The sequence below is a fragment of the Dendropsophus ebraccatus genome, chromosome 1 (genome assembly GCF_027789765.1).
Source record: "Dendropsophus ebraccatus isolate aDenEbr1 chromosome 1, aDenEbr1.pat, whole genome shotgun sequence".
Taxonomy (NCBI): domain Eukaryota; kingdom Metazoa; phylum Chordata; class Amphibia; order Anura; family Hylidae; genus Dendropsophus; species Dendropsophus ebraccatus.
The window spans coordinates 72,071,854-72,327,311 of record NC_091454.1 but is presented as its reverse complement, the minus strand read 5'-3'; the positions used below and the strand labels follow the sequence as shown (position 1 = coordinate 72,327,311).

Here is a 255,458-nt window from a genome sequence, read left to right as displayed (position 1 = left end):
TTTTCCCATGTAGACTATTTCATAAACTTGCCACCCACATAAGCATTGATGTATATGACTATGAGTAAGTACATATGAAAGACTCTTGTTATCATCAAGTCATCTATTATATACCACACACACAGCATGTAGCATATAAAATACATTTACTGTTTCTAGGCGGCTGTATATTTTCCAATATATGTCAAGTAAAAGAAACTGAATATAAGAATGAGTAATTATTGCAAATAAGGCGAGCAACAAGCTAATGGTAGGTAATAGAAAGGCAGGGTTCACACCGCGTTAAGCAGTGTCTGTCAGACATATTAGTTGGTGGGAGTCCCTAACTTATACATTTGACGTATACCTATAACAGATCCCTCTCAGTGGCATCCATCACACATAGAGTTCCAATATATTGTTTTTACAGCTGAATACAATATTGCAGCGGTCCACCTTATTATCTAGCAAACCTTTATGCATATATCCCTAATAGAGGCACACACGTTTTGGCTTCCATAGGCTAAATGGGGCCTATTGATCCATTTTATTCATATGCCTGGACCTATGTTGGCACCTTAAGGGGTATTCCCATCTCAGCTTGATCACAAGGGGCACAATTGATAAATAAGCCTTTATAACTTTTATAATGTTTCACCTATGGGACTGTGTGAGGGTTAATTTTTTGAGATGGGGTCTGTAGTTTTTTTTTAAAGTGCCATTTAGGTGAGGGGTGAGGTGGAGCTTTTTGTTAAGTTTCTATAACATTATTTCTGGGATGTAATGTGACCAAGAATTGGTAATTCTGACACGTTTACACTGTTTAAAATACAGGATCAATAGTAATATATTTTAATAGTTTGTACATTTCCGCATTTTACAGTACCAAACATGTTAATTTTGGTGAGAGTTTTTTTTTTTGGGGGGGGGGGGTTGAATAAAATTTTGAAAACCATTTTTAAAATCCATTTTCCTTTTTTTATTTACACCTTTTTAGGTCCCCTAAAAGTTATAATAATTTGATTGCTGACACAGATCAATGGAATGCTACAGCATTGATCAGTTAAATTGCTGATCTGTTAGCACAGCCTGTATTTGACTATACTAGCAAATCTACCATCAGAGGCAAGTTATGCAGGCTGTAGGTACAGCCATGCAGTATATGAGGAAGAGGGCACACCTCGAACTGCTTAATCCTTGCAATAAAATTATTATTTTTGTCACGGCTGCGGCGGCGTCCCGTGCTCTGGGCCGTCGCCGCAACCTCCCTCTGACCCATGCAGCCGCCGGGGTCCATGTGCAGGCACCCGGCACTGCTTCTAGTTAGGCCCCGGGGGGCGCCTTACCTCGCCCCGCTCCTGTCGGCTGTCTCAGATTTAATTGGAAGTTGCACTAATCACTTCCTATAAATCCCAGCATGCCCTGTCCCTCTTGTTGGAGCCTCTACATGCTTCCCATAGTGTTTGGAGCAGCTCCCTGTTATTCCTGTCCGCTGTCCGTGTTCTTAGTTCCTGTCCGCCGCCTAGTCCATTGTTCCTGTGCTCTGCCTGTCATCCGCGGTGACGCCTATCGACCACTGCCAGCACTATTACCTGCCTACTGCTCCTGCCACACCTCGACCGCCGTCACTAGCAACCAAGCCAGGGGTAGCGACCTGGGGGTCGCCTGCCGCAGCAAGCCCATCCCGCCTTGCGGCGGGCTCTGTTGAAAACCAGTGGCCCCTTAGACTCCGCTCCCTTGTGCGGTTTATGCCATCGCTAGTGACGGTACAGAGGATCCGCTAAACCAGGCGTTACAATTTTCTACCTATTACTACGACTCCCATCAGTTCAGTAGTGATCTACATCTGTTGCCGCCCAGCGCCAGTGAAGTCCCAGACCTTCTGCATTGCTATACATCCAGCCTGCATAACTTGCTTCTGATTTTCTACCAGGATCCCCTGGCCCGCAGACTGGCTGCAAGAGGCTACTTATTTGATCAGGCAATTAGCTGTGTCATGCTCGTAGCACGACCACCCTAAGTGAGCGGCTCTGGAGCCACTATTTTAACCTTATTCCTTGAGTTTGCAGTAATACACTATGTGCACCCCCGGTGTTTTCTAATCTTTCCATTAGCAAATCTACCATAGCAGACACAAAAGTCTATAGAAGGCTTCCAGCAGCCATGGTAAATGATGAGGATTCCACAATTATATTGCAAGGGTGCAGATTGGATGTGTGACATAGGGTCCCTTTACACACACAGATATCTGACAGATTTTTAAAGCCCAAGCCAGGAACAGACTAGAGTCATAAAGGGAAGACTGAGATTTCTTCCTCATTTCATGCCCTGAGTTGGTAAATTATGTTTGTTATTGAGGCTTTGCAATAGCTGAAATAAATAGTATCCATTCATTAAAATGCAAATGATGACTCCAATTATTCATGCTATTGTGTCCTGCCAGGACAGGGGTAAAAAGGAGAAAATAAACATACTTACCTAGCGCCAGTCCCCAGGAGCTCCCGTTCTACTAGTCTACCATGTCCAGTTCCCTGATCCCTTTAATAACACTAAAAACCCACTAGAGGAATACAATTCTACGGTAGAGCGACAAGTTTGCTCCAGTATAGGCTGCAACATGGTCTTGTATTGCACTTTAATCTTTTTTCTTTTTTTTTGTTCAACAGAGGGATGGCTTTTTTGGCAAATTTGTTGGAAATTGGCGTAATTTGTATAACAGCATTTCTTTCTGTGTCTGAATTATTTGCACTGGCACTTTGTTCATAAATACTTGTATATTGGTAATGTACTGTATTGATGAGGAGACTAAGTTCTGTGATCATTGATTATACTAACACTTTATCAATTGGGTATATATCCTTATTTTTGCCTTTCCCTCTGTACCACTATATTTACAATATTTTCGACGGTCTGTATAGTGGAATTATTTTACTCCGTTGTCAGCCCCCTGCTGGTATTTTTTGTCAGATTTACCATAGAATTGTATTCCCCTAGTGGGTTTTTAGTGTTTTTAAATTGATAGTTTCTAGGTTATTATGTATGTAACTGTATGAAATAATATACATGTATTTAATTTTTGTGGGGTGCATTCATTTATATGTGTCTTGCTACTCTTTTTCTTCTTGGTTTGCTTCAGGTGATACAGAATGGCACCCCCTAATCATATTCTTTAGTGATTTGGTTGAGCCCCCTGATGTGTTTTTTCTAAGTTCCTTGATCCCTCTCTTCTTCCTGCTTCTGAGATGAGAACTTAGGAGCAGGTCCTACTATCTAAGCCAATCACTGGCCTAGAAGGGACACATCTGCTTCATGTCAGAAGTAGGAAGAAGACTCCATCCACCTTGCCCAGGCAGCATATTTATATTTAAACAGAGGATGGAATACCCCTTTAAGTTCAGTCTACAGTAGCATTCCTGAGCATAAGCATAATACCAATTGGGCTGTGCAGTGGAAAGGCTAGAGATGTAACAAGTAGAGATGAGCAAATCTTGAGCATCAAAATCAGCAAAGCATCAAAAGAGGCCCTACTTCAGTTCCAGATTTAAGGTAGTTTGGGTCAGTGCTTCTCAAACCGTTGTTGGTGAGGCCCAGCTAGGGAGCTAGTTTTCACAAAAGTAACTATGATCTGCACAGACCTTTGGCTGTTTGCAGAAATCTCAATTTTAGCAACATTATTAATTTATTTTGTACTTGCTTTATTAGTATATAGAGCTTGGGAGATGGGTTAAAGGTAGTCCTAGCATTATTTTCAGCTTTTAAATGGACTTTCACTACATGTAGTAAGGCCCATGCATTCTCTTGGTCAGTCTGGTGAGGCCCAGGCATTGCCAGAGGCTCCAGTAGAAAAAGTTTGAGAATCGCTGGTTTAGGGAGTCTGTCATCTGCAATAACGTTCCAAACTGTTGACACTGTCAGATAGCTGTTAGGGCAATGAGACCCATGGTACCTTGCATATATATCCATCTGTGCCTCCAGAATATAAAAAAAAATGCTTTCCTTCTATAGTACAAAGAGTCAAAGAGGTGTCCTTATCTCCTGAAGGGCAGCAAGCTGTAACATCTCCTTACTCCCCGTCCCATACCTGACTCTGTTTGGGACATAGCTTCCAGATGTCAATCAAGTAGGGGGGCGGGAGAGGAGGCATTACAGCTTACAACAGACCGGGAGCTTGGAAAACCCTTTTTTTAGGAGAAATCAAAAGCATTTTTCTACATTCTGTAAGCATAGCTGGATATATGAAAGGTACTATGGAGGACAGTTATGAAGTCCGGCGTTTTTTTACGCCTGGCTTACAAATGTCCTCGCAGCTCCAGAGCTAAGAGGATTCATGTAGAGGCGCATTGCCTCTACATAAATCCCGAGAGCACGGAGCCCGTCCGTGCCAATAATCTGAAACCTACAGAAGCTCAGAGCTGGCCTAGGTTTCAGTATAATTTTTCCAATGGAAAAATGATAAATGGGGTGCACGCAGAGGCCACGCCCCCCTGTAACGCCCCCTCTTTGCCCCACTGGCGAATCGGCCATATGCCAATAAAAAATATTCGCATAAAGACCTTTTGCGAATATTTTTCCACAAGGCATTTGCGCCTTTTTTTTTATTTAAATGTAATTTTTATTAGAAGTTTTCAGTATAAACATAAGAAAGTACAAAAGAGTTCCAACATAGCAATGTAGCTTAACCCATACAATGAAGATACAGTACCCAAAAGAAGAGCATAAATCACATGCATAAACCAGCGCTTGGGCCATATGTGGTATTGTAGTAGGTATAAGATAGCGCCAAATCAACAAATAGACACCCACGGGCAACCAGACAAAACAGAACATATATCAGGACCGAACAAGGACAGACGAACAAGACAGGAGAGGGGGGAACAAAGGGTAGAACGGGGAGGGAAGCACAATGGGGTGGCAGAGCCCATCAAGTTATAATCGAGTTGGGGGGTAATGTTCATCCCAGGGAGCCCACACCTGGTCAAATGTATCCATTTTATTGTTCAGTGAAGCAGTAAGGCGCTCCAAGGACCTTAGTTCTTTTACTCTGTTAATTAGGCAGGAAAGGGATGGAGAGGAAGTCTGCTTCCAGGACCTAGCAATTAAGGACTTGGCTGCAGTCAGTATCACCAAAAGCAGCTTCGAAGCTTTTTTCCTCAGCTGTTTGGGGGTCAAGTTCAGTAAGCAGAGTACTGGGTCCATACTAATAGAATAATTGATAATCCTACTGGCAAGGTGACAAACCTCTCTCCAAAACCTAGTGATCAGTGGACATTCCCAGAATATATGGAACAAAGTCCCTGCATTACCATGACACTTCCAACACAAGGGCGAGATAGAACTATTTAGCTTGTGGAGGAGCTCAGGGGTGTGGTACCAGTGCATCATGACTTTATAGTGTGTCTCTTTATAAGTAGTGCATATAGAGGAGGTAGCCGCTCTGTCCCAGATAATGCTCCAACACTCAGGAGATATCACTCTACCCAACGCCGCCTCCCATCTGTCCATATACTTATGTCTTACGGGGGTATCTGTGACAGGGGAATTGAGGATGTTATAGATGGCCGAGATTAGACCCGCGGTGGAAGTGCCCATACGTACCAGTTGTTCAAACGCTGTCGGTTTGGTAACCGTAAGCGAGCCCAAGCGTTGGAGCATAAATTGGCGGACATTGGAATAGAAGGGTCTGTCCCCCTCCATAAGCCCCCTCCTGTCCACCAAAGTGTCAAAGGGGAGTAAAACGCGACTCACCGGGTCCACTATATCGGCAAACTGGAATAGTTGCCGCGCTCCCCAAGTCCTCACTAAAGTCGAGTCAATACTTAGGGAAAAATCCGGATAGAGCAAAAAAGAATTAAGGGGGGAAGCCGAGGAAAAGAGGCCAAATTTTCCAGCGCAAGAGGCCCAAACCGAGAGGGTGAAACGCATGGGACCCAGGAGGGATAAGTGGGAGTAGGAAGGAGGAGTAGCGTGCCACAGAAATGAATTGGGATGAAACGGGGCGAACCATATCCTCTCAATATCCACCCACTTTTTGTAGGCATGATATTTCGACCAGGCAGTAAGCTGCCTCAAATGGGTCGCCCAGTAGTAGTGGAGAATGTTCGGTACCGCCAGCCCCCCTTGGGTCTTACTACTAGTCATCACCGTTTTAGGGATGCGATGTCTACCTGAGTGCCAAATAAACTTAAATATGGCACTTTGCATCGCCTTTAACTCATACAGGGGTATCTTAACCGGCAATGTTTCAAAAAAATAGAGAAGTTTAGGCAAGATAGACATTTTGGTCGCCGCAATGCGGCCTAGAAAGGAAATGTAGTGGCCCGACCACTTAGTCAGCAGGGATTTCAACTCACGAAAGAGAGGGGGATAATTTACGCTATACAGGGCAGAATATGTGGGAGTCAGACGTATACATAGGTATTTAATAGAGGAAGAAGACCAGCGAAAATTAAAAGAAGATTTAAGGCGGGCCACCGTATCATCAGGCATATTAAGGGGCATAGCTTCAGACTTAGCCGTGTTGACCCTATAGCCGGAGAGAGTCCCAAAAGCCGTCAGCAAGTCATGTAGAACAGGCAGAGTGGTGAGGGGTTGCGTCAAGGTGAGGAGAATATCATCCGCAAATAACATAAGTTTGTATTCCTTCCCTCTGACCAAAACTCCCTTAATATCAGGGCAATTTCGGATGGCAGCCGCAAGGGGTTCAATGCATAGCACAAATAACAGGGGTGATAGAGGACATCCCTGACGGGTGCCATTCGAGAGGGTAAAGGTTTCAGAGAGCGTATGTGGAAATTTAAGTGCAGCCGTTGGGCATGTATAGAGAGACTGAACTGCAGTAAGAAAGGGACCTGAGAGCCCAAAACAGGCTAAGGTGTTAAACAGGAATGGCCACCCTAGGCGGTCAAACGCCTTTTCGGCATCGAGACTCAGGACCAAGGCCCTATCCGACTGCAGATTCACCGCGTCTATAAGATCAATCGCTCTCCTGGTGTTATCTCCTCCCTGCCTGTTCATAACAAAGCCCACTTGATCCTTGTCTACTAACGATGGGAGCCAATAGCTCAAGCGGTTAGCTAGTATTTTTGTGAAAAGCTTGAGGTCAGAGTTGAGGAGGGCTATAGGCCTGTAATTACCACAGTCCTGGGGATCTCTATCCGGCTTAGGGATCAGGGTGACGTAAGAATGAAGCATGTGAGTAGGAATAGAAGAGCCCTGAAGGAAGGAGTTGAAAAGTGAAAGTAGGCGCAGAGATAGCTCAGAGGAAAAGGTCTTATAGTACAAGTAGGTAAAGCCGTCTGGACCCGGAGAGCGACCAGAGGGCAGATCTTTAAGGACTTCCGCAAGCTCCTCAGCTGTAATGGGAGAATTTAGCTCCTCAACTGCTTGAGGCGGGAGAGAGGGAAGTTGGCAGTCAGCCAAAAAGGCATTGATACGTGCATTCCGTGCCTCCGGGTCTGAGGGCAGGGTGGGAGGGAGGGAGTACAATTTAGAGTAGAACCTATGGAACGCGGAAGCTATATCTTTGGGGTGAAATTTCAAAGCACCCGTGTGGTCGCGCACCACCTGGGGAGACCGGGCAGCTGAACGTTCGGCGAGCATACATGCTAAGAGCGTGTGAGCCTTATTACCCTTTTCATAGAAACGCTGCTTAGAATAAAGAAGCAGGCGCTCCACGTTGTCTAAGGCCATTTCCTTCAAACGTGCCCTAACGGCAATCAGCTTGCCCAGAGTCCTCACGGAGGGGCGCGAGACCAGAGTTTGTTCCAATGTCCTAATAACTCTCTTAGTAGACATCAATTCCTCTTGCCTATCCCTCTTCCGGCGTGAGCTCAAGGCTATGCAATGTCCCCTGACCACAGCCTTATGGGCTTCCCACAGTATCCCGTCAGAGGAAACCGAGCCCGCATTCTCGAGAAAGTAGGTGGAGATACAGGACTGGATAGAGTCTCTTGTAATCTGATTTTTAAGAAGACTATCATTCAGCCGCCAATGACACACTCTAGTCGGGGTGTCCAGATCTGCCAGCTCAATCCGAACCGGACCATGGTCCGACCAGGAAATAGGGTCTATCTGGGCATTCCGAAGCAAGCGGACTGTGGGGATGTTACCAAAAAAATAATCAATACGGGAGTGGGTTCTGTGTGGGTGAGAATAGAAAGTAAAGGTTTTCTCCGTGGGGTGGTCCAGCCTCCAAAGATCATACAGTTTATGAAGACGGATCAATTTACGGAATTCGACCGATAATCTAGCATAAGCGGCAGATAACGGCCTACCTGATAACGACTGCCGGTCATAAATGTCTGAGAAGGGTAAATTAAAGTCCCCACCTAGGACTCTTGCAGCCGGAGGATATTTGGCCAGCCGGGATAACACCCCACGGATAAACGGAATTTGGGTCTTGTTAGGTGCGTATAGGTTACAAAAAACAATGGGTTTCCCCCGCAACATCCCTTCCACTATTACAAACCGTCCCCCTGGATCAATGTAGGAGGAGGTAACCTGGATAGGACAGTGGCAAGAGAACAGGACAGCCACTCCGGCCGTCTTGTTGTTTCTAGTGGCCGAAAAGGTAACCGGGAAAGCATGACGGGCAAAACGGAAAGAAGCAGTGGAATCAAAGTGGGTCTCCTGTAAAAAAACTACATCAGCTTTTAGAGTGCGCATTTCTCTGAGGACAAGGCGGCGTTTAGAATTAGTATTGAGGCCTTTAACATTCAGAGACACACAATTAATCATTGGACCAGATAATGGGAGAGAACACTCTTATGTCATGACTCACCACACCACCAGGAAGGCATCTCCAAGGATGAACAGTCCGTCTCCGGAAAAACAGGATCTGCAGGGAGGACCAGAAGGGAAAGAAAGGAAACGAGGGAACACAAACATTCAACAACAAATAAACCCGACAGAGGGTAGTGGCACAAGACCAAAAACCGAGACTATGCATGTCACGGTGGGGGCAACAAAATTTCTCAGAGTCTAGGCCCATAACCAAAAGGCTGGGCGAAACCTTCGTAGCAAAAGAGAGATAGCCCCAAAGGGGGAGAAGGAAAGACCAATATGGCATCAACACGGTCAAAAACCAAACATGCAGAACACATCCACACAGCTATGTAATAAGCGTGGAAACAAAGAGTAGGCCCAATTCGAACATCAGAGGGTCCCAAAAACAAACTTTCTCACTCAGGTATAAGTATCATTAAAACATAAAACAGGAGAGTTTTTAGGCGGAAACTTCTGCATAGGAAGGCACCCCAGCATCAGGTGGAAGGGTTCCCAGGGGAGCCTGCCATGGGCGAGGCGGGAGCAGGTCGTCTACGCCCACGCTTATGTCGCACCGACTCCCAAACAGGTGGCAACGGAGGCGGAGGGGGGTCCAGGGTCCAGTCCGTGATTGTCGGGACTGGGATATCCAGGGCTTCGCAGAACTTAGGAAGATCATGTATGTTTCTCAGTACAGCAGAGCGTCCATCCTTCCTAGCAGTAAGGGCAAATGGAAAGTTCCACCTGTAAGGGATCTCATAGTCTCGTAAAGCAGCAAGGAGGGGACGCAAGAGGCGCCTCTTCTGTAGTGTAATCCAGGAGAGGTCAGGAAACAGTTGGATAGCCGCTCCATCAAAGTCCAGGTCTTTTAGCGCCCGGGATCTGACCATAATCGCCTCTTTTATGGTGTAGTCCTGAAGGCAGCAAATGACATCTCTTGGGGGGCCAGAAGTAGGGCGGGGTCTAAGGGCTCTGTGGGCCCTGGCAAATTTTATCTTGTGTGAGGAGGGTTCACCCAGGATAGTGTTGAACAAGCCTTCCAGAGTGTCCATTAGGTCCTCGTCCCGAGTTGCCTCCGGGAGGCCCCTGACCCTAATGTTATTGCGTCTTCCCCTGTTGTCAAGATCCTCCAGGTGACGCTGCATACCCTCAAGTGTGACTGATTGAGAGCTGATGGTAGACTGCAAAGCCCCTATGTAGTCCCTCGTATCATCATGTTCGTCCTCTAGGGACTCAACTCTGGAGAAAATATGCTTTATATCTTTTCTAACCGCGGCTATTTCTGTTTTGAACGTTTCTTTGATATCCGTGAGGAGGGAGTGGAATTCATTCTTCGTAGGTAATTGAGAAAGCATGTGATGTATATCATGGGAACTACCCCCAGCACATGAGATGTCCGAATCTGATTCAGTGTGATAAGTCCCACTACGCTCAGATTCCACAGGCTCTCTACCAGAGTGGATTTGGTGCTTGGAGGCAGGGACTCTATTTGTTTCCCTGCGCTTCTTGTCCACCCTTTGCTGTTTCGGCACTGCGGCCATGCTGTGATGGGGAAGCCTGAGGCCCCTGGTATGATAGGTAGGAGCCCCTTCCCCAGCACCTCCCTGTAAGTCCAAGAGGCCCTGTGTAGCAGTGTGTGGGGACAGGGGAGCTGTGCAGGGCGACTCTCCAGCCGCTGGGACAGGAGGGGTTAAAGCACGAGGCTGCAGTCTCCCCTCTCCCTCACCTCCTTCCCAAGATGGCGCCGGCACTTCCGGGTACGGGACCTCCTGCTCCTGCCGGCCGTCTGCGGGGCCAGAAAGGGTGGTCGACTCTGCGGTCGGGGTCCGGGGGCCACAAGGAGGAAGACTGTGAGCCCTTACCGCCGTACGTGTCTTCCGGACGGCCGTATGAGGAGAGGCCGCAGGCGGGAGCCGGCTCGGGGCCCCGTCGTCTCCTTCACGCCGGATCAGGTACCGGTCAAGCGTGTGGGGGCGCTTACGGGGGATGCCAGTCAGTGCGGGGGATCTCGGGGTCCTCCTGGTCGTTTTGCCCATTAGCAGGGCATGCAGAAGCTGGATTGGGCCGCTAATTAAGCTGTGTGGAGCAGGAGCTCTGCAGGCGTGCGACCGCTCACATCGGTGGTTCGCTCCGCCCCCGCATTTGCGCCTTTTAATACATGTCCCTCTATGTGTTTCCTTGCCCTAACAGCTATCTACCAGTGTCAGCATTTTGAAATGTGAATTAGAGCTAACGGAGTGCCTTTAAAAGCTTACTATTTTCTTATTATTGTCTTGGGGTTTTCTTAGAATCTGCATTCAATTTTCCACTGTTACATTTCTTCTCCCTTTATATTATCCTGGGATCAATTTGGCAGATGGGAATCATAGCAGGTACTACACCTGCTTCCCCAGCAGTAACATCCATGGATGACATAATAAATGTTTTTGATTCTCAGAAACACTCCATCACGTAGCAAAATAAATGCCTATCCTTTAGCTTATCCTATATATCAGGGTTAGGGAACATTGGCTCTCCAGCTGGGGCAAAACTACAACTCACATCATGCCCAAACATCAAAAGCAAAAGCTTTGCCTGTCCAGGCATGATGGGAGTTGTAATTTTGCAACAGCTTTAGAGCCAACGTTCCCTACCTCTGCTATATATGAATAGAAAAGTCTGGGTCTGGGTCATAAGGGGTGCAAGCATGGGCCAGTGTCTCACTTGTTGTTGACAGCACTTTTCTAGACATTTGTGCCAATAAATAAACTAACCACTATGTACTTTTACCATGAGGGAGTATACATTACAGACCAAATGAGACCAAACAATGTCTCGCCCATCTAATTTTCATTAAAATATCATTTAAATCCTATTTTTTTTATACTCTCAGGGACGGATTTAATAGGGTGTACGCACATTATTTTCTTAAGGTAAATAATTAAATTTAGAATCTCACAGGCTTTAATAAATATTAATGGCCAAATGTTACTTTACAGGCTCTTTAACTATCGATTTAGAATTCAGTAAAAAGGTTTATCCATATATTTCCCGAAATGAGTGAACCTAGCAAGTGAGCATGAATGTATCTCGTCATGAATGGTTTCTATAGGCGTTATGTATTGGCAAGGATAATTCGGAGGTTTGATTTAATACAATCAGTGCTACAGAATGTTCAAAACATTGTGTGCCACTGTATCCATGGCAACCCTTGTGTTATTAACAGCCTCTTATTGCACAAAGCCATTCAGAGTCAGAAGGAAGGGGTTATTGCAGGTGTTACAAGCTGGCTGCTTAGCTGCACAGAAATGTATAATGTTACAGCTCAACATCCAATTTATTGTCCTTCCATATTGTAAAACATGTACACTTAACCCTTTTGCTGCTAAGGATAATTTTTACAGTTTTCACAAATACAAATAAAACCCAAGTTATAAAATAAAAATCTTATAATATCTATATTACAACAATACACTTATATATTTTCTAAAACCAGACACTGTAACGACTGGAGTCGTGGATCCACTGTACCACCACTAGTGAAGGCGTAAGCCGTACCAGGGAGCAGAGTCTAAGGGGCTGCTGGCCTTCACCAGGACCCACCACAAGACGGGATGGACTTGCTGCGGCAGGCAACCCCCAGGTCCCTTCTCCTGGCTTGGCTTGCTGGTGGTGGCAGGCGAGGTGCAGCTGGAGACAGGTAGGCAGGCAGGCTGGGGCTCAGCAGGATTGTGGTGTCCCACCACAGGTGTTACTAGTTTGAACACCCCTCGCAAAACCCTTGTACTATAAGGAACAATGTGGTAATGAAGGTGTATATTTTAGTTTTACCACAAGAGGTCACTGTCTATATATTTGTAGCTGTTGCACAAATGTGGTGGGCTAAGGGTTATTGTTTTGTTTGTGAGCTGCACACCAATGAGAGCTACTCTTCTCTTTCACCTATTTCTATCCTCCTTTCTTTTTGCACTCGCTTCTCCACCACTCACAGGTGCTGTTACATACACCCTGTAGGAATTTGTAACATAGGAAGAGGAAGTGTAGACCCACACTTAGGGGGACAAGTATTAAAAGGCGAAAATGCCTTTTTTTCGGCACAGATCGGCTTGATTGGTGGAAAAATATTCGCAAAAGGTCTCTTTGTGAATATTTTATTCGCATTGGGCTGATCTGCGCAACCTTCGCTAGTGGGGCGAAGAGGGAGTGTATGGGGGGGGGTGGCAACACACAGGGGGGGAAAATGATACTGAAACCTATGCCAGCTCTGAGCTGGCGTAGGTTTCAGATTATTCGCACGCTCTACATAAATCCTCTGAGCTCCGGAGCTGCAGGGACATTTGTAAGCCCAGCGTAAAAAATGCTGGACTTCATAAATGTCCTCCTTAGTCTCTTTTTCTTTGCTTCTCAGAGGAGCAAGACACACAGATCAGGCATTCCTGCTGAGCTTAGCCAGGGGCAAGTCTTATTCTCAAGTATTATTCTTCTAAAGTTCCAGCAGAGCACAGTACTACATTGGGTTGGGACTCACACGACCTACTCCTCTCCACTACTCTGAACTCTCTCTACTCTTTTCAACATACAACCAAGCCAGCACTTCTATTCTACGTTCTACCTAAACAGTTCTCGGTACAGATCTAGTAAAGTTAAGATTGTATTATACTATTCACTTGTATCATGGAAGATCTACCAGTAAAGAACAAGTTTATTTATTTTACCGGTACTCCTTGGTTATTGCACCAGGACCTACACATAGGCTACACCATCCTTGGGTCATTTCCCCTAACTGTGGGTGATGGTACTGTTCGCAGCTGCAACACCCCACGGCAGCCCACCACAGGGCTCTCGGCTTGAACTGAGAACCATGTACTAACAAACAAGAAAAGGACTGGACACATCATATGAGTGCACTCCACAAAGATAATATATCAATTAACAAAATTTATTGAAAATGACAAAGAAACACCAAAAAACATGATTTAAAGGATTTAAAAGTTCCAATCAGGAAAAGAAATACATGGTTCAAAAATATCACTGGGTGTATAACCTACAGGGGGCAGCATGCAAATAATGTTGCTACCATGACCGACACAGAGCTACAATATAAATAAATTAATACAATATGAAATCAATCATACAGGGCAAAGCAAAAAATAAAAAGCATGATAGAGTAAACCTATGACAAAAATGTGCAAATATGCATAAGGTGCAAAGTAATGGGAAAAAATATATATATGATAAACAATTCCTAACAATCAGTCCTCATTAGTTGTAGCAGTATCATGCAAATGTGCACTGTGTATAACACAAGTGGTCAAAGTGACCTGTGCAAACCACAAAATAATTGACACAAAAGAAGAATCACAAGTGAATAGAACACTAAATGTAACCAGCAATGCCCTGTTATGCTCCAACGGTCATGGTGCAGCCAACACTGATAGATGGAACTAGGAATGTCTGAGACCAATGGGCAGGACGTGCGCGTCCTAGGAGACGGGACAGTGGGGAGCAGGACCAAGGAGCGATCCGAGGACTGAGGCCGAAGCAACAGCAGCACCGGGCCTTTGCACGTGTGCTCTTGCAACTGCAGTAGAGAGCTAGAAGAGAGAGCGGGTGTGGCGGTGGCCCGGAGCATGGGATGTTTTTCTCCCATAGACTTCAATAGAAGTCTTCTGCTCTACTAAAAAACGCCAAAGCCTAAGCATATGGTACTTTTTAGCGGTGCGGTTCGGTGAGAAAAATGCCAGTCTAGTCCCCAGGGGGTTAAATGAACCCCCTATGAGTATGCTCCATTACAGGGGGGAGGGGGTGCGCGGAGGATTAACTTACCCTCCAGTCTTTTTCCCATATTCTTGTAATCGGCGGCTGAGCAGGGACACTGCTGATTCACTGTACTGAGCACCCAGGCCACGGCACTGCTCTTGTGTGGCGTCATGAACAGGATATGTCTGTTTTGCTGCTGCTGCTGCTTCAAAAGTGTATCAGAGACTGTTTCCTGTGATCCCGATGTTTTTACAACTTTTTGTGAAAAGCGTTTTTAGTGCAATACCACTGGGTTGTTGAGGGGACCCTACTCCATACTATTTTTGAGTAAGTGCGAAGAATGGCTGAAAAACTGCAAGTGTGTTGTTTCAACTGTGTAATTCATCCCAGGCGTGGTGCTGCAGAGCTGACCACTTTACAGAGGCCTGGTTAAACTGCAACTACTGCTCGATGCATGATTTTCTTAAAGGTTGGGGCCCCCTATCAGCCAAAATACTTTACCTACAAAGTTTGCCTCACAGAAGATTAATTACAATGTGCCAGTGCAGCCCTGTAAAGTTTGCTGTGGCACAAAGTTTTTGCCACACCACAAAGGGTTAACAAATCGCCTGGGAAGACAAACATGGGAAAAATACAAAGTACCCACCAACAGGACTTAGTTCCTGCCAACTGCAGCTATGTCACCAATGCCGTTCCCTGCCACCAGTTCCTCATGGGAACCTTGAGCAAGCTGCACCACCCTGCTGACATCATCCCTGGTGGTCATCTTGCCAGAGAGAGTGGAACCTAGACCTCTAGGCCTGCCTTTTCCAATGGCTGTTGAGGGGATGGGGCCTAGATGTCAAGTGGGTGGGGCAAAGTGGACATAAAGCTCTGCCCAGGTGGCACAAACTACCAAGGATAAAAAGCATTTTTCACTCGGTCAAGCATCAGAATTTAGGCTTTACAGATGTGTTGAGAAGTCCTCATACAGAAAGGAGGTGACAGTGTCACTTTAAGTGTCCCATGCCCGGCCTAGCCTAAGGTGGCCTAACACCTCACTTTGCACTTGTGAACTGATGCATCATGTACCACCCAGGGTATAAAGGGACTGATGCATCCAGTGTTCCAGTTATCAAGTTTGCACTATGGATGATTTCACCATTGCCTTTGCCCTTTGAAAAGTTATATTATTATTTAATATATGTTGTTATATATATATGTGTGCCTTATTGCTAACCTTTTGCAGTGTCACCTTTCCTCTTTACTACCTTCTGGCGTTACACCGTGGACAGCTTTTTTCAAGTGGGGACTATGTAGTGTCCCAGTACAGGGGTCACTAACTTGTTTACCACCCTGTCAGAAAGTAACTCTGTCAGGTGTCACGTCAAGGGCTGGCAGATGGGAATTTCTGGTCCAGCCACTAGGTGTCTCATTCCCCCCTGTGCATAGCTGTAGTGTCAAGGTTTAGCTTTGTCTGTGTTTAGCCAATCATAGGTGCAAGACACTCCACTCTTTCCATCTATATTCGGTTCTAGTTAGTGGGAGTTGCAGTTAGAGTTCAGCACAGTAGAGTTCAGTGTGTATTGCAGTGTGTGCATACTAGTGTTCAGACCACTAGTAGGCAGTACTAAGCTACAGAAGTGGGGTAACCATGGGTTGGGACACCCTTGTCTACGCTGTGGATCTTCTTAAACATCAGAACAGTCAACCCCTAGAGAGGCAGATGGACTGATCCCCAGTAAGACAAAGCTGCTAAGTGCTGACGTATCTTACTGACAATGCTTGTCCACTTGGATGAATCTTCAGTGGGGGCTTAACTTAGAAACAGAGAGCTAGGACTCGTACTACCTCACATGGTAAACTCCAATGAAGAAAATAATGTCTCCCAGCTCCGTTATTTAGGTATGCATGTTAAAAATAATATACAAACTGATAAAAACATAAGCTCAGACGCGTTGCGAGGTTCACCCTATTAGTCATGGCAGGCAGAAGGTTGCCATATATGCCCAGTTCATATAAATATGTGAGTATGAGAAGTTCTTTCAAGTATCTACACCACAATCCTGGCAGAGTACAGTACTACTTAGAAACTACCCTTGCTTTTATTTTTTTTTTCTATGACAGGCTTAGTAGTGGAAGCTGTCTGATAGAGAGCATCCATTACTAAGTTGGGGCTTAGTGTTAACCAGTATAAGATGGTTAATAATACCCCCCTCCCCCATTATAACCCCAGTATCCTCTGCACCAGGGGTACTGGGAAGTGTCGAGTACCAGTAGTATCAAAATTGGCACTTCTGGACTGGGCGGTAAGCTGGGGAGGGCCAAAAAAGGCACCTTCCCACCCTGGTACTACTAGGCTGCTGCTGTTTGGTTTTAAAACGTGGCCTTGTATGGAAATAAGTTTTCCTAAATTATTTATTTATTTATTAGAAAACCCACATAGGGTTGCAAAGTACATCTGAATTGGAGACAAGGGGTCATGTTACCATGTTTTTCTAATGTGGGATAACTCCTTTAAAGCGATTAAGCAAACTTTTTCTTTTTCAATCTATTTTTATTTCTGATTAGATTCTTTATACAATTTTTATGTTTGTGAGAGCTGACATTTTGAACTGTTGCAATAGTTCCAGGGGTCACAAAACTGTCATTGTCTGGTCTCTGTGATAAGACAATCAAATCAGCACCAATGTTCACCTATAGCATGAACCTTCCTACACCTTCCCCAACAGTTAGGTTAAAGTACATGACTGTAACCTGGACATAGATTGTTTGGTAATTATTTCCCTGGATAATAACAAGCAAGAAAGAAAGGAGACACAAGGGAACAGTTAGAAGTGTGGTTGCTATTGCCAAGGACAATAGGGAGAATTATTAGAAAAATGCCAGAATAGAAAGCAGAGAGGTGTGTTTTAAAGCAGAGCCTAGAAGGGCAGTGGACAGTAAGAGAAATCAGACATGATTATGTGTTTAGTAGTGAGGAGAAAATGTAGTAATGAGAGCCAAGGGTCAGGTCATGGAGATCAAGCAGAATCTGGATAAATTACAGGAGAGAATACAAAAGGTTGATGAGGAATGCCAGGTCACAACAATGAGGTTTAGGTTTGCATCACGTATTTAATAAAACATTGACCCAAAAAAGTAGAATATTAAAGAGGAACTATTAGCAGGTTAGATAAATCTAACCTGCTGATAGCCCCCTATAGCACCAGGGACGCAGAGGAGGAAGGTATTTGTCTTACCTTCCTCCTCTGCACCGATCCAACTCTGTTATTTGGGGTAGACTCCATTATGGAGCACCCTTTAGGAGCAATGCCGCGTCATCCGACCCGCCCACTCCAATGATAGTTATTAAAAGGGAAAGGCCCGGATAACACGGCAGTGCTCCTCAGGAGCGGAGTTTACCCTGACTAACAGCGTGAGACTGGGGCCAAGGAGGAAGGTAAGGACAGATATCTTCCTCCTCATCTTCCCTGGCACTATAGGGGGCTATCAGCAGGTTAGATTCATCTAACCTACTCAGGGCTGTATTAACAGCTGCTGCTGCCCTAGGCACTAAACCTGAAGCGCCCCATCTTCATGCACCTATTGGCGAAACTAGACCTGACCAATACCACCATACCCCCCACCCCCCTGGAAAAGACACCAGATTTACTGGCAAGTCTGAACGGGAGGAGGGAAACTAAAAAAATAAAAACAAGAAAATTAGTTTTTTCTGTCCTCCTGCTCCCTGGTGCTGCCCCCCTGCAAGGTGCTGCCCTAGGCACCGGACCATGGGTGCCTAGTGGTAAATACGGCCCTGAACCTACTGATAGTTCCCCTTTAAAGTAGATCTGTCATCTACAATTCATGTTACAAACTGCTGACACTGTTAGATTGCTGTAAGGTCAAGTAGACACATGGTACCTTTCATATATTTGTCTGTGTGCAGCATCCCAGACCCCATCCTTATTCTGTTGATGTGTACTATTATTTAGGTGTAGTGTCCCAGTGCCTTATTACTCTTGCCTGTGAACATGTTAATGGAAAAAAATCAGATGTGCCACTCTATACATTATCTCAGGGGTTTTCTGGGTATTTTTGTGTATTACACTGCTTCTATTCACTGACTTGTAACATATGCTGAAGCGTTGACTGGGTTTCTGTCTGTAGTCTGCTGTGAAAATCTGCCACCTGCTTGCAGAGAACGTCTATCTAGGACACCACTCCATTCTTAGCCTATCAGGGCCTAACAAGTATCTACTCATTCCTCTAAGACAATAGGTTCTCAAATTACCTTAGACCTCTCTCCACCAAAGAAAGCCCTCTCCCTGTAGCATATAAGGGTGGTTGTAGCAGGCCTAGGCAAGCTCCTCTCTTATGTTTCTGGGGGTTCACAGAGGACGCTGGTCTCAAGATGGCTTAAAAGGAATAAACCAGTGTTATTGTTCATGATATCTGTTCATTATGTGATGACATTGAAAATTAAACCTTCTAATCGGTTTCCATTGATCCCCACAGACATAGCCTAACATCAAGGGAACTGTAAGTGAAAAGCAACCATTTACAACTTACAATTTTAGATTGGCTTTAATTTTTACATTAATGTTCAAAACATGTCATTCTTTTTTTCTTGTTTTCTTCCTTTACTAGGTATATCAACTATTCACACAGAAATGAAAAAGGAGACTGGCTGCATTACACTCATATACTAAGGTAACAGTATGTGCTGCTATTGAAGACATCTGCCTGGTTTGTCTTCTACTGCAAAATAAATTATACTTATTTTATGGCAGAAATGAATGATATTTTCTTTGGGCTGCTAGTGAGCATCCCCCTCCCATCCAATCTTTGACTTTTTGCACATGACTGACTGCTTTATCTGCAAGACTGCCCCATTGACTCATTCATGAAGCCGTGCAGAAAGCCAGCTTAAACAGATGTGAAGCTCGCAGATGGGATGCAGGGGTTGTGTTCAGCAAAAGAAGACTAGCGCGGCTGAGGCTCTATTCTAACCTTGTGGGGGTCACCAAACCAGCTTCAGGCACAACTAGCTGAGAGAGTTAGAAAATGAGCAGATCATGATCTGCTTCTTTATAGACTGTGCACACAATTCATTGAGGAAATTATCATATAGCATTATTGCAAATTACCTGCTTGGAAAACAATGCATACAAGGTACACTTGTCACCTTCGCATACTACAAGTGTCTTCTTATGAGTCTTTGAATTTACCAGGGTACAAAAACCTTCACAATTATGTAACAATTTCTTATTCTTGTTACTTCCTAGTAATTTTAAAGAATTTACTACAATGCAGTCTCATAATCGACTGACCTTTACTAGGTGTACTTGACTGGTACCAGCAATATTATACGGGTGTAAAACTCATTTAGTAAATATTTATCGATATGATAATAATGTGTGTGTGTGTGTGTGTGTGTGTGTGTGTTCGTCCCAGGTGTTCACCTTGAAAGGGAATGTGTCACCTAATTTTTTACTGATTAGAGTCAGATACTTTTTGTACATTGTTATGGGGGCTGCCATCTTGCCCGAGCTGTTTTTAGCATCATTTAGTAACATGCTTTACAGCAAGACTCAGGAACATAATGTTTTTCTTTGTATAGCGCCAACTAATTCTGCAGCACTTTACATTGTTTTCCAATTTTCGTCATAGATATTATAGACAGTCTCTCTCCCCTTGAGATGAGCTGCTGTTGTCTCCTATATCTACTGGTGTCACATGTTGCTGTAATACTGTACAGATCACTTTACAGCAACTTATTCTTCTCATTACAGACAGAACAGGAAGTCTCAGCTACGTTTTAGCCCCAGTGTTAAGAATAACTGAAAGATCTCAGGGTTATTTTATAATGTAGATAGAAATTCCCTTCCACTCCTTTACCCATTTTAATGTTGAACTTTTTAAAATTTTAAAAACATTTATTTTTTTTCCCAAACCGTACAAATAATTTTTTCCCAGTTTCACAGCATATTTTATAGACAAACTGAGTCTGTCTGGAAAAGTACAATTGGTGTCGTGAAAAATAAGGGCTCATGTGGGTCTGTAGGTGAAAAAAGTGCTATGGCCTTTTAAACACTAGGACAAACCGAAAGTGCAAAAATGAAAAGTGGCTGAGGAGGGAAGGGGTTAAGAGGTTGTCTGACCTTACCTTATTTCTGATATAATGCTTATGGGGGTGTAAAGTAACCCCCCCCCCCCCCCCCCCCCCGCTGTCCGCAGTAATCTTAGAGCTCCGGTTTTCACAGTGTGGTGCTTCTAAGATTGCAGGCAATGCGGGACTTCAATAAGAACAGAAAAAATACACATTACATCATTTCCACAGGAAGTCAAAAATGCAAAGACCCTGTATGACAGTGGCCTTTACAGTTCTGCTTCTCACCACCAGAGGGCAGCAAATACAGATTTAATTTAATTTGTGTTTATTTATAAAGTTGAAAAACAAACCACAATCTAACAACATGCACCAAACAACTTACACTGAAAAACTTGCGAATGATTAACAATGATTGCGAATGATTAACAATGATTTTCAGGTCAGCTCAAAAGATGCAATCAAGGACATAGCGACAAAATTTCTGTCATCGTTTGATCGCTGCAGCATTTACATCAGAACATTATCACTTAATTTAGAACGATTTCACAATTTAGTTGGCCCCTTTAAAAGGCCTTTTATACATCTCAGCGTTATGGACATTAGTTCTTACACTGTTGTGTATACTGTAATTGCAGCATATGTTTTATACTAGAGATCAGTCATCTCCTGCTTCATGATCTCTTCAGCATTGAGAATATATTAACACCACATTATGCTCACATCTATGCTAAATGTATAGGCAGTCATATAAATTCTAATTTTAGAGTAACTGAGAGTTTTAAGGAGAAGAAATCAAATTTCAGTTCATCATGTGCATCTTATGAGTCACATAGAACAGGAAGCATCAAGAACAGCATTAACATTATTGGAGCTGTGTGTCATGCCTGATTAGTTTTAGCCGCATGCAAACTTTTTATTTGCACGCATGCAACTTTAGCTTATATTGACATTTTGATGCAAATTTGTGTGAAGGTGGTTATGCATATTAATTGATTTCTTTTTATACACATTGGGGGAGATAGCAACCAATAAGTTTCCTGCTTTCAATCTTCAAAGGCTTGCATCTTTGGAAGAATCAAACTGACTGCGTACTATGGGCAATTGCTCCTCTCACCCAACATGGATGAAGGTCATATATTACCCCTGTTTCAGATATTTGCGAGCACAAGCTCTTGTTAATACAGACATTTGTGCACTTGAATTTTTAATTTTCCCATTGTTTTGTGTTTTCTGATTTTATACATTTCTGGTGCAAATATGACACTAAATGCATTTTTTTTTCCACAAAATTATCTGAATTTAAAGGACAACTCCGGCGTCAGCAAAAAACATCCCAAAACACTAACAGACACAGATTCCATACTCACTATACCTCCTAAGTTGATCACCATTCAAAAATCCCGCCGGCCGCGATCCCCGTCAACTTGTCCGCGTCCTTATCTTCTTCCTCACTTCCGGGGTCCTGCGGCATTAATAAGACTGAAAAGACTGCCTGTGCACCGGCAGCCTTTTCATTGGCTGGATCGTGTCACATGGCTTCCAGCTTGCTCAGCCAATCAGAGCTGAGCAAGCTGGAAGCCATGTGATGTATTCCAGCCAATGAAAAGGCTGCTGGTGCGCACGCACACCGGCAGTCTTTTTGCTCCCATTCATTCTAATGGAAGACGGGGATGACCAGGCCCGCCCCCCACTTGTGACGACATCGTCACAAAATGGCGGCGGGAGAAGAGGACGGGGGTCGACAGTAAATTCATAAGTATGGTTTTTTTTTTAAGATCCGGAACTGCTCCAAGCAGGTGACTAACATGCATTACAAAGTTATATAACTTTGTAATGTGTGTTAGTTAAGGGGGAAAAAAAAAACGCCAGAGTTGCTCTTTAAATATGCCAATAATCAGAGGGTAAGGGGGTCTTGCACAAGGTTTATTTTTATACTTGTACTTCAAGGCCATGTTCACATGGCTTAAGAGACTGTCCGTTCCGTGACCTGACCGGGTCACGGAGCGGACGGTCGCTGAAAAGATCATCCCTGTAGATCAGTGCTTCTCAAACTTTTTCTACTGAAGGCTCACCCAACAGACCAAGGCAATGCCCGGGTCTCACCAGACTGACCAAGAGGGCACCTGGGCCTCACTATCTGCGGTGGAAGTCCATTTAAAAACTGAGATAATGCTAGGGCTAGCTTTCACCTGTCTCCGAAGCTCTATATACTAATAAATTAAGTACAAAATAAATTCATAATGTTGTTAAAATGGAGATTTCAGCAAACAGCAAAAGGACTGTACAGATCACAGTTACTTTGTGAAAACTGGCTCCCCAGCTGGGCCTCACCAACAACTAGGGGGCACCTCACTGGTGAGGCCCGCCTCACAGTTTGAGAAGCACTGCTGTAGATCATACTGCTGTACCGGCCGGATGATCTTTCGGGCCACAGAGCTCTGAGACGGGCGCATCAGCGTGCACCCGCATCAGAACTCATCACAGCACACTATTAAGCAAGCGGCCGGAGCCGCTCGCTTCATAGAGTGAACTGACTGAGCTTTCTGCAGCCGCTTTTTAATGAATAGTGGCTGCAAAAAACAGACATGTCAGTTGTTTGCGGCACTGCTGGGGGTCCTGGCCGGAGCGTATACTATGGGGGACATTTATCAATGTCAAAATGTGTATTTTTCGGCGAAAAGGGGCCAGATGCGAATAAATTTATTCGCAAATGGCCGCTTTGCGAATAGAATGTTTGCATCGGGACCCTTTCCGCCCGGTACGCAGGGGTGTGGGGAGGGGGTGTGAAGGGGGCGGAACGGGGGGGGGTTGCGGACTCAGAGTCTGCGCTATTCATCATTATCTTTGCCAAGAAATAGTCAGGAAACCTACTCCAGCTCTGATATGGCGTAGGTTTCATGCACACAGGATTTATGTAGAGGCAGTCCGCCGGATCTGCAGGGACATTTTTAAGTCCGGCACAGAAAACGCCGGACTTAATAAATGTCCCCCAAAATGTATACGCTCCGGCCAGGACCCCATAGACAGCAAGCCAACTTATTTTTTCGTATTAACTACAGCTGTTGTTGCAATCGGCAACAACGGCCGTAGAAATACAAAAAAAACATGTTTTGTGAACATAGCCTGAACAAAGGTGTAATAGTTGTCCCACCTACCATAGGTGCGGTATTGCCAGACACCCCTGACAGTAAAGGGTTAACATTTTGGCGGTGGAAATTTGTATTTTATGAACAATTTTTGCTCAGTGAGCAGAAGGTGAACAAGACAGAGGCAATTATACCATCAACTGTGAGGAAAGATTTATTTTCCTTTCAGCTCCCACTCAAAAACAGTGTAAGTCTACATTATTATCTTTCTCCAACCTCCTCTGCCCCCTCTCTCAGTATGTTCTCCCTATTTTTTCCACCCTCTGCAACAGACTTCTACATAAACATTTCATCTTATAAAAAAATTCTTCATAATAAGGCTATGTTCCCACTACAGGTACGTGTTGTCATTTATTGGCAATAGGCAACCATCTATTGATAAAGACGGCCGCAAATAATTATCACAATCTTTATTTGCAGACATCATTCATTATCAATAGACGACCACCTTTTCTACTCTTGAATAAAATCTGCAGATGCATTTTACATGGAAGCTTTTTTATATCACTATGATGGGAGGCATTATCCTCTTTATCAGCACAGTCTCCTGGAAGAGCTGCATGGCTATTGTCATACCCTATAGGCAGGGAAGGTTACACATGTATTGTGTGATTAAAGCCGCATAGAATTCGCAATTCCATTGGCATGCAGGTGACTAGACAATTTTATGCAGCATCCACATGCTCCAGAACTAAATTGGTGCATGATTGAAGGGGTTGTAGGATATTGCCCTCTAGTTAAAACAGTAAAGCATTATATATTATTGTACATTTTTTTGATGGTACAGTTTTATAATATTTCCTATGTTTATGCATTTTGTTGTATTATGCTACCACCCACTGGTGCTACATTGTATAATCTGTGAGCATAGGGGTCCATTTACCTACCTTTCCATACACTTATATGGGGAATGTTCTGCATGGTGGGAGGAGCCTCTCTGGCTCAGCCTCACATCCACTAAAGCAGTCATGTCAAACTGTGGCCCGTAGGCCAAATCTGCCAGGCAAATTAGAGTTTTGATTACATCTGGCCCGCTATAGCTACTATATAAGAGACTATGGGGGAGGGCTGGCTACTATGTGGGGCAATTTTGGGGGAATTGGCTATTATATGGGTTGGGGTTTAATCATGTCAGCAATTTATCATGTCATGTCATTTATCATAGTGCATGGGGCTGGGAGACGCACACCACTGACAGTGCCAGGAACAACGCACGCAGCTCTGACAGTGCCAGCACCGACTTTGTCCAATTTTTTAATTTTGACCCGCTGTGTATTTGAGTTTGACACCCCTGCCCTAGAGAGACAGGAAGTTCAGACAAGAGTAGCCTAGTGTGAGGAGGAGGATTGCATGTCCAGTCTCCTCTCTATCCAGAGAGTTAGTTTATTTTGGCTGTGAGGGGACCAAAGTCATTGTGGCCTCTACATCAAGATTACCAGAATCAGTGTCATATATTATCCTGCAGAATGCCTTTGGCCATTCTAACTGTTAATGGTGACTGCCTGTGTCTCCACAAGGCCCAGTTAGCTCTTTGCACTACACTGCATCCCCATACAGATTTTTTAAATTCATGGTGTGTTTATTATTTTTATGAGAAAAATCCATTTTATTGTGTAGTTCCTCAGTCCAGGGGTTACTAACTTGTTTATCGCCCATCCATGGCCGGCGTTAGGGGGGGGCAAGCAGGGCAAATGCCCAGGGCCCCCATCCCCCAGGGGCCCCCTCCCGCAGTTCCAGTAGGAGAGGAGAGCACAGACAGCGTCCTGCAGCGTCTGGCAGTGATCCCCGGCTGCTGCCATCAGGGGTCACGCAGAGGCTGCAGGACGCTGGGCTGGTGTCTGCTCCGTGTGTGTAGCTCCCCCTCCCCCTCCCCCTCCCTCCAGCTCCTCTCTGCACGTGACTTCCTGCTCTGGTGTGGAGCTGTCGGGACGATGGAGGAGAGGGCTGCCGGGTGAGGATGACAGCCTGCTGCAAGGAACATGAGGGGGATGCACCACTACACCCAGCATGCTAGAGGGGGTAAGTATACTGTACATGTAGTGTGTAATGTGTATGAATGTAAGTGTATAATGCATGAATGTAGTGTGTGTTACATGTCCTGTGTATAGTGTGTGGACTGGATGGTTTGTATCTGTATAATGTGTTTTCATGGATGTGTGTGTGTGTGTGTGTGTGTATATATATATATATATATATATATATAGCTGTTTGTGATTGGGTGAATAAATCCTCACTATACACTACTGGAGTGCCGTCCTCGTGTTCAATTTTTATATATATATATATATATATATATATAATGGTGTGTGTGTATATATATATATATATATATATATATATATATATATATATATAATGGTGTGTGTGTATTAGCACTGCTGACTCCAAGTGTTGAGGTGAATAGACTGTATATAGGAGCTGCAGCCATTCTCTGGCCTCATCAGTCCTATGTAATTGCTGCAGGTGACCACTGAGGCCGCTGATTGGCTGCAGCTCCTATGTATATAAGGCAATACGGTGAGAAAAAAAAATAAGGTGGTATTCAGTCCTTAGGTGGTGGTCACTGTATGGCGGTAATATTGGTCTGTATATAGAGTCATTATGTGGCGGTCACTCTTTGGCATTAATATTGCTCTGTATATAGTGTATATATAGTCATTACTGCCATAGATTGACTACCACATAATGACACTATATACAGACCAATATTACCGCCATACAGTGACCACCACATAATGACTATATACACTATATACAGACCAATAGTACAGCCATAGAGTGATCGCCACATAATATTGGTCTGGATACAGAGCCATTATGCAGTGGTCAATCTATGGCGGTAATATTGGTCTGTATATAGTGTGTATATAGAGTTATGTGGCGGTCACTCTATGGCGGTAATATTGGTCTGTATATAGTGTGTATATAGAGTTATGTGGCGGTCACTCTATGGCGGTAATATTGGTCTGTATATAGTGTGTATATAGAGTTATGTGGCGGTCACTCTATGGCGGTAATATTGGTCTGTATATAGTGTGTATATAGAGTTATGTGGTGGTCACTGTATGGCAGTAATATTGGTCTGTATATAGAGCCATTATGCGGTGGTCACTCTTTGGCAATAATATTGGTCTGTATAAAGTGTCATTATGCGGTGGTCACTCTTTGGCATTAATATTGGTCGGTATATAGTGTATATATAGTCATTACTGCCATAGATTGACCACCACATAATGATATTGCCAAATTGCCGCCATACAGTGACCACCACATAATGACTCTATATATAAACTATATACAGACCAAAAGTACAGCCATAGAGTTACAGACACATAATATTGGTCTGTATACAGTGTATATAGAGTCATTCATTATACAGTGGTCAGTCTATAGCGGTAATATTGGTCTGTATATAGTGTATATAAAGAGTCATGCGGTGGTCACTCTATGGCGGTAATATTGGTCTGTATATAGTGTATATAGAGTCATTATGGGGCGGTCACTTTTATGGTGGTAATATTGGCCTATATATAGTGTGTTTTCTTCAATAACGGTATGGAGGTAATATTTGGTCCTGATTATAGTGATTTTTTTATTTTATTTTTTTAATGCAATTCATATAAATAGTTCTTGTGTTTACACCACTAGCGGCAGTCCTGGCATGTAGTGGCAGTCCCATAATGTAGTGGCAGTCCCATAATGTAGCGGCAGTCCCATAATGTAGCGGCAGTCCCAGAATGTAGCGGCAGTCCTGCCATGTAGGGGCAGTCCCATAATGTAGGGGCAGTCCCATAATGTAGCGGCAGTCCCGGCATGTAGGGGCAGTCCCGGCATGTAGCGGCAGTCCCGACATGTAGCGGCAGTCCTGACATGTAGCGGCAGTCCTGACATGTAGCGGCAGTCCCGACATGTAGCGGCAGTCCCGACATGTAGCGGCAGACCCATAATGTAGCTGCAGTCCTGACATGTAGCGGCAGTTCTGGCATATAGCGGCAGTCCCGGCATGTAACCTTCTGAACTGAGTAAAGGCCCTAATACATGGAGCGAAAATTGTCCGAATCAGGACGCTATCGCTCTGAGAGGACACTGGGGAACATGATCAGGTAGTATATATCACAGACAAGGCCTGAGGACACCGGGGGACCTTAATCAGGTAGTATATATCTTTATTGTTTACTATATACAGCAAGGATTGCACACACATCACTAATGATATACTGTATATATACACATAGGGGGGGAAATTTATCAAACATGGTGTAAAATGAAACTTGCTCAGTTGCCCCTAGCAACCAATCAGATTCCACCTTTCATTACTCACATTCTAAGTAGGTGGAATCTGATTGGTTGCTAGGGGCAACTGAGCCAATTCTTCTTTACACCAGTTTGATAAATCTCCTCCATAGCTTTTGCTGCATCATAAAAGAGCCATGTAGTAGGCTCTCTAAGCGAGCTCCATTCTACCAGATTGGCGCTCGCTTCTGCGGAATATCAGGCCGTGTAATACGGCCTTAAAAGTGGCCGTACACTTCCAATAACTGCTGGCTGAACAATCCTTCAGCTGACAATTATCTGTCCCATCCGGTCCCGTCCTCCCCATACACAGAAATTTGGCACATCTGAGTGTTCCTGTGTTCTCTATGAGAGGGGAAAGCCATAGCCATACAGATCTGATGCCGGCTTATCTCTCTGAGAACAAAGAGGTTGGGCGTTGATTTTCCATCAAGCTCGACCCCCTATGTCCACTGATATCATCTGTCAGAGGACTGTCCAGAGAGCCCCATACACCTTACGCTGATGGCCGAACCCACCAGGAGCAACAGGTACCACCAACAAAAGAGTAACATGTATGGGGACCTTAAATTGTTGCTAAAATATTTCAGCATTTGGGGCCCCACCTTTAACTTCGCCCAGGGCCACATCTAGTCTAAAACCGGCCCTGCGCCCATCAGAAAGTAACTAGGTTGGGTGTCACACCAAGAGCTGAGAGCTGTGATTTTCCACCCCAGCCACTAGGTGTCTCACTCTCCCCCGTGCACAGTCGCAGTGTAAAGGTTTAGCTCTGTCTGTCTTTAGCGAATTAAAGACAGACCTAGGACTCGAACTACCCTTCCTGGCAGTCTCCAAGCTAGTGGGGTAGAAGGTGGCCATTTATGCAAAGCCCATGTATATGCACAAGACGAAGAAATTGCAGCCCATCCATTCCTCCTATGTTACAGCCCTGTACTGTTACAGAGGGAACTACAGGTCCCAGCATGCAACTCCCTGTATAGTAATACACCCCTGCCCGCCCCCCTATATAGCAATACACCCCTGTCCGCCCCCCCCCGTAGTCATACACCCCTGCCCGCCCCCCGTAGCCATACACCCCTGTCCGCCTCCCAGTATACTCATACACCCCTGTCCGCCCCCCCTGTATACAAATACCCCCCGTCCGCCCCCCTGTAGTCATACACCCCTGTCCGCCCCCCCATATACTCATACACCCCTGTCCGCCCCCCCTGTATACAAATACCCCCCGTCGGCCCCTCCTGTGGTCATACACCCCTGTCCGCCACCCGTATAGTCATACACCCCTGTCTGCCCCCCCTGCAGTCATACACCCCTGTCCGCCCCCCCCCCCGTAGTCATACACCCCTGTCCGCTCCCCCCCTGTATACTAATACACCCCTGTCCACCCCCCCGTAGTCATACACCCCTGTCCGCCCCCCCGTAGTCATACACCCCTGTCTGCCCCCCGTATACTCATACACCCCTGTCCGCCCCCCATATACTAATACACCTCTGTCCGCCCCCCGTATAGTCATACACCCCTGTCCCCCCTGTATAGTCATACACCCCTATCCGCCCCCCTGTATAGTCATACAGCCCTGTCCCCCCTGTACAGTCATACACCCCTATCCCCCCCTATATAGTCATACACCCCTATCCTCCCCCCTGTATAGTCATACACCCCTGTCCGCTCCCCCCCTGTATACTAATACACCCCTGTCTGCCCCCCCGTAGTCATATACCCCTGTCCGCCCCCCAGTAGTCATACACCCCTGTCTGCCCCCCGTATACTCATACAACCCTGTTCGCCCCCCATATACTAATACACCTCTGTCCGCCCCCCGTATAGTCATACACCCCTGTCCTCCCCCCCGTATAGTCATACACCCCTGTCCCCCCCCTGTATAGTCATACACCCCTATCCGCCCCCCTGTATAGTCATACAGCCCTGTACCCCCAGTATAGTCATACACCCCTATCCCCCCCTGTATAGTCATACACCCCTATCTACCCCCCTGTATAGTCATACACCCCTGTCCGCCGCCCTGTATACTAATACACCCCTGTCCGCCCCCGTACAGTCATACACCCCTGTCTGCCCCCCTGTATAGTCATACACCCCTGTCCGCCCCCCTGTATAGTCATACACCCCTGTCCGCCCCCCTGTATAGTCATACACCCCTGTCTGCCCCCCGTATAGTCATACACCCCTATCCGCGCCCCCCCGTATAGTCATACACCTCTATCCACCCTCCCTGTATAGTCATACACCCCTAACCGCCCCCCTGTATAGTCATACAGCCCTGTCCCCCCCCTGTATAGTCATACACCCCTATCTGCCCCCCTGTATAGTCATACACCCTTGTCCGCCCTCCCTGTATAGTCATACACCCCTATCTGCCCTCCCTGTATAGTCATACACCCCTATCCACCCCCCGTATAGTCATACACCTCTATCTCTATGTACCTCCTGTATAGTAATATACCCCAATCCACCCCCCCCCATATAGTCATACACACCTCATATGACCCCTGTGTGTGCACATGTCCAGGTCTCTGCTTAGACCCCCTAATAATGACGAATAATAATGATTATAAGCTAACCACGAGTTGCTGCTCAGTTAGTTCTTTTACTTTTTTGAATCAAAATATCATCAGTTTTGCATGGTAAGTGGGTGTGGTTTGCAAAAAGGGGTGATAATTATTGTTCAATTATTGTTACTGCGGCTACATGTGAAAAACCGATGATAAACCGCGATATTGACTTAGGCCATTATAGCCCAACCTTAATCTGAACAATAATCGTCCCGTGTAATAGGGCCCTAACTAACTGGGTAGGATTACCTACACAGAAGATGTCTAACATGGTGGATACTGCTTACTGATGGTGGTGGTGGTGGGGGGAATGGGGAGTTAACTGACAGAGGGATTACCTGCCTACATGGGGGCTATTACAAACTGGGGGGCTTTCTACTAGGGAGAGGGGTGAATATCCTACATAGGGATACTACCTACTGGGGTAGAATCACCTAGAATGGGTTGTCTATGGGGGATAGCTACATGGGGGATTCTACCTACCTAGGGGTCTACCTGCTGAGAGAGGCCTAAGTACTATATGGATGCACAGAGGGGGCCTAACTACTGTATGGGGACTCACTGCTATATGGAAGTATATGGGGACCTTACTAGTATATAGGGGCACACAGGGTGCCTATACAATATAGTGGCACAGTGAGGCAAAACTACTATATGGGGGTACAATGAGGTCTAACTACTATATAGGGTACAGAGGGGACCTAACTAATATATAGATGCAAATACAGGATCTAGCTTCTATATTTATGCACAGAGGGGGCTTATTTACTATATGTGGGCACAGATGAAAGCCTTTCTACCTAGCTTAAAATGTTTGGCAGATTGTGCAGAGATAAATTGGGGCCAGGAGAAGTTTTAATGATGTCCAGGTCAGACAAAGAAGAAAAGTGAGTGACAGAGAAGATGGCTCCTGTGAGTCACTGGATTTACTTGCGCTGTAATCCATTATATTATGTGAAGAGTCTGTGTACCATTGGTATATACGTCTGTATGGGTCAGCATATGGGGGAAATACCGATGTTTGCATAGCGAATTTTATTTAGTAACGGTAATCGTATTGTGATATTAGTAACTATGTGTTGGTAATGGTAGTGATGAAGTGGTGATATTTATTTCTTATAAATTGGTAATATTGGATTTGGTCAGTTAGAGTATGATGATATGTATATTGATAATACAGAATGTTAACATTTCATTGATAGACCTTCAGGTCTGATGGTTGTACAGTACTTTTCTTAAAAGCTTGTGTACAATAAATTTTAACCACTAGGAGCCTCTATGCAACAATTAGTTTACCTTTTTGTGTTATTGACATTTATTAAAGTATTATCCTCTCAGAAGCTGCAACTCCCAGCATACCCTGAGAGCTTATGTTTAGGGCCTTCTGTATTGACTAAAAGCATGTTACTCTTGTAGATCATGGGCACAGTCCTGTATCCCTATGTATCAGACTGCCATTTACTTTATTCGTGTAAATTGTTTCTTAAATAATTATACTCACAAGTGAATTGTAGACACAGATACAGATGATTCCATGATTGAAATAGGTCAGCATGCCATTTTTCACTGGCTTCATTGGCAGGCCCCCAGGATCAGTTCCACAGGTGGGCTCTAGGTACCCCAGTCCAACATTGGTCTTAGCCCATACAATATGTCTTAGTGCAGTTCCCTTATATGTGCTCATGAATCAAATCACAAAGAGTAGCAATAACAGTTTGGTTAATTCTTTTTTTTATTCCTTTTGCAAAATTATTTGGAACACGAGGACATTGAAAAGATTCTGCATGGATTCTTACAGATTTTTATCTGCTTTACAGAACAGTCACAAATAAGTTAACCCATTTATATGTTTGTAGATATGTGTATATATGTATAAAAAACAACAGCAAAATAAATATCACATAAGAACACAATAAACTATGTCAAAGGTCAGTCATTCACGACTACAATTTTTTTTGTGTGTTTTTTCCCTCAACTTGATGACCACCAAAGTGCAGGTGCACAAATTAACGGCAGACACTTTGTTACAAAGGAAAGAACATTTTTAGGTGTTTTTCACCATCTCTTTATAAAAAGTTAGAACATGCTTCATTTATGTAGGTAGACACAAAAAATATCAGCTAGTTCAGTTGCAAGAGGTTGCAGGCCCCCCTGTTACTGAAGAGGACACACCAGAACAAAAAAATTATGATAGACAAAATTCACTAAAACCCCCCCGGCAATTATTCTCTGGGAGGGAAACAGAAATAATTCCCCGGGGGTATTATAACTCCAAAGACAAGTACAATGCATTCATGGGGTCATACGTTACAAAGGGCATTTTGTTATTTTAAACACCAGTTTTGTTTGGACTATGACTCAACGCTAAGGATTACCATACATAAAACCATTTCACATGAGGCTCTCTGAAGGTGGAGTAGAGGAAGAGCTCGCTTTTTGAGGAAAGAGAATCGGTAGATCTCACGCCTCTTGGGGTTGGACAGGGTTATTAGGGAATTGGGAATTTTTTTTTTATTAGTATCTTCATTATAGCTATCTTTGTGCTGATGCTGCTGGTGGCTGGGTCCAGGGTGAAGGGATGTTATGCTTCTGGTTCATATTCCTGGTAATCATCCTAAAAAACAAGAGAGAAAAGTTTTAGCATATATTTGTACCAGATATTTTGGCTACCAAATTTTATTATCTCAGAAAATTAGAATATTATATAAGACCAACTGTTAAAAAAAATAATAATAATATCAGAAATGTTGGCCAAATGAAAAGTATGGACACTAAATGTACTCAATACTTGGTTGGGGCACCTTGCGGAATGGCATGGAGACAATCAGCCTGTGGCACTGCAGAGATGTTATGGAAGCCCAGGTTGCTTTGATAGCAGCCTTTATCCCTCTGCACTGTTGAGTGTGGTGTCTCATCTTGCTCTTGACAGTACCTCATAGATTCTCTATGTGGTTAACGTCAGGCGAGTTTGCTGGCTTATCAAGCACAGTGGCTATTTACCCTTTCTGGACCGGGCTAATTTTCGTTTTTGCGTTTTCGTTTTTTCCTCCTTGTGCTAAAAAGGCCATAGCAGTTGCATTTTTACACCTACAGACCCACATGAGCCCTTATTTTTTGTGTCACTAATTGTACTTTGCAATGACATGCTGAATATTTGCATAAAATATGCTGCGAAACCCGAAAAAAATTATATGTGCGGTGAAATTGAAAAAAAAAACCTCAATACTTTTTCTTTGGGGGGGATTCGTTTTTACGCCGTGTGTCCTATGGAAAAACTGACATGTTATATATGTTCCTCAAGTCTGTACGATGTAATATGTATAACTTTAATTTAATGGCTTGAAAAAAATTCAAACCATTGTTAACAAATATATGTTTCTTAAGATCGCTCTATTTCCATGCTTATAGCGCTTTTATCCTTTGGTCTATGGGGCTGTTTGAGGTGTCATTGTTTGTGCCATGATGTGTTCTTTCGATCGATACCTTTATTGCGCATATGTGACTTTTTATCGCTTTTTATTACAATTTTTCAGGATTTGATGCGACCAAAAATGTGCAATGTGCAATGTGCACCATTTACCGTGTGAGATCAGGAATGTGATAAATTAATAGTTCGGGCGATTACGCACGCGGCGATAACAAACATGTTTATTTCTTTATTTTTATTTATAACATGGGAAAAGGAGGGTGATTCAAACTTTTATTAGGGGAGGGGGCTTTTTATTAATAACAACGCTTTTTTTTTTTTACCCATATACTAGAAGCCCCCCTGGGGGACTTCTAGTATATGCACACTGATCTCTCATAGAGATCTATGCTGTATAGTTATACTGCATAGATCGATGAGATCAGTGTTCTATTGCTTTTGGCTGCTTCACTCTTCCTCCAGACCCTGGGACCTTGATTTCCAAATAAAATGCAAGATTGCCTTTCATTGGAAAACAACACCTGTGACCACTGAGAAACAGTCCAGTTCTTTTTCTCCTTGGTCCAGGTAAGACACTTCTAGCATTGTCTATTGGTGGCTTGACACATGGAATGCAACATTTGTTGCCCATGTCCTGGAATACGTCTGTGTGTGGTGGCTCTTGAAGCACTGACTCCGGCAGCAGTTCACTACTTGTGAATTCCTGCCAAATTTTTGAATGGCCTTTTCTTAACAATTCTATGAAGACTGCGGTTATCCCAGTTGCTTGTGCACCTTTTAGTACCACACTTTTTTTTCTTGCACTCAACTTTTCATTAATGTGCTTTGATACAGCACTCTGAGAACAGCCAGCTTCTATAGCAATGACCTTTTGGGTATTGCCTTCCTTGTGGAATGTGTCAGTGACTGCCTTCTGGACATCTGTCCGCAGTCTTCCCCATTAATGTGTTGCCTACTGAACCAGACTAGGGGACTTTTTTTTAAACACTTCAGAAGCCTTTGCAGGTGTTTTGAATTAATTATTCTAATTTTCTGAGATAATTATTTTTTTGTTTTTCTTGTCTGTAAGCCATAATTAGCAACATTAACCCTCTCCCGCCACTGCACAGTAAATTAAAGTCGCTATCAGCTATGCCTGTGTCATCCGCGGCGGGTCCCGGCTATCAGTGATAGCCAAGGACCTGCCGGAACTCTCAGCACCGGAGCCGTGCTCCGGTGCTCAGAGTTAACCCCATAAATACTGCGGTCAGAAAGACCGCAGTATCTATAGAGCTCCAGAGAGACAATTCTCCCTCTACAGAGAGAGAATGGTCTCTCCGGTGTCCCTCTCCGGTGCAAACTGATAGCGGAGCCCCGATGGTAGCCATAGTGGGTTTCTAGCTATGGAGGCTGGTGAGGGACAGGAGGGAAGGCAGGATGCGCGCTGGGCGTGCGGCCGTGCCCTCTGCCGCGCACTCTGCCCCTTCCCCTCTCTCCCCTGCCGCTCTCAAAAGATTACGACAGCGACAGGGGTCAGTGGAGAGGGGGCAGACATATCATTATCATTATAATCCCATAAACTGATGTCAAATCACGACCTGAGCATTGAGGCATAAATGATCCCAGGTTGTGAAAGGGTTAACAGAAATAAACACTAGAAAAAATTCACTTTGTTTGTAATGACTCTATATAATGAAAGTGTTTCCCTTTTTAAATTGAAAAAAAAAAAAAAAAAAAGACACCGGGCGCCTTCTGGTGTAGTATTATAAGAATGGCACGGGGACACAGCGTGGGTAACACTCACTTGAGATGGTTGTGCTAGACAATAGGCACAACACTATAATGCGCCTTGTGGTGCATGCAAATAAAAAGAACAATCTTAAGCTAAGATCAACGGAACAAACCCCTCTCAAGGATCAGCGCAGTTGACAAGTAAATATCCAGATAAAAACTTATGCTTATGCTTGGGAAAGGCCCCCATCATAATGTAAGGGCCGAAACGTGTTGCTTTTAATAAACACTTGTTGATACATTACTTCGGCAAGGCTTGATACCTGCTACAGTGAGAACAAGCTCTCCGTTATCTGGATATTTACCTGTCACCTGTGCTGATCCTTGAGAGGGGTTTGGTCCGTTGATCTCGGCTTGCGATTGTTCTTTCACTTTTTAAATTGAATTACTGGAAAAAAACTTTTTGATGATGTTCTAATTAATTGAGATGCACTTGAAGGCTCTGTTGACACTACGTAAAAGTATGTTGCAATCGGCAAAAACGGCCCTACTTTGTACGCCTATTAATACTGCCTGTTTTTCTATGGGATCCCAGAGTGTATGAACATCGGCTCCAGAACACTGCGGCCGGAAAGATCATCTGGCTGGTACTGCAGTACCGGCCGGGATGATCTGTGCAGAGACAGGCCAATACATAGTGTGAACATAGCGTAATGTGGAAAATGTAATTAATAGCAAAATAAAATTATATTTAAAATTTTATTTAAAATCACAATAAACTGTACAAGCTCCTTCAGCTTTAAAACAATAACCGGAGAAGGATCAGAGTGGCACTCCGTGCAAGCTGGTGGTGCACGCGGAAAGGAGCGTAGTCCCAAAATAGTATATCAAATGGAAATCCCGGCACTCACCATATTCATCTCATAATTTTATTTGGTTCAAAACCGTAACAGTGTGAAACAGCAGAACGCGTTTCGGCTATTATGCCTTTGTCAACTGCCTAATACAGAGTGAGACTAACAGGTTTAAACCTGTTAGTCTCACTCTGTATTAGGCAGTTGACAAAGATATAATAGCCGAAACGCGTTCTGCTGTTTCACACTGTTACGGTTTTGAACCAAATAAAATTATGAGATGAATATGGTGAGTGCCGGGATTTCCATTTAAAACAATAACCAAGATATCTATTCTTTAATACACTAGTCAACAGTCCCCAATTAGATTCCTCTCTGCCTGTTCTCTCTTTCAATTAGTACGTCATGAACATTCACAGAAAAGCAGGGAAATAGCTGCAGTAGCAACCCCCTCCTTCCCCATCTACTTACTGTATAATGCTAGCTGTTTTTTTCAGTGCCTTTTTATTTATGTTGACCTAGGACCTACAGTTAGGAAAAGTTGAACCACAAGCTGCTGGAATGTTAGGAATATAACACTTTTCCTTAAAGGGGTTATTAGGAGAGGAGAAAAGGTCCTATATCATCTGCTCTCTGGCGTTCCACTTCCTTCTTCTGCCCATCTCTTCTGATAACTTCTGCAGATGAAAGGAGGTGGGTGCATGCTGCTCGCAATGATCAATAGCTGCACAATCTTACTGATGTTGCAGCGACATGTTTGACATAGCATGCGGCCATGGATTCGCCCATTCGCAATGCCCCTAATGCCCACAGCATGTTCCCGCTTCCCTTGTCTTGTCTGTGGAAGTTAGCAGCAGATACGGTGAGAGGGAGATAGTGCAGTGCTCTTTGGATAACCCCTTTAATAGAATAAATTATAAAGAACATGCTAATATTCACATAAACCACTGATGAAAAAAAAAACACAAACCCATATCCCACATGGGTTCTACCTTGCTCATATTTTTTATACCTAGTTGCAGCACCTTTAGCAATAATAATAAAAACCCAATTTTTTTTATGCCAGTCTTTCAAATATGACTCAAGGGGGTTTGCCCATGAACAACATTTATCACCTCTTTACAGGATCAATAATAGATGTATGATCACTAGGGGTGTAATGATTGCTGAGATCCCATCGATCACCAGAATGTGGGTTCATAAGTCCACTATGTGAATGGAGTGGTAAAGTGCATGCCTGACAAGCACTTCATTTACTATGAGACTGACAGAACAAAGCACTCTACAATGGTCAGACCCCCTCTGATACATTTATACATTGCTAGTGGATAAAAGCGATAAATGCTGTTAATGGACAAACCCCTCAGAATATTAAGCAATCCTTTTTTGCAGAACACTAATAAATCAGATATTGCTGGTTGTAAGACTTTTCACATTTAGGTTCATAACATCTTATCCCTAGTGATGAATCTGATGCAACAAACCAGTCTCCCTTCTAGTGCGCCAATCTGCCAGTACAATAGATCTGAAGTAATCAGGGATTTGCTAGAGGCCGCTAGAGGGCTCATAATGATAAAAAGCAGTGGTTGCAAATGACTTTTGCAGCATGTGAGTTTTCTTCAGTATCCACCAGAGGGAGAGATGGGTAATGAAATAACCCAGCGTGTCCTCCCTATTTATAGCTGAGCTTTGGCTGAACACGTCTTCTCTGAGACCTGTTTGTTTTCACAGATTGCAGCGCCCAGGTCCCTTGTTGCATGCTTGGATATTGGATAGGAATTTCAATGATCACTGATAAATGTACACTAGTAACAATGTATTTAGGACTGGCAAATACTTACATATCATCTACAGATATATTAGGATGTATCATGCTGCTTTATAGCCATGTCTGGAGCAATTTATTTGAAGCTAAACCAGGGTAAGCGATTTTGTAAACCCTGAATATTGATGGGCTGTGAATAACCACCGATGTTGGACTGGTTTCAAATATACTACAGCCGTATGTTTGTGTCTGTATAATGGCTGCAAGTCCCCTACTGTCTGCAGACCTGAACTGATTGCTTCATAGGGATCTGTCATAGGGATCTATGATGTATTCAGTTTAGGTCACTAGACCTGTGGTCAGCCTGAGACTTGCATCTATAATAAAGATGTATTACGCTCATCCGAAACCAGTCTAAAACCCTTTAATACAGGCTGAGTGCTCATTTAACTTGCCTTTATATGGCTAAATTAATTGCAGTTCGGGCAGCATAAACAATCACTGGATTGGCCCTTTAATCATTGTTTGCCACTAGAGATGAGCGAACCTGGAGCATGCTCGAGTCCATCCGAACCCGAACTTTCAGCATTTGATTAGCGGTGGCTGCTGAAGTTGGATAAAGCCCTAAGGCTATGTGGAAATCATGGATATAGTCATTGGCTGTATCCATGTTTTCCAGACAACCTTAGAGCTTTATGCAAGTTCAGCAGCCCCAGCTAATCAAATGCAAATTGTTCGGGTTCGGATGGACTCGAACCCGAACCCGGTTCACTCATCTCTATTTGCCACATATCTCCTGTTTACAAAGGGCTATGTGCAATAAAAATGGTTAAAGTGGCTACACAAATAATTTCATCAGCCAACAAATGAGAATGTTCTTGTTGGTCAGCTGATCACTGACCCTTTTAGGTTCGCTGTAGCTCAGCTCCCATTCAAGTGAATAGGTTCATTGAACTACTATAGTGCACAAATTTGTATTTTGTAATAAAACTATGCATAGGGGATAACTGTTGTAGCACTAGGTAATTCAATATGTCCCATATTTTATAATAGATAAAACCATAAAATAACCTATCTACAGCGATTAACAATACACCTATTGAAATCTACAGAAGCCATTTTGCTCAATTCTAAACGTCTTTTGTTGACCCTATAATGACAATTACGGATTTGGCTGTATTTTTGGCTAAACACTGAGAAAACGAAATATGCCACCAATGGTACATTGATCTATCTACAGTAAAGCCCGATTCAAACATACATAGAGCTGTCAGCAGCAGACCTGCAGCTACAGGCAGCATTATGGAGGTGCATCCATAGCTGTCCACATTAGCACAGATTTATTCATTGAGAATTGGTGATCCGTGCCACAACTTTGGGTTGCACAATTGTGTGCCCGTTTTTCTTTTTTTGTAGCATGAATCCCAGCCTCAACACGGATCTGTACCACCTACAGGGGTCCTTATTCTGTTTGCATTTCTGGGTCCGCAAATGTAGATAGAATAAACGGAAATGTGAAAGAGGCCTAAGTGAGGGTATATGCACATAGAGTAATTGGCGCAGAAAACTCCATGCGGAATCCTCTGCTTGTCACTGCTCCCCTCTCCACCGTCTCCATAGACTCCATTCTATGGTCGGCCGGATTCCGCTGTACGCCCAAAGCATATAATGGAGCATATATGACATGCGGAACTTCAAGTGGGAACCTGCGCAGGGGGCGGGGTGGTGGGGGTTAGGGTTGTGGATGTTGGGTGCAGGCATTGAGCGGCGGATTCCACACTGAGTTTTCCACAAGAATTACTCTGTGTGCATATACCCTACTTTTTCTGAATTTACTGGTAATTCCTTAATAAGAAGCCCTATATTCTTCCTGTAACTTTAATGAAACAAAGCATAGATTCATTTGCAATAAAAGGGTTAATTTTTAGGAGCAAGGCCATTAAAGTGCATTATAATTTGCAGCTAGTGGTGAAGCTGTATTATTAATTTTGCCTTTTCTGTTGGGTTTATTGGCAGACATAAGTTTCTGCACCTGGATGTAATTAATTATTAAACTCATTTAATCATACTTAAACAATTGCCGCAGCTCGGGTGAAATGTTCCGCTTATGATTAAATTACTGTAGCCTTCTTAATGCTACATAAACCAATTCTGTCTTAAGAACAGTATCCCAAAATTTCCTTTTTGATCTACGAATAATTAATGACATGCTTGTAAGTTGCCACAATGTGTCCAATGAATCAATTAATACATTAAAGGGGTTGTCTGAAATAATTTTACCCCCTGCTTGTGTTATAAAATAATAAAATACACTATACTCATCTGCTTTCTAGAGATGAGCGAACCTCAAGCATGCTCGAGTCGATTCGAACCCAAACTTTTGGCATTTGATTAGCGGTGGCTACTGAAGTTGGATAAAGCCCTAAGGGCCCTATTCCACCGGACGATTATTGTTCAGATTATCTTTAAATCGTTCGAATCTAAACGATAATCGTTTGGTTGAAATGCAGTTAACGATTAACGACCGAACGAGAAATCGTTGATCGCTTTATAAGACCTGGACCTATTTTTATCGTTGCTCGTTCGCAAAACGTTCGCAAATCTTTCGCATTGAATAAGACATCGTTCGGTCGTTCACAATAGATATGAACGCAATAGCGACTAAATAGCGAAGAAAAAACGATCGCAATTACGATCATAAGTAATGATTATCGTTCCATGGAAATGAGTGAATGTTTTCAGGTCTTTCGCAATAGCGGTCGTTTGAGATCGTTAATGATTATGCAAATGATAATCGTCGGGTGGAATACGGCCCTAAGGCTATGTGGAAAACATAGATATAGTCATTGGCTGTATCCATGTTTTCCAGACAACCTTAGAGCTTTATCCAAGTTCAGCAGCCCCCGCTAATCAAATGCTGAAAGTTCGGGTCCGGATGGACTCGAACCCGAACCCGGTTCGCTCATCTCTACTGCTTTTGCATTATGAGTCCTACAACGATGCTTTGATCTAGGACAGGTAAGGGGAACCTTCGGCCCTCCAGCAGTTGCAAAACTACAATTCCCATCATGCCTAGACAGCCAAAGGCTGGTTCCCCATACTTTATCTAGAGCAGTCATGGCTAACCTTGACACTCCAGCTGTTGCAAAAGTACAATTTCCATCATACCTGAACAACCAAAGATATGGCTTTGGCTGCCCAGGCATGATGGGAGTTGTAGTTTTGCAACAGCTGGAGTGTCAAGGTTAGCCATAACTGATCTAAGGCCTACCCTTGGTTTTCCAACCCAGATGGCACAGAGATGGATTAGCTCTATTCAGTAGGACTATTGTACATTTGAGAGAAGTGATCTAGCCGAAAGAACCCAAATGATCTGCATTTGAATCCTGTGAACCCAAACTTTCGGCAATTTTACTCATCTCTATTCTACATCTAAACTACCCGATACAATTTCTACTCAGATTCTACACCAGAAAGTAACATGTCCGTGACCAAAAATAATGGACACATCAGCAGTACCTGAAGTCTTTGTTGTAAGACTGATCCAGCTAGCAGATGTGAACAGAGCATAAGACAACCATTGCTTGTATCCAGAGTGACAGCAGTACTCCATGCACACAAGACCTGTAGTCGTGTAGTTGGTGATGTAGGGCAAAGCTATTTTTGAAGTTTTACATAATTAGTGTATTACAACCTCTTCAATTTAAGAATGACGATAACATTCCCACCAGCAATTCTTCCAGCAGAGATAATTGTACCTTGTAATTGTGTCGGCTTTTTTAAAGCTTACTATACAAGTGACTTTGTAACCTGGCTACGCTGCTCTAGATTTGGATCACTACTGATTTGAGTCTGAGGTAATGTGCCTTGGAGAGACTGCCAAGCTGGCATAGGGAGTCTTATAGATTATACCTCCAATAGGTAGCACTAGAGAGCAAGCTCTTTTCCTACTACTTAGTTCAAGTGACCCACTTTACCTTTCAGTTCTAACAGAAAGAAAATCACATGATATTGCTAAGAAGTACCCTCAGCACCTGTAAAAGTTTACCTTAGGGATCTCACTACTGAGAGGGATCTTGGCATGTGCCCAACTCTCTCCATGCACTTTTATGAAAGTTATAGAAACAGCTAGTGTGAGAGAGCCACAGACATGCACAGCTTCCTCTACTCATTTATCCATGACCTAGATGCTGCACCTTGTGGGTTTAGGGGGGCACCATTCTAGAGATAGGTGCAGGTTTCAAAAGCCACATTAATGTCTACAGTGGGAAATATACATTAATGTGACTGAACTGCAATACCAGATATACCCTGTGAACAAGAGTGGCGCTGTTTCTGGAAAAATAATTGTATACTTATTGAGCACTTTTTTGCCTATGATCTTGATATGAAACCCATGGTTTTAACTGAAAGGGGTACTCCAGCGCCGAAGTACCCCTTTAAATATCCTATAACATATGATTTCCTACCTGGGGGGCTTCCTCATAGCTCTCCCCTTCTGGCTCCAGCAGTGGTTCAGCAGCAGGTTCTTCCAAAGCTTCCTGAGCTTCCTCTTCAGGCTAAAAATACAGAGGATAATGACAATGATGAATAACATTTTTCTAGAAATTTTGATTATGGACAAAGCAATTGCAATTATCTTAATAATTGCAATTATTATTATATTGGGAGAAGTCTCTAAAGTTCAAAGTATACGAGTATAGGGCAGCTTTTTTTATTAGCTGCTCAGGCACTTGCATTAGAGAAATGCATTTGCTGGATCTACTGTTATCCAGCAGAGGGAGTATTACTTAGGTACATTGTTTGCTGTGCAGCCTTTGCCCATGCTATTCTGTTATCCTCAGGGATCACAAGACTATGGGCGTGTGCACACAGGCAAAAACCTTGCATGTGTGCAGCACTGTGGCATAGATTTCTCTGAGCTGCAGTCAGGGTGGCCGGGACCTATCCTAAAGCTCCCACTAATTTCAATAGGAGCTTTAAAGCTGAAACGAATGAGAAAAAAAGACTGTAACCTGTACAGTTTCTGCATTGAAGGTGTAAAGCAGATTTCCCCAAAACAACTTACGTTAGTACTAAAGAAGAAACCTCAAGCAAGCCCTAGAGAGTCCTTGAAAAAATGGATACAGCCTATGACATCCAACTTCTTTTGCCACTGGTAATCAAATGCCACATGCTTCAGTTTGGCCCGACTGTACCCATGCTTTCCTGTTAGTCCTAGGGCTGCATCCAACTTGTCCAGATGCCAAGAGAAAAACTCTATTTGGATGTATATTGCTGAACCTGAACTTTCTGCTTTGCTCAAAACTAATTGTGGCCTAAAAAATAACCCCCCACACAACTCCATAGGTGGGAAAAAAAACAAGGCCCTTGTAAGGTTTTTTTTTTTATATATAATAAATTAAGCTACCCACGTTTGGTACTGTTTAGAGATGAGCGAACCTCGAGCATGCTTGAGTCCATCCGAACCCGATCGTTCGGCATTTGATTAGCGGTGGCTGCTGAAGTTGGATAAAGCTCTAAGGCTATGTGGTAAACATGGATATAGTCATTGGCTGTATCCATGTTTTCCAGACAACCTTAGAGCTTTATCCAAGTTCAGCAGCCCCCGCTAATCAAATACCGAACGTTCGGGTTCGGATAGACTCGAGCACGCTCGAGGTATAAAATAAAAAGAGTACAATTTGTCCTACAAAAAAATAAACCCTCATACAACAATAATAATTACGTTATGGCTCAGGAAAGGGTTACTAGTTCTATATGTTATGCTAAAGGTCATTGCTTCTCATTTCTATGCATACTGAAGATGCAATAAACAATATCACCATTCGGTGGATAGACAGTGGTGGATGCATTTATGGATCTATTGTGCAGGTGGACACTGTACTTGTGTAATAGGAACTTAAGTGATAGATTCTCAGATTTTTAGATTAGGGATGACCTCTTTACAGTGAAAGCTGAGAAGTGTACCTGTATCTCTCACTGGGACACAAGTTAGAGGGCAGTACACGGGAATAGATGAAAGCATTGGTCAAGAACATTTACTGCCAAGTAACCACAATGTGATCTAAGATCCTGCCCCTGTTGCCATTGCATCGAACCAGCTCCATTTATATCTCACTTGTCACTGCACTGCAGTCCTTGCTCCTTGGTGCTTAAAGTGTGAATGCATTAATCTTGTTTGATAAATCTGCAAATGCTGGAAGCAAGACACAAGCATTTCAATTAAGAATCATGTTATTATGTGCTACAAATCAATTATCAGCTCTTCTCCCGTCTTTGTGCCTTCATAGACAACACATACAGCTACTATGCTTAGATCAAATGTGTCAGGTTGCATTATAGCTAGTCAATAATTTACATGTAGCACTTTTATTTGCTAACAATTGAAAGTTGCTCCAGCATGATTTACAATACAGGTGGGGAGCCCAAACTAGCAGCAGGATTTACCAACAATGTAATGGGACTATTCCTGTTGTCATAATAAATATAGCAAAGGGTGGGAAAAACCTTTTCTTTAAAATCAACTAGTTTCAAAGAGTTATATAGATTTGTAATTTACTTCTATTTGAAAATCTCAAGTCTTCCCATACTTTTCAGCTGCCTACAGGAAATGTTGTTTTCTTTTCAGTCTGACACAGTGCTCTTGTGGTGTCCCATTATTAAGTGCCTTATGCACCTGTTGCAAAGTTCTCAATCCAGGTTAAGTGGTGATGAAGTAGTCTGCAGTTTCGCCACTAGGGGTAGGTGTTAATTGTGAGTCTGGTTGTTCTATGCACAGCTGAAGTTAGTAATGGGTTAATGTTACTGTTGTACCATGTGTTTTGTGCCAACCTATAGGAGGTGCTCTTTGTCTCATCCTATCCCTGCTCTCCACACACACTCACCCCCTGTAAGAGGAGTTAGTTAGCTCCGCGTGGGGGGACAGGAGTACAGGAGTCTAGTCTAGACACGAGTGTGTGCAGCTAGAGACAACCAGCTCTTTAACCACTACTGCTACGTTCAGTATGCAGTGCTTAGCATTTTAAAGGGAGAAGAGTCCAGGTACCCATGGTGAGAACAGGTCTAAAAAGCGCAGAGCAGTATCCTGAACACAAGAGTAACAAGCCTAGATAGGACAAAACTACCATAAAGAAGGTCTACATATCCATTCTCGCAGTTCAGGTAACTGGGACACCCCTGGACACTTACTGTAGCTAAGCCCAGATAACCATGGCTGGGGCTTGTAATACCCTGACCGGAAGGGTCACTCGACACTGTTGGTCACAAGGTGGTCAGAAACAGTCTAAACACAACTACAAGTTTAACTACATTGATCTCTCATTGAGATCTATGCAGTACATATATACTGCATAGATCAGTGAGATCAGCAATCTATTGCTCTGGCCTGCTGCAGCCAGGAATAAAAGATTGCCGCAGACCCCCACTCCAGACCAGATGGAGAGACTGCTTCTCCGCGATCACACTAGACCACCAGGTACAGGGAAAGAAGCCATTTAAATGCAGCTGTCAGCTTTGACAGCTGCATTTAAGTGGCTAATTAGCAGGCGTGGCGATAGGTCTGTGCCCGCCCGCTAATTAGTGGGGTCCACATGTAGGCCCCCTCTGAACTCCCCTTGCGATGCCAGGGCATACATGTACTCCCTGTGTCATTAAGGGGTTAATGTCTGTTCTCAAATATCAAGTATTGGACATATGCACAATTCTTATGACTCTTATTGCTAACTAGAGATTACATTCTTGTAAATGATACATAAGTGGGTTTTTGCCTTGTTAAATTGATTCAGGGCCTGCAATGATCTTCACTTTTTACTTTTACCACTTTTGTATATATGTGACTTCTTGATCAATTTTTATTTCATTTTTTTTCTAGGACGTAATGTAACCAGAAGTAAGCAATGTTAGGCAATGTTCACACAACGTATGTTTTCGTAAAAGTACGGCTGTTACAAAAACAGCCATACTTTGTACGAAAACGTTGCCTTGCCTTCTATGGGACCCCGGCCAGAGCGTATACACATCGTATACGCTCTGGCCAGGATCCCTTGCGCCGCAAAGAACTGACACGTCAGAAAACAATGTCAGTGCACAGTCAGAACCGAAAAGATCATCCAGCCGGTACCGCAGTACCGTCCGGGATGATCTTTTCAGAGACCAGCCGCTTTGTGACCCGGCTGGGTCACAGAATGGCCAGGCTCTTACGCCATGGGAACATGGCCTTAGACTGTAGCACTGTTTTGCTCTTACACCTGGATTGATGTGGAATCAGGAATGTAATCATTTAAATTGACCCGTCAGGTCAGCGCTTGTTTCCTCCTCGTTCCCTGCACACTGCCTGTGCTATTGCCTGTGGCCCATTGAAGAGAGCAGTGGTCTGATGCCACCTCTCCTATTACACAGAATGTCACTATTGTTATCGATTTAATTTAAGATGTTGAAGAACAATGATCAGCTGACTTTGCGCATAAAATGACCAATTAAACCAAACGGTTATCGACCGGAATGGCCAGTAATTGGCCAAGTACAGCCAATAATTGTTTGTGTAATAGGGCCCTTAGAGTGTTGTCGGTGGTTAGAGAGCTGCCAGTGATTTCAGTAGTGGTAGCCAATATGATAGATATCAAAGAAAGTAAGATGAGGTCACTCAGTGTCTTTTAGTATATAAAGATTCCTTTGATATGGAGGTTTTAAAGACATTGGGTTCAAGCAATATAGGTTTAGTCCAGAGCCATGTGTTGGTAGATTCAGAAGCCAGTTTGCGAAATTCCGGATGTATTTTATAGAAATAGTAAGGTGAGGAGGAGGGGGTGGGGTTGGATAGAGGAAGCAGATCATCTCTAGTAAATATCATATCTATTGTAAGGTCTGTGGTCGCAATTCCTGTAGTATCATAATGAAGTTTAGTGCAGGGGAACTAGTAATGTGGGTACATGGATCTACAGGTATCTGTGGCCATGGTCATTTAGATAAAGAAGGTCTTCCCCATCACTTTCAGTGAGATTATGGATGGCTATTTGAGCATAGCTTTGTAGTTGTAAAAAGTGAAAGAGATGAGGGTAAATAAAGTTGTATATTAGACAGGCCTCAGTAAAGGAGCTGAGTTAAGAGGGTGTAAGCGGTACTTTGTTGGAAGGAAAGATTATAAAGAAATGGAAGGCAGAGAGACGTATAAGGAAAAAGACGTAAGCGATTGTGGATTTAATGGTGGTGGGACAACCCCTTTAATATTGCCGTATAGATCTGGCAACCGAGCAATAAATGTAATCAAATATTTTGACATTTAAAATGTGTTTCAAATAATAATGTGATGTTAGCATTTAAGATATTCTCACATATGCCAAATACTGCATTTTGATGAAGTCAAGAAAAGAAATGCAATTGCATTTGCATAGACCACTCTGGTTAGCAGAATCTGTTTGCACCTTTATAAGGCTGGGTTCACACTACGTGTATTTCAGGCAGTATTTGGTCCTCATGTCAGGTCCTCATAGCAACCAAAACCAGGAGTGGATTGAAAACACAGAAAGGATCTGTTGACACAATGTTGAAACTGAGTGGATGGCCGCCATATAACGGTAAATAACGGCCATTATTTTAATATAACAGCCGTTGTTTTAAAATAACAGCAAATATTTGCCATTAAATGGCGGCCATGCACTCAATTACAACATTGTGTGAACAGATCCTTTCTGTGTTTTCAATCCACTCCTGGTTTTGGTTGCTATACAGCCTCAAATATACAGCCTCAAATATACGTAGTGTGAACCCAGTTAACCCCTATGCAGGGATCTGTATGTCAAAAATAAATTTAATACACAAAACAGAGCATGAGGGGTCAACCCATGAACAGACAATACAGGGTTAACAGTCCAAGGCCAATACCATTAAGACAAGTGAGGGTTAATCCAGGAGAACAGGTCAGACAGTAGCTGGTACAAACACTGACACAGTAATCCACAAACACACCAGGTAGTATACAAGATACAATATTTTACAAAGAGGTAAAGGCAGAGCAGAAACAAATGGAGAGCCACTGATCGGATACATCATCCCAGTCCATGATTACTTATCTGACTGAACGGCCTAATTGGCCGGTGAGTCAATTGTTTTTTTGTTGAAGTATGGTGATTGGACACACTGTAGATGTACTACCAAACCCCTCTACTGGCACCAGCGATGGGACTAGCACATTGGCAACTGGAGGTGGCTACAGGAACATGAATACATCAGTAAAAGTGAGTATGGTACACCATTGTGCACTAACATAAGTAAAACCTGCATACTACTTTTTTTCTTACACTGTATATTAGTTAAGAGAACTGCAATGTGTTGACTTTCTATAAAGAGACAAAAAACATTGCTATTTGTATTAAAAAAATACAACTGTCGCTACCTTCCAGCTATGTCCTCTGTTAGATGACTGTCAATCTGCTTCGTAAGTTTGAACAAATCCTTGAATTTTGTGCTGATGACAACAAATTGTTTTCAGCATGAATCTTTGTCTGACCTACTTTTTATTTCTGATGCTGGTTACTGTTCTGATGGTGTTACACTCCATGGCTCTTCTTGGTCTCTTGGGTCTCTGACTCCTGGCATGTTCTCTTTCTGTAGAATCCCTTTTCTCAAGTTCACTTCTTAAACTGTGTAGAAAAGCTGTTTACATGCCTTGCTCACCTCCTTCCTTTGTGGTATATGTCCTCTCCTGGGTCGCTTATGCTGTCTATAAATGTCTGTACACGTGTACAGTACCACCAAAAGCCAGCACCATCCTCCAATCTCTTGCTGCCTTTGGTTTTCAAAGCGACCCACCCCTATTGCCCTATTGGTTTCTGTAATGTGCAAAAGTGTTTGTCTCATTTGTATCTCTTGGCATCGACCTGGTTTGTTTTGTGACCCTGTCTATACTTCTGCTGTCTGCCCAGACCTTTTTCTTGTTTACTATTATATAAAAAAAAAATCTGTCTAGACCTTTGTATAGCCATCATTGCTTTGTACAGTTTTTTTTGTTGTCACCTGTCCATCTCTGTGTCAGCTTTCATTGAAGTTTGTACATCTTGGCCGGGGTTAAGTATGGAGAATACACAATCCCTTAGCCTCCTCTCTCTGGTTTGGCCCTATGTCAACTCTGTTAATAATTCAGGGGCTACATACTGTCCCTTTTGACAACCATCATGTACTTTGAGTATACTACTGTCCTTTGTATCTACCTAGTAGCTACTACTTAGTAGGGCAATGAAGCTATTATCACTTTTGGGGTACAGTGAGCAATAAATGGAACCCGGCCCACTGTCCCTGCCTATTTATACGATCTGTCCTAGGCGGCAGTACCCAACTGGGTGGAGGTCCTAAGGTAAATAAGTGCAGGGCCCGTCAGGGTTAGAATAGTAAGAAGTCAAGGTCAAAAGCTCAATAAGCCAATATGCAATTTAACAAACAAGTCATGGGTCAAACCAGAGAGTAATGTTAGCAGCCAAATCAAGGTCAAAGACAAAAACCTATAAATGAGCATACAGAGTAGTGGTACAAAATCAGGATCTGGAGGTGTAGTCAGAAGAGCAGGCAAAATAGGGAAGAAACTCATGATAAAAAGTAGGGAAATGCTGGTGATGCAGGTAATACCAAACAATCACAGGAAGCTAAGAGCTATTAGCTGCCCCATTAAATCGTCTGCCAGATGTCTATCCGAAACAGCAGGCTGTCTGTGATTGGCCCAACGCTCCAGAGTTTCTGATAGGCTGCTGTGTGGGAGGCAAAGCAGACAAAGCGGGAACATAGGCAGGTAATTCCCTGACAGAAGCCATTTTAATTAGCAAACCCACAGGTTTATAGCTGGCCATAAACATAGACAATTCACATAGATAAATGCCATTGACATAGATGAATGTCAATGAGACTGCCTGACAATATAATGGCCCAACTCACAGATCATTCTGAGAGATGAAAGCTGAGCTGTGATAGGCGGCCACCAAAACATATGCCTGATTTTTGTCTCAGATAGATTAATAAATCTGGGCCTAGTGTTTGGTGGAAATAACAATTGTCAGAGGTGTACAAAAGCAAATCATTTGTGTTACTTTTTTTTTTTTTTTTTACTGATTAGAGTAAGATGCCAAAACATTACATTTTTAAAATTCTAATCTGTTTATATTTTCTGACTGTAATTCTTCACTTTTTGTACATAAGGGCCAGGCCCGCTTCTGCCATGAGGCGGAATGAGTATTCCGCCTCAGGCGGCAGATTCTGCGCTCCTGCAGGGGGCGGCAGACAGCAGCCCTGCAGCCGCTTGCCTGTCCTGTCATCAGCGCTCACCACTGTACCCCGCCGGGCTCCCGCGCTGTCAGCCAGCATCTCCCTTTGCCCTTCAGCCTGTGGTGAGTGTCGGCGAGGGCTGCAGTCGGATCGGAGCGCGCGGGGGGGGTATTCCTATAAGGGCTGCATTCCCATGTCAAGGAATGCCTGTAACCGGAGTCTCCCCCGCCCGGACAGCATCTGATAAGATGCTGAGAGCGGGGGAGAACTGTACTGATACGTGCGATGCTGTAATGAATCAGCCGCGCGTGGTGCTGTCATTACAGCGCGGCACATATCAATAGAGTTCTCCCCCGCTCTCAGCATCTTATCAGATGCTGTCCGGGCGGGGGAGACTTCGGTTACAGACATTCCTCGACATGGGAATGCAGCCCTTATAGGAATACCCCCCCCCCCCGACTGCAGCCCTCGCCGACACTCACCACAGGCTGAAGGGCAAAGGGAGATGCTGGCTGACGGGAGCCCGGCGGGGTACAGTGGTGAATGAGTGGTGGTGGTGGTGGTGGGGGGGAAGCAGGGGGGGTCGCTAGTGTGGGGCGGCCGCCTGAGGTTTGCCTCAGGCAGCAGAGACCACAGAAACGGCCCTGATAAGAGCTGCCATCTTGCCTGGGCTGTTGTTAACAGCATTAAGTGACTTGCTTTACAGCAAGCCTCATGGACATAGATGACAATAGACACACTCTGTCCCCTTGAGATGAATGTGAAAAATTTCTGAGCATACTCTGCGACCTTTAAAGAGGTCATTCCACAGGTAGCTGCTATTTAGGGATGGTACGAACCGAGTTCGGTTAGATTTCCACTGTCTGCCCGCTCCGTGCAGCGGGCGGATCCAGCGGGAGGACTGCCTGGAAAACTGGGATACAGCCATAGCCATAGGCTGTATCCCAGTTTTCCAGGCGGTCCTCCTGCTGTATCCGCCCGCTGCACAGAGCGGGCAGACTGCGGGAATCCGATGCTGAGCGTTCGGGTTCATCCGAACCTGAACCTCGGCGGGTTCGGACCATCCCTACTGCTATTGCCTCCTCTATCTACAAGTCTCAACTTAGTTTTAGCCCCAGTGGTAAAAATGAAAACTAAAAGCTCGCAGGATTATTTTAGATAAAAAATTTAAAATGAAAAAAGATGTCACCAAAAATTCTTTAAAAATATGTTTAACATAAAAACATTATTTAAGTCATTTTCTGATGACACATTCAATTTAAAGAAGAACTCTGGTCAGAACACTTTTTCAATATGCCTAAGGAGTGGGTTGGTGAAAAAAAAACATCCACTTTTCCCACCTCTGCCACATTTTTCACCCTTTCACCACCAGGAAGCAACCAGGCATCCTAGGGGTGGACTGTGGGTGTCAGCACTGGAGCTGGGGAGGTAAGTAGATGTTTTTGTGTTTACCCACCCCCTCCCTTGACATATTAAAAAAGTTTTTCGTTAAATAAACATATACGCTCAGCTAAATTTCCGTAGACTTTGAAATAACATTTGCCACAAACAATACTATGTGTAAATCCAACCTATGTCTGCTGCTATTCGTCTGGGTAATAACTGTCAACAGGGAGGAGATGGAAAGGCCTCAACAGGGTTGCTAATAGTGTTGATATGGGAGTGTGCCAGTCAAAAGGCTGTGAGCTATTGTCTGCCAATGGAGTTGTTTGTACTATATTCTATCTACTAATGGTTTATTCTCTACAGCTTGGACACCATCCAATTATCTATATAGTGTAGCTGCCAAAAGGGATCCCATTGTGCCTGCAAATGGAAGGTTCATTCCCTGTGTAATGTAGAAGTCATGGCATGTGGAGTCTACAACATAACAGTGCAGCACTAGATGGTATAGCAAGAAAAAAAAGTGTGTGGAGAAATATCTCAGTGTTTCAATGATTTAGGCAATGGGATATGCTAATTATGACTATCAATCAAAGCCCAAAGATTAATTTTACTGGCAGATTTTAAGAAGAAATCTTTATTCTGTGATGACTTCATACTGCTGTGTGACACCAATAATATACTGAAATACTGTTGGGCACGAGAACAGCTATATCCTATATTTTGGATTGCATTTCAATCATCGTTCCTATGTAATAAAAGGCCTTTTGTCTTATTGGGAGTGATATGTTTCCAGCTGATTTCACGTCTAGCTGTGATCTTTTTATCTTCATTTGTCCCACTGATGGATTAAGGTTATGTTATTAACTAAATAAAAGCCGCTTGGTGTATCTGTGATATGCATATTAAATAATATAACCATTAGTTTAATGTTATGTGGGTAGCACCATTGCTGAGCTTAGTTTATAAAGAAAATAATCTTTCAATAAAGCCAGGCTGCTGTGAGACCCAGCACCATGCTATGCCTGTGCAGACAGGGAAAAAAATAATAATACATCAGGTAAAACAAATCATTGGATTTTAAGCAGTGTAAAACTGGGGAATGAGCCTGTATTCCCTATGTAATCTGTATGAGCAGAGGAGAGGGCCACTCATATCTGTCTATGGGTCATATGAACAGAGGGATTTATAGGATCAAAAGGAGACCTTGGGTGAGGGGGGCAAGCTTACTCCCTCCAATCATTCCCCAGCTCGGCATGCTGCCTTCCGCCAGTGCTTGTTCTCATCCTGGCAGTATAAGCTGTGGCCTCATTTTCTCAGCTGTTGCTATTTATAAGCTAAGCTGGAAGCAGTCCCTTCATTGTCTGAGGAGTGTGCTTATTCCAAGATTTCCTTTCTTACTGCTCGCTGCAGCAAGTACATAGAATGATTGTATATCCTGTAGATTTCCCTCCTGTTATCTTTTGCTTGTCTGCCCTTATTAATATCCATTACCTCTGCTGCTACTACAAACAACACCTGAGATAATGCACAATGATGTATAAAAAAAAGTGATATTCACAAAAAAAAAAAGATGCAAAACCCTTTGATGCTTTTCCACTCAGCATCTCATGGCTCATAAATGTGAAATGGAATCCGGCACTTCCAGATAATGACACATTTCAGATGAGACCATCTGATGTTCACAGCATATGCTATGAGCAAGGTGGTTTCTTCCAAAATTTGTTAGTGTTTTTTTTTTTTACTTTATGTACCTGTCTGCACCTGTTCTGACAGATCCTAAAAAAAACCCTGAAGAATTTATTATCTGGAAGTACTGAATCCATTTCATGTTTCAGAGTTTATGCCTACCGCCAGCCCAGTGGTCTGTCCGTGCACCCAGAATATACAGTGGGCAGGTGAGCAACAACATTACTGCCATAGCCAGCGTTATCTCTGTATGTCATGGCTCATGACTAGAGATGAGCGAACCTTGAGCATGCTCGAGTCGATCCGAACCCGAACTTTCGGCATTTGATTAGCGGTGGCTGCTGAACTTGGATAAAGCCCTAAGGCTATGTGGAAAAAATGGATATAGTCATTGGCTGTATCCATGTTTTCCAGACAACCTTAGAGCTTTATCCAAGTTCAGCAGCCCCCGCTAATCAAATACCAAACGTTTGGGTTCGGATCGACTCGAACCCGGTTCGCTCATCTCTACTCATGACCAAAAATGAAAATACTTTAACTGAGCATGTGGTGTCCCACTACAGGTTTTTTTTCTCTCTCCTGTGCACCTGTCAAAAAGCCTTTTCCTTCAGGTTAAAAGTGGTGATAAAGTATTCAGAGATTTCGCCACTAGGTGTCAATATTTTATATGTCTATGTATTGCATAACTGAAGTCAGTAATGGGTTAAGATTTATGTATACCAGGTGTTTATTATTAACCAGTAGAAGGTGCTTTCTACTTCTAGCCTATCTCTTTTCTCCTTTCTTCTGCACACACTCAATTCCACCACTCACAGGTAGGCATACCAGAGGCCCCTGTAGGAGGAGTTATATGGTGAAGGAAGTGCACAGTTGGTTCTTACCCTATTCTCAGAAATAGTTAAGCCAGAGCCTGGCTGACACCATGCTAATGCTAAGCACTTTAAAGGGAGAGGAATCAAGGAATACCCTAACCCATGCCGAAAACACATCTACAAAGAGCAGGGCAGTATCCTGAGCATTAGAGGAACTAGCCTGGATAGGACAAAGTTACAGTAAAGAAGGTCTATGTGTCCTCTCTCGCAGTGCAGGTAACTAGGACACCCCGGACACTTAGCTATGCCCAGATAACCATAGCTGGGGCTTGTAGTACCCTGACAGGTCGGGTAGCTTGACACTGTAGGGCAAAAGGTGGTCAGACAAAAGTCTTAAAACAACTACAAGTAAACTATTCACTGCAAAGTATATCTTCAGATTACAGTAGAGTAAACAGCTACATTGGGTTGGGGTCTTCTGACAAACTCTTCTCCTCTCCTTTACTCTTCAAGCACCGCTACAACTACCTCTCTCCTCTCTTCTACTCTACTCTCAAGCACCTCCCTAAGCACAATAAGTTTAAGCACTAAAGTCTGTGTCAAAGATCTATCTATTCTGCAAAAGTGTGTTGTATTACTGAAGAACTTGACAGTAAAGCTGTTCTATTGTTACATCACTGGGACACTGCCATTTACTGTATGAAGCAGCACCCATACACACAATCCACACACCTTGGGTTACTTTTTCCCTTTCTGTGGGTGGCGATACCGATAGTCTGGGTGGGTAAGTTGCCACTCAGGACTACCGTGACAAGAGCCCAAGGGACCCACTACAACTCGACAGGTTACCAACCATCTTGGGGACACAAACCGGCCATCTAGAAAACAGGTACCTCCAGTACATTAAACCTGTGTGCTAGACTAGCACTGGCATCATGACAACTAACATCCCTAGCCGTACACCACAGCATTGGCGTCACGGTTAGCTCAACTACTGGCCAAGTACCACAAACATGTGCAAGATGTGAAAAGGTCTGCTCTCATTAATCTACTCTGAACAATAGCATTTGTTGCAGCACTTACAGCTAAAATCAGGATAAATAGGCAACAGACAAGCAATCAATAAAACAGAGTTAAAGGCTTGTTCACATCACATTTCTGCTTTCTATGGCACTTATACATCAGAAAAATGTCAATCCAACTTAAACATGCACAGACAGGCTCCACCAACTTGAAATGATTAAACACTTGAATCATTTTCCGAACATGTGTTTGGATCCAAGTCCATGCACATATACATACAAATGATTTTTATTTAAATCTATGCTTCATGGGGCATGCTATGACCAAAAAAAGATCAGATATAGGCTATGTTCACACAATGACAAAAATAGAGAGAAGGCAGACAATTTTGCTGTTTAAAAAGACGTCAATTTTTGCCGTGATTTAATTGACGTCAAAGCAATGCACTAAATTCAACAGGACGACGGACGTCCAATGCACACAGTGAATGGAATAACGGACATTATCACAATTATTTTCGGACATCTTTTCCAAACAGCGGTTGTCTTTTAATAGTTGTTCACACACAGTTTTTTCTTTTTTTGCCTTTTCTCCGTTTGTACTTTGGTCTTTTCAAATAAGCGACACACAAAGGACAATTAGTAACCCCAAACTAGAATAATGTACCAACACCAGTCAAGGGAAGCCAGACAGCTAAATGACGTCCGTTATTTTAGACTTAAAATGATGCACGTCATTTTAAACTGAGCTGAAAAAAATAATTTTTAGAAGGAGATTGTCAGGAACCGGACAGCAGGACAATACAAGACAGTGAGCCCTAAGCTTAGCCCCGCCCACTGTCCTCTACCTATTTGCCACAATCCGCCCTAAGATGGCGGCGAGCAACTGGGCGGCAGTCCCTGCACTGGCTAGGTGGGACACAAAGACAAGACAGACAGACAAAACACAATAAAGAATAGTCCACAATCCGGGTCACAACAATCGGGCAACACGGTACAGAATCACAATCCAAAAGCAAGGTCAATAAACAGGCAATATGGTCAGGGGCAGGCAGCTAGCAGGAAAGGTCAAAAACACAGGCAAAGGGGTCAGAATAAACAGAGCAAGAGAAACAGAACCAGGCAGAGACAAGCTCAATATCCGGCAGTGAGAGGCAGGCTGGCAGACACTATATAGGAGACCAGAGGTCCAGTGCAGGAGCTGATTGGACCAGAGCCCTAATCTCCTCAGAACACCTGGGGCAAGAGCAACCTGACTGGCAGAGAGAACAGTCTATCAGACTAGCTAACCAGCATCAGAGTTAACTCCGGAGTGGCCAGGAGTATCTCAGGCAAAGCGGGTGTGGCTGAACAAACACAAAAGGAAATAGAGCAGTGTTCAGACAAGGTTCAGGACACTGCACAAACATACAAAAACACTGAATATCAGCGCCATCTCAGGCGCGCAGCACGAGCCAAGGGGCGCACGGAGTTCGGCACAGGCACATTCATGACAGAGATATATATAAATACACATACACACACACACACACACACACACATATATCCCCTTATAAAAACTATATTCTGATCTCTTTTTGGTCATATATATATATATATATATATATATATATACACAATTAAATTATTGTTTAACTATTATTATTTTTTTACATACTTTTTATTGCTTTAACATCGAGTATTCAAAGAAGATTAAAGTGACCACTACAGCCATATCTGATGGCCGTGATATAAAGATAGTGAAAAGATGGTGTGGATAATCCTCGGCAGCATTACAGTGGTACAGCATGGAATCATGATCCTCCCTGTCATTTGTATTCATTCCGTCTGCTTTATTACGTAATGTCACGCTAATGGAATATATATGTGTATGAATAATGGGGAAGAACAATAACTCCTACTATGTAGATTCACGTTTTATGCTCCAGAGGATATATCAATCTGGAATGAATGTAATTATTCATTTAACACCTGTGAATTGAAACAGCTATGGTAAATCATAAGAATATACTGAAATGTGTGTATATAAACTTTACTAGAACCCACACCTAAGAAAGTCGATGAAAATTCTCATCAAAACAAGTTTTCAATGCGTGAAATTAAATGAGGAATTATCATTTTAACTGACAGATGACACACTGACATAATCAGGGAAGAAGTTGATCTTTTGAGGGGTACTATGGTCAGTTAATTCTTTTTTTATGTTGTTGCCCTTGGATAGAACATAATAAAGTTCCTATTTTTACCTAACCACATTCTCCTGTGGTGTCTTAGGGTTCCCTGCTGAATGTTCCAGCCAACACAGTGACAGGCTGCTAAGGCAAGAAATGGCTGTGACGCTGTCTCACTTCAGTCAGTGACTGGGCTGTCACCGCCGAGATGAGTCTATCTTAGAAGTGGCGGTGGGCATGTTCAGCAGGGGACCTATAGAAGCCACAGGAGTACCCCAGGGGAGCATAGTAAGATAAGAAAAGGATTTTTTTTATGTTATATGCATTGGCAGCAAAATATAAAAAAATTTAAAGGCTGGAGTACTCCTGTAATGATTGGAAAGTAATGTTCTCAGAACCTCCCAAGAAAGATTGCTTGTCCTTTGCCCAGTGACAGTGATCATGTATAGTCAATCTGAACAGCTGTAATGGACAATATAGACTAAAATGTGTACAGCTGCATCTGTGAACTGATGATCTGTGAAATGGTTGTGCTTCTTTTTAATGTGTATGGCCTTTATCTGCTTTTGTAATGCATAAGAATAAGACTTCATGGTGACTTTGGTCGCATGTCTTCACAATGTTGAAACAACATCACATCTAATGATTGTCAAAGTGGTAACTTTGTGACTTGTGATACAATTCAACTAGGGCAAAACCAGGGCTTGCATGCAATGTCCATGATAACATTGGGTCGCTATAGGTCATTTCCTGCAACATAATCCTACCCCCTCTCATCTGTGGAAGTATCAGCACAGATGGATGTAGAAAGAGAGGAAGTGGAGTGCCGGACAGCAGAAAAGGTAGGACCCATCCTGCTCTCCGGATATCCCCTTTAATCAAGACTGGGTTCAACGGTGAACCATCCCCTGTCTCTTTGATTCCTTTCACAACAGCAAGTCCAGAAGCACCTGTCTCATATCAAGTTTTTTATGGTGGAACTGAACTACAGGACGAATACTACAACTGTTCCAGAGAGCTGTGGGTTTCCTCTTTTTTTTTTTTGTATGCAACTGTGACTTGCTTGTTATTTCTCTGTATTTTGGCTATTTTTACAGCAATACACAACTGTAATAAAGGGGCGCAACAGTAAGTTACAGACAGGCTGGATATAAGTCATACATAAATTTGGTGGTGCTGCTAATTCACAGTTTGAGGCTACGTAAGAGACCAGCCGTTCCGTGACCCGGCCGGGTCACGGAACGGCCAGTCTCAGAAAAGATCATTCCGGACGGAAAGCAGTACCGGCCACATGATCTTTAGCGCCGAGTTCTGATTAGGGTGCATCCGTGCACGCCCACATCAAAACTCCCCACAGCACACTATGGATTGTGTGGCCGGAGCCGCTTGCTCCATAGTGTGCACTGACTGGGTTGTCTGCGGCCGCTATTCAATGAATAGTGGCGGCAGAAAACTGACACGTCAGTTTTCTACGGCACCCCCAGAGATTCCGGCCAGAGTGTATACTATGGGGGGGATTTATGAAGAACGGCAGACAAGTACGCCAGTCTTAAATTAAGGCCCGCCCAATGAGGCACGAGAGGAGGCCACGTCTCCTCCCCTCCTCGTCACGCCCTCGCAAGCTCCGCCAGCTTGCCCATTGGGTGAGCGGGGCGCACGGGAGGCGTACGCCAGGAAGAAGAGGTGAATCTGCACCTTCTCCCTGGCGTACCCTTTGTAATTCCCGCCCTATGTGTATACACTCCGGCCGGGATTCCCTCAGAAGGCAGCACTACATAAGTTCTGTGGGAACTTATGTTGTGTGAACATAGCCTGATGTTGCACAACACATATAGCTGTATAGCCCTTGTCTAATATTCTGCAATTGCTCATTTAGTGCAATTATGTGCTGCTGGTCTTGACAAAATCAAGTGCCATATGCTTACATGGAGAAAAACCTTTTTCATGTTCAGAGTGTGGGAAAGGTTTTACAGAGAAATCAAGGCTGGTTGCACATGAGAGATACATGTGGCAATTTTATGTATTATTAAATCATGCAAACTTTATACCAACTTGAATGACAAGAGGTGATAAAAGAGTCCCACAAAAGTCATATAGTTTTAAATTGGTTCTTAATAAAGTTGGTAAAATTTCACCTTTATGTCTGGAAATTCATCCTTCTTCACTAGGCCAGTGGCTGCAGCAATATTCCCAGCTCCAGAAATGACGGCCCCACCCAGCTGAGACGCCTGCTCTTTGGTCTTCTCAGCCACTGTTGGGAATAAGAAAAATAAATAAACACAAGCTTGAGGTGCCAAAAAAATGGGCTAAAAGAGAAAAACAATGAATGCTGAATTGTGTTCAAGTTGTGCAATTCTTAAAACAGTGTGGGAGATAAACAAAAGTGGGCCATGTAGAAGGAGGCATGGATTACATGTGCCACTTTTGGTGCAGTTTTTTGGCTTAAAGTGTCACTGTAGTTTTTTGGTTTTTTTTTTGCAGAAATCAATAGTATCAAATCAATAGTACAGGTGAATTTAAGAAACTTTGTAATTGGGTTTATTAGGCAAATATGACATTATCTGCATTCAAAAAGACTTTCTCCCTCCCCTCCTCTCTCTCGTTCACTGCTCATTATCAGGAAATCTCAACTCTTTTACATCAGTCGGGCCCTGTCTATTCTATGAAGAGGGCAGGGGGGAGGGGGGAGATTAGTCACCAGCAGAAAGCAGAGAACAAAGGATTAAACAGTGGGACCTGTGTGAAAGCTGGTATTCAGAGGTCAGAGAGGTCAGTGCTGACTGTCAGAGGAGATAGCCTGGTGATGTAGCTGTAAATTAACTCTTTGTTGTCCTGTTTTGGTGCTTCATCTCCATAAACCCCTCCCCTCTCCATAGATAACCATGGGGAGAGCTTCAAACTGCTTTTTTATGATAAAAATGCATTTTCCGGCTAATAAACCCAATTACAAAGTTTTTTTGCCTGTACTATTGATTTCTGCAAAAAAATTTAAATGACAGTGACACTTAAAAGATGAACTACTTTAAAAGTGATGCGCCAGATTTTAAAATAGCCTTAGCCACTGAAAAAAAAAAAAAAAAAAAAAAAGGTGCACTACTGGCTAGTTTTAGCTTTGAGCAGACTATCTAAGAACTAAATAGTTTCTGCTTATCTCCCCTAGTCTTAGATTTCCTATGACTGTGGCTGTGTCTAGAGTTGTCTAAAGACCAAGGCTAGGGTTACGTTACAAAGTTGTCCTAAGAAAAAGCAGTCAGCACTGCTAAGTTACACTGTCCACTCACTTCAGGTGTCTATCTTGTCAGACCAGGGCTAATGGGCTTGGACATAGGGTGGGTTCACACTACAGAACCCGAGCAGAGAATTTCCGATGGATTCCGTAGCTCGTACCCGTTCACGGCCGCACACCTCTCCACACGTGCCATACACACCATTCTATGCACGGGCAGATTCCACATTCCAACGAAAGAATTGACATTTGAATTCTTTCGGCGGATAGCGGAATCGGGCCATCCATAGAATGGTGTGTATAGAGCCAGTGGAAAGGCGCACGGTCGTGAACAGGTACGAGCTACGGAATCCATCGGAAATTCTCTGCTCGGGTTCCATAGTGTGAACCCACCCTAATAGTGTGTTTACACATACAGATTTATCTCACAGGTTTTTAAAGCCAAAGCCAGGGATGTATTTGTAAAGAGGAGAAATCTCGGTCTTTCCTTTATGACCTGATCTCTGTTTATAGTCTGTTCCTGGCTTTGGCTTCAAAAGTTTGAGTATACAGCAGTCTACAATAGTGTCAACCAAAAATGATCACCAACATATCTTTAATGAATCTTCTTTATTAAGCAGTGTTCACAGTGCAGAGTCTCTGCACTGTGCACACTGCTTAATAAAGAAAATTAACAAATTTGCATGTGACACACATGGCAGAGCTGGAGATTGCAGTCTTCTGGGACTGCATCACTGCAAATGAAAGTAAACGTAGATATATTGCATCATGCATGTTGCTCTGACCACTACTTCCAGTACTTCTCAGCTGCTGTATGTCCTGCAGGAAGTGGCGTATTCTTTCCATTCTGGCACAGTGGTCTCTGCTGCCACCTCTGACCATGTCAGGAACTGTCCAGAGCAGGAGAAGTTTTCTATGGAGAATTGTTACTGTTCTAAACATTTTCTGACATGGAAAGAGGTGGCAGCAGGGAGCACTGTGTCAGACTGGAGAGAATACACCACTTCCTACAGGATATACAGCAGCTGATAAGTACTGGAGGACTGGAGATTTTTTTATAGAAGTAATTTACAAATCTCTGGCACTTTCTGACACCAGTTGTTGTGAAAGAAAACAGCTAGTATTGCACAAACCTCAGATTAATGTATGGCTTTGGTCATGTGGCCAGACTGTAATGTTTGAACATAGCCAATACATATTTTATTTTATGTAACCTGGTCAAAGACTGACGGCGAAGATTGAAAACTAGTTATTTTAGTGACATTAGTATGATATAATCTGATCAGATGTCTGAAATAAAGCCTGTACAAAAACCATATAGAACTGAATTCTTGTTTTTGAAGTGAATCTGTAGAAGCCTTGTCTGGAGTTTGAGGTGAGAAGATACAAAAGAAACATTGGGCTTGAAATAAGTTAGAGAACGAAATAATGTAACAAAGCCTGCATGTTAACCTAATATGTAACGGGGTGACAAAACCCTGCTCTACTTTCACCTTGTAGTTTAGAGTCGACTGCTTTACTAAATAGTTGTTTAATAGTAGGAAATGGAAGTAGTTTCACTTCCCCAGCTCTACTGATGAGTGTAGTGAGTAGCTCCCACCCATAATAATATAATTGCATAATTATAGTCTGTAGGTCAGCATGCAAGATAAGTATTACCCTGTTCCCCTGAAAATAAAACGCCCTCCTAAAAGACACCCCAGCTACTCTACCCTCTTGTCTAAAGTAAGGCAACCCCCCCCCAGAAGTAATGCCACTCCCCAGCACCCCCTAGACTCAAATAATCTGGCACCGCAGACAGCCTGGTCCATGGCCCCCACATCCTCTGCGTGTCCAAACACACGCTGCTGCCACACGTCGTCACGTCGCACATAACGCCACTAGTCTGCCGCTGACCCTCCTAAGACATCCCCCGAAAATAAGAGAGAAGGCCGTTATTGATGGACAAATTGAGCCATGACTCTCTGTACTGGCCGGAGTTCCTGTGTTTAGTTTTTTTCAACCAGCACAAGACCTGGATTTCTGGTAAGTTCAGCTTTGTTTTACAGTATGATAACAACAATAAAAATTATTAATGCATATTGCAAACTTGCTTTAAATCACATCTACTGTTTAGATTTTGAAAGTTATAACGACAGAGACTCCTGTACATAAATAAACACTAGAAAAAGTTCTCTCTGTTTGTAATGACTCTATATAATGTAAGTGTTTCACTTTGTGAATTAAATTTTAAATTACTGAAAAACTAAACTTTTAGATGATATTCTAATTTATTGAGATGCGATATGACAATCACTGTTTAGGCTGTGTTCACACATGGTGCTTATTTTGCCCCAATGTCGCATTTTTTGCAGTGGTTTTTTTTTTGCCCTATTTTGCAATAACTTGTGCAACCTTTGATGGAATTGCGCTAAAAAATTTTTTATCAGGATTGCGCTGAGACTACAGACCTCCGTATGTTCAAGTCCACACGTGACTATAAAAGCTGTCTGTCATATCATCTCATGAATTTATTCTCATCCCATGTTTTTACTTTGAATTGTAGATGGAAGCATGCAGAAGATGAGCAGTAGCTACTTGCATTAATTGCATTATCTCAGCCTGGGTGATCTCAGTCACCCGTTAGCTTTTGATCCTATTATGACCAGAGCTGGCTCTGGCTGCCGGACCGCCTGAGGTGCTGTGTCATATAGATTAGCAGTCTTTGTAGAAATACTAAGAACAGAGCTTGCAAACCATAGTGAGACTGACCTGAAGCCACTCCTTGTACTACTCCATCTCTGGTTTTGCTTCCTAAAAGACAAGGAAAAAAAAATGTAGATGTTAAAAAATGTTCATTATATAGAAATGTAATCATATAGACTCACAAATAAAATACAAAGTACAAGGCAAATATCATAAGTCATTAGTTTGTTTCAGCATAAACTACATACTTCACCTAGTTCATTACTTCTGCTAATTTTTCTCATTTTTGGAGAGGACCTGTCATAGCTCCTAACAAATCTGTTCTATTAAATACTTGTATTTCCTATAAAAGAAAACATGTGTGGAAAATCACTTCTTGTAACTCCATGTTGTGATGTTCCCCCGTAATTTTTCCTGGAACCCTTTTTTTTTTATATAAAGAAGAATTTTTATTTTATTGTTTTCTTTTCCCTTCCCCATGTCACATATTATCAAAGTTTAACAAATTATCAACTTATTTCTTTAGCATTTCCATAACAAAACTACAACCCCTTTTTTCCCAAGATATCACTATTTTCCTGTTTGATTAGACCTGCAGGGCGCCTCTCTTTTTATTTACCTCCTTCCTCTTTCCTCTATATCTTACCCTCCACCCTCTATATTCTGCTCTAATACTTATAGTTCATTCCTACCTCCAGGTAGTCGAGCAACTGCACCCCCCCAGCGCCGAGCGGCGAGGAACTGGGACAGGCAGGATCAGTACCCATCCCCACCCCATACAACAGTTTTTCTGTAAAAAAATAATCTCTGTACAGTTACGATTTAATCATATTACGGCAAGTTGACCTCATCTTCTAGCTCTTTCCCCCACCAGTTATACCCCTATCAAGGGCCTCACTGGGAAAGTCAAGCCATATTTCAGTCATCCCAGCCGCCCACGGACCCGGTCCCCCAGGTCCCATGAGCAACTGGCCCCACCATTCCAAAAGCCCCCATCGCCCATATATAATGGACAACAGCCACTTCCAGACGGTCGGGCTCATCCCACTTCAAACATCCCATTCGTACACTAAGTTCTTTTTTTAATTACCGATCGAATGCCTTGATATGTGGCCCTCTCACTGCCGCCCTCCTGGCACTTCAATTCTCTTACTGTCATATTTAGCCGTTTTGGCCCCTCCCCCAGTCCCCTGCCCCCCAGCACAGCAGGGCGCGGCCATCCCACCACCCCACTAATCCTCCCATACATCCAATACACTTAAATTCTTCGAGGCGCCCCAAAAGTACCCCGGAGGTTACATTTTCTTTTTTTTATATTATTTATTACTTTATTTTAAGGTCTTGTTTTATCAGGAATTTGCAACATTCTCCCCCCTCCTCCTCTCCCTACCCCCCCCCCTCCATCCCCGTCCCCAGTGAGTTATTTAAAGGGGTTGGCCACTTTATAGTAAAATAGGTCAGTACAAAGTATTAGTAAGTGTACTCACTGTATATACTGACAGCAGCTCCCTGTGTACCTCATAGAGCCAAAATCAGACTCCCCTCCCCCAGGCTGGGCTGCCCTGCTCTGGTTTGTTTCTGTCCATAAGATGGCCGACATGGAGGAGCAGGTAACCATGCCCCACCTTATGCCGGATCCCAGAGCAGAGCAAAAAGTACGTATGAACTACTTGTGTGATTAGCAGTGGGAAACTAGCAGCATGAATATATGCATATATGTGCTGTCAGTTTCTATTTAATATGTGAATAAGGCTCAAGTTCCCTAGCAGAGCTAAAGCCCAGGTAATCCGGCCCATGTCCTCTTTATTGAGTGTCTGTCAGTTAAACAGGGTAAATAGGTGTATGTGGGTCATAGGGTAGTGATAAAGAGGACATGGGCTAGAATTACCTGGGCTTTTGCCATGCTGGGGATCATCCCCTAGGCATTCAAGCCTAATTTGCATATCTGATGGTATCTCTGTGATGATGAGGACTATTGAAACGAAAAGGGTATAATTATTATTTATGATAATGGGCCCTGTCAAGGCATGGACTTATTTACCCTCTGTTCTCCTGCTGACAGGTCTGCTTTAAATTATACCAATAAAAAATATAACTTATCTTACAAAAATCTCACAGGTTGAGAAAGCACCGAGAATGAGGTGGGGTCAAAAAAGGTTGGTTTTTCAGGGGTTAAACATAAGCATATAGCATATATAACACTAGCATATAAATATTAAGTGTTTGTACATTTACACTTATAGGCTATGTCCACACAACGTTTTTTCAGGTCCTTTTAAAATGACAAGTCTAAATGACGAGTCTAAAATAACAGACGTCATTTATCTCTCTAGCCTTCCCTTAGTGCACTGAGGGCTGTTGTTACATTATTCTAGTTTGGGTTACTAATTGGCCTTTGGGTGTGTCTTAATTGAAAAGTCCATTGAATTTAATAGTAAAAGGGAGAAAGAACGGTGAAAAAAGAAAAACTGTGTGTGAACAACAACAAAAAAGCATCCGCAGTTTGCAAAAGACGGCTGAAAATAATGATCATTCGCAGTAAAAAAGTCAGTTATTCAATACATTGTGTGCATTGGACGTCCATCTTTCCATTGACTTCAATGCATTGCCATTGCAGTCAGTTAAATCGCGGCAAAAACTGACGTTTAAAATATCAAAATCGGCCACCTTTTCTCTATTTTTGACGTTGTGTGAACATAGCCATATCCTCCATTGTAGCACATGATACACGGAATGTCTTCAGCTACTAATACATAAAGCTGTGTAAAGTGTTAAGGGTGCGCTCACACGTACAGGATCTGCAGCAGATCTGCAGCAGATTTGATGGCACAGATTTGAATCTGCAGCAGATCCGCAGCAGATTTGATGGCCCAGAATTGATTTGCTTTGAATCTGCAGCTTCAAATCTGCGCCATCAAATCTATTGCAGATCCTGTACGTGTGAACGCACCCTTAATATAGTTTCTTCTAGCACAAAACCACATAGGATCTGAGCATCTTTTAACCTGGGTTATGATCTTGTTTAGGTTGCAGCTTTTTCCTAGTAAAACCCATTAGGGTAATTCTGCAAGACAACAATATGATAAGTTGATGTCATTTAGATCTATGAGAGTGCAATAAATTCTTAATGTCTGCAAGCCACAGCATTAACAGTTTATAATGAAACAGTGTTAAAATAAAGTGACCCTTGGGTTCATGTGCAGCCAAGCTGACCAAACTGTCTACAGATGGTGAAATGTCTGCACTTTGTTATACCCCATACATAGGGCTCTACATTTAACACTTTTCAAAAACACCTACAGGCTATGTTCACACAGTGTCTTTTTATGCAAAATATCGTTGTTTTTAAAATAACTATTATTATTTTACAATGATGGTCGTCAGTAATGTTTATGATCATTATTTATGACTGTCATTATCAAACACTGACAATTATTTTGCCTAAGAAAGACCTCATGTGAACATAGCCACAAAGGGTGAATTTACATGTGACAGAATTATTACAGAAATTTTTTTGACTGAAAATGTGTTTTAGGCTATGTTCACACACAGGTCAGTATTTTCACCCAAAACCAGGAGTAGAACTTAAAAAAATATAATAGTAGATTTGCACTTTTTGGCTATGTTGCCTCAAGGGGAAAATGACGGCTGTCTTTCTGGACAGCCATTATTTTAGCTTTAACAGACGTGGTTTTTTTAAAGCCAGGTTCACACGGTGTATGACATCGGCCATGTCACAAAACCTGTGACTGCAGTACTGCATTACCATCTGGGTGAACTTAATTTCTGTTGAATTGGGATGCGGCCGCATTTGGGTGTGTGCGCATCCCAATTTACCATAGCACACAATGGAAAGTGCACTTTCCATTGTGTAACCTGTCAGTTCTGTGTACAAAAAACTGACTGTCAGTTTTTCCCGCGGCCGCTTGAAATCCCAGCCGAAGTGTATACTATGTGTATACACTCCGGCCGTGATTCCATTGACTTTTAATGCAATGTATATTTTGAATTAATCACAGCTAGTGTTGCAATTTGCAACAATGGCTGTGATTAATTCGAAATGTACGTTGTGTGAACATAGCCTAAAGGAGAAGTGCAGGGAAGTGTAGGAGCCCATGCAGCACTGCCTTAACGACCTCAGACAGCTGCCGGCTTCCTGCAATTTCTGCTGCTGCTGCAATGTCATGTACCCTGCTGATGGACTGCCTGCTCAGCCAATCGGTGACTGGGGTGGGACACAACTGCAGTTACTGACTGGCTGAGTGGGAAATCCATCAGTGGGTCCGTGACGTTGCAGGAGCTGGGGTCTGTGAGGTACCAGGAAGCCATAAGAATATTACATTGGTTGGCTGTCAGACAGCAGTGAGAGCAGTACAACAGGGGCATGGGGACTGGTAAGTATACATTCTTTACTATGTCCCGCTTCTCCCCCTGCCTGCAGGTGACTTTTTATTTTGTGGGACTTCTCCTTCAATTTTTATGTTCGCAGAGATTTCGTTTTTTGTGTGTGTGTAAGTGTGTGTGTGTGAACATAGACAAAGGTTTGGTTCACATGTAGTATTTTGATCAGTATTTTCGCCAACGCCAGGAGTGGGTCCAAAACACAGAAAGAGATGAACAGCTGTTCATTATAGTTTTTCGGTGTCATTTCCAACCTTTCATTATAGCTAGAAACAATGACCAAAATCAGGACCAAATACTGATCAAAACACTAATATAATAAGGTATTTATTTATATAGCGTTAACTTATTTAACAGCACTTCAGTGCTGTCATCACTTAAATTGGTCCCTATCCCCATTGGGGTTCACAATTTAAATGCACCTATCTGTATATATTTGGTGTACTATGTGTGAATATTATGTGTGAACCCAGCTTAATTGGCACCGTCATTAAAAATAACTTTTGAGATGTCACAGGGACCTGTAAAAAGCTTTGATTGGTCGGGTCTCACTGCTAAGACCCCCACTGATTAGGAAAACAACACGGGAGAAGCATGCAGTTAACGCATTTCACTCCCCAACTCGCAGTGACCTCCATCCAGGCAACTCCATTATTAGTTTATGGGGCTGCAAGACAGAGATTAGTAAAAGCAGGCAGTAGGGGCTTAGTTATTGGAAAAAAAAATGATACTACATGTGAACTGGCATTTTTTCCATTAAATTTGATCCAATTCAATGGGAGAAAAGGCTGTTTTTGGGCGTTTTTTGGGTGAATGTTTTACACAAGGGAAGTCCAACATACTGAGGTTGAACATAGCTAAGGCATTTGCTTTGGTCTGGTTTTTTTTTAGGTAGTTTATACAGTGGTTTACCAAAATAGTGTCAGGGACAACTTACAAAATAAAGAAGAAGATAAAAGTGCTGTGCTCCTTGTATAATATAAATAGTTGTTGATACATACATTGGTGATGCAGTTACTTCTGGTGAAATTAATGAAAAAAACTGCCAAAATGTTACAGGTACATTCTCCTCGGGTGCCTGTTCTGTATTTGCTTCTGAAGATCCACAAGGACTGCAACAACCAGTGTCTATGGGTTAATCGGTAGGCCCCAGTTTGGCTACTATTTTTATGCATTCTTTTGAAGAACTATTTGTGGTTGTTGGCGTGTAGTTATTATGGATTGGTAGCGAGGAGGCTGTGTTAAGCTTCATAGCTCAGCCCAATTTACGTCACCCATCCGTTAGATTCATCTTGGAATATGATCATGAGCATGATTCATTTTTTTTTATGTAGCAGTGAAAAAAGAGAAGGTGGCTTTGATACCACATTATGTTCTAAGTCCACTGATAGAAATAATATATTACATTGGAATAGCCGGCATGCATTTAGGAGTTTTCCGAAATCCGAGTACATCAGAACTAAAAGGGATTTCTAGTATGAGAAAAATGCTACAAAGATTACACAAAACATTTGTACATAGAGGTTATAGGAAACGAGAAATGAAGAGATGAAGGAACGAGGTGAATTTACTGGACAGGACAGAAATGAGAAAACTGAAAAAAAAAAGGAAGAAACCCGAGAGTAGATTTATATACAGTATGACCTATGACTCACATTCTAGGTTAATTAGACAATCTGTGTTGAAACATTGGAAGTTGCTTTAAAGCGATCCCAAATATGGAACCCTATTCAGAGAAAAAAACTTTCTTTGGATACAGGAAGAATAAGTCATTGGCTAATAAACTTATTAGTAGTGACATTAGAAAAAAAAAATAGTAGACAAACTTTCATGGCAGCAACATGAAAAGCAATGTTTACATGTATGAAATGCCAACGTAATAGCATAATCAAAGGTGGGGTGATATGTCACCCTACCAAAGTGGTTAAATACTTGGTACAGGGATTTCATGCATGCAACGATGCCAATTTGCTATACTTACTGTAAGTGCCCATGCAGTATTGGCTATGCTGGACAAACCAGTAGGCAAATTAAAGTTCGTCTGAACGAGCTATTAGTCTGCTAAACGAGTGGAAGTCTGCTATTAGGAAATACAGTGACACCAAAGACAGACAGGAACGTAATGACTTTGGGGAGACAGTTGTGTGACACTTCTATGAATGTCACCACAATGTCTGTGACTTCAGGTGGCAGGTAATAAAACAACTTGACATATTTAGTGATGGTGAGGAGAGCCGCAAATGGGTTTTCCATTGCGAGACATAGGCTTGAGACATTGAGCCCAAAAGGACTCAACAAAGTATGGAGCTTTAAGGCATTTTTGTAAATTTCTAATTGGGATTATGATGGTTCTCTTTCCATTTATGATCATGCGTACAATATATGCAAAGAAGTTGTATTTAAAATAATCAGATGTATTATACATATATTTAAAATAAGTGATTGTATTATCTAGGTTTGGAAAACTGTTGTACTAAGGGTTAATCTTTGACTCACATCACTGGACTCCAATGCTCTATGTCTTTGCGCATGAGCAAGGAGGAGTGTATCCTCCGAAACGTCTGCAGGACTAGAGCAAGTTGGACATTTGGGAAAATATCACAGCCTGTGAGTAAACTTTGTACCATGTTCAACCATCTCCTTGCGTTGATGAAACTGTGAGTATGTGTGGTCTCTTCAACTAGGAGACACACATTTGCAGAAAGCTGCAAGGTTAAGGTACAAAGTTACTGGGTGGTCACCATTCTTTATTACTTCTTTATAGACTGATGTTGATTTAAATGGATCTGGTGGAAATTCATAAGTTAAAGGATTCGCTCATTCAGATAAAGTGCAGTATCGCTGTGTGGTATATACAAGTCTAGCGCTCCTTGTAGCCTTTCTCCATAGGTGTCCTCTTCTCATTCCCACAGCAATGTGAATGCCTAGTTAACATATTCATCATGATAATATACTTATGACTGCACATTGCTCTGTGTATTCATATGTAAATATTGCATTCAGCAGATGCCTTTCCCTCAGGGCCACTGGTGGTTGTCATTTATTTAAAGCTGTAGTTCTAGGAAATGCTTCTAGAACCATACCACTTACATAGAAAATTACTATTGAAATTCCACATGAAGTCATTTTCAGATGCAGATTTCAATAATAAATGGGGTAAGTATATATATGGTAAAACACATAAACACAGGGTGAGAAATGGAGTTTTGCAACTACCATTGACAGAAATGTAACATTTGCCACTGCATGTAATTTACAGCATCAGTAAAAACACACTAAAACAGGTGCATTTAAAAGGGTAGTGCGGCGCTAAGAAATTATTCACAGAATAACACACATTACAAAGTTATACAACTTTGTAATGTATGTTATGTCTGTGAATCGCCCCCTTCCCGTGTCCCACCCCCCCCCGCCCGTGTACCCGGAAGTGTTGGTGTGTAACGCCTGGAGTAGTGGATCCACTGGACCGTCACCAGCGATGGCACTAACCTCACCAGGGAGCGGAGTCTAAGGGGCCGCTGGTTTTCACCAGAGCCCGCCGCAAGGCGGGATGGACTTGCTGCGGCAGGCGACCCCCAGGTCGCTACCCCTGGCTTGGTTGCTAGTGACGGCAGGCGAGGCGTGGCAGGAGCAGTAGGCAGGAAATAGTGCCGGCAGAGGTCTGTAGACGTAACCGCAGGTGACAGGATGAACACAGGAGCAATGGAGTGACAGGGGAGCAGGAACCAGGAACAAGGACTAGGGACCAGGTAGCGGATAGGTATCAGGAACAAGGACTTGGGACCAGGTAGCGGATAGGAATCAGGAACAACAGGGGGCTGGGCCAAACGCTATGGGAAGCATGTAGAGGCTCCAACACAAGGGACAGGGCATGCTGGGATTTATAGGGAGTGATAGGTGCAATTAACCAATTAAGGGCGGACTGGCCCTTTAAACCTGAGGCAGCTGGCGCGCGCGCGCCCTAGGAGGCGGGAACGCGTGCGCCGGCCGGCACAGACGGAGACAGGAGCGGAGGAGAGGTGAGGCGCCCCCAGGGGCCGAACTAGCAGCAGCGCCGGGTCCCTGCACAAGGACCCCGGCGGCTGCATGGGGCAGGAGGAGGTCGTGGCGGTGGCCCGGAGCACGGGACGCCGCCGCGGCCGTGACATGGTGCATTATACTTGATCCGTGTCGCGCATGTCCTCCATCTTGTGCCAAACGTCATCTTCGGACGGCCGGCCGAGTCGCTGCCGCCACCCCCCTCTGCCGCATCATAACTGTGCTCAGCCGCGATTAGCTGAGCACGGTTATGCTCAGCCAATCGGGGCTGAGCAGCTGATGACGCGGCAGAGGGGGGCCGCGTCATCAGCCGCTCAGCCGCGATTGGCTGAGCATAACTGTATTCAGCCAATCGCGGCTGAGCACAGTTATGATGTGGCAGAGGGGGGCCGCGTCATCAGCTACTCAGCTGCGATTGGCTAAGCATAACTGTGCTCAGCCAATCGAGGCTGAGCACAGTTATGACGTGGTAGAGGGGGGGCGGCGGCAGCGATTCGGCCGTCCGTCCGAAGATGACGTTTGGCACAAGATGGAGGACATGCGCGACACGGATCAGGTAATGTATAATGCACCAACACTTCCGGGTATACGGGCGGGGGTGGTGGGACACGGGAAGGGGGCAATTCACAGACATAACATACATTACAAAGTTGTATAACTTTGTAATGTGTGTTATACTGTGAATAATTTTTTTGCGCCGCACTACCCCTTTAACACTAAAACATAAAAGACTGATAGCAGAAAAGGACTATGCATGGGTCAGGTAGTCTACTCATATTATTTCCTTTTTATTTTAGAGAAGATACATGTGCAGCCCAGGAATTTCTAAATTGATTTAGGAAACGTTCACATAAGGCACTTTTTGGCTCCATTATTACCCCATTTAAAAGACACAGTGATCGGCCAATAAACAAGCAAACGCCCATTAAGCATCCTATCACTGGTATCATGTGGCCCTAAGCATTATTGTTATTGTGTAAATGAAGGATACGCTGATGATAATGATATAAGTACAGATACAGCGATCGTTGTGCGACTCACAAAAATGGGCCCATAATATCCAAGCATAATACTACATGTACAGCTTGCCTTCTATATTACTTCTATATGATATTCAGCATTCACTCTACATTACTCCTGAGGAAGCCATGTCCCAGTGGTAGAACACATGGGGAACAGCAGTCTTGGCATGAGGGGAGTTTAATCACCACATGATTTGGGTGTTTTTTTCTATATTATTTTTATGTTCTTGTGTTTACATTCAAGTTTTTGATGGTATGATGTTGCTTTTTGGACTCACTGAGGCATATAGTGCTTATTCATATATCTGCTTCCCATATATCACAGCCAGGGATATTTAACCAGGCACGTATTATGTATTGTAGTTGGCAACCTGGTACAATTACATATTTGGGCAACAGTATGTTCACAAAACAATTTTCAAAGGCCGTTTCAAAACGGTACATTATTTAAGTTTAGGTTTTATTGATGGCCACGTTCAACACTCTTTTAGGTGTGGCTATTGAAGGTCTAATGAACTTTGTTGAAAAGACGGTGCAAGAAAATCTGTGTATGAACAATTTAGCCCCTTCATGACTGAGGTTATTGATGCACAGAAGTCCGGGTCAAATTAATGCAATGTTCCTCCCCGCCTTCTAAGAGCCATAGCGCTTTTGTTTTTCCACCTACACCGCTGGTTGGGGTGTCATTTCTTTGTGCCATGATCTCTAGTTTTTTTAATATCATATTGATGTAAAAGAAATTTTTTGATCGCTTTTTATTAATTTTTTCATAATATATAATTTTAAAAAATCAGTAATCCTGGTGTTTTTTTATTTTATCGTTCACTGTACAGGAACAAAAATGTAATATTTTAATAGATCAGACAATTGCGCACGCTACAATATGTTTGTTTATTTTACTTTTTACATATTTTTATTTTTATAATGGACAAGGAGGTACATATTTAACTTTCATAGGGGGTTATAAGGTTTTTTTAATACTTTTAAAAACTTTTTTTTAATTACACTTTTTTTAACACTTTTCTTTCACTGTTAAACATGCAATCATTAGATTGCATGTACTGATCTATACCATAGCATAGCATAGATCAGTGTTATCGGCAATCTGTGCATAGAGCCTGCCTGAGAGCACACTCTATTCATAGATTGCCAATCTAACAGGACAGAGGTAAGAGGCTTACCGCTGCCTGTAGGTATAATCGGGACAGTTAGTGACACGTGCTTAACCTTAAGGGGTTAATGACAGGCAGCTATGGGATTGCAGCTGCCTGTCATTATCTCCGGCCCCAAACACACTTAAGTGTGTGGGACTGTTGCGCACATCTAAAGCCCCTGAAGTCAGGAATGTTTATATACGCTCCTGCTGCATGGGGCATCGGCAGCAGGAACGTATATAAACGTATTGTGGACGCGAATGGGTTGAAATAAAGGCTGTTGTTCACTAAATTACAGCCATCAATAAATGTCCTAAGTATTGACGGCTGCTGCGAACAACAGTCGTTATTCTATGCATTGTGTGAACTAATGGCCGTTTTTTCTATAGCCTTCAATGGAAGTGAAAAAAAAGCGGCTGTTATTTTCAGTATCAAATAACGGGCATTATCTTACTAAAAAGACAGTTTGTGAACATGACCATAGGCTGTATACTGTACATGCTGTCAGTTTGCATTTAATTGACCCCTGGCCCCTCTTCCCACAGTTCTCTAGTGTTTAAGTTTATAATATGTAGTCTACATTGCTTTCCATTGTCATCCCTTCCAGTTCACAGCCAGCTGGCTACCTTCCTATCACATATCTTTAAAATCAGCTAATTTTTTTATTAAAGCTAAGTTTTTTTCGTTCAAGTAAAACATAACAGATACAGTACAAAAAAGGAAGCATGTTTTTAGTTAGATGGTAATAACAGATCATTAGCAACATCATGCCATGGGCTAGAGGTACAGAGGTGTTTACAGCAGTTTAAAAAAAACTAAACAGATGAAGCTGATCCACAGGGTTATAAGTGCTAAGGGCAGACAGTACTAAACATAGATATTTTAAACTTTAGTGTAATGTGTTTGTATTCACATATCCGTTGGGTCTAGAAGGTTAATTTCTTTCCACATTTATTAGTCAGCACATTAAGAAGAATTTATATTGGTTCCTACACATTTCCCACAAGGTCCTAGTAGGGGGGCCTGGAGTATCTATCCATTATCCCCATATGTGCTCAAATCTTTTTTGACCCTTTCCTTTTAAATATACACCTCTCTGTAACCATATAATGTTATTAATTTTAGACTAGTATCCTGTTGAGGGCGGGTTAGGTTGAATTCAAAGAGCTGCAATAGGGCTTCTCTGAACGGCTAGTTCCTTACACTCTTCTCTGTTAGGGGTATTAAAATGCTTAGTAGAGAGGGCTTCCTACTATGTTTATGGAGTAGAGTCCATTGAGTCCTCTAATTCCATTTCTGGTTCCATACTTCTCCTATATTTAGGTGTTGTTTTTTAAGTCTATAACTTGTGCTTTACCTTTAAGGCCTCTAGACAGCTTCTTACTCCCAATAATTATTTTACAGAAAGGGTTTTATGTACAAAATCAATCTCAATTATAGTTAAACCATTAAATGACTTTACTTAATCACAGCTCAATAGTAAAATGTTGTTTTTCCTAAAGTTTTAGTTTCAAATTGGTCTAGTTAATCAAAATGTTTGGTCTTAAAATGCTATTTCTATGTTAAGCCATGTTCCCACTGGGTAAAAATAAGGGCAAATAACGCCGTTATTGCATAAACACTAATAAAGGCTGTGTGTGAATATAGCCTTATAAGGTGATAGCATATAGTTAACTTTCTAAAGCCCATTAGATCCTAAGAAAAGTGTTTTTCTAAAACATGGCCAACGATAATTTCCAACCACTTACAAAAGTAAATAAGGGGTATGTGTGTTTTAGGTTATGACCACACAACATCCTTTTTTGGTCATCTGACAGACTTTTTTATAGCCGTCATTTCGCTCCCAAATAAAACTTGTTGTTTTGAAATAAGTGCTGTTATTTTGGCGCAAAATGTCGGCTGTCCCAAAAAAAACAGCCACTAAACCAATAAAAGTACTTGGGGAACATTTACTAAAAGACAAAAATGCCTTTTTTAGGCGCAGATGGTCCCAATCAGCGTAAAAATATTTTGTGCGCATCAGGCCCATCTGCACCTCTTGCGCTGGAGGGGGCACGGCCTCTGTTACAGGGGTGCGGCAGCACGCAGAGGGGGCACGGCCTCTGTGTGCACCACATTTATCATTTTTCTAGAGGAAAAATGACAGTGAAACCTGCACCAGCTACGCCAGGTTTCAAATTGGCAACGAGGGGCTGCGTGCGCACCGGATTTATGTAGAGGCAGTGCGCCTCTACATGAATCCTTACAGCTCCGGCGCTGCAGGGACACTTGTAAATGCCCCCCATTGTGTGATCCTGGCCTTACACAACAAACTGAGAGCATTGCCCATTTACAGCACAAAAACTTGTGATTTTGTTAGGCTACATTCACACGTTCAGTAGTTTTTCAGGACTGTATATAATCTCTGCAATCATCCTCAATCCACAAAAAATTTAATTCAGAAGGCATCTGTAATTCTTATTTTACCCAATTACCTTTCACTGCTATTACAGCTGCAAGTCTTTTGGGGTATGTCTCTACCAGTTTATCAGCATAGCCTAAAGCTCAGTCAGATTGGATGGAGAGCATCTGTGAATAGCAATTTTCAAGTCTTGCCACAGATTCTCAATGTGATTTATGTCTGGATGGACTGGGCCATTCTAAGGGTGCGTTAACACAGAGAGTTTCGTTTGACAGATCTTTGAAGCCAAAGCCAGGAACAGACTATAAACAAAGAACATGTCTTAAATGAAAGACTGGGATCTATCCTCTTTTCAAATCCATTCCTGGCTTTGGCTTCAAAAACCTGACAGATAAATCTCTGTGTAAACGCACCATAACACATGAGTATGCTTTGATGTAAACCATGCCATGGAATCTCTGGCTGTATGTTTAGGGTCATCGTCCTGCTGGAAGATGAACCTCTGCTCTAGTCTCAAGTCTTGTGTAGCCTCTACCAGGTTTTCCTCCAGGACTGCCCAGTATGTAGCTGTAGCTCCATCCGTTTTCCCATTAACTCCCTGCTGAAGAAAAGCATCCCACAGAATAAAACCGCTACCACCATTCCACAGTTTCACAGTTTCACAGAGATGTTTTAGAAAAACACTTTTCTTAGGATCTGAAGGGCTTTAGAAAGTGTATTCAGATTGATGTGCAGTGTTAGTTTTCTCCCACACATAGGGGGACATTTACTAAGGAGTCTAATATTTGTGACTATTCTAATGGGGATTGGTGTATATTTTCGTCCAATATCTTGTGACTGATTTATTAAAATATAGCAGTACCATAGTGAATGTATCTAAGAAAAAAGTTGCACAAAAAGTCACATAAATGCAAAAGTTGTGCAAGCATATTCACCTGGTACTGACTAGATGTAGGCCTGAACCTGTTTGTGCAACTTTTTAAAAAGTTACAGATTGGTCGCTAATCCCGGATTATGGGAACTTTTGGGTGAATATTCGAAACAGGAAGATTTAAAAAAAAAGTACCACCTAAAAAATATTCACCTGTCGAATACTGCTTCATAAATACAACTTAGACAAAAAATGGGAGAAAAATCCTATTATTCACCTAAAAATAGGTGCAAAGCCCTTGATACATTTTCCCCAAAGTTCCTATTTGGTCTCATCTGACCAGAGTACTTTCTCTCATACAAAGCTGTGTACCCTACATGGCTTGTGGAAAACTGCAAACAGGACTTCTTCTGGCTTGCTTTTAAAAATAACCTTATTCTTGCCCCTTTGACTTATTCTTGCCACTTTCATAAAGACCAGATATAAGGGTATATAACCAATAGTTGTCCTGTGGACTGATTCTCCAATCTGAGCTGTAGATCTCTGCGGCTAATCCAGAGTGACCATGGGCCTCTTGGCATCTCTAGTTAGTGCTCTCTTTGCCTGGGCTGGCAGTTTAGGTGGACAGCCATTTTTTGTTTGGTCATCAGTTGGGCCATACTCCCTCCATTGTCCGATAATGAATTGAACAGTACTCTGTGGGAAGTTCAGAATTTAGGATATTTCTAACCTAATCCAGCCTTGGGCTATGTACACACATAGCATTTCATTAGCGCTAATCAGTGCTATTTTGCCATAAATTTTGCACAATTCACAGTAAAAGAGCACTATTTTTGCACCAATTTCATCATATTTTGCCATAAATTGTGGCAAAATATCACTAAGTAACGCTAATTAAATGCTATGGGGGGATTTAGCAACTGAAAAAATTGTGTTTTTGGTGTAAAATGGCCAGATACAAAAAATTGGGTTCGCTGAATTTATAATTTTTTTTCACTGAAAAATTATAAAAAAACCTACGCCAGCGCCTCTACATAAATTAGCGAAGCAGCGGCAAAGCGGGAACATCTGTAAGCCTGGCACAAAAAACGCTGGACTTAATAAATGTCCCCCTATGTATTAACATAGCCTCTTACTTCTCCATAACTTTATCCGTGACCTGTCTGGTGTGTTGCTTTGTTTTAATGATGCTGTTTGATCACTGTTCTCTAACAAGCCTCTGAGGCCTCACAGAACAACTGTAGTTATACTGAGAAGACATGACACACAGGTGACTATTTACTAATTTAATTACTTCTGAGGGTGATTGGTCACACTCGATTTTATTTGGGGGATGAATACAGATGCATGCCATCAGATTTCCCCCCCCCCCCCAATTTTGACGACCATTTCGTGTTGGTCTATCACATAAAATCCAAATAAAATACATTCATGTGAGTGTAATGTGAAAATGTGTGTAAAAATTCAAGTTTCAAGTATATTTTTCAAGAAAACTTTTTCAAGGCATTGTAGGTAATCTATATTACAAAAGGAATAGGAATACTCTCAGCATTGTAGCAATTGTCCATGATCATTGTACATGATTTGATCATGTAATGCTGTGTTTACACGAAACGATTATCGTGCGAATTCGCACGATAACGATCGAATTTGAACGATAATCGTACGTGTAAATGCTGCGAACGATCAAACGACGAACGAGAAATCGTTTATTTTGATCTTACAACATGTTCCAAAATCGTTGTTCGTCGTTCGCAAAAAATTCACAGATCGTTCCGTGTAAACATTCGTTCGCCGATTTAACCAATGTGTGAGATAGGCTTAAGCAAGGCAGCAGAGAGAATGTTGTCAGACTGGAAAGAATGCACCACTTCCTGCAGGACACACGGCAGCTGATAAGTATGGGAAGACATGAGGTTTTAAAATAGAAGTAAATTACAAATTTATACAACTTTTTGAAACCAGTTGATTTGAAAGAAAAAGATTTTCGCCCTTTAAGGTACTTAATTTTTTTTTCCATTAATCTATGTGTTTTCTTCAAATTACCCCACTATCTTCCTATTATTAAACATTACATTTACATTACTTAGCTAAAACATGGACAGAGGGTTCCAACATTGTTGTGGCCAAGCACAAGCAGTTATTTATAAAGATTTCTTTTATTGATCTAATTTGCATGAGCTGATATGTCCTCCTCAGGGAGCAAAGCACTTCCATAGATCCAGATTTACATAGCAGCCTGCTAAATCAAGAGGAGATAATGATGTTATTGATATTGCTACAACCTTACAACCTTGTTACTGCAGGGCAATGTGCAGCCTTTCAAGAGATTGCTCACTTTTCTGGGCGTAAATAGTGTATGGAGGACAGTATGGATCTGTGGGCTGCAAAATTCTGTAGAAGAGGGATATAGTATATTTATGTATACATTACATATTGTTTGAGGCCCTATTACACAGGCTGATATTGCCTCATATAATATGGCTAATGATCGGCACACAAAGAAGCAAATACTCTTTCATCAGCTGATCACTCAATTCTGACATGATCGCCCACCAGCTACACATCTCCCTGAGTAAAAGGGGATGGGTGGCCGATGACTGTATAAAGAAAAGCAGCCCTGGCTGCCGAGATTACTAAGTAGTAAATGAGATCAACGCTCATTTACTAAGTGGCTCAGGCCGTGAAATACAGCCCTTAGGCTCTGTTAATATCCTTATGCTTTCTTCCATTCCAGAAAAGAATAATGGGCAGAATTTATGCATTTTTCTCTTAGACTGATAAATCTAGCCCAATATAGCTGACCAACACTATTATACTTAGGAGAAAATGTGCACTTTTTGAGATGTGGACAAAAAATATGTATCAGTCAGAAACTGTATGATAATATAAGGATAATAAAAAAAATCATGTGTAGTGACCACCAAATATTTCTCCAGCGACCAATGCTAAATTCCCCTAATGTTTCCATTAGTAACCCCATTTAGTTATAGAATGTTTAGTCTATAGAATGTTTGCTTCTGTTCTTACCCTTTCTATCAGATTTCTGCTGGTTGTAGAGGATAGAATAGCATATTCTGTGGTGTGAATCTACCCTGCAAAAATATGGAAGCCTCATAGATCCCAGTATAGTTATAGGGATTGGTAGTGGGCCCATAATGCTTCTGTTTTCTACAGTTTAAGGACAGATCAAATTTGTATCTGTCCATTGTTGGACTGAGATGCTATGGTTATTATAAGGTCAACCAGTAAGTCACCCGTCAATCAATGACTTAACTATAGGGGGTAGATAGGCTGAGGTTGCACCCATGCCTAGAAGCCTGAGAAGTCCAAATGCCTAGCTGCACTGTATGAGGAGACCAGTACTATAAATGACATGTGATAGGGCCCTATTACACTGGGCAATTACTGGATAGGCAGATATAACCCTGTTTAGCAAACACATATGCCACATGCAATCATAGTCATGTAGGAATTCAGCCTAAGGGCCCTACTACACCAACAGATTATTATTATTTTTTTTAAGCCAAAGCCAGGAATAGATTTGAAAAGAGTCTCTCAGTATTTCCTTGATTACCTGTTCTCTATTTATAGTCTGCTCCTGGCTTTGGCTCAAAAAAATCTGTCAGATAATCTGTTGGTGTAGTAGGGCCCTAATAGCCTCAGCAATCAGCAATAATCTAGTAAACGCATTTGTCACCTGATCACATTATTTTAGTATGTTAAAAACAATCCTCGTGCATTTGCTGCACATCTTCCCATGTAACAGGGAATGTGCAGCCAATGATTGACAGAAGTAACGGGCAATAAAACAATACAGCACACTGTCCACACGATTTTCAAACCATGTAATAGGGTGCTACAACCGGCGCTACAACCGATCACCACTTGTTTAGAGCTCAAAACACTAAAGAACCTATTACACCAAACGATTATCGGCTGTATTTATTGTCCCATCCGGCCAATAATCGCTTGGTGTAATAGCTCATGTAATACGGCCTTTAGACTCATTCCCAACACCCACAGTTTAAAGACTGGCCTAAAGACTCATCTCTTCAGGCAGGCTTATAACTGCACTCTTACATTTCACACACAGATTGGCCAGTGACTGGCTCATCCACCTTTATATGCACGACCCTATTTGTATATGATAGCGGACCATTAAATAAAAAACTCCCTTCCTGACTTTTGTCTCAACCTCATTGTCAGCTTCTGCTAGCAGGGCCCTCATTCCTCTTGTTTATGTAATTATTGTGTAATTCTGCAATGGCTGATTGTCTATATATGTGCTGTGGAATTTGTTGGAATTATATAACTAAACATTAATAATAATAATATTATGTTGTGTTGGTCCATTGTGTTGACCCCTTGTTGAATACACCAGTAAAGATTTTGCATTAGTTATTGTGCCTTCAACTGTAATGTTGACATTTGGAAACACACTTGAAAGTCATCTTTATAAAGGAAACATGTAGGGGGCGCATTTAATAAATGAATAATTGAGAATTTGTATTATGTTATATTTGTGTTTTCACTTGACCTTAAAAAAATACAAATATATGTAAAAAATTTACAATTTAATATTGACTAAAGTATCAAGACACAACCACACATACAATCATAGAATACAAAGCAATGTACTAACTCATCATGTCAACCACACCACTCATAAGAGAAAACTTTGCCTGTCTGCATAATGAATGACTCATGAAACAGACCTTGATAGCGGCCATTTAATTTGGTTCAGCATTTTATCCTAGAGGCCCAGAGGGACACAGAGTCAGCTATATACAAAGAGACTTGAAAATTAACTATAATTAACCCCTGTTCACCCAGAAAGAACAGCTGGGGACCTTACAAAATCATTACATATGTACACAGAAGTGTAACTGAGGGCCATGCATGGTTGGAGCTTATTAAGGTAATAAAGACCATCTTGCCAATAGCCTGATCAATCCTTATTGGATCCTTTGTCCTTTTCCTATGGAAAGATATGTAGATAATTTATATGCTATCCTTGCAGTGGTTAATTACTGAGATACACTGCTCTCTCAAGCAGAGCTTGCACCTCTCTTGTCATGTAGGTGTGAATGTATACTGTGAAAAATCGCTGGCTTGTTTGCATAACCTTATAATATATGCTGAGGAGTTGTTCAGTAAAGGATGTACAATAAAATAACTAGATACAATAATCCACTTATTGACAGTACAACATTTAACATGAATTTGTTTTTACAGAGTTACAGCAAAGCTACATACAGAGTATACTACTAAATATGTATATGCAAGTAAAGATGAATAGATCAATTTTGTATTGGTTTTGTTCTAATACATGGAAAAGTGCAGGTATGAGCACATATATTGTGTGCACATCCCCTGTGGTGCTAGTATAAGTACGTACATAGTATGTATACCTCCTGAGGTGAAGATGGTGCATGTATGAGCACATTTATTGTGTGCACATCTCTTCAGGTGAAAATGGTGCTAGTATAAGTACATACATTGTATGTACACCTCCTGAGGTGAAGATGTACAGCTTTTCAGGTGATGATGGTGAATGTACGAGTGCATACATTCTGTGTACAGCTCTGGAGATGATGATAGTGTATGTATGAGCACTTAAAGGGGAACTATCTGCAGGTCAGACGAATCTTAACTGCTGATATGTCCCTACTGCACAGGAGACACCCAGTTGGAAGGTATGTGTCTTACCGTGCTCCTCAGAGCTGTTCTGGTGCATTAAGTCTATTGCTCCATAGTTCGATGAGACAGTTAGGAACACTGGGGCAGCTGCTAGGAGCACTTTCTGCCCCCATGGTGCCGCCAGTCCCCAGTTGGCCTGCCCCTTTCTAATGATAATGAATGGAGCAGGCCGGCCAGGGGTGCGTCAGTTCGGTGCTATAGGGGCGGGCAGTGCTCCTAACAGGTGCCCGAGTGCTCCTAATGCTCTCACCAGACCATGAAGCAAAATACTAACTGCAATGAGAAGGAAGGTAAGACACATATGTGCAGTAGGCACATAGCAGCAGTTTAGATTCGTCTGACCTGCTGATAGTTCCCCTATAAATTTTGTCTACAATTCTGCATGCAATGATGGTGCGTGTATAAGTACATGCATTCTGTGTATGGCTCTTCAGGTGATGACGGTGTGTGTATGAGCATATACATTCTACGTTCAGCTCTGCAGAGGATGATGGTGCATGTATGGGCATCAGTGCATACATTATGGGGGGTGGGATTTATCAAGATTGCGGCCAGCGTATGCCTGCTAAAAAGGCACAAACTTTTGCGCAAACCATGTGTGCCTTTTTGTGGGCATATGGCCTGCTCACCTGTTGGGGCGAGCAGTGGGGGTTCCAGCAGGCGTAAATCATGGCTGATGTAGATTCATGAGACTGATGTGCGATAGCCTCAGATTCACCAGATTCTCAGATCTCGGTAAATCCAATGTGGGGCATGGGGGATTTAACTAAGACTGGTGTACTTGATAAATTTCCCCCACTTGTAAAGCTCTGTAGGTGATGATGCTTGTATAAATGCATACATTCTGTGTACAGTTCTGCAGGTAATGATGGTACTTGTATGGGTACATACATTCTGTATATAGCTCTGCAGGTGAGGAAAGTGCCTGTATGATCAACTACACTTTGGGTCACATTGATGAAGCATTCGGCAGGGGCGTGCCCCAGGGAAAAGGCGCAGATTCACTCCTTCTTCCTGGCAGACGCCTGCCATGTCCCCCGCTTGCCCAATGGATGGGCGGGGGGGGGGGGGGGGGAGGGTGCGGCAAGGCGGCATGGCCTCCTTCTGCGCCTCCTTTATCATGATTTACGCCTGCTTGCATATGTAAATCATGATCTAAATCTACACCTGCTTCCGGATTTGGTACCCTCGCTGGCGAGATTTAGTAAGAGGCATGAGCCTCTTAGTGAATTTGGCCGGGGAGAACGGGACGGGGCCTAATTTAAGACAGGCGTACAAGTACGCTGGTCTCAATGAATCCCCCCCTTTTGTGCAAAGCTCTGCATATGATGATGGTGCTTGTACCAACATGTGTTATGTGTACAGTTTTTCATGTAATTATTGTTCTTGTGTGGGTACATATATTCTCTGTACAGCTCTGCAGATGGTGATTGTGCTTGTTTAAGTACATGCATTCTGTGTACAGCTCTGCAGGCGCTTATGTTGTCTGTATGTTTACATATATTCTGTGTACAGCTCTACAGATAATTATGGTGCCTGTATATACACATACGTTATGTGTACACCTCTGCAGGTGATTATGGAGTTTGTATGAACTCTTTTTCTATGTGCACAGCTCTGCAGGTGCTTATGTTGTCTGTATGTTTACATATATTCTGTGTACAGCTCTGCAGATAATTATGGTGCCTGTATATACACATACGTTATGTGTACATCTCTGCAGGTGATTATGAAGTTTGTATGAACTCTTTTTCTATGTGTACAGCTCTGCAGGTGATTATGGTGTTAGTATTTGTACATACATTCTGTGTACAGCTCTGCAGGTGCTTATGTTGTCTGTATGTTTACATATATTCTGTGTACACCTTTGCAGGTGGTTATGGTGTTTGTATGAACTCTTTTTCTATGTGTACAGCTCTTCATGTGATTATGGTGTTAGTATTTGTACATACATTCTGTGTATAGCTCTGCGGATGATGATGCTGGTGCCTATGTGAGTACATATATTCTGTGTACAGCTCTGCATGTGATTATAGTGCTGCATGAACACATATGTTACGTGCACAGCTCTGCAGGTAATTATGGTGCCTGTATGAGCACATACATTATATGTACAGCTCTGCAGGTGATTATAGTGCTTGTATGGGTACATATGTTATATTTACAGCTTTGCAGGTAATGATAGAGCCTTGGCAGCGATGATTGATATAAACATGGAAACATGAAAGGTAGTCAGCAAAAAAAGACAATGTGGTCCATCTTGTCTGCCCTTATGTTATTTCCTTTATAGTTATCTTAAAGGTAGATATATGTTTATCCCAGACATGTATAAAGAAAGCTTTTTCATACATTCTTTTCCCCAGGAATTCAAATTCATTATAATTTGTAGCAAAAAATCACATTCCAAACTTCTGCAAGCTGGTGCAAAAGACAACTCAAGCCTTGGAGATCTTAGTTACTAGACTGCCATGAGGATAAAAAAAATAATGCTTTAAATTAAGTAACTACTTAAACTAATTATTTAACTTTATATGCTGGGCCAAAACTCCACAAAGAAAAGAATACATTCTGATTAAGGAGGTGTTTCATTTTAAACCAGCTTCTGCTTGGTATGACTAGAAAAAAAAATTATTCCACTGTACCTACCAGCCTGGCCTGACCTCCTATTGATTGCTTATCCTTATGATGCTCTGTATCTATACACACTGCAACCTCAGTGGTTGGCTGCCGTTTTTGGAGCATTATCAGGGGTGGTGGTAGAGCACATCATAAAGGTAAGGGGTGAATCAGAACATCTTTGCTGAAAAAGGCGAGGTGAGTACAGTGTTTTTCTAGTCATAACAGGTAACTGTTGTTAATTTAATTGGAGAATCCCTTTAATCGCAACAATCGCAATTCAAGAATTAAGTCACCAGCACCCATCATTTCTATTCTGAACTATGCCTAGAAAAATGGGTGTAACTAAAAGACCCTAAAGTGGTATATTACATTATTATATAACTGTAAAGAGAAATAGAATAAATAAATAGAAAAAACATACTTACCTTCCTTGCTTCCCCGCCATGGTCACAAAGCCCCTTTCCTCTGTGACAACAATGGCAGATGGAGGAGCAAGAAGGATAAGCACTGGCTTTTTCCATTTAACACAGGCCTAACACAATTATTAAAATAAATGTGCACCTTGGAAAACCCCTTTCAATGCATCAAATGTGAATACCAGCCATGACATGGTATGCGTAATTGAAATACATGTATCTAATGATTTGTATGAACGCTAATATATGATGTCCACCATTTTGAATATTTTATAAAATATGTACCATTTTTACATCCTTCAACCAAAAAACAAACTCAAAGTATACATTTATGTATATAATTAAATATTATGGATTATGGAACACAGAAACTAGTTAAGAAATCACTTATTTTCTGCATTAAACTAGATTACCCAGTCATTCCTGTCATCCTGGCAGTAGACAAAACTCTTATACAACAGGTCTGTGCCTACTCATTCATGAACAATATACAGTTTTCCGATTACAGATCTGAGTTATAGTTCCTGGTGCTCCATTTTTATACAGAGCTTTATATCCTATGTCCTTTGTGGGTGAGCTGCAATACCAGGCACAACCCATAAACAAGAGTGATGGTGTTTGGAGCAGACCATTTTTTTTTTCTAATTCAAGACAACTCTAGACAGTGAAGCTTTCAGCACTGGACAGCTCCTTGATACTCTATAACATTAGACATCCTATAACACAGAACATAATTGTGGCCACCTAATCTTGGATAATGGTTTCTGCTTGTATATTTTTCATGGAAAGCCAGCTGCCATTCACTTACACCTAAGGTCAGAATTTGGTTCAAATATTAATTCTCAAGTCACCTAAGGATACTGTGCATTCAAGGATTAAGCAAATAAGCAAGGCCTCTAGGCTAATGATTATAGACAGCAGTTAATTGTAGAGAATCAGTCATTGACAGACTTGAGATACTTACCCACATATAGAACACCTTCCTTGGTTTTCTCAGCAGCTTCTGCTACCCCTTGCTTGGTTTTCTCAGCAGCAGCCACCACCCCTTCTTTTGCTTTGGACAAGCCTTTCATAAACACATCCATTCTGATCTGTTGCAGGCTGTGGAGAGGAGGGAGAGGAGGCAGCAGCTTAGTAGTGTAAGTACAGGAAGCAGAGTGATAGCAGAAGCCCCTGCAGCTCACTCTGACCTGCTTTCCAAATAGGAAGCTACCCCTACTCACATCGGATTAGTACATTCCTCGCTCTGATAGAACAGGGAGGAACAATGAGTCAGGAAAATGTATGTTACACATCTGAGTCTAGATATGTGCATGCACATGTAAGATATATATATATATATATATATATATATATATATATATATATATATATATATCTATATATCCTCAATCATATGTGTTCAGATGCAACACAAAGAAATATATAATGTGATATAGTAGACATTTTAAAAATCATATGCCACAAATAGCCAGGGTGTATTGATCTTTGTCAAGTCATAGTCAATGCAATTTGACTATGTATACCTCTATTACACACTGATGCATGAGAATACACAATGAGGCAAATACATATATATGTATAAGGTGTGTGTACATGACATATTTAAGTAATGCCTTGAACAGGTGTATTCCTATGTAATTATTCATGCAACATAATTCTGGGAGATTGGCCTCATGTCCTTGAAACCTGGGATTTTTTTCCACTGCAAAATAAAGGAGGAAGGGTACAAAGGGGAGGTGCAGCAATCCCAGCATTACCCTGTACACAAGCATTGCAGTTTTCATGAGCAGAAGATGGAGATGTGATATAAGAGAACACTGAAAATACTCTGATGAAAAAGGTGTAAAGAGCAATGTTTTGCCATCTTGTGATTATACAGCAGATGATGACAGCTTAGAAATTGCCCTGAGGACACCTTAGTTCCACCATTGCTAAGCATCAGTAAATTTCATCTGTTACCCAGACTTACACATAATGAGAGATTGGGCTATATTATGTAATGTTTCTCCGTATATCATCAAACATAAACAGAGACATTAGTAGTAGGTCCTGGAATCGTCTCCCCAAGCATGATGCAGATTAGAACAGCCAATGCTTTTTCTCCTATGACAGATGCAACTACCCCCACTCTCTCCCTCTCTCCCCCTCTCTCCCTCTCTCTCTCTCTCTCTCTCTCTCTCTCTCTCTCTCTCATGTCCTAGGGGCCCTGCAAACAGGTTAGGTTGGACAACAATGCAATCAACCATAAGAAAGAAATAATATATACAAACACTGACCTTCTCAGACCCAATCTTATTGCAGGTGCTGTCGCTTTTCTGGAACAGACTGTCTGTAAGTGTGAAAAAAAGGCAGAGGAAAATGTCAGACAGATGGAGCAGCTGGGATGAAGCTCCTTATAAATGCAGCTCTGCCAGCCCCTCACCCTCCCTTACCTGGGGTTCAGAGGTGAATTGGTCTCAGTTCTTTGTGGAAATGAGGAGCAGAGGAGGGATTAGATGTAGATATCTCAGGGGGTCCCTCAGCAGGCAGTGTCAGTGTTATAGAGCCATGGGATGCTACTCTATCAGCTCTACACCCGCCTCTGTCTCCTGGATGAAGCTACGCTTGAAAGTGCTTAATGCTTGTGTGAGTGCTGTCTACCCCCTTGTGGCAGGAAATCCTATAACCAACCAAGAACAGATAGCAGAACTAGGAGCCCACAGTCAATAACGCCCCCCTCTGTGCTGCTAAAAGACAGGAGAACCTAGCCTTTTATCACCAGCCCCCAACATACCCATAAAATTACATATGTAAAATGCAAACCCCTCCCTCAGCTCTTATCTCTGACCTTTTCTCCTTCATGCAAGGATGCTCTATAACTTCCCTCTTCCCATCAGATATGATGAGGTCAGATACACGTCAGCCACTACCATGAACCCACAGCTAGGTCACTGCAGAGCCATTTTTCAATTCTTTCATTTCATGAACCAATAGCTTCCTGCAATCCGTATAATGATGTATCTTTTTATGAAAGATCACTCCTGGCAATAATTGCCTACCTCACCTTAGTAAACAATCATGAAGAAATGTACACACACACACACACATATATATATATATATATTTATAAGGCATGGGATGATGGAGTATTCAGCTTGCTAGGCTCTCCCTCTCATTGCATCACATCTACTAAATATGCAATTATGCAATTGTTCCAAAATCAGATTACACTGCCTGTAAATGTTTCTGCTTCCCTGTACAGTGCTGCCAGACGCTATAATCTATAATAATGTCATCACCACCATCATCATCATCATCAACATCATCATCATCATTATTAATACTGTTAATAACAGAATTAATAAATGTACACAAATATTATATTGCACATATAATAACAGTAATATAATAATAATAATAATAATAATAATAATAATAATAATAAAGGTTTAGGTCCAAAAGGTTGAATACAGTTCATTACAACACAGTATTTTGATTTTATGATTTATATTGTTAAAAAGAACAAGAAACAATACAAAAAGGAACAGTGAGAAAAGGTTATTCTGCTCATAAAAGGGATGATGCCAGTGTTAAGCACACAGTAGAGGCATAAAACATACAACGTGCAACCCCCTGTGTACACTTAATTTTCATACTAGATTTATACTGTACAGTTTCCAGTTTCCAGATTAAAGATCCTTAAAGGGGTATACCCATCTGGGACACTTATGGAATATCTGCACACAGGCCACAGTGAGCCAGGGAGCCTTTGATTTGAAGATATGTGTGGGTCCCAGAGGTGGGACCTGAGTCTATGGAATACTTAATACTACATAATGACACTTAAAGGGGTACTCCAAAGAAAAAAAATATTTTTTAATACATTGCTTTAATAAAGTTATATTACTCATAAAGTTATATTTCTATTTTTTTTTATTTATAAACATACTTTCAATGCTTTGCAGCAGAAAGGGGTGACACAGCCCCTCTGCTGCCACCACCTTTTGTGTTGTGAACTGGAAGACTATAATCCCAGCAGTTTCCGATCACCTACTCTGATCTAGTGGAAGAGCACTTTCCATTCAAGTTCCGATTTTTTTGGATGGACAAAAAAATGGAACACAGACAGAATTGAGGAAAACTAATAAGACAAAGGGAGAACAGTAAAAACCCACTGAAATTAATAGGGATTATGACAGATCCACTAGGTTCCTTTTCACTGTGATAAAACAGAAATGGAAGTGTGTCAGGCAGTCATAATCTGATATACCCATAATGGAACTAAACATATCCATAATGTAACTCCATAATGTGTTATCAGAAAATCCATAGGTCACAAAGCATACCTGATAAACTCCTACATAGAATACACAAAGTCTAGTAGTGATGTGCCTAATCATACTGTGGGAAATTCGTCCTGAACCAAGCCGCTTCACTTGGATATTATAGCATATATAAAAAGAGCAGGGCACCAAACCATTCTTAATGTAACTTGTTTCTTTATTATTTTTTCATGCAATTACAAAACTGTATAAATGCAAAATAGATAAAAACATTATATCACCACAGTGCCCGGGAAAAATGAGGATCTGATGTTCAAAGAAACAAGTTACATAAAGAACGGTTTGGTGTCCTGCTCTTTTTGTATAAACTCCTACATAGACTTAGCTCCAGATTATAGGTTCCTATGGTCCATGTGGCTGCACCCAAACCTGTACCCAGCTAATGATCTTAAGGTGTTATTCCACCCAAGGTGTTCAAGTAATATGCTCTGTTACAGTGTATGACCTTGTACAGTTTTGCCTTGTACTATAGGATTCTTCTGTGTTTTACTTCAGCCTGTGTGGGACTACGAACCTGTGCTGCCCACCCTGAGCTGATTGCCAGTCTGTGATCATGAAAGAACCCACACATTGGCTTGTACCCAAACTATTGCCCTGCATGACCCCTCTGTGCCTTGCACTGCACCTTGTTTGACCTGTGGCCAGGTGCCACTAATACTGCTATCATTCCTACAGGTAGTGAACTGGTGGTCCTATGCAATGAAGTCCAGATCCTATTTCTAGAAAGGGTGAAAACCAACTTCTTAGACAGTTCCCTCAGAAGTGGCCCAAAACCAAACTGGTTAAGTGGTACAGTGGATCTAGAGCTGCTAGGTGTTAGCAATATGTATACTTGGCCACTGACCCACACAACTCCTTCCCACAGTCCTGTGGATAGGTGATCAATGTTAAAAGCTGGAACCTTTATAATATATATTTGACATACATTATATTTGTTTATTTGCAAAAACATTTTGCTATGCATGCAACCTATGAGCAAATTCATATTAATATTACCCGTTTTCTTATGATCCACCTACTAAAAAATTCCTTATTGTTGGCAGTGCCTGCTCTTGTCAGTGTTTAATGTAAAAAGCTATGTCTACTAGTGAAAATGGATGCTTTCACTGGAGCCAATAAAATCCTCTGATGTCTGTTATGGTCCAGGGGTTTTTCCTTTAGCCCCTTAAAGTAGAGCTTTATGAACATGTGCAGATGGTTAGCCATGATTATTTTCTCCCTATCCAGCATGGGCAGGCACTCATCCCAGGCCATTTCAGAGATTAGAAAAAGGGAGGTAAACAAAGCCTTAGAACTGTTGTAGAATGGTATGAATATAAAGCTATATGATGTTTTTGTTCTATATGTGCACCAACAACATTCTAAACACAGAGCACAAAATCACCAACAATATACAAAGCCATCTGTCTATGGAACTAAAATAGCTCTCAGGAGATTTCAAGCCTCATCTGTTCTGCCCAAGAATACCCTAAAAATACTCAGAATACCCTGTTTTTCTACAAAGTAGCATAAAACTGCTCTTTTGAGGTCTAGTTTGTTAGACTGTTCTGCAAAAAAGGACAAAAAATAATAGAAATAATAGGAAGTATCCAATATATATTTCATATTTGCTGTTTGTGGTCAGAAGTCTCAAGGCTGTGGTGTAAGGCGCATCGTGTTTGTGCGTCGTTGATTGCATTTTTTGTGCTGACCGTAAAATCATTGTTAATTGTTCACAAATCTTGTATGTACACATTGCTTGGTCTTTATTATGATTGTTTGTATATTACAGTATATGAACGATTGTCATTGCGATTGTAACTAATGACTGTGTAATATGATGAATGATTTTAGGTTGTTTGCAAAAGCGCTCATTTGCAATTGTTTATCGTTAATCAGAGAAAATGGGAAAAAAATTAGTCAATACTATAGGTACAGGCCTGCTGTCTGCAACCTCTTAGGAGTACTGCCTGTAGACACAGGTACGTCATACACAAAGTATATGATTTGCTTGAAGGGCTGATTCTTATTGTTAAAGGGAAACAATCACCTAGAAAACACATAGTAAGCTGTAGATATGGTTACCTTGCACTTGGCTCACAGACAGCAACAGTATCTTTTATTATGTCTATCTGTTACTTTAGGCACTGGAAAAGTGCATTTATCTGCCATTGTGAAGTGCCCCAGGCTTCAATGGCTCTCCCTGCTTGCCTATACTGTTTCCCCCCCACCCTATGTGATTGACAAGCAGTGCTCTCTGATTCCAGCTGAAATCCAGTGCATGCATTGTGGAGTCCTTAAGTGGTGTAGATGACAGAGGGACAGGACAGACAAGGCAGTGTGGGCAAGCAGGGATCAGCCATGTAGCCACTGAACTGTGCTATGTAGGCACTGAAGTGAGGCCATGCCTCTTTAATACCTCATAATGGATGACAAGTCTATGGTCCAGGGGTAATGTCAGCAGTCTACTGTGCATTTTCTAGGTGACAGCTTCCTTTTGACATTCCTGATTCTTGTTTCCTGAAGCACAAGCAGCATGAAATCTACATATACTTCCCAATTACAAACACCTATGTTTCAGACAAAACATTGTCCAGTCTTTTTTAACTTTGTAGAACTGAAACTGGTGTAAACTATCCACAGCAATCAATTACAGCTCTGGTTTCAGTTCTGGTAAAATGAAAGCAGAGCTGTGATTGGTTACTGTGGATTGTTTACACCAGTTTTAGTTTTAGGCTAGGTTCACACTATGTAAAAATGATGGCAGTCTTTCTTAACATTGGGCGACATTGCGCAAATAACATCCATTATTTTTTAAATAACTTACGTTATTTATACAATAACGGCCGATGTTATAAAAGAGCTGTAATTTTTACATAGTGTGAACCTAGCCTTAAGGCCCTAGTACACAAAGCGATTATTGGGCGCACTTGGCCGATTACCAACCATTCTGTAACATAATTGCTTGGTGTAATAAGGCTTTTTAAAAGTTACGATCAGCCAACATGCATGATGTCGGCTGATTGTGGTCTTTCAACATGCTGAAAGAAAAAAATCAGAACAGTGACAGTTTTCTGCATGCTGCTCCAGGATTTAGGTGTGTCGGCAGCAGACCACTGCTCTCTCTTATAGGCCACCTGGGCGATCTAAAGATTGCCTGGGCAGCCCTGCAGCTGTGCCCCCCCCCCCCTCCCACTTGATGTCTGGGCATGTAATAGCACAGACAGTGAGCGGAAAACGATAAGGAAGCAAACACAGACCTGGCAATCCGGCACTGGCTTTATTCTCAACATTGGCCCGTGTAATAGAGCCTCAACATCGGCCTGTGTAATAGAGCTGGGAGATCCCATCTGACTGGTGTGTGAAATAATGGCAGTATAAAACTTTTGGAAAATGTCAGCTCACCCTTTCTGCCTTGTAACAGTCCACATTAGGGTCTGGACCTCCTACGTCTTGAAGCTCGTAGGAAAATACTATGGGCCACTACCCAGATAATCCATGAAAACGAATATTCTTCCACAGCTTCTTTAAGAATATTCTAAGGTTTATTATGACATCACAAAAACACAAAACAAAAAATAGCTAAAAACACACGCCGACGCGTTGCAGTGTGTCAACCCCTAATCAAGATTATTTATTTCGTTTTTTGCAAAATAATGGCAGACCTGCCATGTGTGAATGTATCCTTTAAGTGATTTTGAGTATTGTATTTTTATCTCTGCTACACATATCCGCAAGTATTCATAGATCTGCTAAACACATAGACATCCTTAACTCTACTATGCCAACAAACACACATTGACATGCATTTCTAATACAAGAGAAGTATCTGCCACTGGTACCTACTAGTTGGGAGTATGTGATTCCTCCTCACACATATGAGGGATCATATGCTAGTGATTTCATGAAAGCAGGACCTGAGTCTTCTGACTTGGTATGGGAATGTATTGGATCTTCCAAGGATATATCTGCAGTCCATACATTCCAGCCTTTTGAGTAGTGAATTGCCTGGAATATACAGTATGGGCATGTTAAGGTTCCCTCTGCAGTCCATACATTTTAGCCTGTTCCTTGAATGTTTAGGCTCCTATGAGTCTTTTCACACAGAGGCCCAGATTTATAAATGTGTCACAGAATTTTGGAGGAAAATGTGGCACATGGGACTTTTCTTCACATTTAAGACACTTTTTTGCCACTTTTACATACTTTTCTGTCTGGTAGAAAAAAGGGGCCTGGTAAGGGCGTGTGAGCTCTCGGGAAATTCCACCAACAGCCCATACATTGTATATAATTAAATTAAAATGTTCTATAATACAATATACCTGCTTCTAGGAGGCTGTCCCAGCAGCCCGTGCTTTGCAGCCAGTTCAGTACTGCAATGCCTAAAATGTATGGGTTTCTTTGAGGTTCTCCAACAATCCAACAATAGTGAACTTCTAATAACTTAAGCAGTTAACCCTTAGTCAGAAAACCCTTTAAAACCTTAAAGCAATGTATTGTTATATACCATGGGATCAAGCAAAGAATAAAAGTAGTAAGATTGAAAAGAGGAGACGCTGTCTTGAACTTTGGAAGCACCCAGCACCACTACCTGGAAAGTCAAGAACCCTGCCCAGAATTTACTAATCAATGACTAAGGTTTTAATACTTAAAGGGGTTATCCAGCGCTACAAAAACATGGCCACTTTTTTCCCTCTCGTCTCCAGATTGGGTGGGGTTTTAAAACTCAGTTCCATTGAAGTAAATGGAGCTTAACTGCAAACCACACCTGAACTGGAGACAAGAGAGAGGGGAAAAGTGGCCATGTTTTTGTAGCGCTGGATAACCCCTTTAAAGGGGTTATCCAGCGCTACAAAAACATGGCCACTTTTCCCCCTACTGTTGTCTCCAGTTCAGGTGCAGTTTGAAATTAAGCTCCATTTACTTCAATGGAACTGCATTTCAAAACCCCACCCAAACTGGAGACAACAGTAGGGGGAAAGTGGCCATGTTTTTGTAGCGCTGAATAACCCCTTTAAAGCGACTCTGTACCCATAATCTGACCCCCCCAAACCACTAGTACCTTCGGATAGCTGCTTTTAATCCAAGATGTGTTCTGAGGTCCGTTTGGCAGGTGATGCAGTTATTGTCCTAAAAAACAACTTTTAAACTTGCAGCCCGTGCCAAACGGTAGTATCTGTGCCCTAACTTTGCACCACCCTTCCGTCCCTCCTCTCCACCCTCTTCATCATTAGCCACAAGAACATTTTCTCCATGCTGAACACTGCACAGGTGCTTAACGACCAAGCCCATGTTAAGAATTCACACAGCTGACCAATAGGAGACAATCTGCCTGGAGCATTCCTAATGATGAGGAGGGTGGGGAGGAGGGACACAGGTGGTGCCAGCCTAATGCAAACGAAATCTAAGCCCCGACCGTTGGGCACGGGGCTGCCAGTTTAAAAGTTGTTTTTTAGGACAATAACTGCATCACTTGCAGAGCGTACCCTAGGACAGCAGCTATGCGAAGGTACAAGCGGTTTGGGGGAGGGTCAAATTGTGGGTACAGAGTCGCTTTAACACACATTCTCTTTCTCATAACTTTGTTACTTATAATATCGAGTTGGGGTCCTATTAGACAAAGCGATTTTTCTTTTTAGCTGATTAACAACTAACAATTGCAGGCAAGCGTTTATGGGAACAACCTGTAATCATTCACCATAACATAGAGAATAATAGTCCTTAGTTATGATCATTACTACAATCGATACTATGATCGTTTACTCTATGTGATCTCAGAAAAAGAAGGAACAATGTTTTAATGCGGTAAAATTTGTTCTTTTCATAGTTTTAAAACAAATAAAAAGAAATTTGATTTAAAAAAAGAATGAACAATGTGTACATACACAGAAGATTAGCAAATATTTAGCGAACATTCAGTAAATAATTAACAATGATTTTAGGGTCAGCTTAAAAGATGTGATTAACAACACACAAACAATTTTTCGATCGTGTGCTGCATACACACGGAACGATTATCGATGAACTTCGAATGATATAAAAAAATTTTGCACAATAATCGCCTTCTGTAATAGGGCCCTAAGTCATCATGCACTCACAAGTTCGTGTGACTTTTACACGTTCTTGGTATAATTAAATGTAGAAAATAATTCATTTAAGAGAGACAGAGAAGTAGGCTCCTGATAAGGGTCAGGCATGTAGCCAAAGTAGATTCCATTAATGATAAACTCTAATTTACTTTGTCTCTTCAGATGATTGCTTTCCTTACAAAAAATGAAGATCAGTTTATTGCAACTGGTGAGGAGCAAAGTTAATTGTAAATGGACTAACAGATATTTGATTCATCATTTTGGAAGAAATTCAATAACAGGTTTTAGGTCAAATTTACACTAGTTCTTTTGTACCATTTTTTATTTTTTAGGCTCCTGTACTACTTCACTTCCATCAGTCGGTGGTCACTGGGGACCTTCTCTGAGGATAGCGACCTGAGGATTTGCCACAACGAAACCCATCTCTCCTTGCTGCGGGCTCTGGTGAAAACTGGGGGGTCCTTACACTCTGCTCCTTGGAGAAGGTACGTCTGCACTCCTCGGTGATCCAGTGGATCCACCTCCTCATGTCTGGTTCATCCATTAAAGTACAACTAAGCCATGGATCCCGCTGACACTCCTCTTTCTTACTCACCGGACCTAGTAGCCGAATGTGCTCATCAAGGTGCTCATCGGGAACAATAGTTGCAGATGCTCCAAAACATTGCGGCATGCCTTCCACCGTCCCTGCATCTGCCTCCCGCTTTAATGTAGACACCAAGTGCTGCCAGGGGTTTTTGAATCAGTGTACAATTCACTTTAATCTCTTTGCTCATCATTTTGCCTCTGATCGGAGAGGCCTTAGCCTAGGTGAGGAGATCCTCTAACAACGAGCCTACCAGACTTTTTGGCTGCATTCCATAAGGTCTTTGAGGAACCTGGACTCACATTCTTTGCTTCTCTTCTTCTCTGTCAGGGTGATCTCACTGTAGGCCAGTATGAAGTGCAGTTCCGGACCCTGGCCTCTGAGTTAGCCCAGAATAAAGAAGCGTTAGTGGCCGCATTCTGGGAGGGGATAGTCGGTCACATTAAAGATTAACTTGCCGGTCGTGATTTGCCCAGCAGCTTGGCTGGCCACTTGTATTGACATCCGCTTCGCAGAACGGCAGCAGGAGTTACATCAGTAGTAAGAACCTTTCCACATCCACCGACTTCTTTGGTTGGCTCCAGGCTTCCAACACCCACACCAGCCTGCATCCATGAGACCATGGGAAGAGCCTAGGCAGGTAGAAATATCTCAATTATCTGAAGAGGAAAAGACTCATTGGCAGAACCTGGGAACTGCGGGGCCAAAGTGCATCAGTTAAAGGCCTAGTCTATGGCAACTTTATCCATCCTTCTCTAGGTAACCAATACAATCTGCCTGGGCGAGTTCTCTCCTGTGTCATCGGGTACAGCACACAGCCTCTTGGCATGCAGGTGGGGGTCTTGCATTAAGAGAATATTTATTTCCTTGTCTCCATTAACTTCATACTCCTTGGTCTGCCTAGGTTGCAGATACATGGTCCTACTATCAAATGGAAGACCAGAGAGGTGACATGCTGGGGACAACAATGCCATGGTTGTTGTCTTCTGAAAACATCTTAAATAAATGGATTTTCCACTCTCCAGCCAACTGGTCCTATACCTCCAGCTCTGCCTGCCCCCTATTGTGACTTTGCTGATGTCTTCTGCAAGAATCAGCCAGAGACTCTTCCACTGCACTGGCCATATGACTCCTCCTTCAAGGTAATGCCCAGAACTACCTCTCCCTGTGGCAGGGTCTACCCACTGTCATGGCCCAAGATGGAGGCAATGTCAGACATTTTCAAGAAAAAACTTGAGAGGGGTTTCATCCACAAGTCCCACTCATTTCAGAGCTCTTTGATTAGATCCGTGGTGCCAAAATATTCTCTAAACTGAAGGGCGATGAATGGAAAACCACTTTTAACACCTGGGATGGAGACTTTGTATATCTGGTGATGCCATTCTGGCTTTGCAATGCCCCAACTGTCTTTCAGAGAATCGTAAATGATATATTTTGGATCATGTTATACAAGTGTGTGCTAGTTTAACTAGACAACATCTAGATTTACTCCTCTGATCTCAATTCTCATCATAACCACGTCCATCAGGTAATGGCTGGCTTGCACGAGAACTGCCTTAATGCCAAGTTGGAGAAATGCCTCTTTGAGCGCTCTAGCCTGCCATTCATGTGTTACCTGATCTCAGCCCAGGGTCTCCAGATTGACCCAGACAAGCAGTCTGTAGTTTGTCTCTGAGCAATCAAGCGTTTCATCGGTTTTGCTAATTATTACCGCCAATTTATTCCACAATTCTCTATGCTAGTGGCTCCTATTGTTGCCCTCAACAAAAAGAGCAGCAACATGCTGTACGGGTACGTCCTGGCCGCCTGTCACCAGATGACCCTGGAAGTACCCGTATGTCCTGAGTTGCTGATGTTCTATAAAGCACGCTCCATAGAAATCAGCAGCTAGGCCCTCACTGTTAATGACAGGCTGCACCGATCGCACTGCATCCTGTCATTAACCGCTTAAACGTCGCAAACGCATCATTTAAGTGTAAGTGACAGAAGCAGCTCCTGTCACGTACCTATCAGGACTCTCGCAGTGTGACTGCGGGGGTTCCGACCGCTGTGCTGGACTGCCGGAGGTCTCTTACCTTCCTCTGTGCGGTCCGATCATCGCTCTGTTTATTGAGTCTGCCACAGGCAGGCTCAAAGTGCAGAGCGCCGATAACAGTGATTTATGCTATGCCAGTGAATGCAATCAAAAGACTTAAAAGACATAAAAGGTGTAAGAAAAAAAGTTAAAAAGTTTTAAAAAATACCCCAAAGCCCCTCCCCTAATAAAGAATAAAATCACCCCCTATGCCATTATATAAATACAACATAAAAAATAAATAAAAAAATAAACATATTATATACCGTGGCGTGTGTAATTGTTCGATCTATCAAAATATAACAATCGACATCCCGTACGGCAAACGGCGTAAATGAAAAGAAGGAATAAAGTGCCAGAATTGCTGATTTTTTTGTTACATTATATATTAAAAAAATAATAAAAAGTGATCAAAATGTCCGATGTACACAAATAAGGTATTAATAAAAAGTAGAGATCAGGGTACAGCCCTGTAGGTGAAAAACTAAAACCGTTATAAGCGTCACAATAGGGCCATTTTAATAATAATTAATTGCAAAAATAAAGGATTTTATTAAAAAATTATAAAACATTGGAAAATCTGTATAAACCTGCATATAGTTGTGTTCAGACTAATCCATAGAATAATGGTATCATCTCGCTTTTACCATATAGTGCTTTACACAGACACAGGAACCCTCCAAAAGTTACAATATTGCATTCTTTTTTCCAATTTTACCAATTTATATCTTCATAAATAATATTTTTGGGGTTCCATCATACATGTTATGGTAGAATGAAAGACACCTGTTCCTGAACAAAAAAACAAGCCCTTACATGGTCCTGTGGATAGAAAAATTAAAGAGCTAGAGCTCTTAGAAGAGGAAAAGGAAAAAACAAAGCAGGTATGAACTCTTGGGATAGGGTAAAAGTATTTTTATTTTATCATGCTGCAGATTTTTAGTCTTGTGCTGGTTGGAAAAAAAAAGACTAAACACATGATGTCCCAGCAAGTTCAGAGAGTCACAGTTTAATGTATCCATCAATCACATGACTGCCTTCTCTGTGGAAATATGTAGAAGACGGCACTTCCGTGGCGGTGGTGCTCGAGGTGAGAAAAATGTTCAGATATTAGGAAGAGCCCGGCACTCACCAAGTAGATTATGCTTCTTTATTGTAGTGTAGCAAACATATGGTACAAGGACGCGTTTCGGCCAAGCATGGCCTTCATCAGCTTAGGGGTGTATACCCCTAAGCTGATGAAGGCCATGCTTGGCCGAAACGCGTTCTTGTACCATATGTTTGCTACACTACAATAAAGAAGCATAATCTACTTGGTGAGTGCCTTCTCTGTGAGCGCTCAGATGATCTGGGAAACATGAGACTTCCTGTGTTTAGACTCTTTGACAATAAAGAGCCTAAACACAGGAAGTGCTGTTTTTCATGATAAACAAAAAGAAGTAAATAAAAATGAATGTATGAATGTACATTGCAAACTTGCTTTATTTGACATCTACTGTTGATTGAGATTTGGCCCCAAAATGTTCAGATGTTCTAGGTAAAACCCCCTCAAAAGACAAGGGGACATTCCCTCCCCTGGAAAAAAAAAAGTCTTTAGAAAAGTGAGTGCGTGGAACAGTCTACCCCAGGACCTGGTCAGAGCAAACAGTGGTGGCCCTTAAAGGGGTATTCCCCCCAAAATTATTTTTGCATTAATGCGTTGCCCACCCGTAGCTTTCCATCTTTCCAATATAAAGTTATAATGGATTCTACACAGTTTTGCTGTTATCTAGGCGCACTCACCCCCACCGAATGCATAGAATCATCAAACCTCAGTCCAACCCGACACGCTCCCTGCTCCTGGCCCCCATCCTCTGAGAGGGCATCATGTGTCCTCCTTCTCTTCAATGGGCTAGGTTAGTGCTTCTAACCCAGTCCATTGAAGTAGGGGAGGACAGTGAGGCGCTGACAGCTGCAGCTGATCTCTGTCTGCCCCTCTGACAGCAGCCCCCCCCACTGTGTAACCCCATTCACCCAATCTCCCTGATCTCACCCCACTGTGTGCCCCCCTCACCAGCACTATGTATCCCCCCTGCCCGGAGTGTACCCACAGTCTGTGCCCCCCCAGCTTACCCACGGGCCCGCGGCGCCCCTTACAGTGCAGCCTCCCCCAAACCCCCCCGGTGGCCGCCCGCAGTGCTCCAGGCGGCATACCTACAGCCATTGCCATCTCAGCTCTGCTACATCACCATCACCACTCTGCTACATCGCCATCTCCACCCTGCTACATCGCCATCGCCATCTCAGCTCTGCTACATCGCCATCGCCATCTCAGCTCTGCTACATCATCATCATCAGGCATAAGCATTTCATGATGGGAAATGTAGTTTCCTATCTTGGATATAGACCATCTTTTAGAAAAACATGTAACTTGGGAACGGCAGCAGCTAGAAAGATGGGAGATGGCTCAAAATACTCATGGGGACTTGGTGAGTAAGACCAGCTAGGTTTGGGGGCATTTAATTTTTTTTTAGCTCTTGGGAGGAATACCCCTTTAAAGTAGGCTTGGACAAGTTCTTAACCATAATAACATTAATATATATATAAATATATTTGTAAAAAATATAGAATTTATCCATCCATCCATCCATCCATCCCTTCCCTTGGTTGAATTTGCTGGACGTGTCTTTTTTCAACATTAATAACTTTGAAACTAGGTTGTAGCAGGGGTAGTAGTAGCAATGGTGGTGGCACTAGTATCTGGCACTGACACTGGGAGCTGTGGTGCAGGTAGTAGTGGCACTGATAGCACTGGTAATGGGGGTAATGATAGCAGGTAAACTGATAGCTGTGGTGCTGACAGTGATTTGCCTGTGGTGGTAGTAGAAGCACTGTTAGTGGTGTTGCTGCCACTAATACTAACCCTATACAGCTGTATATCTCCTGCATTGTCCATCATTCTCTGCACTTCTGCTGTTGCTGCACTGCAGCTACTACTACTCACGCTGATGCTACTACTAGTCCAACACGGTCAAGCATCTATTATACTCATGCAGTTCCCATAATTACCCCTGCTGTCTCTAATACTAGTTCTATACAGCTGCTCATCAATTGTATTGTCCTTATCTTCCGTACTGCTGGCGCCATTGCTGCAGGTACTAATAACCCTGCTCCCACTACTACTAACCGTACTAAGCTGAACTTCTGCGTTGTCCACTATTTCCCATACTGCTGCTGCTACTAACCTGCTGTCATTACTACTAGCCCTACATAACTGTAGATCTCCTGCACTGTCTACCATCTTCCATACTGATGCCATTACAGCATTTACTATAACCCCGGATGTACTGCCACTAGCCTCACACAGCTGCGTATCTGCTGCACTGTCCATTATATTCCATACCATACTCATTGATTGATCAGCATCTTCGTCCCCATGGTTCGAGGCATTCAAAAGGACACCAGTTCAAACATTGACACATTAACCTTCTAGAACCAGAATCCTGCAGCGATAAGTTATTGGTGATTTCAAAAGAACAAATCCTTCTCCTAAAAGCAATAATATATCCTCCCAGACCAATAACCTGACGGTTACAAATAGCCAAGCCTGGATGCTTGCTTGTTACCAAATACAGCAACCTTTTGTGTTCACAGTAACAAGAAAACTAACTTGAAGAAGCATAAATCAAGGTAGTTTTACGGAATTCCTGGTGCCACTGAAATTAAAGGGCGCTGCATGCTTCATCATGTTTCTATGCAACAACTCTGTAACAGTCATTTCTATTGAAGAAGCACGTTGTAAAGTATAAATGGAAACTACATAAAAATAAAGAAAACAACTGCAAATATCCTATTGAGCCTAATAAGTTACATTATATTGAAGCCTGAGCAAATGTTTACACTATGAAGTTTGAGGGGAGTCAGGAAAGAAGCAGTGGTACATAGAATATTCAGGAACTAAATGGCAAGTCTATAATACTACCTCCAATGTAATAAGATCTGTCTACACAGTGCTTTGGTGTTTGTCCTTTTAGTGGCATTTTTGGAACCAGTGTTTTTGTTTTTTTTATGAAAACATTGTATACTGAAACTGTTATATTTTTGCTGGGTTTTTCTTTATAGATATCTTGAGATATGGAAATGAGTAGAAATGCTTAGCTTAGTCTTTTCCCGGCATGTTCTCATGATCAGTATAGGTCTAAACACTCAAACCTGGACCGATCAAAACTTTTGACATGTCTCTATGACATAAACAGGAAAGTGCAACAGCAACCTGCAAGTTCCAGGATTTACCATACACCCTACTCCCTCCTGCATATACACGATAAAGATTTTAAAAAATTAGGCTCTTAGCAAACTAATTGATCACACAGAATGTCAGAGATGTCAAAATGGATGGAGACAGTGAAACTTTAAGGTGTATGGGGTTTTCCTGACTGACCACAGACAAATGATGTTGGTGGAGCTACGCGTGATGGAAAATCAGTGCCCAACCCCTTTGTTCTGAGAAAGATAAGCCACAACCAGAGCAGAACATTCCTATTAATGGGGAACATGGGGGTCGGGCAGGAGAGATAACTGATGGCCTAATGATTGTTCTGCCATCAGTTATTAAAGTTGTATGGCCATCTTCAGACAGCTCAAAGTCAGATGGGCCAACTTTACATGTGCCAAATTTATCACAGTGTATCAAGCTGACTGGTACATCTGGGGTATCTGAAAATTGTCTATAACTTTACACCAGCTATTAGTTGGCTTTTTTTGAGCCACAATCATGCACCAAAGTATTGGCCCATTTAGGTAGTGCCCCTTTTGTTAGGCCTGCCAAAAACATCTACAAATTGTCCAAAACCCATAATAAATGGAGTGCAAATAACTGTCATTTAAAACAACTTTGCAGAAATTAATAGCACAGGCGTTTTTAGGAAACTCTGTAATAGGTTTTTATTAGGCAACAGTGTTTCTTTCTTTACTCAAAAAGCTGTTTTCCCATCTCCTCCTCACTTTTTATCTGTTCATTATTAGAGATGAGCGAACCGGGTTCGGGTTCGAGTCCATCCGAACCCGAACGTTCTGCATTTGATTAGCGGGGGCTGCTGAACTTGGATAAAGCTCTAAGGTTGTCTGGAAAACATGGATACAGCTAATGACTATATCCATGTTTTCCACATAGCCTTAGGGCTTTATCCAAGTTCAGCAGCCACCGCTAATCAAATGCCGAAAGTTCGGGTTCGGATGGACTTGAGCATGCTCGAGGTTCACTCATCTCTATTCATTATCTAGGCAAAATCATCTACATTACAGAGGAGCAAAGTGAAGACCAGTTTGCTCTGTCCATTAAAACCTATAGAGGGGGGAGGGGCTGAGGGAGCAGAAAGAGGTGAGAACCAACTAGTGCAGTGTCTCAGTGCTGGTCTGGGAACCTGGTGAGGTAAGATTGGAGGATGTTGTGCTGTGCTGACTGTTTCACTCCTCTCCCTGTTCGCTCACCCCTTGACCTCCATAGACCATAATGGGCTCAGCAAACCTGCTTCTTCTGAAGTGAGGGGGAAGGGGGTGCTGGGAAACATTTTTTTTTGAGTACAGAAGGAAACTTTTTTGCTAATAAAACTATTACAGAGTTTCTTAAAATCACTTGTACTATTGATTTTTTGCAAAGTTGTTTCTAATTGACAGCTGCACTTTAAGGTGCCTTAACGGTAAGCAAATCTGTTTTGATTTTCGACAACTCCCTACTTATCAGAAGGGTCATTTGACATTAGGCTGATCATAAAATGTCTCTCTGCTGGAACCTTTGGAAATTAGCCAAGAACTATGGGGAAACCAGGAGTCTGGTTACCCTCTAGGTTGTTCCCCTTTATCACTTCTAGGGGCACAGACACAATTATTATTTAGTGAACATTAGTGACAGCTATTATTACCCACTAGTAACATAGTGGCAGCTATAATCGCCAGCTGGGGGCATAATGGGAATTATTATTAATTTGGGGCAGGGGGCAGTTATTATAAATTTCAGTTGCCCAGTGTGTAGAGCTGTTGTATTCAGGGGGCAGATTTGTTTTGCTTCGTATGAAGAAAAACTTATCTGCGTTCATCTCCCTCAGACTGCTGGCTCTGTGCGGAGGGAGGATACTGCTAGGGGACCACCAGGAAAACAGGGATACAGCCATAGCTTTCTACATGTTTTCCAGGCATTTTCCAGGCAGTATCCCCCTTATCTCTAGTCACAGTATTATTTTTAGAGGCGCAGTATATAGCAGTATTCAGGGTAAGGACCCTATTCCTCCAGATGATTATCGTTCAGATTATCGTTAAATTGTTCAAATCTAAATGATAATCGTTCGGTTGAAATGCAGTTAACGATTAACGACCGAACGAGAAATCGTTGATCGCTTTATAAGACCTGGACCTATTTTTATCGTTGCTCGTTCGCAAAACGTTTGCATTGAATAAGACATTGTTCGGTCGTTCGCAGTAGAAAGGAACGCAATAGCGAATAAATAGCGAAGAAAAAACTATCACAATTACGATCATAAGTAACGATTATCGTTCCATGGAAATGACTGAACGTTTTCAGGTCTTTCGCAATAGCGGTCGTTTGAGATCGTTAATCGTTAACGATAATGCAAACGATAATCGTCCGGTGGAATAGGGCCCTAAGGGTCTAAAGACCTTTGGACAAAAAACTTAGAGTTAAGATGTAGAGAAGCTGAAGAAGTAATTATGGTAGTCAGCCTACCTCGAATCAGGGATATTATTACTGTATGGTCTACAGCAAGCTGATGTCTGGAACCTGGTTGGCCGCTCATAAAACTGCAACTCCAGGGATATCCTTACCCCTTACTGGGATATCCTTACTCCTTACTAAGAGCTGTATTTTCACATACTACAAACCTCTATAGCACTCTTCAAACATTTACTATCCGTATTGTATTTATGTTTAATGGCTATTAATAATAATAATAATAATAATAATAATGTGATGATGATAATAATAATTTTTATTTATATAGCGCTAACAGATTCCGCAGCACTTTACAATTCTGGGGGTACATGCATAGACATAAATCAGACATTACAGAGATATACATACAATTATTCATACATGAGGTGTGAGGTCCCTGCTCGCATGCATGAGCTTACAGTCTATTAGGAGGTCTGGCCATCTTTATAAATAAGTCAGTGCAGGTAAAGGTGGCTAAACCAGTCAGCAACCAATGCCTGCATGCTACAGGCCTAAGTGCTTAAATGACTGGCCTATGTATTGGGGGGGGAGGATCAATTTAGGCAACCTGGTAAGCCTGCTTGAATAGGTATGTGTTGAAAGCACGTTTGAAGTTTTGGGTATTGGAGGTGAGTCTGACAGTCTTTAGACATAGAATTGGTGCAGCTCGGATGAAGTCCTGGAGATGGGAGTGAGAGGTGCGGATTAAGGTGGTTGTTAGTCTTTTTTTTTATATAAATGTCGTTTTTATTAAATTTTTTCAAATAACATTCAAACAGAGCAGTGACAAAACATATAGGTTCACCGCTTATCTCATAAAGGAGTAAGAAACAGTCGTATGGTAAGACACTGACATATAAGCAAACAATTATAAGTGCAGGAAAAATACCGCGCTCCGCAATGGAGCAGCAGGCAGAAGGGAGGCTATGGCAGTAAAGGCAGTGTCACCTGTAAAAAAAAAAAGTAAAACAGAAGTCCCAAACGGGGATTATATCAGGTGCAAGAAGTCCTGCAGCGAACCAAACTACACCACAGAAAGTGAGACGTACATTTAACAAGACAATAGAAGGAAACAGAAGGGAAGGGGGGGGGGGGGGGGTAGGACTCAGGCCTCCAAACTGTAGTACTTTAGGAAGAAGAGTAGGTATCCCAGGGTTCCCAAATCTTTTCAAAACCTTCTATTTTATTGTTAATTGAAGCAGTGAGATATTCTAGCGATCTCAATTCTTTGATCCGCGCTACAAGATCTAGGCGGGAGGGAGGGGTCGTTTGTCTCCAGTGCCGAGCTATAAGGGTCTTAGCTGCCATCAAGATTTGCATCAACAGGCGGGTGGAGTTTTTGCCCAGTGTCTTCGGGGCGAGGTTTAGCAGGCAGATCTTGGGGTCCCCGGGGATTGGTTTTTGCAGAACCGCAGACGCCAGATTACAGACTGCCTGCCAGTAGGGTTGGATAGAAGGGCAGAGCCAGAAAATGTGGTATAGGGAGCCCGTCGCTCCATTGCACCTCCAGCATAGCGGAGAGACAGTAGCGTTTAATCTGTGAAGCAACTCAGGAGTGTGGTACCACATCATTAGAATTTTATACTGAGTTTCTTTATAGGTCGTGCAGATGGAGGACTTGGCCGCCCTACTCCAGATAATCTGCCAGGTTTCTGGGGAGATAGATGTCGAGAGGATGTTCTCCCATTTGTCCATATATTTGTGGCGGGGGAAGGAGTCGTCAACAGGGGAATTTAGAATTCTATATATGTCAGATATTAAACCCTTAGTGGAGTGCCCTCTACGGATCAATTGTTCATATGCTGTGGGTTTCGAGACCGTAAGGGTCCCCAATGTGGAGTCCATATAGTGGTGTAGTTGCAGATAGGTGTACCGCTCCGTGGGAGGTAGATTGTGTTTATGAGCCAAGTCCTCGAACGTCAGCAACGTTCGAGTGATGGGGTTCACCACATCTGCAAACTGGAATAATTTCCTTCCACCCCACAGCTGGACTATCCCTGACTCCAGTCCCGGGGGAAACTGAGGGTGTAGCAAGAACGATATCATAGGAGAGGCTGGGGAAGTAAGATGGAACTTAGCCACACAGGTGGACCAGATATATCGGGTAAAGAGGATGGGTCCCAGCAAGGGTCCAGTTACGGGTGGGGGTGGGGATCGGTGCCATAGCAAGGAATTAGGGTGCGTTGGAGCTAGCCATCGCTTTTCTATCTCCGTCCACTTATTGTAGGCATGATATTGGGACCAAGAAGCTACATGTCTCAGGTGGGTGGCCCAGTAGTAGTGTAGAATGTTTGGGGCAGCCAGTCCGCCCTGAGTTTTGCCAGACATCATAACCGTTCTAGGAATTCTATGCCTCTTCCCATTCCAAATGAACCGGAACAAGGCCGTTTGGAGTGATTTAAGTGCCGCTCTAGGAACGTTCACTGGGAGGGTTTCGAAATGATACAGTAGCTTCGGCAGAATGGACATTTTTACAGCAGCCACTCGACCCAGAAGGGAAATATAGTGATCTTTCCATTTCTCTAGTAGGGCTCTAATGTCTCTGAATAAGGGGATATAGTTAGTAGAATATAAAGAATGGTAAGTAGGGGTTAGGCGAATGCCTAGGTAGCGTATGGAGGTGGAAGACCACTTATATTTAAAGTTAGCAGTGAGTTGTTGGAGAGTGGAGCTCGGGAGGTTAAGGGGGAGCGCTTCGGTCTTAGATGTGTTTATTTTGTATCCGGAGAGGGTCCCAAAGGAGTTCAAAAGAGCATGCAGAATTGGGAGAGTGGTGGGTAAGTTCGTCAAAGTCAGTAATACATCGTCAGCAAACAGCATGATTTTGAACTCCTTCCCTCTAACAGACACACCCCGAATGTCCGGGTTAATTCTAATGGCCGCAGCCAGGGGTTCAATGCAAAGAACAAATAGTAGTGGGGACAGGGGGCACCCCTGACGCGTGCCATTAGAAAGAGCAAAGGTATCAGACTGGTTATGAGTGGTCTTGACAGAGGCGGTCAGCCTGGAGTACAACCCACGGATGGCTGTTAAAAAGGAGCCCTGAAATCCGAAGTGTTTCAGTGTCTCAAATAAAAAAGGCCAGCCAAGGCGATCAAACGCCTTTTCAGCATCCAGACTTAGCACCATAGCCTGCTCTCCTTGTAGGTTAACCGCATCTATCAGGTCCACTACCCTCCGTGTGTTATCCGCGCCTTGTCTATTATACACAAAGCCCACCTGGTCAGCATTCACTAGGGACGGTAGCCAACAGCCCAGGCGGTTGGCCAATATTTTAGTGAACAGTTTTAAGTCTGAGTTCAGGAGGGCTATCGGCCTATAGCTGGCACAGTCCAGAGGATCTTTGCCAGGTTTGGGGATTAATGTAAGAAGAGAGTGGAGCATAGTGGAGGGTACGGCAGTTCCGTCCAGGAACGCATTAAAGAGTGGGACTAAGCGTGGGACAAGTTCGGCAGAGAAGGTTTTAAAGTATAGGTAGGTGAAGCCATCTGGCCCAGGTGATTTGCCAGAGGGGAGATTTTTGAGGACCTCCTCCAGCTCTTCAGCAGTGATGGGGGCGTTCAGGTCAGCCAATGCATCCGGGGGCAGTGTGGGCAGTTCACAGGAGGAGAGGAATTCGCCTATTTTGCGTGAGCGGGCCTCCGGGTCTAATGGAAGGGTTGAGGGGAGAGAGTAGAGGGCGGAGAAGTACTTAGTTAAAAGGGAGGAGATTTTTGAAGGATGGTAGTGAATGGAGCCCTGTTCGTCTCTTAGGGCCCGCGGAGATTGGGCAGCCGACCTCTCTGAAAGCATACGGGCCAACAAAGTGTGTGCCTTATTGCCTTTTTCATAGAAACGTTGCCGTGAGTATAGGAGCAGACGTTCCACTTTATACATCAACAAATCTTTGAGCTGGGCACGAGCTGCAACCAATCGACGCAGGGTAGAGATCAAAGGTCGAGCCAACAAGGTTTTTTCCAACTCCCCAATTTTTCCCCGGGTTTCCAAGAGACGAGTTTGGCGGTCTTTTTCCAGGCGAGTCCCCAAGGCTATACAGTGGCCTCGGATGACTGCCTTATGGGCCTCCCAGAGGATAGTCTGAGATGTGACAGAGCCTTCATTTTCCCGATAGTAATTGGTGAGGGCAGTTTTGATGGAGTCTCTGGATATTTGATGTTTTAGAAGAGAGTCATTAAGTCTCCAATGACAGGTACGGGTAGGGGCAGTGGGACATTGTAGGGTCAGCGACAGAGGACCGTGGTCAGACCACGAGATAGGCCCAATGTCTGCATCCCGGAGTAGCCGCACTGTGGGGATATTTCCAAAGAAATAGTCTATTCTGGTGTGGGTGGCATGAGGGTGAGAGAAGAAAGAGAAAGAGGCCTCAGTAGGATGGCCTATGCGCCATAAGTCATATAAATTATGCAAACGGATTAGTTTGCGAAACTCTCGCGAAAGCCTCGACAATTCTGGTGAGGGGGGATGTCCCCTTACCGAATGTCTATCCGCTTTTTCCGAAAAGGGGAGATTAAAATCACCGCCCACAATCAGGGGGGCAGGGGGATATTTGGCCAGGCGAGCAAGTACCCCACGGAGGAAGGGAATCTGGCGTTTATTGGGTGCATATAGATTGCATAGCATAACCGTCTTACCCTGCAAGGAGCCCACTACAATCACAAATCTCCCCCCCGGGTCTGAGTAGTGCGTCGTGACTTGCAGGGGGCAGTGGCGAGAGATCAAGATCGCCACTCCAGCTTTTTTACATCCAGAAGAGGCTGAGTAAACTGTCGGGTACGAGTGTCTGGCAAAGCTAAAGCAAGTTGTGGAATCAAAATGGGTCTCTTGTACAAATGCTATGTCTGCATGTGAGGTTCGCAGCTCCTGCAATAGTAGGCGCCTTTTTGTGTTAGAGTTAAGGCCCTTGACATTTAAGGAAAATAGACTAGTCATGGGGAGTTAGAATCATGGTCATCTGCGTAGGAGGTAACTCACCGGGTCCTGAAGAAAGAAGAGGAGCCGGGGTCCCAGGTAACTGTGTAGTATCTTTCAGCACTGGAGACAAAGGCGCCAGGAGCAGAGGAAGGAGAACCTGAGTAGGGAAAGGGAAGGAAACAAGGTAGACAAGAGGACATGGACAAGACAAACACACGAACATGGAACAAATTAGGAAAACATTCAAAACCCAATAGAACATGGCACTGGGCCAGAATCCCGTGGTCCAAGTGCACGGGCGAGGGCAGCACTCCAAAGTGGGGTACAATATAAAACACTTAAGTTGAAGTGCCAAGCGGGAAGAGCCCCAGAGGAAGAGGAGGAGACAGACAGTAGAGAAGGTCTTACAGTAAACCAGAACTACGGAACAAGTCCACACAGCAAAAAATGCAAAACAATATAACGTATGAGTAAAGGCCAGCAGGTGTTGCAATAGTTTTCAATGAAGAAGGAGGGAGAGAAGATCAGAGGGCCCAAGTCTTCTAAGTAATTCAGAAGTCACGACTCGGGGAGCTCCGAGATGGGGGTGAGGTGGTATGAGACCTCGGACGTTGCCGCTTCTGAGAGACCGTGGTCCAGACCGCCGGGGGTGGAGGGGGCGGGGGGGCGACAGTCCAGTCCGATAGTCTCGGGGTAGGGACCCCAAGGGTGTCGCAAAATGCAGCTAGGTCGTCCGGATCCCTAAAGGTGGCAGTCCGGCCGTCCCGGCGGGCCGTTAGGGCGAATGGAAAGTTCCAGCGATAAGTAGCCTGATGGTCCCGGAGAACAGCAAGCAAGGGGCGCAGGGATCGCCGCTTTTGTAAGGTGATCCAGGACAGGTCGGAGAATAACTGTAGAGGGGCCCCATCAAATTCAAAGTCTTTGAGGACACGGGCTCTGGCCATAATGCGTTCTTTCAGGGCAAAGTCATGAACACAGCAAATCACATCCCGAGGGGATCCCGTTGTGGTTTTGGGCTTCAAGGCCCGATGGGCCCTGTCCAGTTTGATTTTGTGAGTCGCAGGCTCGTCCAGGATAGAGTTGAAGATAGCCTCCAGGGTAGCCATTAGATCCTCCTCCTGCGTAGCCTCAGGGAGCCCTCTAAGCCGTATGTTGTTGCGTCTCCCCCGGTTGTCTAGGTCCTCTAAGTGCCGTTGCATATCATTCATAGCAGAAGATTGCGAAACTGAAGTAGCATGTAGCTCGGAAATGTAGGAGCGGGTGTGATCATGGTGCTCCTCTAGCTCGTCCACCCTAGTTGCCATGTGTTGTAAGTCTTTGCGTACAGCCGCAATCTCCTCCCTACAAGCATTTTGCACTTTAGCGACAAGGGAGTTGAAGTCGTTTTTAGTGGGGAGTTGAGAAAGCAGCTTTTGGAGACCACTTTTAGTTTGAACATCTGGGAGAGAAGCATCAGAGTCAGATTCCCCATTTTGCACCCACAAATCAAGCTGAGTAGCTGAGGCAGTTTCAGGGCCCTTTTTGTTTTTATGCTTGTGGGGGGTATCTGACCCTTTAGAGGATTTAACTTTGTCCCCTCTGGGGGGTTTAGGGGCTGTTGACATTCCCAGGGCCAATACAGCAGACACTAAGGGCAGGGAGTCCTGTGAGTCAGGGAAGTCCTGGCTGGAAGCTGAGCACAGCACAGAGGTGTCCAGCTGCTCGGTGCCCAAGCTTAGGGGGAGCGCTGAGGGGTTTGCCAGGCAGCAGTGAGGGAGAGACAGTACCTCAGGTGGCGTTGGGGCCTCTCCCAGCAGTGACGGAGGCTTTCCACAGGCGGGCCGGGATGGCGGTGTGCAGAGGCAAGATGGCGCCCGCGATCCCTCACATGCGGCCGGACCGGAAGTTGGAGCTCCGCCGCCGGCAGCCAGCGGGGAACGGACCGGGAGGCCAGGTAACGTGGGCGCCGACCAGAGGCTCAGGACCGGCGGGAGGCTGGAGGGCCGAGAGGGATCTGCGGCGCAGCGGAGCAGGGACCTCCGGATGGGACGTGCCGCGTGGCGGGGCTCACCAGGTATCGGCTGGAAATAGCGGTCCAGAGTGCGGGTGGCGGTCCCGGAGCAGGTGAGCGGTGCGGGTAGGTGGGGGCCACTTCTAGACCTCTTCCCCATGCAGGTGTCGGGCGATAAATGCGCTTTTTCTGGCCTTTTTAGCTGCTGTGTGGACGGAGCTCCCGGCCTGCACGTCTTCTCACATTGCCTGCTCGCTCCGCCCCCCAAGGTGGTTGTTAGTCTTAAGTTGTTAGAGGAGCGTAAGGCACGGGTAGGGCAGTAGACAGAGATGAGGGAGGAGATATAGGGAGGTGCAGCACTGTGAAGAGCTTTATGGGTGAACAGGAGGAGTTTGTATTATATCCGGTGTTTAGTTGGGAGCCAATGTAGTGACTGGCACAGTGGGGAGGTATCTGTATAGCGGCTGGACAGAGAGATGAGCCTGGCCACTGCATTTAGAGTGGACTGGAGAAGGGAGAGTTTAGAGGACGGAAATGAATCAGATCGACAATGAGAGTTTTAGCAGATTCGACAGTAAGGAAGGGATGGATTTTACAGATGTTTTTAAGATGCAGGTGACAGGATTGTGAAAGGGATTGAGTATGGGGAATAAAGGACAGATCAGAGTCAAACATAACCCCAAGGCAGTGGGCTTGTTGTCTAGGGGTTATGGTTGTGTGGTGTCCCAGGTGTTGCTATTGGTTACACCCTTCATAAAAGCCTGTACTTATTGTACTTAAGTGGTGATGATTAGTAATAAAGTTTCGCCACTAGATGTCACTATTATAGATGTATGTACACAGATGCTACACGGCTACACGGGTACACGGCTAAAAGTATGTAAAGGGTTATTGTTAGAGATGAGCGAACTGGGTTCGGGTTTGAGTCGATCCGAACCCGAACGTTCAGTATTTGATTAGCTGGGGCTGCTGAAGTTAGATAAAGCTCTAAGGTTGTCTAAAAACATGGATACAGCCAATGACTATATCCATGATTTCCACATAGCCTTAGGGCTTTATGCAACTTCAGCAGCCACCGCTAAGCATGCTCGAGGTTCACTCATCTCTAGTTATTGTTTGTTTGTGTGTCACATGGATCTGTGAACCTATGGGAATATTTTCTTCTTCTATCCTATCATCTTTCTCTTTACTTCTTCTACTGCACTCTTCACCCACTCATAGCGCACCTTAGATACACTGAGGAAGTCACATGGGTAGAGGAAGTGGATAGGTCTAGAAAGCTCTCTACAGAGGTCCTCTTGGACCCTGGCCCTCTATCAGATCCCCCTACCTTAAAAGAGTTCAGTCTTCCCATATGGGTAGGAAGCAAGACAAAACACAGCTAACAGTTTCTCCTCAGTTTACTCTACACAACACTATGCAGTGTTAAAGCTGTTACAGGAGAGGACAAGTCAGAGATCATCTCAACCCACGCGTGGACTAGGAGAGTCACAGTGCAGGACAGTATCCACAGACAGCAATAAGCTAGGAACTGATTCGGATAGAGCAAAGTTGCTAAGAGCCTTGGAACTATTGGAACCCCAGGAAATCCTCAGCATTCCGCTCATCCCAGGTAACAAGGTCTGGGATCTTGTGTCACCCTCATAAGACGGGTCACCCGACACTGGTGGGCATTAGGTGGTGTGAAGACCCAAAGGTCAATACACGGGCACAAGTATTCTCTTCTTCTTCTAAGTATTCTTCTACCTCATCCTCAAACATCCCGGCAGAGCACAGTACTACTTGGGTTGGGACTCTCACGACATCCTCCTCTCTGCTACTCTCATTCTTCGTATCTCTTAACACGCTACTCAGTGAGCACGACTGTACGCTTCACTGTATCCCTATAACAGATCTGGTTGCTGCATTATGAAGTGTACAACCAAGTGTATTATCAAGTGTTTTATAAAGTGCTCTCTCAAGAGAAACACAACCTGTCATTACAAAGCTGTATAACTTCCAAGTAAAAACGAGACTATTTATGATAAAGAGACTGTGATTCTTCACCTCACAACGGCACAGTGTATACCACATCCTTGAGACATTTCCCCTTTCTGTGGGTGGCAGTTCCGATAGTCCGGGAGGATCACTACACCACTCCGGCTCACCGTGATATTATCCCAAGGGACCCTGTAGCAGCCCAGCAGGAAACTGTCCACAGAAAACAAGGTACAGTACAACCGGCCCTCAAAACTAAAAGCAGGTGTGCCACCATACCTGTGTGCCCAACTAGCACTGGTGTCACTACATAACATCACTGGGCCCGGCTGAATCTCGGCCAACTACCATAGATCTGGCGTCACACCTCAACATCTAGCAAGTGACTGGCCGCTCCTCCGACATAACACCTTAAGGGGTGACCACAGTTGCACCACAGACAGATATGGAGATGTCAGGTGGGGGGTGGTTAGCAGAGGGAGGGAATACAAGCAGCTCAGTTTTAGCAAGATTGAGTGTTAGGAATAGAGAGGACATAAGGTTATTCACACAGCAGTAGGCATGGGCAATTAATTGTGAAAAATCTGAAACTGAATATGGACTTGGTTAACCGACCTGATCTACTGCGGGTTGCTTTTCTTTCCAATTTTTTCCAATGACGCCCACCCTGCTTATCCGACACCTTCAGACGCCAACTTCAAACAGCCACCACAGCTGCCACCACTGCCAGCATGCCAGGACTCGGGGGAAAACTCTCCAGGCCTGCCCGAGCTCATGGAGGAGAGGGGACCCTGGAGCTTGGGCAGGCTGGCAGTGGTGAGCCCCCATCCAGGGAGAGGCAGGAGTGAATGCTTTTTTAATTTGGCGCTGGATCAGCAGAGCGTCCAAGGCCAAAATCAAAAAGCAACCACTCCTGGAGATGCTGCAGTCTGACTCATAACAGTGGCGGTTTCTTGATCCTATGTGATTTGTATGTCACTCATTCAGACATGTGGCCAACCACCTGCCCAGTGTTCTGGAGGAGCCAGAAGTCTCAAAGATTTAGAAAAAGTGCCTCCTACCCTTCCCTGGTGTGGGCATCATACACATGGAGCAGATATGAATGGTGCTGGACCAGAAACATGCATCATTGTTATAGGCAAAGAGGGGATTTAAGGGACAGAAGATCTAAAGATGGTTCTGATAGCAACCACTTCCACACCAGTCTGGAGCTGTTTGCAACAACACCCTGCAAAACACTCTGGGGAAGAGGGGGATAAGAGGGGATCGCTCAATCACTATGGGGGGGAGAAGGACTTGCTCCACCAGTCCAACTCTGTTATGGGGTTGTGGATGTGGCTATGTCTGGCACAGGTTGCCACCAAATAGGCAGCAGACATTGACATCAGGGAGGTCAGGCAGTAAAAGAAAGATTCTGCAATTGGTCATGTGGCTTGCAAAAGGGGTGTTGCTTTATAAACAGGTGTGGTATAACAATTGTATAATAGTCATATTCCAGGTTGTAGGTTCAATTAATTGTGATGTTAATCTAGACTAGGGATGGTCCGAACCGAGTTCGTATGGAGTTCGTACGAACCTGAACCATCCGCAATGATTACCGCTCTGTGCAGCGGGTGGATCCAGCAGGATGAACGCCTGGAAAACTGGGATACAGCCATAGCCATAGGCTGTATCCCAGTTTTCCAGGCGGCCCTCCCGCTGTATCCGCCCGCTGCACTGAGCGGGCAGACAGCGGTAATCCGATGCCGAGCGTTCGGGTTCAGCCGAACCCGAATCTCGGCGGGTTCGGACCATCCCTAATCTAGACCATTATCATACAGCCTACATGGTGGTGTAAAATACATGCTTATTTTTAAAATGCCGCATGTGCTATTTTTATCCTTTTTGTGCATGAAATATGGTCATATGTAGTATGTAACGCCTGGAGTAGTGGATCCACTGGACCGTCACTAGCGATGGCACTAACCTCACCAGGGAGCGGAGTCTAAGGGGCCGCTGGTTTTCACCAGAGCCCGCCGCAAGGCGGGATGGACTTGCTGCGGCAGGCGACCCCCAGGTCGCTACCCCTGGCTTGGTTGCTAGTGACGGCAGGCGAGGCGTGGCAGGAGCAGTAGGCAGGAGATGGTGCTGGCAGAGGTCTGTAGGCGTAACCGCAGGTGACAGGCTGAACACAGGAGCAATAGTGTAACAGAGGACCAGGAACCAGGAACGAGGACTAGGGACCAGGTAGCGGACAGGAATCAGGAACAAGGACTAGGGGCCAGGTAGCGGACAGGAATCAGGAACAACAGGGAGCTGGGCCAAACGCTATGGGAAGCAAGTAGAGGCTCCAACACCTGGAAGGGGGCAGGGCTGGAACTTATAGGGGAGTGATTAACATTCAGCCAATTAGGAGCGCACTGCCCCTTCAAATCTGAGACAGCCGGCACGCGCGCGCCCTAGGAGGCAGGGACGCGCGCGCCGGCCGGCACAGCGACGGGCAGGAGCACGGTGAGGTGAGGCGCCCCCCGGGGCCGAAGCAACAGCAGCGTCGGGTCCCTGCATATGGACATCGGCTGCTGCAGAAGTGGGAGAGAGGGTGCGGCGGCGGTCCGGAGCATGGGACACCGCCGTGGCCCTAACATAGTATCCCACTATTGGTGGTTCTTCTGTCTTTACTCACCCAGGTAAAACTAGTTCACTCAGGTGCTACAGCTAGTGCAGTTAGTTGTTGTGTTCTATGCCAGACAATAGGTGTCTCACTCCCCCTGTGCATAGCTGCATTTCATGTACGAAGGTTTAGCCTGTTTTACACTTTCTTTTGCACACACAATTTCTGTCTGAGGAGTTAGTTGTAGTATGGCTCTAGACCAGTGAGGAGTCAGAGCAGTCTTGTTCCAGTGAGAGCAACTACAACAGTAATACATTGCTGAACTTTAACCTGGACTAACCGGAAAAATAGGAAACACCGTAGCCTATGCCAAGGATCTTCACTTCAGGACAGTCACCCTCTAACAAAGAGAGAAAGAGGGGCTGATCCACAGTAGAGCACAGATGCAAGTTAGCCGCTCTCTACTAACAACGCTCGACTATGTGAGAAAGCGTTCACTAAATAGCATTACCCAAAGAAAGAGATCTGGCACTCGTACTACAGGGTGGTCTTCAAGACTGTATAGGCAGAAGGCAATCAGATAACATGGATTTATCTAAACATGGGTACGAGGTTTTCTTGCAGTTATACTTCACAGACACATTCCGGCAGAGTACAGGAATTAGGCAAGGGCTCCTATCTGGCCCCTACACTACTCTGAAAAACAGCTCTCTTTTTCTTCTACCTCCTGCTACCAGAGGAGTATTGCCGTATCTATTTTTTGCATTAGCACTTGTGAGCAGTATTGTCCCTATATTTTTCTGTATTTTGACTCAAGTAAAGTTAACATCTGGTTAAGTCATCTCTTCCGCCGCATCTGCACCTCCCATTAGTCCTACCTAAGATCCGGAGCCTGTGTGTCAGGGGGTGGGTATTACCACTCCTAGCCACCAGGACAAGTTGCCCCAAAACATCACAGCCCACCGGCTGGTACAACACCAGTATCCAGCGCCCTGGGCCACGGCACATGTATATGGAGTGGGATTAAAATATGGGATTAGACTATGTTCCCACACACTGTACTTTTGCTCAGTATTTTGCAACCAAAACCAGGAGTGGATTGAAAACATAAAAATGCTATGTTCACACACTGTTGAAATTGAGTAGATGGCCGCCATTTAACAGCAAATAGGGGCCATCATATCGAAACAACGGTCGTTGTTTTAAAATAACAAATATTTCCATTATATGGCGGCCATCCACTCAATTTCAACAGTGTGTGAACATAGCTTTTCTGTGTTTTCAATCCACTCGTGACCAAAATACTGAACAAAAATACTGCGTGTGAACATAGCCACAAAGTGTGATTCAATTTTCTATCTATAAAGACACCCATCAGTATTTACTGTACAGAATATAGTATTGTATATTAAATACGCTTGTATGACAGATTTGTATCCCAGATGTACTTACATACACTCGCATGAAGCCAGCCTTAGGCTATGTTCACACAATGTTTTTAGGAAAAATGTTATTTGAAAAATTGAGTCTTACCCTTGACTGCACCTAGTTTAAAGTTATTTTCCCACAGCATCCTTTTTTGGCTGTTTGGGCCCAAACAATGGCCGTTATTTCATAATAACGGCAATTATTGTACAAATGACGGCTGTCATTTGTATAAAATGATGGACGTCATTTGGACTCAAACGGCCGTAGCCTTTGGCTGCCATCACACACAGGGTTTTTTCTTAATACTGCCAGTATTCAATACTGCAGTTTTTGAGCCAAAACTAAGAGTAGATTCACATGGAATGAGAACTATAAAGAATGGACTTATACTAAAAAACTGCAGTGGAAGTTAAAAAAAAAAAAAAGAATTCGCAGCGAAATCCACTTTGGATACTTGCCCATTCACTTCAATGGGATGACATACTCGAAATGTGGGATTGTCATCCTGCTGCAAGTATGTCAAAGTCAGCTTAACCCCTGCGGCGCTGGTACATACTACACTGGGTCCCTGCTCTGGTTTGCTTTGGGGGCTCCCGGTGCTCAGCCAATCAGTGCACTGCCTTGCTGCGAATTTACAGCGAGAAATCCGCTGTGGATACTGTACACGTGTTTGGACCCTTAGAATATGTTCCCAAACAGTATTTTTGTTCAGTATTTTGCAACCTAAACCAGGAGTGGATTGTTCACACACTGTTGAAATTGAGTGGATGGGAGCCATTTAATAGCAAATAATTGATGTTATTTTCAAACAATCAATATTGTTTTAAAATAAGGGCCAGTTCACACAAAAAATTGGCGGAATTCTGTAGCGGAGCATAAAAAAGATGTTGTGATAACTTAGCCTACAGCTGATGTCATACATTGACATGTCAATTCTTTGAGCGGAGAGCGACAGAAGCGGAGGTGCGCGAGCCGTCCCATTGAAAAAGAGCTCCACTGTGGAATTTCACCAATTTTACTGGCCCATTTTACTGTGTGAACTGGCCCTAACGGTCGTTATTTGCCATATGTGTGAACATAGCCTTTCTCTATTTTCAATCCACTCCTGCTTTTGATAGCAAAATACTGAACAAAAATACTGTGTGGGAACATTGCCATAGGGTGTGTTTTTAACTTCTCATGATCAGGTTTTAAGCTATGTTGACAGAGTATTTTTATGACAAGAACGGCCATTGTTGTAGATTAAAACAACGACCGTTCTTGTCAAAATCTGCAGTGGCTGCATTCCAAAAGACTTTAGTGTGTGACATCAGCTGTAGGCTAGGTAACGTCTTTTTTATGCAAAATAACAACCGTTATTTTAGATAACGGACGTCAATAGTGATCATTATTTTACCTAAAATAGACATCGTGAGAACATAGGCTCATGATGCGGTTTGTAAAGCCCAAGCCATTAACAGAACTTTAAAGGCAGACATTTATACTAGAAAACCTGAGACTCTAGCTCTTAAAATCCATTCCTGCTTAGGCTAGGTTCACACTGCGTTTTCAGCATCCGTTTAACGCATCCGTTTTTTGCAAAAAACGCATGAAAAACGGATTGCAAAAAACAGATTCATTTGTGTGCATCCGTTTTTCCATTGACTTCCATTATTAAAAAAAACGGATCCGTTTTTTTTGGCGGACCAAAACACGTTGCTGACCCTATTTTTCTGGACGTTAAAAAAAACGGATCCGTTAAACGGATGCTGAAAACGCAGTGTGAACCTAGCCTTAGGCCTTAAAAACAGCATCTAAAACCTAAATGTGGGAATATATCATGATAGAAGATAGTGTCCTGCAACTTTAAGAGGTTCCGCCCCATATAAATAGTGGGATGGTAAGTCATTTAGGATATCCTCTGCTACCTAACATGGCTACAGCTGAAGGAGTAAGTAGCAATGGTGTTGAACAGCTATGCACCTTGACATACATGTTTAGAGATAATGGCAGATTTTGTTTTCATTTTTTGTGGTTTCTTAATATTCCTGCCTGCAGTTTGAGGTATTTTTAGTGTTATGGTTTTAAGTACTATCTTTTTGTGTCTTTCCAGGTGTTTTTGACATTATAGTGAAAAGCCTTTGATATTATTTAGCATGCTGTATTTGATTAAAAAAAATTCAACCATAACTCCACAGAATGACCTGCTGAGAATTTATTTACTTGTTACAAACATCTAATCACAGTGTTTTAACCTGCAAAAACTGATGTAATACTTGCTGATAACTGGTGTGTCTAGCTTGCCTTTTACCTGAATTTATATTTAGTACTGGCTGACTGGTTCTTCACAAGTATATTTATTATGTGAAGTACCATGTTGTCCTTTATCTCTAGTGTAGGACTATTTTTCATATCTAATATTCTGTTTTACTTTCACTTTAAAAAGGTTTTAGTACTGTTGTATTTCTACAAAGAAAACTGCTTTGTAGCCTACTATTAAATCCAAAGTTTAACCATTTACTGACTGAGCTGGCATAGGCTAGTAGTGTATAACCACACACACACCTGTGACCTTTTTATTTCTACACAAAGTGGGCAACTTATTTATTTTTTCCATTTAAAAAGTACCTTTTTTTTTTTTTTTTTGTGGGGGGGTGGGTGAAATTCCTTCAATCCTGAGTTTGAAGTGGAAGCACTAGTGATTTAGCACAACAGCCCTTTCTATGTTTTCTTGCACAGAGGTGCTCTTGGTCACCCAGCTGTACAAGGAACTGTAGCTGATCCCTGGCCCTTATAGGAAAACAATCACTAAAAAAATGCCTATAATACTTAGGCCTAATTCATACATATAAAAGTGTCCACATTTGCAGCAAAGATAGATCAAACTGCTTTCAACTGGGCTATTCACACGTCTGCATTTTCGTTGCCCCCCCTCCCCCAATCAGCCACAAACAGTCTACAAAAAAATGCTGAGTATCAGCAAAAAAAAAAAAAAAAAAAAAAAAAAGTGCGCATTCACGGGTGGTTTTTAGCAAATTGCAGATGCCAAAATGCAGACACAAATTTCAGTCAGCAAAAATATACTGATGTGTGAATGAGGCCTTAGGTTGTGTTTACACAGGCATATTTATCTGACAGATCATTGAAGCCAAAGCCAGGAACAGACTATAAACAGGGAACAGGTCATAAAGGTGTAAAGTAGAATTGTTTTAGTTGCCCCCTAGCAATCGGATTCCACCTTTCTTTTGTCAAAGAATCTGTGAGGAATGAAAATTGTAATCTAATTGGTTGCTAGGAGCAACTAAGGGTCCATTTACACAGAAAGATTATCTGCCAAAGATTTGAAGCCAGAAACGGACTCTAAACAGAGATCAGGTCATAAAGGAAACACTGAGATTTCTCTTTTGAAATCAATTTCTGGCTTTGGCTTCAAATCTTTGGCAGATAATCTGTCAGATAATCTCTCTGTGTTAACGCACCATAAGACAATTCTACTTTACACCAGTTTGATAAATCTCCCCCCGAGACTCCTCTTAAATTCATTCCTGGCTGTGACTTAAAAAAAACTTTCAGATGTGTCAGTGTAAACCCACCATTAGGAAATGTGCTGCTGCAAACTTACATTTAGGGTATATTCACACGAACGGGCTCGGTCCTGGCAGTTCCCACACACTACATACTTGCTGCGGTCTAAACGACCGCAGCGAGTATGTAATTCTGCCGCCCTTAACCCCTTCTGCTCCCGCCCGGCTCCCCCGCTGTAAGCATACATTACCTGTCCTTGCTGCACGGGGTCTCGGCGTCCTGCTCTCCCGTCCGGCCAATTAGTGTGTTGCCCAGCCGCAGCCACTGATTGGCCGGATGGGAGAGCAGGACGCCGGACCCGTGCAGCAAGGAGAGGTAATGTATGCTTACAGCGGGGGAGCCGGGCGGGAGCAGAAGGGGTTAAGGGCGGCAGAATTACATACTCGCTGCGGTCGTTTAGACCGCAGCGAGTATATAGTGTGTGGGAACTGTCAGGACCTGCCGGGCTCGCAGCGAGATTCTCGTGTGCATATACCCTTATAAAGTCCAACTAGCCACCTGGGCATTTTCCTTTCGGCAAGTATTTACCGGACATGCCGGCCCTGTAATCTCCATGAAGTCACTGAGAGGCAAGGGGTGCTTTGATGCCTTCCTAAGGGTGCATGCACACTACGGAATGGCGGTTGGAAAACCTGTCGCACATTCTGCAGCTTGCACCTGCCGGCGGACTGATGTGGGTGCTTCTAAGCCAGGGTCATACCGACTCCATTCTATGCAGAAGGTGTTCAATCTTTGGATGGACGATTTAATCCGTCTTGTGCATAGAATAGTCTGACACGGGCTGAGATGTGTGCGCCCACATAAGTCCGCTGGCGGGTGCGAGCTGCGGAATGCGCAACAGGCATTACGTAGTGTGCACACACCCTTACAAGATATAGTTTTGGTATGAGGAAGTAGTTCCACGTGGACCCTCGATCGCCAGGTGCCCCAACACACGCTTTAACATTTGCCTTTGTCAAGGGGTGGTATTTTGTATTGTACATTGTCCATGGAGGAGATTCAGCAGAATCTTTATCTTATAGTAAAGAGGATTCATGGGTCTGCCTTTGTGCCATGTTCTGGCATGCCTCACCACTCCCTCCTCCCTCTTCTCTATGAATAAACATTCAATCTCTGCCTTGAGCGCCATTGATATCAAGGACTGTGCGTCATGTGTCTTTAACCTGCGCAGGCGCTGTAGCCGGGAATAGTTGTGCGCTTCAGCTGCTCCGACACATGTTAAGGATGCAGAAAGTGCACAGCCCTAGATCTCAGCAGTGCGTGCTGGGGGCCGAGCTGGCATGCATAAGGGTACAAACACACACACTGTATATGCAGCAGATTTGATGGTGAAGATTTGATGCTGTGTTCAGTTATTTAGATCTAATCTGCTGCGTATCGCAGCAGTTAATACGGTGTGTGTTTGTACCCTAGAGGGGTTATCCAGTGCCACAAAAATATGGCCCCTTTTCCCCCTACTGTTGTCTCCAGTTCAGGTACGGTTTGCAATTAAGCTCCATTTACTTCAATGGAACTGCGTTTTAAAACCCCACCCAAACTGGAGACAACAGTAGGGGGAAAGTGGCCATGTTTTTGTAGCGCTGGATAACCCCTTTAATCATAAAAGGGAGGAGGAGTGGAGCATGGAACAAACACTGAGCCACAGCTCCTCTTTGACTCTTCTTTAATATAAGAAAATAAACATTGTGCTGATTCTGCTCCACGGACTGATATACAAAAGGTACTATGTCTTCTAGGGCACTTTCATCTGTATCAATCTGTCAGCACCTTGGGTTTGGTTCGAGTGCTGACAGATTCCCTTTTACTTTTCAATGGGGCTCCTGGATTTTGAACTATACAAGGCTGCTATGGTGTGCTTTTTATAAAAGCATCTCTGACAATATTGTCAGGTGTGGGTAATCACTATAGTTTTTTTATGTGGATATTCCCTGAAACACTACTAAACAAAATTCAGATAAGGAGGAAAACTCCAAAAAACTGAAAACTCAGTTTTGTTAATGTCACACAGCTCTAAGTTGTAGTTATATTGCAACTAAATACTCCCTTTATGTTCCTTAAGTTTATGCTTACCACCACTTCTGCCAATTTACTGTTTTATATATGAAATATTTTTCTTCTAGTTAACCTTTAAAGGTATTCCCCGAAGAGATGAGAGGAAGAAAAAGAAAAGAGTGGTTGCTCTCGAACATGTGGAAATGCATCTCTTACAGAGCAGGTAAACGATGACACTAGTGTTTAGTCAACCCTTTGTACCAGCTGATGTTTCACCACAAGGTGGCGCTCAGTATTGCATGTATACCAACTAAAGCCTAGCAAAATGATGTGGAAAGAAAATAGTTGTGGAGCTCGGGAGGGTAGGTGTGGGGGAGGGGGGGGGAAGACTCTTGTCAACTCTCTATCGTATCTGTATATAAATTTGATGGCATCTTATTACAACATTATCATAGTAGACAACCCTCCTTTTTACAGTTACACATAGATAAATTCCATAAGGTGAGGATTTCTCTTGTAACATTTTAATTTTCTCCCTGTTACAATATAACTAGTATACACTTTTTTTTGTAACTTACGCCTTTCGTTACAAATGTCGAATTGTAATGAACATTAACATAAAAGTGCTATGTAAATAATTAAAACTATAAATGTTCCAGAGAAACGCAATGTGAACCAGGCTTATATTGCTGTAAAAGTAGTAATCAAGGGTCCCAGATGCAACCCACTGTAGAGCATTAAACATAAGCATACTTTAGCAGTATTACTAAGTTTTATGTATTCTGTAACAGATGGTGCTTAACTAGTAATGTTGTGTGTTTATCCTGGATGGGGAAGATTCCCTTTATGCGACTTAGAGCCTTGGATACAAAGCAACTACTTTACTGTGTGTGTGTGTGTGTCCCACCCACAGGACACAGTCCTGTAGAGTCTTGTGAATCCAGGAATCTTTTTCTTGATTTCTTCCCCCCTAGATAGCAGAACTCCATAAAATAAACCTGGCTCCTACTTGCGTCAACAGCCATTTATAGGTCATTAGAGAACTAAGGAGTTCCACATATGCTTACAGTCAGCTGGAAGCTTACAATGGGGTGCTCCTCAAGAACTAATCTATTTATTCCACATCCAAATATGGTGCCTCTTAATTTAAATTAAGCAAGAAAACATGGCTCTGAATTCAGGATTTGGGTGGAAAATATTTGACCTGAAACAGAAAGTGTAAATAAATTTCATTCATGTGTGGTGTTTTTTTTTTTTTTTGCAAAAAATGCCAGCGGTTAGATGTTAGCTTGAAGTCAATGGAAGTTTATGATCTACCTAACACACATGGGGGGGCGGATATTTATCAAACTGGTGTAAAGTAGAATTGTCTCAGTTGCCCCTAGCAACCAATCACATTCCACTTTCATTCCTCAGATTCTTTGAAAAATGAAAGGTAGAATCTGGTCGCTAGGGGTGGCTAAGACAATTCTACTTTACCCAATTTGATATATATTGCCCATGGTGTTTTTTTTTTTTTTTTTGGGGGGGGGGGGAGGTGTTTTTCTCCTCTCTGGCATATTTGAGGATCTGTGGCTCTTTTTATAGCACAGTTTGGTGTTTTTCCACCACAGGCTTTTAGGAAAAGTTCTCTGCTCCAGTAAAAAAAAAAAAAAAAAAAAAAAAAAAAAAAAGGCTTTTAGTAGCTTTTTTATGGGCAGAAAAAAGCCACACTCTGGTACCCAGGTGGTTAACTTAACCCCCTGTGGGTTAGACTGTGGTTCATGGGGGTAGGAGGGTGTCTGGGGCTAAAAGTCTGGAGGCTAGAGTTAACCTACCCTCCAATCGTCTACTAATCTTTTATGCTTCAGCGGCTGAGGCGAGATCCTGCTGCAGACGCTGATTGGCTGAAGGTCGGGAGAGGACCAGAGGGTAAGTTAACCCTACCCCGTAATGGAGTACAGTCTGGCCCAAAGGGGGTTAATTTAACCCCCTGGGGACCAGACTGTCAGTTATAACCCCCGCCTCCCCTTTTCCAGCGATGCGGCACACAGAAAACTGTGCTGGGTCAGATGCCTGCTCTGGCAAGGATGTGGTCAACGATGAAGTCCATGTTTAGGTCAAAAAAACACAGCACATAATTCACACAAGGTCAAAAATACCAATAATATATGGAAAAAAACATTATGCATCACATTGGCACCTTTTTTCTGACATATTTTTTGGTGGTCAGCAAAAAACGTGTGAAGGCCCCCTAAAAGGTCATAATTGTTGAGGTCCTGGCCATTTGCTCAAGGAACAGAGGCACTCGGCTGAGTGCTTTGTCCCACCCTACGGAGTAGGGTTCAAATCTGAAGTGGAATCCGTTCTGCAGATTCCACTTGAAATTCTCCCTGTCCCATTGATTTAATGGGATTTCTCAAGCTAAATCTGCTCAAAGAATTGACAAGTCAACTCTTTGGGCGGATTGCGTTTGAAAAATCCCATTGATTTAATGGGACAGGCAAAATTTTAAGCAGATTCCGCTTGAAATTCCTTGCCTATTTTGTAGTGTGAACAATTACTGTGCTGGCCTTTTTTGGAAAAAAGCCAAGCAGAAACTACATTCTGACACCATGGCCCAGACTTATCAAAAGGTGTGTAAAATATTCACTGGTGTAAACTGCCCACAGGAACCAATCACAGCTCCTCTATCATTTTACCAAAGCTGAGCTGTGATTGGTTGCTGTGGGCAGTTTACACCAGTGGATATTTTACATCCTTTGATAAATTCCCCCCCCCCCCTTTCTGAGACTGTCATGGTGTCCGTTTCTGCACTTTGATTTAATGTCTTAGGAAATAGAGTATGAAGGGACAAAACTCTCAGATGAGCACTTCTGCCCATTCATTCTAGCGAATAAAACCATTTTGCTACATTATGGAAGCACAGACAGGTCAAGGGGGCACTTTATGCCTTTTCACATACAGCAGTTTGGAACATCATTTGCAGCTGCCACTCATTTTAAGGGTTCGTGCTACACGTGTTATTATGGATCTGTGTTTTTGTATTACTGCACCCATAGAAATCTGTTAAATAATAAAAAAAAATCTTCAGTATAACAATGTGGATGTTATAAAAGTGATTCTATGTCTGTATGTTTACTGATGGTGGATTTCGCTGCAGCAGTTCCTGTCCCTCACCTCGTCCTCCCAGCTGTGGAATTCATTCTTTTAATGGGTGGGAGCTTCATAAGTAGAACACACTGAGAGAAAAGCTGCTTTAGAATACGTAGATGGTGAAATATACGGTCTGTCTCAGAACTTTACATGACGTTCTATCTGCTAAGGGATTTTGTTTTTTTTTTTCTTGTAATGTCAATCCCCACTTTATAAGTCCTTTGTATTTCACTGATAATGTTATCCCTTCTCTAGGTGGGCTCTCTGGTTCTTCAAAAATGTGAAAAGCCAACCATGGCAGTGTAACCTGCGCCTGGTTACAACATTTAACACAGTGGAAGACTTTTGGGCGTAAGTACAGTCCATATGCTAGCTAAAGATAAACTTGATTCAGGGTCTCCGCCCCACCTGTACTAATAGGGGAAAGTAATCATGGCATTATATATGTCTTAGCAGTGAACACATTCAGATTTATATAACCAGTGTAAAATATTTGGGGAAATAACAGTGCCCACCATAAATGTATATATTAATGAATACAGCAAACAATGGCTATCTGAAATCGTTCACCTTATTGCACAGAATGATATTCATTAAGGCTCTATTACACAAAGAGGTCATCGGCGGATAATAATTTATAATGGCTCATGCTGAAAGACAATGATTAGCTGACATTCCAGTGGGAAAATGAGGTGGTGGGAAGCTACAAGGACATTTCTAGCAAGTTTCTGTAGATTTGACCTTTACCTGTTTTTACACTAGTATCTGTGGCTCTGTATTTTAATAGGGGGGGGGGGGGGTTGTATAATAAAGATGCATAAAGGGGTTTCCCTGTCTGGGCATTTAACTCTATTTTCTATGAATATCATTTAGAAGGACTAATGCTTTTGACTGTAGGTAATATTGCATTGGGGCATGTTGAGGAATAGACACCTATGTCTAGAACTATGGAAATATGTTATTTAGGAAGCTTATGTACTTTAAAAAAACAACTACTTATTTGTGTGCACACATCACTTAATAATCACATCACATGTACCTCTGTGCTGATTGGCGATATTAGACATTTCTGTCTGCCAACTATATTTATCTGAAGAAAAATACATATAAATGCTTTAAACAGGACTGAAAAAAATGACTGCACATCATTGATCAAAGTACGGTATGTTAATGCAATTTTAATCCCCAATGTGGTTCCTATCTCTTAGACTGTATACACATATCCAGCTTGCAAGCAAACTGTCATCTGGCTGTGACTACTCCATCTTTAAGGTGAGACCACTCTTATTAACTGTAGCCTACCCCAATGTACACATAAATATCCCTAAAGAATGAATAAAAACAACTTTCAATAAGTTTTTGTTTCAGTAGCTTACTGTAAAACAATAATTGCCATAAGGGCATATGCACTGCTTTTGCCTTCTTAGATCCCACTGAAGTTGTATTTCCATACATGGCCTACTATGTTTTATACATGGCAGATTGTTCCTCGACTGAAAATCCGTTCCATACATTTATATGGATCCAAATTTCCCAGTAGGTGTGTGTGTGGGGGGGGGTCTTGTTAAGGAAGCCACCAAACTGGCATAAGGCAATAATCGATAGGGGTAGTGTACAAAAGTAGCTCCACACTACACCAAAAGGAAAAGTGTATAACTATTGTATCAGCAGAAGTCTTAATATTGTTCAGCATAATTAACACTTGGCAGTTAAACTTATTTTCTTTCCTCTTTATGGATTCCTATAGATGGGTGAAAAAAAGCATTAAAAGGGAACTATCAGCAGTTTAGATCGATCAAACATGTTCATAGTTCCCCTTTACTGTTTGCATTTGTTTGGGCCACAATAACACTTTTTTTTTTTTTTTTTGTGCTAAAACCAGAAGTGGATCCAACTTCAAATAGAAGTACCAGTCCTGCCTTATTTTCTTTCCCATTTAAATCCACTTCAAGATTTTGCACAAAAACTGCAGTGGCAGTTTCCCATAAAAACCTGCCATGTGTGATTCCAGCAAGAAGGAAGCTTTCAAGTGAACAGAACAGTGCTGCGGTACCTTAGGGCTAATTCTCACTTTCCATGAAACACGGACCGGGAAGCCCTGTAGTGGAGTTTTTCCCGGCACGGAATAACTTCAATATCACGCCGGGAGCTGGGAAAGTGTTTGATACTCCGCAGCACTGTAATGACTAGAGATGAGCGAACTGGTATGGGATCCGGTTCGGATTTTTCCAAAAATCCAAGTCCGATCGGATTCGGATTTTTGGAAATCCGCTCCGAGAAAATATATATTATATATATATTTTTTTCTTGCTTTCTAAAATGGCATTCTAGAAAGCAGGAAGTATTTCCCATGATGCCCGGAACACATCCAATCAGCAGGGATCTTGCACTAGCCCACCCCCTGTGTGATGTTGGTATTGCTTTAAGAGGAGCGGTCAAATGACCGCACCACGCAGTCTGCACAGAGAGAGGAAGGAGGTTGTTACTGGCTGCAGTGCACACAGCTTGTGATTATCAAAACGCTGCTGCTGTTGTGTACTACAGACTACTGAGAAGATATTGTAGGAAAGGAAAGATTAGGAAAACGGAGAGGAGAAACATCTAGTGATTGAGAGAGAAATATAGAGAGGGCGAAAGATAGATTAGGCATAGGACAGCAAAGGGTGCACGGAACAAAAACTTGCTCTACAGATATACAAGTCATATACTTCTGATAGTGTGTGTGTGTGTATATCACATCCATCTTATTCTGAGAGACAATAATACCTGGTGCAGGTGTAAAGCATAAAAGTCTAACTGGCATCCAGGTTGACTACTGGTGTGGCTGCCCTTGCCTCCATGTTGACTACTGTTGCTCCTGTATTGGCCTCTGTGTTGGCTACTGCTGCTTCTGCCTGGCCTACATGTTGACTACTGTTACTGATGTCTGTCCTCCATGTTGGCGACTGCTGCTCCTGTACTGGCCTCAAATGACTATTGCTGGACCTCCACTGGCCTCCAATGACTTAATAATATAATAATATTATTATTATTATTCATTATCATTATTATTATTTATTATTATTATTTATTATTATTATTCCGCAGCACTTATTTAAATACATTACAGGTTATATATTAAATTATACAATGAATAAATTACAACAACAAATTAGAGACCTGCTCTCAAGAGCTTACAGGCTACACTACACTTGTGACCTGTTTCCTGCATAGACCCTGTAATGGTGAATATTGAAGTCTAAAAAAAAAAATTGACTTATCGAAAAGATAATGATGTTACTGACATGTAGAGCCCTAAATTCTACGAAATACACTACGCCCGTATCCTATAGATGCTTTAAGCTACGAAATCCGAAATTCGGTCGAACCGAACTTTCCGAAAAAATCCGGAAGTCTGGTCGGAACAAACTTTTGAAAAGTTCGCTCATCTCTAGTAATGACAAAGTTGCGAAGATTCAAACACTTTCCCTGCTCCCAGCATGATAATGATACATCGTAAGGCTCGGGGGGAAAACTTCCTTCACTACAGGACTTGCCTGTCTGTGTTTCATGGAATGTGGGAATAAGCCCTTACACTGCTGCTAATTGTAGGCAACAGAAAAGGTAAACACTAGAGATGAGAAAACCTCCTGCACGCTCGGGTCTGTCCGAACCCGGCCATGCAGCGTTTGATTACTGGTAGCTGAAGTCAGATGCAGCCCCTAAGGTTGCCCGGAAAACATGGATACAGCCATTGGACACGTACATTAAGCTGTATTGTTAGCCCCTTCCAACCAAACCCGTTGCTGCTGGTCTAATACGTTACCTAGCCACGATCCTGCTTGCTTTTTAAGCTCCATGGTGCCCTGCTCAGCCAATCAGCGGCTGCGGTGGGACAGTGCACTGACTGGCTGAGAGGGACGTCAGGGAGCCAGGAGCCTCAGAAGCAAGCAGGAGCGTGGCCAGGTAATGTATTAGCCCAGGAGCTGCTGGATTAAGTGGGAAGGGGCTACGTTCTTGCAGCAGAATGAAAAATCTACTGTGGGAATGTAAAGCCAAAGAAAATGACAGTATCTAGTATTGCTGCAGAACTTGCAACATGACATCTGCTGTTATACAGTACATGTGAAACTGGACATACTGTAGATTGTATCCATGTTTCCCAGGACTCCCTAGGGCTGTATCCAACTTCAGCCACCGATAATCGAATGCTGCATGGTTCAAACAAACGTGAGTGTGCTGGAGGTTCTCATCTCTAGTAAACTATAAAGAAGCACCCCTGCCAACTTAATATTTATGGCCTATCCTGAGGATAAGCAATCAATTTTATTCTGCTGGATAACCCCTTTACAAAAATAATGATCACATACATAAATGATGTATGCGAATTCAGCCATAATCTAATAAATTGGTTTGAAAATTACTGGAGTGCTGTGAACTTTTTCTTATAGGATGGGATTGAGCCCATGTGGGAAGATAGTCGGAATAAGAGGGGTGGAAGGTGGCTTATCACACTTTCCAAGCAGCAACGACACAGTGACCTGGACTCCCTTTGGCTTGAGACCGTAAGTAACAGCTGCTAGAAAGCTGAAAACAATAAGATCTCTAGTGTTCTACACCCTAATTGTCTGAAGGCCAATCTCCCATGACCTGGGTGGGAGGATCTGAAAAGCTGCTTTATCCATGAACACCAGAAAATATAAAAGTGCAAGTAGTCCAGCAGTTCTGAAAACATGAATGTGGAAAATTATCTTTGGCTTGACGGAAAGTGGATAATATTTTGCATGTTTGAACAGTTCCATCAGCTTTACAAAGCTAATGCATCAAAATAACAATACTTTGCAGACAGTCTGTTTGGTGTATACAATTCCTGTGCAGTCACTGGCGTTCATATGCCCCCTCCTTCTTGATTCACATATGCCTCTATTTTGTTCATACCTTAGTTTTTCAAGTTCAAAATGATCATATAAGGAGGATTTCCACACATAAGCTTCTAGTAGTTGGCTTGTTTTTGTGTGTGTATAGGTGCTAGTATTTTGTAAGTTACTGTGAATGACACTTATTTGCTTTACCTGCCTGAAGTCATCCAAAAAAAAACTACCTAGGTTATTTTGGAGAAACCCAATGCAGATGTATTTACCAGATTGCTTCGAAGGGCCTGTTTATCCTCTGCAAATAACAATGTATTAGTGGCCCTAGAGGGAAGAGTTTTACTAATGCATAGTTATGTGCAATTGGGATAAGGGGCGCTTAAAAAATTACTGGTACACTTTAACCCTATCCTCCATGTCTTCTGTCTTCCAGTTACTATGTCTAATTGGAGAAGCCTTTGATGAATACAGTGAAGAAGTCTGTGGTGCAGTCATCAACATTCGGGCAAAAGGAGATAAGATTGCAATCTGGACCAGAGAGGCTGAAAACAGAGAGGCTGTTACTCATATTGGGTAAGATGATGCAACAGCTGCATTTACTGCCTTTGCAGCATTTATTATAGGGGAAAATGCTTGGGGCAAGAGTGATATACATATATAATCCCTGCTTTCTTACTCCCCCAAACATTGACATGTCACATTTGGATTGATTGAGGTCTAAGTGCTAGACTAAGTGAAAAGAAGTGCTTCTCTAGTATTGCTGCATAATATAGCATCCATATTCTTTCTATAGAATCTATCTACTTGGCTCAGTGCTTCTCTCTGCCTGTTTTAGCTGTTGGTGGGTCTTGGCACCCAGACTGTGTGGTATTTATTTATTTTTGGTCAATATTGGTCCGATGTAATAGGGCTCTTTTAAAGGTCTATGTAGTTCCCAAAGAGAAACTATACCACCCCAGACTTTCCTAATGCAGAGTCCCTGTATTAAATGTACTGCAGGACTAGAGGAAGTGGTGCATAACTTGGGGTACACTCATACATGTAAACCTGCTGAAGGTTTTAAATGCATTAAAGAGAAACGATCGGCAAATTAGACAAATCTAACCTGCTGACATGTCCCTATTGTGTACATGGTGCTGAGGATGAAGGCATGTCTCTTACCTTCATGCTCAGTGCTGTTCCCGTGCAACTTGTAGTGTAATCCTGTGGTAACTGGTACAGCCGGTTGGAGCACTGGGGCATGCAGCTACTGCCCCCATAGCACCCATCTGCCCCACCCCTTCTAATGATTGAGTGGAGTGGGTGGGCTGGATCTGTGATCTGGGGGTGGTATTCCTGCCTTCAATAATACAAACAGCCTTACCAGACACAGGTTTAAATTACAAACTTCACAGAAATGGTGCAGAGGATAAAGGTAAGAGTCTTGTCTTCATCCTTAGTGCCTTGTGCACAATAGGGACAAATCGGCAGTGTTTGATTTGTATAACCTCCTGATATTTTTCCTTTTTAGGTTCTGTACAGACTCGCTGCGTAAAACATGCAGAGAACTCGCATGAAAGTAGCTGCGTTTTTGTGGTGTTGAACTTGCCTGTGAAAATAAACTCTCATGTAAAAATAGCACTAAAAACGCTGCGAGAATACACATACGTTGACTTGATAGCAATCAGTATCGCTGTGGATTTATGTGCAAGAAATTCACAGCGATAAAAACGCAGCGAGTCTGTATGTGGGAACAGACCCTTAAGTAGAGATGAGCGTATTATTCCTATCTGTATTCTACTCATCAGTCTGCGGGGCTTTGACGTTTACTCCACTCTGTGCCGGTCCTCCCCAGGTGCTGGGAGAAGATAGCTCTCGTCCTAGGAAACTTCTCCCAGTTTCCCAGGACTGGATACATCTTTTCCAGCACCTGGGGAGGAGTGGCGCACACTTCAAAGCCCTGCAGCCCGATGAGCGGAATACAGATAGGAACGGATTGCTTTGTTCCTACTGTATATGAGCTCATTCATACTTTTAAGTGTTTGTGCAGTGCTTATAGCAGAGGCAGTACATGTGTTAACCCTAAAGTAATATTTACTATCTCTTGATATAACACAAACCGCCTACCCTCACTAAAAGGTAACCTCTTTGAAATGCAATATTATGGTTGTCTTAAGCGTTTTCTCACTTTATTGAACATATTACTTTAATGCCAAGGAAAACCTTAACTGCTTTTCACCTGTTCTCTTAACAGTAGAGTGTATAAGGAGAGACTGGGCCTGTCTTCCAAAGTGGTCATTGGCTATCAAGCACATGCAGACACTGCAACCAAGAGCAGCTCCCTTACCAAGAATAAGTTTGTGGTATGAAGACGCTACAGGCAATGGTTATCTATTTGCACTTTCTTTTGTGGTGGATACATCGAGGGCATTAAGAATATAATTTAAATGCAAGTAAATAAAATAGAATAACATGCAGTACTTCTGTGTTTCTCAATATATAGACTGTCTCATAGTCTGATAAATCTGGGCCATAGAGTATGAAATTTTTCAGACACTTGGACGTTATCATTTTATTTTTAACAAACAAACGATTACTTACTTCTATGCTGGCCTCTATTATACTTGTACAGTCCTGCTCTCAGTGAACTCTATGGCAGAATAAGCAAGAATTGACAACTTCCGATACAGCTATAACCTGTGTAATAGCTTCACATTATTGTGGTGCATATAGAAATAAACTACAGTACAGTGTAGTATTAGGTGACCACAGGGTATTGGCTGAGCTCTGTGACAGAGGGAAAAGCTGTTGATAACACTGTAGGAAAAAGCTCTTATTCTTATCTTCACATATGGTTCCAAACCCCACCCAGCATCAGTGAACTATCTTTCTGTACAGCTTGTTCTCATAAAATATCCCACATGGTGAACCTCTTCTAGTTGCAGCCAATTCTGCTTGTAATAGGCGTTTCCCATCCAGACAGCTGTGAGGGCATATGGATATCAGAGATTTCTAGCATCCAGACTGGGGAGCCACTGTAAAACTTGCTCTGCTCTGGTGGATCGGACAGGTCTTTGTTAGAGATAAGCGCGACTCTAGCATTTGAATATTGGTGGCAGATGATGCATCCATATGCTGGGTTTACACGGAGCGAATCGCTCCATCGTACGATTAACTATTTCTAAGTAACGATTTTTATTTTATAACGATCAGCATTTAGTTGGAAAATTCGTTTTCCGATCGCTTTGCAAATCTCGCACATAGGAAAAATCAGTGAAAGACTGTTTACACGGAACAATCGGCAAATTCTTTGCGAACGATGATTTAAGAACCTGTTAAAAGATCAAAACGAACGATTTCTCGCTCGTCGTTCGATCATTTGCTGCGTTTACACATATGATTATCGTTCGAATTCGATCGCTATCGTGCAAATTCGCCAATAATCGTTTCGTGTAAACCCAGCAATAGGGAGTCCTATAAAAGATGGATACAGCCTAGCATGCTCCAGTTGTGCTCATCTGTAGTCTTTTGTAATTTGACTTGAGTGCCATGTTCTACTACACTTAAGCCCCTATTACATGGGGCAATGCAGGGGTGCAAACAAGCACTGTCAGTGCTCGTTTGCTCCTGATTCCCCGCTCGCTGCCAGCACTGTTACCCCTTGCTGCCGACGCATGTAAGTGCAGCGACTGCAGCAGATCATTGCTATCTCAGCCATTTTTCTTTCAACATGTTGAAAGAAAACTATCACAAATCAGCCGACGACATTGATGTTGATGTCTGCTTATCGTTGTCTTCTATTTCACAAGGCCATTATCGGCCGATAATCGTTTTGTGTAATAGGGCACAGATATAGATGGCAACTTTAATTTATACCAATATTTCCTATACACAATGTAAGTCTACAGCTTGTTGGGGCTACAAAGTCTGAGTTATAAAAGTGATTACTACTTATGTAACAGCAGGGAGTCTGCTACATCTGCACCTCCTTCGCCGGGACCTATGCTATTCATATCTTGCAACAGATGGTAAATTGTCACATTTCCTTTTGAACAAGTACAAGCAATTTTAAGAAACTGTGTAATAGGTTTTATTAAGCAAAAGAGTTTATTCTGTTCTCAAGAAGCCTTTTTCCTACCCCCCTCACTTCAGAAGAAAGAGGATTTCTTTGTCCATTATGCTCTATGGAGAGGGAGATTGGTGAGCACAGAGGAGAAAAGGCAGCCCGCAAAACACTACATCCTGCAATCTTCTCTCACCAACTTCCTAGATAAGCACTGATCTTTATGACCTCTGAATCCAGCATTTTATGTGCCCAGTCTGCAAACTGTACAGCTACTTGTCTTCTCTTCCTGCTCAATTATCCCACTCTCCATAAGTTATAATGGGACTCGGCAAACCTGACTTCACTTTGCTCCTCTGTCATGAAGAAGGCTTTGCCTGATAATGCACAAATAACAGTGGGGGGGGGGGGGGGGGGGGGGAGGGGGAGGCTGGAAGATTGTTTTGAGTACAGAAAGAGGCTTTTTTGCCTAATAAAACCTATGACACTCTCGCTTATACTATTGGTTTCTGCAAAAAAATATAATTAACAGTTACACTTTAAATATTTTTGGAAATAATATTATTTTAGCAAACCTGCCTACTACTTCTGATATGTCCGCTTTCCCTCTCTAGGTTACTGACCACCACTCTGCCATGAAAGGTGCTTGGCCGGTGTGTGCGTGCATGTATATATAGCTATAGTTTGTGTGTATGTATGGAGAATATATAATATATATTAATGTGTGTGTGTGTATATAATGTGTCTGTACATCTACATTATATCCATTATTTACACCAGCCAGACCACTGCTTTCAGGTCAACTCTTTGGGCAGACGGCAGAATATGCCTAAACATAGAATGGAGTTTATGGCATAGGTGGGGATGTGAGTGGGGGTGACTGGTGGGCAAATGTTATCCACCCGGATTCTGTAGCGTGCATGCTCCCTTTTAATGGTGCTTTTACACAGAGATTTATCTGACAGATTTTTGAAGCCAAAGCCAGGAATGGATTTGAAAAGAGGAGAAATCTGTCTTTTCTTTGACATGTTCCCTATTTATAGTCCATTCCTGGCTTTGGCTCCAAAGATCTGTCAGATCTCTGTGTAAACTCAACATTAGACAGATGCCATATTGAGATTATTGAATAAAGATGAAACCATGTTTACAAGTGTTGGCTAAGGGTGTGTTTACACAGACCGATTTATCTGACAGATTATTGAAGCTAAAGCCCCTTTTTTTTGTTTTTCTTTTTAAATCTATTCTATGCTTTGGCTTTAAAAATCTCCATAAGAGCCACAAAATGATGAAATATCATGAAACTATTGGACATTGCACGTAGGTGTAGTTTTGGCTGTACTATGTGGCATCTGTCTCAAGTTATACTTCCCAGACGAGTGAGGTGTAAGAAAAGGTGTTGTGTCACTCCTCCGATTTATTGAAAAGAAACGTATTTAAAGTGGCTGGCTACCTTCAATTCTCTTTTTCAAAGCAGTGTATTAGATCACTTATTAATAAAGGGAATGTTCTCGGCAGCCTCGGTCACTCTGAAGATGCAGCTTGAGGCCTGTTCCTGGCTCATGTGGCCATACATGGCTGCCAGTGGAGTCCCAATACACAGCACTGTGCTTCCTCCATAGCAGTACACTCTGGAGAAGATGGTGTATGGTCAGCTTCTCACTTATGAAGGTGCCTGTGATGTGATCAGATTACATGGAAGGATGGCTGATTGGGGGAACTTCACAAATATATGTAGCTTTGCATTATATATATATATATATATATATATATGTAGCTTGCACATTACTATGTATTTCATTAGTAATGAATAGAACCAATCCCCTTTAATCCACCCCAGCTCCCTTTATCAATGCTGTATAGAAATAAAGGGATGATTATATGCAGCTGAATGGTGTCTATAGAGAAAAAAAATAATCTACACATATACTGCAGAAACAACCCCAACAATGGGATGGATTTAGCTGCAAACCTTTCTGGTGATGTACCTAAGAGCTAATCTAAAAGGATACCAAGAACATGGCCTAGCAGGATCCTGATAGAATTCATCTATTCTCCCTAGAAGTCTATCAGAATCTGCAGATTTTCAGCAACTGATTTTATTAATATGCATTGTTTTGTCTTGCCACAGAATCACTGGACATTGTCTGCAGTGTGAGACTGTACCCTTAGGGTGCCTTCACACATAGTGACTCGCAGCGGAAATCTCGCTGCTAGTTATGCAGCGAGATCCGCTACGAGCTAAGGTCTAGGCAGGCCCTTGTGACTACATACTCGCAGTAATTCCGCCACCCCCTTAACCCCTTCATTTTTTTGCTGTGAGTCGGTATGTGTGAATTCACCCATAAAGGAGAAGTCCAGTGGAAATTTTTATTAAAGTATTGTATTACCCCCCAAAAGTTATGCAAATTACCAATACATACTTAGGCTATGTTCACACTACGTTGCCATTGGCAATGATGGCCGTACTTTGCGGTGTGGAACACTGCCTTATCTGTTACTGGATCCCTGCCAGAGCGTATACACATAGTATACGCTCTGGCCGGGATTCCATGCAGCGCCGCAAACAACTGACATGTTAAGTTTTCTGCGGCCGCGATTTAATGAATTGTGGCCGCAGAAAGACCTGTCATTTCACACAATGAAGCGAGCGGCTCCGGCCGCTTGCTTTATTGTGTGAAGTTTTGATGCGGGCACGCGTTGATGCGCCCGCATCAGAACACTGCGGCTGGAAAGATCATGGATGATCTTTGCAGAGACTGGCTGGTCCAATACGTAGTGTGAACATAGCCTTATTACGTTAAATGCTTATAAAGTGCTTTTTTCCCTGCACTTACTACTGCATCAAGGCTTCAATTCCTGGATAACGTGATGTCACGACCCGACTCCCAGAGCTGTGCGGCTGTGGCTGCTGGAGAGGATGATGGCAGGGGGACACTGAGGGACACAGGGCACTGGAGGGATACTGAGAATTCCTCTGCCATCATCCTCTCCAGCAGCCACAGCCTGCACAGCTCTGGGAGTCGGGTTGTGACATCACGTTATCTAGGAAGTGAAGCCTTGATGCAGTAGTAAGTGCAGGGAAAAAAAAGCACTTTATAAGCATTTTTCGTAATTAGTGTATAGTGGGGATTTTACAGCTTTTGTGGGGCAATACAATACTTTAATAAAAACTTTCACAGGACTTCTCCTTTAAGAAAAGCTAAGAGGTAGTGTTGGAGCTGATGTGTGGGAGATGAAAGGTGAATTTCTTGACATACAGTAGAGCCAGGTTCACATGGTAGACTTTTGAGTACATTTTTTTTTCCAAATCTGCATGTCATATATTCTATGTAGGAATTCAGGACATAGATGAGACTAATCCATATCCAGAACAACATGGGCCTTCTCTATCAATTACCACCCTATTTTACACAGTGACATAACATTATCAATCGGACTGGCATATCCTTTCTCCTTGATTATAAAATAGAGGTGTTGTGCTCTCCTAACAAAATAGGCTTCCATGTCACAGCTCTGCCAGCAGCTCATTCGGAATACGTTCTCTTTGGCAGCGGTTCTGCTGAGTGTGAACAGCGCCCGGGCAGCTGCCTGTAGTAATCTGGGTGGTGTCTCTGCTGCGCGCACCTACCTGTCCTCTATATACACCCTCAGGTGTGAGGTGCGTACTACAGCGCTGTAATAGCACAGTTGTGGCACGCGGTGGCGCTGGTTAGCACAACGACAGCTCCGCCCAGGTGTGGGAGGAGCCCCGGGAGCGCCGCATCCAGCAGGACGAGCAGTATAAGCAGACATGGCCAGCCCGTGCCCGGGACTCCAGGAAGCGCTCTAACAATAGCCTGGTGGCCCGAGCTCCGTGCGCTCCGTGCAGCCTCCCAATGCCAGCGCTCAGCCCCCGGCCGCCATTCTTCCTTCCCCGCCTCGAGCATCCCCTGCATTTGTGACTAGCGCTCCCCGTGTGTGATCCCGGTCGGTGCCATGTCTGGCAAACACCAGCATTTCAAGGGACCCGAAGTCAGCTGCTGCGTCAAGTATTTCTTGTTCGGCTTCAACATCGTGTTCTGGGTGAGTGACCCGGGGGCCGGCGGGGTCCGGTGCTGTGGGGGGAGCACTGGCCTGGCTGCGGCTGCTGCACTTTCTATTGTTTGTCAATGGTGTGAGGAGCATTCTGCTGCCTGGGGAGAAAGGGGTTAACCGTGGCAGGCTGTGTGGGTGGCAGTGTTTTCCCTCCCCAGCCGTAAATCGATGCTGAGGGCAGCACAGAGGGGCAGTGTGTCCCTGGTGCCAGGCAATGACAGGGCAGTGTGCGCCCTGGGGTCCTGGGGGTGGGGGCATTGTCTGCACACTGTGTATTGTGTATTGTCCTGCTGCTTCCCTGGCTATGGTGGGTGTCCTCCATAGAGGGAAGCCCCCCGCAGTCATCCCCACACTCCATAGGTTCCTATATGCTCTCTATCGCAGTGCCTATGTGCCCACCTGTGTATTGATCCATACCAGTTAGCTTTACTGGCATAGACTGGTCGTGTGTGTATGGCCGGATCTGCACGTGCTGAGCAGTGTACAGGGAAGTATACCGTCACATTTCCTGGGGGCCCACCGGTGCTTCCTGGGGGCCCCTCGCACTGTGACCGCTTGGGGGCCATTTGGAGGGTGTTGATCATAGTAACCTGTTGTGTCCCATTGGGAAAATGGTTTACATGTAACACCTTATCTATTAGAAGAATAAAACTATACCCCCTTGGATAGATACCCCAAGTGTGAACGGTGCCTTAAAGGGCTTGTCCTATCAGAAAAATCTGCAGAGTGCTTGGAACCATAGTAAAACAACACCCACACGTTGCCCGTTGGCCTCACAGTTGTGTATAGCCGTGAGGCCAGTGACTGGATGCTGGGCCGATGAGGGCTGGTGGCATTGCTGCAGCCATGTAAACAAACTCAGCATGGAGTCGAGGGCTTGGTATCCGTCAGCACAGGCACTGCCGGATCAGCAGCAATTTCCTCTCTCCATCCTGATGAGACTCCAATGCGCGATCCCCATTGGATAAGATCGTGGGTAATGTGTGTTATGGTCTCGTTGCATGTTTGGGGAGACGTGCGACCGGTGAACAATTTTTAAATTTACTTATTTGTAACTTTTTTTTTTTTTTTAAGCAATCAAAATGATCGCTGGCCCTATCACATAGAGGGCCATAGGCAGACGACCCCCTTTAAGGGTAAGATCTCACAGAATGGATTGGCTGCTAACATTTTCTGCAACACATCTGCAGGATATGTGTACATCAGATCATACGGGTCTGACTGTATCTTCCTGTGGATTATGGAAAAAATGGTTTAGAAAATCCATTGTCCGCACGATTACATTGTTAGTGGAGTTTATGGCAGATTGTTAGTTCTTTGAACTAGAGAGGGAAAAATCTCTGAACATAACACAACTTTTCAGGTCGGTTTTGTCTTCTTACAATTTCCACAGTGTGTGAATAAAATTTGTAAAAATCTACTTCTCTGCTAGGGTATACTGTAATCCTTTTGCAGTGGGAAACATACTACAAAAATCTGCTGTATTTCCATCCCACCTTCAGGGTAGCTTCACACGCACTAAATTGCAGCTGATTTTCTGCTGTGGATCTGCAGCAGATTTGATGCTGTGTTCATTCATTTATCCACTGCGATACGGTACATGTGAAGCTACCCTGAAGAAGGTTTTCCTTCTTTCCCCTAATACCCTAATGGAGGAAGAGTGAAAACCTCCTTCAAGGTGGGATGGAAATACAGCAGATTTTTATAGTATGTTTCCCACCGCAAAAATCTATAGAGGATTACAGTATACCCTAGCAGGGATGTTATTTTTACAAATTTTCTCCACACTGTTGAAATTTTAATAACACAAAACAGACCTGAAAAGTTGTGAGAAAAGGAGAAGTCCGGCAGAATATAAAAGCTGGCAGCAGACGGGGGAAATTGATTACAAAGTACTAACTTGCCTCTCCCCGTGCCCACCTGCTAGAGGATTGGTGGAGTTGGTGGAAGTCTGTCCCGGCTGATGGACTGGCTGCTCAGTTATGCTGCGTTTACACGAAGCGATAATTCGCCCAATCGATTGTTTAACGATTTGAAGCAACGTTTTTGTTTTTATAACGATCAGCGTTTAGACGAATAAATCGTTCAAAAAATCCTAAGAAAATTTGTTAATGCGATCGTTTTTAAGATCGCTTAAGCCCATCTTTCACATTGGGTAAATATTTGAAAGACTGTTTACACGAAACGATCTGTGAATTTTTAGCGAACGATGAATGACGATTTGAAAACATGTTGAAAGATCAAAATAAACGATTTTTCGCACATCGCTTGATCGTTTGCTGTGTTTACACGGAACGATTATCGCTCAAATGCGTTCGTTATTGCGAAAATTCTAATTATCATTCCATGTAAACGCAGCATTAGTCAGTGACTGGCCCGGTATCCCAGGCTCGGTCTTGCCGCTCACTGCGGGCACGTGGAGAGAGAACTTGTTATCAGTTTCCCCCCTGCCCTTGGCGGCTTTAATGACCCGCTGGAGATATCCCCAACCAATAAGTCTTAACCCCTTATCTCATTGATCTATGCAGTATATCTAGTTGTAGTACTAGAAGTTTTTATTAATAAAAAATACCCTCCCCAAATAAAAGTATGAATCACCCTCCTTTCCTCATTTTATAAATAAAAATAAATAGAAATATTTGGTTTTGCCGCGTGTGAAATTGCCCGGATTATTAAATTATTACATTCCTGATTTTACACTGTAAATGGCGTAAGCGCAAAAACCCGCCAAAGTGCAAAATTACGCATTTTATTTTACATCGAATCCAGAAAAATTGTAATAAAGTGATCAAAAAGTCGCTTATTCACAAACAAGGTACCTGTAGAAAGTACAGATCATGGCGCAAAATATGACTCCTCACACAGCTCCATACACCAGAGGATAAAAGCGCTATAAGCCTGGGAGTAGAGCAATTTTGAGGAACATTTATTTTTTTAAAAAAGATTTTAATTTTTGAAAAGCCATCAAATAAAATAAAAGTAACACAAGCTACATATCCTTGTTATGGTTATTGGCTTTGTAGTGTGTTTTATGCAAAAAATAAGCCTGCCATTGCAAAGTATAGTTAGTGGCGCAAAAAAAAAGGGTCATATGGGTTTCCAGGTGGAAAAAATGCAAGTGCTATGGCCTTTTATACACAAGGAAGGAAAAAACGAAAGCACAAAAATTGAAATTGGCTTTCTCCTTAAGGGGTTAAAGGAGAAGTCTGTGATCATGTAGGGGTGGGGCTCTGATTGCTTAGACCCCTTTGATTTCGCACTTACACACTGCTGCTCTATTCATTGTCTTTAGGAGCCCTTGGTTATTTCCGGCGGCTCTTGTAGACAGTGATAGGCAGTGCCTGTACATGATTGCCGCTCTGTTCCAATGGGAAATTTGGGACCCTGTTCTCAAGATCACAAGGGTTCCCAGCAGTAAAACCCCCTTTCTGAAATCGTACAATAAAATAAATAAATCAGTGTGTTTAGCAGCAGTTGGCTACAGTTTTTCAGTAATGATATTGGCCAATTCCTATTAGCAGGTGTTTTAATATATAGACCAAATTTTAAATGCCACCTAGCCAAAAATGACAGTGCAGAACTGTGGCCATTTGAGAGAAAACTTGTACCGTTATTAGCTGTGCAACAATCTATCTGTGTGAGAGCAGTGCCCCTTTTAGACAGGCTGATCTATACCTGATACCAGCGCCCACGTAGCAGATTTAGTGTCATGATGCCATGCCGCGCCGCATGCTCTCCACAATTCAGTATGGTGAATTTCGGCACACATTTAGAGTTCAGGATGCTGAGACAACTTTTTTTTTTTTTTTCACGGGGTAATAATTGGCCTGTTTGGCTGCTGAAGGCCTGGGATTGTAAGAAACGCCCCACACCTATTGGAGAACGTAAGGTGCATGCTTTGGCGTATGTGGCCTTACAGGGACGGAAACTTTGATAAATGTATACCCTGCTTCATATCATCTAAGGGGTTCACACTCTGACTTTGAAAAAAGGCCGGGGGGAGGCTACGTTAACGTATGCTGAGAACGTATGCCGCTGTATGCCATACAGCTGAATCCATTTCCAATTGACTTACATTATTAAAAAAAAGTGTGTGTGTATATATATATATATATATATATATATATATATATATATATATATATATATATATATATATATATATAAAAATTTTTTTTAATAGAATAGCATTACTGACTTAATAAATACAGTGTGACCCTAGGCTAGCTATATCAATTCCTTACACATCTGTTGATGTGTTTTTGAGCTGATGTCACATGAGTGGGCCACCGAATTACTGTCAAGCTCTAGTGATTTCACTGCCCACCTTGCTGTCACTATTACACCTACAGTACATGTAAACAGAACAGAAACTGGCCAAAGACTGATCATGTGTGTATGGCCGGATCTGCACATGCTGATCAGTGTACAGTAAAGTATACTGTCATGTTTCCTGGGGGCCCCTCGTACTGTGACAGTTCTGGGGCCATTTGGTTGGTATTGATTATAGTAACCTGTTGTCACACTGCGAAAATGGCTTACACACAATACCTTCTCTATTGGAAGAGTAAAACTATACCCCCTTGGATAGATACCCCAAGTGTGAACAGTGCCTTAAAGGTTTAAAGATAAAGATTTATCTGGCAAATGTTAAAAGCCAAAGTCAGGAGCAGACCATAAACAGAGAACAGGTTATAAAGGAAAGACTGAGATTTCTCCCCTTAAAATCCATTCCTGGCTTCAAAAATCTGCCAGATACATCTGTCTGTGTAAACGCACCATAAGTCTCCATCAGTTTAACTAGTTAAAGAGGACCTGTCACCCCCCTGTGCCTGGGTGACAGGCTCCCGACCCCTGTTAGAGCCCCCTATACTCGCGTGATCCCGCCGGGTCCCGCTTCCTGAGCCGGTCGGGTCACTGATATATCAGCGCCCGAAGCACGGTGCGCGCTCACAGGAGAGTCCGATGCCCATAGAAAATGACGGCGCATCGAACTCCCCATTCATTCTCTGAGCGTCGGGCTCTCCTGTCAGCGCGCGCCGTGCTTCGGGCGCTGATATCTCTGTGACCCGACCGGCTCAGGAAGCGGGACCCGGCGGGATCACGTGAGTATAGGGGGCTCTAGCGGGGGGTCGGGAGCCTGTCACCAGCGGCACTGGGGGTGACAGGTCTCCTTTAATGATAGACATTTATTGAAAGCACAGAAACAATGATAACAAATTTACAGATTAGTTCTCTGTCTGCTGGTTGTTCTGCCTTCTGCCTGTTCTGAATTTCACAATATATAAACTGTTTTCCATTAAGCCTGGATGATATTTAACCACTGACTCGTGGCATTATGGTAAATGTATGTGAGATGTAATATTGGCTCTGCAGGGTTGTTGAGGGTACAAGGTCCCCTGGCTGGATGTGTAAACTGGGTTGCAGGTGTTACTGGGTGCTGGATGTGGTTTTTGGTTTCAGTATGCTAAACTTTAAATTATCTATCAATCATATTGATGACTGAACACATGTCATTGTTCAGTGTGGATGATTAGATGGCTTCTGTTCCAGCTAATGTAATTCAGCTCCATCGATCGGGACACATATGATTATTTTATTGTACTGGGAGACATAATTTATTTCTTTTTAACATAATCATTAAAGGAACACTAAACCCGCAGCATTCAATGAAAGAAAAAAAAAATCATAGTAGTTCCTCCTGCCATTTTTGGTTTAAGAGCTCACAGTTTTTCAAAATGGGGACTTGCTTTAAGAGCATTGTTTTGGTTTAGGAGCTCCCTGTACTGGGTGGGAGGGCGAGTTGGGGAGGGGCATGGCCTGCATAGGGTGGTCGACAGCACTGTACTCTGACCCAGAAAGCCTCCATCAGCTTCCAAATCATAGCAGATCCACTTCAGGCTGGGGCTTACATCAGGGGACAGGACTGTGGAGGTAATCTCTCCATATCTGTAACCCCTCTCTCCCTGAAAAGAGAGTGCTTGCATGTATGTGCCCACATATGTCCTGCTCATTCCTTCATGCTCCTTGCAGTCTGTCAGTCTTGATTGGTCCATGCTGAACACCCCCCCCCCCTTCCCCATTGCTGTCATGTGACCACACACACCTCTGACAGCAGCCCTGCTTCTCTATTCTAGCCTGTTGTACTAAGCTACTGCATTATGGGGATCTGCAGCTCCATCCTGTATCTACAAACTTCTGCTGTGTTATCAGGGTTTTGCACTTACTATACATTATACTCCACATGCTGATTGCTATACTCTACAGTAACTTATTATTAGCATTATTTTTGGGGTGTGGAACCAATTGTCTGCATTTCAGTAACTTCTTATGGGAAAATTTGCTTTGGTATAAAAGTGGATTTGGATTACAAGCACTGTCCGTGACCGAATTATGCTCGTAATCCAAGGCACCACTGTATAAAAAAAATCTTGTGTCCCAGAAGATTAACCATATCTTCCGTACTGTCCTGTCTATGGCTCTAATGGTGTCTATACACATCAGTTTAAAGGCTATAAGTAAATGATATCAACTAAACTAACACGGCTGTGATTTTTTTCTTTTTTTCCTGTCTATGGGAGCCACTTAAGGGCTTACCAGGTCTCTGTGATAACCCTTGCTCTTGGTGATGTCGCTGCCCCCTGCTGACATGGTCACTTGTTATTGTTACAGCAGAACACTGGGTAACTGATGTGAGTGAAGAAGTTAAGCTCTGTGAAGAATGAGGCTTTAATTGTAATTCTCCATCCCCCTCCCCTGGTCACCTGTTTCCTTGGTAATGTCACCCCTGTTACAGCTAAGAATGCCAGGCTGAGACTTTGCTTTCTTTGTGTTCAGAAAGCAGTTTTACTACCTGACTGGCTGAGTAATATTGTTCTCAAATGTGATCTGTCATTTTAGTGCTGTCATGGAGCGCATTGACGCTATTCAGCTGCACTTACTTACTATTGCCAACCCTTACTTGTGCTGAAATTTTGGCACCAGAATGCACCTAAATTGTCAAGAGAAACCCACTAGATTGCATGGTAAACCCCAAAAGGGAAGGGTCTGTTGATCAAGATGCAAAAAGAAAGCGGCACCCACCGTATGGTTCCATGCAAGGTCTTTATTTTTCTGATGCAATTATAGTTTCATAGCAGAGGGAGAGAGTGCTGCGAGTGCAGATCAGCTATGGGCCGTTTTCTGCCTGACTGGCTCTTTCTCCAGACATAGTCCAATAACTTGCACAAACTGGTTCAGATGGACACCGCATTGACATCATTTGGGGTTTCTGACTAGTGTCTATTTTGTAGGATTTGAGCAGATAAAAAAATTACTGCATGCTGGAGCCCAGATATGTGAACCTAGCCTTAGAATGACAAGTACATAAACTTCAAAACAAAAAACTTCTCAGCTCCCCTTCAGTCTAGTTTAGTCTTTGCACCAAGTGGATACAAGACCTACCACCCCAACACTACTAAAAAATTCTAGTTGCCCTCTTTTGCTGAGGTAGGGGGCAGCTTCCAAATGCACAAAACCTGTGTCCACCATTTGGGATGTTCCTGCTTTTTCCATTTTAGTGTTTTGGTAAAGGACTGTTTTTAGTAAAATCACAGTGTTGAACCAGAACATTTTTTTTTTCTCTAAAGGAGTACAGAAGTGTTTTCTTCTTTTTCTTTTATTTATAACTTGTAGTGTGCAATAGGAGGAAATGAAAATGTGTCTGTCTTCTACATCCATATGTTCAACTGTGTGCTGTCTTTATTTATTTTGACCTCTCCTACCGCCTACTCTTTCAGATTTTCTGGGACACACATTGGCTTCAATAGCAGCCCAAAATAACTGGATAAAATACAAAATATAATCTAGTCTTTCCTTGCCACCTGTCCTCCCTGCAATGTTTTCGGGTCCAATACCGTTTGAGATGGACTTGCCTTGGCAGTGGCAGCCGCGTCAGCCAATCACTGACTAAAGCCGGACCGTGCCATGGCCGGTAATTGGCTGAGCTGGCTGTCTCTATCAAGATGAAAGTAGTGGTCAGAGCGTTCAACAGGGACCTCAGAGGAGTATGGTTAGGTAAGAATAAGATGTTTGTTATATTCTGTGCAGTCCTAACACTATATCAAAAAAATATAATTGGCCAGGAGTACCCTTTTATAAATAGTTTAGGGTCCCTATTTTGTACACTTCTTTGATATACACCCTTTTGTTCTCTGGATATGTGAGTGTGTACTTTCCCTGACAATTCAGTTAGTAGTCAGATGGGCGTGAATATGAGGTGAATAAACTCAGTGTAAAACATACACACCTGCAGACTGTATAATCACACCCATCACCTGATATTCACTTGCTTTATAAAAATTAAGCTCTCACCCATCTGACTGGTCAACTAAACTCTCATATCTCAAACAATCGGGGCGTATCAAGAAACTGTGAAAAGGTGTGAAAGCGGAGCAACCTAAGGGCCCTATTACATCAACAGATGTCTGACAGATTTTTTCAGCCAAAGCCAGGATTGGATTTGTAAGAGGAGAAATCTCAGTCTTTCCTTTATGGTCTGTTCCTGGCTTTGGCTAAAAAAAATTGGTCAGATAATCTGTCAGACATCTGTTGGTGTAATAGGGCCCTAAGCTATTTTATGATAGTAATATATTTTTTTGAGGGGTTGGCTACATGTCCTCTTTAATAGACCCCACGGGTGTCTGCCCAGCCAAACCATTGATAAAACCTTGTCTAAGCTCTGCAAAGAAGTGCTAATTATTGCTTGTGCCGTTACAATGGGCCGTCTAAAAGTGGCAAGTGTGCAAGAGGCATTTTTCCAAGATGCAGAATGTGTAGATGCTTGGCCTGTTTCATACCTATGGATGTTTACATGGTTTCATGCTGTTGGACCACCTTTTCGGCAACAACTGCCTTTGGCAAAGCTTAGAATGTCTCTTGCAATTTGTCCATTCAACCAGAAGAGCATTTGTGAGGTCAAGTACTGATGCTGGATGAGTTGGTCTGACTCGCAATCTAAGTTCCATTTCATCTTAAAAGGTTTTGATTGGGGTTATGGCCAGGGCTACCCATTCAAGCCTCTCCATGCCTTTGTAGACTTGGCTTTGTACACTGGACCACAGATGTGCTGGAACAGAAAAGGGCTAAACCCAAACTTATTCCACTAAACTGGAAGCATACAGTAACCCTAACATGTCATTGCATTTTCAGCTGTTAACACTGGAAATAAGAAAATAAGCCCATGGTATTACCTTGACCATCTTTTACATCTTTTTTTATTTATAAATTTTGTACATACACCATCATGATTTGCACTTCTTGACTGTGCTCTAGGTACTACCTCTTAATGATTTTAAAGGGCAGATCTAGGCCTTGTTCACCCATCCATAATTGCCAACCATACTACAAGTATGTATCAGTAGTGCTCTGCAATTCACCGACCGCTACATAGAAAATGGCGATCCATGCTGTAAATGCGGGTCTGAACTAGGACCTGTGCATTTTTTTAAAATTTATATTTTACAGCACTGAATATATAATACACATACACACACACACTGTATATATATGTGTGTGTGTATATATATATATATATATATATATATATATATATATATATATATATATACACACACACACGCGTGAATAGGGCCTATGTTTAGCAGACTGACACGTGACTAAGGACAAAGATGGCATCTTAAGACAGTGCCACTTTTAAAATCACTAAGCTTTTCTGTACAAACCATACTGCTAGCATTGTTTCTGTATGGGTGGTCATGTGACATGGCAATGGTTGGTTGTCACAGTCACAAGAAGTTTTATGAAATCACTGCTTGCTCTGTCAGAGGCCATGTGATTGTCACTTAAGATCTTGTAACAGATTATATTACTTGGCAAGTGGAGGGGATTCTACAAATCATATATATATATATATATATATATATATATATATATATATATATATATAATATAAATTTCTTTTTTTAGATAATGTATAAAGCAAAGAAGCGGACTCACTCACCACCTATCGATATAAAGAGGAACCGGGGCAGCATCTGTTTCATCTTAAGGGTACAAACCCACTTGACGTATTTGCTGCGTGAATCAGTCTTAAAAATAAGCAGGCAAAACGCAGGTTGGCTTTATACAATTGTTCTGCGTTAAAATACGCAGTTGCGTATTTTTGAAGCTAGGACCTGTGCATACAGTTCCTGCAGATGGACGTGCCGGTACGTCCACGGGATGACAGGGGCGCAGGAGCTGCACTCCTGTCATCCTCGGCGGGGCTCGGCTGTCAGTGATAGCCGGGCACCCGCCGCAACTGCCGAGATCCGTGGCGTGCCCGGATCCCGGCAGTTAACCCCTTAGTGGCCGCCGATATGGCGGTCACTAACGGGCCGGCGCTGTACTGCATTTCATCTCCCCCCACCGTGAATCCACGGCGGGGGGAGATGAAATAAGTCAATCAGACCCCAGATCAGCCCCCCTAGTGGGCTGGTCACTAACCCTCTCCCTCCCCGCGGCGGCCATCAGATCCAAGATGGCCGCCGCAATCACTGTGAACAGACTAATGTCTGTTCACAGTGATCAGAAAATAAAAATGAATGAAAGCCCCATGCTCTCCGCCACCGGAGTTAGCGGAGAGCATGGGGCAGTCATCGGGACCCCCCCTGTGGGGTCCCGGTACAATCGATCAGCGGTATATACTATATACCGCTGATCGCTTGTGCCATGTGGAACCCGGCACTTTTTATCCCCTGTCACCATCAATGATTGGTGACAGGGGATAAAAAGTGTCACCGTGCCCCCCCCCCCAAGTCGCCCACCACCCCCCCTGTCACCCTCGTCCCCCAGTCACCCCCCCTTCCCCATATACTCACCTGCTCCTGGAGCTCCTTCCTCCTCGACGTCCAGGCTGGTTATGAAGTGCGCATGCGCTCCATAACCAGCCAACTCTGAAAATTTAAAGTGACAGAGACCAATTTGGTCTCTGTCACTGAACTATGATTACTGTGATAGAAAATATCACAGTAATCATAGTAGTACAGTGAAAATGAATGTATAAAATACAAAAAGTGACAAACATACAAAAAAATAAAACACACACTTTTTATTATAGTAATAATTGCAGTTTACTCCCAAATTACCCTTAACCCCCCCAGATTACCCGTAACCGCCCCAGGTTGTCCGTAATCACGCCAGATTGCACGTAACCCCCCCAGATTACACGTAACCACCGCATGTTGCCCGTAACCACCGCATGTTGCCCGTAACCACCGCATGTTGCCCGTAACCACCGCATGTTGCCCGTAACCACCGCATGTTGCCCGTAACCACCGCATGTTGCCCGTAACCACCGCATGTTGCCCGTAACCACCGCATGTTGCCCGTAACCACCGCATGTTGCCCGTAACCACAGCATGTTGCCCGTAACCACAGCATGTTGCCCGTAACCACAGCATGTTGCCCGTAACCACCGCATGTTGCCCGTAACCACCGCATGTTGCCAGTGACCCCCTCCAGATTGTCCATAATCACCCCAAATTACATGTACCCACCCCAGATTACCTATAAACACTTCAGTTTATCCATAACAATGCCAGATTGTCTGTAACCCCCCCCAAGGTTTCCCGTGACCACCCCAGGTTGCCGTAATCATGCCAGATAACATGTAACCCCCCCCCAGATTGCACGCAACCACCGCACGTTGCCTCTGACCACCGCACGTTGCCTCTGACCACCGCACGTTGCCTCTGACCACCGCACGTTGCCAATGACCGCCTCCAGATTACAGGTACCCACCTCAGATTACCTATGAGCACTTCAGTTTATCCGTAACCACCCCAGATTGCCCGTGACCACCCCAGACTACCAGTAACCACCCCAGGTTGTCCGTATCCACCCCAGATTACCCATAAGCACCCCAGGTTGCCCGTAACCACCCCCAGATTACCTGGAACCACCCCAGACTGTCCGTAACCACCCCACATTACCTGTAATCTCATTTTTTTTATTGTATTTTAGTAACTGCGCTATTCTAATAACCGATACTAGCTGCGGTTTTGCTCCAGCAAATTGGCGCTCCTTCCCTTCTGAGCCCTGCTGTGTGCCCATACAGTGGTTTATGCCCACATATGGGGTACCGTTGTACTCAGGAGAACCTGCTTTACAGATTTTGTGTTACGTTTTTTCTCCTGTTCCTTGTGAAATTTAGAAATTTTAAACTAAATGAACATATTATTGGAAAAATTCGAGTTTTTCATTTTTACTAGCCAATTTTGAATACTTTTCTCCAATACCTGTTGAGTCAAAATGCTCACCACACACCAAGATGAATTCTTTAAGGGGTGCACTTTCCAAAATGGGGTGACTTATGGGGTGGGTTCACTCCACTGGCACTACAGGGGCTCTGCAAACGCACCTGGTGCTCAGAAACTTCTTCAGAAAAATCTGCACTAAAAATGCTAATTGGCGCTCCTTTCCTTCTGAGCCCTGCTGTGTGCCCATACAGTGGTTTATGCCCACATATGGGGTACCGTTCTACTCAGGAGAACCTGCGTTACAGATTTTGCGGTGAACTTTCTCTCCTGTTCCTCAAGAAATTTAGAGATTTCAAACTAAAGGAACACATTCTTGGAAAAATTCGCGTTTTTCATTTTTACTGTCTACTTTTGAATACTTTCCTCTAATACCTGTGGGGTCAAAATGGTCACCACACCCCAAGATGAATTCTCTAAGGGGTGCACTTTCTAAAATGGGGTGACTTATGGGGAGATTTTACTTCGCTGGCACTACAGGGCAACTGCAAATGCACCTGGCGCTCAGAAACTACTTCAGCAAAATCTGCATTGAAAATGCTAATTGGCGCTCCCTTTCTTCTGAGCCCCGCTGTGTGCCCATCTAGTGGTTTACGCCCACATATGGGGTACCGTTGTACTCAAGAGAATCTGCTTTATAAATTTTGTGGTAATTTTTTTCTCTTGTTCCTCGTGAAATTGAGAAATTTCAAACTAAACGAACATATTATTGGAAAAATTTGAGTTTTTCATTTTTACGGTCTAATTTTGAATACTTTCCTCTAATACCTGTGGGGTCAAAATGCTCATCTTACCCCAAGATGAATTCTCTGAGGGGTGCACTTTCCAAAATGGGGTGACTTATGGCGGGATTTTACTCCGCTGGCACTACAGGGGCACTGCAAACGCACCTGGCGCTCAGAAACTTCTACAGCAAAATCTGCATTGAAAAAGCTAATTGGCGCTCCTTTCCTTCTGATCCTCGCTGTGTGCCCATACAGTGGTTTACGCCCACATATGGGGTACCGTTGTACTCATGAGAACCTGTTACAAATTTTGGGGTGCTTTTTCTCTCATGTTCCTTTTGAAAATTAGAAACTTTATTCTAAACGTATATATTGGAAAATTTTAATTTTCAATTTTTTTACGGCCTAATAGTGAATACTTTGCTCCAGCCCCTGTAGGGTTAAAATGCTCATTATACCCCTAGATTAATTCTTTAAGGTGTGTAGTTTCCAAAATGGGGTCACTTATTGGGGTTTCCAGTATACAAGCCTCCTAAATCAACTTAAGAAAAGAACTGGTCCCTAAAAAAATCAGTTTTGGAAACTTTCATGAAAATGTGGTAATTTGCTGATAAATTTCTAAGCCCCGTAACACCCTAAAAAATTAAAATATGTTTATGAAATGAAGCCAGAATAAAGAGGACATATCGGTAATGGGACTTGGTAACTAATTTATGTGCTACGACTTTCTTTTTTTAGAAGCAGAGAATTTCAAAGTTCATAAAATGCAAATGTTTTTAATTTTTCATGATATTTTGATGTTTTTCACAAAAAACACACAAAGTAGTGACCAAATTTTGCCACTAATATAAAGTGCCGTGCATATGTGACAAAAAAATAATCTCAGAATCGCTAGCATATGTTAAAGCATCACTGAGCTATGAGCGCATAAAGTGAGACAGGTCAGATTTTGAAAAATGAGCCTGGTCATTAAGGCCCAAATAGGCTTAGTCTTGAAGGGGTTAACGCCGCAAATACGTCAAGTGGGTTTGTACCCTAAAGAGAAATCATTATCATCCAAATTCGAACAATAAATAAAATTTTTTGCATGAAAATCGTCCCGTGTAATCAGGCCCTAAGGCTAATGTCATTTATAAAAGTGCCCGCCCACCTACTTGGAGTGAAATGCAGAAGCATGAGCAGCACAATGGGGACTAAATAGACTGCTGGCGATGCAAACTTTAAGGGTTTGGGCCCTATTCCACCAGACGATTATCGTTCAGATTATTGTTAAATCGTTCGAATCTAAACGATAATCCTTCGGCTGAAATGCAGTTAATGATTAACGACCGAACGAGAAATCGTTGATCGCTTTATAAGACCTGGACCTATTTTTATCGTTGCTCGTTTGCAAATCGTTCACATTGAATAAGACATTGTTCTGTCGTTTGCAGTAGATACGAACGCAATAGCGAAGAAAAACGATTGCAATTACGATCATAAGTAACTATTATCGTTCCATGGAAATGAGTGAACGTTTTCAGGTCTTTCACAATAGCGGTAGTTTGAGATCGTTAATGATTATGCAAATGATAATCGTCCGGTGGAATAGGGCCCTTTGTCCAGTGAAAATCTTTCTTTCAAATCGACTGGTGTTAGAAAGTTATATAGATTTGTAATTTACTTCTATTAAAAAATCTCACGTTTTACCATACTTATCAGCTGCTGTATGTCATGCAGGAAATGTTTTATTGTCAGTCTGACACAGTGCTCTCTGCTGACATCTTTGACCGAGACAGGAACTGTCCAGAGCAGGAGAGGTTTTCTATGGGGATTCATAGAAAACCAAGAGTTCCTGTCTCTGCCAGAGATGTCAGCAGAGAGCACTGTGTCAGACTGAAAATAAAAGATTTCCTGCATGACATACAGCAGCTAATATGTACGGGAAGACTTCAGATTGTACAAATCTATTTAACTTTCTGATATCAGTTAATTTAAAAGAAAAAGATTTTCGCTGGACAACCCCTTTAAAATGAATGTACTATCAGGTGCATCTCCATTGATTCTATTAGGATCAATGGAGCCGCATCACAGAGCAAAGGGGTGAAATATGGTCACAGTGCATAGAGCCGGACCGGTGTACGGCAAAAGGAGCGCTGAAAGCGTAATTCGGGTGACGCTTCAAAAAAGGACCCAGATCATTGTGTTGGTACCTGATGGTACATTCGCTTTAGAAAAAACTGTCAGCATACATAAGGAATGCACATACATGAAATGCACATCAGTTTATATCTGTAATATGAAAGAAAATACTGATGCAAAAAATTCATATCACCACACAAATAAACAAAATGGACACAATAGTAGTATAAATGCAAGGCTTTTTACTGCAGACAAAACAATCTGTATTCAGATATAATCGCACACTACAATACTCCTAACTAGTGCCATAGAAGATGAACGTCATTGATGCATATACAGATCATAAAGTCGCTTTTTTCCATTGCTTTGCACCTTTTGGTTTCCTTTCCTGGTTTTCCTGCTTTTGTTCGGTAGAACTGTTTGATTTAGAGAGTTCATCCTGACTGGTGTACACAGGATGCCTCCACCACAGAAAACACATTTTGTAGAAAATCGCACACGGTAGATTTTTGTTCTTTTACTTTTAGTTTTGGCGGACAGCTTCTTGTGTGTACTAAGAGATACATTCAGTAAGAGTCTTTCTAAAAACTGTTTCTAGTCTGACATGGTGCTCTTTTCTGCCACATTTGTTGTGACCGAAACAGCAGCAGCAAATTCCCATAAAATAGCTTTTCTGCTTTGGACAGTTCCTGTCATGGACAGAGGTGGCAGCAGAGAGCACTGTGTCAGACTGGAAAGAATAGACCACTTCCTATATGGCAAGTAATTTACAAATCTGTTTTGAAATTTTCCCGATAGAGTACCCCTTTTAATTAAAACACATGTTCTTTTGTTTTGTGTCTGCAGATCCTGTGATGAGCTATGTGTATGCTTGTTTACATACTAGATTATACCCTATGGGGGGGATTTATCAAACATGGTATAAAGTGAAACTGTCTCAGTTGCCCCTAGCAACCAATCAGATTCCAACTTTCATTCGTCACTGACTCTTTGGAAAATGAAATGTAGAATCTGATTGGTTGCTAGGGGCAACTGAGCCGGTTTCACTTTACACCATGTTTGATAAATCTCCCACAATGTGTATAGTCTTATTCTGCAGACCTGTAATGCACTTCGTTGTGTCCTACTGCTGTGGAGTTTTCATTAGGAGCCTCAGTTTCTGGTTCTGATTAAAAGGTACTAGAACATAAGGACTCTAAACAATGGAGCCGCGTCAGTGGGGTCAGTCTAGTGCCGTTGAAGGCCAGAGTGCAATGGATCTGGCTTTGGTTTGTGTGCATCCACACATCAGTGGGCTGTGGCTTGGTCAGGCTGTTTTCGTCAGGAATAGGTTCTAGCTAGAGATGAGCGAACCGGGTTCGAGTCGATCCGAACCTGAACTTTTGGCATTTGATTAGCGGTGGCTGCTGAACTTGTATAAAGCTCTAAGGTTGTCTGGAAAACATGGATACAGCCAATGATTATATCCATGTTATCCACATAGCCTTAGGGCTTTATCCAAGTTCAGCAGCCACCGCTAATAAAATGCCAAAAGTTAGGGTTCGGATGGCCTCGAGCATGCTCCAGGTTCGCTCATGTCTACTTCTAGCCTATCATTGATATCTGGGACAAACAGGTGGAAAGCGGAGTTGATCTGTTCTCAGTTGACCCCTATTGATTCTTCTGTATGCTGCTCACTAAAACTCTATATGCTGTCCTTGTTAAAAGACAGCTCTTGGTGGTGATCCTAAACCCACACGTCATGTGTTTGATGTAGATGCAATGTCCTTGTTTAATCAAGCGTCGGAGGGCTAAGGTTTACTTTCTGTGATTCATTTACTGTGTTTTTCATTCAACTGTAAAATCTGTGAACCATGGGGGCAGAGCCATGGTACTGCATTGTCTGGACCTGTCTATAACCAAGAAGAGTCCTTCTCAGGTGTAGTTTAAGTCCAGTTACAACCAGTTTAACACATGAAGGGTACAAACACACACGGCATATACGCTGCGTATTTACTGCTGCGATACGCAGCAAATACGCAGCAGATTAGATCTAAAATAACTGAACACAGCATCAAATCTGCTGCGTATAAGCCGTGTGTGTTTGTACCCGAAGGGTATCAGTTGAAATTTTGATTTTTTGATTTGGTAAATGTTGGAGGAATACTGTAATATCTTTAGTAAGCAGTTTTTAGGTTCCTTGGGAATGGGCACATCATAAGACATGCTAGAAGATAAATATTTGGCGCACATTTAATAACTTTTGAGACTAACATCCGTCTGTGGTGCTTTACATGGTAAGTATTTAGTGAGAATAGAAAGCCTTCTCAAGACTAAAAACATTAGGGGACAATCCTGTAGTCTGGAAGTGAAAGGGCAATATAATAGTTTAAGCAATACTGTACCCAGTAACCCACCCCCCAAACTGCTTGTGCCCTGTGTTTGATGAGAGTAAGCCTGACCACGTCTTTTAAAATGTGCCTAGTGCCTCGGTTATGGTACTTGTACCGTATCCGCAATGGATTTTACAATGCGAGTTTGCAGCGAAATCCACTGCGGATACCTGCCCATGCACTTTAATGGGAAGATAAAGTCAGCGCATTTGACCCCCGCAGCCTGGGTACATAGTTTTACCAGGTCCCTGCTCCGGCTTGCTTTTGGGACTCCCAGTGTCTCTTGACGCTCAGCAAATCATTTCACTGCAGCGGGGGAGAGCAAAATCTGCTACGGATACAGTACGTGTGAATGTACCCTAAGGGTACAAACACACAGCAGATATGCAGCAGATTTGATACTGTGTTCAGTTCTCTAGATCTAATCTGCTGCGTATTGCAGCAGTAAATACGCAGCGTATATGCCGTGTGTTAGGGCTGGGCGATAATGGCCTAAATCAATATCGCGGTTTATCGTACATGTAGCCGCGGTAACGATAAATTGAACGATAATTATGACACGCTCCTTTTAAAAGCCACACCCGTTTTGAAAACCCCATTTTCCGATGGTAATACAAACGTGAATTTATTCCATATAACAATGTGCAGCAAACTTCACAAGTAATATACGTTTTGGCATCTCCTACACCATTTTCAAATGCCACTTGAAAATGGTGTAGGAGACGACGAAACATTGTATATTACTTGTGAAGTTTGCTGCATGTTGTTATATGGAATAAATTCACGTTTGTATTACCATCAAGTGCTGCAGAGTATTTTTTACTAGCTGACTTGGTATTTGACTGCTGGCCTCCACAGTTTGTTTAGTGTGCTGCCTATATTGTTTGCTTTATCTATCTATGTATCTATCTATATATACAGTGTATATGTATATATGTATATATATATATATATATATATAATATATATATATATGTGTGTGTGTGTATAGACAGATAGGAGACAGATAGATAGTATAGGAAAATCCACAGCACTCCTAATGCAATTCAAGGTGCGATTTATTAAAAAAGCAAGTGCAGCATACAGACGCAACGTTTAAGCAGCTATTCGCCACCATTTTCAAGCTTGAAAATGGCGGCAAATAGCTGCTGAAACGTTGCGTCTGTATGCTGCACTTGCTTTTTCAATAAATCGCACCTTGAATTGCATTAGGAGTGCTGTGGATTTTCCTATACTATTTAAATACGGTCCCAGGTCTTGACTTCTACCTCTCTTGAAGTGCTGCTACTATTTTCCCGTGATTTAGATAGATAGATAGACAGATAGATAGATAGATAGATAGATAGATAGAAAGAGATATAGATAGATAGGAGATCTTCTATCTCTCTCTCTCTATCTCTCTCTATCTATCTCCTATCTACCCCGTCACTCAGTGGCTGCAGGGGTCAGGTATGGGGTGGACACCTCCTTCCTCCCCCAGGCACGGCTCTCTCTCCCGCACAGGAATCCTCGGATTCTGTCACTCGGTGCTGTAGCACATATATCTGTGTCCCGGACTGAACGTCGCACACGGCCGCTTCCAGCACTGACAAAACATAACGGGGCTCCGAGGATTCCAGTGCGGGGACAGAGTGCGGTGGCCAGTGAAGCATGGAGGTGCCGACCCATACCTGACCCCAACTATATATGCGGGAGAGGGGGGCAGGGCTCACCGTGCAGCTTCCAGAGAAGCTAGGAGAAGTGAGCCGCCCGGCAGCAGCAGCACTGAGCTCACACTGGAGGGGGACGCTACCGCCTGTGCGCAGCCTGTCACATCTCCAGACTTCCCCTCCAGCCCACACAGCAGGATCTTCCATCCCCTGCCCTGCAGCAGTGTATGTGGGTCCTGGCTCGGAAGGTAAACCGGAGCATCAGCTGTCTCGCCTCCACCTCTCCACCCGGGACCCCTCTCTCTCTGCACCAGAGCATGCGGCCGCCGGGTGGGCGGGGGAATACAGCAGATACCGTCCTGGCAGAGTTGAGGTCGGTTAACCGACGCCAGTGACGGTATCGGTATTTTTGCGGTATACCGCCCAGCCCTACCGTGTGTGTTTGTACCCTAAGGCCTCATTCCAACATTCCACTTTCACTCTCAAGGCCACGCCACATTGACTCGGCTGCTGCAGATGAAAATCTTTTTTTTTTTTTTTTTTTTTTATACCCTAACCAAGGTATCAGGCATATTTTAAAAGACATGGCGGGAAGATTATTAGACCAAAATAACATAAATGCATATGTATAGAATCTACCCATCACCCTCCCCTTTCCGCATCCCCTCCTTGGATAAACTTCATGGACTTGTGTTTTTTTCAACCATATTGACTATGACACACACACACACACACACTTACTATGCAGATCATAAAGGGCTGAGGTTGTTCTTACTTTAGACTGGGTCTAATCAGACATATCTCACGTATTAAGAATAATAAACTTTACTTAGCCTGGATAGATAGATAGATTTTAGGTTGTCGTGTTTTTTTTTTTTTTTTACCCAGGAAAATTCTGTGCAGTGCTACGTTAGAAAGTAATGTATATAATGTATTATACCGGAAGTATTTAGGTACTACTCCAATAAAAACAGCAACTGTATTAAAACAGTGTGTAGCCTTCAGCAAGATTTCCTTTAAACTTTCCTTAAAGAGTCACTGTACGTATTTTTTATTTTTTTTTGCAGAAATCAATAGTCCAGGTGATTTTAAGAAACTTTGTAATTGGGTTTATTAGCCAAATCTGCCATTATCTGCATGTAAAAAGCCTTTTCCCAGGTCCCCCCCTCCTTCCTCTTTTTCATCCACTCTGAAAAATCTGAAAATTGTGACTTGTTGCAGGAGTCGTACCCTGTCTGTTCTAGGGAGAGGGGAGGGGGGAGGAGGAAGGAGGGAGTTAGCCGGCAGCAGAAAGCAGATAACAGAGGATTACAGGCACGGAGCTGGGTGACAGCTGTAATCAGAGCTCAGACAGGTCACTGGTGATGGTCAGAAGAGATAACGGTGAGGGATTTGTAGATAACTCTTTGTTGTCCTGTTTTGGTCTTTTCTTTAGCTCTCTCCATAGGAGAACAATGAAGACAGGGGTGAGAGCTTCAAACTGCTTTTTCATGATAAAAATGCTTTTTTCAGATAATAAACCCAATTACAAAGTTTCTTAAAATCGCCTGGACTATTGATTTCTGCAAAAAAAAAAATTTCACGACAGTGACACTTTAAGATGCAGCCTTTGATATGGACGTGGTTTCTATAGTTACTCCGTCGTTCTACAACTCTGCTGTAGATTATTTGCACTTCGCTAGAGAAGTGTTGAATTTATTTTGTATACTTGTGACATGGATGACACTTATATTGTGAAAATGGAGGTATGTGTGTATCTTGAGGGATTGATTGGTGGTTATCTGTCATCTTCGTTGTTCTGTGTGCTATAGGAACATAACAGCAAGTTAAAGGTGTATTACACAGCACAATATAAAGGGGAAGCGAGCACCGACTTGTCAGATCAGCGTTCGCTTTCTGAGCTATTACACACAATGAAAGTGAGCAGCGCGAGGGGCTGCCTGAAAGATCCTTAAAGGAGAAGTCAGGCGATAAATGTTTTAAAAATTTATAAAAAAAGTATTCTTTTGCCCCCCAAAAGTTATACAAATCCCCAATATACACTAATACGGGAAATGCTTATAAAGTGCTTTTTTCCCTGCACTTACTACTGCATCAAGGCTTCACTTCCTGGATAACATGGTGATGTCATAACCCGATTCCAAGAGCTGTGCGGGCTGTGGCTGCTGGAGAGGATGATGGTAGAGGGATGCCTAGTGCCCCTCCAGTGCCCTGTGTCCCTAAGTGTCCCTCTGCCATCATCCTCTCCAGCAGCCACAGCCCGCACAGCTCTGGGAGTCGGGTCGTGACATCACCATTTTATCCAGAAAATGAAGCCTTGATGCAGTAGTAAGTGCAGGGAAAAAAGCACTTTATAAGCATTTCCCGTAATAGTGTATATTGGTGATTTATATAACTTTAGGGGGGCTATACAATACTTTAATAAAAACTTTTGCTGGACTTCTCCTTTAAGGCCCTATTACACGGAACAATTATCGGCCGTATTTGGCTGTTACTACCCCCAATAATCGTCCTGTGTAATAGCAAAAAAACAACGATCAGCTGACATGAACGATGTTGGCTGATCGTTGTAGTAGTTTCTTTCAACATGTTTAAAGACAAACGACGTGGAATAGGAGCGGCGGCAGCAGACTGCTGCTATCCTCTATGGGGCGCCCGGACGACTTAGTGATCACCCGGGCAACCTTCCATTGCCCCCCCCAGCTCTCACCCGCTTGCTGCCGCTGTGTGTAATAGCGGCGACAGCAAGCTGGGAACGAGAAGCAAAGGAGTGCTGACAGCGCTTGTTTGCTCCTCTTCATCACCCAGTGTAAGGATCCATTTACACAGAAAGATTATCTGACAAATTATCTGCCAAAGATTTGAAGCCAAAGCCAGAAACAGACTATAAACAGAGATCAGGTCATAAAGGAAAGCCTAAGATTTCTCTATTCAAATCCATTCCTGGCTTCGGCTTCAAATCTTTGGCACATAATCTTTCTGTGTAAATGGACATTTTATAGGGGCTTTAGATCGCCTAGACGGCCCCTTAAAGTCAGCTGTGGTCTGCTGCCGCTGCTCCTATTACACGGAGCAATGAGCATTAGTCTGTCGCTGCACTGATCATTGCTTTTCAGTATGTTGAAAGACCACGATCGGTTACATACTAAGTACGGCCAATAATAGTTTGGTGTAATAGGGCCTTTAGAGACTTCTAACCTGCTGTTCGTTTCACTTTATAGTGTCCCTGTCATTTGAAAAAACTTGTGACATGTATAAAGCTTGGATCAGTTGCAGTCTGGGTGTTCAGACTAGGCGATTATGGCCTAAATCAACATCACGATTAATTCAACATGTAACCTTGATTACATATATTGAATGATCACCACCAGATATTTGTTGCAGTTATTTTTCTTGGTTAATTGCAATGAGGGTTCACACGTACAGGATCGGCAGCAGATTTGATGCTGTGCTCATTTAGTTAATTTATATTTTTAGCATCAAATCTGCTGCGGATCCTGTACATGTGAATGCCCCATAAAGCTGGAACGCTTCTTCTAATAATAGGCTGCATATATCTCTCTTTATGGTAGTGCTGGGTAATATGGCCCAAAAATAAAATCTCAACATGTAGTGTCTGTATATAATGTACACTTGTAATGGTGCATGCTGGGAAAAATAACCTGCTTTGGCAGAAGGAAAGAGTGAAAAAATTCTGTGTAAGGGTACAAACACGCAACATTAACCCCCGCGGCCTGGGAAGATACTGTACCGGGTCCCCGCTCCAGCTTGCTTCAGGGTTTCCCGGCGGTCAGCCAATCAGTGTGCTCCCCCCACCACAGCACACTGATTGGCTGACCGCCGGGAAACCCTGAATCAGTGTGCTCCCCCCACCACAGCGCACTGATTGGCTGACGCGAGGAGGCCCCGGAGCACGCAGAAGCGGGACCCGGTACAGTATCTTACTTAGCGGGGGTTAATGGCGCTGAGTTTGACATGCTTGCAGTGGAATGACAATCCCACTGCGAGTATGTCAGCCCATTGAAGTTAACGGGATTTGTTGTGTGTGTTTGTGCGCTAAAACAGTAATTTTGATGCTATAAGGTTTAATTTAGAAAAAGACTCTTAGGGTATGTTCATACACACTGCCTTATTCTCTAGTTCTATAGATTAGATACAGGACATCCCTGCAACAGTGTGTTTTGAGTTATTGTTGCTCCACTGGTGCCATTATAGCCGAGAAAGAATGTATGCTGGGGCTACAGATATTCCACTTACACTTCTTTTTTTTCTTTCCCTCCATGAGAAACCCCTGTATTAGCACACATTTTAGTCTGTAAACTACAGTTGCAAAACTACTTGAAAATGAGTTTTGTCTGTTTTCATATTATACTGTACTAACCCCGTACAGAGACATATGGGGAAAATTATATTGTAATGCACAGAACTTTCGGTGGTGCAGTGTACACATCTGCTCAAAATGCTCATACAAAGCCATGTGTGCATGAGGCCTACAAGTCATTAACAAGATGAAAGAGCATTTCATAAATGGTTATAATTGTCTATTCTGGACCAGCATTGCATGCTTTAGGGTAAGTGCAGTCTTTTTCATTTCATTTTTTTTTTTCCCATCATGCAGCCTGGGCATACTTATTAACCCCCCAAAAATATGTATAGAGAATGATGAAAGAGATAGTGGTGTGTTTTTTGTTTTTTTTAATTGTATCAAACTAAGGATATCTCTGTATTCCTAGAAATGTATACAGAGATTGAAAAAAAAAAAAAAGATACTGTAGATATTTAATTTGTGTTCCACTGCCAAAAATAAGTTTTCCCTAGGCCAACATTAGCTATGACCTTATGAGGATAAAATGTAGCCACAGAGTGATATTGAATCTGAATGTACGTGCCATTGTTGATCGCATAAAAGGAAAGAAAAACTTGATAGGACAACTGTCTTTCTACAAACGCTTGTGTTACATGTGTATAGTGAAATCAGTGCTGCAGGCCATTGGATCCATTTCATGCTAATCATCGCTCTGGAGAGCAGTGTCTTCCACCCCCCTCTTGAAACACCTGTACTATCTGTGGGAGTGAGAGATTCAATGGAATTTGTTTCCTGAGGCCTCCTTGTCTGTGACAGGCGCTGGATAAGGCCTTGTGCACCCCCCCTTTCTGTTCCCTGACCTGAGATAGAGCAAGTTCACAGATGAGATCTGTAAGCTGTATTGGCTGATCTAGAAAGTGGTTTCTCCTAGTTATCCAAAATGCTTGACAGACCTAATAGCATTCTGTTTTTTTATGTTTTTTTTTATCAGTGTTGTGTGTGTGTTGTTTTTTTTTTTTTTTTTTTTTTTTATAATTCCTGTATATATTTTAAGGCAGTTCAAAGTTTATATCCGGAAAAGGTGTGAAATGTAGGGTGTTCTCTTAAGCTCTAACACCATGTTGTGTTTTTTTTTTTTTAACTTAAAACATGCAAGCATATTGGTCTGTTTACACGAAGCGATAATTTGCCCAGTCGAACTTAGTAATGTGTGTTATTTAAGTGAATGGTCCCCTTCCCCGTTTTCCCCCCACCTCGGAAGTGTGGTGCATTATACCTACTCCATTGCTGTCGACCCTGGCCGCCATCTTGGGTCGACGACGTCCTCTTCGGGAGACCAGCCGAACCGCTTCAGCCGTCCCTCATGCTGGCCCCACTCTGCCGCATCGTCAGCTGCGATTGGCTGAGCACAGTTATGCTCAGCCAGTGACGCGGCAGAGGGGGGGTGTTTGGAGCGGTCCGGACGGCCTCTGAAGAGGATCTTGAGGATCTTGTGGGGGGAACACTGGGAAGGGGGCCATTCACTTAAATAACACACATTACGAATAAATCTTAAACACCGCACTACCCCTTTTAAGCCCATCTCACGCAAAGGGGGAATCTTTGAAAGACTGTTTACATGAAGCGATCTGCGAATTTTTAGTAACGACAATTTTAGAACATGTGGAAAGATCACAATGAACGATTTTTCGCTAGTCCCTTGATCGTTTGCTGTGTTTACACGAGCCGATTATTGCTCAAATATGATCCCTAGTGCGAAAATTGGAATGATCGTTCCGTGAAAACGCACCATAAGGTAGACAAATTCTACTGTATGCCTCTAGTTGTGTATGTCAGACGTATACTTGTGGGAAATTCATACAACATATACTACCCAAGGATGACTCATATGCACACAGCCTAATGCTACGTTTACACGGAACGATTATCGGGCGTATTTTTGCGATAACGATCGAATTCGAACGATAATCGTACGTGTAAACGCGGCGAACGATCGATAAATCGTTCATTTTGATCTTTTAACATGTTCTTAAATTGTCGTTCGTCATTCGCATAAAATTCGCCGATCGTTCCATGGAAACAGTCGTTCACTGATTTTCACCTATGTGTGAGATAGGCTTAAGCGATCGCAAAACGAATTTTATGTACAATATATCGTTCCATCTAAACGCTGATCGTTATAAAAAAATCGTTACTTCGAAATCGTTAATCGTACGATCGGGCTAATAATCGCCTCGTGTAAACTTAGCATTATAGTGCGTTTACACACAAAGATTATCTGACAGATTATCTGCCAAAGATTTGAAGCCAAAGCCAGGAGTGGATTTGAAAAGAGGAGAAATCTTTCCTTTATGACCTGTTCTCTGCTTATAGTCTGTTCCTGGTGTTGGCTTCAAATCTTTGGCATATAATCTGTCAGATAATCTTTCTGTGTAAACGCACCATTATGCTAAGTTTACACGAGGCGATTATTGGCACGATTAATGATTTTGAAGTAACTATTTTTTATTTTTTTTATAACGATCAGCGTCTAGATGGAACGATATATCGTACAGAAAATTTGTTTTGCGATCGGTTAAGCCTATCTCACACATAGGTAAAATCAGTGAACGACTGTTTACACGGAACGATCAGCGAATTTTTTGCAAACTACGATTTATGAACTTGTTAAAAGATCAAAATGAACGATTTTTTGATCGTTCGCCGCGTTTACACGTATGATTATCGTTTGAATTCGATCGTTATCGCGAAAATGTGGTTTAATGTACTTTAGGGCCTGTGTCTACACACACGTATTTAGAGTGACCAACAGCTGACTACAATTTTGCTATTAAAGTCTGTGGGCCTGTGCTTTGCTGATATACCTGTGCGTTGTAAGGGTAGCTCCACATGTACCGGATCTGCAGCGGATTTCACGCTGCGAGTATTCAGCAAAATGCAGAATTTTCCACTGCGGATATGTAACCCGGCCCCTTTATAATGGAAGTCGATGGAAAAACAGGTCCAAGTGAATGACACACAATTGCATCGGTTTTTTCCATTCATGCTAAACGGATTGCAAAAACGCAGTGTGAACTCAGCCTTAAAGTGTTTTTCTATTTGTTTTTTTTTTTTTTTTTGCAATACTAATGCCATTACTGAATTGACCTTGCTGCTGGGGCCCTTCCTCTCTCAGTGCACGTCTGAGGTTGAGCATTTAGGAAATGGGAAAGCGTTCAGGTGTTTGGCAGAGGTTAGTATGTACACAGCAATGTGATGTTCTGTGTCTAAACAAACTCCATTTCCTGTGTCCTTTAGAAATGTACCAGACTGTGCTTGTACATTACACAGCGTGTGGCCAGTACGCTTATGGCCCTATTCCACGGAACGATTATCGTTCATTTTCGGACGATATAGACCGCTACGGACGATAATCGTTCCGTGGAATAGAGTGCAACGATCAGCCGACATCGTTCATGTCGGCTGATCGTTGCAGTCGCTTGTTTTTCAACATGTTGAAAAACAAGCGACTGATACAGCAACGATCTGCTGCCGTCGCTCCGCTGAATAGGAGCATCGGCAGCAGACGCTGCTATATCCTATGGGCTGCCCGGACGATCAGCGATCCTCCGAGCAGCCCCCCCGCAGCTCCCCGCCGCCCCTCCCGCACTCACCCGCTCGCTGCAGCCGCGTTGAATAGCGGCGGCAGCGAGCGGCGAACGAGGAGCAAACGAGCGCTAATAGCGCTCGTTTGCTCCTCTAAAACGGCCCGTGGAATAGGGCCATTAGTACTACCTCACTGACACGTTTATTCATCTTAGGTATGGTATATTAATGGGACATTTAAAGCTCGATGTCAGCTCATTATATTGCTAGATGAATGTGTGTAGTTTATGGCTTCCCAAACCCTCCTGTGTTGTGTGTTCTAGTCTATCATTTACCGAAGACACCCAGCCTGTGTCCTTGGCTCACCTATGAGCTCTCCATGGATGTATAGCCTGAGACTACACCAGCTTGTTGTGTGTGTCCGTATACCAGCATTACATAGTGTGTAACATACAGTATGGCGGTGTTACTAGTTGTGCTGTAAAAACCATGGCCTTTTCTGGGATTGGTCAAAAGTCTGATCAATACTGAGTGAGTGATCTCAGAGACATCATGCCTGCAGTTAGCTGGACTATGAGCTGTGTATGACCTAGAGGTGAACTATCCAGCGTCTGCCCAGTTTAACCCCTTGGTGACTACTGTAAATGTGGAGCAGATGTGAGCTCTGAGACTATGGAGCAGAAGCCGCTGCCGCTCGCCATCAGTGACACCATTGGAGTTGCCTTGGATGCTGGTCACTTGGTATATAACCGGATAACATAGGCAGGGAGGGGGGTTTATGTCATAACCTTCAATAGGAAGTATATGTTGGAAAATCTTTCCTTTGTATCACTCCAACAAAAGGCTCAAAAGTAACGTGAGTGGAACTCCTCCTAACAAGCACTCTGTATGTAATCCAGGAAAACTCCTTCCATAACCAGCTGGATCCCCGGAGGGGACAGGAGTACGATTTGTGATAGGAAGACCTGTGTAGACGATTCCTGGCCAGGATTTAGTAGTACTCTGATCTCACCCCATCCCCCTTGTGCAGTTCACCTGAGAAGTATACTGATGGTTTCCTATTCTTCTGACCCATCACGTGTTATATGCGGCTGTACGTGGAGCCCCTTGTGTTCTGGCGCTGTTCTGTGTTCCTCCAGGTGTAGCACACAAGCCTTAGGCTACAACCCACTTTTTTGCAGGAGATATAAGGGGTCTCCGTGGTTACTGCATGGGAGGACATTTGTTTCTATGGTAACCAACTCAGTCGCCGTGGGAAATCTCCCACTATCCACAGCTCTGACTTTCCCTTGTGTGAAACAGGCTTTATAGCTTGTGTGCTCTCCCCTCCTCCATCTCCTGTAACACTACCATGTCCAGGACAATGTCATACATGGATTGTTCCTCCCCTCCTCCCCCTCCTACAAGCAGCTCTATGGCTGCAATCCCCCTCTTGTCAGGTTTTCTTCTTCTCTATATTGTCTGTGTGTCATAGAGAAATGCTCCACAAGAGCCTGAGGAGTGCTCTGGAGGGGATCATGGACACAGAGTAATATTGTGGATGTTCACGTGTGAGACACTGGAGCGTCAGTGACTTCAGAGATAGTAAATCACAGCTGGAAAAACAAACTCCCCGATAGATACTAGGAAATGGGATGTTGATGTAAGGCTGAGAATATAGCAAGTGGCTGTCAGTGAGATGGGCCCTGCAGGGACTGCCCGGGAGATTAGATTGTGAGCTGTGCTGGGACTGATGCCTATTCTGTATGTGTAATCCTTAGTGGTGTGTGCTCTAAAAGACACGGTTTTCCTGTCTACAGAACTATAGACTAGCTGCTTATATAGGTGGATGCAGTTCCTTGACTGGCCTGTGGGAGGTCATGTTTGTCCAGTGTCGGACTGGCTACTTGGGGCCCACCAGGGAAAATGATCCTGGGGGCCCACCAATGAAGAACCATTGGTGCTGACCCAATTCTATGCTGATTGATCCGTGTCCACAACTAGTCAAACTACAACTCTCAGAATGCCCTACACTTATGAAGCTCTCAGGGTATACTGGAAGTTGTAGTTCCAGAGAGGAGAATCCTTTAACAACCGAAGATCCATCAATAAATCTACAGCACCAGATATTAGGGGATTTTCTATTCAGATATACTACAACTCCCACCATATCCTGAGGACTGTGTGCTGTCAGTAAATGCTGGGAGTTGTAGTGTTTGCAGCTGTTGTAGTAGGAGGATCCTGGGTGCATTGTACACTGGATGCTGAGTGGGAGACCAGAATACACAGAATAGTTCTGTGGTGGCTGAGTGTATGGAAGTGACCCCAGCACTAATAGCACTAATAGGGGATAGAACAAAAAAAAAATTACACACACACACATATTTTACATATATATAATCTTGTTGCTATATTATGACCATACAGTCACACTGTTACTGACCAAATAAAAAAAAAAAAAGACCAATGTTATTACCAATGTACTACTCCAATACAGCAATGTAGTGCTGGCCTATACAAGCATATATGTATCCTGTTTGTAGGCTGCATGGTACATATATGCTTGTATAGGCCAGCACTACATTGCTGTATGTACACACACACACACATATATATATATATATATATATATATATATATATATATATATATATATATATATATATATATATATATATCTATATCGGCCAGCACTACATTGCTGTATGTACCTGTATATACACACCCTGCAGAGTCAGTCACACATACACATACATACCCTCTGCACCCCACACACATTATGCCTGTATACACACCCTGCAGGGTCAGTCACACATACACATACATACCCTCTGCACCCCACACACATTATGCCTGTATACACACCCTGCAGGGTCAGTCACACATACACATATATACACTGCATCCCCACACCCTATACCTATATACACACCCTGCAGGGTCAGTCACATGCACACATATATACCCTCTGCACCCACACACATTATACCTATATACACACCCTACAGAGTCAGTCACACATATACACACTGCACCCCCACACACTATTATATTTATATACAAACACTGCACCCCACACACTATTATATACATATACACACACTGCACCCCACACATTATTATATACATATACACACACTGCACCCCACACACTATTATATACATATACACACACTGCACCCCACACATTATTATATACATATACACACACTGCACCCCACACACTATTATATACATATACACACACTGCACCCCACACACTATTATATCCATATACACACACTGCACCCCACACACTATTATATCTATATACACACACTGCACCCCACACACTATTATATACATATACACACACTGCACCCCACACACTATTATATACATATACACACACTGCACCCCACACACTATTATATACATATACACACACTGCACCCCACACACTATTATATCCATATACACACACTGCACCCCACACACTATTATATCCATATATACACACTGCACCCCCACACACTATTATATTTATATACAAACACTGCACCCCACACACTATTATATACATATACACACACTGCACCCCACACATTATTATATACATATACACACACTGCACCCCACACACTATTATATACATATACACACACTGCACCCCACACATTATTATATACATATACACACACTGCACCCCACACACTATTATATACATATACACACACTGCACCCCACACACTATTATATACATATACACACACTGCACCCCACACACTATTATATCTATATACACACACTGCACCCCACACACTATTATATACATATACACACACTGCACCCCACACACTATTATATCCATATACACACACTGCACCCCACACACTATTATATCCATATACACACACTGCACCCCACACACTATTATATCCATATACACACACTGCACACCACACACTATTATATCCATATACACACTGCACACCACACACTATTATATCCATATATACACACTGCACCCCACACACTATTATATCTATATACACACACTGCACCCACATACTATTATATCTATATACACACTGCACCCCACACACTATTATATCTATATACACACACTGCACCCCACACACTATTATATCCATATACACACACTGCACCCCACACACTATTATATCCATATACACACACTGCACCCCACACACTATTATATCCATATACACACACTGCACCCCACACACTATATCTATATACACACACTGCACCCCACACACTATATCTATATACACACTGCACCCCACACACTATTATATCTATATACACACACTGCACCCCACACACTATTATATACATATACACACACTGCACCCCACACACTATTATATACATATACACACACTGCACCCCACACACTATTATATACATATACACACACTGCACCCACATACTATTATATACATATATACACACTGCACACCACACACTATTATATACATATACACACACTGCACCCCACACACTATTATATCCATATACACACACTGCACCCCACACACTATTATATCCATATACACACACTGCACCCCACACACTATTATATCCATATACACACACTGCACCCCACACACTATTATATCCATATACACACACTGCACACCACACACTATTATATCCATATACACACTGCACACCACACACTATTATATCCATATATACACACTGCACCCCACACACTATTATATCTATATACACACACTGCACCCACATACTATTATATCTATATACACACACTGCACCCCACACACTATTATATACATATACACACACTGTACCCCACACACTATATCTATATACACACACTGCACCCCACACACTATATCTATATACACACACTGCACCCCACACACTATTATATCCATATACACACACTGCGGAGTCAGTCACACATCACACATACAGTATAGTCACCCTGCACCTCCCATTACCACTATACCTGTGGAGCTTTTTCTCTTCAGGCCCCAGGACAGCAGAGGAGGGAGGGGGAGCTGACTGACCTCTGCCTGACTGTTCAGCAGCCACATCTGACCCCCTGGACGCTGCTGATAAGATCTTCTTTCCCTTCTGTCCCAGCAGGAGGCTGGTGAGGAGAAGAGCAGCCAGGGCTCCTGTCACAGCTGCAGCCTCCTGCTCCTGCACATCCCGACAACAGCATCTATGGCAGGGTGAGGAGGACCAGCGTGCAGGGGCCCACTGAGGGCCCTAGGAGAGCTGCCCACGGATCTGCCTGTATCAGGGGGCCCTGGAACGTGCTGTCATCTGGCTGGAAAACATCAGCCAGGGCCCAGTCAGATGACAGCAGCACACACCTAAGGCTGCTCTACCTAACGCTGCTCTGCAGGGGCCCACCAACAAGCAGGGAGGGGGAGGGGCCCACCGGGGAAACCCCCGGCTCCCCGGTGGCCCAGTCCGAGCCTGTGTTTGTCTGATGTCTCGGTGATGTGGTGGAACAGGAGGAGCAGTGCCAGGGCCCTTCAAAATGACGACGACTTGTCAGAAACAGACTCCATGAGGGTGGTATAAAGGGACCGACATCCACAAGTTGGTGGTGTTCTTACAGCCCAACACCGTGCAGGGCCACCATGTTTGGCAGATTCAACAATTGTGTTCTGTGCCCTTCACGGATGAAAGCAGGTTCACATTGAGCACATGTGACGGACGTGACGAGTCTGTCATACCGTGGATAACGTTCTGCTGCCTGCAACATCCTCCATCATGACCGGTTACGCAGTGGGTCAGTAATGGTGTGGGGTGGCATTTCTTTTGAGGTCTGCACAGCCCTCCATGTGCCCGCTAGAGGTAGCTTGACTGCCATTAGGTACCGAGGTGAGATCCTCAGACCCCTTGTGAGACCATATACTGGTGCGGTTGGGCCCTGGGTTTTGTTCTCATGCAGTTCATTACTAGGCCTCGTGTGGCTGGAGTGTGTCAGCAGTTCCTGCATGATGAAGGCATTGAAGCTATGGACTGGCCCGCCCATTCTCACTGAGCACATCTGGAACATCCTGTCTGGCTCTATCCACCAACGTCACCTTGTTCCACAGATGACAGAACATCCTCCACCTCATCCAGAGCATGCCCAGGCATTGTAGGGAGGTCATACAGGCGGACGCCTCACATACTACTCCTGTAATTTGACTTTCCACTTTGATTTTGAGTATCATTCAAAATCCAGACACCTATGGGATATTAGTTTTAAAGCTCTCAGCACATTTCACTATGTAGTCAATAAAGACTGGTAGCTGGAATGTTTCATTTATGGAGATCGAGGATGTGGTGTTTTAGTTTCCCCTTTATGTTTTTGAGCTATGGGCCTTATTACACTGCCCAACCTGTCAGATCAGTGCTTGCTTCCTCCTTGTTCCCTGCTCGCTGTCTGTGCTATTACACATACAGACGACACGGGGGCGGCGGGGGTGGGGTGGTACGGTTTGTCGCAGGGATCTGCAGGTGGGCCATAGAAATGATTACATGGAGCATCTCAGCTGATGGTTGCCTTTGAACGTGAGCTATTACACATAGCGATGAATCTTTCTATTGACTTCCATTTTATTCTTATTTTTATTTTTTTTTAAAAAGCAGATCAAAGCTTTATATCTCTTTTACATGTACGTATTAAAACAGATGCCCACAAATACATCATTTTTTTGCAGTAGGGGGAAAAGTGGCCATGTTTTTGTAACTCTGGATAACCCCTTTAATGAGAGGTGCCTGATCAGGTTATTATTGTGATCTATGCAGTTTTTGCAACTCCAAAGTTAGATCAGAGCTGGTTTGTTCTAGAGAATGGTGTAGGTCCCAGAGGTGTAATCCACCATCCTTTTGGATGTACCATCAATGTTTAAAGAGGTATTGCCATCTCAGAGGCTTGGTGTGCTCTCTTTAATTATTGGTGTGCTCTCTTTAATTATTGATTTAAAAATCGCCCCCCCCTTTCTCCTCAAAAACAAAAGAAAGCTTATATTGCCCATACTATTTTCTCAACTGTTTATATATTTTAGTATATAGCATAGTATGTTGTTGGGGCAGTATAAGGTTCTCTGTCTTTCCCGGACATATTTTTTGAGTGGTTTGCTCTAGTGCTCTCCTTTCCATATCTAACTTTTTCACCGGACCATGGTTTTACTTTCCCCTTTCACAGTAATCATTGGCTTTTTTTCCCCCCCACATGAACCTGGTCCGATGGGGACTGATGCAGGGGACTTAGAATCTACATCATAGCGAACCTTAATAAAATATCAACTAGAAAAACCTTTTCAGTATGTGTAATAAAGCCATTATTAACCATTCCTGTGCTGCACTGATAAGAAGCAAACAATGTTTTCAGTGCTAGCTCTGATTTCCTTGGACAACTGTGTATTTAAAAAAAGCTAAAATCCTGAGAATGTGATAGTGTTGTGGGAGTAAATTCTTTGTGCGTTGCTGAATAATGTTCTGTGTGAAAACTATAGCCTTTTGTTCCCTAAAGGTTGGGTCTTACCATGCTATTCTTTACTCTAAGTAAACCGGCACTAACCTTTTTTAAAGTTCTTTTTAGAACCTGTGCTTTTGTGAGTTGGTAACATTGTATCTGTTAGAAATATAAATGAAATGAATATGGAGAAAAAAATTAAATTATATAATTTGTCTGCAACTTGTCCATTTATACCTTGTGACTAATGTTCTCTATCTCTCTTATTTCATTGCAGTTGTTGGGGGCCGCTTTCCTGGCTATTGGCTTATGGGCATGGGCAGAAAAGGTAAACCTTTTTACGCTTTCAACAAGAAATCGCCTCGGCACTACTTGCACTGAGCTAAGGGGTAGTGTGAACTGCCGCTAGTACACCTGCATTCTGGTGGTGCTCAATTATCCAGTACAGTCTATGCATAAGATAATGGCTTCCAACAAGTGGTTAAAGATGAGGTGCCCACCAATCCGTGGATAATAAGCAGTAGGTTTCAGTACATAGCAGGTAACAAGAACGCAGATGAGTGAACTGGCGACAGCCTGTTTTGCACGCTGGTGTGGGTGCTTCCTCTAGACCTCATCTTTAACCACTTGTTAGAAGCTAGTATATAGTATATTGGTGTTTTTTTTTCTAACGTGTTTCCTGACAACTTTTTTCACGTTATGGGGGCTGCAGTCTTGCCTGAGCTATGTTAAAGAGGGTTTCTGGTTAAAATAGACTGCATAGAGATTCTCCGGACAGGTCATCTGTCACTGATGAGCGAAGTGCAGGCAATGGTACCAGTCAGCTGTTCGGCGCCTACGCTACACTGAGAACATGTGGAAAGCAGTTGGCCTGTTCACTGTGCAGTGGCCAAGCTTGGTTACTACAGCTCAGCAGCTGTTCACTGGATTGGGAGCTGAGCTGCAGTTACAGGTCGCCACAGCTACACAGCAGAGCCAACTGCTTCAGGCCCCATTCACTGCTGATTAACAGGGCACTGGGTGTTGGCACCTTGCAGATAAGTAAATGATGACCTATCCTGAGGATAGCGCATCAGTCTGTTTTACCCCCAGAAATGCCCTTTAATAGAATTTATGGAGAAGCTATACACCAAGCCCTATAGACCATAGGACACAATAGTCAGGATCTGTCCCATTTGGATGAATAAGAAAGGGGGAAGATGAGTTGTGAGCTACAGCGTTTTTGTACCTCCCAATATAAATACACTGGTGTTATATTGCTGGGAAATGATCTGTACGGAATAAGAAGTAAAGTGATCAGAATTGAAACTGCAGTTAATAAGGGGGTTATTGACTGAAACACCTTACATATTACAGAGTAGGAACACACCTTGTGTTTTACTAAGTAGCAGAGAAGCTATTCTTAACTGTTTATGGTAGGTAGTTCTCATACAACACAGAGGGCATAAAATGGCATCTGGTTTTATTATGTGAAAATACAAACCTGTGGCTTTTTCTATTGAGAAGGTCCATACAGACCATTGTTATTGGCAGCCTGAGCACATTCATATCTGAAAATAAACAAATATTCTATCCCATACTAAACATAAAATACCAGGGGTCTTCCTTAGGGTATGTTCACTCTGAATCCCGCCTGCCACAGTGTCCCACAGTATTTCTATGGGAGGGCTTGCGCACCTTCGCTCCTGCCGCAGTCCACGGAAAGAATTGACATGAGCTCTCCACCACGAGATTCCGCCGATTTTACTCAGTGTGAACATACAGAGTGTGTGTTTTTTTTTTTTTTTTTGTCTGTACCAAGATTTGTTGCTCAGTTAGGTACAACTTCATATCTCATCTTTGGGCAATGTCAATAGTATGCTTCAGGATACCAGAAAATAGTTTTCCGACATATACTGCAGTATGTCCTTAACTTTAATGGACTGGATGTAGCCTAGCCTGCTAGTCACTACATTCAGTCTGCTTCCTGAATGTGTACAACCTGAAAGCACAGTTGACTGTTCTTTTGAACCCCCCTTAAAAAAATAAATAAAAAATAAAATAAACGTGTTTGGGGAAAACAGTTGCTGGTAGGCTTAAGGCCCTATTCCACGGAACAATTATCGTCCGTATTCGGCCGATATCGGCCGCTACGGACGATAATCGTCCCGTGGAATAGAGTGCAACGATCAACCGACATCGTTCATATAGGAGCGTCGGCAGCAGACGCTGCTATATCCTATGGGCTGCCCGGACGATCAACGATCACCCGGGCAGCCCCCCGCAGCTCCCCACCGCCCCTCCCGCACTCACCCGCTCGCTGCAGCCGCGTTGAATAGCGGCGGCAGCGAGCGGGGAACGAGGAGCAAACGAGCACTGAGAGCGCTCGTTTGCTCCTCTAAACGACCCGTGTAATAGGCCCTTTAATGTGCTCTTTGTCATTAGGGCTACCGTGGTTTGCAGTAGCTTTTGGACAGAATTCCAGTTTATACTGGAGTACTGTACTATATCTAGTAGCTACTGTAGATGTGAGTGGGCCTTACGATAGTTATTTTAATGTGGCAGAATTCTTCTATTTTTATATTTCTTCCTCCGCTTAACCAGCATCTTTTAATAACCTCCTCTGTGTGTTTGTGGATCCTCTGATTAGAAATGGGTTTCATTAGCTACAATTAACCTCATCCTCGTATTGTTTTATAGATGTAGGCTGCCAGTGGTAGAACTGTTAAGTGATCCTCCATCCAGCTCATCACATTAGCCGCATGCTGTGGACCTGGTGTTCTGTGCGATTTATTGCTGCAGTTTCTGACAGTACATGTCTTAAACTGTGCAAGATGCATTAAAGATGTGAGACCAGGCTGAAGAACTTAATGTTATTACAGATTCATTATGTGCTGCTTATGGGGATTGAGGTTATAAAAACATTGTTCTGTGATACAATTAAGCTGGATTACAATTCCAGGATATTGTCAGATGAAAAAACATGCACAGTGTTCCCTGTGAATGTAGAGTAATTCTAGCAAAATAAGTACATTGGTTTCTCTAGAGGACTTGATGCCTTTTAGTTCCATTCTTTCATTGGAATTTAAATTAAGGAATGGAAAAAATAAAAATGTGAGGATGGCTGACAAATAATCCTTGTAAATCTATGTATTGTGATAGCTAAATGTGAAGTGTCTGTCTAGCGTTGAATAGTACTGTGGATGTTTTAGCCATTATGAGGACTACCCCACATTAATTACCTGGTTCTTGTGCCTGCAGCCCTTTAATGTCGTTAGATTTGACAGCTCTCCAGGTGCTTGCACTCTGAGTTGTCGCAGGATCGGACTGTTATACCAACAGCCCAACCCTGTTCTGTGACGGGACTGAAATAATCAGTTTCTCTGTCACTGAGAGCCCTGGACACAGTGCTTATATCTAGTGCTGTGCTCCTGAATGGAGAAGCCAAAGGTTCAGCATTTGGGCAGCTGCTGGGGAAGAGAAAACCAGATCCTGTGTCTAAGGGCCCTTTTACACAGAAAGATTATCTGACAGATTATCTGCCAAAGATTTGAAGCCAAAACCAGGAACAGACTATAAACAGATCAGGTCATAAAGGAAAGCCTGAGATTTCTCCTTTTTTTTTTTCAAATCCAGTCCTGGCTTTGGCTTCAAATCTTTGGCAGATAATCTGTCAGATAATCTTTCTGTGTAAAAAAGCCCTTACCATTAGATCATGGTCATCAGTGATCTGTATAGAGCTGTAACAGCTGGGAACACACAGACAAAAAGGTAAGAAATATAATTCAATCCCACATGTTTTGCAGAACACAGAACTGTTTTGCGATGCCATTAACACGTTACATACATTCTGCTTTGTTACAAAAATGGCCCCATCCCCATTTTTGCTAAACTTTTACACTGCCTGGCTGTTATAACTCCTTTGCACAGGCTGCATATAAAGTCAAGGCAGAGTAATACCATTAAAGTGAAAATAGGGCCCTTGTTGGTGCTATAGTGACATCATACATTATACAGTGTACACATTTGGCTATTACTATGTATGGGAGAGCTAGAGGATTAGTTGTGGGGTAAGTATTAATGAACAGAATTTCATCATTATGTGGGAAAAAAATCTGGAAATTTTTTTATTCCTTTTTTTTTTTTTTTTTTTTACTGCCCTCAATAAAAAAAGAAAGAAATTAAAAATAAACTACAAAAGACATTAATACCTGCCTCATACACCTTCAATAACTATCATCCAGTCTTCAGTTATGTTTCCCATCCTTCCTTTCCTCTCTCTGTATAAAGGGGTCGGCTGTGATTTTCCTTCACATACACCTTAGATTGACTGTTGTCTAAGGTGTTTGGGGACCAGTAGACTGTCTAGTCAAAGTTTACATTTGACAGATGATTAGATTTTTGGCTCTTCCTTAAATGTTAGGCTAGGTTCAAACCTGCATTTGGCCTTAAGCCTCCATTTCATGTCTCAATTTTGGCCTGCCAAAAAAAAAAAAAAAATGGCTGACTGGCAAATGGACGTTGATTTCAGTGAGGGAAGGTGGTTCATTCGAAGGGACTTGATGGAAACCGAGCATGACTGATGCAAAGTGATCTAAGTAAAAAACAAAGACTTAAAGTGATCAGTTTTTATTTTCTCTTCTCCGTTTCCGAAGCTGGAAAGCAAAACAGAATTGAGTCAAACACAGATTTTTTTTTATTTAAAATTTCCCTTGGGGGCGCACACTACTTCCTGTAGTGTCTGTATAAGCAGTACAGCACAGGGTGTGTGCCTCATTGCAGCTGCAAATATTGGAAGTCAGATGTTAAAACTATTAACCATCAATTGATCTGCCTTTCTTTGTACCCTTGTCTAGGTTTTCTTTTGGTGAAAGCATATTTTTCATTTTGAAAGAACCACCTTTAAAAAAATGTGCAGATCAGCTTTTTGATAAACGTCTTTTTGGTTGGCATTTCTTATTTTTTCATAGAAAAAAAAACTGGGACTGTCAGTCTGCTGTTTCTCGAGTGGCTAGTGTGAAAAACACATTCTCCCCCCCCCCCCCCCCAATTCCCCGTTTGTGGCTAGACACACACTCACTCACTCACTCTCACACTCAACAAACCACGAGCGGGGCATACGGCAGGCGTACGCCAGGGTGAAGGGGGGAATCGTCACCTTCTCCCTGGCATACGCTGCGGGCAGACATTTCATAAATGTCCCCCAAAAAGAAGAGATGCAAGCCTCATCAGTCAGTGTACCTTCCCCAATTGGTAGTAGTAGCCACAGAAACTCCCCACATTAGTGGTTACAGAATATTCTTGTAAACTTAACAACTCCTCTTAAAGTAATTCTCACCTTGTCAACACCATTTTGGAGGTCATATATACCTTTTTTAAAGTGAATCTGAAACACATGGTACCGTTCCTAATACCTGTGCTTCCAGAACATAGAAATGCTTTTATTCCCTAGGGCAAATCTGAAAGATACTATGTGTCTCCTTTCCCTAAAAGCAATGTCAGCAGTGTGGAACATCAGTTGCAGCTGACATACTCTCTCTAAAGGGGTTGTGCAGGCAAAAAAAAAAAAAACAGGACAGCAGGTGGTGGTGTAAACTTAAAAAAACAAATCATACTTTCCCATCCCGGTCCTCCGTTGGTGGTGTCTGTCTCAAAGTCCCTGTAATGTCACTTTACCATAAGAACTTGTGTGCTTAGCTAGTAATTGGCTTCAGTTCTTACTCCTCACTGAGTGGACAGGTTCCTGTTCCCGTTATGTCCTCACAGGAACTGGTGATAGAGAAGACCAAAGGAGAACCAGAAGTAACAGCTGTGGGGCTTGGGATCAGTGAATATAACTGTTTACATCATCCCCTGCTGTCTTTGTCTTACTTTCTCTGGGCCACCCCTTTAAGAAGGAGCTTTATCCAGTTGTCTTGCGGTGATTGTCTCTGTTGGCCATAGCAACCACTCTGAGCCATATGAGAAATGAAAGCAGAGCTCTTGTTACCATGGGTAACAAGTAATTTTACGGTAAGATAGATTAACAAATCCCTTTTGATTTTAGATATATACACTACCGTTCAAAAGTTTGGGGTCACCTTGTAATGTCCTTATTTTTTAAGGAAAAGCACTGTACTTTTCAATTTAAGATAACTTTAAACTAGTCCTAACGTTAAACAAATACACTCTATACATTGCTAATGTGGTAAATGACTATTCTAGCTGCAAATGTCTGGTTTTTGGTGCAATATCTACATAGGTGTATAGAGGCCCATTTCCAGCAACTATTACTCCAGTGTTCTAATGGTACAATGTGTTTGCTGATTGGCTCAGAAGGCTAATTGATGATCAGAAAACCCTTGTGCAATCATGTTCACACATCTGAAAAGAGTCTAGCTTGTTACAGAAGCTACAAAACTGACCTTACTTTGAGCAGATTGTGTTTCTGGAGCATCACATTTGTGGGGTCAATTAAACGCTCAAAATGGCCAGAAAAAGAGAATGTTCATCTTAAACTCGGCAGTCTATTCTTCTGAGAAATGAAGGCTATTCCATGTGAGAAATTGCTAAGAAATTGATGATTTCCTACAACTGTGTGTACTACTCCCTTCAGAGGACAGCACATTAGAGTCTCTAGTTTGAGAAACAGACGCCTCACAGGTCCCCAACTGGCATCTTCATTAAATAGTACCCGCAAAACACCAGTGTCAACATCTACAGTGAAGAGGCGGCTGCGGGATTTTGGGCTTCAGGGCAGAGTGGCAAAGAAAAAGCCATATCTGAGACTGGCCAATAAAAGAAAGATTATGATGGGCAAAAGAACACCGACATTGGACAGAGGAAGACTGGAAAAAAGTGTTGTGGACGGATGAATCCAAGTTTGAGGTGTTTGGATCACAAAGAAGAACGTTTGTGAGACGCAGAACAAATGAAAAGATCCTGGAAGAATGCCTGACGCCATCTGATAAGCATGGTGGAGGTAATGTGTTGCTTTGGTGCTGGTAAGGTGGGAGATTTGTACAGGGTAAAAGGGATTCTGAATAAGGAAGGCTATCACTCAATTTTGCAACGCCATGCCATACCCAGTGGACAGCGCTTGATTGGAGCCAATTTCATCCTACAACAGGACAATGACCCTAAACACACCTCCAAATTGTGCAAGAACTATTTACAGCAGAAGCAGGCAGCTGGTATTCTATCATAGGTAATGGAGTGGCCAGCGCAGTCACCAGATCTGAACCCCATTGAGCTGTTGTGGGAGCAGCTTGACCGTATGGTACGCCAGAAGTGCCCATCCAACCAATCCAACTTGTGGGAGCTGCTTCTAGGAGTGTGGGGTGCAATTTCTCCAGCTTACCTCAACAGATTAACAGCTAGAATGCCAAAGGTGTGCAATGCTGTAATTGCTGCAAAAGGTGGATTCTTGGACGAAAGCAAAGTTTGATGTAAAAACAATGTTATTTCAAATACAAATCATTATTTCTAACCTTGTCAATGTCTTGACTCTATTTTCTATTAATTTCACAACGTATAGTGGTGAAGTGTGACTTTTCATGGAAAACACAAAATTGTTTGGGTGACCCCAAACTTTTGAACGGTAGTGTATATTTTTTTTAACATGCTCTCACCCATATGTAAAGTCACTCTTCTACCCTGATCACCCACAGCTGCCCTTGCAAAGCTTTCCTGTCCCCACTGGCCATTGCCACTTCCTGGTTCCTGTCATGAGTCCTCCTGGCATGAATTGCCGCCTCAGTCAAACGCTGGCCACTGCAGTGTCCTGCCTCTTGGGAAGTAATGGGTTTGTCCAGGCTTGAAAAAGTACGCCACTTTCTTCTAGAAATGGCACCATTCTTGTCTTCAGTTTTTGCGTGGTTTTGCAGCTCAATTCCATTAAAGTGAGCGGAGCTGATTTGTAATACCACACACAACCTGAGGACATGGGTGGTGGTGTAGCTTTGCGTTTTCTAATCCTGGATAAATCTTTTAAGTGGTGGGACATAGGGACTGGTGAGTGAGGTTTTTTTTTTTTTTTGTTTTTTAACATGCCCTCAGCCATATGTAAAAATTTATATCTGGGCAACCCTTTAAGAGCAATTAAGTTTAGCTGTTTAGATTTTAGATCTTTATCATTGACTGGTATCCCTTTGTGTGCTCATCCAACTGTATACTGAATGTAATATAACTATCATGTTTGGTGACATTCTTTATAATCACCTTCACAGGGTGTTCTTTCCAACATCTCCTCCATCACAGACCTGGGTGGCTTTGACCCTGTTTGGCTCTTCATGGTGACCGGGGCTGTTATGTTTGTGCTGGGATTCGCTGGCTGCATTGGAGCACTACGGGAGAATACATCTCTGCTAAAATTTGTAAGTTATTCAGTGAGAACTGTGGCTTCATTTAAATTTATCTTTTGGGGTAGTTTTTTTGTCCCTTTATACAAATGGCAAACTTTGTTCATGCAGAGCAATGAATGGAGTTTGAAATGTTTGCTCAAACACGTTTTACATAACATGCTTGTGCGTGTGTGTATATGTATGCATTATATTCACTACATTTTAATTTTAAAGTTTAACCAAATAGGACTAAAATGGTGACATTTTGAAAAGTGTAGGAATAGGTGATGACATTGTCATCAATGTAAACCATTTCTGCACCATACTTTTTTTTTTTTTTTTTTTCTCCCAGTGAAGCATATGGTCAATCAATGTCAGGAAGCCTTGCCTGTTGGTGATGGTAGTGTGCAATTCAGTGGAAGCAAACCGCTGGGAGACTCCAAACAACATGAATGGGGACACAATAATTGAGGGAATCGGAGCTTGCACCAGTTTTAATTAGCCTTTTTGGCATAGGGAGGGGTTTTGATTCTCCCTTACATTATTGCATTTAGTCCCTTACAATCCCCCTCAGTTGCAGTGCCAAAAAAAATTTAATTTTGCATTGTTGAAGGGAAAGACATTTCCTCTGAAGGGTGCGTGGGTAGAGTTGTGGAGTAGATTGGATGGTTCCAAAATAGAATATTAAAGTATATATAGACTCATTATGTGGATCCCTACCTGTCTTCTCTTGTATGTGATATTATGTTGTCCATACTGACTTCATCTCAGCATAGATTGGCTGCCACTATTCAGCTTAGGCTATTCAGCTTAGGCAACAAGTAATTGTTTGCAGGAGGAGATGCTTGAAAGGCAACAGCCATATGTTATTAAAATTTTTCCTTTTTTGAGCTGGATACCAATATATATGTGATTTGAAATTCCATTTTAAAGTGTACCTGTCACAATTTTTTTTTTTTTAGCTGTGATCGCAAGCAGTTTTGCAATACACTACACTCTAGTACGTATAAATTTATTTTATGTTTTTAGTTTTCTATGTTTAAACCAGTGGGTCCGGCGGCACTATGAAGTGAGCTCAGGAGCTGAGCTCACTTCATAACAAATGGGGACTGGCTGCTATAATGATGGGCTGCCATTAAGGGGGTTATCCAGCGCTACAAAAACATGGGCACTTTCTTCCAGAGACAGCCCCACTCTTGTCTCCAGCTTGGGCAGGGTTTTGCCGCTCTGTTCCATTGAAGTGAATAGAGTTTAATTGCAAACCACACCTGAACTGGAAACAGTTGTGTTGTCTCCTAAAGAAAGTGGCCATGTTTTTATAGCACTGGATATCCCCTTTAACCCCTGCAGTGCTGCGATTGCTGCATTTAAAAGACAGGGACAGGAGCTTTACTCATGTCACTGTCTGATTGGGACACCCACAGTGACCTAAAAATTGTAAAACAAACCATTTAAAAAAAAAGTGCTAACAAACATAGCCACTCCCCCAATAAAAGTTTAAATCGCTCCCCCTTCCCATTTTATAAATAAAACATATAAAAATAAACTAATTTTAAGCCGTAGCATGCATAATTGTCCAATCTAATAAAATCAATAATATTCCTGCACGGTGAGCGGTGTAAACAAAAAGCCCCCAAAAACTCCAGGATTGCTGGTTTATTACATTTTACATAAAAAAAAAAAAAGTGATCAATACATCTGTCTACACAAATATGGTACCAATAAAAACTAGAGATCATGGTGCAAAAAAAAACAAACAGTAAAACATTACAAAAGCTACATAAACATGCGTATTGCTGTATTCAAACTGACCTATAGAATAAAGATATCATGTTGGTTTTACCGTAAAGTGCATTATGTAAACACGGAAGCCCCCCAATATTTGCAGAATTGTAATTTATTTCACCGCATAAATTATATTTTGGGTGTTTCAGAATTAATTTAATGGTAGATTTTGGGCCATTACAAAGTACAGAGGTTTTGGTGCTGTGACAGGACAGCTGAACATACACACAGTGAAGGGAGACATCTAGGGGCCAAATGTATAATATATTGAAAATTTGTTGCAAATCTTCTTGTGAGCACAACCTCTGACATAAAAAAAAAAATCATACACAATGCAACTTCTACTTCTAAGAATAGGAAACATGTGAACAAAGCCTTGAGCAGAGATCAACAGAAAACAGAAATTGAGCTGGATTTCTTGGTGTATAGGAATGAGCCCTTAGAGAGATCTCCTATGTGATGAGCCAAGTTAGATATTTTTGTAAACTTTTGGCACATATTACATTAGGACTATAATCACTTTTTAGGCACGGTTTCTTTTCTTAAAAAAAAGTGCTTCAAAAGTGATTATAGTCCTAATGTAATGTATGCCAAAAGTTTACAAAAATATCTAATTAAAAACTTGGCTCATCAAATAGGAGGCCTCTCTAAAAGCTCATTCCTATACGCCAAGTAATCCAGCTCAATTTCTGCCAAGGCTCTGTTCACATGTTTCCTATTCTTAGAAGTAGAAATCGCATTGTGTAAGATTATTTTTCTTTTTCTTCTTTTTCTTTTCACCCTGACCAACGCCACCTGTGCTCACAGAACCCCATAGCTAACAATGAAGCTTGTTTGTTTCTGCCTTTTCCTTTTTATTTTATTTTTTTCCCCCCTAAATGTTTCAATTTGTGTCAGGGCCTCTGACGTAGATGTAAACACAGCCAAGTTAGTGGTAGATGACTATGTATAATTGAAGCATTAAATAGTTCTGGGGTGTCCCATGTTAACTTTTTTTTCTGGTAAACTTAGTTATATAAGAAGGCCCACAGTTTTCATTGTCAAAAGTTTTCATGGAAAAAGTTGCCCCACCTAGCGCTTTCTCACTGTCATCTTTTTAGCGACCACGGGAGAATTTTAGCCATATTAAATACACATTTAACACATAACATTGCTTGTCATACCAAAGGTCTGAAATGAGTGTTTACTAGGATAACGTTGTTATGGTTCTGTTATATCCACCACACCTAGTGCTCATTCTTTCCTCCCTGCCTAGTAATTTGATGCTATAGCTGGCTTGATTACTATTGTAGCTGCGGCCAGCCCCTCCTTATTCCCTGATCTTACGGAAGATATTTAGGGTCTTCATTTATAGTTTAAATTTTCTGGGGCTGATAAAGATCATCCTGGATATCTTGAGAAATGTAAAAATAACTACATCACTATGAGGTTCACTTGTTGCACTTGATTGAAATCAGACCTTCCCTTCATTTCACATGGGAAGCCTTGGCGACCCATGTATCTTTAAGCGCAAAACTGCAGCCTGCTCCCCAGGTCTTCAGAGTGTGCTGTGATTTATGCTTTTGTTTTTCTTTCTTGCAGTTCTCAGTCTTCCTTGGGCTGATCTTTTTCCTTGAGCTGACAGCAGGGATTTTGGCCTTCGTATTTAAAGACTGGATAAAAGATCAGCTTAACTTCTTCATTAATAACAATGTTAAGGCATATCGTGACGATATAGACCTGCAGAACCTCATTGATTTTGCTCAGGAATATGTAAGTCGTGTTGGAATGTATTACTTTTATTATACCCAACCTGCACCTGACAGACTAATATTCCATAAAATGACCTTTTAGACTGCTTTGGTCATTGTGCTGACTAGCTTTAAACCTATTCTGTTCAGGCCACTTTCACGCATATTTTTATTCAGTGCGGACCCAATGATTTCTTGGGCTCCGAGTAAACGTCAAATGTGTTACTGATCCGTGTTGGGGCCGTGATCTGCGCAGCAAAAAGATAAAAAAGCAAACAATTGTGTTAGAGGTCCTAAATACGGATAGCTATGGATGCCCATCTGTAGTCCTATTCGTAGCTGCGAACCTGCTATGCATGTGTGAATTTGGCCCTAGTCTTGATCACACTTGGCTTGTTTGTTGCAAGGCATGCACCCAATTTCTGCAATTGAAAAATTTAAATAAAAATTTTAAAAAAATATATATAGAATATATAGAGCAGATTCCAGGCTTCTCTGTTTTACATCAATAACTTCCATTGTCTTTTGCAACCAAATTTCTTTTTGTAACTTGTACAGTGGTAAACATTTGAAGATCGCTGGCCCAGTCTTTTCTGCTCCTAGTTTTTTTTATGCACAATACTTTGGCAGCAAAGTCTGAACCTTTATCTAAAATTCTGTAGATGATTTTTACCTGAGCCTTTTGTTATCTGACAGCTACTACATGATTTGTTCTTTTAATTGAATAGTGGTCCTGCTGTGGTGCTCATGGACCCAATGACTGGAACCTCAACATTTACTTCAATTGCACAGATTCTAATCCGAGCCGAGAACGCTGTGGGGTGCCGTTCTCTTGTTGTGTGAAGGACCCTGCGGTAAATTTCTTGACTTTTTCTGTTATGCATGTTTCCTTTTTGTAATCAGATGAGATTTCATCCTTCTGTAGAGCTCTGTTACTGACCCTTCCCTATCATATTTTCCTGAGTGTCCAAGAGGGCAATACCTACAATCTCCATGTCAATCACCCTCAGGCATGTAGACTTTCCCATCCACCCACCTTTGGTTTCCCTTATAGTAAAAAGTTACAGGGAAAGGGCGATAAACTGCATGCGTGCTTTTACTTTTTAAATGTTGAGTCTCATTATGCTGTATTACATGGCATGATATAAACGAGCAAGTGAATGCCGATCTGTCAAATCTGCACTTGCTTCCTCTTAGTCCCTTTTACACACACACACACACACACACACACACACACACACACACACACACACACACACACACACACACACACACACACACAGGCAGCGAGCAGGAGGGGAATGGGGGAGGTAGCTGCGGGATAGGCTTCCCAGACCATCTTTAGATTGTCTTGGTGGCCCATTGAAGTGAGCGGCGACGCACAGCAGACCATCGCTGATTGTGGTCTTTTTAACATGACCTATTACACCAAATGATTCAGACGGAATGCCTGGTAATTGTCTGATGTAATAGGGCCCTTAAGTTCTCCTCTAATACGTGTTATGCTCCATAAGAGCACATTCACATCACACTAATTGTTTTGGTTTGACACGTGAAGTAAACCCTTCTGATATGTACCTGTACTTTATCCAAGAGAAGAAAAAAAGAAAGTGGCAGCACCCCAATGCCCCTGTTCACACTGTAGGTTGCACGCTGCATGTGGCTAAAGTACAGACAAAAAACAAAGTGCAACGGCAACCTGCAAAGACTTACCCCGTTAATACTCGAACCTCCCTCCCCCTGGCGTACATACGATAAAAATCTGCTCTATAGATATTAAAAGAGGACCTTTGCAAACTGCCGGGGTGAAGCCCGCCCAACCCCCTGGTGGAGCCCCTTATACTTAACCCTTCCTCGAAGTCCAGACCCAGGAAATCCCGGTCAGAAACCACGTGCACGCTCACCAGGGATGAATCCGACGCCCATAGAGAATGACTGGAGCAGTCATCCTCTATGGGTGTCGCATTCCTCTCTGGTTAGCGTGTGCACCGCTTCCAATGGGGATTTTTCGTTGGTGGGACAGGGTCTGGGACCTGGACTTCGAGGAAGGGGTAAGTATAAGGGGCTCCACCGGGGGGTCTAGCGGGCTTCACCCCGGGAGCCGGGGTGACAGGCTCCCTTTTAACCCCTTAAGGTTAGGGCCAATTTTTGTTTTTGCACTTTTACTTTTTCCTTTTTATGTTTAAAAGGCCACAGTGCTTGCATTTGTTCACCTAGAGACCCACATGAGCCCTTTTTTTTTTTTTTTTTTTTTTTTTTTTGCGAAACCAATTGTATTTTGCTATGACAGGCATTATTTTTCCATAAATATGCTGCGAAACTGGAAAAAAAATCATTTGCGCTGTCAAATTGAAAAAAAAAAGGAATTTGTTTTGATTTCGGGGAGTTTTGCATTTACGCCGTTCGCCCTATGGTAAAACTGACTTGTTATGCATGTTCCTCAAGTTGTTACGATTACAACGATATGTAACATGTATAACTTTTATATTATCTGATGGCTTGTAAAAAATTCAAACCATTGTTAACAAATATATGTTCCTTAAAATCGCTCTATTCCCAGGCTTATAGCGCTTTTATCCTTTTGGTCTATGGGGCTGTGTGAGGTGTCATTTTTTTTTTTTGCGCCATGACATGTACTTTCTATCGGTACCTTGCATATGCGACTTTTTGTTCACTTTTTATTACATTTTTCTGGATTTGATGCGACCAAAAATGCACAATTTTGCACTTTAGAATTTTTTGGCGCTTACACCGTTTACCGTGCGAGATCAGTAGTGTAATAGTTCGGGCGATTACGCACGCGGCGATACTAAATGTTTATTTGTTTATCTCTGCAGGGGGGGGGTGGGGTAGAGATCCGTCCCACTAGACACCAGGGACATGTGGATCAAAGCCTCTAAGTGCAGCTGTCAGGTTTGACAGCTGCACTTAGAGGCTTAAAGCGTAACTGTCATGTTTTTTTTTTATTGCTCTAATCAGTAGTATAAGCGATTTTAAGAAACTCTGTAATAGGTTTCATCAGCCATCAGTCGGGATCAGCCCCGCTCTGAACACCCCCCGCGGCACCATGACGTATCAGATATGTCATGGGTCGCTAAGGGGTTAATGTTAGCCCAGGAGAGGCCAATGCTAAAGTAAGGACCATGGGGGAGATTTATCAAACATGGTGTAAAGTGAAACTGGCTCAGTTGCCCCTAGCAACCAATCAGATTCCACCTTTCATTTTCCAAGAGTCTGAGGAATGAAAAGTGGAAACTGATCGGTTGCTAGGGGCAACTGAGCCAGTTTCACTTTACACCATGTTTGATAAATCTCCCCCCATGTCTCTGAGGACACCTTAACGTGGTGACATGGTACACTCCGGCCAAATGGTTTGCTAAGATCCTCATTTTTTAATATCTATAGAGCAGGTTTTTATCGTATGTATGCTGGTGGAAATATGTTCGGTAGGCACCGGCAGTTTGCTGTTGCAATTTTAGTTTTTTTGTCTGTGCTGTATCCAACAGTATACCTTTCTATGGAATAGTATTACCTGCTGTGTCTATTCTAGACCTTTTATTTGTGTGGTATACTGGCCTGACTGAGGCCAAAAGAATATTCTTCTGGCCTTTCATGGTTGTGTGATACCCTTTAGCTACTTAGTGTCTACAAGAACTTAGCAAGTTGTGTTTACTTCCTACAGGAGGATGTCCCCAATACGCAGTGTGGATATGACGTGAGACTAAAGCTGGTAAGGCTTGTGTGTTCTTAGTTGCTATTCACACCACAGTTAGGTGTTCATTTGTTGTATATGCTGAGAAATCGACAGGTTTATAAGGTAAATGGCAGTTCTGTTACCTTTTGACTAACTTTGGCCTCCCTTCAGGTGGTTTACAGTGTACATAATGTTTATTTGATGTATGGAATAGTTAGGGAGTGCTGTATGGAAATGGTAATCTGTTACCTCAACATAAATCTCTGCGTGGCACTGTACAACGCAGTGTGAAAGGAGCCTTGCGTTACCATGATATAGGTAGGAAGGCACTATAGAACAATTATATGCATACACTATTTTTCTTACCTTCTGATAAATAACAGAAAATGATCTTGGCACCATAGTACTTGAAAAACACATTTGTTTGGTTTTGTTAAACCTTTGACTAAGGTGCTGCTGCTGCTCAATAATAATAAATTCCAGAACTGAATAAATGGACACACATTCCCCTATGCAGATCCGTGCAGGTGGTTCTCTATATTGCCTATAGCGTGTAAGGCTGATAGGCACTAATAAATGGTGCAGACCACTTGCCAAATTTAAATTCAAAGTGTCCTTTATTGCAATGTATCTTTGCCCTTATAGTAAAAAAAAAATATGGGCCTATCTGTTACTATAAAGATGATCACTTTCTATGTATTGGATTTTGTAAGTGGTCTGACAAAATTCTTTTCTTCAAAACAGGAGCTGGAGCAACAGAGTTATATATATACTAAAGGATGCGTAGGTCAATTTGAGAAATGGCTGCAAGACAACTTAATAGTAGTTGCCGGAGTATTCGTTGCAGTTGCTTTATTGCAGGTATGTATGCTCATGGGATCTACCACCCCTGACCAAAAATATGGTCACTTAGAGGATATTAACCTAAATGTTTTACATCATAGCAACTACACAAAACACCTATATGACAATATATTGTGGTTTTTAAATGATCTTGTCACTCAGTGGGCAGTGTCTTCCTAGGTGGGCCCTATCTCCCTGATGGGGACAAGGCCATCTGCTGTGAAGCCTCGCCTAGGTGACACTGTCCACCAATGGAATTTAGCTATTTTAGAGCAGAAAGACCACAAAGACAAATTTTGTACAGGAGTATATCAAATGTGCAGCATCTAAGCTTGTGGATGGTACCAAGAACTGCACATAGAGTAAGGTGGTGGCAATATCACTTTAGCATTCAGGCGTCATAATGCATATCCCAAAGAAAAGTAAATGATGTTAGTAAATCTGTCATCTGTAATTATCCGTCCAGACTGCTGACACTGTTAGATAGCTTTTAGATCAGGGAGACACATTGTACCTTTCATGTATCAGTCTGTACTTCCAGAACATAGAAAAATGCTTTTATTCTTTGGTTGAAAGACTTTTCCAAGCTCCTAAAAAACTGGAATGTCTCCTCTCTCTTCCCCCTCCCTGCATGACACCTGGAAGCTGAGTACCAAGCATTGTCTAGTATAGAGGGGAGAGTAAGGAGCCGTTACAGCTTGCCGCCCTTCAGGAGCTCAGGGAAGCCTTTTTGACAATACGCTATAGAATAAAAGCCTTTTTCTATATTTTTGAAGCACAGCTGGATATAAGAAAGGTGCATTGTCACCTTGTCCTAACAGTATCAGCAGTTAGGAACCTGAATTACAGCTGACAGATTCCATTTAATAAACCTCTTAGCTCCCCATGTATATCATGGCAGCTTTTAAGGGAAACAATCATGAGGATTTAGGGTCCCAAGCTACAAAAATGGCATTCTGAAGCATGCTGCAGTATTTCCTACTATATAAAGTGTGTGTTTGCTTTTGTCTCCCTGAAAATGTAGTTTTCTTCCTCCCCACACTGAATGCAAATCGGCACTAACTAGTTATGTGGGCTGCATCTCTCCCTCAACTAGTCGTGCTTCCCGGACTGTAATCACTCCCCTCCTTTGTAACCCCACCTCTGAATGATATAGCAGGCTCCTGGCCTGGGAATCACACCCAAATTAAAAACACCCCCTTTTCCTATATTTAGAACTTTCCGTACACAGTGATACAAATGTTAAAGTACTAATATATACCATTATTTATCCCGCACAGTGGACACCATAAACACCTTGCTTTGGATAAAACATTCATTAAAAAAAAAAAAAAAAAAAAAAAAAAGTCTTATCTACTCCAAAATGGTACAGCTTAACTTGCAAAGAAAACTTGCCCCCTTTGGTATTGCTGTAATAATAGTAACAGAATAAAGTGCACCTAGAATGCCATTAAAATTTGTACCCTTATTTTCCAGCATATAAGACGACTGGGTATAAAAGAGGACTCCCAACTTTTCTAGTTAAAATATAGAGTTTGGGATATACTCTGTTTAATACTACACCTCTTCCAACACACACCAAAAACTAGTAGAAAAAAAATTAGACAGCAGCGAGATCTGAGAGACAGAGAAGGAGGTATAGTAATACCGGTAGGACACAAGGGAAGGCCAGACGGGTGAAAGAGGTGTTTTTTTCCTGGCACAGCCCCACTCTGCTGTATCTTTTACATACCCTGGGCGCCTGCTGCTTGCTCTGCCTTTTATATGGTCACCCCATACAGTGGAGATGCAGCCGTATTTGAGCGTCCAGCCCCCCCGCCCCCACTGTACGCAACTGCAAATTCTCCAGTCCAGCTCTGAAGTTTTTCAGCACCCGCCCTATAATAAAACACTTGGCGTATAAGACAACCCCTGACTTTTATACGCAGGAAAATATTGTAGTTTTTTTTTTTTTTTTTGACAACTCCTAGCACAAACCTATTTATATTTAATCTTGCCTAAAATTACGATTAAAATTATGATAAAAGGTGGCAATAACCTCTTGACTGAGACGCGGCTGGCGGCAGATTCAAGCAACGATTTGTCACCGGAGTACTCCTTTTAATGTTGTGTTTACACAGATTTATCTGACAGATTTTTGAAGCCAATGCCAGGCATGGGAGAGGAGAAATCTCAGTCTTTCCTTCATGACTTGTTCCCTGTTTATAGTCTGCTCCTGCCTTTTGCCTTTCAGAATTCTGTAAAATCTGTGTCTAAACACGCCATAAGTCACTGGTGCTCTCTTGTGGCAATACATGGCACATCAGGCCTTGTAAAAGGACCCTTACTTTAAAATGAGGTGAAGGAGCCATGTACAACATGACTGGAGACATCTGGAGTAAGTGTTTCCACCTGTAACACATGCAGCCACTGTACAAAACACATAATGGGACAGTATAGGCAAAAGCACATGAGTAAACTTTGATAGAAGTTGCATAGATATGCCATAATCCTTCTGGGAAAACCGACAAAATAAACAGGACTAGCACTTTCTGGCAATGCTACCAGTGTTATGAAGATAAAGCTTATAGAGAAAACTGCACCCTACCTGCAGTGAAACATGATAGGGAATAATGTTGTGGGACTGCTTTGCTGCCTCTTAAGGCTTGTGGCCCTTTTACAGGAACAGTGAAACTTGAGATTTGGAAGCACTTTTTTTATTGTCCTGACAAATAGAGTTTAACAAAATTGGCACTACAGCAGGATAAAGATCCAAAGCACATCTAAAAGTAAATAATACTGTACTCAGTAACTCAGCAGCACTTTACATTTCTGGGGTACATAGACAGAATAACACACGAAAAGAATGAAGGTCCTGCTAGCCAAAGCTTACCATCTATATGGAGTTGAGGGGTTGGGACAAAAGGCAGAAGGTGCTTTATTTGTATAATAGTCCATTAGTGGAATGACTGAGAAGGAAGATGAGCTGCTGCATTTAGGATGAACTGGAAAGGAGAAAGCTTAGAGTAGGGAACGTTCGGCATTTGATTAGCGGTGGCTGCTAATTTTTGATAAAGCCCTAAGGCTATGTGGAAATCATGGATATAGTCATTGGCTGTATCCATGTTTTCCAGACAACCTTAGGGCTTTATCCATATTCAGCAGCCCCAGCTAATCAAATGCCGAACGTTTGGTTTCAGATGGACTCAAACCTGGTTCGCTCATCTCTACTCATTAGTAAAAAGGTAGTCCTGATCTCAATGCAGTTGAAAATCTTAGGAGAGAGAAAATCGTGTAAACAGTCAACAACACAAGAGAATTGCTGTTGAAAACTACCAGGAGACAGGTGCAAGAAACGAGCAGATGGCTACAAAAACTATTGGGGGGCTGTCTTTGTATTACTGTAGGAAGAGTGTTGCTGCCCTCTGCTGGACTAAAAGGATTAGGTTGGTTTTAGCTGAATTAAAATACTTAAGTTTTTGAGCTATAGGTTGCATCCCTGGTTTAGACAACTGAACCTTTTTTTTAAATTATTTTAAAAACCTCCCTAGAGGTCTAAGGCAGTGGATGGGGTCAATGCTTCAAGCTTTGGTTTAGGGTTATGAGGTTAAAGGGGTTGTCACAAAACTGATGCATTATGTCAAATAAAACATATTTGCAATGTACAAGAATTTCTTAAAATGTGTAATTTGAGTGAGACTTTGTATTCCCCCCCCCCATGTGCCTGCTTTGTTTTGCATATATACAGCACTAGCTTTAATAGCAGATTTCTCTGCACAGTTTTTGATCAAGGTCATCACTGTTATATTCCAGAGGAGCAGTGACCTGGAGAAGAGGGGCAGGAGGGAGGACATGACCTGTGTCCCTAGTAAACTTCTATATAACAGCAATATAAGTCAATGGAAAACCTATCCTATGTCCTGGTTCAGAAATGTTCATACAGCCAGTCAGTGACTGGGGCAGGACACCACTGCAGTCACTGAATGGCTAAGCAAGTATTTCCCGCTAGAACGTGACTATGCAAGAAGCCGGAAGAAACTAAAGACCAGGGGTTGGTGACACTGACGCATAGCTTCTTATGTCCCCATCCCCTGCTCACCTGGGATTTTTAGATTTGTCTTTAAGAATTTTAAAATTGGTGTAGGGCCCTGTCAAAAGAATCTATGCTGTTGTAGCAACCTCCAGATACATGATACGAGGCAGTATAGGAACTTGTAAGTGTGTGAAGAGGTGGGGGGGGGCTTACATTCTGCCTTTATGGGGCCCCTAAATTCCATATTGTGGACCTGAGGTTGTGTCACTCATGCTCAGTTCAAGTGCAGTCACACGGTCTGTCTCATTAGTACTGGCAGTTGGTTTTTCACTTCACATGCAAGCAAGGGGGATTGTGGGAAAGTGTCTGCATGGTTGTGTGACAAAAGCAGGGTCACAGTTCAGAGAGGAAATCATATATGCATACAAAAGAAAAATTGTACAGTGATATAAGCAACTTTACTAAAAACAGAACATTTCTACTCCTATACATATTATGTAGTGTATTTCCTTCTTTGCTTCATGACACAATACCTTTTAAGTGAGATCTTGTTAACTTTGTGTCATCTGTTTACATTTAGGGAAGCTAAAGAGGTTGTCCTGGAAAAATTCATACTTTGCAATACTTCCTGGGACATGTCTGTAATCTATACTTGTCCCTGGGCCGCCTGCTTTGCGCCACTGTAACTATTTTGAAAACATCCAGTGACATGCTACTCCCAGTGGGAATGGCTGCTCATCATCAAGTCTATGCTGACTTGACATTGTTTGGGAATAGGACATCATTGGATGTTATGTAAACACTGACTGCAGCACAGAGCAAGCGTCCCGGGAACCCTCAGTGGCAGGACAATGGGATATGTAAGTATTCATTACTGACATAGCCATGCTATGAAGTATGAATTTTTCCCAGACAAAAAAAAAAGCTTAAAAGGAATCTGTCAGCACCTTTTCGGCTTCTGAGGTGCTGACATTGTGAGGAAGGTGTGTGTGTGTGTGTGTGTGTGTGTGTGTGTGTGTTAGTGTGTGTATTACCTTTCTTTTTCTGGTAGCTGCTGTACTTTTTCCATAATCTGTTCTGTAACTTGCGGCACAAGTGCCAAAGAGGAGTCTTGGTGCTGCACTTTGTCCCGCCTCCATCTACCTCCTCCTCCCAGCTTCACCTGAATATTCATTGGGGGCTGGCTGCGTCATCTGATGGCAAAGGCCCCGCGCACACTTGTCAGTTCGCGCATGCGCCCTGGCTCTGTGCGGCACGCGCTCCTGACGAACAATTTGCGCTTGCGCCGTAGAGGCGCAGTCGTGCTGAGGGCCGGAGCCTATGCCCTCAGTTGATGTGCACAGTGCACCTGCGCCGCTCTGACGCTCTATACGCGGGGCCTTTGCCGTCAGATGATGTTGCCAGGAAGGCGGCAGCCAGCCCCCAATGAATATTCAGGTGAAGCTGGGAGGAGGAGGTAGTTGGAGGCGGGACGAAGTGTGGCACGATTGGGCACCAAGACTCTTCTTTGGCACTTGTGCCGCAAGTTACAGAGCAGATTATGGAAAAAAACACAGTAGCTACCAGAAAAAGAAAGGTAATACACACACGAACACACACACACACACCTTCCACACAATGTCAGCACCTCAGAAGCCGAAAAGGTGCTGACAGATTCCCTTTAAGCTGGTTTTACAGAAGATAAAAGATACTGGATGAAATGACTTTTATTTATTTTTTTTTCAGATTTTTGGAATCTGCTTGGCTCAGAATCTGGTTAGTGATATTAAAGCTGTGAAGGCAAACTGGTGACATACTGCCCTGTGTGCTCCTCAGCCCAGCCATGATGGACACTGGAGCCTGCCTTATGGGACTGCACTGTAACACCCCAGAGACTCTGCACTGGACTTACAAAAATGCCCCCTTTTCTCAATAGTATTTTGTGGCAAGTTGGTGGGATGAAGGTGGTCAAACCCCCTTTTATTTTCCCTTCTGCTGTGTTATGGTTGCAGGGGCGATGCCATATTCTGTAACATAAATTCCCACCTCCTGCCTGGGCTTCCTTCCCTCCCTGGGCATGGAGGGGCTGGCATTGGAAGCCATGGTGTAAATACGTGCATGTACGATGATAAAAAGGGCAGCGTGACAGTGATTTATATTTATAAATATAGTATATATATCTATATAACAAAATGACTTGACACACCCTTTCAACCAACTTCTGATGAAGCCTCAACATGGTAAAAGTAAAGGGGCCTTTTCTGGCACCTGATTACTTGATGGTGTGTGGCGCCAGCAACCCTTTCCCTGTATTGTCAGACACTGGAGCCGTTGCAGCTTAATGGTTTGCGTTAATGAATCATTCAGTGCCCAGGGCTGCCCATGCAAATTTTACTGTATGGTATGCTTTCTTTTTTTTTTTGTTAAAGATGGGGTATTTTCTATGTTAAATATTGGAGGATTGGATATGCCAACTGTGGCAGAAGCACATCAAAAATGACCGTGGAATAGGTCTCCAACATATGGGTCAGCTTACTAGCCAGGTGTGGTCAGCGTGGCAGAACTGCCGAACAGCTATCACTGCAAACTGAGAGAATTTGTTGCCACATTTGTTAGAACACAAGACGACCCTTTTTAAAGCCACAGCCTCAATACCTGAGAAAAAACAGAGAAAAACCCTATCTGTGTAGTACATGACATGTGAATGTGCATTTTCATTGATCAATACACCCACATGACAGCTATGAACACTTAGATATCCTGTCTAGTTTGTATGCCATGGTATATGCCAATGTATGGATTGTTTACTGAAGTCTTAAAGGGATCATTGTTTTTATGAAATGCCCACAGCCTGCTGCATTCTCACCAGAGTGTCAGACCAAGATGACTGCACATTGTGGTCGGCACCCTATGTTGGTGGCTTTCAGCGTTTTATACCCAGGGGTGTTTGCAATGACCATGTCTGGTCCATGACATTATTAATTGTTCATGTTTTATTTTATGTCTATGTATTTTGTGGCAAGGTCTTTTCTTTTATAGTTCTGTCTGGGCATAAAGCACATACGTCCATTTAAGTCCTTGCAGCCCACATGTGCTTATGATGAATATTATGTGTATTGCACACTTTTGCCTTTGATAAATGTACTGCACAGCTATGTGATTCCTTCTTTTAAGGCTACATGCAGAAAGTCATTCCAGATAGTAATCCTTTTGATGCTAGTGTTCACTTGAACAGGATGGTAAGATGGAGATTGGAGACCAGACTGCTCCCCCCCGGTTTATGTTTATTCAGGGTCAGAAAGTTTTAGAGTTGATTTAGGTTCCTTGAATGTGCTAAAGTGCAGATTGATGTGGAGGAGGCAGAACAATCCTTAGATCATACGTGTATGATCTGAAAAAACCATACGCTGGCTTTGGGGATAACTATTGAACTCCTATAAAGCTATCAGATTCCTTGAATATTCTACATTCCTAACATGGTTTTCCTGATATCTATGCACTGCAGCTTCAATACTGCATAGCTTGTAACTGAGCAGATGGAAAGTTCCATGTCACCTACCTCTACTATACACATTTTGTCTACTGATGAATATGGACACTGATGAGTCAATAGTGTCATATGGATTGGATACACTCATTGTGCCCCTATTTAACGGAAATTACTTCTACCAGCAATGACTCACTTTCTGATATTCTACACTAGCATTTTGACTTGCGTGAATAGTGAAAGTCCCCCCCCCCCCAACAGTCACTACTTCATTTCACTTTGCTGCCCCAGAATGAGTGTACTTAGCTTGCCAGTGTTAGGCCAGTGAAGCATTTTACATCTCTAAAGGCAGATATCTGGTGAAGTGCTGCTTTTTTTTTTTTTTAACTTGTCCCTTTAAAACTGTGAATGTTTTCAGAATGTGTGTTCCAAGAGTTGCAATTCTGAAATAACCAGAAGTCTCCTCTCCTCCCGTTCACTGCTGCAGTGAAATTCAGCGGATAATCAGGAATTCGCGGTGCAATGTTACTGTACAAATTGTTTATGAAAAATAAAGTTCACAAAACTTGTCCTGATTTGTTTGCTCATTTTGATAATATGGCATGCTGCTGCCACTAGAGGGTGCTAGCTGCTTGCATTAAAATACATACCAAACCTGTGTGACTGGCAGGCAGGCAAAAAGTTCTTGGTATTTGCCTCAACCTTCTAATTTTAAAGGAATTCTAAACACCGTTTTCATTCCTCAAAATGTCTTCATAAAGTTGGTAGGCTGTTATTAGAAGATATTGACAAGCTAAGGTTCTCTAGTTGATAGCTGCCTGTAAATAATTCCCAGCTTTCACTGCAATTTCTCATCTTGTCACTACATGCACCCGGTTTAAGGTGTTGGTGTATTAAGTCCTAAATAGATGGATAAGAAAAAAATTGACACTTATCTTCTCAGTGTTTACCCTCTAAGGTAAGAGGCTCTTCAGTAGACTAGAAGAAACAGAAGCATTTTCTATCCACTTTATCCTCTAGTCATTTTAAGAGCCTCCTGCCTTTGAGGGGAAATGCATTAGATGAGTAGTGGCAATTTTTTTTCCATCTTTGGTATATAAGTGATATAAGGTTAGGGTGAGAAAAGCACTTGTATGGAGGATAGATGATTGAGGTGGGGGTGCCATTTTTAGGGTAGGTCCACCACTGTTTGCTAGGGCTTAGTTTGAGGCCCAGAGGATCAGCACCACTAATCCTTATGGTTTGGTTCATAAAAAACCTCCATTGTCTCTTTTACTTAGATTTGTTCCCTTTTTCTTTAGACGCACTTATGATCATTTCCTATTACCTACTTATTGTATGATACTGTGACTATACATACGTTTTTTACAGCAAGGGTTGTTGTGGGAAAGGATCTACTGTTAAAATATGCAAAAAAAGCAATACTATTGGATGTTTTTTTCCCCTTATGTCATAAACTTGTTTGATCACCAAATTGAGGGTAACACAAGTGTAATACAGTGAATTCTTTTTACTTTGGAGCAAACACAGAAATTCCAGATATTACACAAAAAGTATAAAAAGTTCAACATCCTGACTTCATTAAACATCCCTCAAACAACTGATGATGGGGTATTTCCGACTGAACATTGCATACTCTAAAAGACTAATTTAAGTGTCTCACCTCTGAGCTATGCACCTAGCATGTAGAAGAACGCAATCTAGATAGATCACTGGACTAAGGAATCCCCACATAAAGGGATCAGCAGAGGAGTACTAACTGTTCAGCATGCATATGCTATCAAGGATCATCAGATCACTGTCCTGGCGTGGTGTGGTAAGAACATTTTCTAAATCTGGGATAATAGTACATATGTTTACATCTCAATGGACTAGAGCTATTTATCTGGATGTTACTGTTCAATGATCTTTATGAACTTTCTCGTTATGACTGATTTGGTGCAATTTCATGTATATTTATGTATTTAACCTGTATGTGGTCTTTTCACGTATTTACATGTGATTTTTACATTTCTCTGTTTGATATATATGTGTCTCATTGTTTACATTTTGACTGTGTCATTAGTGAATCCTTATACGTGTGTGCACATCGTTCATTTTTTTTTTTTATGCTTGAAAAAGGCCTGGATTGGATATACTGGGCCGAAATGCGTTGTAATGAAAATTACCTTTATACTATACTTTCCTGATCTGATGATCCTTAACAGTAAGTACTCCTGCGCTGATCCTTTTTGGGGGGATTCCTTGGTCCAGTGATCTATCTAGATTGCGTTTTTCTACATTCTCCTCTGACCCTTGGTGGCATTCTCCCATGGAATAGCTGGAAAGTACCTCTTTTGCCTTTATTAGAGTTGTGCCTATACATTGCACAACTCTCCCAGGTGAGTGTATCCCTGCAGCACCTTGCTATTACACTCCCTGCTCCTTCATACTACACAAGGAAGTGCCCCTCCCCTCCCTCCTTTTTCATGCACCTAGCATAAGATTGGGTGCCCCCAGCACCATCCAATTTGGTTGTGGTCATAGAGGCAGACTGGAAACTGAAAACAACCAAACGGCTGTTACTACAGTTTGCATAATTTCTATAGAAGATCATTGTAGCTGTGTAAACCACATATCACAGCAAGTGGTGCTGCCCTCATAACACGTATGGGAAGTAAACTAGTTTGTGGTGCTACAATGTTTATGTAACTCCCATGAACTTCAAAACTGTGTAAAACAGCAGGTTTGGCTGTTTTCAGGTTCCAGAGATGTCGCTCTCATCTATCAGACATTTAGAATATGCTATAAATGTTGATGGGAATACTAAAGCAGACCTGTCATTAGATTTTAGATGATTTAAACTAAATGCATGGTTGTGTAGGGCTTCCCATTCTGCTTTTATGCATACCTTGCATTTACAAATTAAGCCCTCCAGCACTGAGATTGCTGCCTTTTTATTAACATAGAAATGAGCTCCAAAAGCTGCGCTAAGTACATTGCACTGCTTACCAGCAATGCCCATATCCACGTCTGTCTGCCTCCAGCTAGTTAGTATCCACTAAATTTTACCTTTAGGGTACATTTACACATACAGGATCTGCAGTAGATTTGATGTCATAGATTTGATTTGCTTTAAATCTGCAGCAGATCCTGTATGTGTGAATGCACCCTTAGGGCCCTATTCCACAGTAAAGATGATCGGCCCCATTTGGCCTGATTCGGCCGATTATCGTTTGGTGAAATAGAGAGAACGATCAGCAGATAGATGATCGTGTCATCGGCTGATCGTTCATTTAGGGCCAGACCTAAAATATCATCGTTCCCCCACCGCGCATCGCTACGGTTGAATAGCGGTGCGCGGCGGGCAACCAACTATTTGACAGGCTGCAGCATCATACATTACCTGTCAGGTCTTCTCCGCGCTGTCTTCATCACCGGGTCCCGTGCGCTCTATCTTCAGAATGGCCGGTCAGCTGACGGAGCGCTCAGCCCGGGACTGCCACGGCCTGTGATTGGCTGAGTTTGGCCGGTCAGCTGACCGACCATTCTGAAAATAGAGCGCGCAGGACCCGGGGATGAAGACAGCGCAAAGAAGACCTGACCGGTAATGTGTGCTGCTGCAAGGACATCGGTAACGTGCACTGTGTTGCATTTGAAACTCCCTTCCTCCCATTATTTTAAGCCCTTCCTGTCAAATTAATCATAAAAATGATTTTAGATGAAAGTACATCCCATTTTATTGCAATTTACACCAAAGTCAACCAAAATGCACCTGAATAAATCTGCCCCACAATTCTCACTGTTCTCAGGGTGCCTGGGATTTTGGATAGGAGTGTTTTATATCAGTTATTTCATATACCTGTGAGTAGTAAATTATTGTATAGACTTTGGGGGGGGGGGGGGTGATTATTCTGAGAATTCTGGTCTCTTGTTTACCGATTTAAATGAAGTAACTGTCAGGATTGTGCACTGCCACTTTATTCATTCTGAGAGACTGATGGTGATACAGTAGAGGTTAGACTTGGCTATCTCAGCCTGTTCCATAGAGATTGAAAGGAGAAGCTGCTTGCATTCTCATCATTCAGATGGATGATGCAAAGCTGCCATTCTTGTGATCAGATAGGTGATTAAGCATCTATCTTGGGACAACTCCTCTAACACATCATACAACAAGGAGTGGATCTTTGAGCAGCTCCACCAGAAAGGAATCTCTTAACAACTAAGATTGGGAAAAAAAATGTAAGCAGTCTAAACCAAGAAGCAAAAAGCTTTACATTCTTCCTCTGGAGATTCTTAGAGAATGAGTTCAAATGTGAAAAATACAATTTAATTTTAGTGTATTGATTCTTAGTTAAAACATATTTTATAGCCCAGAGCTGCATTCACAGTGCTGCAGAATAAATTGTCCCAGTATTCCCTGCTGATGCAATAGCTGTACAATTACACCTCTAATGTATTCCAGAATATATACACCAAGCACAATACAAATGTGTGATAATCTGCATACTTGCCGACAATCAAAATTTTGATGGGAAAAATCTACCAATTCGGCCTGCAAAAAAGTAGGGTTTAAAGGGTTTTTTTTTTTCTCTAATGCATTGCTTTAATAATGTTAACGTTAAATATAACTTCATTAAAAGTATTAAATGTATAGTTTTTTTTCTTTTGCCACCATCTGTGTCAGTAAGGGGTCCTTGATCAGAGAAAGGGTGCAGAAACTGCAGGGCTTAGACAGCCCTGCCGTTCTCAGACCTCTGATCTAATCACAGTGCTATCTATTTCACTAAATTTCCACAAACCTGGCTCAAAACGTCATTTTCTGAACACTTTAGCCTTTCCAGTAGTTATTATAAAAAAATGCTCCTCAGGGTTTTCTGGACAGTAATGTGTTGTAGTTCACATGTACTTACTCCAAGATAAATGCCAACCAAGCAGCATGTGTCTGAAATATGCATTTGTAGCTCAAGCCAGTCACAGCCATGACAGCATGGAATCTAATTCACATAGTAGTAGGTTATAGCATTAAAGATGAATTAAGATTTAGACACAATGGGGGACATTTATGAAGTCCAGCGGTTTTTACGCCGGGCTTACAAATGTCCCCACAGCTCCAGAGCTCAGGAGATTTATGTAGAGGCGCAGTGCCTCTACATAAATTCAGATCGCACAGAGTCTCTTCGTGCGAAAATTTTAAAGCCTACTCCAGCATCATTTTTCCACGGCCTAAAGTGTGTCAGTAAAAAAAGACGTTGTGGGAACAATGCCTAAAACCCCCAATATAAAAGGGGGAACTTAAAAACATTTCCATAGGGTGATAACGTAAAAGACAATACATGCAGAAGTGGCAGATTGTGTGCTCACCTTTTGCATGTTGTACTGAGAGTGCAACACCTGGAGGCGCTATCAGTGAACATAGATGATGCCTGCAGCAGGCGATCCAGGTGATCGATAAAAGATATAAAGCCACGGGACTAAGGACGTGCAGATATAGGAACGTGTCAAATCCTTGGAGCTTACCGAGGACGGCTTTATAAGACGAATAAACTTCTGCCATTACCACTGCCTCTTACTCACGCTGTTCAGCACTGATATTGGTCCTCTTACACCATCCTTGTTATTTTCCGAAGGATTTGACACATTCCTATACATTTGTTGAATAAGTAATCCAATACATAGGTTGCGCTCCAGTGCAAGGAGAACACCTTCTGAGCAGCATCAGCATTGCCACACTGGCCTAGAGCGCTTCATGGTGCTCTGGGCATTCTCACGGATTTACAGAAGTTGATTTCGGCTGCAGTCACACAGAGCAGTCTTTTTGGGAAGCAGCCACTGCAGTTTTTTCAACCAAAAATAAGAGTGGATTCAAAAGAAATGGTGAATATACAGGAAGGACATTAACTTCTGCTTTCTGCTAGATCTACTTCTGGCTCTGGCTCAAAAACTGAAGTAGCAGCCCTCCCCCCCCCCCCCCCCGCAAAATAAGTATGTGTATGTATGTGTGTGTGTGTTGACAGCTGCCTAATTGCCACGGCATAACCGAGAAACCAGCAATCTTAGCAGGTCCATGGAAGGGATTGGTTTGTGCTCATAGCTTCGTGGCAGACATGGAATCCCTTTTTGGATGAATCAGGCACCTAAAAAGGAGGTGTCATGCTGGTTTTACATTATTATTTTATACATTGACATTATTACTCCTAGGCTAATCAATAATGCCTGCAAAAGACCTGCAGTGAAGGGTAGGACATACTCAGAAACTTACATACTCCAATCTGAATGTGTGATTTTTATTTTTTATTTTTTTTTGGAGAGTAACATGAAGAGTCAGAGAGAGAGAGACAGAAACTTCCAAAACAGGATAAGACACCGGCCACGGTTCAGAATTGTACCAAAAGCCTAACAGATAAGAAAAATTTGAAATTACTACTGTGGTAGACTCAGAGGATGGTGCAAATTATGTTTATTAAGTTCACAAAGAGTATATACAAGTATTACAAATCTGTACAGTAGAGGGTATTGGTAAGAAAGTAGGCTAAGGTTCTGTTGGGAAGGTAGCTCTGTTAGGCCCTGCTGAGTGTAGATGAGAACCGCTGGGTCAGGCGTCCCTTAGCCAGACAGAGGATGCCCCTACACTAGAGAACCGTCATCAGGGTGTTAGGGGAATGCAGTATTGCCGTCTGGTGAGGTAGAACGAATCAGAACGTGCATAGAGATTAGGACATATAGTCTAAACAAATTATTTTGTAGAGACAGTTAATTTCCCATGTGAGTATGCAAATATACCATATGAATTAGCCACCGATCTATTTTCTATACTGCCACAATCTTAACTCACTATCATGTGAATATGCAAGTATATTTTATGCATTGGTCTATATATCATATTGCCACAATTTTACTCACTACCATGTGAATATGCAATTGCAGCATGTTTATCTTTTATACTGCCACATGTGTTTAAGGGGTCCAAACACTTTGGGGCTGTACCATTGTATGCTCCCCTCTACCAATATTCTGTCTTCCTCTATTTACTCACAGCAGTCATCACTATGTACCTACAGTGCTGACCATAAGGTTTAACTTCATTTTCCAATAAGAGCGATGCTACTTACCGTACTGGTGCTTCTACAAGATCTTTAATTATATTATCTAGAAGTAAGTAGCTTCCTTATATGATTTTTAACCTTAGGGTATACCTGGCTTACCTTACCACATGCACTTGACTCCCCAGGTGTGTGACACAGCCCGCCATCTTTGTTCTCAGCATCCATACAGCGTCTCATTAGAGGTATTTCCGGCATCATTCACACACAAACTTAGGGATTTAGATACCATATACTAATCCCCCCGCCTTCATTGTTTTTTTTTTTTATTTATCCAGATACTAGAGACCTTCATTTGAGGACAACATACATACTATCTCCACAATATTCCCTGATGAACCTATGCACAGCACATAGGGGGAACACGTTAGAAGTGGAACAACCCTGATTAACTGTCTCTCCAAAATAATTTGTTTAGACTATATGTCCTCCTCTATGCACGTTCTGATTTGTTCTACCTCACCAGACGGCAATACTGCATTCCCCTAACACAATACCTTAACTTACTTGACAGCCTGATGACTGTTCTCTAGTGTAGGGGCATCCTTCGTATGGCTAAGGGACGCCTGACCCAGCGGTTCTCATCTACGTTAGGCAGGGTCTTACAGGGCTACCTTCCCGACAGAACCTTAGCCTACTTTCTTACCTATACCCTTTACTATACTGATTTGTATCTACTTTTTGTGCACTTAATAAACATAATTTTGCATCATCTTCTGAGTCTACCACTGTAGTAACTTCTAATTTTTCTTGTTTGTTCCAATTTTCTATCAATTATTCAGGTACTCTCACTCTGTATATACAAAAGCCTAACAGAGCTTAATAGAGATGAGCAAACCGGGTTCGGGTTCGAGTCGATCCGAACCCGATCGTTCGGCATTTGATTAGCTGGGGCTGCTGAACTTGGATAAAGCTCTAAGGTTGTCTGGAAAACATGGATACAGCCAATGACTATATCCATGATTTCCACATAGCCTTAGGGCTTTATCCAAGTTCAGCAGCCACCGCTAATCAAATGCCGAAAGTTCGGGTTCGGATCGACTCGAGCATGCTCGAGGTTCGCTCATCTCTAGAGCGTAACGTTCTAGTAAGAAGCCTAACTTTAGACTATCTCTAATAGACACAGATTTAATTTGGACTGTACATACCTCTAAATAAAAAATGGAGTCTAAAGACTAGTAAGTTTTTATCAGGGTATCAGGGTAGTTTTTATCACCCCCGTGAAACAAAATTGTGTAGATATAAAAACTTTAAGGGTACAAACCCACTTGCCGGATCTGCAGCGAGTCTCCTTGCTGCGTTTTTGCAGCGAGACTCGCTGCAGATCCCAGCCCTATACTTTCATTAGCAGAGAAACTCGCAGCAGGGATGTATATCCCTGCTGCGATTTTGTCTGCAGCCCTCCCCATTAACCCTCTAGCCGCCGGACATTATACGTCCCCGTTCCTGCTTGCTTCGGGGCTCCCGGTGTCTTCACGGCCCGGCCGGCCAATCAGTGCGCTGCGGCAGGGCAGCGCACTGATTGGCCGGGCAGAACGTGTCGGGAGCTGCCGAAGCAAGCAGGAGTGGGGACCTGGTAATGTATATCCTGCCCGCCCCCCCTGCAGCCCCGACCTCCCCCGGCCACATGATCGCCCCCGCACCCGCCGGCCGCATGATCGCCCCCCGCACCCCCCGGCCGTACGATCGCCCTCCGCAGCCCCGATTGTGGGGGGCGATTGTGTGGCCGGGGGCTGGGGGTCATTGGGGCTGCGGGGGGCTATCGTACGGCCGGGGGCTGCGGGGGGCGATCATGCGGCCGGGGGTGATCGGGGCTGCAGGGGGGGGCGGGCAGGATATACATTAGGCTAGGTTCACACTGCGTTTTCAGCATCCGTTTAACGCATCCGTTTTTTGCAAAAAACGCATGAAAAACGGATTGCAAAAAACGGATTCATTTGTTTGCATCCGTTTTTCCATTGACTTCCATTATAAAAAAAAACGGATCCGTTTTTTTGGGCGGACCAAAACACGTTGCTGACCCTATTTTTCTGGACGTTAAAAAAAACGGATCCGTTAAACGGATGCTAAAAACGCAGTGTGAACCTAGCCTTACCAGGTCCCCGCTCCTGCTTGCTTCGGCGGCTCCCGACACGTTCCGCCCGGCCAATCAGTGCGCTGCCCCACCGCAGCGCACTGATTGGCCGGCCGGGCCGTGAAGACACCGGGAGCCCTGAAGCAAGCAGGAACGGGGACCCGGTAATGTATAATGTCCGGCGGCTAGGGGGTTAATGGGGAGGGCTGCAGACAAAATCGCAGCAGGGATGTACATCCCTGCTGCGAGTTTCTCTGCTAATGAAAGTATAGGGCTGGGATCTGCAGCGAGTCTCGCTGCAAAAACGCAGCAAGGAGACTCGCTGCAGATCCGGCAAGTGGGTTTGTACCCTAAAAGGCACCGCAAGCGGGGAAAAAAAAAATCTTTTGAAACATCTGATGTCAGAAAGTGCCAGAGATTTGTAATTTACTTCTATTAAAGAAAATCTCAATGTGTAGCACATACAGCCGCTGATAAGTACTGAAAGACTTGAGAATTTTTAATAGAAGTAAATTACAAATCTCTGGCACTTTCTGACACCAGTTGATTTGAAAAAAAAAAAAAAAAACACTGGAGTTTCTCTTTAAGTAGGAAAACAGTGAAACGGAGTAATGTATAGAGACCTTGTTTTTGATAGGATGTGAAAGTTCAATAGCCATCAGCTACACTGTGAAATGCCCATTTCACACTCCTGTGGAGGCAGTTGTATAATTGGATAGACTGCAGTGACAACTATCTCATATCAAGCTGTGTCGGATACTACACTGCAGCGTTATTTCTATTCATTGATCTTCATTTCTAAGTTTTCTAATGAAGGTTAAAACGTTTTGGATTACATTCATTACTCATTGTCAGTGCCCTAGGTTTGGTACAAATGCCATGTGCTCCTGAATTTGCTCAGGAGCACATCCAATCTTTTATGTCTTTCCTCAGCAGTGCAAAAGGTTCTTGCAGTGTTCACACAAGTATATTTCCACTTTAACAGATCCGATGCCACTAAAAAAATTCTCCGGAACCTGAAACTGTAGAAGAGCTTACCGATTCATTGTGTTTCAGGGTAAGTATATATCATAACAATTATAAGTGTAGGTCCAAAATGTCCTGCTAATACAGATGAGGGTGCAAAAGTACTTTCAGCAAGTCCCCTATACATTGTCACCCCAACCACACTGCAGGCAACATCAAAGCAACTCTTTTTAAAGGGGTTTACCAGGACCTTTACAATAATAGCCTATACTCTGGATAGATTCAACAATGCCTGCTTAGCAGGGGCTTGACTACCAGCACCCCTATTGATGAGCTGCATATACGGAGTGAACAAGGCTGAAAGCAGATGGTTCCGTTTGTTGTCTAGTAGCAGGACCGGCTAACTGCAGCTTAGCTCCCGTTGAAGTAAATGCCACAACCGCTACACAATAACAGAGCTATCTGCTTCCAACCCCATCATACAGGCACAGTGGTGGACATTGGGTGCGGGGTATGGTCACGTGCTCCTCCATCTTATGGGCAGAATCACCACAGAGCAGGGCAGCACAGCCTGGAGGAGGGGAGTCTGATTTTAGCTCTATGAGGTACACAGGGAGCTGCAATCAGTAAGTTCTGTGGGTATACTCACTCATACTGTACACTGAACAATTTTACCATAAAGTTGCCAACCCCTTTAAGCTGTACACATAACTTGCAATAACTTGATAGCAAGAAAATACATTGCCTATGTGCCCAGGCCCGCTTCTGCCATGAGGCAGGCTGAGGCTTCCGCCTCAGGCGGCAGCTCTTGGGGTCCTGCAGGGGGCGGCAGAACCTTCCCTGACACCAGTGGCGTCTGCGTCTGGCATTTGCACTCCGGGGCTGGGTCCAGCTCCCCCCAGCTCAGCCCCTTTACAATCACATCCATTTAGCAGACGTGCCATGCGCAGGCACGTCTGTTACAGCACACTTCTGATGGCTGACGTCACTTTTCCGACGCACCTCAGAGGAGCCGGAAGGGGAAGGAGAAGGAGATGAGGGAAGCCAGGCCCCAGAAGAAGGAAGACACAGCTGAGGAGAAGAGTAAGTGTTCTTTAATTCATTATTGTGTCCACTTGGAGGCTGCACAGTGAGCGGGTGGGCAGGGGGGATGCTGCAGAGTGAGTGGCAATGGCGCCCCCCCCCCCCCCCCACCCAAGCACAGCATTGCCTAGCTCCGCTCACCCCTCCTGCCCCACAGAGACAGTGTCTCACTGTGGCACGATCCGTACCCCTCCTTCACCCCCTGCCTCTCTGCCTTACCTCACAGACAGGGTCTCAGTACGGCTGCAGCGTTTCCTGCACCCTGTGCTGGAGCGACCATGCCAGAGCCTGTCAGAGTACTTAACCCCTTCATGTACTGCAGTGTGTAAGTCACACAGACTTCACTTACAGGCTGCAGCACAAAGGGTTAAAGAGCTTCAGAGAATTAGAGGTCTGCTTCTTCACTTCTTGTACAGTGATAACCCCTGACCTCCGATCTCCATCTGCCAGTAGGTAGAAAAATGTGCGGGCTCCGTGCAGAGGTCAGGGGTCACCAGTGCAGCGCAGTGAAGAAGACCTCTCCTTCTCTTATTCCCTTTAATTATATTTGTGCTGCAGCCTGTAAGTGAAGTTTTTGTCACTTACACCCTGCAGTACATAAGAGGTTCATACACTGGTTCTTTATAAAGTAGGAGGCTTATGTGGTTCTGCAGCAGCTGAGGTGTATGATGAGGTTCTGCAGCAGCTGAGGTGTATGATGAGGTTCTGCAGCAGCTGAGGTGTATTATGAGGTTCTGCAGCAGCTGAGGTGTATTATGAGGTTCTGCAGCAGCTGAGGTGTATTATGAGGTTCTGCAGAACATCATAATACACAATGAGAAAATAAGTTTTCTTATAGCTGAGGTATCGACGTGTGAATAGTTGCTACACAATTGATTCTAGCATGGGGGGGGGGGTGCCATTTTAATTTTCGCCTCAGGCAGCAGAAAAGCTAGAATCGGCCCTGTATGTGCCTATAGTCTGGTGGATGGACTGATACTGTGTGGGTCCGTATCACGTACATTCTGCTGTTGACCACTGGAGGCAGTGATGTATCACTGCAGAAGACTAGGTAGAGAAGCAGTGGTGACGGAAGGCTCAAGCTGCCCATGAGAACGTGACTGAAGATAGCTTGGAAGACGGATCGCATCACATATCTCTGACCTTCCACACTCAGACTTTCATTTTCCATTTTATTCTCATTTTGCAATTAACAAATGTGGAGAAATGTAGCACTTTGCATCTGTTCCCTTCACCGCTCCTGACACCGCAGCACCCAGCTGACTCAGGCTCACATATATTAGCGCTGCTAATAATTACAGCTGCTTAATATTCACAGGCCAAGCTTCCTAACTCCAGAGCAGTGCACAAAAGCTCGAGACAAATATTCTCTCATGAATATACATGCACTCATTAATGCGGCTGGTAATGTAGATTGTAAGCTCTAACGGGCAGGGTCCTCCCGCCTTTTGTCTTATTGTTAATAGGTGGTTAATTGTTACGCACTGCTGCTATTCTATACCTGTTTGTAAAGTGCTGCGGAATATGTTGTTATCATATCTATGCAGGTTATTATTACTATTCGGACCACATGTAAGCAGCATGGCTCTCTATGTAGGGATGAGGACAAGCAGCGATGCCACCGTCACCGTGAGAACAGCTCCGGCAATGGATTTATTACCGTTGTAACACTGCCATGTACAGGAGGAATGTTATACGGACTATTTGCATATAACCTCCTTCCCCTTTACACGAGAACATTTTCTATACGAGCTGCTTGTTTTCCTCACAAGCAATGTAGCTGGAGCGCTACTCTGATTTATATCTCTGCAGCAAGGAAAGCCAGACAAAAACATTCATCTCTGCGCAACGTGGAGATGAGGTTCCGCTGAGCTGCTTCTCTATCTATCCCTGACTGTCTGTGTGTACAGAAGACTATGATGCTGTCCTCTGACATGAGACAAGTCAAGGTTCCAGATCTCTGTCTTCATACACCCAATTTATTTTCTACCTACAATGGCTTATTCTCCTATCAGGGTAGGATAAAAAAATAAAGAAACAGCCATCAGTTTTGGCTACAGTCCAGAAAGGAAGGCTAGGCACACGTCACATTTGGCTGTTCTTTATCAATGTCTGATTCTGTTTTCTTTTTTTGTTGTTGAGGGGGTAGTGGAAGGGGGATTCAATGGGGTTTCTGTCATGTTTAACCATGTTTGTTTTGTCTGTCCTTATTAATAGGACAGAGGGAGAGTTTATTCTTTTTCTGTTCTTATTGGATCCTGACAATGCAAGTAAGTCTATGGCGATATACTTCTACAGGATAGCCATCTTATTGCACCATCCTGTTTCATGTCCATTTGTTTGTATGATTTAAGAAGAAAACATTTCAACTGGATGCAAACATGCAGTGTGAACCTAGCCTAGGCTTCACAGTGCTGTCCTCTGACCAGTTTGCTTTTGGAGCTTTCCTATTGCATACATCAAACTAACCTCACAGGATGTAGAGCAGAAGTGTGTCCTTAAAGGGGTACTCCGGGCAAAATGTATTTTTAATATGTTATTACAAACGGAAAGTTATACAAACACATATGGTGCTATTTCCCTCAATTTAGTAGATCAGGCAGGCTCACTTCCTCTAAAACAACATGTCATGTCAAGTGTATGTTCCGGCAGGATCCAGCAGGGGGCGCATGTAAGCATCTATGTAGATGAATCAGTGACTTCTCCCTCCCTGTGCTGCCCAGTGCTCTATTGTACCCTCTCCCTTTGTCCCATCCTGCTGCCTGTCTCCCACCCTGCCTGCCCGGTCCTTTTACACCTGTTGCCCGTGTCCAGGCAGTGGGGTGAGCACTCCTTATCTGACGCTCACCCCGCTGCGGAGGCCCCTCCTCCCAACTAGCTCACTCCCAGCGGGGTTAGTGCTCCCCCAACTAGCACTGAGCTCATCCAGCCGCCCCGTCCTGTTCAGGAGCGCTCACCCGTCGCTCCCCATCTAGCCGCCTGTCCTCTGAGCCACCTGGTCCCTTGCACGAGCGCTCACCCGCCGCCCGGTTGTGGTGCGGTGAGCGTTCCTCCACCTTCTCCTTATGCATCAACTCGTCCTCCCGCAGATACCCTGCGGCTGATACACAGCGCAGGAGCAGGACCGGGCAGCGGGGTGATCGTTGAGGCACAGTGGGGCTTGGATGCCCGGTCCTGTTCCTGTGCTGTGTATCAGCCTCAGGGTATCTGAGGGAGGACGGGTTGATGCATAGGGAGAAGGTGCAGGAACGCTCACTGCACCACGACTGGGTGGCGAATGAGCGCTCCTGCGGGCGGCTGGGCGGCTAGTTGTGGAAGTGCAGGAGTGCTCACCCCGCCGTGAGCGAGTGGAGGGTAAGCCCAGGGACTGGGCAGCTCAGAGGACAGGTGGCAAGATAGGGAGGTGCAGGAGCGCTCACCCCGCCAGGAGCGAGCGGTGGGTGAGCACTCCTGAACAGGACGGGGAGGCTGGATGTGCTCAGTGCTAGTTGGGGGAGCAATGACCCCGCTAGGACCGGGCGGCGGGTTGAGCTAGTTGGGGGGAGGGGCCTCCACAGCGGGATGAGCGTGAGTTAAGGAGCGCTCACCCAGTTGCCTGTGTGGTGAGCCCCTGGATGATGTTGTAGCGGTGGGACGGACGGTCGCTTGCTAGATGGAAGTCTGAAGCCACTACTGTGCCTGTGTGGTCACGTGTCGCCAGTGCCTGGTGGGCACACAGGTGTTAAGGTGTAAGGCTGGTTGTACCCTTCCCCCTGTGGTCGATGTCCTGTCGGGTTGCTGCCGGGTCCCTTGGGATAGTGTAGTCACAGGTGGCCAGAGCTGTGTAATAGCCCTCCCAAATAGTAGTAGGACCCGCCACCCACAGAAAGGGGAGATTTCCCAAGGTTGCGGTATAAGTGCTGTGCAGGTGGAGGTGAATAATCACAGACTCAGTTGATAACGTTGACTTGGTTTACTACTTGCAAATGTGCAACAGGGAATACAACAGATCTTGACATACACTTGATACAGTTCCAATAAATACTAAAACATAGAACCAGATCTGTATGATAAGTGTGGAGTAGGATGAAGTACAGTTGTACTGAGGTAGCGTAGTAGAGAGGAGGGTGCTGTAAGAGTCTTAACCCAAGTAGTAATGTGCTCTGCCGGGATGTTGGAGTGTATAGAAGAATACTTGTAGAAGAAGAAGAAGACAACCTGTGCCTGTGTATTGACCTTTTCCTATAGTCTTCACACCACCTTATGCCCACTAGCTTTGGCTGAATCATACTAATGGGTGACACAGGCCCCAGACCTAGTTACCTGGGATGAGCAGAGTGCTGAGGGTTTCCTGCTGACACTTGCACTGCGAGATGGAGTTCATAGACTTTCCAGTAACTTTGCACCACCTGGATCAGTTCTTAGCTCTTTGGCTCTTTAGTGGATACTGTCCTGCACTGTTGTAACTCCTGGTCCTTAGCATGGGTTGAGGTGATCTGTTGGCTAGTCCTCTCCTGAAGGGTTTAGCACTGCATCACACAGTGTGTGGGTGCTTCAAAAAAGAGGTTTGTAAGAGGGCACCGTCCTGCGTCCTACCCATGCGGGGTACTGACTAAGACTACGACTTGTTAGGGGGGACCTGGCAGAGGGCCAGGGTCCAGGTAGAACTACTGTGGAGAGATATCTGAGCTGCTTCCTTTTTCCACAGAATCTCAACTAAGACTCCTCCTTCACCCAAGGGACTAACTTCCTAACCAGTGTGTAAGGTGCGCTATGGTTGGGTGGAAAGAGCGTAACAGAAGAGTGGATAGAGAAGAGGTGATAGGACAGAAGAAAGGAAAGATCCTACTGGTTCACAGAATCTGGTGCACACAAATACAATAACCCTTTAAAACACTTTAACGGGGGTACATTAAAGCACTGGGCAGCACAGGGAGGGAGAAGGCACTAATTCATCTACATAGATGCATACATGCGCCCCCTGCTGGACCCTGACGGAACATACACTTGAGACGTGCCATCACGTTTTTTTAGAGGAAGTGAGCCTGTCTATTCTACTAAAGTGAGGCAAATAGCACCATATGTGCATTTCCCCTAATTAGTGTATATTAGGGATTTGTATAACTTTCCTTATGTAATAACATATTAAAAATACATTTTGCCTGGAGTACCCCTTTAAAGGGGTATTTCCATCTCAACTAATATTTTAATATAGTCTTGTGGGGCTTGTCAAGTTAAATAATTTTGCAAATACCTTTATTTAGCAAACTTGCCTCCTTCTCCTGATATGCCACACTTTCCCTTCCATTGTTAACAGCTTATTGTCTAGGCTATTGACCACCACTCTGCTCTAAAAGTACTGTAGTGGTATGACTGGTGCATAGTTCGTGTTGACTTGATCACAATGACACATATAAATGTTCTAATTGACTTAGCTCCCTGACACAATTGTTTTGTCAGGGATCATGTTTACAAGGGCTACATCTGTATAGCTATAATATACGTATGTGTATATAAGAGTTAGTATTTTTTCAAAATGTGGGATATTTATCAAAGGGTGTAAAATATACACTGGTGTGGACTACCCACAGCAGCCAATCACAGCTCAGCTTTTAGATCTGGTAAAATGAAAACTGAGATGTCATTGGTTGCTGTGGGCAGTTTTCACTAGTGGATATTTTACACCCTTTGATAAATCTGGGCCTATATCTCTATACATCTACATTATAGCTATATATAACAGCCAGACCGCTGCTTTTAGAACAAAGTGGTGGTCAATAACCGAGACAAGCTGTCAACAATAGGAGGAAAAGAGCAGAATATCATGAAAAGGTGCCTAGTTTGCTAAATGATTGTATTTGCAAAAAAAATTTACTTGATGAGTTTTACAACTTTAGCCATGCATGTTAGTTGAGATTGAAACACCCCTTTAAGGCCTCTGCTGTGTTAATATTCATCAAGTTTTTTTTCCTGTAATCTATAGCATCGCAGACTGTGTGAAATATACACAGCTGATGTATGCACACTGTAGAATGCAGTATGTATGGCGGCTATATCTATTTTTCAAGCTGGGCCGAAATATTGTAGATATTTCATTACAATCTTATGAGCTAGTCAAAAACCACAGCATACATAGGCATCTGTGATACCCTTCTTTGTATCATATAATTCAATTGAAAACATTTGCATTGTCTCATAAAAGGTGGAAAGGTTAAATCACTCCAATACTGGGGTCATGTTAAGATGCAGGAGATGTCTCATCTGCTGAAGGTTTTGCCATGGTTCTGGTGAATTTTGATTAAGTAACATTATTAAAGATATACAGCTTACTCCAATAAAGTATTTATCTCGTAGTGCACAGCCTTACAGATGTATGCAAATATAGTTAGCTAAAAGTGTAATGTTTTCTAATATGTGTCATTATTCTAATATATTATTTCCATCTGCATTGCCTAAAATGGTAACAATTTTGAAGAGATTCCAAATTTATTCATAAGCACACTGGTTATCTGTTTGCTACCTACATTTTTAGGCTATGTGTACACTATGTAAAAGACCGACTGTTCCATGACCCGGGCAGTACTGCAGTACCGGCCGGAGGATCTTTTCGGAAGCAGTGTTCTGATACGGGCTACATCCGTGCGCGCCCACATCAGAACTCCCCAGCGCACACCATTGCGCAAGCGGCGGCAGCCGCTCGCTCCACACTGTGCACTGACATGGTTTTCTACAGCTGCTATTCAATGAATAGCGGCCGCAGAAAACATGTCAGTTGTTTGCAGCGCGGCTAGGGATCCCGGCCAGAGCGCATAACATGTGTATATGCTCCAGATGGGATCCCATAGACGGAGAGGCAACGTATATCTTCGTAATAATCACGGCCTTTCTACAACGGCCGTGATTTTCCGAAAATATACGTTGTGTGAATATAGCCTTATACAGATTAGAACCAGATACTGAAACATATTATTTTTTATTTTATTTTCTAAACAGTTTCTAGTTTCTAAATATAATTTTTCACTACATTATCATACGGGGAAGACATATTGCCTGTGTTTTCTACACAACATTCGGGATCTCCTTTTCAGCAACCTCATGGACATAGGGAACAACAGACTGGAGGGAACCAATTGACCTATATGGAGAGTTTTTATGTGCTTTGTGATTTGTGCAGGGAGGGGGAGGAGGTGAACCCTAAACATCACATATTGTGAGTGGCCTAATCCAATATTCTCTATATAGCAAAAAAGCTTCTTTTTTTTGGCGAGGGGGATGCAAAAACTCCTATGTAAAAACCAAACAAACCCATAAACATAAAAACTTATGCTATATCTACTATGCAGTGCTAAATACTACCAAGGGAGAAGAGTCTGGGAACATCCTAGCCCGTTGTGAACCAGTCTAAAAAGTGCAGGGCAGTATCCTGAGACACAAGAGGAACTAGCCTGGATAGTACAAAGCTACCAGACGGTCTATGTATCCTATCTCGCAGTGCAGGTAACTGGGACGCCCCGGGAACTTGGCTTCACCCAGGTAACCAAGGCTGGAGCTTGTATCACCCTAGGAAGATTAGTCACTTGACACTGTAGGGCAGAAAGTGGTCAGACTAAAGTTTATACGCAGATACAAGTAAACTTCTCACTCTAAAGTTTTCTCTCAAGTTCCAACAAAATACATTACTACATTGGGTTGGGACTCCCTTGACAAACCCCTCTCCTCTACGCTACTCTATTCCACTTTCAACTCTTCAAGCACTGCTACAACTACCTCTACTCTTCTTCAAGCATCTCCTCAGCACAAGTTCAAGTACTAAAACCTGTGTAAAGATTTTTCTCTTTGCTGCAAAAGTGTTTTGTACTACTAAGAGACTGTACAGTAAAGCTGTTATATTTTTATATTACCGGGACTCAGTCATCTCTACCTCCACACCAGCACCTAATCACACTAGTCGCACACCTTGGGTTATTTTTCCTTGTGGTGGCAGTACCGATAGTCAGGTTGGGTCAATTGCCACTCAGGACTACCGTGACAAGAGCCCAAGGGTCCCATCACAACTCGGCAGGTCACCGACTATTTCTAGGGAGTACAGCAAGCCACAACATAAAGCAGGTACCAACATCACACCTGTGTGCTGGACTAGCACTGGCGTCACAACTATACCATCTCTGGCTGAGCTGTACAACAAAACCGACCAACCGACACAGAAGTGCATCACCAGTAACATCATCGCACATTACCGGTCGAGTACCACAAAGTGACAGCACACTCCACTCATCTCCACACTCACTGCTGTGCTCTTCACTTGGCTATAACTCACGATTGAAGCAGGTTTCAGGACTGAGATTTCATGCAATATAAATGCCTAGACAACATGTCAAAGGTTTACAAAAATGACAAGAAACACAAATGACAATTGGGGACTTTTATTTAGTCTGGCATTTTTTACTCATTTTATAAATGTCCTGGCGGTACACATGGTGAAAGAATTTATGTAAAGGCAAAATGCCTCTAGGTAAATCCTGTGCGCACCAGAACCCCTCCATGCACACACAGTGAAATCTACGCCAGCTCAGAGCTACAGTAGATTTCACTGCTATTTTTCTGGGAATTTTAATGTTAAATGCACAGAGGTGACGCCCCCTTCTGTGTGCGGCTGCGCCCATTATTCCGCCCTCTCCCCGCCTCTCTCGTATCAGTGAGATGCAAAGAAATTATTCGCAAAACAAGTGTTTGCAAGTGGATTAATTTGCTAATGATAAATGTCCCCCTGATATTTTTATTATAATGTATATCAGCCTTTCAAAAAAGGTTAGCTTCTAAAATAAAATTGATATCATTAAGCAACCATAACTCCTTCATCAAGGCTTGACAAAGAATACAATAGCTGAATATTCTCAGTGAGTTCCGAGCAGGAAGAAGTTGCCACTCTCAGTATAGTACATGCATCTACATTTCTATACAGAAGTAAATACCTTTTATGTTAAAGAGAATAAATAACCATGAATTCACTATCATTAATTGCACAACAGTCACATATGCCCATAATGCACTTCTCCTCATCCTTCTCTCTTTTGTCCTTCCATTAATACACCATTTATAACATTATTGATCTCACGGAGAGCGCATTACTTCACTGTGTTTTGTGGACATGCAGTGGAATAACACATCCATCTCCCAAGGTTTTCTGGTACATGACTATTCAGGACTGCAGAGGTCTCTACAACCTTTCTTACTGTTCTTTGTTCACTCTCCGCTTATAAGCAGTCAGATAGACGCTTCTTTATTCTGTCCTGTGACCCAGCAGGAATTATGGGGCTGTAACCCTTTTACTTTAGTTTTCCCTTCTACAATAAAATGGACTCTTTTCTGTCTCTCGGTGGGTGTTTCTCCACTCTAATAGTACTTCACAGAAAGCTGTAATGTAGAACTGCAAAGAAGCTTTTACAGGCCAGGTAATGCTGGCCGAGTCCCCGCTGTGATACAGGAGGCCATGCAAAGCATTCGGACTGCAGCCCAGAATCCTTTCCATAGAATTACAGCTGATAAAAGAGGCAAAGGGAGGGGTGGCAATATGTGCAGGCATGTGGGTGGTTTTCTATTCATAAACAATTGTTCTAATCATTTCCTCTATGAGGAAGGTCATTGTTAGATTAACCCATTGGCTGACACTATGGCCTATTGCTAGCACATTTGTATGATATTATAACATTAATGACCAGCATTCCCAGACATATCTTTTAGGAACAGAAAATCTTATCATCATCATCATCATCATCATCATCACCACACTATGTACTTATACATAATTAGTAAGTTTTGGTTTACTAAATGATACAAATATATGTGAAGTTAGGATAATGATACTTCCATCCGGAGTCTTGCCAACGCACCTGCCACTATCACTTTATGTAATGATTATCCGTGTTAAACAGTAGACTCCAGAATGCATTAAGTTTTCGTATCCCTGGTACACTAAAGTACACTGCGCACCATCATGAACACTGCTAACACACCCGACAAGTTCACAGTCAGCTCAGAGCTTTTACTGGTACATGTATTAAACAGTTTTGTGCTGTTTTGTAGGTTCAATAAATAATTGATGTTTATTAGCCGATACACATGAAAGGTTGATATGTCGCTTGCTATGTCATTTGTACAGGAAACCTATCAGGTATTGATGTCATGTTCTGAAGTGGAAGCTATGTTACAGAAACCTGATCCCTGCTACATTTCAGCTATACAATATAATAATAATGTACTCTATTGAAGTTTATGGAAAAGTGTCACACATTGTATTGAGAAACGGCTGTAACTGCAATGTTTAAAGGGGTTGGCCACTTTATAGTAAAATTTTTTGTGTGTAGTTAAAGTATATTCACATTACTTATTGTCAGCAGCTCCCTGTGTACCTCATAGAGTTAAAATCAGACTCCCCTCCTCCAGTCTGGACTGTCCTGCTCTGTGGTGAGTCTGTCCATAAGATGGCCGAAATGGAGGAGCATGTGACCATGCCCCGCCCCCAGTATCCTCCATAGGCATATACAGACTCAGTGGTGGACACTGGGGGTGGGGCATGGTCACATGCTCCTCCATGTTGGCCATCTATGGACAGATTCGCCACAGAGCAGGGCAGCACAGCACAGCCTGGAGGAGGGGAATCTGAATCGGGGAATTGGCTATCAGTAAGTAATGTGAATACACATACTTATACTACACACAAAATAATTTACTGTAAAGTGGCCAACCCCTTTAAATTACAGCTGTTTGACTTTTTATACAATGTGTGCCATGACAGACACTTTTCCATAGACTTTGGTAAAAAACTACATCAGATTATTTAGGATTAGAAAAAGATTGCTGCTTTTTTCAAAAACAGCGCCTGTACTCAGGTTCTGTATGGTATTATAACTCAGCTCCATTCACTTCAGTGGCATTGAGTTGCAATTCCCCATATAAACTAAGGACAAGAGTAGAGCTGTTTTTGAAAGAAAACTGCTAATTCTAGAGAACTCATTACCAATACTTTGCTCAATACCAAATTTGCAGCTGTTTTTTATTTTTTATTTTACAGTATGTGAACTTAAAGGGGTGAAATCCACAGTGAAACTCCACAACACATCCACAACATAATTTACATCAATGCATGCTTGCTCAAATTTCCATGTGAAAAAATGTCTACAATATGTAGATTTGTAAAATTTAATCCACATGGTTGCTACTGTAATTTACCTACCACTCTGATATATTACATTCACATGCGTAAGATTTTTGGCCTACGTTTCTGCAATTGGACCATTTCACCAAAACAACCCAATTCAGAGGAATGTAACTGAGTTTCAGTCACAGAAGTTTCTAGAACAAATTCTAGAAACCAGCAATGCACACTTCATTTTTGTTTCACCTGCTGTAACGATGTGGCGTTTTTGAATAAAAGAACATGGACTTTTGCTACTAAGTGCTGCTGATTCTTTTTTTTCCTTGCTGGAATAAGGACTATACTTGTTAAGTTAAGCACACCACGTGAAGCTATAACATTGTTTCATTCATTGTTTCATTCAATTGCATACGAAACCCCCTCCCCTCTGTGACACAACTCCACTGAGGCATTGTTAGATTGTCACACTGGAGGGGGACCGGGGTGGCGGCGGGCCTGTCCCCAGTGCTCCAGGAGGGTGCTCCCGAAAAGAACGCCACATTCGCGGGAACCTGGCAGGGGTTAAAAAAAAGGACCGCTCCACCGGCATCCTCTAGCTGGCGCCGATGCATTGAGGTATGAAACCCTAAGCGATTGGTACATTAGCTTTAAAAGATGATTCTGGTTGAGATTCGAATTTAACATTGATTCCCCAATCTTGTTTTAAGGCTCTTTAAGCCTCAGGCATTGACTTGAAGGGAGACATTTTATGCCCTCAGTCCTTTGCTTAGTTCTAAAAAAATTTAAATTTGGAAGCACCTTTTGGGTGTGTTTATGTGCCATATACCTTTATGCCATGGATCAGGGGAGCAAAATTGACCACCATGCTGTCACTGAACAAAATCTTATATACTGCAATAGTGCAATAATCATAGCCATTAGCAATACATAGTGAATGAGTCACCATACAGTTTCTAAATAAAACAATATACAAATACCCATAATAAAACAATACAGTGATAATGGTCAATAGTGGTAGATATCAGTTTTGCACAGGTGCCCTGCAGATACTGTAAGTAGGGATGGTCCAAACCGAGTTCGGTTCGGTCCGTATGAACCCGAACCCTCGGTAATGATTCCCACTGTCTGCCCGCTCAGTGCAGCGGGCGGATCCAGCGGGAGGACCGCCTGGAAAACTGGGATACAGCCATAGCCATAGGCTGTATCCCAGTTTTCCAGGTGGTACTCCTGCTGTATCCGCCCGCTTCAAGGAGCGGGCAGACAGCGGGAATCTGATGCAGAGCGTTCGGGTTCATACGAACCCAAACCTCGGAGGGTTCGGACCACCCCTAACTGTAAGTGATTACAGTACAATTACATCTAAAGAGTAGTTAGGCCTCTATTTGAGCCCTAACACAGCAGTTAAAGCGTAACTGTCATTTCAGGGTCATTTTTCTGAAAACATTAAATATCAACAGTACAAGCGATTTTAACCCCTTAATGACATCGGGCGTAAATTTACGCCCCACGCCCTGGTACTTAGCGCAAATGGGTGTAAATTTACGCCTGATGTTTCCCCGATCGCTGTGTTCACACACAGCGGTCGGGGAAGATGGCCTGCTATAATGTATAGCAGGCCATCTCTGCTCGTCGGCACGGGGGGTGCCGACGATCGCTGCTATAGGCTGATCAATACAGATCAGCATATAGCAGCTAAATTCAGCTTTCCGGGTCATCGGTGACCTATTGACCCAGAAAGCACTGGCGATTGGTGCTGTCCGAGACAGCACCAATCACCATTAGTGTCCGGGGAAAAGATGGCGCCGATGCCACCCCCACGATCGTCGTGATAGGCCGGCCAGTACCGGCCGGCCCATCACGGCGATCGAACCGTTAAAAAACAGTGTCCCCGGATTCTGCACCCCTCAGCTAGGTAGCTGAGGGGTGCAGAACAGTTGTGTATAGTATAGGTGCAGCGTCCGGAGCAGCGATCGGGTCGCGCGCGTCCTCACGTCTTCAATTCCGGGTTCGATCTGGTCCCGTCGGCAATTTCCGGCTCTTCGGGCTTTTCCGTGGCCCCTATCTTCGGCAGTCTTCGTCAGCTTCTCTGTACTGCCCCCTAGCGGCTGATCAGTGAATATCATTCACTGATCAGTTGCTTTAGGTTAAAAAAAAAGTTTTTTGTTTTTTTTTCCAAATTTTTTTTTTTTACTTTTTATTCGCCCTAACGCTGCTGAGTGCTGATCAGCATCGCACGTAAGTGCGCCGCTGATCAGCAACTCCTCCTTTTTGGCGTAGGGGCATTTTTCCCTTCTATATCCTACCGCCACTGTCTGCTTATAAGTACCGCACACAAGTGCGGCATTTAACAGCAGCTTCTTTTTTGGCGTAGAGATATTTTTTTCTTACTGTCAAAAAAACGTAAAAAAAACACTACACTATACCACACTACATGAAATAAAGTTTTACACTACACCAGTACACATTTACATACCCCATATACTAGTCCCGGTATAAAGATGGCCCCCAGGGTGTTTTCGGCATCAGAGGCATACGTTATTATAGCCTCCGACACCGAAACAGCCAGTGAGGATGAATGGGGGGGATCCTTCTTTCCTCCATTCATCCTCATCATCCAGTGACGTGTCTGGGGGTAGCGTAGCGTACGCTGCCCCCCAGACACGTCTTTTCCGCCAGTACCGTCCCAATAAGAGATCACGGTATGGTGTGAAATTCTCCAAACTATGTGAGCGTACCTCAGGGTACACTTACAGATTTAGGGTACGTGCACACTGCGGAATGGCGAAGGATAACCCTTTGTGCATTCCGCAGCTGGCATCCGCCGGCGGACTGATGGAGGCGCGCGTCTCCGCTCATGTCATAGACTCCATTCTATGCACGGGTGGATTTCGTTGTCTGTCCAAAGAATGAACACATGGACAGAGGGCGGAATCTGCCCGTGCATAGAATGGAGTGTGACATGAGCGGAGACGCGCGCCTCCATCAGTCCGCCGGCGGGTGCCAGCTGCGGAATGCACAAAGGGTTATCCTTCTCCATTCCGCAGTGTGCACGTACCCTTAGAGTCAGGGGCGTAACTAGAAATGGCTGGGCCCCATAGCAAACTTTTGATTGGGGCCCCCCCCCCCCACCCCCTCTTGATCGACCACTATGCCATCAACACACTCAGCTCTACACAGGTTCTGTACACCATATAAATTACAGTACAGTTACATCAGGTGACTTACAGGAGACGTCTTCTCTGATCGGAGTTCTTCCCTTTTCATTTTCTTTTCCATCTGCCCTGGGCCGTTATGAGAACTTCTCTGGGCCACGAATCCACAGAATCTGCCAGACAGACATATTAGGCTCCACACTCTGTCACCATCCTCATCTCTACCAACTGCACATCTGTATTGGCCCCTTTACACCCACATTTAGCGGGTAGGCTGACTCTATGTGATCCCATTTTAGTATATGGCCCTCCTCTCTGTCACCCCTCCTTATAGATAGCTTCCTTATGTTGCCCCCCCCCCGCTGTCCCCCTTATAGATGCCCCCCCATGTTGTCCCCTTATAGATGGTCCCCTATGTTGCCCCCCCCTATAGATGGCCCCCTCTTCCCTTATATTGTCCCCTTATAGATGGCCCCCTTTCCCCCAATGTTGTACGTTTATATCCCCCTCTCCCCCTATGTTCTCCCCTTATAGATGGCCTGCTCTCCCCCTATGGTGTCCCCCCTTATAGATGGCCCTCTCCCCCCCCCCTTATAGATGCCCCCCCTTCCTTATAGATGGTCCCTCTCTCCCCCCTCCCTTATAGATGCCCCCTCTCCCCCCCTTCCTTATAGATGTCCCCCTCCCCCCCTTCCTTATAGATGCCCCCTACTCTTCTCCCCCCATTCCTTATAGATGTCCCCCTCCCCCCCTTCCTTATAGATGCCCCCTTCTTCCCCCCCTTCCTTATAGATGCCCCCTTCTCTTCCCCCCCTTCCTTATAGATGCCCCCTTCTCTCCCCCCCCTTCCTTATAGATGCCCCCCTTTCTTCCCCCCCCCCTTCCTTATAGATGCCCCCTTCTCTTCTCCCCCCCTTCCTTATAGATGCCCCCTTCTCTTCCCCCCTTCCTTATAGATGCCCCTTCTCTTCCCCCCCTTCCTTATAGATGCCCCCTTCTCTTCCCCCCCTTCCTTATAGATGCCCCATTCTCTTCCCCCCCTTCCTTATAGATGCCCCCTTCTCTTCTCCCCCCCTTCCTTATAGATGCCCCCTTCTCCCCCCTTCTTTATAGATGCCCGCTTCCCCCCCCCTTCCTTATAGATGCCCCCTTCTCCCCCCCCTTCCTTATAGATGCCCCCTTCTCCCCCCCCTTCCTTATAGATGCCCTCTTCTCTTCCCCCCCTTCCTTATAGATGCCCCATTCTCCCCCCTTCCTTATAGATGCCCGCTTCCCCCCCTTCCTTATAGATGCCCCTTCTCCCCCCCCTTCCTTATAGATGCCCCCTTCTCCCCCCTTCCTTATAGATGCCCCCTTCTCTTCCCCCCCTTCCTTATAGATGCCCCCTTCTCTTCCCCCCTTCCTTATAGATGCCCCCTTCTCTTCCCCCCCCTTCCTTATAGATGCCCCCTTCTCTTCCCCCCCTTCCTTATAGATGCCCCCTTCTCTTCTCCCCCCCTTCCTTATAGATGCCCCCTTCTCTTCTCCCCCCTTCCTTATAGATGCCCCCTTCCCCCCCCTTCCTTATAGATGCCCCCTTCTCTTCTCCCCCCCTTCCTTATAGATGCCCCCTTCTCCCCCCCCTTCCTTATAGATGCCCCTTCTCCCCCCTTCCTTATAGATGCCCCCTTCTCCCCCCCTTCCTTATAGATGCCCCCTTCTCCCCCCCCCCCTTCCTTATAGATGCCCCCTTCTCCCCCCCCTTCCTTATAGATGCCCCCTTCTCCCCCCCCCTTCCTTATAGATGCCCCCTTCTCCCCCCCCTTCCTTATAGATGCCCCCCTATAGATGCCCCCTTCTCCCCCCTATAGATGCCCCCTTCTCCCCCCTATAGATGCCCCCTTCTCCCCCCCCTTCCTTATAGATGCCCCCCTATAGATGCCCCCTTCTCCCCCCCCTTCCTTATAGATGCCCCCTTCTCCCCACCCCACCCCACCCCCCCACCGAGGAAAGCAAGTTTAAAAAAAAGAAAGAAAACTCACCTAACAACACGCTCCCCCGTCGAGCCTTTTTCCTGTCACCCCGTCTGATGCGCGGCTGCCGTCTGATGCCGCGTCCTAGCCCCGGCAGCGCGCGTATCATAGAGTTCTGTGTGGGCCTGTGGCCGCGACTTCCGGCACACGTCTCTGTGCCGGAAGTCGCGGCCGCAGCACAAGCCCACACAGAACTCTATGATACGCGCGCTGCCGGGGCTAGGACGCAGCATCAGACGGCAGCCGCGCATCAGACGGTGGGTGACAGGAGCGCTGTGGACCGGTCCCGTGCTCCTCCTGGCCCAGTGACTCCTTTTCCCTATGGTTGGGGAAAGGAGTCTCCGGGTCGGGAGGAGCACGAGACCGGCCCCCGGCTACAGCACCCGGGAGGCATGCTCAGCCGCCGGGTGCTGCAGGATATGTCAGCTCCAGGGGCCCGCGTCACGGGCCCCCTGATGCGGCGGGGCCCCGTAGCAGCCGCTACGGCTGCTACGGCGGTAGTTCTGCCAGTGCTTAGAGTGTATGATGGAAGGGACACCCGAATCCAGCCCCCAGATGACCCCCCCCCCCCCCATCCTCGGAGTTAGTGGAAAGATCGTTCGGGAATTGATCTTCCCACTGCTGGATAAAGGTTACCACCTGTACGGGGATAACTTTTATACCAGCACCCCCTCTTCCGGTCCCTGGCTTCCCGAGCTACTGTAGCTTACGGCATGATCCGAAAATATCAGAAGTAGTAATAGAGCCCTAATATTTAGCAGCCATGGAGCGGACCCAGCGCTTCTGGATATGAAGGACCCCTTATCGCACCAGGACAACATTTTCCAGGTGACGTCCCCTACACTGGAAAACAGGAGACCCCAGAAGAAGTGCAGATCGTGGCGTAACAGGGGGATCAGGAAGGACGCCATTTTCCAGTGTGACACCTGTCCTGATCACCCCGTCCTCTGCATACTGGATCGCTTCAAGGCATACTACATTTCATCGGTGTTCCACATTATCTAAATTCTGTCCCTTATTCCTATTTCAGGGGTCACAATGATCCAGGGATTATTCTGATTGCCATTATGTAGTCGGGAAGGAATTTTTCCCCTGTGATGAGGCAATTGTTGTCTGCCTCACAAGGGTTTTTTGCCTTTCTCTGGATCAACACAGGTTGAATTTGATGGACACCTGTCATTTTCAACCTTATAAACTAATAATTGGCCTAATACCCCCAAATAAATTAGAATTGTCCCTTTTCCCCAGCTAAATAGGTATGGCCGCCATTCCAATTAGAGGATGCCATGATGCAATTACAAACCCTCTGTGCGTCCAGGACAGTAGAAACCCCCCACAAGTGACCCCATTCTGCAAACTACACCCCATAAGGAATCTAACGAGGGGGGCAGCGGGTATATGGCCCCCTGGTGACTGCCACATTTGGGCCGTGAAATTGAAAAAAAATGTATTTTCTATTTTTACGACACATGTTCTACACATGTGCCCATCACCAATGGGGACCATATGCTCACTGCACTCCTCGTTAGATTCCTTATGGGGTGTAGTTTCTAGAATGGGGTCACTTGTGGGGGGTTTCTACTGTCCTGGCAGCACAGGAGCTTTGTAATTACGACATGGCCTCCATCCTCCATTCCAGACTCTAAATGGCGCTCTGTCTCTTTGGTCGCTTGCCCTGTGCCCATATGGCACATTATGCCCACATGTGGGGTGTTTTCGTACCCGGGGGAAATTAACCTACACGTTTTGCATTCATTTTCTTTTTTAACCCCTTGTGGAAATGGAAAAAATCAAGGCTAGACCCACATTTAGTGTAAAAAATGTTTAATTTTTACACTAAATCATTGATCTTGTCTTGATTTTTTCCATTTCCACAAGGGGTTAAAAAAGAAAATGAATGCAAAACGAGTAGGTTAAAAGATAAAAAAAACACAAAATGTGTAGAGCGATTTCCCCTGAGTACGGAAATACCCCACATGTGGACATAAAGCGCCATGTGGGTGCAGGGTAAGCCTCCAAAGGGAAGGAGTGCCATTTGGCTTTTGGAGGCTGGATTTGGCTGGAATGGATTTCGAGGGGCCATGTTGCATTTAAAAGGCCCCTGTGTTGCCAAGACAGTTGAAACCCCCCACAAGTGACCCCATTATGGAAACTACACCCCTCAGGGAATGTAACAAGGGATGTAGTGAGCATATGGACCCCACTGGTGACGGGTACAAATGTGGAACAATGTGGCGTGAAAATGAAATATTACATTTTTTACACTATAATGTTGGTCTAGCCTTGAATTTCTCATTTTCACAAGGGGTTAAAAGAGAAAAAAAGCCACAAAATGTGTAGAGCAATTTCCCCCGAGTCCGTAAATACCCCACAGGGGGACATAAACCGCAATGTGGGTGCAGGGCAAGCCTCCAAATGGAAGGAGCGCCATTTGGATTTTGGAGGTTGGATTTGGCCAGAATGGATGATGAACGCCATGTTGCATTTACAGAGCCCTTGTGCTGCCAAAACACTGGAAACCCCCCACAAGTGACCCCATTCTGGAAACTACACCCCTCAAAGAATCTAACAAGGGGTGCAGTGAGGATATGTACCCCTGGATGACGGGCACATATGTGCCATGAAAGTGAAAAAATGAAAATTTTCACTTTCACGTCACATTTTTGTACATTTGTGCCCATCACCAGTGGGGTCCATATGCTCACTGCACCCCTTATTGAATTCCTTAAGGGGTTTAGTTTCCAGAATGGGGTCACTTGTGGGGGGTTTCCATTGTTTTGGCAGCACAATCGCTTTGTAAATGTGACATGGCCCTTGAAATTCATTCCAGTGAAATCCAGCTTCCTAAAGCCAACTGGCGCTCCTTCCCTTTGGAGGCTCGCCCTGCACCCAAATTGCGCTTTATGTCCACATGTTGGGTATTTCCGTACTCGGGAGAAACTGCGATACACATTTTGTGTTTTTTTTTCCTTTCATCCCTTTGTTAAAATGAAAAATTGAAGGCTAGAACAACGTTTTAGTATAAAAAATAAATTTTTCTTTTTTCACGCCATATTGTTAGGAAAATCTGTGAAGCACCTGTGGGGTCCAGATGCTCACCGCACCCCTTGTTACATTCCTTGAGGGGTCTAGTTTTCAAAATGGTGTCCCTTTAGGGGTGTTTTTTTTAGGTTTTGGCACCCCAGAGCCTCTGCCAACCTGAAGTGGTACAGTCAGAAATGACTAAATATAACGGAGCCATTGAAATTCACTAGGCGCTCCTTTATATCTGAGGCTTGTGGTTGCGTCAAATAGCGCAATAGGGCCACATATGGGGTATTTCTATAAACTGCTGAAACGGGGCAATCAATATTGGGGTGCATTTCTCTGGTAATAAGTTTATAAATATAATATTGGATTATATAATATAAAAAATATTGGATTAAAATAAAATCCCTGCACAGAAAATTAAATTTTTCTAATTTCTTACGCACTTAGCTTTTATTTCTGTAACTCTCCTAAAGGGTTAAAAAACTTTCTGGATGTGCTTTTGCAGAGTTTGGGGGGTGCAGTTTCTGAAATGGGGTGCTTTGTGGGGCTTTCTATCATACAGGCCCCTCAAATACATTTCAAACCTGAACAGGTCCCTAAAAATTTGCTGCTTATGTTTTACGCTTTCTATTGCCTAAAAAAAATGAAATATAGTTTAATAAATGTCGCCAACATAAAGTAGACATGTTGCTAATGCTATTTAATATATAATTTATGTGGTATAACCACTTTCTGTGTAAGCAAAAAAGTTTCAAAGTTGGAAAAATGCACAATTTTTCACGTTATTTGGTTTTTTTTCATAAAGATTTGTTATAAGTATCGACTCCAATTTACCAGAAATGTAAAGTACAATATGTCACGAGAAAACAATCTCAGAATCAGCCGGATAGGTAAAAGCATCCCGGAGTTATTAATGAATAAAGTGACACTGGTCATATTCATAAAATTTGTCTCTGTCATTAAGGCCATTTCAGGCTCTGTCTTTAAGGGGTTAAGAAACTCCGTAATAGGTTTTATGTACTAAAAGAGTTTCCTTCTGTACTGAAAAAGCAATCTCCCCCCTCACATCAAATGAAGCAGGATTTCTGTGTCCATTATGTGGCTATGGAGAGGGGAGGGGCTGTTAGAAGTGACTGAGCACGGAGGATTTCTGCACAGCACAACACCCTGCAATCTTCTCTCAGTAAGTTCATAGATAAGCACTGACCTTTCTGACCCCAGAATCCTGCGTTTTAGGTGCCCAGACAGTCTACAAACAGCTGACCTTCATGTCACCTCTTCCTGCTCCCTCATCTCCCTCAGCCCTTCCCCCCTTCATAGGCTTACAATGGAGAGAGCAGAGCCCGTCTTCACTGGCTTCTCTGTAATGAAGACGTGTTTGCCTTATAATGCACAGATAAGAAGTCAGGGGGGGGAGGCTGGGAGATTGCTTCTTGAGTACAGAAGGAGGCTTTTTTGGCTGATGAAACCTATTACAGAGTTTCTTAAAATCGCTTATACTACTGATTTCTGCAATAAAAAAAAAACATGACAGTTACGCTTTAAGCCTTGCTTTGTGCCCTCTCACAGTAGTTAAGCCTCCCTTTGTACCCCCACAAAGTAGTTAGGCTTTCCTTTGTACCCCTCCCACACAGTAGTTAGGCTTCCCTTTGTACTTCTCCCACAGAGTAGTTAGGCCTCGATTTGTACCCTCACACAGTCGAAGAGGGTTTCCAAGAAAAAATAAATTAGGATAAGTTATCAATAATTAATCAGTGGGATGCCAACATATGGCACACTCGTTGACCAGTTGTTCAGCACCCACACTACACCGAGAATGGCCCTGGAAGCTGTTACCTTGTACTAAGTGTTAGTGGCAGTGGTGCTGAGCCACCACTACACTAAGTATGAAGCTGATAAGCAGGGATGCTGAGTGTCATCACCCTGCCAAACAACTGTTCCAGTGTAATAAGGTGGATAAGGTTTTCAATGTTTTTTTCCATGAAAAGCCCCAGTAAAATATAGTCCTCTTAGTATAAATTATATAAATTACAGTACTATATTACTTGTTGACATGTCATAATATAGTTTACCACTATGTAGGCATCTAGCAGGTTAGCATCTGACAACCGCTTCTATTTATTATTACTAAGTTTTACGATGCTTTTATCCTCACAATTGCATCCATACCTAATGGACTGTGGATACTAGCATGAGATGTTTATTCTATATTGCAATGACAAGTTTTAATGAATGTCATTAGTGGCATATATGGACCTGTGGGTTCTGTTTTGTAGGGTTTGATGCAGCACTTGCTAAAGCTATAATGAGCTACGAAGCGCTGGTCCACCTCTGCACATAAGACACTGATTTACTCACATGTGTGATATATTTATGATGTTGGCAGATCACATGCATAAATCAGAAGCACAGGATAGAGTGTTCTGACTGAAATCTTCAGTACTTTGGATGATTTGCTGGGAAAAGTAATTCACAAGTTTCAACCGTAGAAAATAAACATAGCAGAGGAGTTCTTTACAAGAAACAAATTCTCAGTAGAAGTTTGTGTCAACCGTGAGTTTTTTAATTGTAAAAAATTCTGATATAGATGTCTTGTGCTCATGAAGCCATTGTTTTTACTCTTATTGGCCATTTATATTATTACCATCTGAAATAGTCAGAGCGATCCATAATTCATAGAAATCTCTGCAATTTTTTCCAATTGACATAGTCATCCATGGACTAAATTCTCTGTACATCTTGAACATAGACCTTTCTCCAACACTATTGGTCTCTATTTCTGGAAATATAAATAGATATTATTGCAAAATAAATTCAGACTCATAAAATCACAGCACCATGAATAGACAACACAGACCAACTAACAAGGTGGACGAGGAAATCAAATTATCTAAGCACATGATAGATACAACCTTGAACGTTTGAGACACAAAATGGTTTGTAATTGGAAAAAAGACGAATATTCCACCAGAGTCAAATGTTAAAAGCTGGAAAAACAGCTGAATGAAAGCGAACACCAAGGCTTCCGGTCTACTTACTGCGAGCAATGTAGAGATGACATGCACTATGACCACCTAGGGATAGCCTGAACTGTCCCCTATGTATTTCATTCAGAAAAAATCAATTCTGTTGTTCCTTTAAAGGTAGACTGACACAGGCAAATTGGACTCTGTAATGATCCATTGATGTGCAGATATCTTCAAAACCTGGCCTTCTTTAGTTCCTGGAGGACCGCAGCTGGAAACAATAACATAAGCCTAGGCATGACATTGGGGACAAGCAAAGCTCGACAAAACAATGTTTAATTGGCCTCTTTTGAAAACAAGGGATTATATTAAATAGTCCTGTCTCTCCTATAAACCTCGCTCTGTCACAGACCTGTTCATTAATGCACTTGTAATGCCGTTTGTGCAATAGGAACACAAGCTATGTGTGGTTTAACCCTGTCATCGAACAATAGATTTTGCATGTGACGAGCACCCTGATAGCATATTGAAAAAAAATGTGTTTTAAACCACCTTCTTTTAGCAAGTTTAGTGCCAGGGACTCTGTATTCACACATGCAGATTAAATTAGAGCATTTATATCTTTTAATTTTCACATGTTGTAAGTTTTGACCTACCTAGTTTGTGTACTTTATATTACAAGTTATGCTGCCTAGAATCATTTCTATACATGTGTAAATAAAGTAAAATGGTAAATAAAGCTACTGTGGTCATGTAACTAAGATCATTGAGGGGGGGCTGTCCAGCCTTTTAAAAATCTATTGGATAAGCTATCAATATTGGGCTGGCATATTTCATCTTTTATTTTCACAGAATTGCGCCAAAAATAGTGCTATTTTAGCAGAATCGCACAATTTAAGCTAATTCACACTATTTAAATGCTATGTGTGAACATAGCCTTATATAAACGTATTTGATATCAATAAAGATTTTGTTTTATCACCTAATTTTTGATATGCCATGCTTTGATATCATGCCAGGCTGTCTTTTTGGGTTGTATACTCAGTACCATTACATAAATGAGAAAACAATGCTGTACTTTGTACTGTCACTACGGACAGAATAGTGTTTTTAAATATAAACCATCAGCTAATCATTAAAGTGTCACTGTCATTTTTTTTCCCCAAGAAATCAATAGTTCAGGAGATTTTAAGAAACTTTGTAATTGGGTTTATTAGGCAAATATGCCATTATCTGCATTCAAAAAGACTTTCCCCAGGTCCCCCCCTCCCCTCCTTTCTGTCATCCACTGCTCAGAATCAGAAAATCTCGACTCTTTTACATCAGTCAAGACCTGTGTAACCTGTGAAGTGGGGGGGATAAGGGAGGAGGGAGATTTGTCGCCAGCAGAGAGCAGAGAACAAAGGATTACACGGAGGTCAGAGAAGTCAGTGCTGACTTCAGAGGAGATAGCACGGTGATGTAGCTGTAAATTAACTCTTTGTTGTCCTGTTTTGGTGCCTCATCTCCCTCAATCTCCAATGGCTTCTTCAATCAGCTGACCATCTACAGTGCCTGGAGTTGTACTAGTACCATTTTAATATTATGACCAAGCAAATTCTTGATCTGCAGCTCATTACACATTTTAAGCAGGTTTAAAAATCATTCATTGGTGGCACATCTCACTGTATAATGGGGCATAATGGCTGATAATGAGTAGCAAGTGATTGGTTGTGCTGCCTGGCCTGCATGATATTTGAGCCATATAATAGGTTCCTTAAAAGGGTTATCCAGCACTACAAAAACATGGCCACTTTCCCCCTCTCTTGTCTCCAGTTCAGGTGCGGTTTGCAGTTAAGCTCCATGTACTTCAATGGAACTGAATTTGAAACCCCACCCAATCTGGAGACAAGAGAGGGGGGAAGTGGCCATGTTTTTGTAGCACTGGATAACCATTTTAAACAAGAGCAGCTTTACTGATCTACTGAGCAGCTCTACTAATTATTAAAAAGTAGGGAACTGCATCTGAACTAAGCATGTGACACCGCCTTAGTGGACAACTGGAAAAAAAAAAAATCAGGCTCGTGGGGGATTAGTGCACATATCTCTCAAATAGTACAGACTTGCTTGTACAATTGAAATATATTTCTTTTAACATAACCCATTTGTTTAGCCTTTTTTTTTAATCTTAAAAACATATTCCGGGGGTTGGCTTTTTTTTTTCATGTGTGGACTTGGATTGCTTTAAACAAAAAAAGCAAGCTTACTCACCTGTCCTGATTCCCGACATCTGTTATTCTGATGGATGCCATTCCTAACTGCTCTTTATTGCTTCTGTCGTCCCCACAGGAAGTGCTTGCTCAGCCAGTAACTCAGTTGGAACCAGGTGGCTTTTTTGTCACTACCAAAAATAGTTCGGCAGGTTAAGGAGTCCAAAATGTATTTAATTTATTTTACCTTAGGTTATTCTCTCTTCTTTAGCTCTGTAGACAGAGCTAAAGCTATATCCAGTCTAAAGAGCTTGTCAAAGAACATTTATAGAGCTAAGATTCTATGACTCTGGGGAGCAACTTTGCCTAAAATGGATCCACATTGTACTGTATTTGGCATTTCAGGAGAAGGAGGCAAGTTTGCCTAATGTATTTTCAAAAGATTTTAATTTGGTCCTACAGGTTCAACTATTAGTTGAGATTGGAATACCCCTTTAAGGCCATGTGCCACATCTGTAGCAAAGTCTTTCTATGCAAACAATTCTTTCAATGAAATCTGGAAGAGCGCTTTTTAAAACCTTAAAAAGAAGTAGTATGACTTTAAATTCATTGAATATTGTTATACAGCAAAAGTCCTTTTAACTTCTGTCGTACCTTATGTGCCACATCTAATCATATCCTTACTGTGTTTATACATCTTTTGTATTTATTAGTAACCAGAAAGCCTCCCATAGGCTGGGTTCACACTACGTTTTTTTCCCCATCCATTTAACATATATGTTTTATGTAAAAAACTGATGTAAAAATGGATGCAATTGTGTGCCACCTGTTCGGATCCGTTCTTCCATTGACATCCATTATATATATAGGGGGAAAAAAAAACATCGAAACAGATGTTTTTTTTTTAACATGCTCAAAATTAGGGTTGACTACGTTTTTCTTTCCGTTAAAAGTAATCAATTAAAAACGGATACGTTGAACGGATAGGAAAAACATAGTGTGAACACAGCCTTACTTGTTTTCTACCAGGATTTGTATTTTATACACTAAATATAATCAATGAATATAGGATCGAAACTATAAATGCTTTTGCTGTATAAATCTCATAGTTTTAACGGAAATGGCTCAACATTTCTCCAAACTAACTCCAAAATGGACATTAACCCATAGCTGCACCAGGACGTTGCTGAACGTCCTCGTGCCGCTATGGGAGTTCAGAGGGGGGGGTCGCGCGGTGACCCCCCTCTAAACTGCCGCGATCCCGGGTGCGGCATGTAGCGGCTTCTAAGTACTTAATTAGCGGGCACGGCGATCGGACCGTGCCCGCTAATTAAGTACTTAGAAGCAGCTGTCAAAGTTGACAGCTGTTTCTAAATACTTGCTCATCTCCATCCCTGGTGGTCTAGTGGGGGGATTGCCCCCCCGCGCAGTGTCGGACTGGGGTACCTTGGCCCACCAGGGAAATTGATTCTTGGGGCCCACCCAACATACAAAGACATAATCAGCGCCAAACCTTTCATTTTAGTAGGGCTGTGTATGTGACCAGCAATGCTAGTGCACTGCCAGTCACTTATACAGTTGTTACTGATTTATGCAATTGTGGTAAAACTGCACCATTTATGTAGAAACTTTAATGAAATTCCAACAATATTGCTGTAAAAACACATCAAAAATGTCATGTGTGAACACAGCCTCAGAAGATGAAGGAAAAAATGACCATCTAGTCTGCTCCTCTATTACAATCTCCAGCAGAGGAGACCCATGACGGTTTATTCTAGCCTCACCACAAGCTGTTGGGCTGGAATAAGACTTTAAAGGACCATCATGAAAAGCACATCAGTGGTCATTAAAGCGTTAAAGGGGTACTCTGATAAAAAAAAAAAAAATTAAAATCTGATGTCAGAAGTTACAGATTAGTAAATTACTTCTAATTAAAAATCTTCAGTCTTTCAGTACTTATCAGCTACTGTATGTCCTGCAGGAAGTGGTGTATTCTTATTAATCTGACACAGTGCTCTCTGCTGCCACCTCTGTCCGTGTCAGGAACTGTCCAGAGCAGCAGCAAATCCCCATAGAAAACCTCTCCTGCTCTGGACAGTTCCTGACATGGACAGAGGTGGCAGCAGAGAGCACTGTGTCAGACTGGAGAGAATACACCACTTCCTGCAAGACATACAGCAGCTGATAAGTACGGGAAGACTGGAGATTTTTAATTAGAAGTAATAAACAAATTCGTATAACTTCCTCACACCAGTTAGTTTAAAAAAATATTTTTCACCGGAGTACCCCTTTAAGGTCAATACAAAATGTCAGACAGACGTGATTAAAAGTTTAATCTGTCTTAGGGGTGAGACTACCAACAATGGCCAGAATGTCACTCAGTCCATCATAATGCAAGTGAGGGGCTGAGCACTCATTATAGGAGATGGGTTCCATTATAGTCTATGGGCCCGTCATGTGTAACATGACTGATGGAGTGATGATCTAGCCCCCACAGGGGGTCTCAGCACTGACACCCCGACTGATCGAAACATTTCACACGTCTGCATGATGTCAAAAGTTTTTATAATGACAGTCCAGGCTCTTGCACACATCTGTGTATGCCTCCATAAATGCACCGTCCATAACCGCACGCTGCCCAAGTCTATGCAGCCCGGCTGCAATCTGGGCCATTTAATAACATGTATTTCTTAGGGGTTCTGCTGATTACAGGAAACAAACTTTATATAATATAGTGGAGACAGTGACCTGTAATCAGCCGGAATGGCACAAGGTCTGGGAGTGATGCTTCACCTGGCTGTTACTATCAGAGAGACCCCGACCAAGCTAAACCTCTCATATGTCAAAAGTTCATTCAAATAACAGTTAACACTTTAAAGACTGCAAATATTCACAATCAGTGGCTGCAGCAGGTCATTGCAGTGATTGGCTGAGCGGGTTGTCAGCGAGTCAGGACCAGTAGAAGCAGCAGGAGTGCACCAGTGGAAAGAAAGCGGTAAGCATGGTGTCACACAGCTGGGTTCACACGGTATTTTGGTCATTTTTTTTGTAACCAAAACCGGGAGTGGATCTGAAACACAGAAAGGCTCTGTTCACACGCTGTTGAAATTTAAAATAACGCCAATTATTTGCCATTAAATGGCGGCCATCCACTAAATTTCTACAGTGTGGGAACATAGCCTTTCTGTGTTTTCAATCTACTCCTGGTTTTGGTTGCAAAATACTGAGCAAAAATACTGTGTGTGAACCTAGATTTAGGCTGGGTTCACACCACATATAACAGCGGCTGTTTTGTGACGCAGCCGGGTCACAGAGCAGCCGGTGTTACTGGAGATCATCCCGGATAGTACTGCAGTACTGGCCGGATGATCTTCATTTCTGCTGAATTCGGATGCAGGTGCACCAGTGTGCACCCGCATCCGAATTCACCACTGCACACAACGGAGCGTGTGGCCGGAGCCGCACACTCCATTGTGTGAACTGCCATGTCTGTACGGCCGCAGAAAAATGACATGTCAGTTTTTCGTGTGGCTGGAGCGTATACTATGTGTATACGCTCCGTCTGGGATTCCATTCATTCCAATACAACGTATGTTTTGCATAAATCGCGGCTGTTATTGCAAATTGCAACAACAGCTAAGATTTATGCAAAACATATGTTGTGTGAACATGGCTTTAAGATGTAATCTGCCATTTTATACATCTACTAGTAGAAGAGAGAGAACACCATGCAGCGCACATAGCGTATTACTGCAGAACAAATGTGTGCAAGTGGCTAAACTTGCTGCTCACCTTGGGCGGTCATGCTACAAGCCCAACACCGCCAGTCACTTTAGCGGTGGTTTGTACACCTTGATGCCGCTTGCAGCCCTTTCAACGGAACCAGGAGACTTGGACAATAATTCAGCAGCGAAGATAGCACCAAAGTAGTCAAAAATCTTGTGACTTTATTACCTCCCTCTTGTGCAATGTTTTGCCTTTCTCAGAGCTAAAACGAAGAATTTTTACTACTTTAGTGCTGCCTCTGCTGCTGCTCCGGAGGGGGTGCAGTCAGATGAGGGGTGCATAATCCTACCTATCACTGATACTGCTGCTCCGGAGGGGGTGCAGTCTGGTGAGGGGGCATAATCCTACCTATCACTGATACTACTGCTCCGGAGGGGGTGCAGTCTGGTGAGGGGGGGTATTATCCTACCTATCACTGATACTACTGCTCCGGAGGGGGTGCAGTCTGGTTAGGGGGCATAATCCTACCTATCACTGATACTACTGCTGCTGCTCCGGAGGGGGTGCAGTCTAGTGAGGGGGCATAATCCTACCTATCACTGATACTGCTGCTCCGGAGGGGGTGCAGTCTGGTGAGGGGGCATAATCCTACCTATCACTGATACTACTGCTGCTGCTCCAGAGGGGGTGCAGTCTGGTGAGGGGGGGTATTATCCTACCTATCACTGATACTACTGCTCCGGAGGGGGTGCAGTCTGGTTAGGGGGCATAATCCTACCTATCACTGATACTACTGCTGCTGCTCCGGAGGGGGTGCAGTCTAGTGAGGGGGCATAATCCTACCTATCACTGATACTGCTGCTCCGGAGGGGGTGCAGTCTGGTGAGGGGGTATAATCCTACCTATCACTGATACTACTGCTGCTGCTCCGGAGGGGGTGCAGTCTGGTGAGGGGGCATAATCCTACCTATCACTGATACTACTGCTGCTGCTCCAGAGGGGGTGCAGTCTGGTGAGGGGGCATTATCCCACTTGTGTCTGCTGCTTATATCTTTATTTTTGAGTCGGTACAATAGTTGAGAAGAAGTTTGCACTCTGGAGGTCCCAGTTATGCAGGAGATCCGTGAGGCTTGGGCGCTGATCAGCTGAGTCCAGATTCTCACAGATGATAGGAGTTGTAGTAGATGTAGGAGTAAGATTTAAATCAATGGATGAGGCATTTCTAAGGGAATCCTCAATAGATCTGATGATCTCATCTGATGAAACACGTCATCCATTGATTAAAGTCTTACTGTTATATCTACTACAACACCTATCATCTGTGATGTGAGAATCCTCAGCTGATCAGAGCCCAAGCCTCACGGATCTCCGGCACAACTGGACCTCCAGAGTGTGAACTTCTCATCACATACATACAGTATACATATATACACACAAATAGACATACTGCAGACATACACACTGTATACATATATACACAAATAGACATACTGCAGACATACACACTGTATACATATATACACACAAATAGACATACTGCAGACATACACACTGTATACATATATACACAAATAGACATACTGCAGACATACACACTGTATACATATATACACACAAATAGACATACTGCAGACATACACACTGTATACATAAATACACAAATAGACATACTGCAGACATACATACAGTATACATATATACACAAATAGACATACTGCAGCCATACACACTGTATACATATATACACAAATAGACATACTGCAGACATACACACTGTATACATATATACACAGACATACTGCAGCCATACACACGGTATACATATATACTCATATAGAATTACTGCAGACATACACAAACATGCAGACACAACACACCTTACATATATACATCTAATCATACTAACACACACAGACTCACCAACATAGATACACAGATACAAAAGCATGCAGATTACACATATAAACCATCTATAGAACTACATTACATAATATACACTATATACATGATAGAAAACACACTATATATTACTCACATGCATAAACACATGACACATACTGATGACAGATAGACAAGTATATACACACACACTCACATGTTCAGCAGGGCAGGAAGCTTCTTATCTCCATCTTCTCTTCTCCCAGCCAGGCCGGGCAGCCTGCAGCCTCTCCCCATCTCCTGTGCACCGACTGCACACACAGCAACAGGAGACAGTCACATGATTGCAGAGGGGAGGGGGGATGGAGGAGGCCCTGCTGCTGCTGCTGCTGCTGCTCTGGTGACAAGCAGGAAGAGGTCAGCGCTGAGGCCCAGAGGTGATGTAAGGAGTCAGGTGAGCAGGGGGAGGGGAGGGGAGGGCCAATCATTATACAAAGGACGGGCCCTGATGCCGTGCTGAACTCACCCCAGCAGTGTGGGAGCCAGCAGGGGGCCCCTTGAGCTCCCGACACTAGGCAGCTTCCAAACGGGAGGCCCCTCTCTGGCTTAGGGGAAGGGCCCTGCAAGAGGGAGGAGGGGGTGGGGCCCACCGGGGGATCCCCCGGCTCCCCGGTGGCCCAGTCCGACGCTGCCCCCGCGGCACGATTGCGAGGGGGCGATCCCCGCATCCATCCCGGGCCGGGGTCTGCGCCGTAATGGCGCTGATCCCGGCTCGGCATTCTATTGCTTTTGGCTGCAGCAGCCAAAAGCAATAGAACACCGATCTCATGGATTCATGCAGTATAACTATACTGCATGGATCTCTATAATAGATCAGAGTGCATATACTAAAAGTCCCCAGGGGGGCTTCTAGTATATGTGTAAAGTAAAATAAAAATGTATTTTTAATAACACAAAATCCCCTCCCCTAATAAAAGTCTGAATCACCCCCTTTCCCCATTTTATAAATAAAAATAAATAAATAAATAAACAAACATGTTTGCTATCGCCGCGTGCGTAATCGCCCAAACTATTAATTATTAATAACAAGGTACCGATAGAAAGATCACATCATGGTGCAAAAAATGACACCTGACACAGCGCCATAGACCAAAGGATAAAAGCGCTATAAGCCTGGGAATGGAGCGATTTTAAGGAACATATATTTTCTTTAAAAGGTTTAAATTTTTTACAAGCCATCAAATCAAATAAAAGTTATACATGTTACATATCGTTGTAATCGTAACAACTTAAGGAACATATATAACAAGTCAGTTTTACCCTAGGGCGAACGGAGTAAAAACAACCCCCCCCCCCCCCAAATAAAAAAAAAAAAACATTTTTTTTTCCGATTTCACCACACATATAATTTTTTTCTGGTTTCCCGGCACATTTTAGGCAAAAATTACATCTGCCATAGCAAAGTACAATCAGTTGCGCAAGAAATAAGGGCTCATTTGGGTCTCTAGGTGGAAAAATGCAGGCGCTATGGCCTTATATATACGAGGAGAGAAAAATGAAAGCGCAAAAATGAAAACTGGCTGTGTCCCCTAAGGGTTAATATATCTGGGCCAATGTATTCATAGGTGTGTGTGCTTGTGTTTGGGGAAAATAGGAGGAATAAACATACACAGCTATAGTTATTAACCCCTTAAGGACAGAGCCTGAAATGGCCTTAATGACAGAGACAAATTTTATGAATATGACCAGTGTCACTTTAGTCATTAATAACTTCGGGATGCTTTTACCTATCCGGCTGATTCTGAGATTGTTTTCTCGTGACATATTGTACTTTACATTTCTGGTAAATTGGAGTCGATACTCATAACAAATCTTTATGAAAAAAACCCAAATAATGTGAAAAAATTTGAAAAAATGCATTTTTCCAACTTTGAAACTTCTTTGCGTATACAGAAAGTGGTTATACCACATAAATTATATATTAAATAGCATTAGCAACATGTCTACTTTATGTTGGCGGCATTTATTAAACTATCTTTCATTTTTTTTAGACGATAGGAAGCTTAAAACATTAGCAGCAAATTTCCAAATTTTCAGTAAAATTTCAAAATCAGATATTTTTAGGGACCTGTTCAGGTTTAAAGTGTATTTGAGGGGCCTGTATGTTAGAAAGCCCCACAAAGCACCCCATTTCAGAAACTGCACCCCCCAAACTCTGCAAAAGCACATCCAGAAAGTGTTTTAACCCTTTAGGGGAGTCACAGAAATAAAAGCTAAGTGTGTAAGGAATTTGAAAATTTTAATTTTCTGTGCAGAGATTTTATTGTAATCCAATATTTTTCATAATTATAAACCTATTACCAGAGAAATGCACCCCAATAATTATTGCCCCGTTTCTGCAGTTTATAGAAATACCCCATATGTGACCCTATTGCGCTATTTGACGCAACCACAAGCCTCAGATATAAGGGAGCGCCTAGTGAATTTCAACGCCTCCGTTATATTTGGTCATTTTTGACTGTACCACTTCAGGTTGGCAGAGGCTCTGGGGTGTCAAAACCTAAAAAACACCCCTAAAGGGACACCATTTAGAAAACTACACCCCTCAAGGAATGTAACAAGGGGTGCGGTGAGCATCTGGACCCCACAGGTGCTTCACAGATTTTCCGAACAATATGGCGTGAAAAAAGAAAAATTTATTTTTTACACTAAAACGTTGTTCTAGCCTTCAATTTTTCATTTTCTTAAAGGGATAAGAGGCAAAAAAAGACAAAAAATGTGTAGCGCAGTTTCTCCCGAGTACAGAAATACCCCACATGTGGCGATAAAGTGCCAAGGGGGCGCAGGACGAGCCTCCAAAGGGAAGGAGCGCCAATTGGCTTTTGGAAGCTGAATTTCACTGAAAAGGATTTCAAGGGCCATGTCGCATTTACAGAGCCCTCGTGCTGCCAAGACACTGGAAACCCCCCACAAGTGACCCCATTCTGGAAACTACACCCCTCAAGGAATCTAACAAGGGGTGCAGTGAGCATATGGACCCCACTGGTGACGGGCACAAATGTGGAACAATGTGACGTGAAAGGGAAAAATTTCATTTTTTCACTTTCATGGCACAAATGTGCCCGTCATCAAGGGGTTCATATCCTCACTGCACCCCTTGTTAGATTCCTTGAGGGGTGCAGTTTCCAGAATGGGGTCACTTGTGGGGGGTTTCCACTGTCCTGGCAGCACGAGGGCTCTGTAAATGCGACATGGCGTTCATCATCCATTCTAGCCAAATCCAACCTCCAAAATCCAAATGGCGCTCCTTCCCTTCGGAGGCTTGCCCTGCGCCCACATGACGCTTTATGTCTACATGTGGGGTATTTACGGACTCGGGGGAAATTGCTCTACATATATTGTGTGTTTTTTTCTCTTTTAACCCCTTGTGAAAATGATAAATTCAAGGCTAAACCAACATTATAGTGTAAAAAATGTAATATTTCATTTTCACGCCACATTGTTCCACATTTGTGCCCGTCACCAGTGGGGTCCATATGCTCACTACACCCCTTGTTACATTCCTTGAGGGGTGTAGTTTCCATAATGGGGTCACTTGTGGGGGGTTTCAACTGTCTTGGCAACACAGAGGCCTTTTGAATGCAACATGGCCCCTCAAAATCCATTCCATCCAAATCCAGCCTTCAAAAACGAAATGGCGCTCCTTCCCTTCGGAGGCTTGCCCTGCGCCCACATGGCGCTTTATGTCCACATGTGGGGTATTTACGGACTCGGGGGAAATTGCGCTACACATTTTGTTTTTTTTCTCCTCTTTTAACCCCTTGTGAAAATGATATATTCAAGGCTAAACCAACATTATAGTGTAAAAAATGTAATATTTCATTTTCACGCCACATTGTTCCACATTTGTGTCCGTCACCAGTGGGGTCCATATGCTCACTACACCCCTTGTTACATTCCTTGAGGGGTGCAGTTTCCATAATGGGGTCACTTGTGGGGGGTTTCAACTGTCTTGGCAACACAGGGGCCTTTTGAATGCAACATGGCCCCTCGAAATCCATTCCATCCAAATCCAGCCTTCAAAAACCAAATGGCGCTTCTTCCCTTCGGAGGCTTACCCTGCACCCGCATGGCGCTTTATGTCCACATGTGGGGTATTTCCGTACTCAGGGGAAATTGCTCTACACATTAAATGTTTTTTTTTTATCTTTTAACCCCTTGTGAAAATGAAAAAACATGACAAGATTAATAATTTAGAGTAAAAATTTTACAAAAATTACACTAAATGTTGGTCTAGCCTTGATTTTTTTTCCATTTCCACAAGGGGTTAAAAAAGAAAATGAACACAAAACGTGTAGGGTAGTGTCCCCTGAGTACGAAAATACCCCACATGTGGGCATAATGTGCCATATGGGCACAGGGCAAGTCACCAAAGGGACAGAGCGCCATTTAGAGGCTGGAATGGAGGATGGAGGCCATGTCGCAATTACAAAGCTCCTGTGCTGCCAGGACAGTAGAAACCCCCGACAAGTGACCCTATTCTGGAAACTACACCCCATAAGGAATCTAACAAGGGGTGCAGTGAGCATATGGACCCCACTGGTGACGGGCACTTACGTAGAACATGTGCCGAGAAAATAAAAAATACAATTTTTTTCATTTTCACGTCCCAAATGTGGCCGTCACCAGGGGGCCATATCCCCGCTGCCCCCCTTCTTAGATTCCTTATGGGGTGTAGTGTCCAGAATGGGGTCACTTGTGGGGGGTTTCTACTGTCCTGGCCGCACAGAGGCTTTGTAATTGCATCATGGCATCCTCTAATGGGAATGGCGGCCATACCTACTTAGCTGGGGAAAAGGGACAATTCTAATTTATTTGGGGGTATTAGGCCAATTATTAGTTTATAAGGTTGGAAATGACAGGTGTCCATCAAACTCAACCTGTGTTGATCCAGAGGAAGGCAAAAACCCCTCGTGAGGCAGACGACAGTAGCCTCATCACAGGGGAAAAATTCCTTCCTGACTCCATAATGGCGATCAGAATAATCCCCGGACCAACGTGACCCCTGAAATAGGAATAAGGGACAGAATTTAGATAATGTAGAACCCCAGTGACGTGTGGTACGCCTTGGAGCGATCCAGTACGCAGAGGCCGGGGGGATCAGGACAGGTGTCACACTGGAAAATGGCGTCCTTCCTGATCCCCCTGTTACCCCACACTCTGCACTTCTTCTGGGGTCTCCCTTTCTCCAGTGTGGGGGACGTCACCTGGAAAATGTTGTCCTGGTGCGATACGGGGTCCTTCATATCCAGAAGCGCTGGGTCCGCTCCATGGCTGCTAAATATTAGGGCGCTATTACTACTTCTGATATTTTCGGATCGTGCCGCAAGCTACAGGGCAGCGAGGGACTGGAAGAGGGGGGTGCTGGTATAAAAGTTATCCCCGTACAGGTGGTAACCTTTATCCAGCAGTGGGAAGATCAGTTCCCGGACGATCTTCCCACTAACTCCAAGGATGGGGGGGAAGGGGGCATCTGGGGGCTGGATTCGGGTGTCCCTTCCTACATACACTCTAAGGGTACGTGCACACTGCGGAATCGCGACAGATAACCCTTCGTGCATTCCACAGCTGGCACCCACCGGCGGACTGATGCAGGCGCACGTCTCCACACGTGTCATAGACTCCATTCTATGCACGGGCGGATTCCGCTCTCCGTCCAACGTGTTCATTCTTTGGATGGACGACGGATTCCGCCCGTGCATAGAATGGAGTCTATGACACGGGTGGAGACATGCGCCCGCATCAGTCCGCCGGTGGGTGCCAGCTGCGGAATGCACAAAGGGTTATCCTTCGCCATTCCGCAGTTTGCACGTACCCGAAATCTGTAAGTGTACCCTGAGGTACTGTCACAGAGTGTGTAGAATTTCACACCATGCCGTCATCTCTTATTGGGACGGTACTGGCGGAAAAGACGTGTCTGGGGGGCAGCGTACGCTACGCTACTCCCAGACACGTCACTGGATGATGAGGATGAATGGAGGAAAGAAGGATCCCTTCATTCATCCTCACTGGCTGTTTTGGTGTCGGAGGCAATAATAACGTATCCCTCTGACGCCGAAAACACCCTGGGGGCCATCTTTATACGGGGACTAGTATATGGGGTATGTAGTGGTGTAGTGTCAAACTTTATTCAATGTAGTGTGGTGTAATGTAGTGTTTTTTACGTGTTTTTTTACAGTAAGTATAAAAAAAAAACCTACGCCAACAAAGGAGTTGCTGATAAATGCCGCAATGTGCGGCACTTATAAGCAGACCGTGGCAGTAGAATATAGAAAAAAAACACCCTACGCCAAAAAGGAGGAGTTGCTGATTAGCAGCGCACTTTCGTGCGATGCTGATCAACACTCAGCGGCGATAGGGTGCGGAAAATAGAAAAAAAAAAATTGGGGGAAAAAAAATAATTTTTTTTTATATTCTGAATATCCCTGTAGCTGCTGATAAGTGTATTACACATATCAGCCGCTAGGGGGTAGCAGAGCGCAAAATCCGGAAAATGACGAGGCTGGAGCCGAAAATAGCCGAAAGAAGACGACGAGGACCGCCGGAAAGACCCGAAGACCGAACGGAATGACGGAGGACGCGAACCCGGAAGACGCCGATCAGGAGCCCGGGACAGGTGAGTAATGTACAAATACCTGCTCTGGACCCCTCCGCTACCTAGCTGAGGGGTCCAGGGCAGGTATTTACTATTTTGTGGGACTCTGATCGCCGTGCCACCGGCCCGATCGCCGTGAACGGCCGGCCGGCCGTTCACGGCGATCGGGCCGGTGGCACGGCGATCAACATTACTTTTTACAGTAATGGCGGTCGGTGCCGTCCTCGGACAGCACCGACCGCCATTTTTTTCCGGGTCATCGGGTCACCGATGACCCGGAAAGGTTCCGATCGCCGCTATTGGCTGATCTGAATTGATCAGCCTATAGCAGCGATCGTAAGCACGGGGGGTGTTAACCACCCCCCGTGCCGAGAAGCTATGATGGCCTGCTATGATTTATAGCAGGCCATCTTCCCCGACCGCTGTGTGTGAACACGCAGCGATCGGGGAAACATCGGGCGTAAATTTACGCCCTGATGCGCTAAGTACCATGGCGCCAGGGCGTAAGTTTACGCCCGATGTCGTTAAGGGGTTAAAGGTGTGTGTGCATCCTCAGACATTTACAAGGTAAAAACTCAGCAATCAACATGGCAAGAAGGTACAAAAAAATATAAATCAGTGAAATTGAAAATAAAGCTACTGTCATGAATGGAACTTTGGCGCAGTCCTCGGTGCGTAAGGTACGACCGAGACTCAGGCCTGTATTTACAGTTCATGCTGCCCTAGGCACTTTGCATGCCGAGGCGCCCCCCCCCCGGCGAACTAGTGCCCCCTTCCCCTCGGCACTGGCAGGTTACATGCATGGTGTATACCCTGGCACAGCTTGCAGGCCGGCACTCCAGCACCCAGTACTACTGAGCGGCACCCCCCGACTGTCAGTAGTACTGGGGTGCCCTTTTGCTTGATGCCCGCTCTTCTCATCATCAGACGTGATGGAGGAAGGAAGGAGGGCGGGGACTTAATTTGGGGACAGCTTCTGTCCAGTGTCGGACTGGGGCACCTGGGGCCCACCAATATAGAACCAGTGAGACGCGACATGCTGACCCGCTCCTTTCCTGGATTTATCTGTATCTGTGACAAATCTCAGAACACCCTCCATTTATACAGCTCTCAGGGTATGCTGGGATTTGTAGTCTCTGAGAGGACAACCCTTTAATAAATCACTGTGTGCAGAGTCTCCTGGTGGCTGCAATCTGTGGGTGACAACCATCAGCCCTGAGGGTCCAGCAATAATCTGTCTACACTGTACTACAACTCCCAGCATACTCTGAGGGCTGCAGACTCAGTACATGCTGGGAGTTGTAGTGCCTGCAGCTGTTGTAGTTGGGTCCTAGGTGCATCATACACTGGATGCTTTGTGGGAGATCAGAATACATAGATCTGTGGGGGCTCAGTGCAGGGAAGTGACCCCAGAACATCACTAATAGGGGATAGAACAAAAACATCTACTCCTATCCCCTATTAGTGATGTTCTGGGGTCACTTCCCTGCACTGAGCCCCCACAGATCTATGTATTCCTATATGTCGTATAATGCACCTAGGACCCAACTAGAACAGCTGCAGGCACTACAACTCCCAGCATATCCCGAGGGCTGCAGACTCAGTACATGCTGGGAGTTGTAGTGCCTGCAGCTGTTGTAGTTGGGTCCTATACACTGGATGCTTTGTGGCAAAAAGAATACATAGATCTGTGGGGGCTCAGTGCAGGGAAGTGACCCCAGAACATCACTAATAGGGGATAGGGGGAGATGTTGTTGTTCTATCCCCTATTAGTGATGTTCTGGGGTCACTTCCCTGCACTGAGCCCCCACACATCTATGTATTCTGATCTCCCACAAAGCACCTAGTGTATAGGACCCAACTACAACAGCTGCAGGCACTACAACTCCCAGCATGTACTGAAAGTCTGCAGCCCTCAGGATATGCTGGGAGTTTTAGTACCTGCAGCTGTTTTAGTTGCATTCTAGTTTAAAAGTTTGTGCTAGTGTACTGTAGTGACCGCAGGGCTGTGTCAGTACACTACCGCAAACCATACACTGACCCATTTAGACCCCAATGGTACACAGGCTCTGCACACTATAGAAGTGATTACAGTGCAGTTACTAATGACTCACAGGTGACGTCTTCTCCGATTGCCGTTGCTCACTTTTTTCTTTCTTCTCCATCTGGTGCAGCCATCATGATGACTTCTCTGACCACAACTCGTCTGCAGGCGGGCAGAGCAGGGTGACTGGGGAAGGGAGGCAGCTGGGGGTAACTGGGGAAAGGAGGCAGCTGGGGATGGCAGGAGGAACAGCTGGGGTGATAGGGGGAGGGGGAGAAGCTGGGGAGTAGCTGGAGTGACAGGGGGAGCAGGAGAAGCTGGGGAACAGGGGGAGCAGCTGGGGCGATGAAGGCAGCTGGGGCAATGGGGAGAAGCTGGGGCGACAGGGGGAGAAGATGGGGTGGCAGATGGGGTGGCAGGGGGAGGGGGATAAGCTGGGGTGACAGGGGGAGGGCGAGAAGCTGGGGAACAGGGGGAGCAGCTGGGGCGACAGGGGGAGGGGGAGCAGCTAGGGGTGGCAGGGGGAGAAGATGGGAGGGCAGCTGGGGTGGCAGGGGGAGAAGCTGGGGTGACAGGGGGAGAACCTGGGGCGACAGGGGGAGAAGCTGGGGAATGGGGGGAGCAGCTGGGGCGACAGGGGGGCAGTCGGGTTAAAAGGGAGGGGAGAAGCTGGGGAACAGGGGGAGAAGCTAGGGGGAGGGGGAGCAGCTAGGGGTGGCAGGGAAAGGCGGAGAAGCTGGGTAACAGGGGCAGCAGCTGGGGCGACAGAGAGGGGGAGCAACTAGGGGTGGCAGGGAAAGGGGGAGAAGCTGGGTAACAGGGGGAGCAGCTGGGGCGACAGGGGGAGGGGGAGCAGGGGGAGAAGATGGGAGGGCAGCTGGGGTGGCAGGGGAGCAGCCGGGGGGGGGGGGGCAGAGGGACCAGCGGGGGGGGGGGGATGGCAGAGGGACCAGCTGGGGGGGATGCAGAGGGACCAGCGGGGGGGGGATGGCAGAGGGACCAGCTGGGGGGGATGCAGAGGGACCAGCTGGGGGGGATGCAGAGGGACCAGCTGGGGGGGATGCAGAGGGACCAGCTGGGGGGGATGCAGAGGGACCAGCTGGGGGGGATGCAGAGGGACCAGCTGGGGGGGATGGCAGAGGGACCAGCTGGAGGGGGGCAGAGGGACCAGCTGGGGGGGATGCAGAGGGACCAGCTGGAGGGGGGCAGAGGGACCAGCGGGGGGGGGGCGGTGGATTAGCCGGCCGGCAGGGACAAAGGCAGGCTGGGAAGGAAGGTCCCCCTATGCAGGGCCGGCGTGAGCTTCCGGCATAGACTGTCACACAGGCCGGAAGCTCACAGCGCAGCCCCGCGATGCCCAAACTTCCCTGCTCAGCAGCGTGCGTGTGACGTCATCACGCCGCTGCTGAGCAGGGAAGTTCGGGCATCGCGGGGCTGCACTGTGAGCTTCCGGCCTGTGTGACAGTCTATGCCGGAAGCTCACGCCGGCCCTGCATAGGGGGACCTTCCTTCCCAGCCTGCCTCTGTTCCTGCCGCCCGACTGATCCCCCGGCCGACTGATCACAAGACCCCCCCCCCCCCCCCACGCACCTCCCGGGCGCGGATGTCAGCGGCGGGGCGGCGGAGGGGGTAAAAAAAAAAAAAAAAAAAAAATTAAATAAATAAAAGAAATGTGTCCTGCGGGTGCCGCCCCCCGCAGGGCGCCGCCCTAGGCACCGGACCACGGGTGCCTAGTGGCAAATACGGCCCTGCCGAGACTGCGATTTTGGCCATAATCTTCCATTTATTCTGTGTTTTGTTTGCCTTGTTTTTGCCCTGTCTGAACTGTGTCTTATTTCTTCTGGTCTGCTAATTGTTTTCCCTGCCCCACCCGTGTCTGTGCTTCTAAGCTTCCCTGGTCATGTAACGGTTAACCTGCCTTTGCCTCAGTGATTGACAGCTGGTCCCTCCTATCATCTTCTGGACTTGGTTCCTGGTGTCCTATTTAAGATTTCAGCTTCTGCCTGTGCCTGGCCGGTTATATTCTCTGCCTGCTTGTGTGTTCTGTTTTCTGGTTTCTCCTGATTCCTGCTTTGTATCTCTGACCTCCCTTGCTTGCTGCCTGCCCCTGATCATATTGCCTGTTTTCTGACTACGCTTTTGGATCCGGTTTTGTACTTTTGCTGCCAGACTGTTGTGACCCGGATTGCTGACCATCCTTATTGTGTTTGTTCGTTTTGTCTTGTCTATTGTTTCACGTATCCAGGCCAGGGATCGCCGCCAAGTTGTCCGCTGCCATTTTAGGGCAGATTGCGGCAATTAGGTAGGGACAGTGGGAGGGGCTGAGCTCAGGGCTCACTGTCTCTGTGTGTTTGGTGTGACGAGTCCTGACAGCTACTGAGTATTAGTAAGAGTGTTTTTAATTTAACGCCTGCTGGTTTAAAACTAGTCCAATAATATTAAGAATCTGATAATCTGATTATTACACAATAACACAATAATTACAATTTTTCTTACTCTACAAGTAACCTTTTCTTAAATCTATAAAAGACTTTGGTTTCCGTTTTAATAGTCTGGATGACATTATTTTTCAGCTATGGGAATATCCTGTTCTCTGCCTGAGCTATATGTAGTAATTACATTCCGTGCTAATTCCGTGATCTAAATGTCTTCACTAATCTTTGGATACCGCCCCAAATGTAAAAGCTCTAAACATAGCCCTTTGCACCTGGCAATATCAGAAAGGACCTGGTTTATTAATAAAAATTGGTGTCAATAAAAAAGTAATGTCTAAATGTGCCGACAGCCTTCGTTTGTAAATGCACTAACAATAGAAAGAACGGGCACCATGCTGTTTTATACTCAAATCACATCACCAATCGGTGTGGCACAATAACAAAAGTGCAGATGGTAGGTATCACATTTTAAATGAGTGAGAAGTAGGCACTTGACTTGTCAAGATAGCATTAGAACATTGTTCTGCTGTAATTAATGTGGTTCTTAAGGTCATGACCAAGGTTAGGAGGAAAAGGACCAAGACAGAAAAATACAGACCCTACTTACCATATCAATTAGTTTCTGAATAGCAAACAGCTGGTTGAAGAAAGCTTTTAAAACTGGGATTTCTCCATTAATTCTTAGCAGAGCAATTGTGTTATTAATCACAAAAGACAAATCTCACAAAAATCCATTGGTTACAGATCATGCAATTTATCTCATGTGATTAATCATATAAAATACATAAAAAATCTGTGTTGCCTTAGCAGGGTTTCATTGCAGTCGTTTTATTTAGCTAAAACCTAGATCACCACTGGCACAACCACTTAGCTCCATATGTTGGGTCAGTGCTCTGCGGCCAAAGAGACAGGGCCAAGAGCATCTGTGCTGTAGGCCTGCAGAACCTTGCTCTTCTTCCTTGGCTCAGGGGCGTCACTACCAATAAGAAAGGCGGGGAAGAAGAATAAAAGAGAAACGCTGCAGCTCTAGGGCACAGAAGCTCTAGGCTCCTTGACTCTGCACAGTAATAAAAGATTTTTTTTAAGTAAATAACTTCACGAGCAGCCAAACAGATCCAGGAATAGAACATAGATTTAAGGCGGCAACACAACGGTACCAGTAGTTTGGGAAGGGGGTGTCACGGTTGGGTACAGATTTGCCTTAAGGGTGGGTTCACCTGTTATGGATCCGCAGCGGATTTCACACTGCAAGTTTGCAGCGAAATTCACTGTGAATCCTTCCCTGTCACTTTCTATGAGATTACATACTGCTGTCATCCCCCTGCGAGTATGTAAAAGGCAGCCCCCTTAACCCCCCGCAGCCCGTGCGTACATTACTGGTCCACGCTCTGTTTTTCTTGGGGGGTTCCCAGTGCCTGGAAGTCCTGCTCAGCCAATAAGTGTGCTGCCCCCCACTGCGGATCCATTACATGTGAAACCTTATAAGGATGCGTTCACACGTACAGGATCTGAAGCAGATTTGATGGCGCAGATCTAAAGTTGCAGATTCAGAGCAAATCTGCAGCTTCAAATCTGCGCCATCAAATCTGCTGCAGATCCTGTACGTGTAAACGCACCCTAAAAATAAGTATTCTAAATGTCCTAAAATGAAATAACACATCCCTCTGAACAGTTTTTTTAAAATATATTTACATGCTTTCTTAAAATGTTTTCTGTGTTTTGTATAATTTCTGCTATGGACCTTAGGACCATGGAGGTTGTGGTTAAGGATGGTATAATGTGTTTGCTGTGCTGTTCTACAAGTGTGTTTGTTTTCCTTTTGTTTTATATGTCCAGGAAGGTGCCATTAGATGCAGATGCAAGTGGAAGTAGATGCTACCTACAGAGTGATGCCAAAAGGCATGGAATAAAGGGCTCTCTGACTTTGCAATCCAGTATCCCACAAAGGATTCCTTTGTTTCACCTGAATTCAGATAATATTATATATGCATTATGGCCATGTATTATTGACCTTTAGCAAAATGATGACTATGTGCTGGGCATTCTAGATTTCTAGATAGATGAGAGATGCTTATAAAATGAATGGTGATATTAACTTGTGTAAATTTTGTGTATTTTAACATTTGTTTTTCCTCTTTAAAATTGATCCAAGTCCAAGTGTGAATTGTGAATGCAGCTAAGCTTCTAACTGACTGTCAATCAAAAAGAGAGAGGGAGGGGAGAAGAAGCAAATAGACATTACAGTTTGCATCAGATCATAATTTTTAGAATTGAATTTTTAAATTTCTATGGGAGGTCAAACCTCACCAAAAATCTACAGTCATTATAGATTTTGCTGTAGAAATGCTGTAGACCGAAGACTCCAAATACAGCTTTTGTTTAAATTTTATAATATTTTACAATGCAATTTCAGAATTCTGGAAATTTTATACCTGCAAAAATACCTAAGAAGACTACTCAAGGTCCAAGAGCTTTTCATATAAATGAAGACAAGATTGGCTAAGAAAAATGTTATTAAAAAAAACCCCACGATAACTAGGCATTGTATTGTGCATCATTCCAGCCATTTGTGGCTGCCCTCTGGTTACTTGTACTTACATTCTTATGAGCGTTTTTGTTGTGATTAAAGTGTAAAAAAAACTGTAAACATAATGGGGATTGCAGCGTGGAGAAGTAATTAGCTATTTAATTATTGTTTCTAGCCCAATCTGCAGGAGATTTAATGAACTTAACTATTGATAACCTGATGGGTTGGTCCTTTAGGAATTAAAGGTCAAGTTAAACTGCATGAGATCATTAATTAATCTGTTCTCTGTAATTGAAACCAATGGTTCATTCATGAAAAGTACAGAAAACCATTAACCATTGTGTCATATAAAAATATCTAAATCATGTAAAACAAAGTAGTTTTGCTGCAGCTGCTAATATTCTCATGGTAGATCTTGAATAAATACATTTCTCCTCACTTAAAGGGGTATTCTGTGTGACGCCACGATACACAGTGAACAGAGTTTGTCTCCGCTCATTGTGTAGTGGTTGCGATGTGTAAATACAGCTCAGCTCATGTTCAAGTGAATAGGGGATGAGCTGCAGTTACACATCGCCACCGCTACACAATGAACAGAGACAATTCAAAGCATACAGAGTGGTGATTTACTGTTCTTACTTTTGGTCTAGAACCCCTGAGAGTCCCCTTCCTAGTGTACAGCTGTTTACGGTCTCTTAAATTTCAGGGGTGGGATTTTTTGCCAGCAGAATTTACACCTGGACCTTTTTTTACCACTTACGGCACAGCACCTACTCCTCTCTGCTATGTCATGACATTGAACATGCTGCACTGTGCTGAGGGATGATTTACAGTATAGTACTCTAAATGGCATGCAGGAAAAGAGGGAGGGGTTATTAATGCACTGGCTTAGCAAGGTGCTATGTGACCAGTGTGGGTGGAAAGAGGGGATTACAGCAAGAAAGAAGTTACACTAAAAAAGTAGCTGCTGCTGCACAGGAGTTGGCTGCCGAGAACTTTATGAATGGTCAGAGATTGGAGGGAAGGGTTTACCTTTCAGGCATAGTGTGGACCAGGCCTGTGGAAATTAATGTACAGTTAGAAATAACCCTTTAAGCACATTTGGTTGGATTCTATGGGCCCACAGTGTACTTATGTGTGCCTCCTAATCAGGGGCTGGCTGGCAGATTTTAGCATAGGGGGCAAGCACACAACACTGGCCCTTGAGTGGCAGGCTAGAGGCCCATCCTTCAAGGGCCACTCTGGCCTTAACCACAGAATTATAGAATTGGGCCAGTGTTCCCAGCCACAAAAGCCCTTGTAATTGTCTCACCTCCGGATGAAATGTCCCCGAGTACTTCTTTAAACCTAGTGCTCTCTTACAAGCTATATAGTATGTAATGAGCGCTATCCCAAGATATATATCTATTGGATTAAAGGGAACCTAGCACCAGGTGCACAGCATAGTACGTTAGGGTGAATTTACACAGAGAGATTTATCTGACAGATGTTTGAAGCCAAAGCCAGGAACAGACTATAAGCAGAGAACAGGTAATAAAGGAAAAACTGAGATTTCTCCTCTTTTCAACTCTACAACTCTATTCTTGACTTTAGCTTCAAAAATCTGTCAGATAAATCTGTCTGTATGAATGCACCCTAAATGTACCATGCTGTGAACCCGGTGACCCTGATATCAGTGCTGTAATCATT

At 43.3% G+C, this 255,458-nt stretch overlaps 3 protein-coding genes across 5 annotated transcripts; 2 read left to right on the top strand and 1 right to left on the bottom strand.

Moving 5' to 3' along the window:
- Positions 1-32,331: 32,331 nt before the first annotated feature.
- SNCB (synuclein beta) lies at positions 32,332-140,087 on the bottom strand. Of its 2 annotated transcripts, XM_069955224.1 has the most exons (8): positions 140,052-140,087; positions 134,962-135,010; positions 88,468-88,520; positions 87,153-87,289; positions 63,630-63,671; positions 59,788-59,903; positions 42,796-42,885; positions 32,332-33,184 (listed from the first exon to the last, which is right to left on the bottom strand). In XM_069955224.1, the coding sequence occupies exons 4-8, from the start codon at positions 87,271-87,273 to the stop codon at positions 33,152-33,154; spliced, it is 402 nt and encodes a 133-aa protein (XP_069811325.1). In that variant the 5' UTR covers positions 87,274-87,289; positions 88,468-88,520; positions 134,962-135,010; positions 140,052-140,087; the 3' UTR covers positions 32,332-33,151. The 2 variants fall into 2 exon arrangements, with proteins under 2 accessions (XP_069811325.1, XP_069811317.1); XM_069955216.1 differs by lacking the exons at positions 134,962-135,010; positions 140,052-140,087 and adding an exon at positions 88,624-88,657.
- On the top strand, positions 120,753-134,758 carry EIF4E1B (eukaryotic translation initiation factor 4E family member 1B). Its single transcript, XM_069955202.1, has 7 exons — positions 120,753-120,770; positions 124,525-124,619; positions 127,787-127,882; positions 128,740-128,803; positions 131,962-132,075; positions 132,815-132,954; positions 134,615-134,758. The coding sequence occupies exons 1-7, from the start codon at positions 120,753-120,755 to the stop codon at positions 134,727-134,729; spliced, it is 642 nt and encodes a 213-aa protein (XP_069811303.1). The 3' UTR covers positions 134,730-134,758.
- Positions 140,088-140,167: 80 nt separating the features above from the next.
- On the top strand, positions 140,168-199,391 carry TSPAN17 (tetraspanin 17). Of its 2 annotated transcripts, XM_069972736.1 has the most exons (9): positions 140,168-140,485; positions 175,264-175,314; positions 183,173-183,319; positions 186,653-186,823; positions 187,530-187,655; positions 190,484-190,531; positions 191,240-191,356; positions 193,572-193,715; positions 197,076-197,164. In XM_069972736.1, exons 1-8 carry the CDS (start codon positions 140,399-140,401, stop codon positions 193,668-193,670), a joined length of 846 nt encoding a protein of 281 aa, XP_069828837.1. In that variant the 5' UTR covers positions 140,168-140,398; the 3' UTR covers positions 193,671-193,715; positions 197,076-197,164. The 2 variants fall into 2 exon arrangements, with proteins under 2 accessions (XP_069828837.1, XP_069828843.1); XM_069972742.1 differs by lacking the exon at positions 193,572-193,715 and having other exon boundaries at positions 197,076-199,391.
- The last annotated feature ends 56,067 nt before the right edge of the window (positions 199,392-255,458 follow it).

Excerpts from the sequence above, each read along its gene's own strand:
- EIF4E1B (XM_069955202.1), top strand. Across the intron at positions 124,620-127,786 it reads ATGCATCTCTTACAGAGCAG|GTGGGCTCTCTGGTTCTTCA; the intron begins GTAAACGATGAC and ends TCCCTTCTCTAG. Across the intron at positions 128,804-131,961 it reads GTGACTACTCCATCTTTAAG|GATGGGATTGAGCCCATGTG; the intron begins GTGAGACCACTC and ends TTTTTCTTATAG.
- SNCB (XM_069955224.1), bottom strand. The coding sequence starts at position 87,273 with ATGGATGTGTTTATGAAAGGCTTGTCCAAAGCAAAAGAAGGGGTGGTG. Across the intron at positions 63,672-87,152 it reads GGAAGGTGTTCTATATGTGG|GAAGCAAAACCAGAGATGGA; the intron begins GTAAGTATCTCA and ends CTTGTCTTTTAG. Across the intron at positions 59,904-63,629 it reads AGTACAAGGAGTGGCTTCAG|TGGCTGAGAAGACCAAAGAG; the intron begins GTCAGTCTCACT and ends TATTCCCAACAG.
- TSPAN17 (XM_069972736.1), top strand. The coding sequence starts at position 140,399 with ATGTCTGGCAAACACCAGCATTTCAAGGGACCCGAAGTCAGCTGCTGC. Across the intron at positions 175,315-183,172 it reads TATGGGCATGGGCAGAAAAG|GGTGTTCTTTCCAACATCTC; the intron begins GTAAACCTTTTT and ends TCACCTTCACAG. Across the intron at positions 186,824-187,529 it reads TTGATTTTGCTCAGGAATAT|TGGTCCTGCTGTGGTGCTCA; the intron begins GTAAGTCGTGTT and ends TTAATTGAATAG.